This window comes from Hyperolius riggenbachi, chromosome 5 (assembly GCF_040937935.1).
Source record: "Hyperolius riggenbachi isolate aHypRig1 chromosome 5, aHypRig1.pri, whole genome shotgun sequence".
NCBI classification, from domain to species: domain Eukaryota; kingdom Metazoa; phylum Chordata; class Amphibia; order Anura; family Hyperoliidae; genus Hyperolius; species Hyperolius riggenbachi.
In genome coordinates, this window is record NC_090650.1 from 360,826,780 (window position 1) to 361,115,137 (window position 288,358).

At 43.8% G+C, this 288,358-nt stretch overlaps 1 protein-coding gene across 1 annotated transcript; it reads right to left on the minus strand.

The window, feature by feature from the left end:
• Window positions 1-23,294: 23,294 nt before the first annotated feature.
• On the minus strand, window positions 23,295-233,174 carry TRPA1 (transient receptor potential cation channel subfamily A member 1). Its single transcript, XM_068234825.1, has 29 exons — window positions 233,094-233,174; window positions 229,027-229,216; window positions 184,908-185,083; window positions 155,417-155,579; window positions 147,425-147,600; window positions 144,216-144,323; window positions 142,281-142,389; window positions 142,036-142,181; window positions 141,257-141,393; window positions 135,374-135,422; window positions 121,080-121,179; window positions 100,099-100,199; window positions 99,839-100,008; window positions 98,394-98,558; window positions 96,252-96,366; window positions 81,307-81,473; window positions 75,244-75,334; window positions 75,077-75,136; window positions 70,940-71,041; window positions 65,049-65,119; window positions 61,681-61,834; window positions 55,144-55,233; window positions 52,019-52,194; window positions 48,055-48,184; window positions 38,855-39,037; window positions 37,867-37,935; window positions 29,569-29,688; window positions 25,568-25,665; window positions 23,295-23,899 (listed from the first exon to the last, which is right to left on the minus strand). Exons 3-29 carry the CDS (start codon window positions 185,031-185,033, stop codon window positions 23,680-23,682), a joined length of 3,396 nt encoding a protein of 1,131 aa, XP_068090926.1. The 5' UTR covers window positions 185,034-185,083; window positions 229,027-229,216; window positions 233,094-233,174; the 3' UTR covers window positions 23,295-23,679.
• Window positions 233,175-288,358: the final 55,184 nt, after the last annotated feature.

Consider the following 288,358-nt stretch of genomic DNA (forward strand, 5'->3'; position numbering starts at 1 on the left):
CTATCTCTTCTGTTCTGTCTCCTGGGATCGCGCTAGCTACTTTTCGCTAGCGCTGGGGATCCTTCTGTTCTGTCTTCTGGGATCGCGCTAGCCACTTTTCGCTAGCGCTGGGGATCCTTCTGTTCTGCTACTCTGTACTTGGATCGCGCTAGCCACTTTTTGCTAGTGCTGTGGATCCTATCTCTCGCTTGTCCCTGTTTTCGTGTGTCTGTCTTGTCTGCTACGCTTGCTGGAGGCTCGGTGAGGTAACCGTTAAGCAAGCGCTCGCGTCCTCTGTTTCATGTTTGTCTGTTGATGGTTAGTTAGGCGTGCTTGTCTCTATTGTGCTTATCACGTGGAGACCGCGCATAACCGCGTGCACTGTTGCGAATGAGTGCGGTGTTCGCAGTTAGCTAGCGTTTGTTATTTTCCATATCTCCTCATTGTTTTATTTGCTGTGCCTTTGCTACCCTCGTATTCTATTCTGATCTGCCTTGTGTCAGGTCTGGCGATCGCACCTCTCGCGATCGCGTTCCTATTTCATATCTGCTGTTGTGTGTGCGCGGTCGCGGGGTGGCGACTCGATTGGCGCACACACATACAACCTGTCCCTTTGCTTGTTCTTATTTGCAATCGCCTCTCTTGCGATTGCGTTCTGCGCTTCGTACAATTCCTGTCTTGCACTTGTGGAGGTACAGCGGATTGGTTCCTCTGCATTCCCCAGCGCCATCTGCCGACAGGAATTTCCCTCTACAGGTGCGTAGCACCTTTTGCTGGGTGCCTGCAATTACACGCTTGTGGAGGATTTCCGCCGTGTCAGCGCACGCGTTGTGCGCTGATCATGGAGAAAGTTCCACAACCGTTACATCGACTAATGAATTAAAGGGGCGGTAAATCCGTCCATCTCACACCTATCAGAGGTCGGTGGGCAAGGTAACCCTCCACCAGAAGCTAATAGGAAGCCCAGCTTACTGTGAGTACCTCAGTGGTTATGCAACTTACCACCTCGAAACACACTATGGGTGGACTAGCAAATGAGACAGAACATGATAGGCAGTGCCAGCATCACATGGCTGCCCAGATGGTAAGCTCCCTACAGTACAAGCGTGCACGCTCATCGGGTGCACCACTATGTACTAAATTAAGGGATAGGCAAACCCACCAACTAAAAAAACATCCAACTACGGACCTACTATGGAATCTGGGCTGCAATGTGAAGTCACCTGCACTTAACAACAAAGGGTCGGAAACCTCAAAAAGTAAACTTTCCCTGGCATACTGTAAGAGATGACATGGCATGTCCATTCTCCATCTTTCCTGCGTCAAGAAAACCAATACACTAAACAGGGTTACAGAAAAAGAGGAATAGAAATATAGGTACATTTTAAAATCTTGGGGAGTGCATTCAGCATTCCTATTAGTGCAGTTAGTCTTATGTAATAATTGTACTGCTTAATCTGGTCTTGTCCTGAACTTGCAATTGCGCTGCCTCCAGCGGTGGTTGGTAGTGAATTGTTTAGTCCTGTTCCTTGGTCTCACTTACCCTGGCGTTAGAGGTGGTGGACCTCCCTTGTTTGTGTCGTGGAGTATACCTTGGCAGCGGTTGCTACTAGTTACTCCATCTGTCTGTCTTGCAGGGAAGGAACGCTTGCTGTTGTCTGGTGTTAAGACAACTGATTAGTAAGCATTCTCACTGTCTGTTTGTCTTTACTTTCTGTCTTCATTTGTTAGTCAGGGTTGGTACGTTTTGTCACTGTTGCGTTTATCGTGCCGTGACCGTGCCATTAACGTGTTTTGTCACTGTTGCGCATAACGTGCGCTGACCGCATTTAGGTAGTGCTTTGTAATTTACCTTGGCCTTCACATTGTACCTTTTGCTGTATCTTCCTTTATGCTCTGTCTTTATTCAGTCTTGTATCTCTGATAGCAATCGCCACTTGTGCGATTGGTTTTCACACTCTGGTCTGTTTCATATGTCTATCGTCGCCGGGGGGGGCGACTAGATTGGTAGACATTCATAGTCTATTTCTGTTCCTGTTCTCTACTACCTTGTTATCTTGTTTCTGTTTGTTCTGTTCTGTTTCAAGCGTGCAATTCCAATCTGACATCTGTGGTTGTACAGAGAACCTGCTTCTCTGCACACCACAGCTCCACCTGCTGGTTGGAATTTCCCTCTGCATATGTGTTTGCACATACTGGGTACACTTCTTCCGTGATTGTGGGGATTCCCATCTGCTTCAGTGCACCCGGAGTGCGCTGTCGGTGGAAATCGACCGCAGATCATTACACATATTTGCTTTTGTGCACAAGTAATATTGTCTGTTTACAAATTACAAGTTTCCAAAGTGTAGTTTATCTTGCCCTGAAAGCTTACATTGCATTTTATTCAAACTGGTTTTTATTATATATTAATATCTTCTTATTAGCTGTTCTGAGCTGTTTGAGTGCTTGAAGCACAGAGAGCTTCACAGGGGGCTCCTTTTCACTTGTTACACTGTGTTTACACACATGTATCAACATTGGAATGCATACAAAGATACTGTTATCTCCAGTTTGGATGTGGATTTGAAGCTGAATAGCAGAACAAAGTGCTTTGTTTAACCATTTCAGTGATGTTCTGCTAAAAAAAGATTATGGGATAGTAGCTTTCAAGCTGTGAGGAATCTTTTAGAGCAAAGTAGAAATGCTGACTTTCATACCACTTTAATATTTAATGTGAACTTCCAGTCACAGAAATCAGACTGTACAGGAGGGGCGTAACTATAAATCATGGCCTCCCTCCTAGAAAAACTTTGATCTCCCCCCAATGTTTACACCCTTTCACTTGCAAACCCCTTGTGACCCTCACAGCCTGGGGGTCCATCTTGAAAGGGCCATAAAACAAGTGTGGCCATCAGGATCCTCCCACCCTTAACAGGTGTAGCCAAAAAACACCTTATCTGAAGGACAGATTAATGATGCCCGCAAAAAATGTTATTTAATGTGTGTGCGAATGATAGGGGTGCAGATGTGCTCAAAAGCTAAGAAACTGCCCATACACTTTATGTTTATGAAACTGTAAAGTTAAAGTCAGCACACACAGTGCACAAAGTGCTGTTTTTCCTGCAAAACTCTCTATGCATATGTAATATCTCTGTAACATTTCATCTTCTATAAATAGCAGAATAATCAGCAATTCAGAAAAGTACACACCACAGAACTGGAAAGTGTCCACCGTCTGACAGCTCAATTAATAAACAGAAGATTCTGTCCACATACAAAATCCATTTAAATTGTTTGCACTATAAATGATGCACCTGCAAGGAGGATACAGTTACTCAATTGTATAGACTTGAGGTCTATAAAGAGATTGTTGGAGGCCAGTTTCTCTACAGCTGATTATTCTGCATGACTGATCGCATTTGTTGACTTGGACTGATCAGTTTCAAATTCTGAACATTTTCTTAACATTAATTGCACTGGAGTTCAACCTGGTCTATACCTTTACAACTCCAGCAATACATGTACTGACTCCCCTACACATGACACACACACACTCAATTTGTCTTTTTTTTCCACAATCATAAGTGAATTATTAATAAATGCCAACAATTTCTAATAATAATTTTCAAACTACGGTGTCTGTATCTTCTTTGACTTTGCGTGACTTTGCACTTTGCACTTTACACGTGGCACTTTGCACTTTGCACTTTACACGTGGCACTTTGCACTTTGCACGTGACGTGGCACTTTGCACTTTGCACTTTACACGTAGCACTTTGCACTTTACACGTAGCACTTTGCACTTTGCACGAGACTTAGCGCTTTGCACTTTGCATGTGGCACTTTGCACTTTGCACGTGGCACTTTGCACGAGTTTGCACGAGTTTGCTTGTGGCACTTTGCACGTGTTTGCACATGGCACTTTGCACTTTGCACATGGCACTTTGCACTTGGCAGTTTGCACGTGGCACTTTGCATGTGGCACGTAGCACTTTGCACCCGGCAATTGCCATGTGCCGAGTGAGTCAGACAGCAGAGGAGAGAACACTAACTGTCACACTGGCACTGCTCAGCAGAACAGCAGTTCTATAGTAAGCTAACACAGTAGTACTACTACTCTAACAACTACTAGCACTGACTGCAGTACTACAGTACTAACAAGTAATAACTACACAATTACACAGTAATGCTATTCCCTAATCCCTAACCTAACCTAAACTGTAGCTAGCTAAGGCTAATAGCTGGCCAGCAGGCAGCAGCTGGCATGGTCTGTGCACAGGACACACACAGACACATAGCAGCTGCAGCAGCACTGGAGCTCACACTCTGACCGTCTGTCGCACAATGAAATCAAGCTAATTAATGATTTAACTGTAGTGTAGTGATATGTATATATAGGAAGAGGAAAGAAAGCCCTCATGATAAGCACCACTTGAAAAAATACAAAAAATACTTTATTTCACAATTTAGATGAAAATGGTAGATAACATTTATGAGATTCAACATGATTAAAATCAATTAAAAGACACGGCAAAAAACTATTCCCTGAACAGACCAATCATCAATGCATATAATGATAATGTATACGTCCAACATCTGAGCAATAATTCAAATGACACCTAATAACAATTGATTATCAACTTGCCAGTATGATGGGCATCTGTCACAGAGCCCACCAATACTTGAACCCGGGTTCAGTATAGTAGTGAAATAAGGGGGATATACCCCAAAGTGCAAATAACTAGTGCAAACAATATATAAATATATGTAGTGAAAAAACATTCCAAACAATACCTGTGGATACTGGAGCAGCCTAATTGCTAAGTGCAAACAAAGAGGAATGAAAAGTAGCAGTGCAAAAGGAGAGTATACTTATCCCCAGGTGAGTAGTAGTAATAAGGTCAGATGCTGGAGGCAGGGAAGAGTCGGTACCCCTCAAGACTGTCCCACATGTTCCGCGGGCGTCACCCCGCTTTGAAGGAGAGAGGACACCGCAGATTGTGCACGCCAGAACGGCGTTTAAATGCTGAAAGGAGGGTGTGCGTGCGCATAGACGCCCACTACGCGTCACCCGGAAGTGACGTCATTGTGGGCAGCGTGTATTAGAGGCAAACCAGGAGGAAGAGGAAGAGACCACGCTGGAGCGCAGCGGCGAATGAGAAAGCCGCAGATGTTATCTACCATTTTCATCTAAATTGTGAAATAAAGTATTTTTTTTATTTTTTCAAGTGGTGCTTATCATGAGGGCTTTCTTTCCTCTTCCTATATATACATTTATATTTTGAGCCCTAGCACGCTTATTTCCATCATTTGCTGGTGTTGCGGATATTTCTCTTTCTCTCTGTAGTGTAGTGATAGTGAAGGGGTTAATCACTGAACAGCTTTAGGTTTATAACTGTGTACAGGCAGCCCTGCCATCAGCACTGGAGCATGTCTCTCAGTGAGCATTCAGCAAGCTAGGACGATCTGTCTCATCTAGGCAGCCCTCATTATTATACAGGGGGGCTGGGCAGTGTTCCTTTCTGTGATTGGATGCCAGGGTTTAGGCTGGTAGCCCGCTGATTGGCTCAATGAGGTCAGGTGGGGCTGGCCAAGGTTCCATTCTGTGATTGGTTTCTAGGGCTTCTGCTGGGAGCCCTTTGATTGACTCCAGGACGTCATCTCCTTACTTACAGTATTTCAGATCTGGATCACTGGCGAACTGAGGTGGCTATTCCGGGTGTCTGGAACCTCCCCCCTGCACTGAGCTGTGTATTCAGCCAGGGAAGCCCGCATAATATAAACAGCCTCATTCTCCCTCCCTTCTTACTTCTGGTGCCTCCCTCCAGCTAATAGAATGAGAGAGGCAGCCCAGCTTCCCTCACAAGAAGATGCAGCCTGCAGTGAGAGAATGTTGATTATGGAGTCCTGGACTCTCCACAGCACAGAAGTGTCCAACATGATGAAATTAGAGTGAGGCAAGCTGGTAAATATGCACAGCATGATGCAGAGCTTGCCTGGAGGGTCTGTGGGCAAACATCTGTCTGGTCTCTCCCCATTGTTATAATGACTGCATGTGTGGGTAAGGTGTTTAACAACCTGAAAAGTTTTTGACAGTCCCTAGACTCCAGGAGGGCTTCTTTCTGACTTGTGTGAGAGACTGACAGGGACAGGAGTCCGATTACAGGCAAGTAGCCTGTCTGATGTGGGACTGCAATACAGATAAGTTCTCTGCTCCATCTCAGGCTATTCTCAATTTCTCCACTCCTCTCTCTGGGCTAGTGCAACGCCAAAATGACAATAGCAATCGCTAGCAATTTGTGAGTGTGATTTTGTGAAGTGATTTTCAGAGCGATTTTTGAATGAATTGATCAAAAACATGCTACATGCAGTATACCTGCGATTTTGAAAAAATCACAACGCTGCTGTGGGAACACCCACATAGGGTAACATTAGTCAAGCGCTTTTCAAATCACTGTTGATTTGAAAAACGCTCAGAAGCCCTCTTGGTGTGCACCAGCCTCCTTCATTCACCTTTGTTTCCCTCTTCCCCTAGAGCTGGCTGTGTGTTCTTGTCATACAGGAAAGCTAAATAAAAGTGCAATTCTGGTGAGGCAAAATATTATTATTTAGTATTTATATAGCGCCACCATCTTCCGCAGATGCATATATCCCTGCATCATATGGGTATCGCTTGCGCTATGTGACACTATGTAGCATATTCCACTGAATTGTCCAAACTAAGTCTATCTCCTGTTCCTCTCTTGGGGAGTTGTTCCAGCGCTGTACCCCGTTCACATTTGCGGCTACCAGAAGCCCTCAGAAACACTTGTGTCCTTGAGTACTTCCAAAGATAGGCAGCTCCGTAATATGCCAGCGCACTTTTGTGCATGGGCAGTATGGAGCCACCTGTATTCGGAAGCACTCGGGGACATACGTGCTTCTGGACCTTTCAGGAACCCCCCCTTAAAAATCCTGCGTTTGCCCCTGTGGATGTCTGCCTAATATTCGCGGATATCCGGGTTATGCACCCAACTATCTGCAGATAGCTATCCGGATTTGGGCCCAACTATCTGGAATCCGAATCCGGTCGGATAGCTGAAAAAAGGTCGGGTATCCGGGTTACCCAGATATCCGGAATCCGGATAAGCACCCCTGATAACCCAGGACCCATCTAGCTTAAGTTTTTTGTGTAATGTGCAGCGTGTAAATTTTGTAATTGATGACTGCTATTACATCTCTGAAACAACCTTTTTGTATTTCTATGATTCTGCTGTTACCGTACCATCACCGACCCTGTATGTGCCAAAAATAATTCCGGGTACAACCCCCGTTGTACTTGGCGAAATAAATGATTCTGATTCTGATAAACAGGTATATTGCATTTTTAATTACACTTTTATCACCATTTTTTTGTTCTTCTCAAAGGTCCTCCTTTAAAGAGGAACTGTAACCAAGGATTTAACTTCATCCAAATCTTTAGCTGATATCCCCTTTCCCATGACTGATCTTTACCTTTTCTAGAATAGATCATCAGGGACATCTATATGGCTGATATTGTGGTGAAACCCCTCCCACAGTGTGATGTCAGCACCTAGGTTCTGGGAGTTTCCTGTCTGTGAACCTTGTTGCATTGTGGGAAATAATGGATGTTTTCAACTGCCAGGTAACCAGTATATCCCTCTGTGCATATGTATATGTATAAAAAAAACACCTTTTAGCCTATCGCATTGTTAGGGGGTGTGGTTATAGATTATGGCAGTTGGTACTGTCTGTTTTTTTTCATGTATGCCAGTAGTAAAGATGATTACGTGCAGGCTGATTGTGGATCAAACAATATGAACATGGCAAATATCAATTATTTCTTGATCTCTCTTCTATTTTTGAACTTCTCACTTTGCACTGTATTGATTAATTTTTTCCCCTTTTTGCTAAAGTTCCTCTTTAAAAAAATCTACTGGATGTTGAATAACCCCACAGGATGGTGTTATATTACTCTTCTTAGTTTTCTATTTCGCATGGTTGCTATAAAGTCGATTCCATGTTATTTTATTAATAAAAGATTCATTTGAGAATTTCCCACAATTTTGGAATAACAGATAATGAAAGTATTATGTGGTTATTGCAGAAGAGTCTGTGGGGAAAGAGTGGGAAGCCTGGAGAGCTTAGTCAGGAGGTTATAAAAGCAAAGCCTATGTAGAGGCAAGAGTTCAAGAAAGCAAAAGGTCTATCAGTTGTAATGAAGGCCGGCTGACTATGATGTGCATTATATTCCCTGAAATTCTTACCAGTTGTTGGACTTTTAACAATAATACCACTGCATGCAATGACTGTCACCCATTCAAACTGTCCACAGCCCAAATAAGCACTGATCACCTGTACGAGCATTGTCTGGTGTAGACCCTTCCAAGGGGAATAATGTTCCCAGTCAATCAGTGTCGTTTTCCCCTGCAATAGCACATATCATGTTTCCGTTCCATTCAGGCTAAGTTTAACCTCTTTCCGACCGCGTCAAGCCCCAGGACTGCCTAACGCCTAAAGTCCTGGGGCCAGCTAATGCAGGAGATCGCGCGCACGCTGCGCCGCATCTCCTGCTTGGGGGGCGGGGCTACGCCCTGCCTTCAGTCTCCGAGCGGCTATTGCCGCTCAGGAGACTGTTAGACGGCGTGATCGCCGTCTATTTACACTGTGCAGCACTGCGATCACCCTTATGTTGAAGCTGGATTACGCTATGTTGTCCCTTTGTTTCTGAGCATTACCTAGGAAGAAGGGGAGTCCAGTTCAAGGAACTACAAATACATGCATTCCCTGTCTGCTGGTCTGTAATACAATCAGCCATACCTGCTGGTATGAGTACTTCAGCCTATTTATAGTGAGCGGTTTAACAAGTGGAATTAAGAGTCAAGTAGAAATACTGTGGACTTTATTTGAGCTGTGGAACTTTCGTGTGGACTTAGTATAGGGAATATCAACATAACTGGATTGTGCATCTTGATGGAAGCTAATGGTTGATATATCTAATTGCTGAATTCCTTTTACAGGTGGACTTTTCTACTGTTTGCGTTTATATTAATGCTGTGTAATCATGGTATTTTAATACTGTGGTATGTATGGACTATGAAATTAGTGCTGCGATACGTTACCTGCCATTTTGCTAGAATTCAATATCTGCCTTTTGAGGAGAACTTTCCTGTCAAATTACAACGTGGAAGTGCTGTTGAGCGCTTCACCTTTTTGTATACTATTCGACTATTAGGTTGTATGTAATTACGATTGTAAAATATCAGTAATTTTTTAAAGATTTTTTTTACTATCGCCTGACCTAACCTTATTCTGGACCCCGCCCCTTATATTTCATCGGGCACCAGGGAAGTTTGAGCGATCTACAAATGATTTTGTCTTGTCACCAGTGATGCTCATCCAGATTCCAGATACCCGAACTATCCAGATATCCAAACTTTTTCTGGTATCTGAACTCAGTTACGGATTCCAGATAGCTGGACAAATCCGGAATGCACTATCCGAGTGAATCCAGATACGTATTAGATATCCGGAAATCAGTCCAGATACCTAGTTCGGGTTCCTGGATCCAGATAGCGTAACCACAGAGATGACGTCATTGAGCCAATCAGAAGACTCCCAGCCGAAGCCCTAGCAACCAATCACAGAGGGGAACCCTGGCCAGCCCTTCCTGTATATAAGGCGGGCGCCATGATGAGAATCTCGTGCTTGCTTGTGACTGCTCACTGACATCTCCAGTGCTGTTGGCTAAGCAAGTGCTGTATTCTGTGCTAAACTTAGCGTTATTGCTCCTAAACACCTGTACTACACCAGTATTTTATTGTGTAGTTAGTTGTTAGAGAGAGTACTACTACTGTGTTATCTTTATTTACTACAGATAGTTACTGCAGTGCTGCTGTTAGAGTCAGTCAGTGTGTGACAGATAGACAGTTAGTGCGTGCTCCTGTTACTCCGTCAGTTGAAGTTCTACTATTACTACTACAACTAGTCTACTACTACCAGTTATATATAGTTAATTTGTATTGAGTTAGCTTACTTTAATTGCAGTGCTGTTACAGTGTGACAGATAGACAGACAGTTAGTGTGTCAGTGTGTGCTACTCTGCTGTCACTCCGTTAGTACTAGTACTAGTACTAGTTACTAGTACTACTGATTTGAATAAAGTACAAGTACCCCACTTCATTTGGACACATATAAAGTGGTACTATGTCTGCTGGCACTGGCAGCAGGGGGAGGGGCAGCATGAAAAGCAAGGGCAAGAGATGAGGGCGCAGCATTGCCGTCACCTTCGGCAGTTCTGCCGCGTCAGTATTCATTCCGCCGCTAGCCACTGGCCGTGGACGCACTGCGCGCCCAGCTGTTAGGGGGAGTCATGCTGCAGAGGTGCAGCAGCGTGTAGTGGCCATTTTCCAGCAGGGTCGTCGGCGCACATTGGAGGATAAAGACGCTGAGCCTGTGATGGAGCTGATGGTGGATGAGCAGACCACCACCAGCTCTACAACAGAGATCTACCCACCGCCAGGGTCCACACAGAACAAATCTTCTGCTGCCACTCTGCCACCAGCTATTACGCCACTACAATAGCTGTATTTTGTTGAAAAAAAAACTGTTTAATTTTTTTTAGATGTCTAGGCTGAAATTTCGATGTCCCAGTTGTGTATTGGACACAATGGGCCTGATTCACAAAGCGGTGCAAAGTGTTTGCACGCCAGTGAAAAGCCCTTTATCACGCCTAAACTCAGTTTAGGCATGATAAGAAGAAACTCGCGCGAATTTTTGCGGGTGCGCGCGCAGTGCCCATGAAGGCCTATGGGACTTTGCGCGCGCGCGTTTGCGCGCGTGACTTTGCGCGCGATAATCAGCACAAAGCGGTGCTAACTCAACGGTGCAAAGGTTATCATGCCTAAAGTCTTTTTGGCGTGATAACTGAGTTATCACCGCTTTGTGAATCAGGCTGAATGTGGAACAATACAGATATCAAAAAGAGGTAGCCGAGCACCACAACTTGTCACTTAATTGTCCCTCAGAGGGGCTCACAATCTAATCCCTAACATAGTCATGTATGTATCATGTAATATATGTATGTATCATAGCCAAGGGACAATTAAGGGGGAAGCTAATTGAATTATCAATGGCCTCGATTCATAAAACTGCCTGCGAGCGGGGAAAGTCGAGCGGGGAAACACCGCTGTCGGTATTTCCGCCTTCAGGGTGGTAATTCATAAAAATTTAGCTACTTGTGATATACGTGCGGAGATACTCCGCTGTAGGCAGGCGTTAGGCTGTCGGGAGACGTGCGGAAACAGGGGAAGCAGGCGGAATCCCTCCGTGCGGTGTTCTCTCTGCAGCTGCTTGGGAGGTCTGTCCCATTCACTGCAACGGATTCTGCACGCTTCTCGCCACATCAGAGGTAGCGGTAATACCCGTCCGCATACCGCTACCTCTAATCTTTATGAATTGACATTTGTTACTGTTGCTGTGATAATCACCGCGCAAGGCGGTGATTGATCACTCTGCTCGCAAATGTCGGCTTTTCATGCGGAAAAAGCCTTTATGAATGCATATTTTGGTGTGTGGTCGGTAAAGTGAGCGTTTTTTTGCATTTCCGAATGCGGGAATGCTTTATGAATCGAGGCCTATATGTTTTTGGGGCCTGGCAGGAAAATGAAGTGCTCGGAGGAAACCCAAGCAGAAACAGAGAGAACATACAAACTCTGTGTAGATAGTGCCCTGGCTGGGCTGCTACGCCCTTATCCAGAGACCAGCAGCTATAAACTCTAAGTCCTATCACACAGACTGTCTGAAAAGTTTACAGCTTTCAATTCAGGCTCATTGAACATGTGTGTTCCTAGAATGCATACTGACAGTGCCTAGGCAAATGTCATACACATCATAATACATTTTTCTTCTTCCAGGTAACAGCACTTTTGATCCTAGACTACTTCTATTGTTTATACTGTACACTTTTTTATTCACTTTGGGTACCAGTTGTAATATTGGTTTCATTACTATTTCAGAGCGAGCAGTTAAAAAAGTTATTGAGTACAATGTGCCAACCACAAGCATAGCAGCAGAAACACGTGTGCAATGCTGCCACCTAGTGCTAGCTAGTAATATTTTCAAGAAACATTGCAATATGTAAAGGATTCACCTGTGATTTTACTTGAATTATCGCAAATTCTTTCTGTTTTAAGAAAGCAAACTTTTGTTTTTCTTAACATCTTAGTAAGGGGGCTTTTAGGACCATTGTAGTCCCTTACACACTCTGAGTTCTGGGTCACCATGAGCTTGCTGGTTAGTCTGTACCTCTCGGTGTTACAAGCCCTACTGCATAGAGCCAAATTAATCCATGCCATGCACTGATGAGGATCAAACAATCCGAAACAGTCTGTATGCATGTTGGATTATTATGGCTCTGTACAAATTAACAAGATGACACATCATTGCATTCCAGCGGTTCTGGAGGTGTGTTTAGCTGCTAAGGGTACAATGGTTAATTTGCATATATTCAGCAGTATTGCACTGGTAGACAGCTCAAACTCACTCCAACCTGAATTATCGCAAATTCTTTCTGTTTTAAGAAAGCAAACTTTTGTTTTTCTTAACATCTTAGTAAGGGGGCTTTTAGGACCATTGTAGTCCCTTACACACCCCAATGAGTTCTGGGTCACCATGAGCTTGCTGGTTAGTCTGTACTTCTTAGCAGGAGCTTTAAATCATTATATACAATCACTGTAGTGTATGACAACACTTAACAGGAACAAGATAACAACATCATGTTAAGATTACTGATGAGTAAGTAGAAAGAGTTCAACTCTTTCCTGGAGAAATGTTCAATCCCTATAGTTGAACTCAAAGAACACTTTTGTAAGCAAAAACGATGGGTAAGTTCTCCTTACAAAGACTATTCCACCTATTCTTGTTTGCCATCTCAAGCTGTTTTCAGAAGATAATGAGCATGTCAAAGATGAGATCAAGAAACATTTATTTCAGGTTCGCTTTAAGCAGGTAATATAGTCTGTGTAACTGGATCAGCAATTATCACAATTCTTCTCACGGCAAGAAATCCATGACCTACTGAAGTTACACGATGACTGGAGTTGGGGAACACTAATGTAGCTGTAAATGCCATCTGTCTCAGGCTTGTGAAACACTTGTGCAAATCTTTAGTTCTGATGCCAGTTATCTAACAGCCCTTTTGGCAGGAAGTTGTAGATCACCGTGAATGCCAACAAAGATTAGTTTCTTAAAGTCCGTGCCAGTTCCCTGGGTCTTGGGATACTGGCACAGCTAAAGTCAGAAGTGAATAGCTGAAGTTTCAATATCTTCCCATTACGGTGTGATTTCTTATCACTTCCTGGTTGTCTGGACAGTACTGTATGTTAAAAAGCATACACATTTTATAAGATAGTTTTAGAATGAGCTGGGAAAGGTTAATTCCTTTATTATTAGTACATATAGTGCTGACACCCTTTACCATAACAGTTAAAATGGGTGCAAGGTGCGCCTGGTGATTTGGGTGCCACCATAGGTTGCTATGCAATTAGCGACTATGGCGGTGCCCAGTATAGCCGAGCGCCGGAAGTTGTTCTTTATGCACTAGGTTATCGGAAATGGCCATTGTAGATAGAGCAGAGGTTAGGTTAGTGTTAGGTATAGGTAGCAGAGAGGTTAGTGTTAGGTGTAGATTGGGGTTGGGTGGGCTAGTATTAGGTGTAGATAGGGTGGAAGTTAGCGTTAGGTATAGATAGGGGAGGGGTTAATGTTAGGTGTAAGTAGAGGGGAAGGTTAGGGTTAGGTATAGATAGGAGGGGGGTTAGTGTTAGGCATAGGTAGGGGAGGGTTAGTGTGAGCAGGGTCAGCGTTAGGGTTCACAGCCCACCGAGCGAAAGTATACTTCTGTGACCCCCAGATTATGACTCATGGAGGGTCATTCAAAACACCGACAAAACATGGAACAATTTTTCCCATCTTTATCACACTTTTAACACAGTTCACAGGTATTTTAAGGAAAGTCTTTTCCTTCATCTTAGAGAAATGTTTAGAACAAAAGTAACAATAATTGACAGACTAAGAAAGAAAACTGCCAAGATACACTTTTTTCTTAAATTTGTATTTTTATTTGCAATTTTTGCCCATGTATTTCCTACTAACAATAAGTTATGTCAGCTGTCTAACTCTAATGTCTTAGATTTGGATATAAATATAAAAACAATAATTGCAGTTTATAACAGTCAATGACTGAAAAATTAGCTTTGTACATCACAAATGATATGCCACTCATCAAAATACACATATACAACACAAAATAAATACACAACATACAAGAAATGTAATGCACGGAAAATGGACAAACCCACCATGAGAAGAAAGTACTCACTGCAACCAGTAAACTACTGAACACCGTCATACTTGATCCTTAGGTTTTTTGGGCACTGTGTTACCAATACATTTTAATAAGCATGGCACCTTACTTTTAAGTAGGGTACAATAAGAAAGTCATAGCTAAGAACAAATCAGTTATCATCAAGGATGGATAAGGCCATTGAAATGTCACATTAATGGATTATGTAATAGTTGCTAAAATTAGATCTAGTTTTGGGCGAACACCTGGATGTTCGGGTTCGGGAACGTTCGCCGAACATGGCCGCGATGTTCGGCATGTTCGAGCCGAACCCCGAACTCCCCGAACATCCCGCTTTTGGGGGCCCTATGGGGTTGCAGGCATAAGGGGGGAGCATGCCCCGATCGCGGGGGTGGGGGTCGGAAATTCCCCCCACCCCCTCTGCTAGCGCTCCCCCCTCTGCCCGCTTCCCCATACAAAAGTTTAAGGAAAGTAAAATAGTACCGGTGGTAGTGGCTGGCAGTGGCACTGTGAAGTGAGTGAGGAGGAGGAGTCCGGAGAGTGACGCATTGAGGGAGGCTGGGCAGCGGGCGGTTCAGCGGTAGTACCCTTGTGGTACTTCTGCCCTTTCTCTGACCTCACGTCCTCTGCATACGAGGGTACGCGTCAGGCGTACCCTCGTATGCGTCATCACGCAGAGGACGTGAGGTCAGAGAAAGGGCGGAAGTACCACAAGGGTACTACCGCTGAACCGCCCGCTGCCTGGCCTCCCTCAATGCGTCACTCTCCGGACTCCTCCTCCTCACTCACTTCACAGTGCCACTGCCAGCCACTACCACCGGTACTATTTTACTTTCCTTAAACTTTTGTATGGGGAAGCGGGCAGAGGGGGGAGCGCTAGCAGAGGGGGTGGGTGGAATTTCCGACCCCCCCCCGCGATCGGTGCATGCTCCCCCCGTATGCCTGCGACCCCATAGGGGGGCCGTATTCGCCTGAACAGGGCCCTGTTCGGCCGAACAGGGGCCCTGTTCGGCCAGGCATTAAGCCGTTCGGGCGAACCCGAACAGTTTGGCCGAACACCACCAGGTGTTCGGCCGAACATCACCCGAACAGGGTGATGTTCTGCAGAACCCGAACAGTGGCGAACACTGTTCGCCCAACACCAATTAGATCTAAACACAATTAACAGTTGGAAGAAAAGTCAATAGCTTATATGATTGTCTAATAGTATGAAAAAAAAATTATAGTCTGTGAATTGGTATGGATAGCTGTGACCATGTGCTATTTACAATGTAGGCTAAAGAAGATAACACCAACAAGTCTCTAATGCTGCATAATTCCAGTCAAAGCCCTTATGTGCAAAGTGTTGGAGGGGATATCAATGTGTTCATTATATTGTGGGTCATATGCCCAGTCTTCAGGAAGCAATTTTGCTTTTCCCCTTGTGTTCAGCACTTCTAAGCATACATGTAAAATGCTGGCACAAGTAATTTTGCTGTGCCAACACATAATATAGGCTAAGTGTTGCTTTTTATCAACAGTACTTCCTCTCTCCCATCATTCAGCAAACACTAACAATATCCATAATGACAGCCCCCTTTCGGGACCTTGACCTCAACCTTATCTTGATGGCTAACCCTTAGCACCCCCTTAAAGGACAACTGTAACCACAAGAAATAAAAGTTACTCACCTAAGAGGAAGGAACCCTTAGAGCCTTCTCATTCCTCTCTGCATCCCCTTGTTCTGCCACCGGGCTCTCCGTTCCAACCTTTGACTTTAATGTTGAAGAGTCCTTTTGGTCTCCTTGCATGGACACAGAAGTATTTGGGTCTCAGAGTATTTCTGAAGACAAGCAGCTCCATACGGGTGAGTGCAGACTTGTGAGCGCAAAGTACAGAGCCGTTCGTCTTTTGAGGTGGTCGGTGACACAAGTCCTTCCGAGGAGACCCAAAGAATGGGAGCCTGGAGGTGGAACGAATAAATACAGAGAGGAACGGGAAGACTCTAAGGAGTCCAGAGCCTTCCCTCATCTTAAGTGAGTATCTAACTTTTTGTTTTAGGAGGTGACAGTTGCCCTTTAAGCTTAAAGCGCTCCTGAACTCCTAACATCATCTCTGCTCTAAGATACGCAACAGCATAATAACCTAATAAAGAAAAAAAATTCTTTGTTACAGCTGATACAAATCCTAAAAAATATATGCACTGTTTCTACTTCCTGATTCATGGAAGCAGACATATTGTTAACAGCCTGTACAGGGTGGGCCATTTATATTTATACACCTTAATAAAATGGGAATGGTTGGTGATATTAAAGATAATCTGTACTATAAAATTCTTACAATAAAAAGCATACCATTCTATTCATAATGTTCTCCTGGGCCCCTCTTTGCTGTTTCTGCCACTCTCTGCTGCAATTCTGGCTTGTAATTGCCAGTTTTAGGCAGTGTTTACAAACAAAAAACATGGCTGATAACCAGCATGTGATAGGCTGAGAGAAGCTTAGTCTGCGACTCATACGGAGCCTGGAGGGGGCGTGGAGAGGGTGTGTATAACTTCTACCTATCACAGCAGAGCAGCACATTCCTGCCTGAGCCGACAAAGCTGACAAAGGAAAGAAGATTAGATTATATAACAGAGATAATACAGCCACTGTGCAACTAGGAAAGGCTGCAGTAAGACAGACCACATTAGAACAGGTATAGGAACTTATAGAATAGAAGAAATAAGGCTGGAAATTTTGTTACAGAGTCTCTTTAACTTCCTGTTTGTGGCACATTAGTATATGTAAGGGGGGATACTTTTCAAGATGGGCGGTGACCATGGTGGCCATTTTGAAGTCGACCATTTTGAATGCAACTTTTGTTTTTTCAGTAGGAAGAGGGTCATGTGACACATCAAACTTATTGGGAATTTCACAAGAAAAACAATGGTGTGCATGGTTTTAACGTAACTTTATTCTTTCATGAGTTATTTACAAGTTTCTCTTTGTTTACAGCCATTGACATGTCGTCGAGGTTAAGGCCCCGTTCACACTTTAGTTTTTTGGAAAAACGGACCGGATGTTCGGACCGGATCCGGACCGTACCGGACCCGTATGGTTCCTATCCGGATCCGGTCCGTTTGCATACGTTTTCAATCAGGTATGAATACGGCTGCGATCCGGATCCGTTTTTTTAAAGCGATAACACACTATTTAAATTCCTGGGGTCTGGGAGGTCAGCAGAAGCTGCACCTGTAGAATCAGGTCCTCCGCTGTGTAGGGCCTCACCTCCACGTCCGACATACTGCCAAACAGCTCCAGCACAAATTCACTGCTGCTCCACTCCAGAAATGCTGTGTCCATGTGTGTCCAAAATGGCCGCTAGAAAACGCATAGGAAGTGGGGTAAAACGTCCGTTTTTTATAGCCAGTGTGTTCTGTGTTTTCGTTTCCCATTGGTTTCTATTGCCGGACTGTGCAGTCAGGCTCCGGTCCGAGTGCGTCGGCCGGATGATCCGAACCTTAAAAATAGCGCATGTTGGAAAAGTGTCCGGAGTCCGGATCCGGTCCGGCTCCGGTCCGTACGGAACGGACGCGTGTGTACGGTCGCATAGACTTTGCATTGCTATGCCGAACGTCCGTTCCGTTTGTACAGTATATGGTCCAGATCCGGCCCGGCGAATCCGGAAAGCGAACACTAATGTGAACCGGGCCTAACACGCGAGGAGCGGATAGAAATTGTGTTGATGTCTGGTGAACGCAGTAACTGGGTCATTCCAGCAGATTTCAATGCAAGACACCCTACGAGACCTCCCATCTCCCATGCTACAATTAGAAAACTGCTTGCTAAGTTTCGTGAAATTGGTTCAGTGTTGCATTTGCCAAAATGTGGACGCATGAAATCTGTCACTAATTAAGAAACATCAGTGGCTGTCCTAGATTCATTCAGCAAGAGCTCACAGCATAGCACTCGCCGCATATCACTGGAGAGTGGCATTAGTCGAACAGCCCTTCGGCAGATATTAGCTACTCTCAAATGGCACCCTTACAAACTCCAGCTACTGCAGCATCTCAACAAGGATGACCCAGATTGGCGCACTGAATTTGCAGAATATACAAGCTCCAGCAGCGATCAGAGCCCACCATCCTAAACCTCTGTTGGTGGGCAGAAAAGGAGGGGGGATTAATTTGTGTGCTCAGATGTATGGCTCTGCAGCAAGCTATTAAAGCTGCACAGCATTGAATTGTAAAAAATAGCCTGGTCACTAAGGAAGGGGGGGGGGGATAGACTCTGGCCCTTAAGTGGTTAATATCACCAACCATTCCCATTTTATTAAGGTGTATCCATATAAATGGCCCACCCTGTACTTTCAAATGAGCTTAGCTGCCATGGCAGTCATGTGACACAGGGGAGAGCTCAAATTACAAAACAAATGAGGTGGAATTAAACAGGCTAAACTCTCTGAATACACACAGGGTGCATTTCTCTATGTTTTCCTTCTGTGCTTTGCAAGACTTCAGGTCCACTTCAAACACCTTTGTGACACCTAATCGTAAACTCTTTCCTCATTTTTAATTACATCATGTTATGTAACTTAACTACCTAAGGCCTCTTTCATACGGGAAGCTGAAGGTAGCGAACCCACCACCTGTCAGCTGCTCCTGTGCTCCAGTCAGGCATTTGCTAGTGATCAGCACGGGCAGTGGCAAGGCGTGAGTCACATGTGAGTAGAGCTGTGTATGTACACAAACATCACATGGTGTCGTTTTCTGACAGGTGACCACACCACGTGTCAAACACTGACCCACATGGGGTTACAAATGCTGCCATACGGCTGCATTGAACGGCAGCCAAAAGATGCAGTGGCCAGTAGATGGCAGACTGAACTGCCTGTAAAGCTATCCATGTGAAAGAGGCATAACTACAACCCCTGTTACATAAATGGTGTAGTGTAGTTTCCAGTAAAGTTGGGCTAAACACCAGTAACCCATTATCATTACATAGTCTTCAATACAGTCTGAGGCCCATATCCAAAGTATATTTTCACCTGTGTATTTAACCACCATACGACCGCCTAACACCGAAAGGCGGCCGCAAGGTGGCTCCCCTAGGACCGCGTAACGCCGATCGGCATCAAGTTCTGGGGGGAGTGGTTTTCCTGGGGATCACACACGCCAATGCATGCACATCCCCGCTTGAGTGACGGAGCTTCGATCCGTTATCAGTCTACCAACAGCGATCGCCGCTAGCAGACTGTTAGACGGCGAAACCACCGTCTATTTACATTGTACAACACTGCGATCTACTGCAGCACTGTACTGGGGACAGCCATGTCACTCGACTGTCCAATGGAAAGGCTCCGATCGCAATCCCCTCTCATAGGCTAAGCCCTGATTGGCTGTTGGGGGGTGGGAGGGACGGGAGGAAAAAAAATAGTTATTTTTATTAAAAATAAAATAACAAATTAATAAAAAAAAGAAAAGAAAAATAAGCTGCAGCAGCGATCAGAGCCCACCATCCGAAAGCTCTGTTGGTGGGCATAAAAAATTCATTTGTGTGCTCAGAGATGTATGGCTCTGCAGCAAGCTATTAAAGCTGCACAGCACTGAATTGTAAAAAATAGCCTTGTCAATAAGGAAGGGGGGGGGGGGATAGCCTGTGGTCCTTAAGTGGTTAAAGCCCCTAGCAAGCAGGAAGATACTCAAAATAGCTTATTGTTATTTTCTTACTGTTTAGTACTTTTTCAATTGCTAAGTGCTGAAAATTTGTTCTTGGAGAAAATGATTATGTCCTAGGAGAAAACTCAGGAGAAAAGTAAATTGAATAAAGGATTGTCCCAACTGTGTAGAAATTGCAGTATGCCACAAGTCCTATGTTATGTTGCTTCTATACCTCTATACCTCTTTCATTCATAGATTTTGAGTTTGTGGGTCAGATGAATGCTCTTTTAGCTTCACCTCATCTCGTTTTGGCAAATGTCCTTTAGTCACCTAGTTAATGGGGATCTGAGATTTGAATAATTTGGTAATTGTACATGCAATATAGAATTAGTACTACAATGAATAAACCTACCATTTACACTATAACATTGAGGATGTGCAAAGTAAAATAAAGATTATTACTAAGTAGAAACATACACAAACTATGCAAGCAAACAAACGCATGGTCAACAGGCAAATGTCTCATAGTGCAGTTTCCCCAGACACTTGACAACACTGAGAAGCATACATTTGAACCACGTCGTCTGAGTCATTTGTGGTGGTTACAAAATCTCGGACATTGGTAATTCTTAATTTGTAATAATAAGAATATCACAGTAGCAAGAATTTATAACTGTGCAAACATGTAGCTGCTGGGAAGTCACTGTTGTGACACATCCCTTAGGAACTGTTTAGGTTGTATACATGTAGTCTTAGGTTAACAAACGGGATAGAGACTGTAGGCTTATTCTTAACCTGCATCTGTCCACAATCAACCCCCCATGCCTCTAGTGTCCCCCTCTTTGCCCTCTTGTTCTCCTGTGCCCCCTTATGCCTTTAGTGTCCTCCTCTAGGCCACCTCTGCATCCCCACTGTCACATCTGCCCCCTGTGCCTCTTTCCATCCCTGTGTGCCCTTAGTGTTCCTCTCTGTGCCATCTCTGCCTCCACTGTGTCTCTTTGTGCCACTTCTGCCCCCCTGTGTCTGTCTGTGACTTCTTCTGATCCCCTTACTGTCTCCTTTTGCCTCTTTCCTTATCTTGTGACCCCTTATGCCTCCCTTTGTGCTTCATTCTATCCCTTTGAGCCGCCTTCTTTCTCCCCGTGCCTCCTTCTGTCCTTTTGTGCCATTTTCTGTCCCCTTTTTTACCTCCGTCTAACCCCTTGTGCCTCCTTCTAATCCTCCTTCATGCCTCCTATCTCCCTCAGGTCCGCATCCTGTCCTCTTGTTCTGTCCCCCCCCCACCACCACCACCACCATGCTCCCCTCCAGCTCAGTGCAGTAAAGAGTATGCACAGCAGAAGCAGCAGTGCTTTTCTCACCTGCTCTGGGATGATCAATCTCCCCTCATCTTCACTGCTCCCTCTAGTGGCAGCTTCTCCTGATTACATAATTAGACGTGTGTGTATATGGGGGGGGGGGGGGCAATGAGGTTGAGAGGAGGCTGCTCATGCATAGAGGCACTTGGAGCAGGTGAATTGCTGCTGCTTCCAATGCACATACTCTACAAGATGAATGGGGTTGGGGAAGCATAGGACAGAGAGCGCCCAACTGCCTGTGGTGGGATGATATTCGTTCATATGTCAAGTGTTTGTAAGTCGGGGACTCCCTGTACATAACAAGCAATCGTACATGTCCTTCAGATTGGTTTTCTCCACCTGTACAATCAAATAGACTGATGACACTAAAACATACAAAACATCATGGGCATGAATGATTTTACTAGACATACACCCGTGGAACTCTATGGGCTTGATTCACAAAGCGGTGCTAACTGTTAGCACGCCTGTGAAAACCCCCTTAGCACGTCTAAACAAGCTTTTCGCGCATAAAACTTTACGCGTGCAAAACTTTATGCGCGTAAAACTTTACGCGCGTACTGCACAGAGCGCAGGGCGCTCCGCGCGAAGTTCCCATTAAAGCCTATGGGACATAGCGCGCGTAAAACTTTGCGCGCGTAAAACTTTATGCGCGCAAAGTTAGCGCGCGATCTGATTGAGAAATCCGGTGCTAACCTACTTAGCACCCTGGTTAGCGCGTCTAAAGACTTTAGACGTGCTAAGTAGGTTAGCACCGCTTTGTGAATCAAGCCCTATGAGTTAGAGCCAAAATAACACAAAGCAAAACAGAAGGTGTTGCCCACATCAACCGATCAAATTCTTATTGTTATTGTTTTAGTGTAAATAAAGAAAATAAGGTTGAGATCTAATTGGCAGCTATACATCTGGTACTCATTTACACAAGATTTTTTTTATCTAAATAAAGGTTCATAATGTGTAAAGTGCATGCAGTCTGATTATTATAGTTATATACCTTTTGATTTAAATGTCACCAATGGTCACAGAAATATAAAAGGATGTGAACAATTATGCAATTATTCCAGATTTTTATGTTGGAAAAAATACTTATTTTGCAAAATACATAATTTCACATTCAAATGCTCTACACACATCTTACTTCACAGCTGTGCAGGATTTTTATATCAGATACCCTTGGAATTACAATTTATAATGCTTTAGGTGAACCCGAGCCAAAGGTAGGGTCAAAAAGGAAATACTTACCTAAGAAAAAGGAAGCCTGTGCACCCTATAAAGGCTTCCCGGATTCTGTCTCAGTTCACCGGGACACTCCTTAACACCGGGGTCCCGCTGCTTTTGTGGCACGAGCACGGCCCTGCTACACCCATATGTTCCCATCTGCTCAGCAGCATGAACTAGTGGCTTTGGCTAAGGGCCGGTTTCCACTAGCCGGATGCTTCTGCATTCAGTTTTCTGTATCAAAGACAGCCGTGGTTGTCTTCAGAAAGTCACTCACTGCTGGGGGGGAATCAAATGCGTGCTGCAGAAATCTGCACAGCAATGGCACAACCGCATTCAATGCAAATTACTCTATTTAGATGCATTGGGTACAGAGCTATTGTGTAAAATCACGAGACAAATTCGTGATGAGTGGAAACAGGCCCTTGCTGCGCAAGTGTAGCCATACTTGGGCAGGCACTCTGCACTTGTGCTTGAATACGAGCACTGCCCCAATCGGATTTCTGACAAGCCCTTTTTGAAAATCTTTAAGGGGTCTGTGAGCAGCAATGGAAGACCCGAGGACACAGTGGGACGCCTCTACATGATCCAGATGCCTCCTTCATCTTAAGTATTTCCTTTTTGACTTGAGCTTCAGCCCAGGTACACTTTAAGTATCATGACTGTAGCAATGGCAGTTCCCCTAAAGTGGTGCTGAGTAGTGTTTGCAATGCCCTAACTATTTTCACTAATTTCTTGATGGATTAGCATCTTTTTGTCGGGATTTTCAAGAGTCTAATGAAGGGAAGTCGTTCTCCCAAAAGTTAATCCTCCAAAATGTACTGTTAGTACAAATGTAAAGAATATCCTATACAGTACTCATCCTTTCTTTTCATGCTTGTTCTTTTGCATCTAAAGCAATGAAATTAAGATCGGATGCCCTCTGAGCACTCGGCATAGTTGCTACTTACTACAACAACCATCAATCAGTCCTTTTAAGTGTTCAAATTTTAAACAAAAATAAGCATTTGACTTCTTGCTATGAACAGCACAGCTTAACTAGACTAGTTCTCATAGATAAGATCCATTCTCTTTTTCAGACCCTTACAATATCAACATGGCGGAGAGACGGGAAACAAACAAATATGTTTTGCAGACTATGATAATCAGACATCCTTTCAACGTGGTACAGTTTTGCACTTGACAGCTTTAAACACACAATCCCACTTGGTGTCTTTGCGCTCAATGGTCTTCTGATGAACCACCTTTTTTGGCTTGTTGTGCTGAAATAGATCCTGCTGATCTTCATCTTCTGCCTCTGACACAATCTCCATCTTCTGAATTATGAGTTTGATCAGTTCGTGTTGCTTCTGCATAACTGTAGTCAGGTCTTTCAGCCTTTAAAGAGATGGATTGAAATACATTTAGATACCAAAACCCGACATCAGGCTGTTGCAGGGCCGGGCCTACACTATGCCTAATTGGCAACATTCATGGTCACAGCGGATCCAATGCAGGTCTTTAACAGATCTGCTGTATCCGTCAATATACATTTTTGTATGTGCGGGTGTCCATTGTAGCAGGCATTGGAAGTTTCTACACTGCCACTATCAAATCTACCCTCTGTTCCTTCATTATTGTTTGGAATACAGTCACAACCGCAAGTGACGGGCACAAACTTCAAAGAGTAATCCAGTATGTTGGTGCTTTATAAATACAATACATAAACCAACGCCACAGAGAGGATCATTTGGTCACCTCTGCCATCACTGAACCTTCTCACTAAGCAACTGTCAAAATAATGAAAATCCTGAGAATCCCTTATGAGGAAATGGCCAAAACTATCATATTTTTACTACCTACAACAAATAACAGCGACATAGGAAAAAGTAATTTATAGTACATTTTACTGTGGAACAAAAATCCATCCTATATGCATGTATTCTAAATGTTTACATTTTTTGTGATAGTGGTTCTTTAGCATCAAGGATTTTCCACCCCCTAGCAGGATACCCCTCACTAGTGATGCTCGGATGCGGATTCAAATAAATCCAGCCACGACGGGGATCCAAATCCAGCTATGCCGTGATCGTGGCCGGATTTGATGTGGGCTTCCGAATTTGAGTTGGATTTTCGCCATTATTGACTCTAAAATCCATGTTCATGGTCGTGATCACGAATTAGACTTTAACGTTAATAGCAAAGCTTGCATACATGCCCCAATCCCCAGAATTGCATGGATTATAAAGGTGATCAGTGGCTACAACTTAAACGATTTTTTTTTCAAAAAGACTTTACAGTTTTTGAGAACATCTAATTTAAAATTTCCAATGAAAAAGTATTTGTGATTAAATCCCGCCAAAACCCGACGACTTTAGCAGTTGTTAGGTTAACCTTTAAAATCGATTATCTCAAAAACGATAAAGTCTTTTTGGAAAAAAATGTTCCCCTTGTTCCCACTGTTCTACTAAATATATCCTGCACATTTGGTATTTATATCATGTAAGGGGGCTTTGCTATTAACCGCTAAAGTCGGCGGCTTTTCAGCTTATAAACATGGCTATTTTTTCCGTGATCACATGCCGAATGTGTAAAATAACGGCCGCCTCCGTGATTGAATTCTGTGATCGATTCCCGATCACTGATTCGGTTCACAATGTCAGATAGTGAAAAAATGCTTGTGAATCAGGGCTATGCCGTGATCACAGATTGTATCCGAGCAACACCACCCCCCACCGCTATGATAAAATCCATGTGGGGTAATATCGGTGAAGGGGAGAGTAACAGGTGAAAAGTAATAAAGTCTGGGGTCTGTCATGGGCAGGAAGGGTGAGGGGAGTAATGGAATGATTGCTGCACCTCCTTTGGGAGGCCAGAAGGTTAACATAGCTGCTCTTGTTATTGAGGGGAATGGTGGCCATACTTGCTATGGGTGGAAGGTGTGTGTGTGTGTGTGTATCCGTGTGTGTGTGTGTGGGGGGGTATCATAGTTGCACTTGTTATTTGGCCCTGGGGGTCAACACAAGGGGGGGGGGGGTATTTTTAGTTGTGTCCCTCAACACTGACCTGTTCTTTTGCTTCCACAATTCCACCTCCATTACTGGATCATTGTTAGGGACATCGACTCTACATCCTTCACACGCAAAAAAAAACTGAAGAAATGACTGAAAGAAATAGTGAAATAAACATTGTTATTTTTGCATTTGTACAGCATAGTTTATAACTAAACATCTGAAGTAATCTTTGCATTAGTGTAGCATTGTATTAAAGAGAGCCCGAGGTGGGCTCGAAAAATTAAAAAAAAGTAGGCTACCTGATCCGTAGGGTTGAGCGGATCAGGTAGCCGCAAAAAAATGCAGCTCCCCGCCGCTCCCGTGGGCCGCAATGGCCCACTTTCACTTGAGTGACCCCTGGGTCACAATGCTGCACTGAGAGACTGTGTTGTCTCTCACAGCGTGCAGGGAGGCAGGGGAGCTGCAGAAGGCGCGGCCAGGGGGAGAGAGCTGCCCGATGGCAGCTCAGGAAACCTGTAGGAACAACCCTGGTGGGTGTTTTAAACAGGGAATTCCTCTCCTCTGTGTTTTCCTCCGAGTTAGCGACAAATCTTGTCACTAAACTCGGGGTGCTATAGCGCGGTGGTGGGGGGGGGGGGGCAGAGAGCGGCGGTTGGGGGACACAGAGCCATGTCATTAGGCAGAGAACATGGCTCTGTGTCCCTTCTGCCAACTGAAGATCCACCTCGGGTTCTCTTTAAGTCTGTTGCTGACAGAGACAAGAGATGCTATGGTGAGATCCTTTTTTCGCATTGCCTTTTTTCTCTTTAAATAACCAAACAACCTTAAAAAATAAGAAATAATAATAAAAAGCCATAATTGTGCTGAACCTATTGATCTAATGGAGGCTGCCATTGTCTGACTCACATGCTTCCTGTTAATTATACGGCACTGAAAATGAAATGATGCCTTGAAACTAATATAAAGCAAGTGCACATGGTTATTTCATCATGGTCACCCCCACCCCTTAACCTCTTGAGGACCGTGGGCTTTACCCCCCTAAAGACCAGGCTATTTTTGTCAAAAAAGGCCACTGCAGCTTTAAGGCCAAGCTGCAGGACTGCACAACACAGCACACCAGTGATTCCTCCCCCATTTTCTCCCCACCAACAGAGCTCTCTGTTGGTGAGGTCTGAATTGTTACCCCCCCCCCCCCCCCCAGTGTTTGTTTGTTTTGTATAAATATTGTCTTTTTTTTAATAAATCTGCCTATTTTTTTTCCTCTCTCTTTTCCCTCCCTCCCTCCCTCCCACCCCACAGCCAGGCAATAACGGCGATCGGCTGTCATAGGCTTCCGCCTATGAGAGCCGATCGCACTCTGTAGTGTCCCATGGGGACAGTCGTGTCACATGGCTGTCCCCAGTACAGCGCTGCTGCCGATCGCAGCGCTGTACAATGTAATTAGACGGCAATTCCACCGTCTAACAGTCTCCCGAGCGGCAACCGCCCGCCCACTAACTGGAGATGTGCGCGCAGCGTGCGTGCGATCTCCTGCACTGCGAGCCCCAAGGACTTTACGCCAATCGGCGTTAGCTGGTTCTGGGGCTGACGCCGCTGCCACGCCCATTGGCGTGGCGCGGTCGGCAAGCGGTTAAGGTGCCCATACATGGTACAATTATTTTGTTTTTTTTTCAATAAGATAATTTTGTTTGATTATTCCGTTAGAGCAAATATAAAGAGTTGTCCAATCAGGATAATCGTTCCATTAGAATCCTCAAACTCAATGCCAAAAAGCCACTTTACATACTTTATATACTTTAAGATGCCCATACACAATACAATAAAAACTTTCAATTTTCCTGTTTATTCGACCAAAACGATTGAATCGAATGAAAGTTTAAAAGAATATTTTTTTCTATCAGGAAATAAGAATCAATTATCCCGTTTTCTTTTCAATAAAAATCCGATCGGACATGTTGGAAAAATCTTTATATTCAATCTAATGGAATAATCAAACAAAAATATGTAATCGAAAAAATGAAAAAAGTGTAGCATGTATGGGCACCATCAAGTGTACCTGAGGCGAAGTGTGACATGATGAGATAAACATGTGTATGTACAGTGCCAAACATATAAATAACCAGGCTCTTTCACTTGTATTTTACTGGCTAAAAGGGTTAATATTTAGGTATGGAAGTGACAGCTTCTGTCTTGTTGCGACCTTATTGGGAATATAGTAAACATCACTGATAACCCGATCACAGCCGTAAAAGTTTTCCTAGCAGAATAAAACTTCTGAGAGCAGAAGGAGATAAGAAAAAGATCAGTAGTTCATGTATTTTAACTCCGGGACACTTAATAGGTTGCCACTGAGCAGAGACAACAAAACATTAATTCTACTTTGTAAATGTTTAAATATAAAATAAAACCATAGGATATTTAAAAAAAGGTAATTTTTATGAGTAGGAGGATAAATACAATTGTTTATCTCATCCGTTTATTTTCCCCTTGGCTTTACTTTAAACCAATTGTGAAACTCCAGCAATGACATGACACAGACACTATCTGTTAGATTTGAAATGCCTTACCAGGCAGGACCACCACATAATCACAGCAGCCAAGCCTTGCAGGAGGAGGGCCTGGTATACGTGCCACTCACCCTCTTCAAGTCACTTAGTTAGAGAAGGTACATGGCTACTACAGCCACTAACCCAATCCTTCCATTCTCTACAATGGGAGAGGACATATATTTGGTGTGGGGATGACAAGAGAGATTGGCATGGCATTGTAATATGAGAAACAGGAGGGAGGTTGTGGGAAGTTGATAGGGATGGCCAACCATTTACGGTAGTTTCCTCCTTTTGTTTGTTAAAGAAGAGAGACATAGTCGTAGGGACATGGGGAAAAATCCAAACAATACAAAGCTAGGGCAGTGAAGGTAAAGGGGTTACCATGCAGCCAAAATGATATGTAAGAAGGGTGGGGGAGTTGGAGTGGTGAAGTGGTGAACATCATGTATGCTAGGTGAGGGATAGGAATACAGTGGCGTTAAGCTTTAGGCCGGTTTCACATTAGCAGCATGCATTTTAGCTGCACCACAATGCTAAAACACATGCTTGGGAAATACCTACAGTAATGCACGGTAATGTAATTTTTGGCAGCAAACCAAACTATAACTAAGCCTCTAGCGCTCACTTCCTGTGACGGAAATACGAATTGCAAGAAAGTGTTTTGAAACATTTGCTTCTGCGCATGTGCACCGCAACACCAACATGAAACAGTTTAAAACATCTGCGGAGCCATTGTCTTACACGACTCCCGGTCATGCACGGAGGTAGACCCATAACGCGCTGATGCGTTCATGTCAGATGTGATACTTCCCCCGCATCATACCACATCAGGGGCTTGATTCACAAAGCCGTGTTAACTGTTAGCACGCTGGTGAAAAGCCCATTACCACGCCAAAACTCAGTTTAGGCGTGATAAAAATAAACTTGTGCGCAAAGTTTTGCGCGTAAACTTTTAGGCGCGTAAACTTTTACGCACGCAAAGTTTACGTGTGCAACGGCATTAAACCCTATGCCACATTTCGCGCGCACCGGACTTTGCGCGTTTTTCCCTCAAAGCGGTGCTAACCTACTTAGTGCAATGCTTATCACGCCCAAAAGTCTTTAGGTGTGCTATCTAGGTTAGCACCGCTTTGTGAATCAAGCCCCTAAATGTCACACAGACTTTCATTGCTTTAGCATTACCCTGCGGTAAAAAAGGGTAAAGCAATGCAATGAAAAAGACTTAGTGTGAAAGGGGCCTTAAAGGCAGAGGGCTACCACCACAGCCAGCTATGAGCACTTTTTAGAGTAAAGTTAGAAATAGTAACCTTCATACTCACTCAGTAAAAGTGTGCTAAGAAGGTAATGACTGCTGCATTACATTAGAGAGGGGATCACTACAGTATAGGAATTTGGCCACCCTTCATGAACCCCCAACTTTTGCAACATGCATCCATTTTACAAAGTATTTCTTAAATTATAATTCACACAATAAGAAAACTAAACTGAACAGTGATTGACTTACATAATTAACTGCAACACCCCAGATTCTCGGACGATTGGGGTACACGATGCAAGAGACTTGATCCACCCTCTTTAACAACCAATATGGCAATTTTTTTTCTAAGTTTGTGTGTAGATTCACCTATGAAAATACAGAACACCGACATTTAGCGCAACGTTTTGGCAACCTGCTTTCTGACGTGCAACTGTGTAAAATTATATTATAAGGATATTAGGTCTGATGCGCAGCAATTTTACCAGTTTTACCCGCAGCGCACAGCAATTTTACCAGTTTTAACAGCAGGAACGCTATTAGTGTTTATCCTATTAGCCGTACCATAGCAATGCCTGCATTACCCCAGTAACACGTGTTGTGCCATTAGGGTAACGTGTGCTCTCTTTCTCCCGTTAACACTGGTAAAACTGCTATGCACTGCCTGGGCATGGCAATTTTATAGCTGCTTCATGTATCAGGTTCATTGTTGGGTGCATTTATCTTGTTATTATTACACAATTCTACCATCCTTACCTCATGATAACTATACAATATGATCTAAAAAAAAAATCTAAAAAAAAGCATATAGAATTTTTCCTTGATAGAAAACTCATCAAGGAAAAATTCTCCAGAAGTCATGGAGAAGTAGGAGATACATTTTTTATGGCTCTGATTGGTTGGGCATAATCATGTACTAAAGCAGGGAGTGATCTGTTAGCTCAGCTGATCTGACTGACCCCATGCTTCTCCCTGAGCTCTGGTCCACATGAATAATATTTCCCCTTGTCATAATCTCAAATGCTAATTTATTCATCATATAAAAACCTCAAAATAGGTCACACCATTTGGTAGATTACGTCAAACATTTTTCCTACATCCCTTTAATAGTTGTATAGAGAGAATTAGATAGGTCTACAGGAGTTAAAGTGCCCCTGAACTGGTACCCCTGAACTGGTTCCTTTTCTTGAATTCTCTTGATTCCTCCGGAGCGATGCTGAACTGCAAATCTCAGTGAGATATAATACTTTTGCAGCAGCCTGATATGTTGTTCAAAGTATGTTGATCAAAAACCAGTTCCGAAGTACTTTAATGGCATGGGCCAGCATTGTATGAATATGAGGAGATATATGCCATTCGTCAGTATAAAACCACAAAATATATTGATAAACCATACAAAATTAGACAGTGAGGACATATAACATGCTGTTAACCTCTTGAGGATCAGAGGTTTATACCCCCCCCCCCCCCCCCCAGTGACCAGGCCATTTTTTTACAATTCAGCACTTTAAAGCTTTAACGGTTTATTGGTCGGTCATACAACTTAGCACCTAAATTAATTTTACCTCCTTTTCTTACCACTAATAGAGCTTTCTTTTGGTGGCCTTTGATTTCTGCTACAATTTTTTTTCTTAAATTAATAAAAAAATAATCATTAAAAAAACCAATTTATTTTATCCCCCCCCCCCCCCCCCCTAATTATCCCTAGACTGTGATAGATACACTACACTACACATACTAAGGCAGCATCAGTCTATAATAGGGATTCGATTGTGAGCCCATCAGAGGGACAGTTAAGTGACAATAACATCCTCTGTACATTGCTGTGCTAGATCGCAGTGCTGTATACATGTATGTTTGCTTTTCTTTGTTCAAATCAGCCTGCCAGCTCCGATCACTGGCTGTAACGATCGGTGAAGCACAGAGAGGATCTGATTACCAGTGATCTGCAGAATCAATAGGAATACAGATGTATACCAGATTATACGTGATCTGCAGTATCACTGATAATCCGATATACTAGCTAACCTCTGTTCACCTGAGTAGAGTGTAGTGTTTTGGTGTAACAGTAACACTTAGAGGACAGGGCCTCAGTACAGTAAGGCGTACTGTACAGATTCCTTCCGCAAACCTGAGCTCTCCAAGGCGTGAGGAGTCAGGCTGCCAGCGGGAAGGATATACTGAAAGTAACCCTCTGGCGGAAGGGTCACTTAACAGAACGAGGAACCGCCTCTAACAGTAAGGTCGGTTCTCGAGGTCGGACAAGCCAGGTCATACACACACGGACAGATAAAGTACAAGATCAGGAGGCAAAGGCGGAGTCAAAGTACAGGCAAGGTAGAGCAACGGGGTATCAGATATATCGGGGTACAAAATCAGGAGGCAGAAACAGAGTCAAGGAATGAGCCGGGGTTCGGCAACAGAGTATCAGAAATATCGAGGTACAAGATCAGCGTTCAGGAGGATAGTCAAAGCAGGCAAAAGTCATAACATATAATCACAATCAAACTAGTACTTTAGCTATCAACAGAATCTAGCTTAGTGTAGGATTACAGCTCCAGCTGGTCCCGGCACACTTGCGGATCTGACTACGGATCTGGGTGCTCCCACATATGTGATCGCACGCCAGACCAAGAGCAAGTGAACAACCAGCAGTATATATACTCTAGGACCTTTCCAGGACCTCCCTAATTGCTGGTCCAATGAGAGCAGTGGAATTTGTCAGCTGACCCAGCTGGTCAGCCGACACCCTTCTAACTGCTATTTAAACTCTGCCTCTGTGCTCGCGCGCGTGTAAGTCTGAATCCTGGTGGACTATCAGTCCCAGCCACACCAGTACTGTCATGCAATGTATCTAGTGCGGGGGCCACCTCTGATGCGGATTCCGCCGCACTGCCTATGCGGCATGCGGTGTCTTTTCCGTGTTGTGACGCCATGCTGGACGCGGAAACAGCCGCCTCACCTCGAGAGACGGCGGCCTTTCCGTGTTTCCTTACACTGGCAGGCTGATTGCGGCCTTACTCTGTTTACTGCAGGGAATGCATGCTTGCGCAAGCGCTCATTCCCCGCAAATCTCGACTCCCATGAAGTCACGCCACATGACGTGACTGAGGAACGTAAGAGCTGCTCTGGAGCTGCCACTCTGCATTAGGCGGTCTCAGAGTGGTTAAAAAGAACCATACCATAAACATGTCATAGTTCATATATAACAATAGAATAATTTACATATCGTTACAGACCATATCAGGTAAGGTAATGCACAGCTTCTTACTAGTACTGGAGGCACATTTTCTACATGTACTAGGTCGGGCACAATTCTTGAAATTTCTGCCTCTACTTCTTAAGTGGAAGTTGGATTGTTAAAGTGGATCCGAGTTGAACTTTTACTCATTGCATAATTGTGTTCCTTTCCTATTGTTTATTGGGCATTCCTCAAGCCAAATACTTTTTTGTTTTGGTTTTAATACTCTAATTCCCTATAAACTAAATAAACCACGCCCACAGGTTTTCAGAGAGCCTTGGCAGTAGGAGTTGGCTCATGGGAGCTCAGTCTGGGCAGGAGGAGGAGGAGGTGTTACTAGCCATTGATTTCAGAGGCAGAGGGGAGGAGGGAGGAGGGGGGATTAGGTTTTTTTCACAGGCTTAGTGATCAAGATACAGATATGCCTGCCTCTGTGTAATGTTTACAAACAACATGGCTGCTGTCATTGTATCACAGGAAGAAATAATCATTTTCTATTAAAGCTGTTTGCAACTATATTTGCTGTGTAAACAATCTAAACTTTAGATAAGATATATAGACAAGTTACTTGTTATAGTTAGTTTTTCATCTTGGATCCGCTTTAATCAGAACAGAGTGGATGTTTGCAGCAAGTGTCTGGTTATCTATCTCCCCGCAAACCCATTTGCTCTGAATCGGCATACAAATAAATATTTTTTTTAATGATCTTGTAAAAGAAACAATCACCTTCAGAAAGCCAAAGATTTTTCATGTAAATGACTAGATAGATCTAAAAATATAACTAGAGTGCTGAAAAGTTTAACAGATTGGATCAGTTCCTAAGCAAAAATTCTGTGCAGTTTGACCAATTCTTTTATACTTAGCTACAATTACTTTAGAAATCTAGTTCCCTAGTGAAACAACAAAGGAGACCTTTTTTTTACATATACCCCCTTCTGGCTCCTTAGTGAACTTTTATGTACAGTCTGATGGTCTGCCTTGATGTACTCACAGAATACTAAGGTCCTAAATTCATAAATAAATGGAACATCAATTAAAATACACATAAATCAGTTGCTTTAATGGGGTCATAGTAACCTGCTCTAAAGTCACTAAGTACTAATCTGGGCTTAAGACCATACAACGTAGGCAGATGAGAGTTGCGAAAAATAAATATATTTTAACCATTTTACATCCTACCTACAGTACATTCGCGTCGTTGTAAGTGGCTCCTGAAAGCCACACGACGTGAATACAAGTCAGTTCACTTTAATGAGCACAGTGCGTGTGCTAGCATGCGTCTGGGCTCATTAACCCCATCCCCCTAACTACACTAATTAAGGATGCCCTCCTGAGGGTCCGATCCTCCCAACCCCCGCTCGATCCCCTGTAATTTAGCATCCCTCCCCTTCTTCCCCCATGCTGCAATGATTAGAATGTAAACAACATACATCACCTCGTTCTAGTGCGATCAGCCTCCCCTCCGTGCATTACCGCTGCCTGTGTCACTGTGCAAAACAGATTGGGTGCCGGCTTGATGGGGGAGGCTGATCGCGCGCTGGAACGAGGCAAGGTGAGCTGTTTACATGCTAATCCTCCATGCTGCCCGATCGCAGCATGGAGGGGAGAGGAGGGTAGTATAATGGCTATCTGGTGGGGGTCTATGTGACTAAGGGGGCAGGATCATTACGCACCTGGCCATCTATGAGGGGCACACTCAGCTATCTATGGGGGCAAAGGGGCACACCTGGCTATCTATGAGGGGGGGACCGACAAAGGGGCACATTTGGTTATCTATGGGCAGGGGGTAGAGAATACAGCGGCACACCTCGCTCTCTATTTCGGGGGTCAAAGGGGAACATATATATTTTTTATACTGGGGGCAGGGCTAATAGGGGGCACACCTGGCTATACTGGGAGTAAAGGGGCACACCTGGCTATCCATGAAGGGGGTGGTGGATGGAATAGAGGGTACATCTGGTTACCTATTGGAGGGGGAGAACAAAGGGGCACACCTGGCTATCTATGGGGGTTGGGGGAGAATAAAAGGGCACACCTGGCTATATACAGTGGAGGAAATAATTATTTGACCCCTCACTGATTTTGTAAGTTTGTCCAATGACAAAGAAATGAAAAGTCTCAGAACAGTATCATTTCAATGGTAGGTTTATTTTAACAGTGACAGATAGCACATCAAAAGGAAAATCGAAAAAATAACCTTAAATAAAAGATAGCAACTGATTTGCATTTCATTGAGTGAAATAAGTTTTTGAACCCCTACCAACCATTAAGAGTTCTGGCTCCCACAGAGTGGTTAGACACTTCTACTCAATTAGTCACCCTCATTAAGGACACCTGTCTTAACTAGTCACCTGTATAAAAGACACCTGTCCACAGAATCAATCAATCAAGCAGACTCCAAACTCTCCAACATGGGAAAGACCAAAGAGCTGTCCAAGGATGTCAGAGACAAAATTGTAGACCTGCACAAGGATGGAATGGGCTACAAAACCATTAGCAAGAAGCTGGGAGAGAAGGTGACAACTGTTGGTGCGATTGTTCGAAAATGGAAGGAGCACAAAATGACCATCAATCGACCTCGCTCTGGGGCTCCACGCAAGATCTCACCTCGTGGGGTGTCAATGGTTCTGAAAAAGGTGAAAAACCATCCTAGAACTACACGGGAGGAGTTAGTGAATGACCTCAAATTATCAGGGACCACAGTCACCAAGAAAACCATTGGAAACACATTACACCGCAATGGATTACAATCCTGCAGGACTTGCAAGGTCCCCCTGCTCAAGAAGGCACATGTGCAGGCCCGTCTGAAGTTTGCCAATGAACACCTGAATGATTCTGTGAGTGACTGGGAGAAGGTGCTGTGGTCTGATGAGACCAAAATAGAGCTCTTTGGCATTAACTCAACTCGCTGTGTTTGGAGGAAGAAAAATGCTGCCTATGACCCCCAAAACACCATCCCCACCGTCAAGCATGGGGGTGGAAACATTTTGCTTTGGGGGTGTTTTTCTGCTAAGGGCACAGGACAACTTAATCGCATTAACGGGAAAATGGACGGAGCCATGTATCGTGAAATCCTGAACGACAACCTCCTTCCCTCTGCCAGGAAACTGAAAAAGGGTCGTGGATGGGTGTTCCAGCACGACAATGACCCAAAACATACAGCAAAGGCAACAAAGGAGTGGCTCAAGAAGAAGCACATTAAGGTCATGGAGTGGCCTAGTCAGTCTCCGGACCTTAATCCAATAGAAAACCTATGGAGGGAGCTCAAGCTCAGAGTTGCACAGAGACAGCCTCGAAACCTTAGGGATTTAGAGATGATCTGCAAAGAGGAGTGGACCAACATTCCTCCTAAAATGTGTGCAAACTTGGTCATCAATTACAAGAAACGTTTGACCTCTGTGCTTGCAAACAAGGGTTTTTCCACTAAGTATTAAGTCTTTTATTGTTAGAGGGTTCAAAAACTTATTTCACCCAATGAAATGCAAATCAGTTGCTATCTTTTATTTAAGGTTATTTTTTAGATTTTCCTTTTGATGTGCTATCTGCCACTGTTAAAATAAACCTACCATTGAAATGATACTGTTCTGAGACTTTTTCATTTCTTTGTCATTGGACAAACTTACAAAATCAGTGAGGGGTCAAATAATTATTTCCTCCACTGTATGGGGGGGCAGAGGGGAATAAAGTGGCACATCTTGCTAACTACGAGAGTAGGAGCTAATAAATGGGTTTAGCTGTTTAGATATGTGTGCCATGCGGGTTTATTATGGTTATATTTGTGAATACGGCTTGTAATTGCTGATAAAGTACAATGAAATTTTTTTTGAAAAAATACACCTTTATTTACAAATATTATATTGTCACTATACATTGTACTAGTAAGATAATTTAAATGTTGAAATAAACAGGACACATGGGTAAATAAAATATGTGGGCTTGATCTACAGTAATACTTTCTATTTTTATACTGTAAGGCCTGAAACCTGAGAAATAATGACTTTTTTTCATTTTTCTCCTTATTCCCTTTTAAATGCATTCAAAATAAAATAACACTTAGCAAAAAGTACCACCCAAAGAAAGCCTAATTGGTGGCAAAAAAACAAGGTATAGATCATTTATGTGTGATAAGTAATGATAAAGTTATTGGCTAATGAATGGGAGACCTGTGAAATGTAGAAAATTGCTTGGGTTTTTTGGGTGGAAAACCCCAGGGTAGGGAACTGGTTAAACTAGTATCAGGGAAATCATCAAAAGTACCAGCAAGCAAGAAAATACTTAAAATAATTTTGACTGTACATTTTAACCTACTTTCGTCTACAGATTTCTGAAAAGTTATTTTACACAGAAGATGAAAAATGATCTCCTAATCCCTCATTGGTTGTTAAGGTGTGGATGGGTGGTTTGGTGTGAGGTGAAAGGCTAGGGTGTATGTTGGTTGATTGAGGTGAGTACTCCTCTCTCTGTATCTTTTAAAAAAGGAAAGGGGTGCTAAGATCAATGCTAGTCAGAATACTGGGGTGGGAAGGGAAAACTGATGGTTCGTTCTTTTTTTTTCCCCTCTAATACAGGAGATTGGTAGTTGATTAGGGTATGCATATTGTGAAGTAAGAGAAGGGACACTGACTGGGGGTTTAACCTTCCTGGCTCGGGCTATGCCGCACAGGAGGATTTCTCAGGCCCTGCTGGGCCTATTTGCATAATTTTTTTTTTTTGCAACACGCAGCTAGCACTTTGCTAGCTGCGTGTGCACTCCGATCGCTGCCCCTCCGTGCAAATTAGCTGCCGCTCGCCGCGCCGCGCCCTGGGCTCGCTACATGATTTTAAAGAAAAAATATTAAAAAAAACTGCTGCACTGCCCCCTGGCAGTTTTTAATAGACTGCCAGGCGGGTTAATATTGTCTAATGCTCTTTCTATTGTATGTTATTATTTAAAGCATTGATCTTTTAATGGATGAACAATTTTTTTCAAACGTCAAAAAATAAAGATTATATTTAAAAGAAAGCTTAGGAGAAAAAGCCAATTGAATTCACCAGAAGAATCTCCAAATTAATTCCCCTGAAAACCCAAATTCTAAAGATTCTATTTGTTTGACAATAATTTAATGACAGCTATACAGTGGAAATCATAAGTGCATAGTGTAGTTCTGTTTCCTAAGCTTTCTGTAATTCTATCATTCTATCTGTCTTTACAATCTGTCTCCACATTGAAGTCAGTAAATTCTGTTGTACTGAATGCAAGCCTGTGAAAGGGAAGCCCATGTTCACTAGTTTCCTTTTCCATATTCCTCAGTAAGACACCAGTTTACCTGCATTGCAATTCTTTTCAGTGCAGCATTCCTCTGTACCTCTGCAATGTCACCAACAGCCAAACCAATCTATTAAGAACATAAATACACAGAAAAGTGAGGAGGGAAAAAAAGGTTTTTTAGAAAGTAATTACATTTTTTTTAACATAAGAAGTTATATTTTATCTATACTTCTAACAAAAAGATGTCATACACACACAATCCAAACAGTTGTAATGATTGACTTACTGTAATTAATTTTGTTGGGCTTATTGGCCAACTGTGAAACACTGCTAGAAGAGTCTTTAAGGGACATCCGAGGTGAAAATAAAGTGATGAGATAAACAATGGTATCTATCCTCCTTCTCCTAAAACTGACTTTTTTAGATATCTCACAGTTTTATTTTATATTTAAGTCTAGATTTTACATTTTTATGGTTTTATTGTCTCTGCTCAATGACACCTTCATTGCAGTATGCCAGAGCTTAAATCTATGAACTATTAACCCTTTTTATCTTGTTCCTGCTCTCAGATGCCATTTACTGACAGGAAAGAGTTTTATTGCTGTAATTACTTATCAGTGAGGGTTATGCTATAGTCTAAACCAGTCCTCACCTGGACAGAAATTGTTACTTGCATACCTGATGTTTAACTCTTTCAGGCAGAGAAAGAAAAAAAAGCAACACAGCATAGTCATTTGTGTGCTTGGCACTGTACATACACATGTCTATCTCATCATGTCACATGTCACCTTGGTTGTCTTTAAAGGACACCTGAAGTAAGAGGGATATGGAGACTGCCATATTTATTTCATTTCTAAGCAACCACACTCTCGCTATGTCTCGTCCTACTAATCTCCAGGCTCTGGTTGGGTTTAGAAGGGGAAGACCATGATTGCATTAGATTATGTATGGTGAAGGTCTGTTAATTTAGACATTGATATGAAAATAGATATATAGATAGATAGATAGATAGATAGATAGATAGATAGATAGATAAAATAACTTACAAGCAAATTCATCAGCAGAATTGGAATCAATAATGTGAACACCATCAGATGCATAAAGGTGGCAACTGGATATGCCATTTGATTTTCAAGCATGGGGTGAAGGAACCCATCCTGATAATTTGTGTCTCCAAGCATCATAGTAAAGGTCTGCATCAGAGCTAGGAAAGGATTGCTGAAGGTTGTCTTAAAATAGAGAAAAACAGAATCAAATACAATATCCTGAGCTAAAACTGTACAGAACAACAGCTACATGGCAAACCAATGTTATTCATGAGCAACAGCAGGTGACAGCTGAAATCACGTACTGAACTGTTTATTCTTTCCAGAAAACGTTAGTTATACAGTTATGCTAAGGACAGGAATGCCATAGCATAAACTCTAATGTGACATTTCACAATTCACTTATTCTCATTTGACAAGTTCCTCCAGGGCTTCTTAAGATATAAGCATCCACAGGGTAACAGCCACAGGGTAAAAACTCCTCCAGTATGCACTCGGAGGCAAATCCCTGACAAAAAATTCTCCTCTCAGGTCAAAAGTCAAATACTTACCTCTGCAATATTATTATTAATTTACAGTATATAGCACCAGCATCTTCCGTGGTGCTGTAGAACAGCATACAGGGTGTAACAATACAAAATAAACAATACAACAGTTAGTACAAGACAATGGTGGGTTACCGTTGATGCAGTGAAAAAATCAACTACATATTTTTACACAGGTGTAGGAAGTATGCAAACACATTACACAGTATTGTGAGACAAAAGGGGAAGAGAGCCTTGGCCAAAAGGCCTTGCAGTCTAAAAGGTTAAGGGATAGGGCAGTAGGTAAAGGGGATGCTGTGCATGAGGTGGTAGATATGGTGGTCAGTGGCTAAAAAGTCCTAAGTAGGAGAGTATGCTTGCCTGCAGAGGTGAGTTTTCAGATTGCACCCAAAAAGAGTAAGTGTGGGTGAGTGGCGGATGTGTTGAGGAAGAGTGTTCCAGAGGAAGGGAAAGGATCGAGAGAAGCTTTGAAAGAGGGAGTGAGAAGAGGTGACCAGAGAAGAAGATAGGAAAATATTGTTAGTAGAGATTGATCTGCATCATGTAGAGGCTTCCCACACCATCCTCTGGTGCACCGTTGGACCCCCCAGTGGAATACAACAAAATCTTGTTGGATTCCACGCTCCGCTTTAAGCATGTACACGGTTTTACTGCACCTGGCAGCAGCTGCGCAGTTAGCCTGAGTCATTAGTGCATAAAAACTGGCTGCACTTGTGCATGAAAAGGGGCATGGTCTCAATGTGCAGGAAAGTTCTGAGCTGTGGCGAAGGTCCAGAGGATGGCGTGGAGGATCCAGAGAATTCCCTTTCCTTAGGTAAGTATTGGATTTTTGACTTGAGGGTCAAAAAGAACACATGGAGGAAGCTAAAGTTATCCATATACCAATATTTATTTACTAATACATGCACATATAAACTTGATTAGTATTATCTATATATATATATAATAGACTAAGTGCCTCAACCTTCAAACAAGAAGAAGAAGTACTTTGCATTAGAAAATGTATGCGTGCTCAAACACCAAGTTTAAGGCCTCTTTTCCACGGACTGTTGAGCTGTGTGCTCAGCAAGCAGTTACCAGGCAGCAGTGAGCAGATACCAGGCAGCAACAAGCAGTTACCAGGCAGCAGCAAGCAGTTACCAAGCAGCAGTGAGCAGATACCAGGCAGCAACAAGCAGTTACCAGGCAGCAACAAGCAGTTACCAGGCAGCAGCAAGCAGTTACCAGGCAGCAGCAAGCAGTTACCAGGCAGCAGCAAGCAGTTACCAGGCAGCAGCAAGCAGTTACCAGGCAGCAGCAAGCAGTTACCAGGCAGCAGTGAGCAGTTACCAGGCAGCAGTGAGCAGTTGTGAGAGTTTGAGAGCCATTTCACTGCCTATTCACAGTCCATGGAAAAGAGGCCTTACCCTAGCAAGTCTGACATTGCAAATCTGGCCTAATTGGCTATTCATGAGGCAATGCTCATGCAAATGCATGCACAAACCAATACCACAAAGCAGTCACCCTGCTACATGCTACATTAGCACTATCCGGCTTAGTGCACACCAGAGCGGTTCGGCAGCGTTTTGCGATCCACTTGCGGCCGCGGATACGCTTGGGTAATGTATTTCAATGGGCTGGTGCACACCAGAGCGGGAGGCGCTTTGCTGAAACGCATACTCCCGAGGTGAGGCATTTTTTGGATTGCGGAGGCGTTTCTGCCTCCAATGTAAAGTATGGGAAAAACGCAAACCGCTCTGAAAAACGGCAGTTCAGAGCGGTTTTGCAGGCGTTTTTGTTACAGAAGCTGTTCAGTAACAGCTTTACTGTAACAATATATGAAATCTACTACACCAAAAACGCTTTACAAAACCGCAAAATGCTAGGTGAAATGCTACAGAAAAATAAGAAAAAGCGTTTCAAAATCTGCTAGCATTTTGCGGATCTGCTAGCAGTTTTTGGTGTGCTCCAGGCCTCCAGGAGCGCCACGGGGAGGATTCCCAATGCCCCCTTTTTATACAACTGGGGGGACCGCAGGGTCCCAGGCTCTCTCACTGCCTGGAAACCACAGCGGCACCCCGGAGGGGGAGGCTGGGTGGCGTGGACGACCCCCCCCCAAGTGTGGCCAGCGCCGGGGAGAGCCGTCTGCACCCACCTCCCAATATTAAAAACAGGCACTTCCCTTAATGTCCATTGCGTTCTGCTACATGCGCATTCATTTGGGGGCACCACATGAGAAAGGAGAGAAGCATGGGTCACCCCGAGCTTTAGAGCTCAGGGCTGGCTCACATACAGCACTCCAGAGGGGGGGGGGGGAGGACAGGCGCACTCACTCCAGGGTTCACACCACCGGAGCAAGCCATCCACCACCTGCCTCCAAAGGATACAAACTGCACAAAATGCTTTCCATGAGAAAATTAATGCGCATGTAGCAGAACCCAATGGACGTTAAGGTAAGTGGCTGTTTTTAATATTAGGAGGTGGGTGCGGACGGCTCTCCCCAGCGCTGGCCACGCATTGGCTGCGCCACCCAGCCTCCCACTCCGGGGTGCCGCTGTGGTTCCCAGGCAGCGAGAGAGCACTTTGCAGTATTGGTTTGTTGACCCTGCATAGTTTGGCATGCGAAAGCAAATGCATATTTGCATGAGCATTGCCTCATGAATAGCCAATTAGGCCGGATTTGCAAAGCCAGACTTGCTAGGGTTAAACTTGGTGTTTGAGCACGCATACATTTTCTCATGGAAAGCCTACTTCTTCTTGCTTCAAGGTTGAGGCACGTACTCTATTAGATAGATAGATGCGGCGTATGCTACGACGCGGGTTGGCTAGTTAATCTTAATTGTCTTAGAAACACAAAGATAGCAAACTTGAACTGAAAGTACATTTTTTTGGATACAGTAATTAACTGTATGTATATACATACATACAGTGGCTTGCAAAAGTATTCGGCCCCCTTGAAATTTTCCACATTTTGTCACATTACTGCCGCAAACCTGAATAAATTTTATTGGAATTCCACGTGAAAGACCAATACAAAGTGGTGTACACGTGAGAAGTGGAACGAAAATCATACATGATTCCAAACATTTTTTACGAATCAATAACTACAAAGTGGGGTGTGCGTAATTATTCAGCCCCCTTTGGTCTGAGTGCAGTCAGTTGCCCATAGACATTGCTTGATGAGTGCTAATGACTAAATATAGTGCACCTGTGTGTAATCTAATGTCAATACAAATACAGCTACTCTGTGACACCCTCAGAGGTTGTCTAAGAGAATCTTGGGAACAACACCACCATGAAGTCCAAAGACCACAGCAGACAGGTCAGGGATAAAGTTATTGAGAAATTTAAAGCAGGTTTAGGCTACAAAAATATTTCCAAAGCCTTGAACATCCCACGAAGCATTGTTCAAGCGATCATTCAGAAATGGAAGGAGTATGGCACAACTGTAAACCTACCAAGACAAGGCCGTCCACCTAGACTCACAGGCTGGACAAGGAGAGCGCTGATCAGAAATGCAGTCAAGAGGCCCATGGTGACTCTGGATGAGCTGCAGAGATCTACAGCTCAGGTGGGGGAATCTGTCAATAGGACAACTATTAGTCATGCACTGTACAAAGTTGGCCTTTATGGAAGAGTGGTAAGAAGAAAGCCATTGTTAACAGAAAAGCATAAGAAGTCCCATTTGCAGTTTGCCACAAGCCATGTGGGGGACACAGCAAACATGTGGAAGAAGGTGCTCTGGTCAGATGAGACCAAAATGGAACTTTTTGGTCAAAATGCAAAGCGCTATGTGTGGCGGAAAACTAACACTGCACATCACTCTGAACACACCATCCCCAGTGTCAAATATGGTGGTGGCAGCATCATGCTCTTGGGGTGCTTCTCTTCTGCAGGGACAGGGAAGCTGGTCAGAGTTGATGGCAAGATGGATGGAGCCAAATACAGGGCAGTCTTGGAAGAAAACCTCTTGGAGTCTGCAAAAGACTTGAGACTGAGGCTGAGGTTCACCTTCCAGTTGGACAACGACCCTAAACACAAAGCCAGGTCAACAATGGAATGGTTTAAAACAAAACATATCCATGTGTTATAATGGCCCAGTCAAAGTTCAGATCTAATTCCAATCGAGAATCTGTGGCAAGATCTGAAAACTGCTGTTCACAAATGCTGTCCATCTAATCTGACTGAGCTGGAGCTATTTTGTACAGAAGAATGGGCAAGGATTTCAGTCTCTAGATGTACAAAGCTGGTAGAGACATATTCTCAAAGACTGGCAGCTGTAATTGCAGCAAAAAGTGGTTCTACAAAGTATTGACTCAGGGGGCTGAATAATTATGCACACCCCATTTTGCAGTTATTGATTTGTAAGGCTCGTTACACACCAAAAGCGTGCAGGAGAACGGCTCCTGCACGCGTTGCGGCGTGTCGTCGGGAAACTCTGGTGCGACGCTGAGTAGCGGCGGTAGTAGTTAATTACCCCGAAGGGGAAACGGCGATTCCCGACGATAAAATGCGCCGGGATGCATCGTACCGCAACGTATCGAAACGCAGCGTCGGGTGTGAAAGGTAAAAGGAAAGTCTATGGACTTTCCTTTTACCTTGGTTAACGCAAAGTATAGACTTTGCGTTAAAACGCCAGAAGTGGGCTCTGGTGTGAAAGAGCCCGAAAAAAATTTTGGAATCATGTATGATTTTCGTTCCACTTCCCACATGTACACCACTTTGTATTGGTCTTTCACGTGGAATTCCAATAAAATTGATTCAGGTTTGTGGCAGTAATGTGACAAAATGTGGAAAACTTCAAGGGGGCCGAATACTTTTGCAAGCCACTGTACATATTCAGAACTTCCCTGCAGTCTCATGTTTTTATTTTAAATTTAAAGTGAATGTTAAGTGGGAAAAAAAATGATACCTATGGAAAGGAAAGATTCAGGGTCCTATAGTTCCTTCCCACTCCTCTCACAGTCCCTCTTGTTCCAGTGCTGTCACCCCCAATAGCGGCATCCAACCAATTGGTAGAATAAGGCCCTATGCTGCCGCAAGAGACTTCAGAAGTCTTTGGGAGCTGAGTGTTGGGAGGCTCCATATTGTGCCTGCGCTGGCACTCTTTCTCACATGCTCACGTATGCGTGGTATGAAGCCATCTGTAGAGCATAGCGGAGATGCCGCCGCAACAGGGAGCGGCATGGAGGTTATCTCCGCGTCTCAGCCGGCGGTTTCCGCCGCGCGGGTACATGATGGAGTTGTGGCTGGGACTATGGTAAATGCGGGGGAGGCCACCGCAGCGCTGAGCGGCATGGCGGCTGTCCCTGCATCTCAGCCAGCGGCCTCCGCCGCGCTGTTACATGATTGAACTTTGCCTGGTCCCTCAGTCGCACATAGACAGGACCTTTAAGCAAGCAGAAGGGGAATCAGCTGATCAGCAGGTCAGCTGACTCCAACACTGATCCTGATTGGCTGAGTGACTGGGGCGGCGTTAAGGAGCGCTCCTAGTATATATAGGAGATGCCTGTCAGTTGTTCCTCGTCTGCTGTTGCATATGCTACGTGTTAGCACTCAGACCCTTAGTCAGATCCGACAGTGTGCTAGAACCAGCAGGAGCTGGGGATCCACACTTAGCCAGATTCTGTTGATAGCTTAAAGTACTAATTGCATTGTATTATTTGTTGTGACCCTCTGCTAGCCTTCACTACTCTTCTGTCTTTTGATTCTGTGCCTTTGCCTATCTGATCTAGTTGCCGACTTAGCTTATACCTCACTCTGATTCCGTCTTCTGCCTTTGTACTGTATCTGTCCGTGTGTTGCCTAACCTGCTTGTCTGACTCTTCTGCCCTCACCAGGGAGCTTAGTCCTGGTGAGGGATTCTCAGTTTAGTAATCACCTGCTCCTCAGGTTGATTGCTGCAGTATAGTCTGAATCACCTGCTCCTCAGGTTGATAGCTGCAGTATAGTCTGAATCACCTGCTCCTCAGGTAGATAGCTGCAGTACAGTCTTAATCACCTGCTCCTCAGGTTGATAGCTTCAGTACAGTCTGAATTACCTGCTCCTCGGGTAGATAGCTGCAGTACAGTCTTAATCACCTGCTCCTCAGGTAGATAGCTGCAATACGGTCTTAATCACCTGCTCCTCAATTGACTAGCTACTACGGTACTGTCTGGATCTCCTGCCCCTCAGGTGATCACCTGCTGCAGTACAGTCTGAATCACTCGCTCCACGAGTGATCAGTATACATTGTCTTACTGTGCATCACCCGCTCCTCGGGTGAACCTATCACTAACTCATCTGTGTCTCCAGCCTGCTGGAGTACTGATTGCAGCATTCTTTAGAGATACCTCCTTCTACCAGCTCCTCTGGGATAGTGGGTATCTCTATCTATATTTACTGTTGTACCAAACACTTATCTTACACCTGGGTGTCCTGTGTCTTGCTATACTTGCATTATTGGTGATTCTGCAAATCACCACATAATCAGGTATAACATCTGTATTATTGGTGATACTGCAGATCACCAATAATCAGAAAATCTGTTATTGCTGACACCGATCGTTACACCATCCTTCTTTGGGAGCACTCGGCCTCCCGCAGACTTCAGAAGCCTTTCGCAGTTGCAGATTAAAACAGTGATGACAGTGCTGGAATGAGGGGATTGTGAGAGCAACAGGAAGGCTCCTTAAAGAGGAACTGTTGCGAAAATCCTAAAATTTAAAACACACACAAATAAGAATGACATTTCTTCCTGACTAAAATGAGCCATAAATTACTTTTCTCCTATGTTGCTATCACTTAGAGTAAGTAGTAGAAATCTGACATTACCGACAGATTTTGGACTAGCCCATCTTCTCATAGGGGGGTTCTAAGGGTTTTCTTTATTTTTAAAAGCACTTAGTGAATGGCAGTTGCTCTGTCCAACTGCCAAAACAGTGTTCAGCAAGCAGAGAGGCTGGCCAGCATTTTGTATAAATCCTTTTCAGGGAATGTGTTTATAAAGACTAAAGGCCATGCTGAGAATCCCCCATGAAGAGACAGACTAGCCCAAAACCTGTCGGTAATGTCAGATATCTACTACTTACTGTAAGCGACAGCGACATAGGAGAAAAGTAATTTATGGCACATTTTACTCAGGGAGAAATGTATTTGTTATTTGTATGTGTTTTAACCACTGCGCATCCAGACCTTTTTTCCCACTTAGGGACCAGAGCAGTTTTGACAGTATATTATGTCCTTATTTAATCAGAAATAACTTTATTCCTACTTATGACACATAAATGAAATATATATTGTTTTTTTTTTCCAAGTCAAACTAGGCTTTCATTGTATGCCATTTTTTCCCTCGGACGATTTTGTTTTCTATGAATTTTAATGGGAAAAGAAGGGGAAAAATTGAAAAAACATATTATTTCCGGTTTAAAAATAGAAAGTGCTTCTGTAGATAAAAAACACAAATTTTGTTTGGCTATTCTTACCGCTTATCACAAAACTTAGATTATGTTTCTTCCTGTCACAATTTATGATGAAGTTATTTGATTCTGAAATAGTGCTACAGAGTGTATTTTTCACTATGAACTGAGAAATTAAAAGTATTTTTAATGTTAAAAATCAATCTCATTAGCTCAGAAAACATATATTTCCATTCACCAATTAGTGATGCATCAGATAGTGCCAGAAATGTGCACAGAAGCAAACCCAATCCTGCACAGCAGTGCTTCTGCTACAAGAAGTTTATCTACTGACTTGTGGCTTAGATGAAGTCACAGAGAACGTAGATATACTGCAGTGGTGGATAAAGTGGTTAAATTTTAAGATTTTGGTGACAGTTCCTCTTTAGGATCCAAAGCCTTCCCTCTCCTTAGGTATGTTTGTTTGTTTTTCTCAATTTACATTGGCTTTAATGGGTTGCATCTGAACTCTGCAAATGCAAAATTTCAGTGTGAAGCTAAATCTGGATCATTCAGTTGCTAACAAAAATACCAGTAAATAATAAACATTTAAACTTTTCAGTTCTATTTTGCTATCAGTAGTGTTTGCATACCCAGATAAAACTAATTTACTTCCATTTACTCTTCAGGACAGACACTCTGCATTGGACTTGTTATTTGATTGATGTGCATACAAAAAACACTGCACTTTGGCATCGGTGCAGGGAGGTCTAAGGGCCTGTTTCCACTACACGCAGATTGGATGCAGAATGGATGCAGAAAAACTGACTCCAATGAATGCCTATGGGAAAATCTGCATCAGAAAAATCGCGTTTTGTGGAATCAGGCCAATAGACATTAATTGGAGTCAGTTTTTCTGCATTCATTCTGCATCCAATCTGCGTGTATTGGAAACAGGCCCTTAAGGTTAAGCATCAGTAGAGGGAGGTCTTAGGGTTAGGCATCGGTAGAGGGAGGTCTTAGGGTTAGGCACCACCAGGGGGGGTCTTAGGGTTATGCATCTGTAGAGGGAGGGTTCTGCATGAGAATAGGGTTAGATTAAGACATAGCAAAATATTGATAAAGATTATTAATATTTTACTATTTGAATTAAGTAGTAGAATATCAGTAATTTTATTCCAGGCCACATTTTTATGTGAACATATATCTTTGCTGAAATGATAAGACTGCATATGTTAAGAGTACATGAATTACTTATACAAAATACATAAAACAAAGCACTGTACAACATCTACAAACCTGGGGATATAAGAGTACAAAGAAGCTCAGTCCAAATGCCAGGATTAGGAAAAAGAAGAGTATGACAATTCGTACTAACGTTTTCATAATTTCCCAAAACATCACAATATAGATTCCATATGTTTCAAACCTGAAAAGATTAAACAAAAATGTATACATTTATGTACATCTGTATTGGTATTGTTTTTACACATTTAGTGCTTTTGACCTTTTTTGTTTGTTTGTTTGTTTTTATAAAGGAATAGCTATTGCTCATAGCTATGGACCTAGTACTTCACCCTAAGGACTACATAAAACCCCCCAAAAAACCCCAAATAAACAAAAACCCTTAAAGGAGGCCAGAAGCGAGAGGGATACAAAAGCTGCCATATTTATTTCATTTTAAACAATATAATTTACCTGGCTGTCCTGCCTCAGTTAAGCCATAGACCATGAAAGATCATGCATATTAGATTTTTCTGACAAGTCTGACAAGATCAGGTGTGTGATTCTGATTTTACTGCAGCCAAAGAAATCAGCAGAACTGCCAAGCAACTGAAATTGTTTAAAAGGGAGATACATATATCAGCTTTCCCTTTAACCACGTTACCACCCGCGGTACGGATTTCTCTGTCCCTTTTTGCACCCTTAAAAAACCAAGGGCCTCCCGCGCTAGCGCCGCTGTCCGCGCTCCCGCCACTTGTGCACACCGCCGCCCGCTAGCCCGGAGATCAATGAACAGGAAAATCCATCCCGTTCGTTGATGTAAGCCCCCGCAATGATCTGCTGCTTCTATGTGAAACAGCGCGATCATTGTGATTTTCCCAGCCTCATACTGCTTCCTGTAAGCATCCTTCCGGACGCTTACAGGTCGCATGAATACAAACTCACTGTGGCCATCTTGTGGCCAAATAGTAAAACTACACCCTAAAGCATTTTCCATATACAAATACATTAGTTTCACACAATAAATTAACTCATTACCTCACAATTCCCCAATTTTATTTTTTTTTTGTAATTAAAAAAAAAATACAATAAAAAAACATAAATAGTTACCTTAGGGACTGAACTTTTTAAATATTTATGTCAAGAGGGTATAACACTGTTACTTTATAAACTACGGGCTTGTAATTAGGGATGGATGCAAAACTGAAAAAAATGCACCTTTATTTCCAAATAAAATATTGGCGCCAAACATTGTGATAGGGACATAATTTAAATGGTTTTATAACTGGGACAAATAAGCAAATACATTTCATGGGTTTTAATTACAGTAGTATGCATTATTAAAAAACTATAATGGCCGAAAACTGAAAAATAATAATTTTTTCCCACATTTTTTCCTATTTTCCCATTAAAACACATTTAGAATATAATAATTCTTGGCATAATGTCCCACCTAAAGAAAGCCTAATTGGTGGCGAAAAAAACAAGATATAGTTCATTTCATTGCAATAAGTAATAATAAAGTTATAGACGAATGAATGGAAGGAGCGCTGAAAGGTGAACATTGCTCTGGTGTTCAAGGGGTAAAACCCCTCAGTGGTGAAGTGGTTAAGTCTTTTAAACATCTAGTTTAGATCCAATTTTAATACATATACTAATACATTACATGCCTGTTTGTACTTTTTCAATAAACATATTTAAAGTACCTGTTTGCCCTCTGGGAGCCGCTGTATCCAGAAGCTCCTTTTTAGTCAGGAAAGTGAGAGTTCCTTTCCCAGCACAAAGCAGATCACCTGACCTAGTACACAACCTCCCTCTGCTGAAGGAGATTAACTATTTGTGCCCTGCTCTTCAACTTTATAATTGTCTCAGCACCACATAGGAGTTGGGTAGGGACAGGTTCCAAAAGTAGAAGTGACCAGCACAGGATGGTTCAAAATGTCGATGCTTTCACTTGAATAAGAGTGGTTATAACGCTCAAAACGGCGACAGTGCATTGTGAGCAGACCAGGCTGCAGTGTGGACATAGCTTTATCCTGGAAGTGTGTCCTTCATTCACTGCATGCACCTGAGAGCTATGAGAGCTGTTTTTACATTCCGACCTGAAGTTGGATGTTTGGGCTGATGTTATTCACGCTGTGAAAGTGAATAAATTGACATTTTGATCCATCCTGTGCTGGTCACTTCTACTTTTGGAATCTACAAGTCTGTCAGAAGCCACGCAGACTAGACTGTGCACTACCAAGCCAAGTGAGGTGTGCTGTCTGAGGAGAACACTGTGGGTAGGAAGTTAGAACAGGTCTATGCTCACAGTGAAAGAATGGCTAGTACCGCCTCCTCCTTGATTACGGTATTTCCTGTAGCTGATAATGGGCTACTGAAAGGAATGGGACAATTCACAGACTGGTATTCTCAGTCTAACCAAGCTGCATCTGACATTCACTCAGGACACTAATTGTGCAATTCCAGCAAGCCAGAAAGCTTTTCTTGTATGTTGTGCCAGCCTTATTTTCCCTATGCAACAATGTAAACGACCTTGTAAATCTATACATACATTTACACTTTCACCAAGCTTTGCAGAGGCTTCATCAAACACTCAGTGTATGCTTATGAAACAGCCAATGCCTGGGAACTAGTGACATTGGCCTGAGGAGTCTTCTTCACAGTGGCCAATCAAAAATCCCTTTCCCAACCAATGAAAAGAAGAGCTACAGTATGTAAGGCAAATAAGTATTTCTGAAACTGTATTTTGCTAGTCAAACTTCTTTAACTTAGAGGGGAGAAATCCCCTTGTTTGTAGCTGTGTAGTTAAGGTAAGAGCAGTCAGAACATCAATAAAGTCCTTTGGGTGCCTGATAGCAGCTGCAATTATTTGTTATAGAAAAACTCTCTCTCGCACGCGCGCGCACACACACACACACACACTAATTTGTTTAACTACCTGCCGACCACCCCACATCAATGGGCATCAAGTCCTAGGGCTCTGTTTTGCAGGAGATCGCGCGCAGGCTGTGTGCGCATCTCCTGCTTGGTGGGCGGAGCGATCTGCAGCAGCGCTATACTGGGGACAGCCGCGTGACACGGCTGTCCCCCTGGGGCACCAGAGAGCGATGAAGCTGAAGCCTATGACAGCCAATCGCTGTGATTGGCTGGCGGGGGGTGGGAGGGATGGTAAAAAAAAAAACATTTATTTAATAAAAAAAATAACAATAAATATTTATATAAAAAACCAACAACTGGGGGGAATCACTTTTGTGCTATGTTGTGAAGCCCTGCAGCTTGGCCTTAAAGCTGTAGTGGCCAATTTACTGAAAATTGCCCTGGTCTTTAGGGGGGTTTAACACTGCAGTCTTCAAGAGGTTAAGAAAAACAGTCGCACTTATTTACAAAAACTTTCTATCCTTTCTTGCAACCATAAAACCTTACACTGTTTATTTATAGGACTAAAGAGTGTTTATCTACCTGCTCCTTTACTTAGCTGCCTTCCACTAAGTCTGCATACAGTATTAGGTACATTTCTGGCACCATGGCATTGTTCTTATTGTAATGAATCATTTTATGATTATGAATTGTATGTGTAGTACAGCTAAGACTTTAGTAGCAAAGAAAAGGACCTAATATTGTTTATCTATGAAAAAGAGCTTCTCTGAGCTCTTTGACCCAACTTGGGTCAAAGACAGTCCTATTTTCTGAAGCCCTTAAACAACAAAGAAACAGTGATAGACAGGTTGAGACAAGGTTTTACTGCAGGAAAGTTCAAAGGGTCATTAGCTCTGCTCTGGTTTATAGTTTAAAATACAGAGTGTGGTTTGTAAACTGCAAATATGACAGTGTGATAAGAGTGAGGTACACCTACAGAAATGCTGAAAAGGTATTTTTTTCTTTTACAACAGTGGGACTGATTATAGCATGGTTACCCACTTAGCACTTACTGTTACAGACATACAGGAAAGGGCAGTCTCAGTGAACATATGACTTATAGAGATAAGAATTCACAATAAAATGCTTTCAATGTATGGCTGTATGACAAAAAGTTTACCTTTGAAGATATATCAGAAAGTTAACCCAGTACGTAAACACCGCAACAGCTCCAGCTTGCCATTGCCAGTAGGATAAGGAAAGAGTTGGCTTACACACGCTTGACACAAATATAATGCTTGATATCTGGATTGCCCAGTCTATAAGATTGCTGCTGTCCAACAGATACTGAAGTTTCTAAAGCGCAATGACATATAGAACATGCATAAGTGATATAGTTTATTACCTTAATTTAAAAAATGCAAAAACTGTTAGGCCCAGCGCTCAAAATGGAGAACAGCGTGTTATATATAGCTGATTAGAGCTCGTTGCCCCCCGAGTTCAAAAACAGCAAGAAACAGGTATTAGCAGCACCTCTTTAGTGAAAAGTAGCTCTTTTATTAAACATGCAATTAAAATCACATGTGAGGAATGCAACTTGAAGAAGAAGCATGTTGCTTCGAAACAGCGGGCTGTGGTTGCCTTCGGCCTATTCCTGACATGTGATTGTAATTGCATGTTTAATAAAAGAGCTACTTTTCACTAAAGCTTTGCTGCTGATACCTGTTTATTACCTTAATTTATTCATTTGTATTGATATACTGTAGGTCCACTAGTTACGGCATATCGCACTTTCAAATGTAATTACAAATGCAGATGTCATTGTAAAGAAAACCTGGAGTGAGAGTAATATGACAGGTGCTTTAAAGTAGGGCAAAATTCTATATTTTCTAAAAAATAAAATAAGAAATGAAAAATTACCTAATTTCTACTATCCTGTAGTTCAGGGGTGCCCACACTTTTTTGGCTCGCGAGCATCTTTAAAATTCGCAGAGGCCAGGAGATCTACCGACATTTCAAATGCACTCCCCCCCCCCCCCCCCCGGAAAAGTAGTTAGGTATAGGTCCCTTTAGTATAGGTTAGTAAATGTGCCGCAGTACAGGTTAGCTGGGCATATGTCCCTGTAGTATAGGTTAGCTGGGCATATGTGCCTGTAGTATAGGTTAGTTGGGGATATGTGCCTGTAGTATAGGTTAGTTGGGGGTATGTCCCTGCAGTATAGATTAGCTGGGCATATGTCCCTGTAGTATAGGTTAGCTGGGCATATGTGCCTTTAGTATAGGTTAGCTGGGAATATGTGCCTGTAGTATAGGTTAGGTGGGCATATGTGCCCGTAGTATAGGTTAGCTGGGCATATGTGCCTGTAGTATAGGTTAGGTGGGCATATGTGCCCGTAGTATAGGTTAGCTGGGCATATGTGCTTGTAGTATAGGTTAGGTGGGCATATGTGCCCGTAGTATAGGTTAGCTGGGCATATGTGCCTGTAGTATAGGTTAGCTGGGCACACGTTATCACTTACCTCCAGCTCCAGCGGTGGCGTCCTGGTCTCCACTCCCAATTCGGCGGCTGAGGGATGCTGCTGGAGTAGGTTACGGCGGGCGGCACGAGTGGAGGCGGAAGTATTGTTTCCAACGTCGCCCCCAGCCATGACACTGCATCATGACAGAGCCGCCCCTGGCCTCTCAGCCACGCCTCCCTCCTCCCCGCGAGATCAGCGGCCAGCAGTAGAATCTGATAGCTGCTGGCCGCAAAAGTCAATGGGACGCGGCCATGAGGCCACGATCTACCAATCAGGCGGTCGCGATCTACCGGTAGATCGAGATCGACCTATTGGGCAGCCCTGCTGTAGTTTATAGTGTTCACTTTCAGACTTTGGAGAAATGTGTTATGAAAAACATATATATATATATATATTTATGCTTGTCTCCATCCTTACTGTTTCTCTGTGATGATGACATCACTTCTGCCCTTTTCTCCTTTTTTTTCAGCTCAACTCAGTGTTAATTCTCCCTCCCTACTGCCACAACGTAACAAATTCCTTTCACTCTAAACTGAGAGCAGTCTACTCTAATCTGACGGCAGAGTGAGCCATTGGAGGGGGGGGGGGGGGGGAATTTCCTCACAGTGCATCTGTTAATCCTGTGTGTGAGAAAGTCCTGTGTCTCGGACTAAAGTGTCTAAAGAAAGCAGATGAAATGTAACTTGATATAATCATTTGCAATTGTCTGTGACACCACAGCTTTTCATACTTTTTTTTGTTTTCAGAGAAAAATACTCTTTAGTTTGATATGCAAAGAAACAACACTGTCTGTGCATTGAAGCAGACACCCCTTTTGAGAATGATTTGCCCAGTAGAGCTAAATCCTACACGCAATGAATTAAAGCTTTTGCCTCTGATATTTAACATAAAAAGTAGGAAAATGTTTACACAGCTACTTAGACATTATTTGTACATTGTAATTTTAGAACATTTGGTCCTTTAATACTGTAGCTAAGAAAAAACACAACTTCCCACAATCTCCCTGGCACTGCACAGTTCCTAAAAGTTAGGTTAGGCACCCAGACCAGGGAAAAAGAAAAAAAATGGGGACATATAGGGACCTATTATAGGGGGAAAAAAGTGGTTTACGTATGTATTTGGAGCACAGACAAGTTTTTGGCAATTTTTATTTTTGGATGTTACATACCCCTTTAAAGGCAACCCAGCACGACAGATTTTTTTTTTTTTATGAACCTTACCATAAGGGAGGTTTTTAAATGTGCGCCATGGGGGGGGGGGGGGGGGAGGGAATGGGGGAGGTTGGCGTAAGCATCATCGCCTACAGGATGCTGCACCTCTGGTACCCCCCCCCCCCCCCCCCCCCATTCATATGGGATGAACCATGGACTTAACCAGGGACATAACCAGTCTTTGCAGTGCAATTACAACTGAATGATGACATGGCAGTAGCAGGCTGCTCTCTGGCCCCAGTGATGCTTAATGGAGTCTAGGGAAACCTGTACATTCATATGCACTATTTTCTTATTCACTTTAATGGAGCCATGACTTGTACAGCTATTGTAGCCATGGCTCAAAAAGCATGATACTCCCCCCACCTCCACCTTCAGCATCCACTGCCACTTGCCTAGTGCAACGTACAATCCCTCCCCTTAGTAAAGCACCTCATGGTGCCCTTGATGACAGCTGCATCAAGGATCCCAGTATGGCAAAGTAAAATGCAGTTTGTATATTTTTTAGTGCTAAATAAAATAACCTAGGAGAGTAACTGCATGTTTTTCACTTCTTGCACATATACTGTACTTACATTCTGATACATCTGCACAAGTTCCTTCATGATTCCAAAAATGCTCATAAACATAACCATGCCCATACAAGAGCGTATGAAGTACGTATCCTGAAAAGAGGGACATATACAGAGCAATTACAATACACACAATCATTACTGCAGGCACTGAATCTCAATGCTTAAAAAAGGGCTGCAAAATGCATCAAAGGAACAATAAGGCATAGGGGGAAAGCTCCCTTGGTGTCCTTCCAGTTCCCTCCATTGGTCCACTACCAGCACCAGTAAAGTCTGCGACCCAAGCTGGATTGTGCACTGCAGGGCATGTGTAAACTCAATGATTCTTTGATGAGCTCTCAGGGCTCAGATCTTGTGCAATTCATCAAGCCTCGGAATTGCGCATGCCGCTCGATCAGCGCATGCACCTTGGTGTGCTACCGACTTGTGAACTTCACTGGTGTTGGCAACATATCAACGTGAAGAACCAGGAGGATGCTGAGGGACCTTAAAGACTACGGGGAACTGGAAGAAGCCCCAGGTAACTAAAGGCCAACTCCCCCTAATTGCCTTGGATATCCTGTGTGAAGATGTGCCCTATCAGTTACTGCAAGAATAACTTGCTCTCAATTAAAGCACAGCTAAAGTGAGAGGGATATGGAAGCTGGCATATATATATTTCCTTTAAACAATGGAGATGCCTGACTGTGCTGCTAATCCTCTGCCTCTAATGCTTATAGCCATAGACCCCGATCAAGTATGCAGATCAGACATTTCTGACTGCAGTTTGACTAGATTAGCCACATGCTTGTTTCAGTAGCATGATTCAAACTCTATTGATGCCAGAAATATCAGCAGGATAGCTAGGCAATTGGTATCGTTTGACAGGAAATATTTATATATGGTAGCCTCCACATCCCTCTCACTCTGGGCTGTTATTTTTGATAACCTTTAAAGATCCTACTTGTAAGAATTCTATGGTGATTATTCAGCTTGTAACACACCTGGAATAACCATGTATCCAGGGATGGTCACAGGGGAAAACAGTATACCTGATTTGTATGACCATGTTTGTCCAATGACTCAGAAAGCAATAGAAATAGAGGATCGGTAGTATCGTTAGGCAAGAAGCATTTTATAAAAAGTGCCATGGAAGAGTGGTAAGTAGACTACATAGAGGGTTGCCTTATCTTTACTATAGATTTTCCATTGGGAGCTTATATGTGCTTTAGATACATGTATTCTTAACATAGATTCTTTGTCCATGTTTGGCTGTTGTAATGTCCATGTGTGAGTAATGTTAAAGGGGAACTTCAGCCTAAACAAACATATTGTCATTAAGTTACATTAGTTATGTTAATTAAAATAGAAAGGTAATATAATCTCTTACCCACCCTGTTTTAAAAGAACAGGCAAATGTTTGATTTCATGAGAGCAGCCATCTTTTTGGTTAAAAGGAGGTGTCAGGGAGCATGAGACACAGTTCCAACTCTCCTGTGTGCTGATCACCACTCCCAGTTGCTAGGTAACGTGAACAACAACATAGGAAATCCCATCATGCTTTGCACAGCATCAGGGAAAAAAAAGCCCGGGCAGTTTTCTTTGATGTGTGGAGCTTAGCTAAAAATGCAGCTAAAAATGATGCTTTGGTAAGAAAAACAAAGTTCTGATGCTGTGAAACTGTTAAAGAAACACCAAGCCTTTTCAGTTCTGCTGAATAGATTTTTAGTCGGGAGGTTCACTTTAATGTGTTGCCCAATGATGTGTATAGGTGGAATATTAGCAATGATCTGTTAACAATGTTCAACGATTGGCTTTGCAACAGTAGTCTCATTAGGTTTTTTCTGGCCCAGTTTGCCATCATTTCCTATTCATAAGCAAAGCTCTTGTGCTACCTAATACCTAACCCTATCACCTCCCTTCTTCTCCATTGTAACCTAATGTGCTAAAATGAATTTCTTCCTGATGCTTAACCACCTCCTCACACAAACCAATTGATCCTAGCCCCCTCACCCTGACTATTAATTATTCCTACAACTTTGTGCCGTCACACTAAAACTCCTAATACTACTCCTAACTTCAACCTCTAATTGTCCTGTAAATCCGAAATCTGGTGTTTGGCTGTATAATAGCTGAGCCCTTGGCAGGGCCGTATCTATTAAGATGCACCCATGGGCCGGTGCCATGGGCGGGTCCTCGGGGGGGGGGGGGGCGGCCACCTATAGTTCATTTTTATTTATTTATTTATTTTTTTTTATTTTTTTTTATTCATAAAAAAAAATATTTTTTTTTTGTTGGGCGGGGGGGCATGGGGGGGAGCGGCGGAGAGCGCACTTACAGATAAGGGGAGCTCGCTCACCCCCGCCCTCCAGCAGAGTGGCAGCGGCCGGCCAGGGCATGATCCTTAACTCTGCATGCCGCCGCCTGGTCTAGTGACGTCACTAGACCAGGCGGCGGCATGCAGAGTTAAGGATCACGTCCTGGGTCTAGCCAACAGCTGCCGCTCTGCTGGAGGGCGGGAGCGAGTCGGGAAAAGCCGGGAGACACGCGAAGGAGCCGCTGGCAACTGCAGCCCAGCTACCCAGCCAGGAGCCAGCTCGCCCAGCCAGGTAGGTACCCAGCCAGCCCGCATGCCCAGCCAGGTACCCAGCCAGCCTGCATGCCCAGCCAGGTACCCAGCCAGCCCGCATGCCCAGCCAGGTACCCAGCCAGCCCGCATGCCCAGCCAGGTACCCAGCCAGCATGCCCAGCCAGGTACCCAGCCAGCCAGCATGCCCAGCCAGGTACCCAGCATGCCCGGCCAGGTACCCAGCCAGCCAGCATGCCCAGCCAGGTACCCAGCCAGCCAGCATGCCCAGCCAGGGACCCAGCCAGCCCGCATGCCCAGCCAGGTACCCAGCCAGCCCGCATGCCCAGCCAGGTACCCAGCCAGCCTGCATGCCCAGCCAGGTACCCAGCCAGCCCGCATGCCCAGCCAGGTACCCAGTCAGCATGCCTAGCCAGGTACCCAGCCAGCCCGCATGCCCAGCCAGGTACCCATCCAGCCCGCTGCCCAGCCAGGTACCCAGCCAGCCCGCTGCCCAGCCAGGTACCCAGCCAGCCCGCTGCCCAGCCAGGTACCCAGCCAACACGCTGCCCAGCCAGCCCGCATGCCCAGCCAGGTACCCAGCCAGCCCGCATGCCCAGCCAGGTACCCAGCCAGCCCGCATGCCCAGCCAGGTACCCAGCCAGCCCGCATGCCCAGCCAGGTACCCAGCCAGCCCGCATGCCCAGCCAGGTACCCAGCCAGCCCGCATGCTCAGCCAGGTACCCAGCCAGCCAGCATGCCAAGCCAGGGACCCAGCCGGCCAGCATGCCCAGCCAGGTACCTAGCCGGCCAGCATGCCCAGCCAGGGACCCAGCCGGCCCGCATGCCCAGCCAGGTACCCAGCCGGCCCGCATGCCCAGCCAGCCCGCATGCCCAGCCAGCCCGCATGCTCAGCCAGGTACCCAGCCAGCTCGCATGCTCAGCCAGGTACCCAGCCAGCCCGCATGCCCAGCCAGGTACCCAGTCAGCCTGCATGCCCAGCCAGGTACCCAGCCAGCCAGCATGCCCAGCCAGGTACCCAGCCAGCCCGCATGCCCAGCTAGGTACCCAGCCAGCCCGCATGCCCAGCCAGGTACCCAGCCAGCCCACTGCCCAGCCAGGTACCCAGCCCACTGACCGCTCGCTTAGCCAGGCAGTGGCTGGAAAGTGTAATGGTTAAGGGCTCTGCCTCTGACACAGCAGACCTGGGTTCAAATCTCGGCTCTGCCTGTTCAGTAAGCCAGCACCTATTCAGTAAGAAGTTTCTTGGGCAAGTCTCCTTAACACTGCTACTGCCTACTGAGTGTGCTCTAGTGGCTGCCTCGCAAGTGCTTTGAGTCCAACAGGAGAAAGGCGCTATACAAATACTTCGACGTACTTCCATCCCAGGCTCCCGTGCGCCGCCTACGTGTGACGCTTCCTGACCTATCAGAACAGGAGTTTACCGGCGGCGAATTACGTTTACCGGCGAGTGCGCACGTAACGGCTCTAGACAGCACCTAACAAGGTAATCCTCTATTTATTTGCCCAGTAGCTCAGTCTCCAGTGTTCCCTGACGACGGCAGAAAGCCGAAACCGGTCGGAACTGGAGACTGGGCAAATCTATTGATTCCGTGAGATCTTTAATTGTGTATTGGTATACACTATACGCTTGTTTTTACCAAGGGTCCCTGTCAAAAGGACCCTTAAAGTAAGCTATTGTATATGTGCTACTTTGTTGAATTTTATTAAATTGTGATGTTTTAATGACAGTGAGTGACCTTTTAATGAATTCGTCTTTGGTGATGGTCACTGTCTGAATATTCACACTGTGGTGGAACTGCAGATACCTTGGTGTGTCCCTAGCGCTGTGGAGTTCTTTGCTTCGATTTCTGTGATACCTACTGTGGATGTGGTTTCCTCCTGAGCGGCTGGTGAAAGATATTTTTTTGGAGCAGCGCCTGTATTACATTCTAAAAACGTGGCTATACAAATACTGCAATTAATTACTCAGCCAGCCCACTGCTTGCTCACCCAGCTACCCAGCCAGCCCACTACCCGCTCACCCAGCCAGGTACTCAGCCAGCCCACTGGTGTTATGCTGCTCACTGTGTGATTTGCTGCTGAAATGCTGCCCACATTGTGATTATTTTCTGGTGAAATGTTGCCCACATTGCAATTATTCTCTGCTGAAATGTTGCACTCATTGCGATTATTTTCTGGTGAAATGTTGCCCACATTGCGATTATTTTCTGGTGAAATGTTGCCCACATTGCGATTATTCTCTGCTGAAATGTTGCACTCATTGCGTTTATTTTCTGGTGAAATGTTGCCCACATTGCGATTATTTTATGGTGAAATGTTGCCCACATTGCGATTATTCTTTGCTGAAATGTTGCACTCATTGCGATTATTTTCTGGTGAAATGTTGCCCACATTGCGATTATTCTTTGCTGAAATGTTGCACTCATTGTGATTATTCTTTGCTGAAATGTTGCCCACATTGCGATTATTTTCTGGTGAAATGTTGCCCACATTGCGATTATTTTCTGGTGAAATGTTGCCCACATTGCGATTATTCTTTGCTGAAATGTTGCACTCGTGATTATTCTCTGCTGAAATGCTGCACACATTGCGATTATTTTATGGTGAAACGCTGCCCCATTATGATTATTTGGCACCTATGGGGGGGGCATCCAAATTCTCGCAAGGGGGCCCAGTGATTTCTAGTTACGCCCCTGACTACTACCTAAACTGGGGATAGCTATAGACCTGGATATCTATACTGGGGACACCTATAGTATGTCTACATTTGGACACCTATAGACCTGGTTACTGTACTTATACTAATTATTTATATAGCGCCAACATATTACGCAGCGCTGTACAGAGTATGTATTGGTTTGTCACATAACTGTCCCACAGAGGGGCTCACAATCTAATCCCTACCATAGTCATATGTCTATGTATGTATCGTAGTCTAGGGCCAATTTTTAGGGGAAGCCAATTAACATTATACTTATCTGTATCGTATGTTGTTGAGATGTGGGAGGAAACCAGAGTGTCTTAAGGAAACCCACACAGACAAAGGGAGAACATACAAACTCCTTGCAGATGTTGACCTGGCTAGGATTCGAACCAGGAACCCAGCGCTGCAAGGCGAGAGTGCTAACCACTACGCCATCATGCTGCCATACCACTGTACTATATTGTACTTACATCTTCAGCAGTACTTCACGGAGTACGTAGTCATGTCACTGACTATCCTCTGAGGAGCTTACAATCTAATTCTCCCGTAGTCTAATGTCCTACCATATTATTATGTATTTATATAGCACTGGCATCTTCTGCAGCACTTTGCAGAGAACATAGTCATGTTACTGACTTTTCTCAGGGGAGCTCACACTCTAATACCTACCACTTTTTTGTACGAGAGAACACTGGCTAATGTGTGTGGGTTTTTTTTTTTTGGGGGGTGGGGGGGAAACATTTCCTACTTGCTTTTTTAAGGTCACGTTACTTATACCCAGGGAGAAACCATGGTCCCACTGACTTTGGGCTGCACTCTTACTAGGATATTTTAATTGGCTACACCCACTGTGTTATGGACACGCCCACTGCATTCTGTGGCCACGCTCATTTTTCGTCGTTGGGGTGCCTAGGGGAGCCCAAACCCTAAATACAGCCCTGGCCCTTGGGCCTGTTAAGCCTGAAAAGCAATACCTGGAGCCGCTGCAATTTCATCTATGTAATAGCCAATCAGTTAATAGCATAACTAAATAAAGGGCGTCCGGGGCCTAATTTATATATGGCCACTAAAAAGAACTGATTGTGCCCATGTACGTTTTCCTGTTCTATTTGAAACACTCAACTCATATTGAAAGCACTCAACAGTGTTTCTACAGTAGCTAACCTGGTAAAGCAGCCCGGGGTAGACGAGGGGATATTTTTCACCCTAGATAATCCTTTGAACAGAATATTTAAAACATAAACATATGGATCAATTTCCAAAATACCTGTAATTGTAATGGATCTGGCAACGTTGAACTGGTTGCGTTAGATGAATTATGTTCCGGCACCACGGCATTCATTATCAGCAGAGTGAGCGGAATAAGCCCCAGTGAGTATATTGCAAGATTAATGAGATGTGCCTTAAATCCGTATGCTCTCCTAAAATACAAACAAAACAAAACAGCTGATCTATGGCACAAAGGAAAGAAACACATGTTTTCCCTGTACCACTTCATCTTATATTAATTACAACATGGATTTTTAACCACTTGAGGACTACAGTGTTAAACCCCCCTAGTGACCAGGACATTTTTTGCATACTAGGTCACTGCAGCTTTAAGGCCAAGCTGCAGGGCCGCAGAACTCAGCACACAAGTGACCCCCCCCCCCCCCCCCCCCCCCCACACACACACACACACCTTTTCTTCCCACCAACAGAGCTTTCTGTTGGTGCGGTCTGATCGACCCCAGATGTTTGTTTTTTAATAAATATTTTTGTTATTTTTTTTCTAATAAATATAACTATTTTTTTTATTTTTACTGTCCCCCCTCCCTCTATCCCCCCGCCAGCCAATCAGCGTGATCAGCTGTCATAGGCTTCAGCCTATGACAGCCGATCACTCCCCAGCCTATGGAACGGTGGTTTCGCCATCTAACAGTCTCCCGAGCAGCGATCGCCACTGGGAGACTGAAGGCGGGGCGGAGCTCCGCCTCCCAAGCAGAGATGCGTGTGCATCCACGCACGTGATCTCCTGCAGTAGCCGGACCTGGACTTGACGCCGGATAAGAGGGGGCTGCCGCCACGGTCACGCCCATTGGCGTGAGGCAGTTGTTAGGTAGTGAAACAGAAATGGGCTTAGTGAAGTAGTTTGGAGATGCCACCTAAAATATTAATGTCACCAAAGTTATGTCATGAATTATCTCCCCCTACATATTGGACACACACACACACACACACACACACACACGCACACACACACACACACACACACGCACGCACGCGCACACACACACACACACACACACACACAACATAAGTTGACCTCCTCTATAAGTCTACTCAGCAAAGTTAATGTCAGCACTTGGGGACCAGGAGGGTTTAATGGCTGCACTGCATACAGTATTGCAGCCAATAACTCCCCCCAGGTCCCCAAGTGTAGCCATCATCCATTCATCAAGCAATGCAGCACAGTATCTTTCCCCCTGCCATTGCCCTGTTAATTGCTGTGGCCAGAACATTCAGACCTGTGTTTTCTTGGCATTGCCTTTATCAAGAAAGTGTCACCTACCACTGTGTAAATTGATGCAAATGGCAATGTCACTAATAGTTAACACATAACTCAGTGTGCTCAGGGTTGCAGCCATTAGTGGGTATTGGCGGAGCTGTGTTAGAAACTTCAATCAAGATCTTATGGGATACTGGCTTGGGACGAAGATATTAGTGTGGTATCAATCATTAAAAATTGCCACTGATCCCTGTACACTGTTTTCTCAAAATGAGAACGACAGAGGGCTCTATTCATAAAACATTTGTGGCGAAAAAACTGCTGGAGGGAAAATACCGCAGCGGTATTTTAGACTTCTGGGTGGTAATTCATAAAAATCTTGCCAGCTGCGATGCAAGTGCGGAGATCTCCCGCTGAAGGCTGGCGGTAAGCTGTCGGAAGGCATGCGGAAACACTTCAGCCGACAGAGTCCCTCCGTGCACTGCTCTCTCTGGGAGGTCTGTCTGTCCTATTCACTTGTATGTAATCCGCAAAATCAGAGGAAGCGGTATTTCCCGTCCACATACCGCTTCCTCTAATCTTTATGAATGGCCATTTTGTTACTTTTTTCTAGATAAATCTAGAAAAACACTGGAGAAGGTGGAAATTTCTCGCTCTGCTGGGGGATTGTAGATTTTCATGCGGGAACAGCTTTTATGAATGCCCATTTTGCTAAATGGACGGGAAAATCCGCTGTTTTGAGCGGAAAACTTGCGGTAACCTTTTATGAATAGAGCCAAGAGTGGGTAGCGAGGCTGTCTTGCTACATTGATTTCAATGGGAATTAATTGTTTATGCTAAATTTGAATTTAAATCTCTTTATATAGTTTCACTAGCCGACCCGCGGCATAGCTTACGCCGCATAAGAGGGCAGAGGGCAGGAAGGGGGTATTGGGCACAGCGGCGGGGAGGGGGGGTTGGACCCCCCTCCCTTGGTCCCCCATGTGCGCTCCCCCTCCTGCTTAAGCACAGTAGCAGCCGCCACTATTAGTAAGAGGCAGCGGACGGGGATGACACACCTCTTCCGTGTTCCATCGTGCGTTCCACTGTCGTCACTTCCCGCACTGTATTGGTGTAATTTGCCTTTTTTAAAACAGAAGGAAATCTGCAATAATTCACCTATAAGTGAACATTTGTGGTTACCCACAATGCACTGCTACTAAATATGCAAATTACCCAGTTTCCCCCTTGGTAAGCCAAGCAAGCATCCAGAGCCGCTGGTGTATAGCAAGCATATAGCTTTACATTTTACACAGTCATATCAAACCCACATGTAGACAGCCTGCTTCAGACTTTTGGTCCTTATCAGTACATGGCAGGGATTGATACGGCTGTATGAGATAGGGCTTGGACCAGTACAACAGAGTAACCAAGCAGCTCAGGGTGATCCAAACCACTCGGAATGTGTAGGTGGATAAAAGGGACTAAAAAGACCTTCTACCTAAAAAAAAAAATCAAAGCTTGGTGTAATTTGCCTTCTTAAAACAGAAGAAAATCTGCAATAATTCAGCTATAAGTGAACATTTGTGATTACCCACAATGCACTGCTACTAAATATGCAAATTATTCCTTTTCACCCTTGGTAAGTCAAGCAAGCCTATAGCTTTAAGTTTTATACAGTCATATCAATCCCACATGTGACAGCCTATTTCAGACATTTGGTCCTCATCAGTACATAGCAGCCATTGATAAGGCTGTGTGAGATAGGGCTTGGACCAGTACAACAGAGTATCCAAGCAGCTCAGGGTGACCCAAACTACTAAGAATGTATAGGAGGATAAAAGAGACCAAAAAGCCCTGCTACTAAAAAAAAAGCAAAGCTTGGTGTAATTTTCCTTCTTAAAACAGAAGCAAATCTGCAATAATTCAGCTATAAGTGAACATTTGTGGTTGCCCACAATGCACTGCTACTGAATATGCAAATTATCCCTCTTTGTCCTTGGTTTGATATGACACTACTTCTTCTTCTTGCTTGGACCAGCCCCTTCTTCTTGCTTGGACCGGCCCTGGGGGCAGGGCGCTACTTCTTCTTCTTGCTTGAAGGTTGAGGCACTTACTCTATTATATATATAGATGTTAAAACAATTGTCCCACCTGCTCATACATACCATTTCATCAATAAGTATTCCTTACAAACTGGATGGGAAAGAAGCTCAACCCGGTTGTGCTGCACCATAGCCTGCACCAGGGAAGAGAAGAAAGTCTAGTGTGAGAAGTCACAGCAACATATTTTATGAAATCATAACTGCTTAAACTCCACAGAAGTTGGCTTTTTTAATCTTATTTATATTTTCCAATATTTGCATAAGGTTGTTGGTGAGCTGTATTGATAGTCCTAGCAGCTACTATGGGGCTCAGAAGTATGTTGGAGATTTTGTAGGCTGAGGAGAGGGGTAGGTACCCCTATTCACTGCCCTATCCATTGTTTGTGTCCCTCAACTCCACCAGACATTTGTGAGAAGAGGAGTACAAAGGGAATCGTGAAATATGCATAGTGGGGAATCAGTGAGTAAACACTGAAGCAGAGCCTGCTGGCGAGTTCTGCTGGATATCACTGCATTTCTCCTGGTTCATTGATTGATTAGATCATAGAGTTCCTTCACTACAGGAAGGGACATCACTGGTCCTGAAACCCAGCAAGAGATGTACCAATATTTCCAGCAATGGGCTCTATTCTCAAAGAGCCAAAAGTACCGCAAAATTTTACCGGTAAATTCCCGCCAGCGGTAAACTCCGCATTTTTTTAGCATTCACTAACATTTTCCGCATGTTTGCCGCATGCGGGAAAAAAGATGCGGAAACAGGCATTATTCATGCGGGAATCATGCGGTAAAAAGGTCGCATGAAAAAGTGTTTAAAAAAAAAAAGTTAAAGTCCACCAAGCACAGCCCTTAAGCCTCCACACTTCATTAAAGTCAATGGGATGCGGAATATATCACCTACTTCTTGTAGGTGATAAAAATTCGGTAATTAACGAAGAAAAGATGCGCCTGAACATCTTTGAGAATTGATCTTTTATTGCGGAAAATACCGACTTTTGCGGAAATTTTACCGCATGAATCCCGCACTTTTATCACACTTTTTCCGCATGCGGAAAAAACATGCGGAACATTTTGAGAATCCCAACTTGCCGGTATTTTGGGTGCAAACTTCCCGCATGTACTTTACCGCATGCGGAAACTCATTGAGAATAGAGCCCATTGGGCTCTATTCTCAAAGAGCCAAAAGTACCGCAAAATTTTACCGGTAAATTCCCGCCAGCGGTAAACTCCGCATTTTTTTAGCATTCACTAACATTTTCCGCATGTTTGCCGCATGCGGGAAAAAAGATGCGGAAACAGGCATTATTCATGCGGGAATCATGCGGTAAAAAGGTCGCATGAAAAAGTGTTTAAAAAAAAAAAGTTAAAGTCCACCAAGCACAGCCCTTAAGCCTCCACACTTCATTAAAGTCAATGGGATGCGGAATATATCACCTACTTCTTGTAGGTGATAAAAATTCGGTAATTAACGAAGAAAAGATGCGCCTGAACATCTTTGAGAATTGATCTTTTATTGCGGAAAATACCGACTTTTGCGGAAATTTTACCGCATGAATCCCGCACTTTTATCACACTTTTTCCGCATGCGGAAAAAACATGCGGAACATTTTGAGAATCCCAACTTGCCGGTATTTTGGGTGCAAACTTCCCGCATGTACTTTACCGCATGCGGAAACTCATTGAGAATAGAGCCCATTGTATGCAAAGCACTCTTGCCGTGCAGTGCTAGTGTCATTTGGAACCTTACCCAATACACTATCTGCATGGAGTTTGTATATTCTCCACATGTTTGGATGGCTTCAGCAGACTTAAAGAGAAACTGTAACCAAGAATTGAACTTCACCCCAATCAGTAGCTGATATCCCCGTTTACAGGAGAAATCCATTCCTTTTCACAAACGGATTATCAGGGGGCTCTGTGTGGCTGATGTTGTAGAGAAAACCCCTCCCATAGGAAACTTTGAGGACCATGGTCATTGCAGTTTCCTGTCTGTGAACCTCATTGCATTGTGGTAAAGAGCTGTTTACAGCTGTTTCCAACTGTAAAAAAGCAAGTAGCAGCTACTTCCATTGACATCACCTGTCAGCAGTAAAAATGTCACCACGTGATAAATGTCAGAATGTAAATCAGGGAGAGGAAACCTTTTACAATGAGCAAACACTGACTAAATCATTTATACATAATTATTGTAAAAATTAAGCACTTTTTTATTACATTATTTTCACTGGAGTTCCTCTTTAAGTTACTTCCAACATTTCAAGAATGTACTGGTAAGCTAACTTACTGTAAACTTTCATAGGTATGTATGTGCAATATTGTAGGTTTTTTGTTTGTTTACTGTCAGCAGCAAGTAATGTCTATCTTTTTGCCAGGGAGGGGAGCAGCCTGCATACCACTACAGCACATGCAAAAGAAATGCATTGGCTGTCTGATTTAGATTTTTGCCCAAAAGTGGGCTTTACAATATACCTATGATATCATAACTTCATATTTATGATCTCATTATTTTAGCCCCACTGCATTTTAGTAGCAGTTAGACTTAGGGCCCATTCCCACTTGTGCTGGTGTGGGTCTCCTATTTCCATAAAATTGTATACAATTTGCATGAAATCTACATACGAGTTAAAATTACTTGTATCTCATTTATCATCTACACTAAAGAAGGATTAAATTCACATCAACAAATGGCTCTTGTCATCGTAAAACAGCACATGTGACTATATTATATGACTATATTATATTTTCAATAACCTCTGCAGATAAATACAAGATATGACAGATGAGAACAAAAATGCAAGAATATTTTCTTCTCATGTAAGGCCCCGTTCACACTGCACGCGTTTCCAGCCGCGTTTTGGAAACGCGTGCAGGTGGCCGACACGCACGACATCAGACATTGCATAGAGTGCAATGTCTGATGTTCACACTGCATGCGTTCCGGACCTGTGCGGTCCGGAAACGCATGCTGCACGCATTTTTTGTAAAAACGCATGGCTGTCCCATTCACTTTTCAGTGATGGGATCAGCCACGCAACGCATACGAACGCGGATGGCGTGCGTTCGTACGCGTTGCGGTCCGCATGCGTTGCGGTCTGCGTTCTGCAGTCTGAACGGGGCCTTACAGATATTTGAGTTACAAACAATGTTAAGCATATTTGAACAGGGAGGGATAAGGTGGCTATACACCTCGCGATGATGGGCAGATTCGACCAGGCGACAAATCTCTCTCTTAATCAAATCTGAATAGAGAGAGATCTGTTAGCTGTCCGTACACCACAGGCAGATTTCCGATTAATTTTATGCTGAAATCGATCAGAAATCGGCGTTGTGATGCTGCATCTGACCGGCTAGCCGCTCCAATGCTATCCCCCTAATATTAGGTGTCCCCCCCAGTACCCAGTGCATGTTATACATTACTTGTCAGTGACCTCTGCTTGTCCCCCGCTGCTTCTTGGATTCTCCATACATGGACGCCACATGGTTGCCTAGTAGCGTGGCCGTGTGTGTGACATCTGATGTCAAACACCCGCCCTTACTAGGCTACCACTGGGGCGTGCGTGTATGGACAGTGGAGTGCACCCGGAGCAGTGGAGGACAAGCGGAGGCCATGACCAGGTAATGTATAACATGCACTGGGCACCAGGAACAACAACGACACTTAACATTAGGGAGGGACAGCAGCGAGGGTTTTGTCGCATTTGTTGATCATCCCAAAATCGCACGCCGTTATCGCTGCACATCTGATTGAGCAAGTGGGCCCAACATCTTGCAGCATGCGTGATTGACTAAGGGTCCAATTTTAGGACTGAAATTAGTCGCATTGATGGTCGGGAATGCACTTGGCGGCACCGATTTTCAGCCGATTCTATTTTAATAATCTAATGAGATGGTCGATCGGCCACCAAGTTGCTTGATGTATGGCTACCTATAGTGTTAGGGTTGACAACATGCGTATAATGTGTGTGTGTGTGTGTGTGTGTGTGTGTGTGTGTGTGTGTGTGTGTGTGTGTGTGTGTGTGTGTGTGTGTGTGTGTGTGTGTGTGTGTGTGTGTGTACGTACGTGTGTGTGTGTGTGTGTATATAGTGTGTGTGTGTACGTGCGTGCGTGCATGCATGTGTGTGTGTGTGTATGTGTACGTACGTGTGTGTGTGTGTGTGTGTATATATAGTGTGTGTGTGTGTATATATAGTGTGTGTGTGTGTGTATATATAGTGTGTGTGTGTGTATGTGCGTATGGTGTGTGTTGTGTATGGTGTGTGTGTGTGTGTGTGTGTGTGTGTGTGTGTGTGTGTGTGTGTGTGTGTGTGTGTGTGTGTGTGTGTGTGTGTGTGTGTGTGTGTGTGTGTGTGTGTGTGTGTGTGTGTGTGTGTGTGTGTGTGTGTGTGTGTGTGTGTGTGTGTGTGTGTGTGTGTGTGTGTGTGTGTGTGTGCGTGCATGTGTGTGTGTTTGTATATGTATATACCAGAATAGGCTTCTAAGCAGTTGATTCATTAAGGTAGCAGTGTTTAAAAAGCTTCTATGAATTATTATTTCTAGGATTTATATAGTGCCAACATATTAGGCAGCCCTGCACAATAAGGTTACAGACTATGATAATAGGAATGACAGACAGTACGTTCAGGGGCGTAGCAATAGCCATAGCAGCCATATGGGGCCCCGGAGCTCAGGGGGCCCAGGTGGTGTTTAACGTATTCACCATTAACTCTCTTGTAATTCTCCACCCTCTTTGTCTCAGTGCCCAAGAACTATATGCAGTGTTGATTGCATGGAAATGTAAATTTCCCCATTAACTCATTTACATAGGGTAGGGGCAGGTGGCAATGCTTGAGTGCCTACATCTGAGGGCGCCATGAAAGTTTTTCTATGGGGTCCCATAATCTCTAGCTACGCCACTGAATTATTATTATTACAGGTTAAACTCCAAAAATTAGAATAGTGTGCAAAACTCTATTTATATCAGTGATTCACCTTAAAGGTGAAACTAATATGTGAAACAGGAACCTTTTGCAGGTGTTTTGGATTACAGGTAGTCCTCGGTTAACAAACGAGATAGGGACTGTCGGTTCGTTCTTAACCTGAATCCGTCCTTAAGTCATGACGCTGTGCCAGCCACCTTTGCCCCCATTCTTTAAGCAAAGTAAGCGCAGCGGAAGGCAGATAGGGGACATCTCACCTGTTCCATGGTGGTGTAAGGTCCCAGCGTGCTGCACGGAAGCTCCTCTCTCTTTGTTCACTGTCCCCCCCAATGGCTTCTCATGCGTCGCATAATAACACATCAGGAAGTGCCCGCCACTAGGGGGCTTTTCCTGATTGCGTCATTATGCAACGCATGTGAAGCCGCCGGAGGGACAGTGAACGAAGAGAGAGAATGGGCTGCGCAGCTTCCGGGCAGCACGCTGTTACCTTACACCACCGTGAAACAGGTGAGATGTTCCCTATCTGCCTTCTGCTGCGCCTACTCTGCTTTAAAAAACGGCAGTAGAAGAGGTAGTCCCCGGTTGCGTGACGTCATGGTGGCGGATCGGCGGCCATTCGTATCGGTGGGTCATTCGTAAGTCTGGCGTTCGTAAATCGGAGACTACCTGTAATTAGCTGAATGGAGTCTGACACCTTGAGCCGAGAATATTGAAATTTTCACAATATTCTAATGGTTCGAGATTTTGATTTGGGGGTTTTCATAAGCTGTTAGCCATAATCTTCAACATTATAACAAATAAAGGCCTGAAATATCTCTTTTTGCATGTAATGAGTCCATTTCATATATTAGTTTCGCCTTTTAAGTTGATAGACTTTTGCAGGATATTCAAATTTTTTGAGCGCCATCTGTAAGTATTATATTTAGCTTTGGGGCTTTCTATGAAGTTCCTTAAAATCTATGAATATGGGCATCACAATCAGTCCTTACTATTTTACTTTGTATTATAATAAGATATAATGCATTATATTATTGTCTTACATTTAATGTGGTCAGTGGCTCATAAACATGATTGCTCTTTTCTTTTTCTTTTGCCTTCTTGAAGCTTAGGGGACATTGTAAATACCGGAAGTTGTATTCAATCTGGTAAAAAAAAATATTAAATCAGATTTAAACATTGCAAGCCATGAGTGCATGGACAGTGATGACTAAAACACAGGGCTGATTTACTTAACCAAGGGATTGCAATTTGCAGTCTCTCGGTTTAGTGCCGCTGCATCACCACAACAGGAAGCACATCCTGACCACCAAGTAAGCAGCTACGATGGGCAGGAACTGCAGTTTCCTGCAACGTCTGCATATTTGTAAAGAATGGTGTAGCAACACAGATGTCTGATTATGTGTGATCTGCAGAATCACCAATAATACAGACGTTATAGCTGATTATGTGGTGATCTGCAGTATCACCAATAATACGTATAGCTGGTAAGCAACGAGGTATGTAGTGCTTGGTGCAACAGTAACAGAATAGTTTAGCTAAACCTCACCAGAGGAGCTAGTAGGTACTATAGAACAGTGTAACTGATTAGTTAGGCTTAACCTCACCAGAGGAGCTGGTGGGTACAATTAGAACACAGTAACTGATAGTTTGGCTTAACCTCACCAGAGGAGCTGGTGGGTACAATTAGAACACAGTAACTGATAGTTTGGCTTAACCTCACCAGAGGAGCTGGTGGGTACTATCAGGACACAATAACTGATAGTTTGGCTTCACCTCACCAGAGGAGCTGGTGGGTACTATCAGTAGAGCACCTCACCAGTGACAAGGGCTCACTGGTGAGTAGAGAGGTCAGACAGGCTAAGATCAGTAGCGAGCGAGCAGGCACAGTACAGATTCGATAGGCAAGAGAATAGTAAGATATCAGGCAGGGTTCAGCAACAGAGTCAGATGGGCAGATGTACAGGAATGATAAGCAAGAGCAGAGTTAGAGGGTAACAAGAGTCATACACAGAATATCAATAACAGTTTACAATATCTTGTGTGAAATCCCTGGTTTCCTCCCAGATCAAAGCACACCGGATACTATCTAAGGTCTGAGCGCTAGCACATAAGTATTCGCAACAGCAGACAAGTTGCGAGTGAACAGAGAAGGCTTATGAAGCAGAGGAGACCCCACCGCCACGCCCACAACAATCAACCAATCCGGAGCGCCGTGAGTCTCCTGTGATGTCAGCAGACCGGCCGGTCAGCTGACGCGCCTCCTCCCTGCATAAAGGTCCTGTCTCTGCACGCGCCCGCGTGATACGGCAACTCTATGTGCAAACGACAGACCCGTCCTCGGCGTACTAGACACCAGAGGCACGGGAAGGTCCCTGAACATGAAGGCAAGGCGGCTGCGGAAACACCCTGAGTGTCCGCAGCCGCCATTACTGCAGGTGTTACAATATTAAAATCACTGCATATGCAGCCTTGGTCAGTTCTGTTGAAATGAATGGTAAAAGTGCATGTTTTCTTACTGTAATCTTGATCTATTTTCTATGAAATCTTTTCTACAGCTGTATTAATTTGTAATCCCCTAGACCTGCATATGCCTGCCTTGTGATCTGTAATTCCCCTGTCTTCATCTGTATTTTTCTGTTTTCATCAATGCTATACTGTTTTATCTATATTTTTGATTATTCATGATTTTGTCTGTCTTCATCTGTATTCTTCTGTCTATCTTTTATCATGCTTGCAGACCACCACAACACCATCTATGTTCTACTGAATCTTTCTGTAACAATGACTGGGAGATTCAGTGTCAGGATATTTCAATTTCCTACCAGGGTTCTCCATAGGCTGACTTGTCTGGTTCAGAGAGGCTTACTTGAATTTTCAGATAAACATCAATACTGTATATCAATGGAAAAATAGTGTTGCTTAGTGGGAAAATCCAACAAGCTTCAATGGACCTGGATTAAATTTAGCCTTGGGACTTTCTGAATTTCTCATTGATGATTTGCATCAGTTCAGATGAATAGGCCAAAGTGAAACCGAGGCTGAAGATTAAAATATCCAGATGTTAAAGGGGCTGGTCATTGTGTTGGTGCATCACGTGCGTATATTGAGAGGTGGTCTTCAGGCAAGAGAGAGGAGGGACAGAGGCAGAATAGAAGATAACAGATGAAGACAAAAGAAATAGAGATGAAGAACGAAAAACGCAAATAAAGACAAAAAAGTACAGATCAAGATAGAATAATTGTAGATGACAACATAGAATTATACAGATAAATACTAAAGGAAAGAAATGCTGATAGTGAAAATATTTTTGGAAAATAGAGATGGATTCTGAGTTCTAAAATGAGATTTGCTTATTTTATCAAAGCCTTACTAAACTGTGGCAGCAACATCATTCTCATTCTCCCAACTGAAATATGTACAATAAAGCAGGTCTCCCCTTCTAAAATGTTCTCTTTATATACACTTTAACACAGAGGAAGCTTCTTTAGAGCTGAATGTTTTTGCATATTGACAGTGGCTTTCACTTGGCTCTATTGCATTCCTGTCTTCCAGTCACTTGTGTTAGGATGTTCGGACACTCTAATACTAATGAATGGAAAACAGAACAGGATCTGGGCTGACGCTGTCTTCCACTGCCACTTCTCTGTACTGGAAAAGTTGTTATAAAATAAAGAAAAAGTTTTGATAGGTTAAGCCTGCTTTATGGTTCATATTGCGTGGGGATAAACACTGGCAGGGATGTTGCGGCCAGGATTAACTTTGGCTTTACATTTTATTTTTTACTGTATGGGTGCTTTTTAATTTGTAACACTTTATGGTAAATTGATAGGGTGTCATAAATTGTATCTTTTAATTACTTTAACTGGGTGGGGGTGGATAATCTACCTATACACCCTCCCTCACTTCTTCTTCTGAAGGGGTACATGGAAGTGACAATGAGCCCCTTATCGGTGTTGCTTGCAAATTTTCACCAAAGTCATTTTTGCATTGAAAATGGCATTTTTGGTTTCAAGAACATTTTCGTACATTTGGCGAAATATGGTAAAAAAAATGGGAAAATGCAAAGTAAAAATATTTTTACCACAAAAACACAGAAAATCATTATTTTTACCGCAAAAAAGAAGCAAAAAAAATGTTTTTTTTTACTGTGGAAAATGCAAAAAACACCACAAACTTAATACAAAATTATTTTCGATGGAATTTTCACTCAAAAGTCGAATTTAACATTATTTTTGTGAAAATGAATGCACAAAGAATATTGGCGTTTTCGCTCATCACTGCTCCTTATCACTGGGACATGGTGCCTTATAAACGGGGAGGCTTTGCCACCTACAACATTTGAAAGATATCGCCAGTGTAAAGAACCACGATGGCTGGTATTTAGATAGCAGAGCCTTATGCTCACTGCTTCCACCTTACTGGCCAGCCTACATGGCGGAGGCGGTGGGGATAAATTGATAAGGCTTGGCAAAGACACACTTTTAAAAAAAATAAAGTTTCAGGGATGTTACACAACTTTTTCCCTGAAAAATGGCAGAAAAAATATTTACAAAATTACCCTGCATGGCAGACTGGCAAGCGCTGTAATCACTGCGGGTAGTGATGCTAATCCGGATTCCACGGAATTGCAATTTATGGATTCCTGAATGGAAATCAGCATTTCTGATCGGAATTTGGAAAACGGAAATGGGAATTTTACCCCAATCACAGAACTTGGAAGCAATGGACCAATCAGAAAATGCAGACTTTCTTTGCAAAAATCAGATCACCGCGGTAATTTTAGAACAATCAAAAGACTTTAAGATTTTCTGTTTTTCCGTTTTCCTAATTTGCGTTTTTCCGATTTTTTTTCTATTTTTCGCATTCTCTGATGCAAAAAAAATATGACTCATAAAATACTCCTCGAAAGTCGGAAAAATGGATAATCGCAAATCACAAAATGGAACACAAAAATTGGCATTTGCGGAAATTGGAAATAAGCATTTTCAACCTTCCCTAATTGCGGGCAGCATAGCTGGGAGTCATTGTAGGAGCTATGGGTCTGCCATTGCGGGCTATGGATACACACATTTCCTACATGTGCATGTCTATTTTTAATTAGTGGAACTGTGATTGTTGTTTTGCATAGGTTTTGGATTTGCTCCTGTATAGTAAATCTGGCCCATTAAGTCACTCACATAGAAATCTGAACTCTTCCGATCTCCAGGCGATTCAGTCTTGCATCTATCCAACAAATTCTGAAAGGCAAGTGAAATAACAATTACTATCATAGTAAACTATAAATGACAGATATTATTCCTATTGTAGTTTATGGAGTGCTCTGTTATTTTTTATGAAATCTTGCCTTAAACCCTTCTGGAAGATGAGATACCATCTCAAGTATAGGACATTGGTATTCAGACGTGTGTGAAAATGTTACAAGTGCCTCCTCCCACCTGCAGAGGGAAGAAGAAAAATGGTGGTCAGAAGTTGATGTCTTACCTTATTAGCAAACACTTATTTATAATTAGAGTTTAAGAAAATTAACAATTTTTGTCTAGCATTCATTTTTTCTTTTGTGTCTTTTCAGGGCGTGCATAAAATCGAGTTTTACCCATATTCTACTGTTTTACAGTGGTATTTTCCATTACTAAAATATATGTAAAATGTACCGATATTTTACTACAGCAAAACCTAATCCTATTCTCAAGCAAACCCTCCCTCTATCATACCTAATCATAACCACCTCCCTCCAGACACCTAGCCTTAACCCCCTCACATGCCCAACTTTAACCACACCCTACACATGTCTAACCTTTATCACTCATCCCCCCACATGGGTAACTTTTACCTTATCCCATGGATAACCTTAACCTTTCAAGTGCCGGCCATAGGCACCTTAATAAATAACAACAATACTGTGAAACTGGGCACCGTGGAGCCCGATAAATAACTTGTGACGGGGTTGTTCGCAATGCAAAATATGAAAAATTATGACTACAAATAGGGGACACAAGCGGGCTCCCAAATTTCCCAGTGCTGCCATTATTTTTATTGGGCGGCACCCACGTTTCTGCCCCTTACGGAAGCCCCAATTTGCTGTTTCCCTTTTAGTGCTTTAGAATTATACCCCATTTCCACAGAAACTGACTTGGGGTTTGCAGTACATTTGTTGACTTATTTTCTTTATTCTGCACTAAATTACATTTTTTTAATTATTGGCCATTTTTATTAGGGTCATCTGAAGAAGTTTCACATTACAAATCTCTTTGCTGACTAATAATCAGTTTACACTACTGTAAAATAAAAAATAAAAAATGTCCTTATGAAAAAAATAAATATTTTTTAAATACTAAATCTAATAAATAGAAATAAGGCTACTATCTTCAGAGAGAGCACATGCTCCTCTTTACTGTCTATTGATATGGGGATGTATAGCATCACACGTACCGGTAAATAGAATACCAGAGTGGTACAGCTGCTGGATAATGGCAGCAAGACATTGACCACAATCCCTGAGCTGCCGGTGTGTTTGGTCAGACAGATGCTTTTTCTATTTCTAGTGTAATGTCTGACAGTAACTGGAGGTCCATGAAATGCTGAGGCACTAAATGCCATTTTCCAGACCCAGTGTTTAGCAATTTAGTTATTGTATTCATTAAAATAATGAACCTTCTTTAGGGCTCGTTTCCACTAGTGCGGTGCGATTCACCAGGATTCCACCGCTGACGAAATCGCATGCGGATGCGATTCCGCGTGCGTTTTTTGCCGCGATTTCGCATAGGCAGGGTATATGCGAATTTAACCATGTCACTGCCTGGTTCAATTTACATTAGTTTTCATGCGAATTTGCATGCGAAATCGCGGCAGAAAACGCACGTGCGTTTTCCCTATCAAATACATAGCCTACGAATCGCTTGCATTCCACACGCAGGCGAATTCTGCAGGCTCTACCGTGCAGAAAAATCCTGCACAGAAAAACGCAGGAAAAAACTGACAAGTGGAAATAGGGCTACCCACTTGTATTGGTTATGCGAATCCGCATGCAGACAACGCATGCGGATTCGCTCTAGTGGAAACGGGCCCTTACCTAGGGTTGGCCATACATTACTATTTTGTTCAATAAATGTCAGTCTGTAATATGTACACTAATTGTGAATCTTTTTATATAATCTATATTTTATAGCAGCACTGTAGACATAATGGTGGTTAAAGTGGTATAAAACTCAAAAACAGTTATATTTTAGCTCTTAAGTGAACCTTAAGTCAGAAAAAAAATGAGTTTTACTCACCTGGGGCTTCTACCAGCCCCCTGCAGCAGTCCTGTGCCCTCGCAGCTACTCACTAACCCTCTGGACCCCCGCTGCCAGCTAGTTTCGTTTTTGCCGACAGGCCCGTCAGGACTGGCCACGGGTAGCTTTTTCCGCATTCCCGACTGCAATTAGCGCTATTGTGGGCCGCAACGCGTACAAAAAATACGCGTTGACACATATCTATGCGTGCGTAATGCGGCAACGCGTATTTTTGCACGCGTTGCGGCCCGCGATAGCGCTAATTACAGTCGGGAATGCGGGAAAACAGGACCACAGAAAACAGTAAAATACTGATATTAGGCCTGATCCAATTCATTTTTTTCATACATTTTCTCCTAGGAGATACATTTTCATCTTCTGTTTAAAATAAGTTTTGCATTCTGAAATTAAAAAAGTACAAAAAAAAGTAGGTGAAAAAGTGTCGTTAAAATAATTTGGAGTATTTTTTTGCTTGCTGGAGGATTTTTTTTTTTTGGTTGATTAAAAGGAATTTAATTTATAATGTAAAAATATCACCTAGGAGAAAACTTAGGAGAAATAGTGAATTGGATGGAACACATTATGTCGCTGGAAAACATATTTACACTTTACTAAAGCTAATGTGGATAACATTGCTGGTTGAAGGGCAAATTATCAGATTGTCTTGTAATTAAGTAATTTCTAAGCAAGTAGAGATACAGCAGAAGCCAATCTGCTTTTTTTTACATAGCTAAGTATAACTTAAAAAGAAACAGAGGCGGGGTTCTGACAATGCAATCCACGTACAGAGGCTGGGTCTGCCTATACTGCTCAGCCTCTGTTGCTATTTCAATCCCCCCTAAGTTCCCCCTGCGCTCTGCAATTCCCCATAAATCACAACTGTGCTGTGCGGGCTGTGTTTACATCTGTACTGTCACTCTGCGTGCTCTCCCCGCCTCCTGCATAGCTCCGGTCCCGCCCGCGTCCCTTCCCTCCAATCAGCAGGGAGGGAAGGGATGCGGGCGGGGGCCTGGAGCAAAGCAGGAGGCGGGGGGAGTGGCAGACTGACAGTACAGAGGTAAACACAGCCCGCTGTGACACACTGCGTGTTGGCAGCACGGCTGTGATTTATGGGGGATAGCAGAGCGCAGGGGGGGCTTAGGGGGGATTGAAATAGCAACAGAGGCTGGGCAGTATAGATAGACCCAGCCTCTGTATGTGGATTGCATTGTCAGAACCCCACCTCGGGTTCTCTTTAAGTCAATCTGAAAATGTTGGTACTGTAAAGGCAATCTGATAAGCTTCTGAGTGAAGTGAAAGTTTCAGTTTTAACTAGGGATGGGACGAATCCACAATTTCTTCGAATCCGATTCCGGATCCGAATCTAGAAAGGTTCTCGAATATCTCGAACCTTTCGAATCCCGAATCTAACGAATCCTGCACATAAGAATTGTGCGATCCATGGTATAGTTGCCCGCAGTACAGGTACCCAGGCATAGGTGCCCGCAGTATAGGTAGCAAGGTAAAGGTGTCTTCAGTATAGCTATCAAGGTATAGGGGCCTTCACTATAGGTTGCAGGGTATAGTGGCCTTCATTATAGGCAGCAGGGTATAGTGGCCTTCAGTATAGGCAGCAGGGTATAGTGGCCTTCAGTGTAGGCAGCAGGGTATAGGGGCCTTCAGTATAGGCCGCAGGGTATAGGGGCCTTCAGTATAGGCAGCAGGGTATAGGGGCCTTCAGTATAGGCAGCAGGGTATAGGGGCCTTCAGTATAGGCAGCAGGATATAGGGGGCTTCAGTATAAGCAGCAGGGTATAGGGGCCTTCAGTATAGGCCGCAGGGTATAGGGGCCTTCAGTATAGGCAGCAGGGTATAGGGGCCTTCAGTATAGGCAGCAGGGTATAGGGGCCTTCAGTATAGGCAGCAGGATATAGGGGGCTTCAGTATAAGCAGCAGGGTATAGGGGCCTTCAGTATAGGCAGCAGGGTATAGGGGCCTTCAGTATAGGCAGCAGGGTATGGGGGGCTTCAGTATAGGTAGCAGGCTATGGGGGGCTTCAGTATAGGTAGCAGGCTATGGGGGGCTTCAGTATAGGTAGCACGCTATGGGGTGCTTCAGTATAGGTAGCAGGCTATGGGGGGGATCCAGTATAGGTAGCAGGCTATGGGGGGATCAGTATAGGTAGCAGGCTATGGGGAGCTCAGTATAGGTAGCAGGCTATGGGGGCTCAGAATAGGTAGCAGGCTGGGGGGCTCAGTATAGGTAGCAGGCTGGGGGGATCAGTATAGGTAGCAGGCTGGGGGGATCAGTATAGGTAGCAGGCTGGGGGGCTCAGTATAGGTAGCAGGCTGGGGGGCTCAGTATAGGTAGCAGGCTGGGGGGCTCAGTGTAGGTAACAGGCTGGGGGGCTCAGTATAGGTAGCAGGCTGGGGGGATCAGTATAGGTAGCAGGCTGGGGGGCACAGTATAGGTAGCAGGCTGGGGGGCTCAGTATAGGTAGCAGGCTATGGGGGGATCAGTATAGGTAGCAGGCTGGGGGGATCAGTATAGGTAGCAGGCTGGGGGGCTCAGTATAGGTAGCAGGCTGGGGGGCTCAGTGTAGGTAACAGGCTGGGGGGATCAGTATAGGTAGCAGGCTGGGGGGCTCAGTATAGGTAGCAGGCTGGGGGGCTCAGTGTAGTTAACAGGCTGGGGGGATCAGTATAGGTAGCAAGCTGGGGGGCTCAGTATAGGTAGCAGGCTGGGGGGATCAGTGTAGGTAACAGGCTGGGGGGCTCAGTATAGGTAGCAGGCTGGGGGGATCAGTATAGGTAGCAGGCTGGGGGGCTCAGTATAGGTAGCAGGCTGGGGGGCTCAGTATAGGTAGCAGGCTGGGGGGCTCAGTATAGGTAGCAGGCTGGGGGGCTCAGTGTAGGTAACAGGCTGTGGGGCTCAGTATAGGTAGCAGGCTGGAGGAATCAGTATAGGTAGCAGGCTGGGGGGATCAGTATAGGTAGCAGGCTGGGGGGATCAGTATAGGTAGCAGGCTGGGGGGATCAGTATAGGTAGCAGGCTGGGGGGCTCAGTGTAGGTAGCAGGCTGGGGGGATCAGTGTAGTTAGCAGGCTGGGGGGCTCAGTGTAGGTAACAGGCTGTGGGGCTCAGTATAGGTAGCAGGCTGGAGGAATCAGTATAGGTAGCAGGCTGGGGGGCTCAGTATAGGTAGCAGGCTGGGGGGCTCAGTGTAGGTAGCAGGCTGGGGGGATCAGTGTAGTTAGCAGGCTGGGTGGGCTACCTTACCTACACTGCAGTAGGTAGCTGGGTCATATCCTCCTCCTCCCGCTCCCCGTAGCCTCCTCCGCTCGCCCCCCTGCATAAATAAGCAGAAGCAGCCTCTCACCTCCAGCGTGGAGTGCAGTGCAGCAGACTTCACTTCCTAGTTCCCCCTAGTGGCCGCCTGACCGGCTCTTACTGATGACGTAGTAAGAGCCAGTCACTAGGGGGAATAAGGAAGTGTGCAGGAGGTCTGCCGCTCCGGGCTCCACGCTGGAGGTGAGAGGCTGCTGCTTCTGATTTATGCGGCGGGCGAGCGGAGGAGGCTGCGGGGAGCGGGAGGAGGACACTTGCGAGTGGGGGAAGCGGCGGATGCGCGGCGATGCAGCGTCGGGATTCGGAGGATTCGGCGAGCGGAAAATGGCGTCGGGATTCGAATCCACGAATCTCGAATATTTCCTAATATTCGAGAAATTCGTGGATTCGCCGAATTCGTCGTCCCATCCCTAGTTTTAACCCTTCCAGTAACGTGGAAACCATTTTTTTTTTCTGTTCATTTTTTGTTGTTGTATTTAATGCTTTAGGCCATAGATGAAATTTCAGTTTCATACCACTTTGGTAAGCATACCGGCCTTGCAGCAGTAGAGTATGAGATGTAAGTTCAAACCAAGAAACCGATCTATATGGTGATTGTTACATTCTGCCAATGTTGATGCAGACCTCTTCCGCATGCTGCAGTTTCCTCCCACAGCACTAAGTAGAAAAATAATTTTTTCCTCATGATTGATAAGTGATGCGACTTGTTCGATAGTCTTCGTAGAGAACTGTAGAGAGTGTTTAAGTGCTGTACAAGTGCACAATAATTACAGTATTGATGATAACTAGATAGTCTTCTGGTCTGCTTACCTGTCACTCTGAATTGCAGCAAACACAACTTCCTTTCTCCCAGCACGTATGGCCTCATGAATGAAAGATGCCTCATTTGTATTTAAAGTGACGGCCGCCCCTATTTCCAGCAACAGACTGACTGCTTTGGCATGTCCTTCCCTGGATGCCACGTGAAGAGCTGTGTTCTTAAATGGAGAATTAGTACAGTTAGCATACTGTTTCACTATGTCAAGCTTCTTCAGTAAGGCTGTACAATGATGATATACAAAGTGCAGTTACCTATAACAACCTGTTGAAAATCATGTCATATTATTTACAGCAAACTGTCAGTGATTAGTATCTTATCATGTTTCATATTATGGGGCAGTTTTATTGAGTGCAGTGCAAAGAAAGTTAGAGAAAAAGTGGCTCCGTTGCCCAGAACAAGACATGGCATAACAGGGTGTTGGGGTTCCATGATATGCACTATTGTGCAGCCATATCATGTGTCGGTGTTTCAAGATGATAACCCCTCCAGAGAAAATAGCATCACAAAGTGGGTATTGATTGAAGTCTGGAAAACTTTCTAGGACTGTGCTGAGTTGAGTGGGAAAAAGTGTGAGTGTGTGTGTGTGTGGTCAATCAATTATTTCCGACATGTTCGATCGGGTCTTGATCTATACAGCCATCGATTTTCTCATGTTAAGTATGCAAAATCTACGGCTGTATCGATCGAAACCTGATTGAACATGGCGGAAATAATCTATCTCGCCGATCAAGCGTGAAATCGAATTGTGTGTACCCAGCATGTGGGCCAGTTTACATCTTAGCCCCTCCCGTGGACTCGCGAACCCATACTACGCCCTCAGTATAGGTAGTCAGGTATGGGTGCCCCCAGTATAAGTAGCCGGGCATAGGTGTCCCCAGTATAGGTAGCAAGCTTTAGGCGTCCCCCAGTATAGGTAGCTAGCTATTTGTTCCCCCAGTATAGTTTAGCCAGGCATAAGTCCCCCAGTATAGGTAGCCAGCTGCCTGTAGGTGCCCCCAGTATAGATAGATAGCTATAGGTGCTCCCAGTATAGGTAGCTAGGTATAGGTGCCTTAAGTATAGGTAGCTAGGTATAGGTGCCTTCAGTAAAGGTAGCTAGGTATAGGTGCCTTCAGTATAAGTAGCTAGGTAAGGTTGCCTTCAGTATAGGTAGCTAGGTATAGGTGCACCCAGAATAGGTAGCTAGGCTTAGGTGCAGCCAGTATTGGGTAGCTAGGTATAGGTTCCCCTCGTATAGGTGATGAAGGGGGAGCTGTGGCCACACTGGGACTCAGCCATGGGAAGGAGGAGGGCCCGACTTATCCTTTCTTCCCTATTCCCAGTGAAAGGATATGTAGGTATATATATATATATATAGTAGTATATAGTATAGTATATAGATCAATTTCATATACAAGCATACATGTATCTAAGTCTGTGCCTCATGTATCTATTCAGTGTGATATTAATGTGTCTATAGAACAATCAGCCACCCACACACATCTGTGCAGGAAGAGCTGGCTGCATGAGGTAGAGAATAGCCAAATTCTTCTCTCTGGGCAAAACCCATAAATACCCCAAATGGGGACACCTGGAATGTCATAAATAACATGTTTTCCCCGTGATCATTGAACTGTGTTAATTCTTCTAAATCACATGACTTTCTGTAATTATGATGACATATGATGACAGGGGCGTAGCAATAGGCCCTGCAGCGCCTGCGCCCGCGGGGGGGGCCCGGCCCCCCCCCCTGGGGCCCAGTCGGGGCCATTTTTTGGGGGCTGGAGGGGTGGCAGCATGAGGGGAAAGCCTTGCCCACAGTCGGCGGGGAGAGGGGAAGTTCCCCCCTCTCCCTCACCTCGGGGCTCTCCCCTCTGCGCTCCCCTCCAGCTAGTCAATGTGTGTGGGCAGTGGGCAGCGGGCAGCGGCGGCGGGATACATACCTTCTTCCTTGCGTTCCGGAAGCGGAAGTGACGTCAGCCGCTAGAGCGAGAAGGCGGCGATGGAACGCAAGGAAGAAGGTATGTATCCCGCTGCTGCCCGCTGCCCGCTGCCCACACACATTGACTAGCTGGAGGGGGATTTTCAGGTGCCTGCTGCCCACATTACGATTTTCAGGTGTCTGCTGCCCACATTACGATTTTCTGGTGACTGCTGCCCACATTACGATTTTCAGGTGTCTGCTGCCCACATTACGATTTTCAGGTGTCTGCTGCCCACATTATGATTTTCTGGTCACTGCTGCCCACATTGCGATTTTCAGGTGTCTGCTGCCCACATTACGATTTTCAGGTGTCTGCTGCCCACATTACGATTTTCAGGTGTCTGCTGCCCACATTACGATTTTCAGGTGTCTGCTGCCCACATTACGATTTTCAGGTGTCTGCTGCCCACATTGCGATTTTCAGGTGTCTGCTGCCCACATTACGATTTTCAGGTGCCTGCTGCCCACATTACGATTTTCAGGTGTCTGCTGCCCACATTACGATTTTCAGGTGCCTGCTGCCCACATTACGATTTTCAGGTGTCTGCTGCCCACATTACGATTTTCTGGTGACTGCTGCCCACATTACGATTTTCTGGTGACTGCTGCCCACATTACGATTTTCAGGTGCCTGCTGCCCACATTACGATTTTCAGGTGTCTGCTGCCCACATTACGATTTTCAGGTGTCTGCTGCCCACATTACGATTTTCAGGTTTCTGCTGCCCACATTACGATTTTCAGGTGTCTGCTGCCCACATTACGATTTTCTGGTGCCTGCTGCCCACATTACGATTTTCAGGTGACTGCTGCCCACATTACGATTTTCAGGTGTCTGCTGCCCACATTACGATTTTCAGGTGTCTGCTGCCCACATTACGATTTTCAGGTGTCTGCTGCCCACATTACGATTTTCAGGTGTCTGCTGCCCACATTGTGATTTTCAGGTGCCTGCTGCCCACATTACGATTTTCAGGTGTCTGCTGCCCACATTACGATTTTCTGGTGACTGCTGCCCACATTACGATTTTCAGGTGCCTGCTGCCCACATTACGATTTTCAGGTGTCTGCTGCCCACATTACGATTTTCTGGTCACTGCTGCCCACATTGCGATTTTCTGGTCACTGCTGCCCACATTGCGATTTTCAGGTGTCTGCTGCCCACATTACGATTTTCAGGTGTCTGCTGCCCACATTACGATTTTCAGGTGTCTGCTGCCCACATTGCGATTTTCAGGTGTCTGCTGCCCACATTACGATTTTCAGGTGCCTGCTGCCCACATTACGATTTTCAGGTGTCTGCTGCCCACATTACGATTTTCAGGTGTCTGCTGCCCACATTACGATTTTCAGGTGTCTGCTGCCCACATTACGATTTTCTGGTGTCTGCTGCCCACATTACGATTTTCAGGTGTCTGCTGCCCACATTGCGATTTTCTGGTGTCTGCTGCCCACATTACGATTTTCTGGTGTATGCTGCCCACATTAGGATTTTCTGGTGACTGCTGCCCACATTGCGATTTTCTGGTGACTGCTGCCCACATTGCGATTTTCTGGTGACTGCTGCCCACATTAGGATTTTCTGGTGACTGATGCCCACATTGCGATTTTCTGGTGACTGGTGCCCACATGGCGATTTTCTGGTGACTGCTGCCCACATTGCGATTTTCTGGTGAACTCTGCCCACATTACGATTTTCTGTCCCACATTACGATATTCTGGTGAACGCTGCCCACATTACGATTGTCTGGTGAATGCTGTCCACGTTACAATTTTCTGGTGACTGCTGCTCACGTTACGATTTTCTGGTGAACTCTGCCCACATTATGATTTTCTGGTGAACTCTGCCCACATTATGATTTTCTGGTGAACGCTGCCCACATTACGATTGTCTGGTGAATGCTGTCCACGTTACAATTTTCTGGTGACTGGTGCCCACATTACGATTTTCTGGTGAACTCTGCCCACATTATGATTTTCTAAAGGCCCACATTACGACTTTCTGGTGAACTCTGCCCACATTACGATTTTCTGGCCCACATTACGATTGTCTGGTAAAATGCTGCCCACTTTACAATTAATTTACAGTGAAACGCTGCCCCATTACGATTATTTGGCACCTATGGGGGGGGGGGGGGCCCATCCAAATATTCGCAGGGGGGCCCAGTGATTTCTAGTTACGCCCCTGTATGATGATATACTGCGCATGAACAAAATACTGTATTGAGTAGGATATAAGGAAAGCAACGGTAGTAAAGAATCAGCATAATTTGTGCTCACAGCTCCTGTGTGTGTGTGTGTTCTGTTAACCTCTTTATGTCCTGACGCCAGGAAATGAAGTAATCTAAAGCATCTGATATCTGACATGAACTTAAATAGATACGACTCCTTTCAGCTGGGGGCTCGTCCGGGATGGTCTTCTTCAAGAAATCACGTAAGTAATATGACTATATTTCTCTTTTTATTTTTTTAAAGAGAGAGGTGTCTATATTATTTATGTGAAATTTCTGTTGATACCAAAACGAATCCGGTGTTGGAGTTTGTGTTTTTTGATAGTATAATTTAATTATATAGATTATAAGGTTTTTAGAAGGCCTTAGTTTAAAAAAAAAATTAGGGAAAAGGTAGACTTTTGGTAAGTCTATTACACTTCTCTTAGTAGGTCTAAGGGAAATATAGATTTTTTGGGAAAAATCTAGCAAATTTGAAGTCTGATCAACTTCAATACATTTTCTTTTGGCAAGAAAATAGAGTTCATTTGGGAAATGAACAGGACACCATATGGTATGGATTTCTGGGTATTTGTAGTTCTTCTTAGGTTTTGAATGGGTTTATTACAGTTTATTTTTGTAAGGTTTTTATAATGTCAGATAAGATTCAGATGTTTTAGATTATTTGTCTGCGTTTGTTTTGTAACTAATAATCTGTTTTATTAGTAAGGTTAAGAAAAAAGTTATTAAATTCTGAGAAACAGTTTGGGTTTAGTGAGGTTGTAGAAAGATAAAATCCCTAGACAAAGTTTGTTTTGTTCTCATGAGATGGGAATTATAGATAGAATCATTGATAAATAGTAGTTATTGATAAAAAATAGTGTTGATAAATTTTAAAAATATATAAATTATTATTTATCTAGCTAAGAATTGTCTATTGGTACGGCAATATCTTATATTTGTAGTTGATACATAGATTTAATAGAGGGCCAATAAATTGCAGTATAAAACTGGAATTAGATCAATGGGTCAAAATATTGTCAAAATGTTTCCTATCCCAATCCCTAATATAGATGAAATTTATGAACCTTTGTGTTGCCAGAATATCTGGAAGAAAAATATTTTGTTCATTTTTGGGTAGAATATAATATATTATATTAGTCTTGGGCTGTCATTCCCTTGGGGGGGAGAAAGGAATAATAGTTCAATCCATATACAATTGGTTAAAGAACTATGTCTAACGGTGATTAGAATTATATATGTCCAAGTCTGTCTTGTTTGTGTGTTAATCTTGACTAGTAATGTGTGTTTTATGTCTGTTCTCCGTCTGGTTGCGCCAGCGATGATAGAGTATTATATAAAGTGTTATAAGATCATTACTGTATTTTCTGAAGATTTCTGAAAGATGATTAGTAAAATTAATATTGAAGACACTCATGAAATTCGGATGAGAGCGGTCACTTATCAAAATCTACAGTATAAATTCTATGTACGTACAAACCTGGTTTCAGATGCCATATTTAACAAATATCTGGTTATACTGAGATTTGTACATTGACCGTCAGAAATTATCTGAATTATCCATGGGTCATTTAATATAAGCTTTTTTGTAAGAGAACATTTCCGAAATACAGTAATGTAATTAATTCCTGTAAATTAGGGTATAGTTATAGAATAACATGTATCATAATGTATTCATATGTATTGTGTGCAAACTGACACATATGTGTGTAAATTGAGAGATTGTATTGAGTACATGCTTGTGATATGTACTATAGAAAGGTGATACCCGCAGGGACGTAACAGTAGGGGTACAGAGGTAGTGGCCACACCGAGGCCTTTGGTTCACAAGGGCCCTGAAGGGTCCACCCTCTATCACAGTATTAGCTCTCTATTGGTCCTGTAGTGGTAATAATCACTTCTATAGATGCTTTGAATAGTAACAATCCTTAACACATTGTTTCCAATCCCCTTCTTGTATCTCTGACACTGTACTTTGACAAATTTTGGCGCCCTGTATCAATTGCTATGTATAGAGTTCTTGGGGGGGCCCTAATGTAAAACCTACACCAGGGCCCGCAGCTCCTTAGTTACGTCACTGGGCACCTGTGAAAGTATGTGTTGAAACTATGGGTATAGGTGCCTCATAAAATAGATTTTCTTCTTTCTCATTAGGAGATTACTTCTTTAAATTAGGTATTTTAATTAGACAGATACTGAAGAGTTATGGGTAATGATTTTTTAGCTAAATGCAGATGTAATTTTGAAATAGTCAGAAATACTTAAGTTGGTTTAATAAAAAGTGTTAAAATTCCCCGTTAAGCTTGAAAGGATTAAAATGAGGACATGTCATTTTTAAGTGATCTAATCTAAACCCGCCAACATCTGTGTGGGTTCCTCTTCTGAAATAGTAGTATTTTTAACTCCTTTTCTCTGTTAATAATGATTTCTGCATATATACGGATGTATTCTTAATAGTTAGAAATAAAAGAGTTAAATTGTATCGAGATAGGTTTGGGTCTGTGACAAAGGATTCATTTTTTTTCTTTAATTGGTGTTTCCGGGTGGCTGCACAAAACATCTGCTTGTGGGTTTTTTTTCTTCTGCCAGGAAAAAAGAGGAACTAACGTACTACTTTGTAATTCCTCACTACTAAAGCAGAGAGAGAAAAAAAATGCATGTAAAAGGCTTTCTGAATAATACAATATATCTGTATACACGTATACATGTAATATACATATATATATATATTTTTTTTTGTGGGAGGAAACCGGAGTGCCCGGAGGAGACCCATGCAGGCACGGAGAGAGCATACAGGCTCTTTGCAGATAGTGCCCTGGCTGGGATTCGAGCCAGGGACCCAGCGCTGCAAGGCGAGAGAGCTAGCCACTACATCACCGTGCTTCCCTTATATACGTATATAGGAGTAGAAAGGAATCCTATGTGTTGGATTATTGGAGTATTTGGAACAGTGAATAATTTATATATATATATTCCTTTTGGGAAATGTTTTAAGATGTAATTTAATTGTCATATTTATCTAAACAACATCTTAGGTTTCTCTTAGTTAGATGTTAGAGTTTAATAAAGTTTTGTCCCTATCATTCCTTAATATACCTGCTTCTGTGTTCACTACACACGTGGCAGTCTTTAAATAAGTCCAAAAGTCTAGTATAGGAAGTTTTTTTGAGAATGATTTTTCTCCTGAAACTTAGTGTCCTTAGATTAAAATTAGATTTCACTGATACCAACTGTCACCCAGGTCTATATGTATGTGAATGAAGTTTCTCATATTACAGAATAGATTTGTCTGTGTTTTTTTGGGTGAGGAAGCTGAGTGCCTGGGGGAAACCCATGCAGATACGGGGAGGACATGCGGACTCCTGGCAGATGTTGACCAGGCAGAGATTTGAATAACATTGCAAGGCGAGAGCACTGGCTGCTACGTCACCGTGTTACCTTAGTTTAATAGTGTAAAGTGAATTGAGTTTTTAGTACAACCATAATTCCCTTGATTTAAAGTGGATTAATTAACTAATGGCATTTGTCACCCAGACTTATACAAGTGAGTAGAGTTAAATCATTTCCCCATGGCATGGTAGTTGGCCATAAGTTTGTTAGAATAATGTTCATATTTGAACAGAATTTATATAGCTTGTAACTTTGAAGCATATAGATTCAAATGATTTACTCAATAGGTTTCCATGGATAAATCCTTCTTGAATATTGTATCATAGTTGGTAGGCTGTATTTTTTATAAATCGCAGCAGAAAAGGCATTTAATGTTGTTTGCAACTCATTTGAAATGTTACTAGCTCTTGTAACTAAGTGGTGTCTGATTTAATTCTTCACTGGCCTGGTCAACCAGTTGAAGAAATTTTCTCAGCCTCTTCGCCATCTAGAGGTTGATAAGAAAACTGCTCCTCCTCCAAGCCACACTGATAAAGCACAGTTATTGTAACTTCAATATTTCTAAATGCCATGCAACTATTGAAAAAAAATAATGCATTGTATACTGTTTGTACTTATATTTTAGTGGATATTGTGAAACTGTGAAAGCCATATTCATTTGGGAAAATGTATGGAAAACATTGAGGACATATTAAATAGTCAGGACAGGTATACAGTTTTAGGTCAATTAAGATCGCATGTGTAGTTCTGGGTCACGATTGCTGTTTATTTCATATCACCCTTTAGATTATGGGAATTCCTTTCCAATAGTGGGGTTTTGACCTTAATAACCCCTCTTCCTGTTAATAAATCCATCTCCTTTAAATTAATATCTCCTCTCCGGGTGACACAACATCTTTGCATGTATGTAATTAATGACATATATTAGCAGAGAGTTGTTTAAGGCTCTGACTCTAAGTCACTCGTGGTTTTAGTGAGAATATATGTTTTTTTGTAAGCCCAAAATCCTTGCACGCAGCATAGGAAAATAAGTACTTTTTTTATCCTTAGGAAAATAGTTTATTTTAGTTTGCTTGAACTTTTTGACAAACTGTAGAGTTATTTGATGTTGTCATACTATAGATTTTTCACTGTTCTGAAGACTCTAGAGAGAAAAAAATGCACTGTTTTATAGTGTGCTGGTTAGAAGCTTTACCTCTGACAGGATTTTAATTTCAGTTCTGCTTGATCTGTAGTTCAGTGTCTGTTTAGTAAGGAGGCCTTAGCCTAGTCTCTGTAGTGCTGTTCTTTGTATATGTGCCTATAGAAGTGTGTCTCGGGGACAACCATAGCTGTAGTACCTTAAGCGCACTATGGGGAAAATGACACTATAGATGTTCTTTGTATGTCTGTAACTTAAAATCTGAAAGGGGACCCAACCCTATTACAGGGAGACAGTGCTGGCCACTGTTCCGCTGTACTGGGACCCTGCTCATAGTATGCCTTATAGCTTACTAACTCTGACCAGACATTAAAATAACTTTAATGTATGGTCAAATGGGGGAAAGGAGGTATATGGAATGGTCATGTTAGTTTGTTGTCTATACACATGTCCAGCCCTGTCCAGGCCTAGTGATCTGTGTCATGTCATTTCATGTAGTGGTGTAGTAAGAAGGGGTAGTGAGGTAGATATCGCACTAGGGCCACCTAAGTTCTTTAAATACATCACTATTTAAGGTTTGGTATGATTGTGGAAGGTATGATGGAATGAGAGTGTGACTTGTAATGGAAAAATGGGAATTCATTATGGTGTAAAAATTCATTGGGAATTTATCCTCTCTGCCATGTATGGAGTCACATACTCACACGGGTACAGCGACACGACGTCATGCGAACGGGGTATTGCGAGAGATCCGTTAGGATCATAGAAAGATCCGCTAAGTGTGTTTTGAAGTTCATGGTGGAGAGTATGAATCATATTAGTATTACAAGTACTAGGAAAAATAAATGACTTATTGGATTTTTAAGAAAAACATGATACTCGCACATTTTTCTCTATTCTTTCAGAAACAACTTGCCAGACATCTATCCTGAGGAGGATAAGAGCTGACTGCCTGACCAGGGTCCATCCGGAGGTAATCCATCCAGTGGGAGTCTGACCAGAGGCTATCCTGAGGCTATCTTTACAGAAGGATTTCCTACTGGATCCACTGTATCGGGTGAAATAGTTCGACTAAGTCCTGAATCCCAAGAAAAAAAGAGACTATTCATCTGGTGGACAGTAACGCGTGCTCTGATAAAAGTTTCAAGGTTGCTTGTGTCATCTGTTGAAGAATGGAACAAGATCTGGATCTCAGACCCAGGAAGATTGTATGGATTGTGGGACATTCTTATGTGTATTGGGCTTGTAGGAAAGCTATTAATAGTGACTATGGGGAAAACCTTGGTTTATCTAAAAATAACTTTTATTGGTTCAGTACTAGAGGGGTGGGCTACGATATTAAGGATATTCTAGATGGAGAGTTAGTTGGAAGTCACATTATGGGTTAATGCTTTCTGAATAGTAAAAAGCCTTTATTTTGCTATATCATTCTTTAAGTAAAGATTAGGATTAGGGTTTTTGTAAGTTAGATAATGGGTTGATATGTAATGAGCTGATATTTTTTTTATCTCAATTACTAAATAAGGCCAAGTGCTGATTATCCAGGGATTTTTTCTGATTGCCATTTTGGAGTCGGGAAGGAATTTTTCCCTTTCTGGGGCTAATTACACTATGCCCTATAAGGGTTTTTGCCTTCCTCTGGATCAGCAGTGAAATGGGCCGGTGTGGTGCTTTGTTTTTGGTTAAACTTTATGTACACATATCTTTCTTCAACCCAGATAACTATAAAATTGTATATTTATCAGACAGTAAAATATATATATATATATATATATACATACATACTCATATGTGTTACTACACATATAATTCAGCAGGCCTGATCTCAGTGGGCGATTTTCAGGGAACAAGTCTCCTACTTTTTGATACCTTGGTCATTAGTAGATTTAATCTGGCCATAATCATTTTGCGAAGGGTTCATGTTGCTATTGTGTTGTGTCCTATCCTGATTGTGAATATAGTTGGTGAGTGTCCATATGTGTGATTAGCAGAGTCCTTCTAGTATGGTTAAATCTGAAGGTAGCCATCATTACAGTTGTCCTGTTAGTCCTGACCTTGAAAGAGTATCTTTGGCAGCGGTTGCTATTAGTTACATCTTTTTCTGCTTTGATTTGTAGTGTGTCTGTATAGATATTTACCATTACGGTGGTAAAAAGTCAATTAGTTAACATTCCCTTCCCTTGTTGAATCAGAGTTGTATCTGTTTGTCTGAAGCAAGCATAACAGGCTTTGGTCAGTATGATTGGTGTGATGGACTACAATTTCACAGCAACACAGTTGCCTTGAGCAACCAGATTGGTATATTTAATATGGGATAATTGGAAGGCCAGAGATGTTGATGGTCTCATGCAGCCTTGTTCCCTAGACTTCTGCTGTGATCTGTATTCCCTCTCACAGATATGTCCTGGACTGAGGCCTGTAGCTACGGTTTTGATTTGTTTGGTGAGTTCTGGCAGTACTCCTGTATTTCTGATCTCAGCCTCTGTACTCTGGGCATTGAGACCTGAGTATGAGTGTAGTTGGGTTGGTGTCCACCCCCTGGGTTAACAGGAGTGTGTGACTTTGAGTAAAGGATGCAGAGATAGCTTGGAGTACAGTGGCTGATGGAGGATGAGTGGTCTGCCATGCCTCACAAACGGTTTGTGAACTAAATTGTAGAGTCAAGACCACCCTCTCCCAAATATAGCCACCTTATGTATGAGTTAGTTGCTACCATATGGGTTTCTGACCTTGGCCTACCTAAGGCCTAGTATTTAGAAAAGCCTTTTCTAAAATAGAGCAGATGGAAGTTTCTCTTGGAGTAAGTGCTGAGATAAGAAAGCTTCTTATATTGATCTAAGAGAAATATCCCTGGAGCAGGCTAAGTTATACACATGAGTGTACCCTCACATGTAGTCCGCATAAGATCTTTACTAGATCACATCAGGAAAGAGAAATGTTCTTTGGAAGGAGTACTTTACCAAATAGCTATTCGTGTTTTGACCATTAGGAGACTTCGACCAAAATTTTGCCCACTATGATGCTAGCTCTGCCTGTTCTAGGTATTGGCTTTAGTATGGTCATCTTCTTCCTTTGGAAGAAATGACCAAAGGGGGGACTGAAAGGATATGTAGGTATATATGTATATATATATATATATATATATATATATATATATATATATATATATATATATATATATATATATATTAGTATATAGTATAGTATATAGATCAATTTCATATACAAGCATACATGTATCTAAGTCTGTGCCTCATGTATCTATTCAGTGTGATATTAATGTGTCTATAGAACAATCAGCCACCCACACACATCTGTGCAGGAAGAGCTGGCTGCATGAGGTAGAGAATAGCCAAATTCTTCTCTCTGGGCAAAACCCATAAATACCCCAAATGGGGACACCTGGAATGTCATAAATAACATGTTTTCCCCGTGATCATTGAACTGTGTTAATTCTTGTAAATCACATGACTTTCTGTAATTATGATGACATATGATGATATACTGCGCATGAGCAAAATACTGTATTGAGTAGGATATAAGGAAAGCAACGGTAGTAAAGAATCAGCATAATTTGTGCTCACAGCTCCTGTGTGTGCGTGTGTTCTGTTAACCTCTTTATGTCCTGGCGCCAGGAAATGAAGTAATCTAAAGCATCTGATATCTGACATGAACTTAAATAGATACGACTCCTTTCACCCGGGGGCCCCCTTCTTGGCAGAGTAACCACAGTGGAAGACCGTAGGAGCAACTCACCTCCCTTCCCGCTCTAAGCGCCAATCACTTGCCACTCATCTCCTCTGTCTGAATAGCTGCTTGTTCTCTCTACTTCCTGCTAATCAGGAAGTAGAGAGAGTAAGTGGCTAAGCAGACAGAGGAGACCAGCTGCAAGTAATCGGCGCTTAGAGAAGGGAGAAAAGTGGGTATTGTCCCATGCTCACTCCTCTATGGACCAAGGTCCAAGGTCTTATTGCTTCCACTAGTGGCACACAAGTCCCGCTCAACCCCCTTCACATGTTACTAGGCAAGCCATTCACGAAAGGGAGAAAACCATAAACCGGCTAGTCAATCATATACTTACGGCTACTAGAATAACCATAGCTTCAGCATGGAAAAACATAGCTCCACCAGATATCTCTGAAGTTATCCTGGAAGTCAACTGGACCAGATCTATGGATCAACTGACCGCTTCACTAAGAGACGCAGAAAATAGCTTCCACAGAATCTGGGACTCATGGCCCTATTCCTCGCCTGTTTACCAACCCCCTTGACTACCAGAACCTATTTTTAACGAACCCTTATATTGACTATAAACTACGTAGAGAGACATCCCTCCCATCTTATTTATTGATGTTTAGACCCCGGCATAACATAACTCCGACACCTAATACAGCTTTCCAAAATAACTACAGGTAACCTAGGACGACCTATACCTACATAAGACAGTAGGAACTGCTCTCTTCTCTTTCTTTCCTCCCTTTCTCTCTCACTATAGTTAGGCCTACATCCCATAGTAGGTCAAGTTGCTAAGAATAAGTTTGATGCTCCTGATTACAGGATCCGACATAGATGATAAAACTTGTAAGAGTGAAAATTACGGGATCTATTATACCCAGCAAAATAGTACCCCAGGTTTAATAGCCTATCTTAAAGACCATAGAACTTTCCTGGACCCTCTATAAAGAACATTTTCTTCAGATCCTTTCGAGAATAGCTTTCCTCTGCTCCTGATGGATCCTCCTTCACTTCTTTAAGCAATGTTCAATTGTTACATATATTTTCTCAACAAATGTACAACCTGTTCAATTATTTATACCGTGAAAAGTATATGATGTACACTGGAAGTTTTTTACTTGTTGAAAATAAAAAAATAGTATGACAAAAAAAGAGAAGGGAGAAAAGTGAGTTGCTCCTACGGTCTTCCGCTGCATTTACTCTGCCAAGAGGGGGGGGGGGGGTAAGGGAGAAGTCGCCCCCCTCCCCGCATCTGATTACCGTGGCTCCCCCTCCATTTCTGCACCCCCTCCCACACAGCTCCCCAGTCGGAGCCCTGCCTGGCCCACCCCTAGAAACGGGGCTGCCTGGAAGCCTAACCATCACGCTTTTGTGTCCCCCTGCTGGGGTCAAAAACATCAAATGATGGGAAGTGCTGCTGAAGGTTGCCAAATTATTTTCTGCTCACATGTAGAAAATCATTTGATAGAGATGACATGGGACACCTACGTATACTGACCCTAAACGTTATTAAAAAGAACAGTACTATATAAAGTTGGCTTAGGTATGGCCTCTTCCTTGCTCTAGGCATCTTTTGTTTCTCCTTCCTGCTAGGGTGAATCAGGTCTAGTCCCTCTATTTCTGTTTCTGGAGGAAGGTAGTAAGAGTTGTGAAGCAGCTCTGAAATAGTCAGCACTAGTCCTGCTATTTGTTATGATTTTGCTGTTTGATTATCATATGGCTATGCTTTAAAGCACAACTGTAGCAAGAGGGATATGGAGGCTGCCATATTTTTTTCCTTTTAAGCAATACCAGTTGCCTGGCTGTCCTGCTAACATTCTGCCTCTAATTTTTTTTGCCATAGACCCTGAACAAGCATGCAGTAGATCAGGTGTTTCTGACATTATTGTCAGATCTGACTAGATTAGCTGCATGCTTGTTTCTGGTGTTATTCAGACACTGCTGTTAAGCTAAGAAGATTATCAGGGCTGCCAGGCAACTGGTATTGTTTAGAAGGAAATAAATATGGCAACCTCCATATTCACCTCACTTCAGTTGCCATTTTAAATAAAAGATAATAATAATACTAGTAATACAAATAACATACATAATAATAAGGTATTAAGGGTGCTTTGAAAGCACAATCCTTAAAGTGTACCAAAGCTGTCATAAAAAGAAGATTTGATACTCACCCACGGCTTCCTCCAGCAGCATAAACACGTCTGATTCCCATGCTGTCCTCTGGCAGTCTGCCGTTCAGCCGCGATTAGCTCAGGCTCAGTCTGGTCCAGTCTGGGTCTTCTGCCCATGCGCGGACCTCCCTGACATGACCAGTTACCGGGGCTGACCCCGGGAGGACAGCGTGGGACTCAGACATGTTTATGTTGCTGGAGGAAGCCACGGGTGAGTATCAAATCTTTTTATGACAGCTCTGGTTTACTTTAAATATGCCCTGCCTTAGTACAAGTTAAAGGTTTTGATCATTACTGCATTTTACCTTTTCTTTGTCCGCTTTGTCAATGAGAGCAATAGATGTATCTAAGAGAGTCTTGATGGTTCGAGAATATCCTCCTTGGGCTGCGTAATGCAAACCAGTCCATCCACGGTAGTCACTAAACCACAAAGAAGCCATTAGAGTCAATACTATAGAGCTAGCATATTTAAAAATGGATAATAGTAAATATTATAGTCTTACTTGGGTGGGAAAAACAAAAAGATTAATCTGTAAGAGAAGACTGAATTGCCCATGTGATACTAATTCTCATTCTGTTTTGTGTTAAAATATTTTTCAGTTAGAAAGTAAATTTCCTTATTGTCTGTATAAAACTGGAGAATCTAAGCAAAATCGCATGGTCATTACTTCTGCTTCTTTTTCAGCTACACAAGGCAGAGTGTGGATTCTAAACAGCAGCAGTGACACTCTAATGGAATCATAAAAATTAAGCCACTAGGGTGAAAGTAAAATATGAGACTCTGTTCTATGTTACTAATGTTCCTGTAACCATTGCTACTACACATACAATTAATTATCTCAAAAGTTTATTTTCACTTCAGGTGCTCTTTAAGTTACAGCTTAGCTCAGCACGAGAAACATTCAGCCAGCAGAAGAAAAGTTGTTCCAAAATAATATGCTAACACCAAATTAGATCATTTCAGCACAATTTGGCTTATATGTGTTAATATATGAACAGAAATGAATTATGCACAAACTTAATGCAGAGCTACTCATATATTTAACTCATAAGATAGGTATGTGCCTAAAGATTTAATTTAATATATGCCTAACTTTGAGTTAACATTTGCCTTTAAACACTAACAACGTCAGACAAAATACCAAATTGGCCTCCAAACTGGCTTTTTTTAAATAGTTACTATATGACAGCAATTAGATTTCCTTTAATTGCAGGCTGCTGTATTGCGATTTGTGATTGAGATCTCTGATATCGTTGACGTATATAATTATGTTACTCCACAATATCTTAAAAACAGTCACTGACCACAGAAAAATAAATTAAAGCTTTTAATTAGTAACACAACTAATGCTAAACATACACGGTTCGTTTTTTACTTATCAATTAAGCCGCTGATGGCTCGATTGATAATATCCGACAGGTCCGATGACCCGCCGGATAGATTCCCCGCTCGATGTGGGTGATGTTGTGTAAATCTGCTATGCCTGCACTTTCCCGAACAACAAGATCATTTAGCGTTCTCCACGCAAATAATTTTCATATTTAAGCAGATGATGAGATTTTTTTCTAAGCAACTTCCTTCAAAGAAAGTTTAAAGCAAACTTGAACTGCAAGTAAACATATCAGATAATTAATTGTATGTGTTGTGTAGTAGTAATAGTAAACAGACATTTCCTAAAGTCTCATGCACTTAATAAGTAGTTAAATTAGTCTCAAGCGCAAACAGCTCCCACACAGAGAAATAATGAGCTTTTTAAATTTCAATCATGGTCCTGTTATAAGGATTATGTGAACAAGTGTTTTGGCTTCTAATTAATTTTCAAGAGAGCTGCTAGATTATAATTCTATCTGAAAAACGAAAGCACTGGTTCAATAAGCCTGGTAATGCAAAAAAGGGAACACAGTCAAGTAAGTTCTAAGTAGGATTGGTACTATGGGTCTGATGCACTTGCAGTAGCTGCTGTAAAATTGCAACACATAGCAACCTTTCCAGTGCTAAAGGCAGTGTGACAGTGTGCTTTACCTTATGTTTAACATAATGTGCAATAATAGTAACACACGTATCATTGGTAACGCATGTTGCACTAATATCGTGCATTAAAAATAAAATGACATTTTTTTACATAAATGAGTCTGCAGCATTTGAAACCCACTAGTTAAATTGATAGTTAAGGTGCTGGCTGTGGTAACTAACTGTCTAAAGCCATGTGACACACAGAAATGGCTGGACAACTATCAATCTCATAGCAGGTAAACATTTCACATTTATTGTTATCCAATGTATATTTATCTGTATGCCTAGATTTTAGCTTTATGCCCAGAAAGGTTGATTGCCTGAGCAGATACAGTAGGGTACTGTACAACAATAACATATAAGCCCATTATAACAAAAAAAAATGTATGTAAATGTATGTATGTAATGTAAAAATGTATTTAAATTGCTTTACCTTAGCAGGAGAGCTCCCCTTTTCAGCAGCAGGAAGACAATTCTGTCATGACCGTTCTGTGCAGCCAAGTGCAGAGGGGTCATCCCCTTTGCATCTGCATCATTGAGGAGGCGAGCATCGGGCCCAAATCTCAGAAGTCGCTCACAGGTGTTGTAGCGTCCGTAGCTGAAACAATGAATAACATAGGAGTGTGCTATAGCTTGTGGTGTTAACATGAATGGTGTGATCGTGGATCTTAGGCCAAGTTCACAGTGATGTGCTGCACTCATGCTAAATACGTGTGCTAACAGTAAAAGTGCACTATGCTTTTCATTGCCTGTATGCTTGACTTTACCCTACGCAACGCAGGGATATGTACAGTGCTGCTGTCCTGATCTGCAGTGTCCTCCAGTCACAGGGAACACAACAGACACTGTGAACGTGGACTTAGTGGTCTTATTGGAAAAGGATGACAGTTTAGCAAGACTATGATGACTCTAGCATATCTGAATTGTCCTCTGATACTTTGTGTGAGCACCAATTTCACTATCTTTTCTCTTATAAAGGTAGTGTACAGTAGAGTTCCCCAACTCTGTCCTCAAGGCCAACCATGAGTAGATGTTTCACAGGAAATTACACATAATCACAGGAGGAGTAATTGGTCTCTCATCAGAGTTGATTTTCTACAAAACATGCATTGTTGGTGGAGTTTGAGGACAGGATTGGGGAAGACTGGTGCACAGAACTCCTGATGAGGGATGTGTCTTAAACAGGAACACCAGTGAAAATAATGTAGTAAAAAAAGTGCTTCATTTTTTACCATAATTATGTATAAATGATTTAGTCAGTGTTTGCTCATTGTAAAATATTTCCTCTCCCCGATTTACATTCTGACATTTATTACATGGTGACATTTTTACTGTGGGCAGGTTATGTAGCTACTCCTAGCTGTTTGGGCTGTTAGAGGCAGCTGTAAACAGCTAATTCCTGTCTGTGAACCTTGTTACATTGTAACAAACTGCCAAAAGTACCGCGGTACTCAGAGCTTCTTGTGGGAGGGGTTTCAGCACAAAATCAGTCATACAGAGCCCCCTGATGGTCTGTTTGTGAAAAGCATTATATTTCTCATGTAAAAGGGGGTATCAGCTACTGATTGGGATAAAGTTCAATTCTAGGTTGGAGTTTCTCTTTAAGTCCATGTGAGAAGATGAAGAATAAACACAAAAGGCTGAGAACATGAACCTTGCATTTCTGATGGAAGGCAAATCATCTGTATACTGAATGGTGGCAGGGTGTCCGGAGGTGGGGTCAGATTGTGTTCACGTGTGTGTTGAGGCATCAAGATTTCCAATTCAAGACAAGTTAATTTAGTGCTCCAACTCAGTGCTCCAATTTCAACACAATATTAGCATTACAGAAAAATTCTAACATTACTATCGTATTGTATTCCAATAGCGTAAACTTACCAAGCAGCGAAGTGCAGGGCAGATCTCTTGTCTTTACTCTTGCTGTAAAGAGACACATTAAGTCCCAGTAGGTTGTTGACAGAATTGGGAACGCCTTGGCGACAGGCATAATGCAGAGGAGTTAGGCCATCAGCATCCTCGTCGCTCACAAGTTGTTTGATATTCTCTCTCTAATAGGTAACCATGAATATCAAGTGTCAACATTTCCACTTTACATCCATAACAATATACCAGGGTGCATACTGGATGATCAGACATACCTGTAGAATTTCTACACTAATGTGTTTTAACCCTCCAGGCTGAAGAACCATTAGATGAAGAAAATTTCGCCCTAAACAATCTGTTAGCTTTACATTTGCCCCTAAAATGTAACAAAAAAAAAGTATTTAATAAAACTGCATTAAATAAGTAATTGTTTCAAACTGGTTTAAAGAGGCAACCCTACAACATATTGAAGATGAAAAATATTGTAAGTTATTCAGGGTACCCAATTTTACATTAATCATCCTGGTTTAAGCAGCAAAAACACTTCCTATAGCTACAGTATTTATTGTTGTATATTTGTATGTAACCCTGCCCTCCCAGTGATGCTTTGCCTAGGCCATACATACAGTGGGTTACAAAAGTATTCGGCCCCCTTGAAGTTTTCCGCATTTTGTCATATTACTGCCACAAACCTGAATCAATTTTATTGGAATTCCACGTGAAAGACCAATATAAAGTGGTGTACATGTGAGAAGTGGAACGAAAATCATACATGATTCCAAACATTTTTTACAAATCAATAACTGCAAAGTGGTGTGTGCATAAATATGCGGCCCCCTTTGGTCTGAGTGCAGTCAGTTGCCTATAGACATTGCCTGAAGAGTGCTAATGACTAAATAGTGTGCACCTGTGTGTAATCTAATGTCAGTACAAATACAGCTGCTCTGTGGGGGCCTCAGAGGTTGTCTAAGAGAATATTGGGAGCAACAACACAGTGAAGTCCAAAGAACACACCAGACAGGTTAGGGATCAAGTTATTGAGAAATTTAAAGCAGGCTTAGGCTACAAAAAGATTTCCAAAGCCTTGAATATCCCACGGAGCACTGTTCAAGCGATCATTCAGAAATGGAAGGCCGATGGCACAACTGTAAACCTAATAAGACAAGGCCATCCACTTAAACTCACAGGCCGAACAAGGAGAGCGCTGATCAGAAATGCAGTCAAGAGGCCCATGGTGACTCTGGACGAGCTGCAGAGATCTACAGCTCAGGTGGGAGACTCTGTCCATAGGACAACTATTAGTCATGCACTGTACAAAGTTGGCCTTTATGGAAGAGTGGCAAGAAGAAAGGCATTGTTAACAGAAAGCATAAGAAGTCCCGTTTGCAGTTTGCCACAAGCCACGTGGAGGACACAGCAACCATGTGGAAGAAGGTGCTCTGGTCAGATGAGACCAAAATTGAACTTTTTGGCCAAAATGCAAAACGCTATGTGTGGCGGAAAACTAACCCTGCACATCACTCTGAACACACCATCCCCACTGTCAAATATGGTGGTGGCAGCATCATGCTCTGGGGGTGCATCTCTTCAGCAGGGACAGGGGAGCTGGTCAGAGTTGACGGGAAGATAAATGGAGCCAAATACAGGGCAAACTTGGAAGAAATCCTCTTGAAGACTGCAAAAGACTTGAGACTGGGGCGAAGGTTCACCTTCCAGCAGGACAATGACCCTAAACATAAAGCCAGGGCAACAATGGAATGGTTTAAAACAAAACATATCTATGTGTTAGAATGGCCCAGTCAAAGTCCAGATCTAAATCCAATCGAGAATCTGTGGCAAGATCTGAAAACTGTTGTTCACAAACTCTGTCCATCTAATCTGACTGAGCTGGAGCTGTTTTGCAAAGAAGAATGGGCAAGGATTTCAGTCTCTAGATGTGCAACGCTGGTAGAGACATACCCTAAAAGACTGGCAGCTGTAATTGCAGCAAAAGGTGGTTCTACACAGTATTGACTCAGGGGGCTGAATAATTACGCACACCCCACTTTGCAGTTATTTATTTGTAAAAAATGTTTGGAATGATGTATGATTTTCGATCCACTTCCCACATGTACACCACTTTGTATTGGTCTTTCACGTGGAAATATGTTTGGCCCATTCTAGACCACCAGGGAAGCTATATTGTAGGTGAAGTCACCAGGGAAGCCATATGGGAAGGTAGGGGGAAAGCCCTAAACACTAGGGAACTGTATAGGGCTGGTGGGGGCCTCTAGACACCAGGGAACTGTATTGGGGAGGGTAGGGGCCTCTAGACACCAGGGAACTGTATTGGGGAGGGTGGGGCCTCTAGACACCAGGGAACTGTATAGGGGAAAGTGGACCACTAGACACCAGGGAACTGTATAGGGCTTGGAGGGGGGAGCATTAGAAACCTGGGAACTTTCTAAGGGAGGAAGGTGGCCAGTAGACATTTACGTTGGCCCGCGACTAGGTCCTAGTGTACAATTTCGGCCCACTTTGTATTTCAGTTTGACACCCCTGACCTCGCCTATGATGTCACACAGCCTTCTCTTTCTAGGGCATTCTGGGAGACCATGTGTTGTTTCTGCTCACACAACAGATAAATATTGTAAAGTGATGCGCCTTCCAGCAGTACACATGTTACCACCTGTGATACATTTCACAATGTAAATTTGGGAGAGGAAGTATTTTACAATGAATAAACTAATTTCTAAAGCTAAATGTTACTCATTAGACTATATTCCATAAAGTTCCTCTTCAAGCACTTGAGCCCCAGAGGTTTATACCCCCAGTTACCAGGCCATTTTTTACAATTCGGCACTTCACAACCTTATGGTTTATTGCTCTGTCATACAACTTAGCACCCAAATTAATTTTACCTCCTTTTCTTCTGCTTCTTTATTTCCCCTCAGACTTAACTAATGAACAGAAGCAAAAAAAGACAACCCAGCATGCCCTGCAACTTCCTTTGTGCGGCAACGTACCAAATACGAGTCCGGTAAACTGGGGAATGATAATTTATAAACAAGAAAAGTAATAGAGATTTTAACTATTAGATTGCCTGGTTAGCATCCTTATTACTTGTTTACCAGATAAAAATAAAGAATTGATTTTTGATTTTATGCCTGACAGTTACACTTTAAGGCTAGTTTTATACCATATTTTCTGGCTGAACTCAATGGACAGATGTCCTTTTTCGACTAAACGAACTTGTAACTATGTAATGTTAGAAGTACATAGCTAGTGAGCTTAGGCAAATGCCCCACACTGAGTTAAAAGAAAATGAGTTTAAACATTTGTGGTAATTATAAGAATATGGACTTCAACCAATTTGTTCTGGGTGACAGTGAAGAAGTAATCAACTCTGCAGTGTCAAAATCAGGGATGAGCAGAAACTACGCCAGTGCAAATGTACGCATCGTAGTTTGCATCTACGCATCGTAGTTCGTAGGTGAAGTTTCAAAACTACGCTTATGGATTTACGCGTAGTGAAGTACCGCTACGCGTAGCTTACGCCCACTATGTGTAGTTAACATGTGTATTGCGTAGTGAACTACGAATGCGTTACTCGCGTCTAATTTTCCGCGTGCGATTATATGCTTACAAGTTTACGCATTGGAAAGGGGAATGTATGCATAGAAGAGTTCCCTGCATAAGCATTTAAACGGGAATTAAGGCATACATTTTTCTGCATGCGAGCATAAGCATCCGCATACACTACGCTTCGCACTACACGTAATTGCGTATTTTAACGCGCAGTCTACAAAATGCATACAAAGCGAATATTTTATTTTGAAGCCGTAGTTTGGCGAGGCTTAATTGCGTAAAACTACGCATATTTCCAGCGTAGCGAAGTTGGCTGACTACGACCATCCCTGGTCAAAATCCAATTCAAGGAAAATAATTGAATTTTGTATTTCAAACTGCTTTGTGACTTCTTGGAACTCATCCTTATGAGTAGTTAAACTCTTTTTTTCCACTGAGAAATTTGCTTATAGAAATCAATGGGAACATTTGGGGTTTGTACTAGTGTTGGGCGAACAGTGTTCGCCACTGTTCGGGTTCTGCAGAACATCACCCTGTTCGGGTGATGTTCGCGTTCGGCCGAACACCTGATGGTGTTCGGCCTTTTAAGTTCGGGTTCGCCCCGAACTTCTAATGGCCGCCGAACAGGGCCGAACAGGGCCCCTGTTCGGCCGAACAGGGCCCTGTTCGGCCGAATACTGCCCCCCTATGGGGTCGCAGGCATAAGGGGGGAGCATGCCCCGATCGCGGGGGGGGTCGGAAATTCCCCCCACCCCCTCCGCTAGCGCTCCCCCCTCTGCCCGCTTCCCCATTCAAAAGTTTAAGCAAAGTACCTGTAGTGGATGGCCTGGCAGTGGGCGGCACTGTGGAGTGAGGAGGAGGAGTCCGGAGAGTGACGAGTTGAGGGAGGCCAGACAGCAGGCGTGAGGTCAGAGAAAGGGCGGAAGTACCACAAGGGTACTTCCGCTGAACCGCCCGCTGCCCGGCCTCCCTCAACTCGTCACTCTCCGGACTCCTCCTCCTCACTCCACAGTGCCGCCCACTGCCAGGCCATCCACTACAGGTACTTTGCTTAAACTTTTGAATGGGGAAGCGGGCAGAGGGGGGAGCGCTAGCGGAGGGGGTGGGGGTAATTTCCGACCCCCCCCCCCGCGATCGGGGCATGCTCCCCCCTTATGCCTGCGACCCCATATGGCCCCCAAAAGCTGGATGTTCGGAAAGTTCGGGGTTCGGCCCGAACATGCCGAACATCTCGGCCATGTTCGGCGAACTTTCCCGAACCCGAACATCCAGGTGTTCGCCCATCACCAGGGCCGGGCCGAGGCATAGGCTGGAGAGGCTCCAGCCTCAGGGCGCAGTGTAGGAGGGGGCGCACAATTCATTCAGTTGTCATTCCTAATTGTGTATGAAGCAGAGAGAAATAAGAAAAGGGGATACATAGCAGTGACTGCAAGCCAGATAACTAGATAGTAAGGTGTTGGGGAGGTTGTGAGCCCTGTGGACCTCTTAGTCTAATAGCAATCAGTGTGTGACGGCTGGGGTGGGAGGTATGGAGGGGCGCACTATGGTGTCTCAGCCTTGGGTGCTGGAGGACCTTGTCCCTGCTCTGCCCATCACTAGTTTGTACACATGAGCAGTCATTACCATTTGTTTACCATTGCGGTCATTGAGTGGTAGGAATTCAGTGCCCAGAGTATCTAAGGAGAGATAAATATCTCCTAAATGGGCACTTGTTTATTGTAGCATCTATTAACCATTATTTATTTTTCCATTGGCTTTCCAAAATTCCTCATAAGTGCTCCACATACGAGACCGTAACACATTTCCAATCACTGTCTAAACAACTATAAAAAGCCAGAATCAAATATACACAATAACGTTAGTGAATATTGGTGGTGGTTTTAATATGGTAGGAGTTAATATTTCCTGTTGATATTCATTCATGTGCAGGGGCGTAACCATCACCCCCCCCCCAGCCCCCCGGGCCCGCTCAGGGCCGTTTTGGGGGGCTGGAGGGATCACAGCATGAGGAGAAAGCTATGGCCACACATCGGCAGGGAGGAGGGACAGTCCCCCCCCTCCCTCACCTCTGGGCTCTCCCCTCTGTGCTCCCCGCCAGCATCAATCAGTATCTGTGCAGGTGGCGGGCAGCAGCAAATACACATATCTTCCTGAATTCCACTGCGGATGTTCCTCTCTCTAGTGTCTGATGCTACTTCCTGTTCATACAGGAAGTAGCGTCAGACACTAGAGCGAGGAACATCCTTGGTGGAATGCAGAAAGGTATGTGTTCCTGCCCGCTGCCCACCTCCTGCACAGACAGAGGGGAGAGCCTGAGGTTTCCCCGCTGATGTGTGGCCAGGGCTCTCCCCTCATGCTGCGATCCCTCCAGCCCCCCAAAACGGCCCTAAGTGGGCCCCCCCACGGGTGCAGGGGCTGCAGCTAGTGTTGGGCGAACATCTAGATGTTCGGGTTCGGGCCGAACAGGCCGAGCATGGCCGCGATGTTCGGGTGTTCGACCCGAACTCCGAACATAATGGAAGTCAATGGGGACCCGAACTTTTGTGGTTTATAAAGCCTCCTTACATGCTACACACCCCAAATTTACAGGGTATGTGCACCTTGGGAGTGGGTACAAGAGGAAAAAAAAATTAGCAAAAAGAGCTTATAGTTTTTGAGAAAATCGATTTTAAAGTTTCAAAGGGAAAACTGTCTTTTAAATGCGGGAAATGTCTGTTTTCTTTGCACAGGTAACATGTTTTTTGTCGGCATGCAGTCATAAATGTAATACATATAAGAGGTTCCAGGAAAAGGGACCGGTAACGCTAACCCAGCAGCAGCACACGTGATGGAACAGGAGGAGGCGCAGGAGGAGAAGGCCACGCTTTGTGAGACACAACAACCCAGGCCTTGCATGAGGGCAAGAAGCGTGCGGATAGCATGCTTTGTACCGCCATGCAGTCATAAATGTAATAAAGATAAGTGGTTCAATAAACAGGGACCACGCGGCAACGCTAACCCAGCAGCAGCAGACGTGATGGAACAGGAGCAGGCGCAGGAGGAGAAGGCCACGCTTTGTGAGACACAACAACCCAGGCCTTGCATGAGGGCAAGAAGCGTGCGGATAGCATGCTTTGTACCGCCATGCAGTCATAAATGTAATAAAGATAAGTGGTTCAATAAACAGGGACCACGCGGCAACGCTAACCCAGCAGCAGCAGACGTGATGGAACAGGAGCAGGCGCAGGAGGAGAAGGCCACGGTTTTTGAGACACAACAACCTAGGCCTTGCATGAGGACAAAAAGCGTGCGGATATAGCAGCAATGCTTTTTGCCGCCATGCAGTCATAAATGTAATACAGATGAGAGGTTCAATAAACAGGGACCGGAAATGCTACACCATCCCAGATGTTCATTGGTCATGTTACTTGGTTGGGGTCCTGGAGTGTTGCGTAGTCATTTCCAATCCAGGATTGATTCATTTTAATTTGAGTCAGACGGTCTGCATTTTCTGTGGAGAGGCGGATACGCCGATCTGTGATGATGCCTCCGGCAGCACTGAAACAACGTTCCGACATAACGCTGGCTGCCGGGCAAGCCAGCACCTCTATTGCGTACATTGCCAGTTCGTGCCAGGTGTCTAGCTTCGATACCCAATAGTTGAAGGGTGCAGATGGATTGTTCGACACAGCTACGTCATCTGACATGTAGTCCTTGACCATCTTCTCCAGGCGATCGGTGTTGGAGGTGGATCTGCACGCTTGCTGTTCAGTGGGCTGCTGCTGCATGGGTGTCAGAAAATTTTCCCACTCCAAGGACACTGCCGATACCGTTGCCTTTTGGGCACTAGCTGCGGCTTGCGTTGTTTGCTGCCCTCCTGGTCGTCCTGGGTTTGCGGAAGTCAGTCTGTCTGCGTACAACTGGCTAGAGGAGGGGGAGGATGTCAATCTCCTCTCTAAAGTCTCCACAAGGGCCTGCTGGTATTCTTCCATTTTGACCTGTCTGACTCTTTCTTCAAGCAGTTTTGGAACATTGTGTTTGTACCGTGGATCCAGAAGGGTATAAACCCAGTAATTGGTGTTGTCCAGAATGCGCACAATGCGTGGGTCACGTTCAATGCAGTCTAGCATGAATTGAGCCATGTGTGCCAGAGTCCTACCAGAATCCTCATCATCCTCTTGTGAGCGTTGTGATAGTTGTTGTGATGCATCATAGTCGTCACCTTCCTCCTGGTCTGCTTCTGCTGACCATTCGCGTTGAATTGTGGAAGTCCAACGTGCACCGCTCTGGCCCTCGTCAGTGGTGGCATGAAATTCCTGCTCCAACTCCAGCTGTTCCTCCTCCTCTTCTTCGTCATAGCTGCTGGGGCCAGCGTTCCCTGAGGCGGATGGCCTGATGTTGGTACCATCACGCTGATCGTTTTCTCCTTCAGATTCCCCCAGTTGCATCATGACAGCTGTTTCCTTGATTTTCAACATTGACCTCTTCAGTAAACACAGCAGTGGTATGGTAATGCTGACTGAAGAGTTGTCACTGCTCACAAGCAACGTGGATTGCTCAAAATTTTGGAGGACTTGGCAGAGGTCCAACATGTTGGCCCAATCGGATCCACAGAAGCTTGGCAGCTGTCCGGATGCGCCTCGGTACTGCGCCGTCATGTACTGGACCACTGCACTCTTCTGCTCACAAAAGCGTGCTAGCATGTGCAGCGTAGAATTCCAGCGCGTAGGGACATCACACAGCAAGCGATGGTGGGGGAGATTGAAGCGCTCCTGCATCTTGGCGAGTGCCCCCGAAGCAGTACTGGAATTTCTACAATGTTTGGCCACTCGACGCACCTTCAACAGAAGATCGGCCACGCCTGGGTATGTCCTCAGGAACCGCTGAACTACTAGGTTCATCACGTGCGCCAGGCAAGGGATGTGTGTCAGCTTAGCCAACCTTAAAGCGCGAATGAGATTACTCCCATTATCACACACAACCATGCCCGGTTTCAAGTCCAGCGGTGCCAGCCACAAATCCGTCTGTTCCTTTATTCCCTTCCAAATTTCCTCCCCTGTGTGCTGCTTATCCCCAAGGCAGATCAGCTTCAGCAACGCTTGCTGACGCATGCCAACAGCTGTGCTGCACTGCTTCCACGATCCTACTGCTGCTGGGTTAGCGTTTCCGGATGAGGTACAGCTTTGAGATGCGTTGGAGGAGAAGGAGTCAGAGAGGTAGGTGCTGCTGTTGTTATCCAGTGGGAGGGACGGCGGTGCAGCTGTTTGCGGCGTGGGCAACACCCGCGCCGTAGCAGGTGAGGAATCGCTGCCAGGCTCCACAAGGTTCACCCAGTGCGCGGTAAGGGAGATGTATCGACCCTGGCCGAACGCACTCGTCCAAGTGTCAGTGGTGAGGTGAACCTTGCAGGCAACGGCATTCTTCAAGCTTCGGGTTATTTTGCTGACCACGTGCTCTTGCAACTCAGGCACTGCAGAGCACTCAAAGTGGTAGCGGCTGGGAACCACGTAACGTGGGATGGCCACTGACATCATGCCCTTGAAGCTGTTTGTCTCCACCACTCGATATGGCAGCATTTCGCAGGCCAGAAGCTTGGCTATGCTGGCTGTTACTGCCACGGCCCGGGGGTCATTTGCTGGCAATTTCCTCTTGCGCTCAAACATCTCCGACACAGACAACTGAACCGTAGCGCTGCACACGGAAGGGCTGTTGGTTGTTGTGTTTGATGAACACTGGGAGACCTCAAGAGCACTACTCCGGAAAGTGACAGTGTCAGCGTCGTCTGATGTTTGTGAATGTTGTGAACCACGCAATGGCTGGGCTACTGCTGCTGCTGAGGCGGGTCTGGTGGTGAGTCTGGTGAACCCAAGGGAGGCAGTGTTGCTGGTACCCTGTCCTGCCGCGTTTGCCCACAGAGTGGGATGTTTGGATAGCATGTGGCGGCTCATGCTGGTGGTGGAGAGGTTGTTAATACTTTTCCCCCTGCTCAGGCGAGTCTTGCACACCTTGCAAATCGCCATGGTAACATCCTCAGTGCAGTCTTCAAAGAAAGCCCAGACTTTGGAGCACCTGCCTCCTTGCTGGCGATTTCTGTTTCCTCCTCTTTTGCCTCTCACTCTAACTTCCACGCTTGTGGTGCCTGAAATTGCGCGCCGCCTACCTTGTGGCACAAGGCGAACTCGTGCAGCAGTGGGTTCTTCAACAGACTCATCTGTGCTGCTGCTACGACGGCGATGTTCTCGTTCACAAATAAAATCTGGGTCTCTGTCCACATTGTCCATACCCTCCTCTTCCATCTCCTCAAACTCGTCATATGTCATTGTGGGGGGCCGCCACCGTGGAGTAGAGCTCCCCAGAACAACCTCTGCGCAGCTCACTCCAACGTCGTCTTCCAGATCTTGTCGGCCGACCTCCTGCAATTGCAACCCCTCCTGCCCAACTTGCTCTGGGATTTGGGTTTCCGAGTCCTCCTCGGACTCGCCTTGTATTTCAGTGCGCGGTGCATTTCCCACAGTTAATGGTTGTGAATCCGGGCACAACATTTCTGGCTGTTCCTCCATTGACCTTTCATAGGTGGAAGTTTGTTGGGCTGGGAATAGCTCCTGCGAATACCCCATTGTGTCCTGAGGTAATTCATAGGACTGGTTATCTGGCAGTTGTGTGCGTGGTGTCGCTGCCGGTTGTGTCAGCTTTGTGCCCACTGGCTCCTTGTAACTGGCTGAGGACTCGGACCTCATGCGTGATGTGCTGGTGCTGCTTAACCCACTGCTGGACGCTTGAGAGGTCATCCAAGTAATTATCTGGTCCTGTTCTTTTGGATTTGTGAGGGTTGTTGTCCTGGACAACATGGGCGGTATTGAGTGGGTTTTCTTGGGTGCTCCCCTGTGGCCTGTACGTGAACCGTCAGGGGAAACACCTCTTCCCTTGCCCCTTCCTCTTTCACCGGATTTCTTCCTCATTTCACTTATCCTTACAGTACACGCTGACTGGCAGCAGTACAGTGGCAGTACAGAAATGCTATACAGTACCACTATTCCCAGCAGCGACACAGAGCACAATGCTATACAGTGGCGGGTGAGCGGTGTACTACTGTTCCCAGGCCCAGCAGACACAGAGTGGCAGTACACACAATGCTATATAGTCTGGCTAAGCCGTGTACTCAGAGTGTCAGAAAACACAATGCTATATATAGCGTGGCTGAGCGAGGTGCACAGTGGCAGTACACACAATGCTATATTAGTCAGGCTAAGCCGTGTACACAGAGTGTCAGTAAACAATGGTATATAGTCTGGCTGAGCGGTGTACACAGAGTGTCAGTAAACAACGGTATATAGTCTGGCTGAGCGGTGTACACAGAGTGGCAGTAAACACAATGCTATATATAGCGTGGCTGAGCGAGGTGCACAGTGGCAGTACACACAATGCTATATAGTCAGGCTAAGCCGTGTACACAGAGTGTCAGAAAACACAATGCTATATATAGCGTGGCTGAGCGAGGTGCACAGTGGCAGTACACACAATGCTTTATAGTCAGGCTGAGCCGTGTACACAGAGTGTCAGTAAACAATGGTATATAGTCTGGCTGAGCGGTGTACACAGAGTGTCAGTAAACAACGGTATATAGTCTGGCTGAGCGGTGTACACAGAGTGGCAGTAAACACAATGCTATATATAGCGTGGCTGAGCGAGGTGCACAGTGGCAGTACACACAATGCTATAGAGCCAGGCTAAGCCGTGTACACAGAGTGTCAGAAAACACAATGCTATATATATAGCGTGGCTGAGCGAGGTGCACAGTGGCAGTACACACAATGCTATATATAGCGTGGCTGAGCGAGGTGCACAGTGGCAGTACACACAATGCTATATATAGCGTGGCTGAGCGAGGTGCACAGTGGCAGTACACACAATGCTATATATAGCGTGGCTGAGCGAGGTGCACAGTGGCAGTACACACAATGCTATATTAGTCAGGCTAAGCCGTGTACACAGAGTGTCAGAAAACACAATGCTATATATATAGCGTGGCTGAGCGAGGTGCACAGTGGCAGTACACACAATGCTATATATAGCGTGGCTGAGCGAGGTGCACAGTGGCAGTACACACAATGCTATATATAGCGTGGCTGAGCGAGGTGCACAGTGGCAGTACACACAATGCTATATATAGCTTGGCTGAGCGAGGTGCACAGTGGCAGTACACACAATGCTATATTAGTCAGGCTAAGCCGTGTACACAGAGTGTCAGAAAACACAATGCTATATATATAGCGTGGCTGAGCGAGGTGCACAGTGGCAGTACACACAATGCTATATATAGCGTGGCTGAGCGAGGTGCACAGTGGCAGTACACACAATGCTATATATAGCGTGGCTGAGCGAGGTGCACAGTGGCAGTACACACAATGCTATATTAGTCAGGCTAAGCCGTGTACACAGAGTGTCAGAAAACACAATGCTATATATATAGCGTGGCTGAGCGAGGTACACAGTGGCAGTAAACAATGCTATATATAGTGTGGCTGAGCGAGCGGTGTACTACTGTTCCCAGCAGCGACACACAATGACTGGGGGGGACCCTGGCTAGCGTGGCTGGAGAGCGAACTACCCTGCCTGCCTACCCAAAGCTAAACCCACAGACAAATGGCGGAGATATGACGTGGTTCGGGTATTTATTTACCCGAACCACGTGACCGTTCGGCCAATCAGAGCGCGTTCGGGCCCGAACCACGTGACCCGTTCGGCCAATCACAGCGCTAGCCGAACGTTCGGGGAACGTTCGGCCATGCGCTCTTAGTTCGGCCATGTGGCCGAACGGTTTGGCCGAGCACCGTCAGGTGTTCGGCCGAACTCGAACATCACCCGAACAGGGTGATGTTCTGCAGAACCCGAACAGTGGCGAACACTGTTCGCCCAACACTAGCTGCAGCCCCTATTGTTCATGTGAATAGGCCCTTTGTTGACCGTGTTCTCATGAGGGAGATTTTCCTGTTCTAATTGTCTCTGAGACCTTGGCTTTCACATGAATTCTGGTGCTCTCAGGCACTAAAAGAGAGGGACAGCAATAAAGTTTGATGGAGATGCCAAACTCTCCTTCCCACTGCAAAAAATAGTTTAGGTGCGGCTGGCTTATACTTGTTTGAGAGATTTAGCCATTTCTGCCAGTATAAAATGTTTAAGATGACATGGACATGTAAAAATGTCTTACCACTTTCCACACTATAGAAAATAAGATAAAATATTTTAGGATCAAAATGAAAGATAAAATATTTTATTCCTTGTTAGAGTGTTGGCAACTGAACCTCCTTCTTGGAGTGCAATCAACTGACTCCTGAGTAACCTTATACAACCAGGAACTGAAGCTGGCCAAACACTGTTCTATCATGACTCAATTTTGGTGATGATGGATATCACAATCAATATAATGAACAATTATTTTACAACCGACTAAAGATCAACATTGCAGGCTAGTCTTTTGAACAATTTTAGCCCTTGATATTGATCGTAATATTGATTTCAAATGTTTAAACCCTCTTACATTTACAATTGGTTAGATGTTTTTTTCTAATTGGGCAGAACAAATGTACAGTTCATGGTTAAAGGGACTCCAAGCACCTTTCATGGGCATGCCCTTAAGACTCCGACCAGTACTGAAAAGTACTTAAAGATGCATACTTTCTGTAGCTTGTGCTCTCCTCTTTCATTTGATGCCTTAATCGCCATTCTACACAAAATAGTTTTCGTTTGATTTCAATTTAAAAATCGCGGCTGCCATCTTGGCTATGTTATATAATGGGTCACTGCTGTCTTCTCTGTTAGAGAAGTGCATCACTGATTGAAGCAGGAAGAGGAAGTGACCTGCATGGCCATTGCAAGAGGCCCCTCCAGAGGGGTCATAGCACGACTTTGTTGGAAGTCATCTGGCTTAAAGGCATGCCCATGAGAGGTGCTCAAAGTCCCTTTAACAGATCTAACTTCTTTTGCTGCACTTTGAGTGATTGGTTGCCCAAACTCTGCAACCACATCCTAGTGAATAGTTTAAGAATAGTGAAATAAGGACTTTAACACTAAATACTACATAAAATATGGTGAAAGTGGCTGCTAGTTCTTCTCTGCTTTCCTTCAACTCCTATTTTCACCTAAAAACTGAATGTTCACAACACGATAAGGAGACTCGTACAAGAATGTACTTGGCCCACTTAGTTGATAAAAGGAGCATAATACAAAGTAAAGGTAGTCAAACACCCAGGGCCGGATTTGTGCTTTTTGCCGCCCTAGGCCTACTATCACCAGCCCCCCCCCCCCTACCCCCACGACCAACAGCACCCCTCACACGCGCACGATTTATATGCATTTTTTCATCAGATTAAATAATTTAATAGCCACTATGCCCCTAGATAAAAAATAAGTTATTAAAGTGTACCAGACCTCAGTAAAAGGCAAAAATGTATACATACATGGGGCTTCCCCCAGCCCTATCCGCTCTGATTGCTGCCATCCTCAGTCTTCTGCAGCGCCGGTAACGGGTCCCTGCACTTCCATCAGTCGGAGCCAGTCTGACGTAAGAGAAGTATGCCCCCTATGTATCTCTCTGGCAGCTGCTGGAGCGATACACAAAGAGCACACTTCTCCTGCGTAGACTGGAACCGACAGACGGCAGAGCGGGGTCCCGGTGCCGACACTGCAGAAGACTGAGGACGGCGGTGTGGGAGTGATCCACGTGGATGGGGCTGGAGGAAGCCCCAGGTATGTATACACTTTTACCTTTTACTGAGCTCTGAGTCCCTTTAAGTAGCCATGGCTACAGGATGATTAAGATGCCCTGACCTGTGTGATAGTGTAGAAAGCTAAAGGCCCGTATCCAATACACAATTTTTCCGACATCTGGTGATTTTTTTTTTAGTGATAAGTGATCGTTTCGGTATCACGACATGGGTACAGGACCACGATTACATAAACAACGTTTGAGATGCGCAGTGACAATGTCTTAAACGGAGGATCAGATCTTTAAACTTCAACAACTTCTGCGCAAAGTAGAAAGATCTATTGAACTCTTGTTTGCGTTCGTGTGCCATCGTCGCATGTACCAGCCGGCAGGAAGATGAATCGGAGAACGCTTGTTGACGTCTTTGTGATCCATCTTTCTACGTAGTTAGGTGAGTAATCAGTTTAAGACCAGCAGTGGAAGGGTTACAAGACAAGAAGGAGGGATGCTGCTGGTATGAGCAGAGATAACAGCAGCAGAGATCAAAGCTGGTCAGCGAGAAAATGACAAGTGGAAGCGAGAGGGGAGGAAGAGGGGGCCGTTTACCTGGCATACCGCTGGTGTCTGCAGGATGTCACTTGTCCCTGTATTAGCGTGTGCTTCCGAGAGGGAAAGGCAAACTGCAGCTGTTGCTGAGTGAGAACCAGAGATGCTAGCCTGGGAGTGAGAGGGTGGTTGAAGCTTCTGCACAGCCCACTACATAGCAGGCTGTCATGCAGCTAGCTACAGTCTGAATCTGGCGCTGGGGAAAAGGGGGCGGGCACTCACAGAGACAGCACCAGTATTCCCTAATTGTGTGTACATGTTCACTGAAAATGCTGAATAAATACAGGCACATGTCATCTGGAGGGCTGAGCCGTGACTCACCTGATCCCCTTACTCTGTTTGATAGCAGCTTCCCTCGGTCTGCTGCCCCACTCGCTCACTTCCTTCTCTCCCGCATCTTGGTGTATAGGCTGGTGCTGTTACTGCCCGCTTACTCCCTGCTTTCACCTCCACTTGTCCGCCTTTTATTGAGATCCCAACTTCCCCTTGCTCGCTGCCCGGGCTTTCCTCTATCAGACCTGCAGCAATCAGCGTGGCCCCCAGTGATGAGTCAGGCGAGTGGTGACCAATGAGGGCGCTGCATACTTCACATAAAGTTAGTGTGAAGTATACAGTGCTGTGATTGGTCACCACTCGCCTGACTCATCACTGGGGGCCACGCTGATTGCTGCAGGTCTAATAGCGGCAGCGGAGAAAGGGGAAGTTTGGATCTCACACATAGGCAGACAAGCGGGGTGAAAGAAGGGAGTAAGCAGGCAGTAACAGTACTAGCTAGGTTACATAGCAGGCGCCCCAGCTGCCATTTCCGCCCTAGGCCTTGGCCTAGGCTGACTTCCCACAAATCCGGCCCTGCAAACACCTAGCGATGATGGGCTGATTCGACCAAGAGACACATCTCTCTAATCGAATCTTCTGATAGGAGAGAGATCTGTCAGCTGCCCATACACCGCAGGCTGATTCCCGATCAATTTCATGCGCTGATCTGATGTAGTCCCCTAATGCTCATTCAATGTGCAGCCCCTCCCCCCGCACTATACATTACCTCTGGCCAGATCGACCCATACATGTGCCCCACATGCCCCACATGGCCCGATAGACATGCTCGGCTCAACATCGGCTGCATTGTCGGCACCAATTTTCGTCCAATTCAATCATAATTATCGATTCGGATGGTCAATAGGCCGCCAAGTTGATAGGTATATGGGCACCTTAAAGCGGTATAAAACCCTGACATAATATTCAATAAAAAAATGTTTTCCTACTTTTTGTATGCGGTTATCCTATTTGCATTTGTGCATAAGTATTATTATTCATTTAGAAATTATACGTTCCCAAAAGTACAGTTTTTTACTTTGTGAGCTGACTTTGCATTTTATTCATAACTGGTTTTATTCATTATGTATTGAATTCAGAAATGCTTTGAGTCTCTGTCTGTGTCCAGTAGCTTCTGCACAGTCAGAGAATGTGTCACATTCCTCACTCAATACAATTAAGTAAACACATGATAACATAATCTACACTTCGGATGCGTCAACATTTCTCTGCACTGAACCTTCCAGCCCTGTGTGTAACCCTTTGAATGCTGGTCTAGTAAAAAAAAAATTGCTGGTTGTTTATAATATGCTGTAAATATGTTTTTAGAGCAAAGAAGAAATGCTGGGTTTTATTCCGCTTTAAGCCTATACTTTCCTCATCAACTTGTTTCCCAGGTAGACACTGAAATTAAAATTAGATCACAAATTGGCAGAAACCATGAAAAAAAAACGTTGTTACAACCTAAACAGCTGAAAATAGTCTTTGTACTACAAAATATGTAGATTGCAAAGTATAAACAACAGTACAGCTACTGTGTTGTGTGAAAGTAGCTAAAAGGCTTAAAGCTTTGTAAAGACCCATCAGGGATCAGGGCTCTATGCCTCAGGTGACAGTTTGAGGCTGAATACAAACCCATTACAAGTTTACAGGCTAACAACACATTTTTTCTATGGAAATAGGCTATGCAGAGGGAAAATAAGCTGTGCACGATGGAGCTGCTTCTGTGGGGGTGGGGAAGAACAATGCACACGGGAGTCTCTTAAGAATCACTAAAGATTTGGCACACCAGATCCTTAACAGAAACCTGAGATGAAGAAGAAACAAAGCTCCATTCAGGCTGATTGGTCCCTCAACTTCCTCCTCTGTTACCTGGATCCTCCGGTAGGCAGCCTGCTAAACTCACAAGTCGGGGCACACTGTGCATGCGTGGACAGGAAACACGTGTGTGTCCCATCGCGCTCCCGCCACTGGGAGAGTTCTGCTCCTGCGCAGACAGAGAGCATGTGCAGCCAGACTGCGTCTGCGCTGACTGGCGCTAACTTACAAGATTACCGGCCCACCGGATTACCGGAGGATGACGGCGAGGGACCGATCAGCCTGAAGGGGCCTGGAGGATGCCCAAGGTATGAATAAAACTTTTTTCATTCCCCATCTCAGGTACCCTTTAAGTGACGCTGTATGCACAGTAGATGTGCGCTCGATTCTCATCCGAGCTAGATAAATCTAGTGTACGTATGTAGCTTTACTCTCAGTGTTTACATTTAATGAATAAACCATAGATAACAGTTCTCATATACTGGTACTATTATGGTATAAAAAAACGGAGATGTCATGAGATACTATGTACACTGACTGTTTTAAGAACAACAGGAAACACATTGCACTTTTTCCAATACAGAAGTCCTGAAAATCATATGAATCAAACAGTGAAGATAGCCTCAAGTTATCAGTTCAGAGCCTCTGTGCCTACACATCTGTGTGCAAGTCAGTGAATGGATGAACTATTCAATACAACCAATTCTTGTTGACAAAGTGTCACTACTCACAAAGAATAATGATAACGCGAGTACAGAAGTGAGTCATATGCGGTTAAAAGGAATCACCTTGTGACTGAAAGCGGATATAGTCTGAGCACCAGACTGAATGGCTTTATATGTAAATAAGCAGAAAAAAACTAAAACTGTGTATTTCTCTTCTTTGCTGACTGTCAGTTCTATGTTTAATTTATTTAAGATGAGATAAGAAGATTATATTTGTACTACAGCTGTGATAAACTAACTACAGTCTTATCAGTTTATGAACAGATTATTAGGATACCGCATAAACCAGATGCTTCTTATGTTTTAAACTCCTTTAAATACACTGTCTCCACCTGATAGTTGCTAAAACATTATGTAAAAACAATCCTGACCAGATCAGTTATACACACTGGCAATACTGTTACAAGGATGTGTCCTTCAGAGCTTGCCATGGTATTCAGAGAAATTAATTTTTGGCAGGAAATGAATGTGGCAGCAGAGGCGTAGCTAGCGTTTTTTCTGGGGGACTAAGACATTTTTTGCACTTTCCACAAAATGGGTGCAGACTCACATCAGAATGTTGTCATGGGTGGAGTCATATGTTGTTTAGGATAGCCATATGTGTCCCCTACCACATTCAGATAGCCAGATGTGCCCCCCTTTAAATAGCCAAATGTGCACCCCTTTGGGTAGCCAGATATTCCCTCCCCCCCCTGTTTAGATGGCCAGATGTTCCCGGCTTTCTCTGCTGCTGTTAATGCCTCTGCACCCCTCTGCAGAGGGCGGAGAGAAGCAGGGGCACTTTGATCAGCCTCTCATGCAGGTGGGGGTGCTGTGCCCTCAAAGTGCTGCACCCGGGGACATATGTACCCCCTTGCTCTCTAATAGCTACGCCTCTGTGTGGCAGTGTAGACTACACTGAAAAATATGGCTTTATCAGCATCACCTATAACAGTGATGGCTAACCTTGGCACTCCAGCTCTGACAAAACTACAAATCCCATCATGCCTCTGCCTCCCCGAGTTATGCTTAAAGCTGTCAGACTATTGCAATGCCTCATGGGACTTGTAGTTCCACCACAGCTGGAGCGCCAAGGTTAGCCATCACTGACCTATAAAGTATACATTTCTTTTTTCACTTCAAATGTTTGGGAAGAAGAAGGAGGAGAAGAAGTTATTTTGACTTGGTATTTGAAGTGAATACAAGCAACACAATACAATGCTGGAGGAGCCACAAGTGAACTTGCTAGTAAGCAGCGTGTGCTTTTCTCAATATCCAGCAGCAAATTTCCTGTTCATTTCCCCATAGCGGCTGTTTGAATTCCTGTAACCCAGGGGATGAAAGCCTTCCTGTTATTTACAGGTATTGATTATCCTGTTTCTATCCAGGTAAAATAATGTCAACTTTTGTTCCAGATTACAGTAACATCTGTGTTACCACTTACAATACCTTACTGACTAATTGTGGCACTAAACACATGCAGTGATAAGGAGGGTGATTATAAAGCCAATTTCCACCGCACAGTACCTTGAAAGAAAAATGCAGTTAGAATAGTGGATTACAATCAAATAGAGATCATTTAAGATGCAATTTCATGTATGTGCATTTGTCTGTGTGTTTGTGTGTGTTGGTATCAGCATGTGCGTGTGAGTGGATATGAGTGTGTGTGTGTCTAAATAGAGAAACGGAGTCCAGCACCATACGCATAATAGAAGAATCTTGGACAAGTGGGCCAATAACGACCGACATCTGCTAAGAATCCAGCATGTGTATGTCAACCACTGACCCCTCTCGACCACTCAGCCATATGTGCAGGGGACGTTTTTAATTGTTGTTAATCAGGAACAGTTTATATCTTATCTACAGCAAGTCAGTAAAGTACAATCAGACACAACCGTAGTGATTTAGGCTCAGCACATTCTTTTTGCGGTTTTCTCAGGTTTTCTCCAGTGATTGGCTCATTTATATAGGTTGTGATAATGAATGCCAAATTCTCTTTCACAAACCTGAATTGATTCAGTGCAGAAACACCCAGTTACACACTTTACTTCCTCTGAGCAGCTGACTGAGGTTTCCTGTTACAAGCTCAGATAAAGACAGCCACACAGAAGCAACACATCTTTAAGTTCTTGCAACATATATTTTCTGTTTCAATATGCTTATCAAGAAAAAGTTGAAGAACTATAACTTTCAAAGCATACACAAAGCAATATACCTATCATTATTGACAACGATAAGGTATGCATATAAGAATAGCATATTTAATAAGTAATATATGTTTTTTTTTTCCTTCAAGAAAGTGAAGTTGCACTTTTGGTACAACTCAAGTTCAACTTAACCTTAACTGCAGGTAAAACATTTTTTGGGATATTGGCAACTAACCTTAACAATCACTCCCACCCCCATGGGAACCTAACATTAAGCTGGGTCCTATAGAGCGTACGAGATGAATGGCCGCCGGGAGACTTGGGCGCAGGATACAGCCGGTATATGGTTGATCCTGCTGCCGCACAAGTCCCGGCCGTGTTAAATACTATTCCCCCTCCAGGCCGCCATGGATAGTGGAGAATTATGTAATTCAGCTTCCAGCTATTGCTGGAAGGAGAATTACAGTGTTTTAAATGTAACTTCAACTCTGTCTTCCGACGGCACCAAAGTTACACTCTGTGCACCCAAATCTCCTGCGCTGGAATCTTAGTGTTTGCCTATAGAGCCTTCCCGTTACTCTACTCGTCCCATCGTTCCTGCACTGGCTCCCCCGTTAGCAGTCTCTTCCACTGCAGGTGGGCTTCTGAAGTCTTTGGGAGCACTCGGGGTCAATACTGTGCACTCACGGGCGCAGTCTCATGTGCAGTACGGAGGCTCCCATCTTCGGGAGCACTTGGGCTCCTGAAGACTACCGAAGCCTCCCACAGCAGGAGATTTGAACGGAGGAGCCCACATTGTAAGAGAGGATGAGTAGAGGAATGAAAAGGCTCTATAGGACCCAGAGTCTTTCCTCTCCTTAGGTAAGTATCTGTTTTTTGTCTGTTTGTTTTTTGGCTTCACATTCACTTTAACACTGTTCCACAATATTCAGAACAAAAATATATATTTTCCTCAGAGCTTAGACTTGGTTTTCTGAAATATATGGTTTGAAGGCAGCAGTTTGAAAAGCTTTAAATAACAGATAACACCATGTTAAATAACAGCTAAATCCACATGATATTTCCAATTACACAACATAAGATGAACAGTAATATAACAACCATAAGCTGGAGAAAAACACAGTAAATCTGTCTAGATTAACCAGTGTAAATCTAGATTTATGACTGCGTGACTCTTATGTAAAACTACAAAAGTGAACAGGGAAATGAAAAGAAAATCCTCAGTTAACAAGGTGACTTTTATGAAAGGCTGTTGATTCAAGATAAACAGAATGATGGGAGGGATTTATGGAGATCACTATCTGCCAAACCATCAATACATGGAAAAGATATCAACTGTCAGGTTGTATCTGGCAAGTGCCGACAAGGCTCAACAGAAATAACATGAGTGGATAAAGTATTCAAGGATTACATTGTACCTTTTTCGATAAGTAAATTCACAATTTTCCAAGCACAGCAAGAAGTGGCCAGCAACAGAGGTGTACGTAATTCATTATCCACACTGTCAATATTTGCTCCCTGTAAATAAGAGAAGGAGGTGAGTACACAGCGGAGCAAGGCAGAGGAAATGTATGTGGAGGCAATAAGCAGTCTGCAATCTGTCTATGGAAAGGTTATTACCGGATAGTTTTACATTGCACTATACTTCTTCTGTATGCTTATATAAACTAATGAGCAGGAAGGAGAGCAAAATATTTTCCGATAGATTTAGAAAATTTAAGCTAGTGGTATTAACTGTTCGCAGGGGCAGGTTGATCTGGGCTCCTTGTATGCAGAGCTTACAAGCAAAACTTTAGCTAGCCCTCCTATCATTCCACAGGCTTCTTGTTAGGAATACTGGAATGTTGGAGTTGACATTCTTAGGGCCAGGTTTATACTTTCTTCCTTCCTTCACCCCTAAGCAAACCTTCTTCTGACTCCTCTTCCATGCACAGCCATCTCTTCCTGGTGTAACATAGGTGTGCAATAGCCACTTTCTTTCAATTCCCTTGGGCTTCTATTTCCAACTTGCAGCCATCTGTTTTCATATGCAGTAACCCTGATCCCGCATCCAGTGGCCCATTGGACAGCAGGTTCCCAAGGCCCAGGCCTATGTGGCCTTTCAGAAATTGAGCACTTTTGTTCAAAATCCAAAAGCTGCTGACTGCTAGAGGGACAGGAGTTGGTCAGTGATTTATTTGGGGTTATAATGTTTTGACCCAGAAGCCCAAGTTTAGTCTGCCATTTGTTTAACCACTTGAGGACCGCCCCCAGCCGATGGGCGGCGGCAAGGGCTGGGCCCAAACGACCGCAATATGCCCATCGGCGGCGGCAGGCGTGGTTATGCGGTGATCGCATCATTCGTGACGCGATCAGCCGCCGGCGACAGGCTCCGCCCCCCTCTCGCTGTAACCCGCCGGCCGTTCGGAAGCGCCGGCGGGTTACTAGCTCACAGATCGCCGCACACCAAGCGTATAATACGCTTTGTAATGTAAACAAAGCATATTATACAGGCTGCCTCCTGCCCTGGTGGTCCCAGTGTCCGAGGGACCACCAGGGCAGGCTGCAGCCACCTTAGTCTGCACCCAAACACACTGATCTGCCCCCCCCCCCCTGCCCCCTGATCGCCCACAGCACCCCTCAGACACCCCTGCCCACCCCCCAGACCACTGTTTGCACCCAATCACCCTCCTAATCACCCATCAATCACTCCCTGTCACTATCTGTCAACGCTATTTTTTTTTATTCCCTAAACTGCCCCCTGGGGACTCCTGATCACCCCCACCCCTCAGATTCTCCCCAGACCCCCCCCCCCCCGTGTTCTGTATGCATCTATCCCCCCTGTATTAACCCACTGATCACCTGTCAATCACCTGTCTATCACCCATCAATCATCCCCTAACCTGCCCCTTGCGGACAATCTGATCACCCACCCACATCATCAGATCGCCCGCAGACCCGACGTCAGATCACCTCCCAAGTGCATTGTTTACATCTGTTCTCTCCTCTAAACACCCACTAATTACCCATCAATCACACATTAATCACACCCTATCACCACCTGTCACTGTTACCCATCAGATTAGACCCTAATCTGCCCCTTGCAGGCACCCAATCACCCGCCCACACGCTCAAATTGCCCTCTGACCCCCCTTATCAATTCGCCAGTGCATTATTTACATCTGTTCTTCCCTGTAATAACCCACTGATCACCTGTCAATCACCTGTCAATCACCCATCAATCACCCCCTGTCACTGCCACCCATCAATCAGCCCCTAACCTGCCCCTTGCGGGCAATCTGATCACCCACCCACACCATCAGATCGCCCGCAGACCCGACGTCAGATCACCTCCCAAGTGCATTGTTTACATCTGTTCTCTCCTCTAAACATCCACTAATTACCCATCAATCACCCCCTGTCACCACCTGTCACTGCTACCCATCAGATTAGACCCCTATCTGCCCCTAGGGCACCCAATCACCCGCCCACACCCTCAGAACGCCCTCAGACCCCAGCCCTGATCACCTCGCCAGTGCATTGCTTGCATCTATTCCCCCCTCTAATCACACCTTGAGACACCCATCAATCACCTCCTGTCACCACCTGTCACCCCCTAGCACACCTACCCATCAGATCAGGCCCTAATTTGCCCGTGTGGGCTCCTGATCACTCGGCCAAACCCTCAGATCCCCCTCAGACCCCCTTCCGATCACCTCCCCAGTGCATTGATTGCATCTATTGTCCCCTCTAACCACCCCCTGAGACACCCATCAATCGCCTCCTGTCACCCCCCTAGCACTCCTATCCATCAGATCAGGCCCAATACAACCTGTCATCTAAGAGGCCACCCTGCTTATGACCGTTTCCACAAAATTCGCCCCCTCATAGACCACCTGTCATCAAAATTTGCAGATGCTTATACCCCTAAACAGTCATTTTGAGGCATTTGGTTTCAGGTCCCTAAAATGCCAGGGCAGTATAGGAACCCCACAAGTGACCCCATTTTAGAAAAAAGACACCCCAAGGTATTCTGTAAGGTGTATGACGAGTTCATAGAAGATTTTATTTTTTGTCAAAAGTTAGCGGAAATTGATTTTTATAGTTTTTTTTCCACAAAGTTTGGCTCTAGTAGTAAACAAAAAAGGCACAGGGAGACCGGGAGCCCGATCTGGTGTATTATCGACGAGGCACCAGTATATGTGTATAATAAGAAATATACTCACAAAATTAGGTTGCTATCGATAAGCAACCACTTTACTCGCATGTGAGGAAGTACCGTCCTCACTCGGCCTTGCTTCCGATAATGGGATTGGTCGCAGCTCCAAGAGAACAATATGCCACTGGAAGGACTTCCGAGTGTGCACCCCTGTGCAGGGGTAAAAGGGACTGGGAAGAGCTAGGAGGTGCCCGTGGACGTGTATCTGTGATTCTTGAACTGGGTGTAATAGTTCACACAAGGTACTTATAGTCCTACAAATTTTATTGGGGCACAAATGACAACGCGTTTCGCGGCCAAGCCGCTTCCTCAGGTCTATGGGTGTGCCTGGGGTATACACGTCTCTATCCTGAGCGCCATATGGCGCTCAGGATAGAGACGTGTATACCCCAGACCTGAGGAAGCGGCTTGGCCGCGAAACGCGTTGTCATTTGTGCCCCAATAAAATTTGAGAAACTTCAACCACCACTGTACGTGTGAGTCACACTACTATAAGGTAGGACTATACGTACCTTGTGTGAACTATTACACTCAGTTCAAGAATCACAGATACACGTCCACGGGCGCCTCCTAGCTCTTCCCAGTTTTTCACAAAGTGTCATTTTTCACTTACTTGTGACAAAAAATAAAATCTTCTATGAACTCACTATACAACTAACAGAATACCTTGGGGTGTCTTCTTTCTAAAATGGGGTCACTTGTGGGGTTCCTATACTGCCCTAGCATTTTAGGGGCCCTAAACCGTGAGGAGTAGTCTAGAAAACAAATGCCTCAAAATGACCTGTGAATAGGACGTTGGGCCCCTTAGTGCACCTAGGCTGCAAAAAAGTGTCACACATGTGACATTTTGCAGCCTAAGTGCGCTAAGGGGCCCAAAGTCCAATGAGTACCTTTAGGATTTCACACCTCTGTCCTGGGGAGAGCCCTGGGCTCGCTACATGATTTAAAAAAAAAAAAAAAAAAAGTTCTGCGCTGCCTCCTTGCCGGCGAGAATTAGACCGGCAAGGAGGTTAAATAATGACATTGTAAATGTGCATTAATTAGCAATGCAGAAAGGTTTTTTTTTTTTTTTTTTTTTTTTTTACACATTTGTACTTTTTGCTAATATCGATCTATCTATCTATCTGTTTGCTAATGACTTCTCCCAGGAAAAATGCATTTATAGTAAAGCTAATTAAAGGAATACTATCGATACCCAAGTGTTCTAAAATGACAGTGTGCAAATAATGTCTAAGTAGCCGTGTAAACATTTTCCTACTTTTCATGTTAAATATCAGAGGCAAAAACTGTAATTTATTGAGGGTAGGATTTACCTATATTGGGACAAATCAATTGCAGAAGGGGTGTCTGCTTCAATACACAGCCAGAGTTGCATATCAGACTACAGAAAGCAAATATCAAACATATCAAACTCTGAAAGCAAAAACAGTATGAAAAGCTGTGGCAATTAGTTACATTTCCTCTGCTCTCTTCACACACTCCAGTCAGACACACAGGACACAGGAGCTGCAGCTGTTGGGAGCTCTCTTCTCTGTCACACACAGAGCTACACATAGGGCTCTATTCATAAAACCTTACCGCAAGTTTTCCGCTCAAAACAGCGGGTTTTCTCGTCCATTTAGCAAAGTGGGCATTCAAAAAAGCTGTTCCTGCATGAAAATCTACAATCCCCCAGCAGAGCGAGAAATTTCCGCCTTCTCCAGTGTTTTTCTAGATTTATCTAGAAAAAAGTAACAAAATGGCCATTCATAAAGATTAGAGGAAGCGGTATGTGGACGGGAAATACCGCTTCCTCTGATTTTGCGGATTACATACAAGTGAATGGGACAGACCTCCCAGAGAGAGCAGTGCACGGAGGGACTCTGCCGGCTGAAGTGTTTCCGCATGCCTTCCGACAGCTTACCGCCAGCTTTCAGCGGGAGATCTCCGCTCTTGCATCGCAGCTTTCAAGATTTCTTTGAATGACCACCCAGAAGTGTAAAATACCGCTGCGGTATTTTCCCTCCAGGAGTTTTTTCGCCACAAGTTTTTTATGAATAGAGCCCATAGAGTTAACTAAGCAAGTGTGAGGGGAATTTCCCCTCTCCTCATGGCTCAGTCAGCCATCAGTTTTGGAGTCAGTAAAGATTGAAAGTATTTTGCTAACAGTAAACAAAGAATTTGCTACTAAAATGTATACACCAGTACTTAGCAGCACTTCCCAAACAATTCCTGTGTCAATTGAAAAAAATATGTGAATCGATAGTATTCCTTTAAGCTGTCCTTGTTTTTTCAGTCTTTTGTGCAATTTAATATAATTTAGTCAGACTTAGAAAACAAATATAGAAGTTGATTTTAGTTAAGAGAATCTGAACATATAGCCTTTCTTTTTTATTATTACTATTCGTTGTTTTAAATAAGCAAAGGTAAGAAAAGAAATGACAAAGATAATCCCTTTTTAAAATAAATGTGTGATCTGTGGCAGCACACCAGGCCGTGCGGAATGCATCTGTGTATTCTGGAGGGAAAGAAAAACTTTGCATTGCAAATACAAACAATGGACAGATTAAAGTATTTTGCATGGGAATTACTTCATAGCCGACAACCGGCAACTACATAATTGATTAGTTTGTTTATGTTCCTATGGAAATAGGCTAGATAGAGTGTGAAAGTGTGAAATCATCAGTCACAAGTAACTGACTGTAAAAATGTAATTAGAGAAATATCCTCAAAATGGAAAGATTTTAATATCTTCAGATTCAACACTTAATAAGCAGGTGTGTGTGTGTGTGTGTGTGTGTGGTGGGGGGGGGGGGGATCAGACATCCTAAAAGGAAAAACACAGAGACAATGGGAGCCCAGATAGTGCAGTATGTCACAAAAAAGGGGAGGAGGAGTGAATTAGGGAGGAGTACTCGGAAAGGTGGGTTGCAAGGGGGCAACCATCCACTGACGAGCAGGTGGAGATGCATAAACCCAACTCCACTCAGGTGCCCAGATAGAACTGGTTGCGGTTGCGTTCTTAGTCTAAAACAGGGGTCTCAAACTCAATTTACCCGGGGGCCGCAGGAGGCAAAGTCAGGATGAGGCTGGGCTGCATAAGGGAGTTCACGTGTCCCCGCCGCAAAACGAGGGCTGCAGAGCCCCCAAATCACCCCGGGGGGCAATCCGCCGGCATTTCCTGGAAGGGGCAGAGCTTTCAGCTTCAGCTCTGCCCCTCCTGACGTCAATCGCGGCGGATCGCCGCCTCTGCCCGCCCCTCTCACTCTTCCTTCACAGAGAGGGGCGGGGGAGAGGCGGCGATCCATTTGGCGATTGATGTCAGGAGGGGCAGAGCTACAGCTGGAAGCTCTGCCCCTCAGCGCAGTCGTGGATGTTTGCGCGGGGGATTTGGGGGTCTGCAGCCCTTGTTTAGCGGCGGGGATGCGGCGGATTACTTGGGAGCACTGAAGCGAACTATAAGGTAAAATGGGCAAATATAGTTCGCTTCCGTGTCTCTTTTGCTTTTTCCGGCAGGCAGGGCCGTTTTAAGCAACAATGGGGCCCCAGAGCAAAATAAACCTGCCCCCCCCCCCCCTAACAGATACCCTGGAACACAAATCGGCATTAAGGGACCTTTTTTGCAGCTGGTATAGTCAGGGTGTGAAGCCCCAATCGGTCGGAGCTCCACATTCTGGCTACCCCAGCCTGCATGGGGGACAAGGGGTTAAAACGTTTCAGGAGGGGGGACCCCACATAATTTAAAAAAAAAAAATTCCCACACTCTAAACATAAAAAAAACAAATTGGGAAAATAGGAAAAAATGCCAGGAATCTTCATACAGCCATATTGCGGCTGTATAGCGATCCCTGGCCAAAGCGCTGTGGCTGCGTATGGACCCCCTGGAAACCCTGTCAGGAAATGTATTGCTCTTTCTTTTGATACATGTAAAATTACACTACCGTTAGGCTTGCTACTAAAAGTGACATTTACCGCATTTAAAAGTATACTATTTTCCTTCGAAACTTTAAAATCGATTTTCTCAAAAACTATAAGGTCTTTTTGAAAAATTGTTTTTTCCTCTTATTCCTAATGATTTCCTTAACATATCCTGCAAATTTAGGGTTTCTAGCATTTAAGGTGGATTTGCTATTAACCATTAAAGTCGGCGGGTTTTTAAATGTGTATTTTTTTTCCTTTGCAACTTTAAAATCGATTTTCTCAAAAACTATAAGGCCGATTTGAAAAAATTTTTTTCCTCTTGTAGCCACTGGGGGCCCCTACAAGCTCTGGGGCCCTGGGGCCACAGAATATTGTATCGAGGGCCGCAAATGGCCCGCGGGCCGCGAGTTTGAGACCCCTGGTCTAAAACAACCAAGGTTATATCTACCTTTCCTACAGGAAAAGTAGGGTAGTAGGCACAAACAGGGGAAAGAGGCACCCTAGTGGGCAAAAAAACTGTGTTAAAAATAATGAGGAGGCTTACCTCAATGACGACAATTCATATTAACCTCCTTAGCGGTAACCCCGAGCTGAATTCGGGGTAAGCCGGCGCGGAGGATATCTCAGCCCCTGGTGGGGCGATTACTATTCTGTAAAGTGCTGTACGCGCAGCTAGCACTTTTCTGGCCGCGTGTAAAGTTTGATCAGTGCCACTGTGTGGCGAACGGCCGCACGCAGTGGCAGAAAAGGGGCCCCCCGCCAGAGCCCCGTGCAGCCTGGACCAATCACTCCCGGGCAGCGCAAAGGGCTGGATCGGATGCGTCTGACATCAGGATGTCAGCTGACGTCCATGACGTCATTCCAATCGCAGCCATGGCAACAGGAGAAGCCAAACAGGAGATCGCGTTCTATGCGCAATCTCCTGTTTGCTGTTGTTGCCGGCGGTGATCGGACTAGAGGGACACATGCGCCCTCTAGTGGTGTTTCATGTAGCTACCACTCAGGTAGCTACATGAAACAAAAACAAAATTACAAAAAAAGTGCAATGCAGCCTCCTTGGCGGAAAAAATGAACCGCCAAGGAGGTTAAGGTAAGTACAAAAAGGGTGCTGTGAGCTTTTCTTGGCTGGCAGCACCCTTTGGCCCTTTAATCATTTATGCCACCTGGATGTGATTGTCACGTCCAGGCGGCTGCTATAGCGCACTCCCGTGTTAGATCGCGCGTGCATGAGTACGCACATGTTGCCCCCTGTTAACCCAGAGATCAATGAATGAGAACATAGTTCCCATTCATCGAACTAAGTCCCCGCTAGAAAGACCGACAACTTCTTTTCAGAAACCGCCATCTTTCTAATGAAAAAAAGTTTCCCATCCTCTATACCTTTCCTGGAAGCGAGAGCATTTGCTTCCAGGATTTAAAAAAATTTGGGGGACTGTGGCCATCTTGTGGCCAAATAGAAAAACTACATCTACATACTTTTTTTTAATTAAATATACAGACATTATTACATTTAAAATTAACTTTAATGAAAAAAATTACAATAAAAAAAACCCAAACATAAATAGATACCTAAGGGTCTGAACTTTTTTTTAATATGCATGTGAAGTGGGTATATTACAAATATTTTTTAAATTATAAGCTTGTAAATAGTGATGGATACAAAAATGAAAAAATGCACCTTTATTTCCAAATAAAATATTGGCGCCATACTTTGTGAAAGGGACATAATTTAAATGGTGTAATAACCGGGACAAATGGGCAAATAAAATACACAGGTTTTAATTATGATAGCATGTATTATTTTAAAGCTATAATGGCCGAAAATTGAGAAATACTGATTTTTTTTTTATTTTTTCTTAATATTCCTGTGAAAATGCATTCAGAAAAAAATTATTCTTAGCAAAACGTACCACCCAAAGAAAGCCTAACTGGTGGTGGAAAAAAACAAGATATAGATCAATACATTGTAATAATTAGTGATACAGTTATTGGCGAATGAATGGGAGGTGAAAATTGCTCGGATGCATAAGATGAAAAATCCCAGGGGGCTGAAATGGTTAATCTGCCTGCGGAAGTGAGCTTACTCCCACGAAACGCATTGCCAGCACATAAGAAATTTCATTTGTTATATGAATTGTCATCATTGACGCAAGCCACCTCATATTTTCCTTGTAATCGTTTTTAACACAGTTTTATTACACACTTGGGCACCTCTTTTCCCACGTTTGTTTATAAGCAGATTGGTAAGCAAGATATTTCCCTTGAAACATTATGTTTTATGACTCTGAGCGCAAAGGGTGCAATCTCAATTTTAAAGTAAAATACTATCTAACTACTTATGCATCCTCTTTTAAAAACAAGTTGTATGGTGCCATGGGAATTAGATTTGGGTGTAACATTATCTGAAAAACAATGGAACAATATTTTTTAGCAAATTAAAAAAAAAACCCAGATCAAGTTGCGTTAGGGTAACTCCAGTTAAGTTATTTTTGAGCTGGTATAATACTCCTTGCAGGCTCCATAAAATGTAACCCGCTCAATCGCCAGACTGTTTCACAATTGTGGGTCCAATGGTGATCTAGTGCATACGCTCTGGCATTGTATTATAGTGCAGGGATTCTGGAAAGCAGTTTGGGATATTTTTACACAAGAGCCTAAACAAATTATTACCCCTTCAGCAATACAGTCTTTCCCAGAACAGTGAAGTGCTTCAGGCCTTTAAGAGGCTTTACGTCAACATTTTACTAGCCACCATGTGGTCCATTGCTATAAATTGGTAAACCCCCTTCTTTCCTATTCTGCAATTTGAGAGTTGAATAGATGGATCTCATCTTGGAAACCAATAAGCTGGCAAATAGCATCTTGGGTACGTTTCATAAAAATATTTCAATTCGCCTGGCAAGAATGATTGGAATATTAACATCTCGTTTTAGGAGTATAATGTCAGGTTTGCTCTTTCATGCATAAGTACTTCATGTCATGCAGCTTACAGATACAATTGAAGAGACTCTGAAGTCTCTAAAAAAAGTCTTTTTATTTCAAAAATATGTTTAATATATTATCCCTAACAAAATCCCCGCATTCTCGCAGCTGTAGACTATGTAAATCCCCCCAAACTCCTCGTGGGGCAATCCAGGCAGTGCACCTGTGAGAGGCAGAGCTATGAGCTGCAGCTCTGCCTCACACACGTCTGTCAGCCCGGATCACCGCCTCTCCCCCGACCCTCTCAGTCTTCCTTCGCTGAGAGGGGCGGGAGAGAGGTGGAGATCCGCAGCTGACAGACGCATGTGAGGCAGGGCTGCAGCTCATAGCCCTGCCTCACATGGAGGTGCTTAGGGCAGCAGAATCCACGACCAAGAAAGTCGTGGATTTTGCGGGGGAGAGGTAGGGGGGAGTTAGGGGGAGATTTAGATAGTTTAGAGCGGCGGGAATGCAGCGGTTTAGTTAGGGATAACATATTAAACATATTTATGAAATAAAAATACTTTTTTTTAGAGATTCAGAGTCTCCTTAATGTTTTGTGGTCGACTCTTGTTTATGTTCTACTATTTGTAATTGCATGATAGGTTGGTTATTATTCATTCCTCCCTTTAAGGTCCAGAGCCTTTTTCTTGTGTTCACACTGCTAGCAATGCATTTTGGCAGAATTGGTTGGAATAATGCAAGGCATGCTGTGTGTTAGGCCTAGTTCACACTGCAAGAGCGTTTTTAGCACTAGTGATTTGATCCCTCAGGTGAGAAAAAACTCATAGCATCACAAGAGCTAGAGCTTCTAAGATCACAAGCGCTTACTAAAAAGCTCTTCATTGTGAACCAGCTCTTACCAGATGACACAAGCATTTACGATTGCAGTGAGAAGCCTCTCTAGCATTGATTTGTCTCTTGACATCTCAATGACGAAGGAACACACCTATCATTCGATTATTTGATTTTTTTTTTTAGTTCTTTTGACCTTATTACGTTTTAATTGAAGAGAGCACCACTTGCTATTACGATCTAATCTACACCGACATTTTCATAGGAAGACTAATTACTAATTATTTACTAGCGGTTTTACACGTCACTTTTTACGTGTGACGCATTGTGCGCTACATGTCATATGCCACACAATTTACGTGTGATGCTTTATGTGTAACGTGTCATGTGGTCAGCGTCCCCCTCCACCCCTGGGATGCTAATTTACACTAGTGTTTTTCCAGCACAGCGTGCACATTGAAGCCTCAGAAGAAGCTGAATAAATGAAATGGTTGTAAGGCTGTGCACCCAGCGGCACCCACCGCCATCCCCTGCACCCCTCCACGATAAGTGTCATCTTTATCTGCCTGATGTAATTTACACTGTGAACTTTTGATTCTAAACCATAGTGATGCAGCAATAAATCTTTGACGAGTAGTGCCGAGCTTTCTCCACTATCTTCGTTTATTTACGATTGCAGTTAAGCATGCTTTTCATGTACTGTATACTTTAATGTACGTGTTGCATCTTGTACTCAAAGCACAATGCAAACTTTCCCTTTCATTGCATTTGCACTCTTCCTTTACAGTATGTGCAATACAATCCCCAGAGTTAAACTAGCCATAAATTTGTAGTCAATAAGAAACAAAAAGCAATACTGTCTGTCAGGAGGCAGGCCTTGTGACCCAACTCTGTTGGAGAAAATGAGTGTGAGTACTTGCAGTTGGAATATATACAGTGGCTTGCAAAAGTATTCGGCCCCCTTGAAGTTTTCCACATTTTGTCATATTACTGCCACAAACATAAATACATTTTATTGGAATTCCACGTGGAAGACCAATACAAAGTGGTGTACACTTGAGAAGTGGAACGAAAATCATACATGATTCCAAACATTTTTTACAAATAAATAACTGCAAAGTGGGGTGTGCATAATTATTCAGCCCCCTGAGTCAATACTTTGTAGAACCACCTTTTGCTGCAATTACAGCTGCCAGTCTTTTAGGGTATGTATCTACCAGCTTTGCACATCTAGAGACTGAAATCCTTGCCTATTCTTCTTTGCAAAAAAACTCCAGCTCAGTCAGATAAGATGGACAGCGTTTGTGAACAGCAGTTTTCAGATCTTGCCACAAATTCTCGATTGGATTTAGATCTGGACTTTGACTGGGCCATTTGAACACATGGATATGTTTTGTTTTAAACCATTCCATTGTTGCCCTGGCTTTATGTTTAGGGTCGTTGTCCTGCTAGAAGGTAAGCCTCCGCCCCAGTCTCAAGTCTTTTGCAGACTCCAAGAGGTTTTCTTCCAAGATTGCCCTGTATTTGGCTCCATCCATCTTCCTATCAACTCTGACCAGCTTCCCTGTCCCTGCAGAAGAGAAGCACCCCCTGAGCATGATGCTGCCACCACCATATTTGACAGTGGGGATGGTGTGTTCAGAGTGCTGTGCAGTGTTCGTTTACCACCACACATAGCGTTTTGCATTTTGGCCAGAAAGTTCCATGTTGGTCTCATCTGACCAGAGCACCTTCTTCCACATGGTTGCTGTGTCCCCCACATGGCAAACTGCAAACGGGATTTCCTATGCTTTTCCGTTCACAATTGCTTTCTTCTTGCCACTCTTCCATAAAGGCCAACTTTGTGCAGTGCACGACTAATAGTTGTCCTATGGACAGATTCCCCCACCTGAGCTGTAGATCTCTGCAGCTCATCCAGAGTCACCATGGGCCTCTTGGCTGCATTTCTGGTCAGCGCTCTCCTTGTTCGGCCTGTGAGTTTAGGTGGACGGCCTTGTCTTGATAGGTTTACAGTTGAGATATACGCCTTCCATTTCTGAATGATCGCTTGAACAGTGCTCCGTGGCATGTTCATCGCTTTGGAAATCTTGTTGTAGCCTAAGCCTGCTTTAAATTTCTCAATAACTTTATCCCTGACCTGTCTGGTGTGTTCTTTGGACTTCATGGTGTTGTTGCTCCCAAGATTCTCTTAGACAACCTCTGAGGCCATCACAGAGCAGCTGTATTTGTACTGACATTAGATTACACACTCTATTTAGTCATTATCACTCACTAGGCAATATCTATGGGCAACTGACTGCACGAAGACCAAAGGGGGCTGAATAATTACGCACACCCCACTTTGCAGTTATTGATTTGTAAAAAAAAAATTGGAATCATGTATGATTTTCGTTCCACTTCTCACATGTACACTACTTTGTATTGGTCTTCCACGTGGAATTCCAATAAAATTGATTCACATTTGAGGCAGTAATGTGACAAAATGTGGAAAACTTCAAGGGGGCCGAATACTTTTGCAAGTCACTGTAAATATATAAAGCATGAGCCATAGATTTGTAGAGAGGAAAGATGGAGGAGATGGTAGAGTGAGAGGTAAGAAGTAGGAAATGATGGGACCTTATACAATTTCCATGACCACTTGCGATAAGTAAGAGATATTTTTTGTTTTGTTTTTCATATGGTGCAATAAAAACGTCTAGTCCTTGGAAAACTTATTTTAAATGCAATTGTGTTTTTCATTTGTGATGCCTAAAATTCCTGTGTGTTTTTTTTTCTCTTGATACAAGTGTTTCTTTTATATCCAAGAGGTGCAATTTAACATGAAAAATGGGGAAAATAAGGCAAAGACCTTCCTAGGTAACAGGACATCTTGGTCATCTCAAAATGGATCATTTTGCCACCATCACATGCAAATATTTAGGCTACATAAGCTTGGATGATGGTAAGAGAACTTGGACTTGGCACTCAACACAATTAATAGCTGAACAAACTCTAATTTCTATTAGTTATTTTATTAGTTAAAAAATATAAAGTAGACAAAAGTATCATAATAGACATAATATCATAATAACTGTTATATCCACCGTGGGACCTCAGACTTCAGTGAAACTTGAATGCCTGCATGTGACCTTATTTGACTTAACAGAACTGAGCCAGATATTTAGTGATAACTGATTAAAGCAGTGAGATTAGCCATACTATGCTAGGGAAAAAACACATATATAAGTACATAAACACTTGATCTACTTACATAACACATGTATTGTACTGTCCACATTTTGATTTCAGTGAATGTTATATAGTAAATGAAGAGAATTCTGTTCTTGGTGGGAACCATGTCTTTTGCCCACAGTTTAGGCTAAATCCTGATGTCATTTCTGCCCTTTACTTTTTTTCCTTTTCTCCTCCAATCGCTGAGTCACCTCAGCCTTTCTTGTAAACACAAGTGAGCAGGGGACCGTGTTTCAGATAAGCAGCTAGGCATGGAAATAAATGGAAGAGGAGGAATATATTATAGATAAAAAGAGCCCCCAGCATGCAACTGTTTGGCACTGACTACTATAAGGCCAGTGCTCCTTAAGTATGTGATAACTCAAAATCATAACAGCAGAAAAAGTTTTGAAAGTTTTGAATGCAGGATTAGCATCTTTATCACTTAATACACTCAGACCAGTTGCTGTTGAAATTTGATTTTTATGGTGACAATCCCGCTTTAAACAAGGGTTTGCTGAATCACAATTGAAAGAGATCAACAGCTGTAGCTGCACATTCCTATAAAAAAAATATTATTAACCATTATGAATTGCTGCCTCTAAAACATGTTTATCTGTTCATATGGTGAAATTCATTTGTATTTACCATTGATATTAAATATTCTGCCAGGTCAACATGATCAAATAAACACGATCTGTTGAAAAAAAAAAGAGTAGAGTAAATATGAGGAGAAAAGTATTGACTATAGATTAAGTGTTTAAATGGAGATTATTTTCATTTTTAGGTGCTTATAGTTTTGCAAAGCAAAGTGATGTTTTACATTTCCACTAAAGAGACACTGAAGTGAAAAAAAAATTACAATATAATGAATTGGTTATGTAGTACGGATAATTACTAGGACATTAGTAGCAAAGAAATATTCTCATATTTTTATTTTCAGCTATACAGTTTTTTTTATGACATTGCATCATTCTCTAATTTTTACAGTTTACACACTACTCAGCATTCTAAATGATTTTACAGAGCAGGCAAGTGAACTTTTTAACCTTTCTCTGCAGAGAAAAAGAAAATACAGTGCCAGACAGTTGAGATAATATGCTTCAGAAGACAGAGCTCTCTGCGACTTTAAAAGTCGTGTAGCTTAATGGCTCTTTTGCATAGATAACAACTGGAGTTTCTTAACTCTTCTTGTACTGGAAACAATATTAGACTTATGTCTCTGCTCCTAATGTTTTATTTCTTAGCTGTACTACACATACAAATCATTATATCATAGAAAAAAATTCGCTTCAGTGTCTTTTTAAATATAAACAGTGGAAAAGAGGTGCCCAGGTTGTGTTAACACTGCATGAAAAGCAATAAAAGGAGAAAGAAGAGGGCATACCTCAGGGATGTCATGAAATTAATTTTAAATTAACTTTTTATTTTATTTTTTTGCACTCTGGCAAGGGATATCCCATGAAACGGGTTGCCAGAGTGCAATCAAATAATTGTTAATTTGTGTCTCCTTTTATTGTTTTTAACAACCTGGGCGGTGGCACCTTCTTCCTGCTGTTTATAATGTCTACCCTCTTCTCGAGGGAGGCCTCCAACTTAAGAGTAAGACCACAAGTCAAAAGAGTCCATCTAAGAGGAGATAGGAGTTTTCCACATGCCTTATTGGTTGGTTGCTTACCTAAGCAATCTCATTTTGTGAGGACCATTTACCTACTCTTGCTCCATTTTCAGTACATTCTACACTAACCAGGCTCCACTTGTTTCTGTGTTTATTTTTCAAGGTACATCCTATCTCTGAAATCATTTTATTTAAATGCTTGCTTTAAAACTATTTTGCAAATGTTTGATGAGTAATTAGGAAAGTATCCTGGGCTTTCCAGTACAAAAGCTCAACTGACTTCACGCCTGTTTCCTGCCATGGAATTCCATTTTCTGTTTACTGTTATTGTTAGGTAAGAAATAAATCAATAAAGCACTCTATGAATCAGTGAAGGGTGTTGGAGTTTGATCTCTGAAGTCTGAACTACTGTTGTTAGTTGTGTATGAAAATATTCTGCAGTGCCATATGAACTCAGTATCTTCTGACTGCAAGTAGTTACTAAGAAAGATTCATATGCACTCTTTTATATTTACTGATTAAAGATAAATAAATGTTTTTGGATTTATTGAAAATAAACTTGTAAAACAGGAACTGTCAGAAAATATGGTAGTTGAAATTAAGGAGGCTAAACAACTGATATCTCCTTGACCCGTGTATTCATCCCAAAAAAGGTAATGTTTTGGTTAATGGGGAATATTTTGATAATAAGTCCAACTTTTGTTCCATCACTTGTTTTCCTTCACATTTCAAAATGTTCTCCAGTTTTCTTTTTTACCAAAAGGGAGAACAGACTGTTTTTGATTTGTGAAGAAGGCTGAAAATATGGAGAGAAAACAGTATCATTAATATCATAAATTGGGAAATAGATGCTCCATTGAAATGACTTAAAGAACAGAGAAAGTGATACATAACTAATACAAAAGTAGCAAAGAAAGGCACCACTGACCTCAATTCTACGTGATCAAAAACTAGAGATAAAGCCCAAAATAGAGAAAAGCTCAGAAATTATTTTCATTGTTTTTGTTGATTACTATTCAATTCTCTGCTATCAAAATGGTAGGAAAAAATATTCTGTTTTTTTTTAAGAACTAGTTTGAGTTATTTTTCAAATTGGTGAACAATAAATGAAAAATCAAAAGTGAAAAAAAAAACAAGGAAAATGTGTTATTCACACCTTTTTACCACTTTTATATATGTATTGAACAGAAAATAATTACCAAATCATATAAATATCAATAAAAAATAATAAAGAATCAGCTGTTCTAAGGCTCCTTTCACACTACGCCTGTTGCATTCAGTTATAACTAAAAGAACATGCTAAGTATACACTAGTCAAAAGATATCCATGTTTCCCTATGGCCTCTTTCACACAGTACTCTGAAAAATGAAAGCCTTTTCACAATTCATGGCTATGGAACAACTGATTGGTTAAAATGCATCAGTTTTTCAGCATATAGTGTAAAAGAGGCCCTAGGTTTATAAATTGAATGGGTATTAAAATCACTGATAACAAGCTTCCAGTTAGTGTCTAAAAATGTCCTTTCCTATTTTCATTGGATGAAGATAGAAACAAATGTAATCACAATAACATTGATATTCTGTTATTACAACATAATATGAAGTCAAACCAATACAATTTGCTCGATATTTCAACCTGTAACTTCCAGCAACAATCACCATAAATGGTTGGAAAAAAGATTAGGAAACATATGGCCAACAGGGAGATACAATTTATTGGTTTTCATCCATAAACTTAATTATTTAATATTATTTGCACTAAGCTCTTTATTGACATACTTCTTCATCGACAAATTAAGTCAACAAATGTGTTAGCGACATTAAATATTTACAAAGTTTAAATTGCATATAGCATTGTCTAAAGTTTGCTGTCAGCACAGTGGCTAAGCAAGGAGCACTCTTGTCTTGCAGGCCTCCTGGCCATGATTTATAGTAAAGATACTAGATAGGGTAATTAACTAAATGGAAAAGTGCATAGAAGAGAAGAGTAATGAGCTGAAACTGTGTACAATGTAAACATGCAGTTATGGTTTAAAAGGAATGTATACCGTTTCTATATTAATTTGTATGTTATCTTTTTGATGTAGCACTAAAATTAATTTTAAAATACATTTTCATTTTTTTTAAAGAAAAAAGTATCAGAAATTGTTGTAACTATTCTAGACTCTTTTGACTAGTGTATACTCAGCAATGACGGTTAATTACAGTGGGTTGCAAAAGTATTCGGCCCCCTTGAAGTTTTCCACATTTTGTCACATTACTGCTACAAACATGAATCAATGTTATTGAAATTCCACGTGACAGACCAATACAAAGTGGTGTACACATGATAAGTGGAACGAAAATCATTCATGATTCCAAACATTTTTTACAAATAAATAACTGCAAAGTGGTGTGTGCATAATTATTCGGACCCCTTTGATCTGAGTGCAGTCAGTTGCCTATAGACATTGCCTGATGAGTGCTAATGACTAAATAGAGTGCACCTGTGTGTAATCTAATGTCAGTACAAATACAGCTGCTCTGTGACGGCCTCAGAGGTTGTCTAAGAGAATCTTGGGAGCAACAACACCATGAAGTCCAAAGAACACACCAGACAGGTCAGGGATCAAGTTATTGAGAAATTTAAAGCAGGTTTAGGCTACAAAAAGATTTCCAAAGCCTTGAGCATCCTACGGAGCACTGTTCAAGCGATCATTCAGAAATGGAAGGAGTATGGCACAACTGTAAACCTAACAAGACAAGGCCATCCACCTAAACTCAAAGGCCGAACAAGGAGAGCGCTGATCAGAAATGCAGTCAAGAGGCCCATGGTGACTATGGACGAGCTGCAGAGATCTACAGCTCAGGTGGGAGACTCTGTCCATAGGACAACTATTAGTCATGCACTGTACAAAGTTGGCCTTTATGGAAGAGTGGCAAGAAGAAAGGCATTGTTAACAGAAAGCATAAGAAGTCCCATTTGCAGTTTGCCACAAGCCATGTGGGGGACACAGCAACCATGTGGAAGAAGGTGCTCTGGTCAGATGAGACCAAAATGGAACTCTTTGGCCAAAATGCAAAACGCTATGTGTGGCGGAAAATTAACACTGCACATCACTCTGAACACACCATCCCCACTGTCAAATATGGTGGTGGCAGCATCATGCTCAGGGGGGTGCATCTCTTCAGCAGGGACAGGGAAGCTGGTCAGAGTTGATGGGACGATGGATGGAGGCAAATACAGGGCAAACTTGGAAGAAAACCTCTTGGAGTCTGCAAAAGACTTGAGACTGGGGCGGAGGTTCACCTTCCTCCAGGACAATGACCCTAAACATAAAGCCAGGGCAACAATGGAATGGTTTAAAACAAAACATATCTATGTGTTAGAATGGCCCAGTCAAAGTCCAGATCTAAATCCAATCGAGAATCTGTGGCAAGATCTGAAAACTGCTGTTCACAAATGCTGTCCATCTTATCTGACTGAGCTGGAGCTGTTTTGCAAAGAAGAATGGGCAAGGATTTCAGTCTCTAGATGTGCAAAGCTGGTAGAGACATACCCTAAAAGACTGGCAGCTGTAATTGCAGCAAAAGGTGGTTCTACAAAGTATTGACTCAGGGGGCTGAATAATTACGCACACACCACTTTGCAGTTATTGATTTGTAAAAAATGTTTGTAATAATGTATGATTTTCAATCCACTTCTCACATGTACACTACTTTGTATTGGTCTTTCACGTGGAATTCCAATAAAATTGATGCATGTTTGTGGCAGTAATGTGACAAAATGTGGAAAACTTCAAGAGGGCCGAATACTTTTGCAACCCACTGTATCAACCAATCACCAAGCTATGAGATGTGATGCACAAAAAATTATTTAAATATGATAATTAGACTTCAGGGCCTAGAAGTTGGGATTAGCAAATCACAGATTCTAGCAACAGGGCTTGTTAGCAAACAGCTGCAAAGCAGGTAAAAAGGGCACCCTGGTAAAAAAAAATGGCATTATTATAAACATTTAAGTTAATTGCCGCAATTAGTAGTTATGAGATGTAAAAAGTGCACCGGGAGCACCTGATAAAATAGCGGGTGCTGACACTGCCTGCTATGTAAAGCACAAAGCACCCTCTTGTAGTTGCAGTTTGCAAAGCAGATGACCCTGGCACCTGCTATATTAACAGGTACCTCCGGTGCCCTTTCTAATGATAATAATTGTTGTGGGCAGATAGGTTTAGGCAGAGGAGAGGTTTAGGGTTAGGGGTGTGTGTGTGTGTGGGGGGGGAAGGGGTATTTAAGGTTAGGCACCACTAGGGGGGTAGGGTTAGGCATCGAAGAGGGAGGGTTCTGTGTGAGAGTAGTGTTAGGTTAGGTCATAGTAAAATAGCGGTATTTATGTACAATTTAAAATACACATTCATTTTTAACAATATATGTTTTAGTACTAAACCATATATATCATATTTATTATGTGGTAACACAATGACATAGCATTCTTGCCTTGCAGTGGTGCTAGCTGCTAGTGTGTGCTAGGGTCCCCAGTAGGGACATTTATTTACGACTGTCTATAATTAGATTGTGAGCTCCTCTAAGGAACAGTTAATAAAATGACTATATACTTTATCAAGTGCTGTGGATGATATTAGTGCTATATAAAGACACAATAATACTGTTTTACTGATCTACCGTAATTTATAAACGCTGGCTTAAATACTAAATATAATTATCCAAGCTTTATTAATATTAATGAAAAATATGCCACACAATTACTGAAAATATGAAATAATTACCAACAGTACCAGTAACTGCAATAGCGTTTGGCAAGACAAAAATTCAGAATAACATTTGTTTTATCTCCAACTCCCGAAAATGAAACCACAATCTGTCTGCAACAATCAGACTGCAGTTTGAAAAGATAAAAACAAAGTGTTGCTTACTTGTGAAGTGGTGTCTCCTTATTTCCATCTGGCAAATCAACAACTTTCTTATCACCAGTATACGACGAAAGCATAAATTTTACAATTTCAGTCGCCCCTTGTGAGGCAGCAAAATGAAGAGCAGTAGCACTGTCATTCTATAAAAGATGCAGAAACAGAAAGTACAGAGAGAAAGATGGTTATAGTTTGACTTTTGCAAAGCTTCTTTGTAAAAAAAAGTTCCTTAAAAATGTGTTTTTGCTGGGAGGATGAATGTAAAACCTTGCGTGTTAATGCAAACCTCACAGCAGACTTTGCTGATTGCTGTAGACATGAGAAAAGTCATTCGATGAGCTGAGTGATCATCGGTAGGAATGGTCGGAAATGCCGATTCCAACGGCATTCTGACTTCCAACAAGAGTCTTAACAATCCACAGAAATCTAACTTCCCACTACTGATCATCTGATTTCCGCAGAAATGTTTGTTATTGTTGTCAATAAAGTTGGTTTGATACTCACACAGACTATAACTGTACATATTGTCTATATAGAGCTTGTTCCCCACAATGTCACCCCGATGATCAAGCAATGACTGTCACTGATTGTGTGTATGTAGGCAGCCTTTATGCTGTGCTGTAGATATCATTTAAAACTGGGCAGACGATGAATGAGAAGAAGGTAATCTTGTGAATTTTTGCACATTTTTGCTGCAAATGACATACAGCCTACAGCTGAACCAATCAGATGCAGTAGATGTTGATTCTGTTATGTGAATGATAAGATGGCAAAATAACAACTACTTGTTTGAGGTCGATCTTTGCTCCGTATCCAATGCAAGCTTTCACCACTTCCAGGCCTCCATTCTGAACGGCCACATGGAGGGGGCTGCTTTTCTCATTGTCTGTGAAGTTAATGTGCTCTTCAATGCTAAATCCTATCTCTTCCCCTGGAAAGCAAGGGGTAAAAAGAAGATATTACACCCCTAATCTTCTTCACCAACTCCATAAACCTTTTTATGTCTTCCCACCTTTTGAACCATAAATACCTTTCTTCAGAATTAGATCCATGCACTTTAAGGAGCCAGCGAATGCAGTCATGTGTATAGGGTAACATCCAATTTTATTTCTTTTACACATCTTTGCCCCGCGTTGCAGCTGTGAAACAACATAAACAATTCATTAAATTAAAAAATAAATAAAAATGTAATAAAAAAAAAATAATGTTTAAATGATAATGATAAAAGTCTTAAGAAACTGCTGGGCGGAATGATGGGCGACCTCCTCAGCACCTCCATGTGCCTGTATTGAGATTGTTTGTACAAGATTGACTGTTTACACTGCATGTTTGAAAGAAAAATGCCTTTTAATATAGAGATATAAAAGAAAAAATGTTTCATGTAAGATCTAGATCTTCCTGGGTCATATCCTACTGTTAAGTAATTAATATCTGTACTCTATGGTGGTTGCACCATCGTGGTAAAGTACTAAATTTGTCATTCATGATGGTATGGGCATTTGTGGTGTGCACTTAATTATTATTTATTATTATTATTATTTAGTATTTATATAGCGCCGACATATTACGCAGCGCTGTACAGTGTATATATATATATACATTGTCTTGTCGCTAACTGTCCCTCAAAGGAGCTCACAATCTAATCCCTACCATTGCCATATGTCTATATTATGTAGTGTAAGTACTGTAGTCTAGGGCCAATTTTTAGGGGGAGCCAATTAACTTATCCGTATGTTTTTGGAATTCACGCTATTCCCAGCCAAAATGTTAAACATCCTTAAAGGATACCTCAGCCCATGCAAAAAATAAAAAATGGGCGGAACAAGTATGTGTGGTGGGCTCTCCTCATGCCCACCACTCCCCCTGTTCTCTTCTTTCGCCCTCCGTTTTCGAGCACCGACCATCCAAAGGTAGTTCTTGGTCAGGAGGGTGGGTGAAGACTGCCAGACGTTGCCCGGCAATAGGTGTCCTTGATCCCCTGTCTGAAGCTGGGAGCGCTCTGTGCATGCCCACTATTTTGAAACTACATAGTGCGTATACGCAGAGCCCTCCCAACCGCGGGTGTGTGATCAATGAAGCGTGGCACCAGGAAGTGCCTGCACAGTGTTCACCGACCCTCGTGACTGGTAAGTAGATTCAGAGGGTCGGTGCATGAAAACGGAAAGCGACAGAGAACAGGGGGAACGGTAGGCATAAAGAGAGCTCACCACACATGCCTGCTCCACCGTTTTACTTTTCTTTCATGGGCCAAGGTATCCTTTAAATAATTATTTTATTTTAAATTTTCTTTTTACCAAAAAGTACAGAAGTCCCAGATCAGTTGTAAACAATGGGCATTTATGTTGCTTTACTACGGCGGCACAGACAATTAGCCTAAAGTTAAAGTGTACTTGAAGTGACCTGTGACATAGTGAGATACATATGTGTACAGTCCCCAATCATAGAACAAGGATGTAACCCTCTTTTTTCCTCACTGTACAAGTTAAAAATTCAGGGTTCTAAATGGAACTTTCTCTGCAGTAATACTATGAATGTAGTGTATTTCTAACTAATACTAGAGATGGGAAGAAAAATCTGTCAAACCCCCGGATCTTTATGAAGGTTCGGGATTTGAAGATTTGAATCCAACCCCTCTATTTCTGCAATTCGAATCCAACAAATCCTGCGCCATAGAGGGGTGAAGTTACCTCTCCACTCCGGAATTCACATTCCGCCTATCTGCTTCCTCCTAGACTTCCTGTCTCATTGGTAGCAGTGCCGCCTACGACTCTCATATGATCATGGACGCCGCTTGCACCATAGAGATGAGGGACCTTAAAGGAAGAATCTCTGAATACTTAATACTGGGGACACATCTGACTATGTACTAGGGCTTCATCTGTCTGGCTACCAACATGCTTCTATGTAAGTTCTCATAGGCAATATTCATTGATTCAGGTGTCATCTATCTGCTATGTACACTCACCAGCATTGACAGGGCCTCTGAATTGTCCTTGTAACAAGCCATCATAATCGGTGTATTCCCAAGGTCTCCTTCCAGATTAATATTAGTGGTGCTATGATTCAGCATTTCCTAGAAAATAAAGATATGTACAGATGCTGTTATTGAGGGCAGCTTTGCTGACACTACACAATGCAGGAAGCTGTTCATTTTATATCACAATGCCTGACGCCTGTATTGCTCTCAGTTGCTGTACCCAAACACTGGGAATTACAGTATAATCTTGTTATCTTAAACATCGGGTATGGTAAACTTTTGGGTATAGTAGACTACCCCTCCCGGTCCTGGCCAATCTCCAATGAAAGTCTATGTGAGCAACGCCTGGTATAGTAAACCTGGATATAATAAAACTTCTGTTATAGTGAACATATCTTTAGGCCCCTATGTGATGATGACTGTGGATATACAGTGGCTTGCAATAGTATTCGGCCCCCTTGAAGTTTTCCACATTTTGTCACATTGCAAAAAATGTTTGGAATCATGTATGATATTTGTTCCACTTCTCACATGTACACCACTTTGTATTGGTCTTTCACGTGGAATTCCAATAAAATTGATTCATGTTTGTAGCAGTAATGTGACAAAATGTGGAAAACTTCAAGGGGGCCGAATACTTTTGCAAGCCACTGTAGTATAAAGTGGGTAGTGCATGCATCATATGTCAGTGTGAAACCCTTGTTAGAGATGATGTTACTCATAGCACGTAGCGCATGCATTAGAGATGGGAGTGGCTTATCATGATTGGCTGCATTTTGAAGATAGCTTCATGATTGACTCAAGTGTGAGCAGAAAGTTTTGCAGGACATGTGCTGCAAGTCCCGCCCACGAAGGTATCGGGGCCACTCATAGGAAGTGAAAGACTGCCTCTATTCAGTGACAGCTGCAATTTTTAAGAAGCCCTGGATATTGTACCAGCAATGTGTCCAGCCTGGCTATGCAGCCCTAAGGTATTCTTAACCTTGTAGTCCACCAAATGTGCAAGTGCTTGTACTGTACCTCTAGTGGGAGGACAGAGTTGCTCCTTTACAGCAGAGAATGTACCAGGGCATGCTAGGCCATATCTAGGACTATTTATGATACAATAAACTTCTGATATACTAAACCACTTTTCCCAGTACCTTGGAGTTTACTATCCCAAGATTATACTTTATCAAGCATCCAATCAGGTTCCATTTATTAAAACAAAGATTCTGATATACATTGATATGGAAAACTGTTCCTCTAAAAAGTTATTTGCACCTTGCTTTATAAATCAAACTCATAGTCCTGCAAAGAATAGCATAAAGCAGTGTTTCTCAAACCTGTCCCCGTGACTCCCCAACGGTGCCTGTTTTGCAGGTAACTATACATATGCACAAGTGGGATAATTAGTGTTTCAGCTACATGGAATCCACCTACCTGAGACACTAATTACCCCACCTGTGCATAGGTGAGGCTGCCTGCAAAACATGCACAGTTGGGGAGTCACAAGGACAAGTTTGAGAAACACTGGCATAAAGTGTAGTGCAGGGAAGGAATGGTCAATAAGATGCAAATAATTCTGATTTGATGCTGATTTTATAGTAGTTGAATGCAAATGTGTGCAGCTTGAAAATGGACCAATCAGATGCAGCCGCTGCAGCATTAGAATGGTTCATTTTTAATCTGCATAAATTTGAGTAAAAATAACATAAAATCTGCATCAATTGGGAATTATTTCTCAATTTCATTCACTATCCTTATTGTTTGGTTTAAATGGATACATCAATCTTTGCTACATTGACATTACAATGATAGCATCTTGATATTGGAATAATTTAGTTTTTTGTTGTTGTTTGAATTAATTAGTAATTAAATCCGAGGGTCCCGGGGAAAGGAAATCTGGAACAAAGTCTAACCAAATTACCCATATATATGCAGTATCTGTCCATCACCAAAATGTGAATGGAAAACCTTACTTAGTGAAATAACGGAAGACTATATTTCTGTGGGCTCACATCTGGCATCTTATTTTGCAGGCGTTATGTCATTGGTTTGACTCGCATGCTTACAGCAGCAAGAACTGTACTTCCTTATCTTAGGACTTCTATTACATACACTACGCTGCAGTTTTATGGTAAAGGAAATCTTACAGTCCCATTAGTGAGCTTTATGTCTCCGCTGATGCTTAACATAAGAATATACATAATGCTGAGAGAGGTATATGTAATTGATACACTCAGCAGGAGGAGATAACCTGTCTATGCAGTGGGCAAGCATCAACAAAACATGTGTTTAAAGTGTACCCAAGGTGACATGTGACATGATGAGATAAACATGAGTATGTAGAGTGCAAAACATATTAATAATCAGGCTGTTTTACTTGTTTATTTTGCTGCCAGAAAGAGTTAATTTTTAGGCATGGAAGTGACAGCTTCTGTCTTTTCGGTAGCTTGTCAGAAATATAGTAAACCTCATTGATAAGCAAGTTACTGTACATCCAAAAAAAAAAAAAAAGTTTTCCTGACAGAATACAACTTCTAAAAGCCGAAAAATACTTCATGCATTTTCATTTAGGGACATATAATTGGCTGCCACTGAGCAGAGACAACAAAACATTTAATCTACTTTGTAAATGTTTAAATACAAAAAAAGTCATGTTTAGGAGTAGGAGGATAAATACAATTGTTTATCTCATCAGTTTATTTTCACCTTGGGTTCCCTGATGCCCAACTGCCCAATGCACAGAAGTAGGGTCATTGTTAAGTTTGACCTACATATGGTTGCTTGAATTTGAGCCGTCCCAAATAGAAAAAATGTCAACATTCACGTGTGGATCCTCTAATGCATCCTGCTAGTCGCAGGAATTTTCTCAAACAAGACCTTATAGTTTTTTGCGAAAAAAAATGATTTTAAAAGGTTTAAAGAAAACGTGTTTTTTTTTCAAACTCTGAAAAATGGCATATGGCTGTGGTACACACTATCTACTGAGTATGACGTTTTCTATACATTTTATACAGTTGAAGAAAACAGACAACGTAGGGCCCTCCTCTCCCAAGTTTGTTAAGCCCCTGCCCCCCTTACCAGCTGTAGATCAGAGGATAACATTATAGACTGTTGAGAAGGAGTGAAGGGAGTTGCACAGGAAGGCACTAGTTATGCTTCTTTAAGTTACTGTCACCAAAATAAACATGTTTGTTTGTCAGAGGCCTTACCTCCACCATGCAGTTATGATGTAGCTGGATAGCCAGGTGAAGTGGAGACAGTCTGTAGTAGTTCAGGAGGTTTGGGTCCGCTGCTCTGCTTAAAAGCACCTTCACGCTGTCTGTCTGATTCTTCTGCACTGCCCAGTGGAGTGGTGTGGAACATTTACTATCCACAGCATTGAGGGCTGTGAATATGAACAAGACAAACATTTATTGCACCATTAAACAAAAAAAAATATTTGCTAGCATGGCTGACTGAACTGTAGAAACAATATTTAGACATCAATATGGCTGACATCACAATTTGATATGAATTAGCCACTTAACCAACACGCTAATTGAAATCAATGCCCTGTTTGGGAGCTGTTATCCCTGCCAGGACGTAGATTTCAATTAGCCTGCCGCACACTCCTACTGCTACCGCCGATCGTGCCGCTGCAGCTCACTCGCCCTGCTGTCGGTATGACAGCAGAACTCTGTGAGCCGGTTCAAAGCCGATTTTGTTGGCTCCTGTCCCCATGATCACTGTGAGTCAATGTCATTGGCTCACATTGATCACAGGGTCGGGAGCCATTGAAATTGGTTCTTGACTGTCTCACAGAGCTCTGCTGTCATAGAGACGATAGGGCGAGTCACCACAATATCAGCCATACAGAACGCCCTGATGATCTGTTTGAGAAAAGGTAAAGATTTCTCATGGGAAAGGGGGTATCAGCCACTGATTGTTCACTCCTGGGTTACAGGACGTCTTTAGGTTAAATGTATACAGTTTTAAAATAATCAGAGACTAAAACAGTGGTTCTGATATTCTATAGGATGGCTGTGTCTGTCTATGCTCATAAATACAGGATACGAAATATGAGATAATATTAGCCAGATTTTTGTAATGTATAGATCTGAACTGAGTACACAGAGAAAGGGACTGGCACTCAGATATGGCTTCTCCCTCCCAAAATGGGGGGGGGGGGGGGCACTCAATGGTGGTGTGCCCAGATGTAGAAGTCCCACTGTAACTACTGGAACACAGTGGGAGATTGGATGGATAGGTTGGGCCACCAATATGTAATTAAAATATATTAAATTATGGCTCTTAAAAAGCTGTCATGAAAGGCAGCAGCAGGACACACGCACAATGGCACAGCAACAGTCTCACTGTTTCAGCTGTTACCCCTTTTTAAAGCCGCAATAAAGTGCATTTAGATTTGAACGGAGGGAATTACGTTTTTCTCAAGCAACGTGGTTAGGCATAGTGATTAGAGCTATAGATTTTGCCTAACACCATTCTCATGCCTATGTCTGCTCAGTGGTGCTCAGATAATTTGTGATCCACTTGCATTTTTCCACTATTCGACTGCCGAATCCGAATTCGTGATTGATTCTGGATCACAGAAACCATCCATGGAAATTCCGTGATTGCAAGTATTGGGAATTCGGTTACGGCCGTGATCGCGGTGTAAATCTGTGATTAGGTTGTGATTGGCGGAAATGGGCAGAATTGACATCCCTGGACCAATCAGAGGCCCCCAGCCAGGCCCTAGCAACCAATCATAGAAGGGGTGGCTCTGCCTCCCCTCCTTTATATAAAGTGGGGGCCACTTCCAGAGCTCCGTCCTTGCTAGACTCTGTGGCACTGAGAGGATCATCTCCAGGCCATATTGTACATCAGCAAGAGAGTTTTCAGTCCTTACATTGCCCTTATACTGTATCTGATACTTGTATTCACCTAGCTAGCCAGTGGGTGATTACTTAAGTCAGCCGCACGCTTGCTGTGACATCCACTCATGGACATCCACCCGCCAGGTGCCATTGGGACTCACCTTCACCTCTGTAATTGCTTAAAGTGTATTTCCCTGTTTAAAACCACTTATTACCAATTAATAGCCGCATTTAAAGTGTAGATTTAACTTTAAAATCCCTTTTCTCAAAAACTAAAAGTTCTTTTTGGAAGTTTGTTTAACCTATTTTGGTTCCTGGACGTAGAAACTACGTCCAGGAACCATGCGCGCTACCGCGCGCTCCCACGGCCGATCGTGCGCGTGCACGCGCACTCCCAGCCCTGGATTCGGTAGCCAAGGAATCAATGTATCGGGCTATGGTGCCCGATCACTGATTCCTCTCCCCCGCTGAAAAAGCGACAGCTTCTCTCGGAAGCTGCGCCTTTTCTGGCCGTTCCCTCCCCGATGAGTCACTCTAAGCATGTGTTAGGCTTAGAGTGACGTCATGTAAACAAACTCATGGCCGCCATCTTGTGGCCAAAAAGTAAAACTACAACTAAAATGAAAAAAAAAATTAAACATAACACACAATTACATTATAAAACTATACTTTACATCCCACCCTCCCAAAAATACCCAAATAAAATGTTTAATATAAAAAAAAAAAAAACATTACAATAAAAAAAAAAAAAAACATGTAAATATTTACCTAATGGTCTAAACTTTTTAAATATCAATGTAAAGATGAAATATTTCTATATTTCTTTTTTATTTTAAACTTGTAAATAGTGATAGATGCAAAACGGAAAAAATGCACCTTTATTTCCAAATAAAATATTGTCGCCATACATTGTGATAGGGACATAATTTTAACGGTGTAATAACCGGGACATATGGGCAAATACAATACGTGAGTTTTAATTATGGAGGCATGTATTATTTTAAAACTATAATGGCTGAAAACTGAGAAATAATGATTTTTTCCGTTTTTTTCTTATTCTTCCTGTTAAAATGCATTTACAGTAAAGTGGCTCTTAGCAAAATGTACCCCCCAAAGAAAGCCTAACTGGTGGCAGGAAAAACAAGATATAGATCAGTTCATTGTGATAAGTAGTGATAAAGTTATAGGCTAATGAATGGGAGGTGAACATTTCTCAAGTGAAAACGACGGAACCTGAATGGGTTAAGTTGTAGCCCCTTATCACCTTTATAATCCATGCAATTTGGGGATTGCAGCATGTATGGGGGCTTTAATAATAGCGTAAACGTTTTTCCGTGATCACGGCCGTGAATTTCCGTGATTGCCTCATTCACGGGAAAAAATCTGAGTCGAATTCGAAGTCCATTTCAAACACGGCAATTAATCACGTAATTTTCGGATTTTTTTTCAGTCACGGCCGAATAGTCGAATCCGTGATTGGGGGGTATCCGAGCAGCACTATGTCTGCTCTGAAAGTGACACTGAAGCAGAAAAAATAATAATGATATAATGCTTTGTATATGTAGTACAAATAATTAATGGAACATTAGTAGCAAAGGAAAGAGTCTCATATTTTTATTTTCAGTTATATAGCTTTTTTTTATAACATTGCATCATTCTGTCATATTTGGAATTACAAACCACACTCTGTATTTTAAACAATTAAACAGAGTAGAGCTAATGACCATTTGAACCCCCTGCAATAAAACGTTTCTTTGATGTATAAGTGCTTCAGAAAATAGGACTGTCTCCGACTAAAATGGGTCAGATAGCTCAGAGAATCTCTTTTGCAAAGATAACAACTGAAGTTTCTTAAAGGAACACTATCGATTAACATGTTTTTTTTTAACCTAGGATTGAGAGAGTTCCTGAAGTGATGGTAAGTGATGATGTATTATTTAATTTGCTTATCTCTTTTGTTTACAGTATCAAATTCCTTTCACTCTTAACTGACGACAAGTCTGCTCTAAACTGATGGCAAAGTGAACCATAAGGGGAGGGGGAATTCCCTCACAGTGCATCTATTAACCCTGTGTGTTAGAAAGCTCTCAGCAGCTGCAGCTGCCAGTGTCCTGTGTATCTGAATAAAGTGTCTGAGGAGAGCAGAGGAAATGTAACTTGTTATAAACATTTGTAATTGTCTGTGACACCACAGCTTTTCATACTTTTTTTTGCTTTCAGATAAAAAATATTCTGTAGTCTGATATGCAAAAAGACAACACTGGTTGTGCATTGAAGCAGGCACTCCTTTTGATTTGTTCCAATAGAGCTAAATCCTACACACAATGAATTAAAGCTTTTGCCTCTGATATTTAACATGAAAAGTAGGAAAATGTTTACACAGCTACTTAGACATTATTTATACATTGTCATTTTAGAACACTTGGTTTGATAGTGTTCCTTTAACTCTTCCTGTACTGGAAACAACATGAGACTCTTCTTTGTTGCTAATGTTCTATTTCTTAGCCGTACTACACATACAATTAATTATCTAATAAGTTTAATTTCACAGATTCCCTTTAACATTTGTTCACTATGGGTGGGTATGAATCAAAGGGCCACATTGGGTTAACTGGCTGCTAGACAATTGGTTAGTCATGTGCCTCTAAGCCTGACAGTCACAGTATATGCATTTATTATCTTATAGGCCGTCCATAAAAATACCGCTGCGAACAACAGCTGTTGGTCTCCTTCCCTCAAGAAAAAAAATGTTATCACAGTTCAAACATGAGAAATGCACTGTTTTCCTCTGATGAAGCAGTACAGGGAGTCTATAATTGGAAGAAAATGATTACTGACATATTTTAAGATTAAGATAAAATGAGGCCCTGGGTAAGATAGCAGTTTATTCTACCCACTGATGGTCACCTGTCTTTTTTTAAAGTAATATATTAGGGGGGCTAGCATCCACCAGGCCCCTAGACTCTCTCCGGGCTCTAGGTAACTGCCTAGAATTGCCTTGTGGATGATCTGGCTCTGCTCAATGCACAGGGTATTTGGGTTATTTCCCATTTAAATGTTTATTTGACAAAACGTCATAGACATTGTGTACCTAACGGCAGTCAGCAAAAATCCTGCTCAATTTCGCTAGTTCGGCCCCCAGCACTCTTAAGAACGCCAATATGGTTCTTGGCCTAAAATTTTGTGCACCCCCTGCACTATGAGCTCTTCTGTTGTTCTCCGTATATTGCTAAAGGGTAATGAAAGTCACAGATTCTCCCCATGCAAAGTTCTGTACCCAATCCCAATGAGCAGTGTGAATACTGGAGCTCTTTACTCAAACTAAATTAGATCTTCTAACAAACCTCCAAAGCCATAAGTAACACACAAACTGAACATGTTAGGTTTTCAGGAAACACCCTACTAAATTCAATGCCCCTAAACGTTTTATGGAACCCTTGCAGTCTGGAATTCACCTTCTCATTGCTAGTGTTATATTTGTAAGGACCCAATTCCAATACTTTGCTTCTCAAATCCCAGAACTTCATCATCATTTTAGAGAAGTAAGGTATGCAACCAACACACACTTGGGCAAGCGGAATTCTTTCAGGTTATTTTATCCTTCGCGATATGGGAAGACTGCAGTTGGAATTATCCATAACTTATGGCAGCTTACTTAGGTTTTGAAGTAGAATCACGTCATACATCATACAATTAGTCCAAACATAAGATAATTGACGTAACAGGATTCATAAATTCTTGAGGTCATTTTCAGGTATTTACTAACAATCTGATGACGAAGGTGTAATCTCAATCTATGACCACGTGGCAGAAAGGGCAAGGTACAAGATTTATGATATGCTTTTTTTATTGTATTTTATTCTTGTCCTTATCAAGTCATAAAAGACTGATTAGTAAAAGAACATGCTGAATCTCATGCTATTAAGGATGCCAACATGACTTACAATGTCAGAGCAGACCTACATTAAATTGTTTTTTTTTTCCCCTCTCATGCTCATCATGTAATCACATCCCTCATTACAGGATCAAATTCATATAAATAGATTTTAATGCTAATATACATTCACTGGCCACTTTTTTATGTTCACTGTACTAGTACTGGCATGGACCCCCTTTCCTTACAGAACAGCCTTAAAGGATACCAGAGCCCAAATGAATATGAGAAACGGGGATCAGGCATGTATGGTGGGCTGTCCTGATTCTCACCACTCCCCCTGTTCTCCATTCTGCCGTCTCCACTGCTTGTAATTGCCCTCCGGCACCCTCTTCCAGTTGGCCGGGTCAGCCTCACTGCGCCAGTGCTGGCCCAGCTGCACATATCCTAAAGTATGCTCCGGCGGCAGGGAGCATTCTGCGCATGCGCATGAAGTCACAATGATGCCATGCACATGTGCAGAGTGCTCCCGCTTGCAATTGTATACTTTAGGATGCATGCAGCTGTTCCAGCGCAGGCGAAGAGGGTGCTGAAAGGCAATTAGAGGCAGCAGAGGGGGCAGAATGGAGAACAGGGGGAGAGGTGAGTGAACATTAGGACAGCTCACCATACATGCCTGCTCCCCCAATTTCATATATTTATTTGGGCTCTGGTATCCTTTAATTCTACATGGCTTAGATTAATCGGGGTGTTGGAAATATTCCAATTAATATTGGGGTGTTGGAAATATTCCTCAGAGCATTTGGTGCATTTTAACAACATGATAGCATCATGTAGTTGCTAATGATTTGTCAGTTGCCCATTCATGATGCAAATCTCCCATTTGAAATCATGCCTTTCCAGGCTGGTGGTAGTATTGATTCTAGGGGCTTGATTCACAAAGCCGTGCTAACTGTTTAGCACGGGTGTGCTAAACAGTTAGCACGTGAAGTGCCATTCGCGGACTTTTGCGCGTGCAAAGTGCAGCGATTCGCGCGATCACGGACTTTTGCACGGGCAATTTATAAAAAGTCCACAATCGCGCGAATCGCGGCACTTTGCGCACGCAAAAGTCCGCGAACGGCAATTCATGTGCTAACTGTTTAGCACACCCGTGATCAGGGCCGGCCTGCTCATGAGGCGGGGTGAAACATTTGCCTCAGGTGGCAGATCTGGGGTGGGCAGCACCCACCTGTCCATGGATGCTGGGTGCTACCCGCCGATCTGGCAGAAAGGGGGTATTGGGCCTAGCGGTGGGGAGGGGGGTTGGACCCCCCCTTCCCACCTGGGTCCCCCGATCTGCGCTCCTCCTCCAGCATTAAGTAACCAGCGTGCATAAAGATGAAGAGGCAACGGGCGGGGGAATCACTCACCTCTTCCGCGTTCCATCGTGTGCTCCACTGACGTCACTTCCGGCAATGCCGCCCACTGTATTGTAAGTGGACGGCCTTGTAGGAAGTGACGTCATTCATCATATGCACGCTGGTTACTTAACGATGGAGGAGGAGCGCAGATCGGGGGACCCAGGCGAGGGAGGGGGGATCCGACCCTCCTCCCCACTGCTAGGCCCAATACCCCCTTTCTGTCAGCTACCCCACCAGCTCGGCGCCCCCCCCCACCCACGGCTGGGGGTGGGGGGGGGGGTGCGCCGATTTTTTCTAATTTTGCCTCAGGCGGCAAAAGGTCTAGGGCCGGCCCTGCCCGTGATAAACAGTTAGCACCACTTTGTGAATCAACCCCATAGTAGATGAATCAGGCAATGCTCAGCGACGCGACCCAATGACCGAGCGTTACCTGATTCATCTTCCTACCCATGGGAGCATGCAGCATCATGCCATGGCACACAATGGGCGCGATTGAAAGTTCAAATGATTGTGGCACTAAATCGCGGGAGCACGAGACATCATGCGACAGTACATGACAAGTGCGGACGAGAGTTCAAATGATCGTGTCTCTTTGCACATGCTCATGTTGCAAAATCACAGAAATAATCCCTCGTGGTGCAAAAAATTGCCAGTCGTGGAAAAATCACCGAAAAAATTGCAATGTAAGGTACAATGCAAGGTACGTAGCTTTAGACTTCCGCTGCTCACCAGCAGGTGGCTCCATCCTATCTGGACTATCCAGAGGCTTTTCTTTAACGGAGTAAGGATCTACTTTTTCAATTTTTCAGTTCACTTCAGGTTTGGTTTAAATGCGCACATTATAGGCCACACTTCACAGTGTAATATGTACACTGCACCCAAAAAGCACAAAGCTGCACATTATAATTGGTTATAGTGAGTACAGAGTGTATGGCTAAATTCCTAATACTATGTAGTGCATCACCACGTCTTATGATTTATGTAAAGTATACTGCAGCATGCATAGTGTGAACAAGTCTTCCACATTCAGGATGTAATCTGTGGAGAGAACCATGAGAAATAGTTTACCTTCATCAGTTGTTTCATTTATGATCATGATCATGATTTCCAAGTATCCATACTTTGCAGCCCAATGTAGCGGCGTGGCCTCATATTCATCTCTAGCCATCAGACATCCTGGATTCTTCAGGACAAAACTCCGGACCCGACACACTTGGCCCTCCTTTATCAGCTGAATTAGAACAATAAAACCAGTTAATTCCATATAGATTATTACGGACCGTATATATTTTATTATACATAGCTGCAATATGCAACAAAATCCATTGTAAAAAGTATGCCAAACTACTACAGCAAAGTTTATAAAATGCACCGATTTAAAAGATTGTTTTCTAAGAAAACATACTTAATGTTGGACCCCGTACTTACTGTGGTCCAACAATCTGATTTATGAATGTCTTGTCACCCTTAAAGTGTACCTGAGATGAGACAAGTTTCAAGATTTATACTTACCTGAGGCTTCCTCCAGCCCCCAAAGAAGTCTTAGGCTTTATACTTACCTGGGGCTACCTCCAGCCCCCTTGTTGCCACGGGAGCACAAAGGTCAAACGTGCAGCCAGGCAGCACAAGCACGACAAAGTGCATCTCAGTCAGTGTACTGGACCATCCAGCGGGGAGCGGAGTGGCCCGGTGAGACGGCAAGGGACTAAGCGGCCTCAAGGGAGCTGAAAAAAGCTCCAGGTAAGTATTAATTCTGAGACAGGCTTCATCTCAGATTTCCTTTAAATGACACATTCACACCCAAAGTGAGAGGAACATGGAGGTTGACATACCTGTATTTACTTCCTTTTAAACAGCTAGTAATGGATACATTGCTTTGCGCTCCCTGAGGGGAAGTTGTGGCAATGTGCCTGATGCAGTAAACTGCGGTAAAGTTGGTGTGTTCAGGGAACACATGGCAATTTTCCAATTACTACCACTGGAAGCGCACTGCTCATCAACCCATCAGCGCCAAGCATGTTACCATAGTAACATGTATACGTGTGGCGCTAGTGTCTTAATGGGCGGTGCTCCCTGGTCTCATAGTATTGCCTTCTGTTGCACCCTGTAGTGCCCTCTATACACCCATGTTATTTTAACGCCCATTATGTCCATGCACTGCCCTTCTCTGTTGACCCTTCTAATTGTCTTCTCTGTTCCCACCTGTATTTCCTTCCCCCATTGCCTCTACACTGCCCAACTCTGTTGCCTCCAATAAAGTCCTCCTGTGTTGCCTCTTGCCCCGTATAGTGCCTTCCTCTATTGCTTGCTGTCGTTTTTATTTCAGTTGACCCCATAATGTGCATCCTTTTTTCCATCCCGCTATGCCCTCTGTTGCTGAAAACAGATGGAGAAAATCCTTGATGCTAAGAATCATCCTGCAAATGTTGCAACCCAATGTGGGTAAATATATACAGAAATCCTGCATAACTCTTCATTAGCTGACCTTCAAATATGTCATCATTTGCAAAAGCACAAAGCGTAAATAGCAATAGATAAACATCAGAGCAGAGACATGCAGGCTGCCCAGCTACACATCCGTCCTTAGTGTACAATACAGATGGACAGCAAAAATACACCTGCAGAATCCATCTAACATTGCACCAGACAGGAAAGCAAAACGTGTTTTACAAACTCAGTCTGCTGGTTAGAGCGACTGGGGACAAACTGGTTTAAACAGAATACCATTTAACTTGTCAAGAAAGTGTATCTGGAATGCGAGCTTAATAGTGATGCTCACTGCAAACTGTTGATACAAGAAACCTTTTGTATGTTAGATGCATGATACAGATATGCTAAAAGGCTAAATCAGAGGTAGTACATGACCTTATTCATTTAAATATTGCTCCTTTATATTAGTCTACCGGTATATGTCTAGGTCAGTGTTTCTCAAACCTGTCCTTGTGGAGGTCTAGATTGTCTCTTGTTATTTACTACTGTGTCTGCTCTTATTATTTTTGCAAGATATTATCATTGGTTTTGTTATTACAGACAGACTTACAGTGGGTGGCAAAAGTATTCGGCCCCCTTAAAGTTTTCCACATTTTGTCACATTACTGCCACAAACATGAATCAATTTTATTGGAATTCCACATGAAAGACCAACACAAAGTGGTGTACACATGAGTGGAGTGGAAGTGGAACGAAAATCATACATGATTCCAATTTTTTTTTACAAATAAATAACTGCAAAGTGGGTTGTGCATAATTATTCGGCCCCCTTTAGTTCTGAGTGCAGTCCGTTGCCTATAGACATTGCCTGATGAGTGCTAATGAGTAAATAGAGTGCACCTGTGTGTAATCTAATGTCAGTACAAATACAGCTGCTCTGTGACGGCCTCAGAGGTTGTCTAAGAGAATATTGGGAGCAACAACACCATGAAGTCAGAAGAACACACCAGACAGGTCAGGGATCAAGTTATTGAGAAATTTAAAGCAGGCTTAGGCTACAAAAAAATTTCCAAAGCCTTGAACATCCCACGGAGCATTGTTCAAGCGATCATTCAGAAATGGAAGGAGTATGGCACAACTGTAAAACTACCAAGACAAGGCCGTCCACCTAAACTCACAGGCCGAACAAGGAGAGTGCTGATCAGAAATGCAGTCAAGAGGCCCATGGTGACTCTGGACGAGCTGCAGAGATCTACAGCTCAGGTGGGCGACTCTGTCCATAGGACAACTATTAGTCATGCACTGTACAAAGTTGGCCTTTATGGAAGAGTGGCAAGAAGAAAGGCATTGTTAACAGAAAGCATACGAAGTTTTGTTTGCAGTTTGCCACAAGCCATGTAGGGGACACAGCAACCATGTGCAAGAAGGTGCTCTGGTCAGATGAGACCAAAATGGAACTTTTTGGCCAAAATGCAAAACGCTATGTGTGGTGGAAAACTAACACTGCACATCACTCTGAACACACCATCCCCACTGTCAAATATGGTGGTGGCAGCGTCATGCTCAGGGGGTGCATCTCTTCAGCAGGGACAGGGAAGCTGGTCAGAGTTGATGGGAAGATGGATGGAGCCAAATACAGGGCAAACTTGGAAGAAAACCTCTTGGAGACTGCAAAAGGCTTGAGACTGGGGCGGAGGTTCACCTTCCAGCAGGACAATGACCCTAAACATAAAGCCAGGGCAACAATGTATTGGTTTAAAACAAAACATATCTATGTGTTAGAATGGCCCAGTCAAAGTCCAGATCTAAATCCAATCGAGAATCTGTGGCAAGATCTGAAAACTGCTGTTCACAAACTCTGTCCATCTAATCTGACTGAGCTGGAGCTGTTTTGAGAAAAAGAATGGGCAAGAATTTCAGTCTCTAGATGTGCAAAGCCTGTAGAGACATACCCTAAAAGACTGGCAGCTGTAATTGCAGCAAAAGGTGGTTCTACAAAGTATTGACTCAGGGGGGCGAATAATTACGCACACCCCACTTTGCAGTTATTTATATGTAAAAAGTGTTGGGAATCATGTATGATTTTCGTTCCACTTTTCACGTGTACACCACTTTGTATTGGTCTTTCACGTGGAACTCCAATAAAATTGATGCATGTTTGTGGCAGTAATGTGACAAAATGTGGAAAACTTCAAGGGGGCAGAATACTTTTGCAACCCACTGTATATAGTTCCAGCATATTCTGTGGCACTTTACAACTGCAATAAAACAGACATAAAGGTACATGATGCAAACAGAGTAATACAGGTAATGTCTAGTCAAATCAAATCAAATCAAAGATAGCTTTATTGGCATGACCAAGATTCATACAGGTATTGCCAAAGCAAGGGGAAAAAGGGGACATGGGAGGGGGTGGGGTAGGGGGACAATGGCTAAGCAGTCTGTGGACATTTTTAGGTGTACAGTTCCGTTATGCTCCTCTCAGTCTGTGGCATGCTGTGACATAGCGTGCAGCGATTGTCACTGTGGATTCCTCTTCTCCCAGTAGGATATATGTTTTTCTCTCATCTTCTAGTGTGAGAAAGTCTGGGAATAGTTCCGACAATTTCTTAAAGTAAGTGTCCCTGGTTGCAGTATATTTGGGGCAGTGCAGCAGGAAGTGGCTTTCATCCTCACGGGTCTTCTGCTCACAGTGTTGGCATTGTCTCTCCTCCCTGGGTTTGTACATCTGTCTGTGTCTCCCAGACTCTATTTCGAGGTTGTGAGCACTTAATCTGTAGACACTCAGGATTTTTCTCTCTTGAGAGTTTTGCAGCTTTTCCAGGTATGGGGCCATTTTATATTCTCTTTGTAGAGACTGGTATATGGCTAGCTTTTGTGACTGTTTTATTTCACTCCTCCATTTTTCCACATAGTCTTCTTTGCTCTTAGCTGTGGTGTGTTTTATCTGGACTTTTGTTATGACCTGTGGGCCGGGGGTTGGAGGGAGTATAGAGCTGACCACGACTTTCAGTGCACACGGCTTTTCTTGGTCTTCATTGTGCAGCATGGCTTTGTAGTGGGGTGAGTCAGGGCTGCTGCTCTGTAGGTGGGCCCAGAAGGACAACACTCTCTTCTGTATCTCAAGCAGTAATGGGAATCTCCCCAGCTCAGCTTGGCAGGCATTGTTTGAGGTACTCCGATGGACATGGAGAAGGTGTTTGCAGAACTCAAGGTGGAATATTTCTGTTGGGCTGGATTCCCATTTTGATTGGTCTGGGTAGGTGGTGGGGCCCCATACTTCACTTCCACACAGTAGGATTGGGGTGATGACACTGTCAAAAACCTTCAGCCAGACCTTTACTGGTGGTTTGAGGTGGTACAGTTCTTTCCTGATGGCATAGAACGTTCGGCATGCTTTGGCTTTTAGGGCCTCCATGGCTGACTTAAGGCTTCCTGATTGGTTGATTTCCAGACCAAGGTAGGTATATTTATCGGTTCTGCTGATTTCACTGAGTATGAGCTGATTGAGTATAAAGGATGAGCTCTGGGCTGACCTGTTTTTCCTCTGGAACACCATGGTTTTGGTTTTCTTTAGATTAATGGGGAGTGCCCATGTTGTGCTAAATTTCTCCAGGATTTCTAGGCTGTCTTGTAGACCTTCTTTAGTTGGTGATAGCAGTAAGAGTCATAGGACATAGGACAGTCATAGGACCCTAACAGGGAGACCTCATCGCTGGTTTATGGGTCAAGTCAAGTACACAATGCTATCACTTGTAATCCATTTTGGAAGCTAATGTTCCCTTTTTTCAATTGCATAATTTTGCAACCTATTTGTTTTTAATGCTGCTGGTGTTCCAGCTTGATTTGAGTGTCAGCAGTGCAGATGGTTAATGACTGTGTGTAAATGTGCGTAAATGTTACCACTCCCCTCAGCACCTGCTATTCCATTTAAAATCATGGTCCCTAAGCAGGATGAGCATAGCCCTTTCTTTCTTATTTTCAGTCATACAGCATACATGGTAGGGGTTACATAGCAGAAATGGCAAGGTAATAGCAATACTATGAGCCACAAGGCAGTGTGGAGGAGCACCATAAAGAGAAAAAGTTGGTGTGCCATGATCCCTACCCCCGTGTCTCAGGGGGTATGCTTTGCTTCAAACATACTGATGGGTCGACACCACAGTAGTAGAGATTCAAGCTCTTTTATTGCATGTGAGAAAAGGCAACAATGACAGTTTATGGGTGCCATGATGACTGATTCCTCCCTCTGGGGGCGTGATTTCCAATGCCATTAGGTCCCTTCCTGACTGTGTATTAGTAGACACAGCGGCTAGGAGTGCCAGGTTGTTACCAAGGCTATGGAGAGATGGCCTCCTGGCATTTCTCTACCCAGCTGCTCTGTAAGCATGTTTTGTTGTATTTACATACTAACCAGACTGTCTCCCATCAGGTCCACCACTTGTCCTGCCCAGATGGATGCTGATTGATGTCACATCTGGGGGTGGGGTTATTTAAAGGTGTTTAGTCTGCACCATTTTATGGCTTATGCAATTTGAAAAAGGTGTACACAGCCCAATTCAGCGTCTGGCATTGCTGCCTTTTATAACATGCAATAAATTAACTTGATTCTCTACTAGTGTAGTGCTGACCCATCTCTACGTTTGAAAATAGCAATACTATAAGACATCTGGAGGGATGGTCCTGCCCAAGTGAATTTTCAGCCCAAGAGAATAGGGGGCTGAAACAGGAGGTGAAGGGAGCTGGAAAGCTGTGATACACTAAGCAGAGGAGAATGAGACTGTGATGAGCCAGTAGGTAGGTAACATGTCCTAGGTCAGATTATTGTTTACCTAAAGAGGTGAGTTTTGAGGGTTATCGTTAGAGATCTTTAGGGATTGAGAGTTCTCTATGGATTGCATAGCAGTGTTTCAAAGTATAGGAGAAGCTCCTGAGAAATCCTGAATACAGTTTGAGGAGGAGGTAAACAGGAAGGGGGGATGCAGGGTGGGGAATATAGCTGCATTATAGAGTTTTTTCTTTATTATCATAAGTATGTATGAGGTAGGAAATTGCTGTGATGTTTATATTTTTTTTCTCGTCTTTTATGAAGTTCACCATTGACCTCAGTTCATTGTCAATTAACTCGGCTTCTGCTGGTACTCACAGCATCACTGTGAACTAGTTATTTTGTCTGTTTAAACTGGTTCTATCTAAAAAGGAGCCCTCGAGGGTCAGAAATGGAAACATGTAAGACCAGTTTACCTGTGATTGTTTAGAAAAGAAGTTGAATTTATCCTTCATGGAGGTATGATATGTTTGCAGAGGACTTAGAGAAAAATTCCAGTTGTGTTGAGAATACCACAACCCCATCAGTTTTTTTTTCACTGAACATTCCAAAAATGATGATAGTAGTAGCAGTAGTGATAATAATAATAATTGTAACAATAATACATTATTATTATGTCTGTTTTTCATTATTGTACTTGCTTAAAATAACATACGAGACCCAAGTGTAATGTCCCCCTCCTCCCTTCCCTAGTGTATTCTACATGATCGTGTGCCCCATCATGTTCCTTTCCGATGCCTGCCTCGTACTTGAATTACTGGACCTACCTCAAATCGCATGATTGTGTATCTTGTACCTTGTTTGCCTTGTATTGCTTTTTCCTATGTTATATAATCTTGTTACGTTACATCTGCCACCCTTTGTACCATTGTATGTACTGTATTCATTGACAGCACTTTATAAATACAATAAATAATAATAATAGTTTCCACTTGGTTAGCCAGGTGTGCAAACCCCCCCCCCCCCAAAAAAAAACAAAAAAAAAAAACAAAAAAAAAACAAAGGATCCTGCTCTGTGCAGCCAACTACTGATTTATAAAGACTGAAATGTTTACTTGTTGAGCTGTAGCTCCTGGAACCTGGAGTGCTTAGAGGAAATTTGTGCAAATATAGCAACCACAAAAAACCTTCACACAGATCAGAGGCATAACTATAAATTGCTGGGCCCCCCTGCAAAACTTCGGATGACCCCCCCCCCCCATTCCCACTCGCTTACTGCACATGTAAACTGTTATTTAATTGGCTAGTGAACACTTGAATGTGTTTTCCCATGAGATAAAAACAGCAGTGAAGCACTTTCTCTATCGATTGCATTAGCTTCTGTGATAAATGTGCGTGTTTTCACACATACAGACACACATGGTATGCAGGAAGCGCATGCAGAAAACGGACAGACGAGTGTGCTCCTAGCCTCAGCTTATTGCACTCACTCTGTTCAACTCTGATGGAGCCCAATTGGCTCTGCAGACTTCTCCAGCATCACTACAGTACAGAGCACTTAAGGAGGGGGAGAAGAGGTTGAGGCCTTGGCGCTGTATACAAGAGCCTGCTGCACACTGAATAGGTACTGTCTACTAATCTTTGTCTACAAAACTTTTTGTGATTCCTTATCAGTGACTGACCAGAGGCAGTCATGAGAAAAATTGTGCAGAGAGCAGAAAGCTTTTTCTCTCTATGCCCTTAGTTATCAGTCTCTCAGGACAGGGAAAATAAACTTCTCCCCCCATGGGGCCCCCTGCAACTTCTGGGCCCCCCTGTGGCTGCATCCCTTGCAGGGTATATTGTTATGACCCTGACACAGATAGTAATTCAGTTTCACAAATCAAACCTTAGATTCTAATGCTGCAAGGCCAAAGTACTTGTTCGCATAAATTTATGGAGGCTCTAAGATAACAGGATTTTATGTAGTGAACTATACAAAAAAACACTACACGGCAGAGTCCCGGTTATCCTGAACTCAACCAACCTTCTAACGTTAACAATGAACCAGCACAAATTGCTGGCAGTACTCACAGTGGTGAAGGCCAACTTTTTAGGCTGTTTGTGTGCTCTGCTGTGCTTAAAGACTACGTTCCATGACTCCCCCGAGGTAATATACTTTTAATTACTGTATTTTAACATTTAATACAGAGTTCATGGTATATATATATATATATATATATATATATATATATATATATATATATAAGACCGACATCAGCCAACTCCCGTCGGTGCCGGATAACCGAGACTACTGTATTTCCGTCTTAAAGCGGATCCAAGATGAAAAACTAACTATAACAAGTAACTTGTCTATATAGCTTATCTAAAGTTTAGAAGGTTTACACAGCAAATCTAGCTGCATACAGCTTCGAAAGTTTATGATGATTTAATCCTGTGATACAATGAGAGCGGCCATGTTCTGTTTGTCATCATTACACAGGTAATCTGCAACTGCATTTCCACCCCACAGCCTGTGAAAAATTCACTCCCCCCTCCCCTCTGCCTCTGAAATCCCTCGCTAGTAACCTCCTTCTCCTTCTGCCCAGACTGAGCTCCCATAAGCCCTTGCTACATGGGTCTGAGTGCCTTGGCGTTTTGGAGAAGCTGTGGGCAAGGCTTGTTTAGTTTATAGGGAATCAGAGTATTAAAACAAAAAAAAGTATTTGGCTTGAGGAATGCAATATAAATTATATGGAATGAACACAATTATGTAATGAATAAAAGTTCATTTCGGATCCACTTTAAGTAGAGAAGATAATTGCATATGATCATTTACCCTTGCCCAAAACTTCACATCCATAATGCATCACTTCATGACTCTGATCCGCACAATTCTCTTCTTTTTGCCTTCATAAACCAGGCATACAATTAGAACTAGTGTGTTATACGGTAGCAACCCTTAATTAATTACTTAAAATAATCTATCAAAGGCAAAACTTTACTTTGCACTTTAGTCATGTGATAGCATTACTCACATTTTCAAAGTCGCTGGAAACTGGCAGCCATATGAAAACAAAGCAAAGGCCAAAAGCAGAGCATGATATCAAGTATATAGTTCTGCAGTGCGATAAAAGAGGTCATTATTTGCATACGAATGCACTAACAGTTAATGATAAGGCAGAGCAACTACTTGTTCAATACTTCTTTAGCTTTACAGCCAGAAGAGGTGGGACTTTCCAAAACGTGCATTGTTACAGGAGAAGTCGGTATTGGTTGGTAAATAGCAGTATCCTCTGATGACTTTGTTTCTTGCAGGACAACTCAACATTTGCAAAGCACTTTCCTCCCACATGACTCAAATCACACAGCATGTCCTAGGTCATTAATTAATGTAGGGTGGATTTTGTCACACAGAGGAACACGTTGATAGGTTCACTGCTTTTGACCTCAGTCTGCAGAACTCATTGTGCTGTAAATTCTTGGAATGCTTTGCTCTCTCTCTACTAGCAGAAAACACAGAGATTGAAAGCAGAAGTCCTTTGTTATTGTCTCACAATGCCCCCTAGTGACAAGTGGCCATAAATACACATTACAGCAGTACTAATTAGGATCTAAGGAAATGTAAAAAATAAGAAATAAAAAAGTGCTAAGATAAATTGGCCTGAGCACTTGCAAGCCTCTAAAAGATTAAAGTGTACCTGGACTGAGGAAAATTGTTTATAAAACTGTCTATTTTCCTCTCACAAAAGCAGATTCCATACATACCTTTGTTTGTATAAGAGATAAGTCTCCAGAAGAAATTCCTTTATATTACTGACAACTTAAGCTAAGTGCCTACTGCAAGACAGAAACTGCAGATGAATGAAGTTCCTTTGGGGGTTGTAGACAAGTGATGGGCTTGTGGACAAGCAATAGACTGTAAGAAGATTACTAACAATAGGATCATTAAATGAGGAAGGATGCAGGAGGAAGTTCCATAGACTATGGCGGAAAGATCATTTAAAGATCTGTACATTAACCACTTAACATCTCAGTCGTTTTCAGCTTATGCATCCGAGCAATGTTCACCTCCCATTCATTAGCCTATAACTTTATCACTACTTATCACAATGAACTGATCTATATCTTGTTTTTTCCACCACCAATTAGGCTTTCTTTGGGGGGTACATTTTGCTAAGAGCCACTTTACTGTAAATGCATTTTAACAGGAAGAATAAGAAAAAAAATGAAAACAATTCATTATTTGTCAGTTTTCGGCAATTATAGTTTTAAAATAATACATGCCTCCATAATTAAAACCCACGTATTGTTATTGCCCATTTGTCACGGTTATTTCACCATTTAAATTATGTCCCTATCACAATGTATCACGACAATATTTTATTTGGAAATAAAAGAGCATTTTTTCCGTTTTGCATACATCACTATTTACAAGCTTATAAAAAAAAAAATAGAGAGAAATATTTCATCTTTACATAGATATTTAAAAAGTTTAGACCCTTAGGTAAATATTTATGTGTTTTTTTTTTTATAGTAATGTTTTTTTGTTTTTTTTTATTAAACATTTTATGTGGGCATTTTTGGGAGGGTGGGATATAAAAGTGTTTTATTTGGGGAAATTTTGGTGAATTGTAATGTTTTGGGGCATTTCCTTGTAGATTTACTTTTTGGCCACAAGATGGCAATCTCGATTTTTTTTACATGACGTCACTCTAAGCGTACAATGTACGCTTAGAGGGACACCGCTTCAGAAAGAGCGAAGCTTCTGAGAGAAGCTGTCGCTTTTTCAGCGGGGGAGAGGAATCAATGATCGGGCTCCATAGTCCGATACATTGATTCCGTGGCTACCGACTCCGCGGCCGGGAGTGCGCGTGCACGCGCGCGATCGGCCGCGGGAGCGCGCGGGAGCGCGCCTGTCCTCCTTGATGTTTTTATACGTCAAGGAGGACAAAGTGGTTAATTGATTCGAATAAATATTTCAAAATGCACGAGAATAATTGTACACTGGCCTTCTGTAACAAATGTTTACCACTTTTTCTTTAAAGCGGTACCGTCACCATAAAAATCAAATTTCAACAGCAACTGGTCTGAGTTAAGTGATAAAAATGCTAATCCTGCATACAAAACTTTCAAAACGTTTTCTACTGTTATGATTTGGAGCTATCATATACCTTAGGAGCACTGGCTCTTTGGTAGTCGGTGCCAAAGAATTGCATGCACGGGGTTCTTTTTATCTATAATATATTCCTCCTCTTCCCTTTATTTCCCTGCCAGCTGCTTATCTGAAACCTAATCCCCTACTCACTTGTGTTTACAAGCAAGGCTGAGGCGACTCAGCGATTGGAGGAGACAAGAAAAAAGTAAAGGGCAGAAATTACATCACGAGTTAGCCTTAACTGTGGGCAAAAGACATGGCCCCCACCAGGAACAGAATTCTCGTCATTTACTATATAACATTCACTGAAATCAAAATGTGGACAGTATAATACATGTGTTATGCAAGTAGATCAAGTATTTATCTACTTATATATGTGTTTTTTTTCCTTGGAATAGTATGGCTGATCCTACTGCTTTAAAAGATTGTTACACGATGTCGGTTGGAATGATTGTTTATCTGTCATTTTAACAGATTAAATCATGTTGTGGGTATATAGGGCTCTGGAATGTACATAGCGCTGACTGAATGTTTGACCCTCCTGTGATCTTTAGTATAATAAAAGTTTCTGTCCAGAGTGCTGAAGAGGCAGAAAATAAATTCCACATCAGTTGTCATGTTACCTTCAACAATTTCTCTCTGTACTGAAAAAAAAACAAGCAGCAATAATTTTAACCAAACGTTTCCTGTAGTTGCAGATCAAACGTGCACAACGGTCAAAAGTAATTCTTGACCATTCCTCTTTACAGAACTGATTCAGTTCAGCGATATTCTTGGGATATCTGGTGTAAATCGCATTCTTGAGGTCTCTCCACAGCATCTCAATCGGGATGAGGTCAGGACTCTGGCTGGGACACTCCAGAAGGCGTATTTTCTTCTGTTTAAGTCATTCTGTTGTTGATATACTTCTATGCTTTGGGTTGTTGTCCTGTTGCAACATCCATCTTCTGCTGAGCTTCAGCTAGTGGACAGATGGCCTTAAGTTCTCCTGCAAAATGTCTTGATAAACTTGGGAATTTGTTTTTTCTTCAATGATAGAAATCCGTCCAGGCCCTGACACAGCAAAGCAGCCCCAAACCATGATGCCCCCACCACCATACTTTACAGTTGGGATAAGGTCTTGATGTTGGTGTGCTGTGCCTCATTCTCTCTACACATGATGTTGTGTGTATCTTCCAAATAACTCAACTTTGGTTTCATCTGTCCACAGAATATATTGCCAGTCCTGCTGTGGAACATCCGGGTGCTCTTTTGCAAACTTTAATGTTATGTTTTTTTTTGTTGTTGTTTTTTTTTTTGGACAGCAGTGGCTTCCTCTGTGGTATCCTCCCATGAACTCCATTTTTGTTTAGTGTTTTATGTATCATAGATTCACTAACAGGGATGTTAGCATATGCCAGAGACTTCTGTAAGTATTTAGCTAACACTCTAGCATTCTTCTTCACCTCATTAAACATTTTGTGTTGTGCTCTTGCAGTCATCTTTACAGGATAGCCACTCCTAGGCAGAGTAGCAGCAGTGCTGAACTTTCTCCATTTATAGAAAATTTGTCTTACCATGGTCTGATGAACAGCAAGGCTTTTGGAAATACTTTTATAACCCTTTCCAGCTTTATGCAAGTCAACAATTCTTAATCACAAGTCTTCTAAGAGCTCTTTTGTGTGAGGCATCATTCACATCAGGCAATGTTTCTTGGGAAATGCAAATCCAAAACTGGTGTGTGTTTTTTATAGGGCAGGGCAGCTGTAACCAACACCTGCAATCTCATCTCATTGATTGTACTACAGCTGGCTAACACCTCACTCCATTAAGCTCTTGGAGGTGTTATTAGTCTAGGGGTTCACATACTTTTTGCACCTGCACTGTGAATGTTTACATGGTGTGTTCTATGAAAAAATGGAAACATTTAATTATTTGTGTGGTGTTAGCTTAAGCAGACTGTGATTGTCTATGGTTGGGACTTAGATGAAGATCAGAACACATTTTATGACCAATTTGTGCAGAAATCCATATTCCGAAGGGTTCACATACTTTTTACTGCTACTGTATTTAGATATGTAACACATGGCATAGATGGACAAAAGAAGAGTAATGTTTAATTTAGTTTTGCTATAGACACCTTCAGGGAAGGATCCGACCTAAGTGAATGTCGTTAGGTGTTCCATTGGTGAGGAATTGGGTGAAAACTGCAAGACAGATAGCTCTGAGTCTGATATGGCAATGTTTATTCAAAAAGGTGCCACATGGGATTGCTGGGAGAGAAAAAAATGTTTGTGGTTAAGCTTTGTAAGGGTTAAGGTTGTGAGGTACTTCGCTGGCTGTGGTGTGTTCTATTTCTAGACCTTCAATGTAGGTTGTTGGCAAGGGAAGAACAATGGACTATTCAGTCACTGGTATACTGATATTATTGGAGGGACTCTGATGGGAGCTAATGATCATGTGGGAGAGTTATATATACCGAACTGGAAACTCCAGCAAGGACTGAAGGGGCTGTGCAATTGTTTTTTTTACTCTACAATGGCGTTCTTGTTACAAGATGTGCTATTGAGAGCCCAACAGGAGGGAGGAAAGGAATGATTATTCCTGGGGCAAGTGTTATTTTCAGACCTCCAGTATCAGAATACAGAACAGCACAGTATGCTGGAAGGAGCTTGACAAGTGAAGAATAAAGTGTCTTTTTCCATCATTTCCCACTACACTGCTGAAGGAGGGGTGAGAACTGAAAGGACAGCTCAGAGTTATTAACAGAGTTCAGAAGAAGAAGTGGTGGAGAGTGACATGGAAGTAAAAAAGGAGTCAGAAAAGCAGGATGTTGGGGAGGAAGAGTTACGGAACAACAGTCCGAAGAAAGGAGCAAGGCCACAGAAGCAAAAGAAAAAGCCTGAAAGTTGCTGCTCATGATACAGAGACAAAGATCAACAGCAAGAGAGAAGGAGTTCAAAAGAGGTATTAGGAGACGTGAAGCAGGAGGAAGAGACAACCCAGAATACAAAGGAAGCAGTACCTGGGTTGCAGTTAATGTCAAGTGGCACAGCCTTCATTTAGTAATTTACATATGGCTCTCCCTGATATGCTGGCCATGGCTTGGCATATCCATCCACCTAACTGCTGCACATAAAGTGCTCTCTGTAGTTAGAGCCTCCCATTCCACCTTGCAAGCAGTGCAAACTACGGATGCTTTCGGATTCTGCAGACTTCAAAATTCAGATTGGAATTTGGAAAACAGAAATCTATGGAAATCGAATTTACAGCAACTCGGTAATTTTAGCCCAGTCACAGAACTCGGAAGCATTGGACCAATCAGAGAATTCAGAATTTTTCTGCAAAAAAAAAAAATCAGATTTCCACTGTAGTTTTAGACAAATCGCAAGACTGATTTTTCCTTTTTCCAATTTCCATTTTTCCCAGGGCCGGATTTCCCATAAGGCACAGTAGGCACATGCCCACAGGCGACTTAACGTTGAGAGACGCCCCCCCATGAATGTCTCCCTGGCGACTTTGATTACAGCTGTCGCCAGTGGAAGCGTCACTCCTTCCATCGAATCTGTCCCTGAGCAGGAGCGCTCTGGTCCGACCGCTCCTCTCACTCTCTCTCTCTCCCCTCCCTCCCTCAGATGTAGTATGCAGCAGCTGAACTTACTTACTCCCCATCCCGCTGGCTCCTGCTGTGATCTGTACTTTACTGGCAGCGTCCTTCTGTGCTGTGTCTTCAAGGGCCCTCGCTTGATGAGGTCATCAAGCAAGGACACCCTTACAATGCAGCAGGATGCTGCCAGGTGGAGTGCAGATCACAGTCGCCGCCAGCGGGATGGGAGTGGAAATAAGCGCTGCTGCTGCCTGCATGCTACATCTGAGGAGCCAGCCAGGGAGGAAGAGGATTGGACTGGAGCGCTCCTGCATCAAAGAACGGGGTCCCTGCAATGGAGTTCTATAGCAAAGCAGTAATGTGAGCCTCACATTACTGCTTTGCTATAGAGTGAGCGGAGAGAGGGAAATTCATGGACACCTGCTAGTAGCTGCTACAGAAGGGGAACATGTGCATCGGTGGATGATAGCCACTGCCTGAAAGGCTGGTGCCGAAGAGGAAGTGTGATGCTATCACTCACAGCTGTGGAGCATGAACATGTCAAGTTTGTGGTGAAGTTATTTTTATTTTTTCTTTTAACTTGCTGCCTGAATGTCCGGTGGAGGAGGGAGAGGGGGAGTGAGATGTGTGTGTTCTGTGTGTGTACTTTGTGAGAAAAGAAAGGGTGTCCGCACGGTATCCCTTGCATCAGGTTCCTTTATTATGGATGTATCCACACCAAATAACACATCATGTAGCTGACATGTTTCGAACCAAACGGTTCTTACTCATAGCTAAAAGTTTGTGACACCAGACACTATATATACCATCCTCCTGTGTAGGGGGAGGTCCCACAATTAGAGACACTACCCTAAGCACCACATCCGGGAAGGGATATTCACATTCCAAAGAGAAACAACGCTTAATGATATATATAGTTCTCTCCATCTTTGGCCAACCACTACATGGGGTGGTGGGAGGAGAGCCACATCTTTGGGGGTGGGGGTCGCCGTCTGGGGAGTGTTGCGTGGTACGGGAGGTACATCGACAACCTATTATTGGTTTGGCAGGGAATCCCTGAGGATATCCCCACCTTTGTGAGTGACCTTAATAGTAATTCTTTGAATTTACAGTTCACCCATAGCTGGGGGGTGGGCTCAATAGACTACTTAGATGTCACCTTAGTGGGAGACCCTGTCCAGGGGAGAGTACACACTAGGACATTCCGGAAGCCCTGAAGTGGCAACACAACTCTCCGGGCCATGAGCTGCCATCCAAAGCATACTATTTGTGCGGTCCCTGTGGGTGAATTTATCAGGGCGCGACGTAATTGTTCGGAGGAGTCGTGGCTCGGAGAAGAATTTAAGAGGGTGGAGAATAGACTCTTGGATAGAGGTTATCCTGGGAGGATGATCAACAAAGGAAAAACTAGAGCCAATCAAAAAAGTAGGGATCATCTACTGACAACAATCGGAAGAAAAAAACACTACAGATTCAAAGCCCATTTTTGTTACCACCTACAGTGTGGAATTTAACAGGATAGTTTCCATTTTGAGAAAGTATCTTCCTGTGTTAAAAGGGGATGAGGATTTGCGGGGTATTCTACAACAGGGAGTACGCTTTGCTAGTAAGCGAGCGCCCACTCTGGCCCAATCCCTCTCGCCTAGCCTGTTTGATTCTAGTCCTAGATCCTCAACCTAGCTCAGTCTGACCGGCTCGTATAAATGTGGGGTGAGAACATGCCACTATTGTAGTGTACATAAGCGAACACGGGAGGCAATATCAACCTCAAATGGACGTAGGTTCCCTATTAAAGAATTCATCAATTGTGGCACGCCTTATGTGATATATCTCATCAAGTGCACGGAGTGTTCCCTACAATATGTGGGGTGCACTACTAGATCCTTACGTGCCAGAATTGGTGAACATTATTGTGGCCCAGGGTGGCTCAGTATCAACATTTCTAATGTAGCGAAGCACTTTCGCCAGGTCCATGGTGGAAATATGGCTTCGTTCTCTTTTCATGGTCTGGAAAGGATCCTCCCAGCCCAGAGAGGGGGTGACTTGGTTAAACGACTTACCAGCCGAGAGGCTTTATGGATCTTCAGACTGGGAACGAGACTTCCAAAGGGTTTAAATTCCCGTTGGGACTTAGCATTAATAACTTAGTGAGGAGTTGCTCTGGTGTACTTGTTTTTCTTGCTCTCTTACTATCTGATTTTATTTATTTTACTTTAGGAACTTTTTCTACATATTTTTAAATAAAATTTGACAGAGTACAGACATTTCGCATGAGATATATCATTAAGGGTTGTTTCTCTTTGGAATGTGAATATCCCTTCCCGGATGTGGTGCTTAGGGGAGTGTCTCTAATTGTGGGACCTCCCCCTCCACAGGAGGTTGGTATATATAGTGTCTGGTGTCACAAACTTTTAGCTATGAGTAAGAACCGTCTGGTTCGAAACATGTCAGCTACATGATGTGTGATTTGGTGTGGATACGTCCATAATAAAGGAACCTGATGCAAGGGATACCGTGCGGACACCCTTTCTTTTCTCTTATCTCATTGGATTGGCCTGTCCTGGTTCCGGCACTGTCCCAGGGAGGTGTGAGCGGTTTTCTGGTGACTTCTATGTGTACTTTGTGCATATGTGTACTTTGTGCATGTGTGTACTGTGTGTGTGTGTGTGTGTACTGTGCGTGTGTGTGTACTGTGTGTGTGTACTGTGTTTGTGTGTGTACTGTGTGCATGCGTGTGTACTGTGTGTGTGTACTGTGTGTGTGTGTACTGTGTGTGTGTGTGTACTGTGTTTGTACTGTGTTTGTGTGTGTATTTTGTGCATGTGTTTGTACTGTGTGCGTGCGTGTGTACTGTGTGTGTGTGTGTGTGTGTACTGTGCGTGTGTGAGTACTGTGTGTGTCTGTACTTTATGGATGTGTGTGTACTTTGTGCATGTCCATGTGTGTACTTTGTGCATGTGTGTGTGTGTGTGTGTGTGTGTGTGTGTGTACTTTGTGCATGTGTGTGTACTGTGTGTGTGTGTACTTTGTGCATGAGTGTGTACTGTGTGTGTGTGTGTGTGTGTACTTTGTGTATGAGTGTGTGTGTGTACTTTTTGCATATGTTTGTACTGTGAGTCTGTACTGTGGGTGCGTATGTACTGTGTGTTTTAGGGCCTGTTTCTACTCGAGCGCAGTATCTGTCATACACAGCACTCGTGCTGCTGCAAAGCCACTACTGAATCGCTTAGCCCTGCAATGGCTATAGGGATTCAGATGCATGCTGCAGGAAACTTTAGCATGCTGTCCAGAATCGCATTGGCATGCGATTTGGAGGGCAAGTCCATTGATCGAATAGGCAGCTTTCCCTCTGAAACGCTGCAGATTCGGAACAGATTTAGCCCTAATGGAAATGGGCCCTTAGTGTTAAAAAGGCATGCTTTATGTGGTGAAGGGGTGGGTATGGAATGGTTGTTGAGCAGGCCGCAGTATACCTGGAGTTAAGGTGCGTACACACCTTTCATGGATGTCACTCGTCAGGGATCAGGACCTGATCCTCTTGGGCGACATCGCTGGGCTGGGCTCTGTGTTTCTATGCAGGAGGGGGGGCGACGGAGGGACATCGAGTGGCACATGCGTAATGTCACGTGGCGGCCAGGGGAGCGGCATTACTGGGGGTGAGTAGATCGGCGGATTGCTCGCAGATTGGGGGCCGGGTGCTGCCGCACACACGCCTGATTATCGGCTGAGGTGGTCATTATCGGCCACCTGAGTCGACTTAAGTCAGGCGAGTATAGGTTTTAGGCATAGGGCCCAAGTGTCCCGTTTTCGTCGGGATTGTCCCTTTTTTGACCCCTCCCTCCCGACCGCCGCAGGCAAAATCCCGGGTTGCGGCATTGTTAGCAGACATATTAGACGCTGTTTGGATAATTACATTTGCACTGAAGCCCAGATCTTATCCAGCGGCCATTTTCCTGGAGACACACTAGGTGGCAGCAGAGACAGACACTGTACGGCTGTGGTTACTGGTGGGAGGAACGTTAGGAGCACTCTGCCTCTAGTGACAAGCTGTGTCTGATGCTGACTGTGACTGCAAGATGCCAGCGCCCAGGGACAGGAGGTGACTCTCAAAGTGTGGCAGACTTATCCTAAATGTAGCTAGTCGGCGTCTATTATCGGAGTGTACTGTGTATATTGTACTGTGCATTGTGTATACTGTATGGTGCCTTGTGTATACTGGAGTGTATTGTGCCACCATCAGTGCAAGGGGTGACAAGGAAGGAGGGAGAAGAGCTTATATCGGAACTCAGTTTGGAGTTATATATATATATGTATACAGTGTGTTCATGTTTACAATTCCACTGATATCTTTGCTGCTTGAGAATGACATATGACTGATAGGGATTAGATATTTCAGCATTGCTCCCAACTGTCCCTCTTTGGGAGCCCTGTTCCTCTGTCCTTCTTTCCTGGTTATTTTTCCCTCTTTCTATGTAATCTATATATATAATTCAGTAAGTGCCTCAACTGTCCAGCAAGAAGAAGAAGTACTTTGCATGAGAAAATTTATGCGTGCTCAAAGACCAAGTTTGAGGCCTCCTTTCCACGGACTGTTGAGCTGTGTGCTCAGCAAGCAGTTACCAGGCACAGGTAAGAAGTTATCAGGCAGCAACAAGCAGTTATCAGGCAGCAACAAGCAGTTATCAGGCAGCAACAAGCAGTTACTAGGCAGCAGTGAGCAGTTACTAGGCAGCAGTGAGCAGTTGAGAGAGTTTGAGAGGCATTTCACTGCCTATCAACAGTCGGTGGAAAGGAGGCCTAACCCTAGCAAGTCTGGGTTTGCAAATCTGGCCTAATTGGCTATTCATAATTAAATAAGGGCCTCAACCTTCCAGCAAGAAGAAGTACTTTGCATGAGAAAATTTATGCGTGCTCAAAGACCAAGTTTGATGCCTCCTTTCCACGGACTGTTGAGCTGTGTGCTCAGCAAGCAGTTACCAGGCACAGGTAAGAAGTTATCAGGCAGCAACAAGCAGTTATCAGGCAGCAACAAGCAGTTATCAGGCAGCAACAAGCAGTTATCAGGCAACAACAAGCAGTTACTAGGCAGCAGTGAGCAGTTGAGAGAGTTTGAGAGGCATTTCACTGCCTATCAACAGTCTGTGGAAAGGAGGCTTAACCCTAGCAAGTCTGGCTTTGCAAATCTGGCCTAATTGACTATTCATGAGGCAATGCTCATGCAAATATGCATTTGCTTTCGCATGTCAAACTATGCAGGGTCAAAAAACCAATACTGCAAAGCGGTCGTGGAGCAGTGCTTTTCAGCACTGCTAGATTTGGGCGCAGCGAGTGCCGCCATAGACTGTAATGGGAATCAGTCTATAGCGGCGCTCAGTGAGTAACGTCAGCGCCGTCAGAAGACGGAGCAGAAGTTGCTTAAAAAACACAATAATTCGACCTCCAGCAATCGCTGGAAGCTGAATTATATCATTCCCCCACTATCCATGGCGGCTTGGAGGGGGAATCTATATATATAATTGAGTAAGTGCCTCAACCTTCAAGCAAGAAGAAGAAGTAGCGCCCTGCCCCCAGGGCCGGTCCAAGCAAGAAGAAGGGGCTGGTCCAAGCAAGAAGAAGTAGTGTCATATCAAACCAAGGGCAAAGAGGGATAATTTGCATATTCAGTAGCAGTGCATTGTGGGTAACCACAAATGTTCACTTATAGCTGAATTATTGCAGATTTGCTTCTATTTTAAGAAGGAAAATTACACCAAGCTTTGCTTTTTTTTAGTAGGAGGGCTTTTTGGTCACTTTTATCCCCCTATACATTCTTAGTAATTTGAGTCACCCTGAGCTGCTTGGTTACTCTGTTGTACTGGTCCAAGCCCTATCTCAGACAGCCATATCAATCTCTGCTGTGAACTGATGAGGACTAAAAGTCTGAAATAGGCTGTCACATGTGGGTTTGATATGACTGTGTAAAATTTAAAGCTATAGGGTCTGATTCACAAAATGGTGCAAACTGTTAAGCATGGGTGTGCTAAACAGTTAGCACGTGAAGTGCCATTTGTGGACTTTTGTGCATGGAAAGTGCTGTAAATCGCGCAAAAGACCGCAATCGCGGACTTTTGTGTGTGTAAAGTACCGCGATTTGTGGCAAATTGTGCGCGCAAAAGACCGCAATCATGCAAATCGCGGCACGTTGTGCGCGCAAAAGTCCGCGAACGGCACTTCACGTGCTAACTGTTTAGCACAACCGTGCTAAACAGTTTGCACCGCTTTGTGAATCAGGCCCATAGGCTTGCTTGACTTACCAAGAGTGAAAAGGAATAGTTTGCATATTTAGTAGCGGTGCATTGTGAGTAACCACAAATGTTCACTTAGGCCTGGTGCACACCAAAACCTGCTAGCAGATCCGCAAAACGCTAGCAGATTTTAAAACGCTTTTTCTTATTTTTCTGCAGCGTTTCAGCTAGCGTTTTGCGGTTTTGTGTAGCGGTTTTGGTATAGTAGATTTCATGTATTGTTACAGTAAAGCTGTTACTGAACAGCTACTGTAACAAAAAACGCCTGGCAAACCGCTCTGAAGTGCCGTTTTTCAGAGCGGTTTGCGGTTTTCCTATACTTAACATTGAGGCAGAAACGCATCCGCAATCCAAAATCTGCAGCAGCCCGGGAGTATGCGTTTCTGCAAAACGCCTCCCGCTCTGGTGTGCACCAGCCCATTGAAATACATTACCCTAGCGGATCCGCACCCGCAAGCAGATCGCAAACCGCAGCGGAAACGCTCCGGTGTGCACTAGGCCTAATAGCTGAATTATTGCAGATTTTCTTCTGTTTTAAGAAGCCAAATTACACCAAGCTTTGATTTTTTTTTAGTAGAAGGTCTTTTTGGTTCCTTTTATCCCCCTATACATTCCGAGTGGTTTGGGTCACCCTGAGCTGCTTGGTTACTCTGTTGTACTGGTCCAAGCCCCATCTCATACTGCCATATCAATCTCTGCTATGTACTGATGAGGACCAAAAGTCTGAAACAGGCTGTCACATGTGGGTTTGATATAGCTGTGTAAAATTTAAAGCTATAAGCTTGCTATACACCAGTGGTTCTGGATGCTTGCTTGGATTGCTAAGGTTGAAAAGGGATAATTTGCATATTTAAAAATGTTCCCATATAGCTGAATTATTGCAGATTTCCTTCTGTTTTAAAAAGGCAAATTACACCAATACAGTGGGGAGCATTGCAGGAAGTGACAACAGTGGATCGCACGCTGGAACACGGAAGAGGTGAGGCATCCCCGCCCGATGCCTCTTACTAATAGTGGCGGCTGCTACTGTGCTTAAGCAGGAGGGGAGCGCACATGGGGGACACAGGTGAGGCAGGGGGGGTTCCTGCTGAGCTTAAGCTGCAGGGAGAATGCACATGGGGGACCCAGGTGAGGGGGGGTTCCTGCTGAGCTTAAGCTGCAGGGAGAATGCACATGGGGGACCCAGGTGAGGGGGGGTTCCTGCTGAGCTTAAGCTGGAGGGGGAGTGCACATGGGGGACCCAGGTGAGGGAGGGGGGTCCTGCTGAGCTTAAGCAGGAGGGGGAGCGCACATGGGGGACCCAGGTGAGGGAGGGTGGTCCTGCTGAGCTTAAGCAGGAGGGGGAGCGCACATGGGGGACCCAGGTGAGGGAGGGGGGGTTCCTGCTGAGCTTAAGCTGGAGGGGGAGTGCACATGGGGGACCCAGGTGAGGGAGGGGGGGTTCCTGCTGAGCTTAAGCTGGAGGGGGAGCACACATGGGGGACCCAGTTGAGGGGGGGGTCCAACCCCCCTCCCCGCCACTGTGCCCAATACCCCCTTCCTGCCCTCTACCCCCTTATGCGGCGTATGCTACGCTGCGGGTCGGCTAGTATATATATATTTCTCTACTAAAAAATATTTGGCTCTAAGCTTTATTCTCATCCTTTAAATTGATAGATTACTAATTTTAAAATGTTAATATGAAGGAAAATGAACCAGGATAGAAAGGACCAGTGTAGTTTGAATTATAAAACCACATATTTTCTTATGAAAACTTTATGGTATGCTTGACTATGGGTGTGATGGGGGCGTGGTCAGGGTTGTGGCAGGGGCGTGGCTTAAGTGTCTCTCTTTCTCATCTCAAGAAGTTGAGAGGTATGGTTTTAGGCTTTATGGGGGGGGGGGTCATGTCTAGCTGCAAGTGGTCTTTATATAGGGTGGCACACAAAAGAACGGCCCTGCTACCTTTTTCCAGCACACATTTACAGGCAGGCGCTTGTCCTCCATGCACCTCTTGCTCAATCCCTGCTGTGTGCCCTCTCCGGCTTTATTAAAGGCTGTGTTGCTTGTATTTCTTGCTGTATGGGTAACACTCATGTAAGTGAAGGCAATACAGGCTTCAATAAAGCTGTAGAGGACACACAGCAGGGACAGAGCAAGAGGCGCATGAGGACAGTCCAGCCAACGTTTGCTTGTATACTTGCATTCCTGACAGGCAGCTGGGCCAGTCTTTCATGCACCACCATATATTTTCCACAGTCAGGCATTATAAGGGAACGGTATCATCTGGGCCACAGGCAGGCAATGGCGTAACCATTGCTGCATGCTGAATGGCTGCAGTGAAGAGGAGACCAGAGCACCTGGGCTTCCAATAGGCCCCGCTGCTCTGCTATTTAGATGGAGGAAAAAGGCTAAACTCCCATGAAAAAGGGGTGTGATTTGGGGTTTGGCCTAAATGTAGGGGGTGGGGTTTAGGGCACCAGAACTTCTGTGCCTATAGGCTCCTGAGCTGTAAATCCGGACCTGATTTTTCCGATTTCCGTTTTTTTCCAATTGTGTTGTTGTTTTAATTTTTTGTATTATCTGGTGCAAAAAATGGCTAATAAAATACTCTTCGAAAATTGGAAATAGGAAATACGGAAAATTGAACAAAACTAAATCCGGAAATCAGAATTTCCGCATCCCTACCAAACTTATCTTCAGCATTTGGCCACTGCTCTCCACACTGCACTCCCTCCTCTCGATACTTCCTCCTTCACAGCTGTAAGGAGGAAGCATCAGGAGGATGTAGAGGGGCAGGGAGCACTGTGGCCAGTAGCAGCAACATCCTTTGCCATGGCCCACTTGCACAAATTTCACATGCAAATGAATTTCATGTTCTGTCACTCATCCTAATCCTATCCTAATTATATATAACAGTGCCTGTTAGTTTAGCAGGAAGAGATTACATTGTCAGATGCATTAACCTTCCTGGCGGGCTGAGCTCAGGCTATGCCGCGCAGGAAGATATCTCAGCCCCTGGTGGGGCGATTTCTTCCATTCAAAATGCTGTACACGCAGCTAGCACTTTGCTAGCCGCGCGTACAGCTTGATCGCCGCCGCTCTGTGGCAATCGCCCGTACACAGCGGCACAAGAGGGCCCCCCCGCCAGAGCCCTGCGCTGCCCGGACCAATGATTTCCGGGCAGCGCTATGGGCTGGATCGGAGGTGTCTGACGTCAGGACGTTGGCTGACGTCCATGACGTCATTTCGATCGTCGTCATGGCGACAGGAGAAGCCAAACAGGGGAGCGCGTTATATACGCGTTCCCCTGTTTGCTATTGATGCCGGCGACAATCGCACTAGAGGGACACATGCACCCTCTAGTGGTGTTTCATGTAGCTACCACTTTGGTAGCTTTACATGAAACACAAAAAAAAATAAAAAAAAAAAAGGATTTTTGCCAATTTGGCAAAAAAAATTAACCGCCAGGGAGGTTAAAGGTTTACACTGATTTAGATCAGTGGGCTTTGGTTCATTCTTGCAGGGAAAATGGTTTAGCGGAACGTTGGAACGTGACCTGATATCGCTGAGAGAGGGGCATCAAGAAATATAGCTTTGCTGGAACTATTTCTGGTTGTATGGTCTCAAGTAATATGGAAACAACATTTTACAAGCAAGTATATTTTATTGCAGTTGGACAAAGGCAATTTATGCAGTAAACTACCTGTTGCCAAATCCCCATTAGTGGTTAGGTTACTAGGGCATTCAGTAATGTATTGTCTTTAACCCCCCTGGCGGTCTATTAAAACCGCCAGGGGGCAGCAGAGCAGTTTTTTTTAGTTTAATTTTTTTTTAAATCACGTAGCGAGCCCAGGGCTCGCTACATGATAGCCACCGTGCAGCGGCATCCCCCCACCCTCTTCGATCCTGTTCAAAGAACGGAATTTCCTGGAGGGCTTCCCCCATGGCGACGGGCGGCATGACGTCATCGATGTCGTGACGTCATTGGGAGTCCCGATCTACCCCTCAGCGCTGCCTGGCACTGATTGGCCAGGCAGCGCATGGGGTCTGGGGGGGGGCGGTCGAGCGGCGGACAATCGGCGCAGAGCGGCGGCGATCAGGGTGCACACGCAGTGCAAATCGGCCCAGCAGGGCCTGAGAAATCCTCCTGCACGGCATAGCCCGTGCTCAGCACGGGCTTACCGCCAGGGAGGTTAATATTTGAATAAAAGCAAAGCATACAGAATGAAATAGCTAACACACTTTTCCTTCTTCTCTTTTGTACATAAGCAAAGTAATATTTGCTATAATCCTTGCAATACATACCATATACAGTGGTGTCACTAGATATTATGTGGCCCCATAGCAAAACTTTCATGGGGCCATCAGATGTAGACAGTCATGAGCTATGCAATTTGCCCCAGCCCTATTGAGCAATTTACATTCTCATACTATATACATTGCTAATACAGTAGTCCATGGGCAATGAGACAAAGTAAGAGGGTAGAGGAACACAAGAAATTGAATAGTGAATACATCAAGCACCACCTGAGTCCCCTCTGCTCCATGGTGCCAAGGCGGCTGCTGTGGCTATTGCTGTGCCCCTGCATTTAGATGTTTTCAACAAAACTGAAATTTCCCTTTAAAGGACACCTGAGGCGAAAATAAACTAATTAAACAAATGATTGTAGCTATATTCCATCTCCTAAAAAATGACTTTTTAAGATATTCCACCATTTATTTTATGTTTAAATCTACTTTTTAAGTTTTAACTGTTTTATTGTTTTTGCTCAATGACACATTCATTGAAGTATGCCAGACTATTGACCCTTTTTATCTCTTTCCTGCTTTCAGAAGCCATTTTCTGCTAGGAAAGTGTTTTATAGTTGTAATTTCTTATAAGTGAGGGTCACACTGTAGTCACTTCCTGTCAGGACTGAGTCAGACACTTACATAACTGATATTTAATGCTTTCAGGCAGAGAAAGAAAAAAAAGGAACACAGCATAGTAATTGGTGTGCTAGGCACTGTACATACCCATGTCTATCTCATCATGTCACGTAACCTCCGATATCCTTTAATATTCAAGTCAATAAACCTTTATTAGTACTGTAGTTTTATAAGTGAACTCATTCCCTCATACTTGCTGACAGCCTGTGACACTTGCTTCCATTCACACTGCAGGGGACTGGTTTCAAGCGGAATGAAATTGGCTCCTATCAAATACATGAAAGCTCTGCTGTCAGTGTGACAGCAGAGTGAACACGTGCAACGATGCGGACAGCGGCAGGAACGGCGAGGGTGCGCGTTGGGGATGATTGAAATCTATGCAGGAACAACAGCTCCCAAACAGATAGATATCTTTCTGCCACTGAGATCGCCTTCCACGTGCGCTTGTGTGTGCTCCCACGTACGTTCTCGACACCACCGTTAAAATGCATTTAGAATAAAATAATTCTTAGCAAAACGTACCACCCAAAGAAAGCCTAATTGGTGGCGACAAAAAACAAGATATAGATCATTCCAATGATAAAATTATTGGCGAATGAAAGGGAGGAGCGCTGACAAGTGAAAACTGCTCTGGTCCATTAGGGGAAAAACACCTTAGTGATTAAATAAAGGAAATCTTAAAGAGAGGTAAAGAATTTATATTTACTTCCCAGGGGCTTCTTCCAGCCCCCTGTGGTCTATCGGTCCCTCGTTCTCCCGGTCCAAACCGTTGTGTCGCTACGCCCCCAGCTACAGTCTATGACTGGCTACAGCGCATAAGCAACCCCGGCCGTGCACCTCTTCAATCAAGCCTCCACAGCCAGGAGCATTATGCGCATGTGCAGTTGCAACTTTTATGAATTGCACATGCGCACAACACTGCCAGCTACGGGAGTGCAATCAAGGTGACGCGCACGACCAGGACAGCACTTGAGGTGACTGCGGCATGATGCTGTGGAATGGAAGGACAGCGAGGAACTTGAAGGACTACAAGTGACTCGGAGAAGCCCCAGGTAAGTTAGTCTCAACCTTGTTTAAATCCAGAGTTATTCAAAAATAAATAATACAAATAATCCACCGGAATGGAACCTGTATGTAAGTAGGGGCCACCTGTAAAAAAATATTTTAAAGGACTTGTGAGGTGATTTAATAAAACGATCTTTATTTACTCAGGGGGCTTCATGCAGCCCCAAGTCACATGTGTCCCTCGCCGCAGCTCCAGTCCTCTCCCGTCTCCCGCTCTGTGCATGGGCGGGCACGTGCCCGCGTCACCATCTGGAGATTGGCGATCTGCAAAGAGGTTGCAGTGGGGGAGGGGAGAGGACTGCTGCTGTGGCGAGGGACACACGTGACTTGTAGGAACTGGAAGGAGCCCCAGGTAATTAAAGATTGTTTTATTAAATCACCTCGTGAGCCCTTTAACGGTAATGTAAAATGAGTAGTACAGTGGGATGCGAAAGTTTGGGCAACCTCATTAATCGTCATGATTTTTCCTGTATAAACCGTTGGTTGTTACAATAAAAAATGTCAGTTAAATATACCATATAGGAGACACACACAGTGATATTTGAGAAGTTTATTGGATTTACAGAAAGTGTGCAATAATTGTTTAAATAAAATTAGACAGGAGCATAAATTTGAGCACTGTTGTCATTTTACTAATACCAAAACCAGTAGACCTAATTATTGGAACTCAAATTGGCTTGGTAAGCTCAGTGATCCTTGACCTACATATACAGGTGAATCCAATTATGAGAGAGTATTTAAGGGGGTCAATTGTAAGTTTCCCTCCTCTTTTAATTTTCTCTGAGGAGTAGCAACATGGGGGTCTCAAAACAACTCTCAAATGACCTGAAGACAAAGATTGTTCACCATCATGGTTTAGGGGAAGGATACAGAAAGCTGGTTTAGAGATTTCAGCTGTCTGTTTCCACATTTAGGAACATATTGAGGAAATGGAAGGCCACAGGCTCAGTGCAAGTTAAGGCTCAAAGTGGCAGACCAAGAAAAATCTCGGATAAACAGCAGCAAGGAATGGTGAGAACAGTTAGATTCAACCCACAGACCAGCACCAAACACCTACAACATCATCTTGCTGCAGATGGAGTCACTGTGCATCGTTCAACCACTTTACACAAGCGTGCCCCTGAATGAGTCATTGCGACGAAACACGTAGGGCGGAGCTAAGCAGCACGCTGACAGACTAGGAGGTAGAGGCGGACCCAGTGAGGACGGATCGCCCTGTGTCCGCGGCCAGGGCTGAGGCTCTGTTCCTACATTGGATGTCATTGCCTGTTTTAATAAAGAAATCTTGGATTACCTTACCGGAGGATGGTGACTCTGCAATCTATATCTGATATGCAATAAACCAAGACGCCAGTCGGTGAGTGGATTCACATAGGGGGAAGTCTGTTGTCATCCTAGTGGTGAAGGCACGTCCCTCTGGAGTGCAGCACGCGGTGTTTTCATACAGTGTTTAGACAGTGCTGAGCACTATGTGCGCCCTCTTTTTGTTTTTATTATAGGGTGTCATATCTCTGTGGGAGAGCGGACTGTGTATGCGCAACAAGTAATTTCTTCTATATGTGGTGTGAGTTAAAGAGAGCTGTCCATGCTCGGAAGCCATCAAACCTGAATGAACTAGAGATGTTTTGTGAAGAGGAATGGTCCAAAATACCTTCAACCAGAATCCAGACTCTCATTGGAACCTACAGGAAGCATTTAGAGGCTGCAATTTCTGTAAAAGAAGGATCTACTAAATACTGATTTAATTTACTTTTGTGTTGCCCAAATTTATGCACCTGCTTAATTTTGTTTAAACAATTATTGCACACTTTCTGTAAATCCAATAAACTTCATTTCACTTCTCAAATATCACTGTGTGTGTCTCCTATATCATATATTTAACTGACATTTTTTATCCTAACAACTATCGACTTATACACGAAAATCGTGACAATTAACAAGGTTGCCCAAACGTTCGCATCCCGCTGTATATGTCACTGCCATATTTATTTTCTTATTAAGCAATACCAGTTCCCTGGCAGTCCTGCTGATCTTTTTCGCTGCAATAATGTCTCAATCACCCACCTGAAACACGCATGCAGCTAATCTTGTCAGATCTTGTCAGAATCATGTAATCCACATGCTTGTCCAGAGTCTATGGCTAAAAAATGTAAGAGGCAGAGAATCAGCAGGACAGCCAGGCAACCGGTATTGATTGAAATTAAATAAATATGTCAACCTCCATATCCCTCTCACTTTAGGTGTCCTTTCAGTTTGCTACTTCAAGCTGTATTCTGAAACAGTATTCCTCTTCTGCAAATCTGTACTACAGCCTGGCAGTTACTTCCCAATGTCAGCGCAGTGTAAACACACACACGTGTCACCTTCCATTCACGTACCTTGAATATCATCTCTTGATCTTCCAGTAGAGAGGAGACGCTCTCAGAGCGCAGGATGACCCCATCATAGAAGCTCTGCTCCCTCTCCCCTACAGTCTGGAATAATTGTCTGAAAGACTTCCTCATGTTAACCCCGTGCACAGAAGTTCAGGCTGGAGACTTGTGATTTCTTCTTTCTGCAGGAGAACAAGCAAGATCACAGAGAGTCAGTGTTCTGACATGTGCCAGCAGTCCTAGCATGCATTCTCAATGGGACTAACACCAAACAGTTTATTTATATGACCTTCTACTTCTGAGACTTGAGCAGGCAGCCAGCAGGAAAGAGGGAATGTTGCAATCTTTTCAATCAAACCATGTGGTTTCTGTTTGGTGGAAAACGTACAGTATTGGCTACTGTATAGATGCTAATATAGTCATTATGGGCTGTGGCTTTAGAGGAACACCCTCTGCATTATCTCCACCTAGAAGGCAGGGAGAGAGAAAGGAAGGCAGGACTGAGGAACAGAAGCATCAGCCAGCTCAGGAGCGAGTACAGACAAGCTGTGTGCTGCTGACAGGAGAGCAGGAGTGCTGCAGCTAATCACTTCACAGTGCTATAGAGCAGCCAGCGGGAACATACATAATGCTTCTGGATTCCATTCTACTAATAATTAAATCAATTTAATTTCAGAGCTGTATTTCAAAATCAGTTTTCAAAGATTTTTTTATTGTAATGTTCCAAATGTGGCTTCATTGAGTTCCCATGCTTGAATATGTTCTGAAACTTTATCGAGAAGGTTCTCCTTCCTTCCTATAGGCTATGTTCACAGTGGTGCATTGTGGTGCGGCGTAACGGCCGCCTAGTAATGTGGTTTTCCGCACTGCAATGCTCCACTAATGCAATGACCACAGACTGGCAGGTGCATTGTGGTATAACGGTGTGCTGTATTGTAATGTGCTGTATGTAGTAATGTGCTGTATGTAGTAATGTGCTGTATGTAGTGCATTACCGCAAAATGCACACGTTAAAATTATCACATTGGCCTCAATTCACAGAGCTTTATCAAACACTTTATCAAACGTTTGATAATTTACCTCATGGGTAAAATCTAATTTTGAATTCCCTAAGGTGTTATAGATTTTTTGATCATTTCATCGATAAAACATTTGATAAATCTATAACACCTTAGTGAATTCAAACTTAGATTTTACCCATGAGGTAAATTATCAAACGTTTGATAAAGTGTTTGATAAAGCTCCATGAATTGAGGCCTGTATGTTAAACTGTATGCAACACAGCGCGTGGATAACATGTGACACAGCTCTCCCGATCTGTTACATTTCTGCTTTTACAGGGAACGCAATGCCCACTGGGAACCTAGCTTCAGGGATTTATTTTATTTAATATTGCCTAGAGTGCAACAGCAGAAAAAAAGGACATTTAAAAGCAAAATTGTGCATGAACATTGCTTCACTACATGGCTCACATTGCACGTGCAACGCACAATACGGCTTTTCCCCTCTTTCACATTGCAATCTTTTATTTACAGGATGTGCAATGCAATGCTCCAGTGTGAATCTAATCTAAAGAAATGTCTGAAAAGCAATTAAAAATATTCACACATATTAAGTACTCCTAACAATGATATATGTATTAACCACTTCACCACTGAGGGTTTTTTGCCCCTGTGGACCAGAGCATTTTTCACCTTTCAGCGCTCCTCCTTCTATTCATTCGCCTATAACTCTATCGCTACTTATCACAAAAAGAATGCACTTTATCTTGTTTATTTTTTATTTATTTTTTTTTTGCCACCAATGAGACTTTTTTGGGGGGTATGTTTTGCTAAGAATTATTTTATGCTAAATGAATTTTAATGGGAATAATAGGAAAAAAATGGGGAAAAAAATCATTAGTTCTCAGTTTTCATCCATCATAGTTTTAAAATAATGCAAACTACTGTAATTAAAACCTACGTATTTTATTTGCCCATTTGTCCCGGTTATATGTTTAAATTATTTCTCTAGTACAATGTAAAGCAACAATATTTTGTTAGGCAATAAAGGTGTATTTTTTCAGTTTTGCGCCTGTCACTAATTACAAGCCCCTATTTGCAACACTAACAGTAATATACTCTCATGACATACTTATTAAAAAAGTTTATTTCCTAAGGTAACTATTTATGTATTTAGAAAAAAAATGTTATTTTTTTTTTATAAATGCAAATGTTTTATTTTGGTAACTATGGGAGAGGGTTTAATTTTAATGGTACGTGTAAATCATTTATTTAAAAAAATGTATGTAGATGTAATTTTTCTATTTGGCCACAAGATGTCCTCACATCACGCATTATCTTCCTAAGTGTATTGTTAGTACACTAACAGGAAGTAATGTGTGGCTGTGTTACTTTCATTATTACAATGACCGTAGGCATCTCATTGAGGCCGGCAATCATTGATACCAGTACGGATCAATGAATGGGAACTGTGATCCCATTCACTGATCGGTGTACGAGTACACCGCCACGGAGGGGGGTAGCAGGCACGCACGTTCGTGTGTGCCGCCCATAGACAACAGAAGATGAATATCTATGCCCCTATAGTGTTAAGAGAGCAACCACAGGGAGTAGGTATAGTGGCACTGATGCAGCTAACGGTTAAGGGGTACTTGAGATAATGTTATTTACAGTAAGGGCTACTCAACAAATCTTTCATAAAGGGGTGGTATGTCCTGGCAAGTGTGTGTGTGTGTGTGTGTGTGTGTGTGTGTGTGTGTGTGTGTGTGTGTGTGTGTGTGTGTGTGTGTGGTGTGTGTGTGTGGTGTGTGTGTGTGGTGTGTGTGTGTGTGTGTGTGTGTGTGTGTGTGTGTGTGTGTGTGTGTGTGTGTGTGTGTATGTGTGTGTGTGTGTGTGTGTGTGTGTATGTATGTGTTCTGGCAAGCTCTCAGTTCCACAGGAATGGTAAAAGTATTATTTCTTCTTCTCATTATTGGACTGCTGACTGGATTACCTTCATAAATATGCTATCAATAGGTGGCGCCATTCACCCAACAGTTTATAGCACCAACATCACAGGTCTCACACACACCTTGCAGTGTCTTTGCCACTACCCCACTATTATTATCATTAATTAAAGATGTTTTCTTCTTTGTTTATATATGTGCGGAGTAGTCACATTTTATAAACTGCTATTCCCTCTTTAGTTATATTCTCAATTCAAAAACTTGAGATGACTACAGAACTAAGTAACACTGGATTCATGAAAAGACTAGAAGGATTTAGGGCCTGTTTCCACTACACGCAGATTGGATGCAGAATGGATGCAGAAAAACTGACTCCAATGAACTCCTATGGGCCTGTTTCTACTAAACGCGATTTTTCTGATGCAGATTTTCCCATCGGCTTTCATTGGAGTCAGTTTTTCTGCATCCATTCTGCATCCAATCTGCGTGTAGTGGAAACAGGCCCTTAGGCTTTCTGTCCACTGAATATCTGCCCACACACACTCCCCCATCACATACTGTATGCTTTATGCCAGATGTACCAAATACATAATTAATAAGATAAAGATATCATCAATAGTGTAATACTTGTTTACCTTCGGGCAATGTAGTATGAAATTTTAAGCATTTTTAAGTACCCGCCCAGCTGCTAAAATGAATGCTACACCCTGTTAATAATGCTAAATAAAATGTAGGATCAAATACATATACACTCTCTCACTCTAACATGCAGACATATACACACACTTTCTCTCGCTTAAGCCTCATACACATGTATAAGGACTGTCGCCCAGCAGAGATTGGGACTTGATTCCTCCGGTGACAGTTCAGGGCTGAGGCTACACAGATGTGTTGTTAACCTGCAGGCTAGCAATGTGTTCTTTAGCCATGCAGGGAAAGGAGGGCCAATGACAGGGCCTATGATGGAGTTGGTGGGATGAGTAGTAGAACAATGCCTTTTGCCTGGATTTGGCCAAAGCAATCCTTTAAGCGGATCTACTGCCAATACATCAAGTGGGGTTCAGAGCCTGTAGTGCACACACTAGATTCTTGGCAGAGGTAGCTCCGACTGTCCACCTTGCCCAAGAACCGTCTAGCGTGTTTACAAGCCAGCTTTACACACACAATCTTTCCTCTCCCTGATTTACATTCTAAAATGTATAACTGGTGACATCTTTATTTCTGCCAGGGGGTCAGTACAGAATGTACGGTACTGTGCACAGGGAGATTTTGCTTGCTTGGTAGTTGGAAAAAGCTGTTATTTTCCACAATGTAACAAAGGTTCACAGGCAGCAAACTGTCAGAACCATGGTCATGACATCACAGTGTGGGAGGGGTTTCACCACAATATCAGCCATACAGACCACCTTGATGATCTATTTGAGAAAAGGTAAAGATTTATCACGGGAAAGCGGATATCAGCTACTGACCGGAGTAATGTTCAATCCTTGGTCAAAGGGAACCTGAACTGAGTAAAATTATTTAAAATAAACACATGATGTACCTGCAAATGAATATTACATACTAACCTCACTATCAGTTCCTCTCAGAAGCTCACCATTTTCTTCTTACAGTGATCCCGTCCGACAAAATCTTGTCAGAACTGAAATATACCAGTTGCTGTCAGTTATATATCAGCAGCTTTCAGTTACAACTGAATGTGCAAGGTAATGTCCATGTTTCCCTATAGCTCAAGTGGGGCAATATTACAGTTTAACAGTGTGCTGACCAGGAAGCTGTTATGGGGTAATGGCCATTTCATTTTCAAAATGGAGGACAGAGAATTCCATTGATCACAGTGGACAAACAGGAAGCAGGAGAGGAGAAGGAGATTGAGTAGTAGAATACTTACTAGGTAAGTAGGACATGTTTATGTTTATTTTGACTTTTAATTTTCAGTTCAGGTTCTCTTTAACGTTCCTCTTTAAAGGAATCAAGATTGAGAGCCAATTGAGTATAGTAATTGTTAAACAATAAGTGAGAGTGTTGAGATGAATATTCATAAAACAGGTGAACCCATCCACAAATAGGTCTGCAATTAGTGTCCTAAGAGGCAGTCACACTTCAAATAAAAAGGTAAACCCAATGTACCACCACAGGTCAGTATATATAAGAGCTAATAGTGATTCAGTATGGAAGGAAGAAAATTTATATTTTGACCTTAAAAGGTGAGCTTTTCCCAAGAAACATATCATTGTGTGCCTAATAATGTTGATTGGCTTATCACGGTCTTCCTTTGGAGGAGGTAAGTCTACCACCCTTCCTCTTTATTTACTTGTTTTTCAGATTTTAGGTGTTGTTGAGTCCTCCTTTGATTAGCATCCATTTAAAACACATCTAAGCAATGCAGTATGATCGAGTCTCCACATGCTGAGCAAAAGAAAAATGAAAGCAAAAGTACACAACACCCAAAAGTTAATTTCTGATGGGAATTAAACTTGCTTCTGCTTTCTTAAAGTGTACCAGAGACGAGTTTAACTAAAAGTTTTATACATACCTGGGGCTTCCTCCAGCCACATGCCCACGGATCGCTCCCACGCCGCCGTCCTCAGTCTTCTCTCTCTTCGTACCGGATCCCGTAACTTCAGCCAGTTGCAGCCAATCTGCGCAAGAGAAGTGCGCCCTCTACGTATTTCTCCGGCAGCCACCGGAGAGATACATAGAGGGCACACTTCTCTTGTGCAGACTGTCCACAACTGGAGGATGTTACAGGACCCAGCACTAGCGATAGAGAAGGCTGAGGACAACAGCGTGGGAGAGATCCATGCGGATGGGGCTGGAGGAAGCCCCAGGTATGTATAAAACGTTTAGTTAGACTCATCCCTGGTTTCCTTTAAGGTGGCCACTAATGATACAATTTGCTGAACAATCGATTCCGAACCATTCTTTGTATGACCGATCGTAAATAATCGTTTGGGACCACTAATGGACAAAAATATCCTAACCAGATTGATGGGATCTAACTGAAATTCTGATTGATTTTATTAATCTGGTCGGGTTTGTTGGTTAGGAGTTTTTTGTCCATTAATGGTCCCAAACCATAATTTACGATCATTAATACGAAGAATTGTTCATAATCTATTGTTCAGCAAATTGGATCACTAGTGGCCACTATGATGGGGAACTGTCATGTGTTAATGCCAACTAAAAAAATGCTTGCTCCACTGACTGATGGGAAATTATGTGAAGCCTAGCTTTCTCTGCCCACTCTAGCCTGATGCTTCTTCTCAAAGTACAAATGATCAAAATAGCTTCTATTTGCCAAGTATGCCAGATGACCTACCCTGAATTGTTGTGGTACGCAGTAGAACATTAGACAGATGGCAGTAGAAGAAATGTAATTGATACAGGCATTACATACAGAGCAGGGGCACAAGTAAAAACTCTAACAATTAAGGTGAGGACAATTTCTACGCAGGAGTGCTTAGAAGTTCATCGAAGGGTATCTGGAGGAAATAATGCTGGCCAGGGGCTAGGGTACCGCAGTCAGGCTTACCTGACCCGAGGGTGATGGAGTTCAGTAGGAGGACTGCCTGGGGGAAGAAGGTGCTCCTACGCCTGGAGGATCTGGAGGGGATGGGAAGCAGCGGCCCCATGGGAGGTGCTGGCTAAGTGAGAGGGGTCATGTGAAATGCTTGGGGCCCTTGTTCACATTCAGGCATTGTGGAACAGGTCTAGAGGTGCGTGCAACCAGAACATCCGCAAATAAATTGGCAATAAATGCGATACTTCAAAAAATATTCAGACAGGAAATGAAGTAGCAGTTTTGTGAGTAATATATTTCTGTTTAGCACACCCCTCACCTCCTTTCCTGTTCTTGGAGAAGTGCAGTATATGCATGACAACGCATAGTATTCAGTTTCCTATGGTTGAGTGATTTGATAATAAGGTACATCTTTCTGCTTTTACCTAGACTTAAATGATCTTGTTTCAGTTTGTCAGTATTAAGTGAAAGGTCTCATATGTTGATCTCTGTGTGCAGGTGACATCCAAGAATTAGTCACCTGTTACTGTGGTTACCTGCAAAGTCTCAGTTTTACACTACTGTTAATTAATTATAATTACAGTAGATAACCGGAAGCCAACTGAGAAGGCTGTTGTCCCAGATGCAGAGCGGGAATCCCACCCACACTAATATTCTGTTTAGTGGTGCTCAGCAGAGCTCGAATATTCGAGTAGCTCGAATATTCGAGCTCTTTTTCAGCTATTCGAGCTCGGTATTCGAGCTCCGAATAGCTGTAGCTATTCGAATGGGCTATTCGAGAACACTCGAATAGCCCATTCACTATTCGAGCTATTCGAGCAAACCGGCGCTATTCGAGCTCGGTACCGAGCTCGAATAGCGTCATAGCCCAGATTGATGTGCTTAGAGCCAATCAGAGGGCTCCCAGGCCCTCTGACGGCAGCCAATCACAGAGGGGGACCCTGGCCAGCCCCTACCCTATAAATAGCGGCCGCCATGTTCGGGTTTTCCATGCTTGCCTGAGACTTGTACAGAGAGAGATCTGCTCCTTTGTGCTTTGGCTTAGCAAGTGCTCTATTGTGTTCATTTACCTAGCGTTTTTGCTCACCTACACCTGCCATATACACCTGTATTGTTGTTATTTAGATAGACATTGTATTTTAGTTAGTAGCTTGTGTGTTACATTAGAGACAGGCAGCTGCTGCAAGCTTACAGGTTTAGGCCTCAGGGGGGCCTTGCCTCTGTGGGCAGCTGTCCTCTGTTTATTTCTCTCATCATCTATACCAGTATTTCTGCTGTCCTTTACTAATAGTATTGTAGTTATACTGTACTAGGAGTAGGACACTCACTGACTGTCACTGTTTATAGGCTACTAGCTAGCTCCTGCGTGTGTGCACTCACTCACTGTCTGTGTGTACACACACTCTATTTCCTTCTGATTACTGATTGATTATTGTTAGTTGTACTTACTTACTACTTACTCTTACTGTACCCGTAGGGACACTCACTGTCACTGTTCATATAGGCTACTAGCTCCTGCGTGTGCGCACTCACTGTCTGAGTGTACACACACAACACACACTCTATTTCCTTCTGATCGCTGATTGATTATTGTAATTAGTTAGTTCTACTTACTGTTACTACTTACTCTTACTGTACTAGGAGTCTAGGACACTCAGTCACTGTGTTCATAGGCTACTAGCTCCTGCGTGCGTGCACTCACTGTCTGAGTGTACACACACCCACACTCCATTTCCTTCTGATCGCTGATTGATTATTGTTATTAGTTAGTTCTACTTACTGTTACTACTTACTTACTCTTACTGTACTAGGAGTCTAGGACACTCAGTCACTGTGTCCATAGGCTACTAGCTCCTGCGTGCGTGCACTCACTGTCTGAGTGTACACACACCACCCACACTCCATTTCCTTCTGATCGCTGATTGATTATTGTTATTAGTTAGTTCTACTACTTACTGTTACTACTTACTGTACTAGGAGTCTAGGACACTCAGTCACTGTGTCCATAGGCTACTAGCTCCTGCGTGCGTGCACTCACTGTCTGAGTGTACACACACCACCCACACTCCATTTCCTTCTGATCGCTGATTGATTATTGTTATTAGTTAGTTCTACTACTTACTGTTACTACTTACTTACTCTTACTGTACTAGGAGTCTAGGACACCCAGTCACTGTGTCCATAGGCTACTAGCTCCTGCGTGCGTGCACTCACTGTCTGAGTGTACACACACCACCCACACTCCATTTCCTTCTGATCGCTGATTGATTATTGTTATTAGTTAGTTCTACTTACTGTTACTACTTACTTACTCTTACTGTACTAGGAGTCTAGGACACTCAGTCACTGTGTCCATAGGCTACTAGCTCCTGCGTGCGTGCACTCACTGTCTGAGTGTACACACACACCACCCACACTCCATTTCCTTCTGATCGCTGATTGATTATTGTTATTAGTTAGTTCTACTTACTGTTACTACTTACTTACTCTTACCGTACTAGGAGTCTAGGACACTCAGTCACTGTGTCCATAGGCTACTAGCTCCTGCGTGCGTGCACTCACTGTCTGAGTGTACACACACTAAATTTACTTGTGATTACTACTACTGATTATTGTAACTGCTAGTTGTACTTCCTGACTGTTAATACTTACTTACTGTACTAGGGGACACTCACTCAGTCACCTCACCAACCAACCCACTCCATTAAAGTACCCCACTTTTCACCCGCCCTTTTACAAAACTTTTGTCTATACGCCCAAAACATTGAAGATGTCTGGAAGTGGCAGCCAGCGCGGTTTGGGCAAGGGGAAGGGCAGCAAGGGAATCAGGAAGAGAGGGAGCAGCATTGTGGCAAGCCGCGGCCGCGGGCGCGCCACCATGCACAGTTCCGCAGCAGCAGCAGCAGCGTCAGTGGCTAACATTCCTCCCATAGCCACTGGCCGTGGACGCCTTGGGCGCCGCCCAGGAGGAGCATCTGCAACTCACGCTGCAGAGACACAGCAGCAGCAGCGTGTAGCACCTGCTCCCATTTTCCTCCAGCCGGGTCGGAAACGTCCCATTGAGGAAAAGGATGCAGACACTGTGGTGCAACTCATGACGGAGGATGAGCAGCCCGCCATCAGCTCTGCATCCGAGGCCTCCACCCTCACCACCACCACCCCTGTTCGCAGCAGCCGCCCAGCAGGGCCTGGGGAGGAGGCCAGTTCACCGTCAGTCGCCGACCTGTCACTCAGCACTCTTTTGACCCCAGGCATGATGAGTCAATTGAATGCTGTTGTTGGCGATTTGGAGGAGGAGATGCTGATGGGCACTTTGGGGGAGGAGGGATTGGACAGCAAGACTGTGGCGACAGTCAAGCGTCCCATCCATGCATCAGCAGAGGAGTTTGGGGGGTCATCATCAGAGCAGGACATGTTTCAGGAGGGGCATGATGATGATGACCCGGTGACAGACAGAGACTGGGTGCCAACACATCCAGAGGATGTCGTCCTCAGCAGCTCTGAGGAGGAGGAGGAGGATGCGGTTGTGGGCCTTGCAAGGAGGCGCATCATTGCAAGCATTGGCAGCGTCCCACAGCCTGCTGGTGTCTCAGGCTCAGCAGCAGCAGCAGCAGCATCAGCCAGTACCACCACCAGCCGCACCCAAGACCCCCCCCCCCCCCCAACCACCACAGGGAAACAGGCAGCAGCGCTTCCATGCCGTAGGGGGATGTTTTTGTCACCAATCTGGCGGTTTTTCACCATGCCCACAGTGTACAGCAAGTACGCCACTTGCAACCACTGTCAGCGGAAGTTGAGCAGAGGTGCAGACCCCTTGAAGTTCAGCACCAGCTCGCTGATCAACCACCTTTCTGCGAAACACTTCCACCAGCATGAGGAGTTCCAGAGGCTGAAGGCATCTGGTGCTGGCAGTGGCACCAATCCCATCACTGCACAGCCTTCAGCAGCAGCAGCAGCAACAGCAGCCACCCGCCCTCCTGCTCCTCCAGCAGCACCAGCAGGAGTGCGGAAACGCCCTGCTCCTCCCCCCTCTGCAACTCCTGCCGCCGACACTGAGGCCTGTTCTGGCAGCCAGTCCTCAGTGGCCTCCTCTGCTCCGTCTGCTGATTCCCGTGCCAGCAAAAAGGCACGCCAGAGCCTTTTGAGCGAGTCCTTCCAGGGGGTGGTTAGGGCTCTGCCTCCCAGCAGCCGTCGCGTGCGGCAGCTGAACGGCTTGCTGGCACGGGCCATGTGCTCCCAACTCCTGCCGTACACGCTCGTGCAGGAGGGGAGCGACATGCGGGCGCTGCTTGCTTGTGCAGCCCCAGACTGGCAGCTCCCCAGCAGACACTTCTTCGCCCGCAAGGCCATTCCTGCACTGCACCGCTTTGTGATGGCCAATGTGGAGCGAGGGCTGGAGCACGCGGTTGGTGAAAGGGTCCACGTCACCATGGACTCCTGGAGCAGCCGCTTCGGGACAGGCCGCTACCTGTCCTTCACTGTCCACTGGGTCAGCTTGGTGGAAGGGGGTGAGGATGGGAGAGCAGCAGCGGGCACAGCAGCAGCAGCAACACAGTGGGTGGTGCCACCCCGCAGGGTCAGGGGAACTGCAGCGGGTTCCTCCGATCCTCTGCCATCCTCCGCCACACCTGGCCAAACCCCCCGCCTCAGCAGCAGTGTGAAGGCCCGCCACTGCCAAGCGCTGCTGCACTTGGTCAGCCTTGGCAAGACCAAGCTGACGGCAGCCCACGTGTTGGCCAAACTCCAGGAGCAGGAGCGGATTTGGCTGACCCCCAGAGGCCTCAGAGTCGGAGAGGTGGTGTCCGACAATGGGGCCAATCTGGTTGCTGCCATAGACAGGGGAAACCTGACCCACATCCCCTGTCTTGCCCACGTGCTGAACCTGGTGGTGCAGAAGTTCCTGCGCACCTACCAGGGGATGGACGAGCTGCTGGAAACGGCAAGGAACGTTGTGCGTCACTTCCGGCGCTCGGCTGCAGCCTGTGCGAGCCTGGAAGACGTGCAAAAGGAGCTGGATCTGCCACGCCATCGGCTGATCATTGACGTTCCGACTCGCTGGAACTCCACCCTGGCGATGTTGGAGCGTCTGGTTGAACAGAAGCACGCTGTCAACCACTACCTTGCCCTGGCCACTGTTTCCGCAGCTCAGAGAAGGGACAAGACCAGCAACATCCCGTCCATCGTCCCCGATGATGACTGGAGGCACATGCAGCAGGTGTGCTTAGTGCTGGCTCCCTTCCTGCAGGCCACAAACATGGTGAGCAGGGACCATGCTATGGTCTGCGAGTGGGTGCCCCTGGTTTCTCTGCTGAACAGGGCACTCGATGCTTTGCTGGCACAGGGAGCGGCAGCCTTGGACCAGCAGGAGCGGCAAGCAGCTGCACAGTCCACCTCTGAGGGGGAGGAGGAGGAGGACTTGGTGGAGGTCCCTGACCTGGCTGCTGATGAGGGGGATCAGCGCAGTGCAGCTGAGTTGGTGCGGGGGTGGAGAGAGGATGAGGCAGCAGAGGAGGAGGATGAGGAGGACAGCACTGACGTCGATGTGCCAGCAGACGTGGCCCGCCTCTTCCCAATGGCAGCGCACATGCTGACGTGCCTGCGCAGGGACCCCAGGGTGATCCAGATGAAGCAGAGGGAGGACATCTGGATCAGCATGATGTTGGACCCACGCCTCAAGGGGAAGTTGAGCCAGTTCCTGCCGCCTGCAGGAGGAGACCCAGCGCAACAAATAAGGAGCTTGCAGCAGGCCCTTGTTGAGCGCTTGGAGGAAGCCTTCCCCCAGCCTTCCACCCCCACTGTCCAGCAGCCAGCACAGAGGCAGCAGCAGGTGCCTGCATCCAGCAGCAGCAAGCGCCCCACAGACCTGCTGTCTCTCAGCCACGAGCTCTACAGGACTGTAGAGGCTCCGGCAGCAGTGACTAGAGAGGAGATGCATGCAGCAGCATCCTCCTCCGGTCACAGCCAGCGCCTGACCCGCATGGTGGCTGACTACATGGGGTCCTACAGCGGGCTTGACAGCGATGCCCCTGTTGATCCCATGGAGTATTGGGTCAAGCGCATGGAGATCTGGAGCGAGCTGGCGCAGTACGCCCTGGAAGTGCTGTCCTGCCCCCCTTCCAGCGTGCTGTCCGAGCGCTGCTTCAGTGCAGCTGGTGGCGTGGTCACCGAGAAACGCTCACGTCTGTCTCACAAGTCTGTGGACAGACTGACGTTTCTCAAGATGAACCAGGCGTGGGTGGAAGGCGAGTTCCTGGCCCCTGTTGTCGGCGAGAGGGGGACATGAACTGGCTGCCGGAACTTAGTACCATCGTTAATGTGCCTTACCACCCTTTACCACCTCCTGGCTCCTGCTCACTAAGCCAGCCTGGTTCACTTTGACTATTACGTCGCCTGCAGCCACACATTTCACACCTACAGTGGGCTGCTGCTGTGTACTGCCCTTCTGCTGTCTGTCTGTGTTTCCCACTGCCAGGGTACACAGAATTACCTTCTGCTGCCACTCTGCCACCAGCTATTACGTCAAAACAATAGCTATATTGGTTGTAAAACCAAAACCAAAAAAAACCAATAAAAAAAAAAAAAGGTTTAATTTTTCTGAGGTGCCCGGGTTGAAAACTGTGTTGTCCCAGTTGTGTATTGGACACAATGTGGGCTGCACGACCGCTGTCTGGGACCTCCTGTTGTGTTTATTTACAGCCCTGGTATCACCGCTAGGTACCAGGGCTATTATGTCACGCTGCCTACCTGCTGCCACACTCACACTGCTCCTCCATTCCTCCTGCTGCTGCTGTCTGTCTGTGTTTCCCACTGCCAGGGTACACAGAATTACCGTCTGCTGCCACTCTGCCACCAGCTATTACGTCACAACAATAGCTGCTCACACTGCTCCTCCATTCCTCCTGCTGCTGCTGTCTGTCTGTGTTTCCCACTGCCAGGGTACACAGAATTACCTTCTGCTGCCACTCTGCCACCAGCTATTACGTCAAAACAATAGCTATATTGGTTGTAAAACCAAAACCAAAAAAAACCAATAAAAAAAAAAAAAGGTTTAATTTTTCTGAGGTGCCCGGGTTGAAAACTGTGTTGTCCCAGTTGTGTATTGGACACAATGTGGGCTGCACGACCGCTGTCTGGGACCTCCTGTTGTGTTTATTTACAGCCCTGGTATCACCGCTAGGTACCAGGGCTATTATGTCACGCTGCCTACCTGCTGCCACACTCACACTGCTCCTCCATTCCTCCTGCTGCTGCTGTCTGTCTGTGTTTCCCACTGCCAGGGTACACAGAATTACCGTCTGCTGCCACTCTGCCACCAGCTATTACGTCACAACAATAGCTGCTCACACTGCTCCTCCATTCCTCCTGCTGCTGCTGTCTGTCTGTGTTTCCCACTGCCAGGGTACACAGAATTACCTTCTGCTGCCACTCTGCCACCAGCTATTACGTCAAAACAATAGCTATATTGGTTGTAAAACCAAAACCAAAAAAAACCAATAAAAAAAAAAAAAGGTTTAATTTTTCTGAGGTGCCCGGGTTGAAAACTGTGTTGTCCCAGTTGTGTATTGGACACAATGTGGGCTGCACGACCGCTGTCTGGGACCTCCTGTTGTGTTTATTTACAGCCCTGGTATCACCGCTAGGTACCAGGGCTATTATGTCACGCTGCCTACCTGCTGCCACACTCACACTGCTCCTCCATTCCTCCTGCTGCTGCTGTCTGTCTGTGTTTCCCACTGCCAGGGTACACAGAATTACCGTCTGCTGCCACTCTGCCACCAGCTATTACGTCACAACAATAGCTGCTCACACTGCTCCTCCATTCCTCCTGCTGCTGCTGTCTGTCTGTGTTTCCCACTGCCAGGGTACACAGAATTACCTTCTGCTGCCACTCTGCCACCAGCTATTACGTCAAAACAATAGCTATATTGGTTGTAAAACCAAAACCAAAAAAAACCAATAAAAAAAAAAAAAGGTTTAATTTTTCTGAGGTGCCCGGGTTGAAAACTGTGTTGTCCCAGTTGTGTATTGGACACAATGTGGGCTGCACGACCGCTGTCTGGGACCTCCTGTTGTGTTTATTTACAGCCCTGGTATCACCGCTAGGTACCAGGGCTATTATGTCACGGCGAGCTGCCTGCCTCATTGACTGCCTGCTGCCACACACTCATCCTCCTCCTCCTGCTGCTGAATTTACCTCCTGCTGTCTTTGTGTTTCCACTGCCAGGGAGCACATACAATGGCGCTTCCAACATGCGTGCGCCCACCAGCTATTTGTTACGCTCAAAAATAGCTGCATTTCTTTAAAAAAAAATTTGAAAAGAGAAATACGTGAAGAAGAAGAAGAAGACGATATTGAAAAAGAAGGAGAAGGAGAAGATGAAGAAGAAGATGAAGAAGAAGATGAAGAAGAAGAAGATGAAGATGAAGAAGATGAAGATGAAGAAGAAGAAGAAGATGAAGAAGAAGAAGATGAAGAAGAAGATGAAGAAGATGAAGATGAAGAAGAAGAAGAAGATGATGAAGAAGATGAAGAAGAAGAAGAAGAAGATGAAGAAGAAGAAGATGAAGAAGAAGAAGATGAAGAAGAAGATGAAGAAGATGAAGAAGAAGATGAAGAAGATGAAGATGAAGAAGAAGAAGAAGATGATGAAGAAGATGAAGAAGAAGAAGAAGAAGATGAAGAAGATGAAGAAGAAGAAGAAGAAGATGAAGAAGAAGAAGAAGAAGATGAAGAAGATGAAGAAGATGAAGAAGATGAAGAAGAAGATGAAGATGAAGAAGATGAAGATGAAGAAGATGAAGATGAAGAAGATGAAGAAGATAAAGAAGAAGAAGAAGATGAAGAAGAAGAAGAAGAAGATGAAGAAGAAGATGAAGAAGATGAAGATGAAGAAGAAGAAGAAGATGATGAAGAAGAAGAAGAAGAAGAAGAAGAAGATCTAGAAGAAGATTAAGAAAGATAAAGAAGAAGAAGAACAAGTATATACAGTAACACTACACTACTGAACCAAATTAAGGACACAACTTCTCTTTCCACATTTTTTTTTAAAGGAACATCCCCACATAATCACTTGCTGTTGTTACTTGGAAAAAAAGATGTTTCTTGCATCATTCACCCTCAAAACAAGTGTTGGAAGCTATTTTGGGCCAATTCGAATAGTCAGCTCGAATAGTGAGCTCGAATACCGACTCGAATAGTGAGCTCGAAGTCCGAGGTCGAATCGAATAGTAAAAAATATTCGACTCGAATATTCGACTGACCTCGAATAATTTACTATTCGAATTCGACCAAATTCGAATTTTTAAAAGGGGTATTTGAGCACCACTGATTCTGTTTGCATTCCTGTTGTATTCTGAATCATGGAAATGTATCCGCATCGCAGATGTTATGTAACAAAGCATTAATCATTTGCTAACTTGAAAATAATTGGCAAAGGAAACTTACTAATTCCCTTTTGTGTTTATGTAAACGCTGTAAATGCTTTACCGATGGTTTTATGTTTTTTGGACCTTAACCGAAACCTTTACAAGTATGAGACTGGATTAACGGCTACACACTGGTTTAGTAGTTGTCACTCTTGCTGTGCAGTGCTTGAGTTCAGGATTAAAATGCCAGACTGCATGCATACTTAATACTGAATACATGGAGATTACTTGAACTCACCCTAAGTGTATGAGCTACCTCAGTGCAGCTTAAGGTGCTGCTTACGCATACACAGGTTTATGTGTAGACTGCCAGGATTGAGCTTTATCCTGCTAGAGACACTGACTGGGTAGTGTAATGGTTAAAGGCTCTGCCTCTTACACAGGAGATCTGGGTTTGAATCTTGGCTCATCTTTTGCAGTAAACCAGCACCTATTCAGTAAAGAGGCCTTGGGCAAGACTCCTTTAAATTGCAATTGCCTATTGAGTGTGCCCTAGTGGCTGCAGCTTTGGTACTTTGAGTCTGCAAGGAGAAAAGGGCAATATACAGTAAATGTTCTGTGTCTTGACACCGTGGGGTCCCAGTGTTGTCTCTATGAGGGGAGGAGGGACAGCAGTGCCAAGAATAAGAGAGCGGATTTAGGGGGCAGGAGTAGAAGGGGAACAATGGACTCAACTGCCAATTTTCACTTAAAGGTCCACCAAACCAGATCATTCACCAACCTCAGCAGATACCTGTACTGACATTCACGGCTGCCTAGGCTGACAACACTCTATTGCCTGTACTAGCCACTAGGTGTGGGTCATCTACAAGGGACATCCAAAAACTAACAGCTGTTTAGTGTCTCATAGTAGTGCTGCTCATCATCACAGTTCTGATATGTCCCCACAGCACCACCATTCTGTCCCTCAGTGCCACCATAACTTATTAGTGTCACCATGTTTCCCTTGTGCCATCTTGTCGCAAGAGTCACCATTATAAATCAAGTATCACCAATATGTCCACCAAACACCACCATTTCCTGCCCATAAAGTGCCTGCTTTACTACCTTATTCCAAACCGCCACATGCCACTAGTATATCCCACCATTCCCATCACTAGTTCTCCCCCACATGTACTGCTAATATATCTTCCCATCATATACCCCACCCCCCCTTACCCCTTCCCATTGACAAAAGTAGGACAGGGAAGAAGCAAAGAAATTTAGCTACCTATTCTGATGTGTTTTTCCCCATCGATCTACCTCTCACATACATTAGAGATTATTATGTTGGATGTCACAAGCACCAGAGATGGACACAACAAAAATATAACAGACTGTCAGATGCATGTGATGCTATTTTCAGAATTTTCAGAAAGCAAGATGGCAGCCTCCATTCGACAGATATATGAGATTCTACAGATCTTACCAGCAAGGTTAGATTACTAGTAACACAATATTGTTTAGGTATAAACAAGGCAGAGTCAAAAAGTAACTTTAATTTAGCAATAAAAAAAATCAGAATAATATAGGTCACAGTTGTACATACATCACATATGTATAAGAAATAAATCAACTCTTCTGTTTTAGGTACCACCCACCCATTCTGATGGGAAATGAGATATGAGTGATCTCAGCAAGATGACCGTCCCCTTGGGGAGATGCAAGAGAGAAGAACATTGGACCATTTACTAGTTTTTGGGTAGTAATGGTGGACAAAGTACAGACATTCATTGTAAGATGAAGTGGCAAATTGTTGTGGATTCCTGTGTTTTGCTTTAACAAATTTAGAAGTGGCACAGAAAGTTTAAAAATGTAATGTCAACTTTGACTGATAAAGCTCACTCCAACTGGCTCCACATGAATTGGTCACCACACCAGACACTATTCCTTCAGTGGATCATGTGATCCAAGTAAATGGCATGCCAACAGTTGACAATGTGGCTTTAATCTGCTGAAGTAACTCAAAGGCAGGACTGATTCTAGTAACAATGGTGCACTCAGGCAAAATGAACTGCCCTCCAACAGACCTGCTTGTAGTGTTGGGCGAACATCTAGATGTTCGGGTTCGGGCCGAACAGGCCGAACATGGCCGCGATGTTCGGTTGTTCGAGCCGAACTCCGAACATAATGGAAGTCAATGGGGACCCGAACTTTCGTGTTTTTTAAAGCCTCCTTACATGCTACATACCCCAAATTTACAGGGTATGTGCACCTTGGGAGTGGGTACAAGAGGAAAAAAAATTAGCAAAAAGAGCTTATAGTTTTTGAGAAAATCGATTTTAAAGTTTCAAAAGGAAAACTGTCTTTTAAATGCGGGAAATGTCTGTTTTCTTTGCACAGGTAACATGCTTTTTGTCGGCATGCAGTCATAAATGTAATACAGATGAGAGGTTCCAGGAAAAGGGACCGGTAACGTTAACCCAGCAGCAGCACACGTGATGGAACAGGAGGAGGGTGGCGCAGGAGGAGAAGGCCACGCTTTGAGACACAACAACCCAGGCATGAGGACAAGAAGCGTGCGGATAGCAATTTGCTTTTTGTCGGCATGCAGTCATAAATGTAATACAGATGAGAGGTTCCAGGAAAAGGGACCGGTAACGCTAACCCAGCAGCAGCACACGTGATGGAACAGGAGGAGGGCGGCGCAGGAGGAAAAGGCCACGCTTTGAGACACAACAACCCAGGCCTTGCATGCGGACAAGAAGCGTGCGGATAGCAATTTGCTTTTTGTCGGCATGCAGTCATAAATGTAATACAGATGAGAGGTTCCAGGAAAAGGAACCGGTAACGCTAACCCATCACAGATGTTCATTGTTCATGTTACTTGGTTGGGGTCCGGGAGCGTTGCGTAGTCGTTTCCAATCCAGGATTGATTCATTTTAATTTGAGTCAGACGGTCTGCATTTTCTGTGGAGAGGCGGATACGCCGATCTGTGACGATGCCTCCGGCAGCACTGAAACAGCGTTCCGACATAACGCTGGCTGCCGGGCAAGCCAGCACCTCTATTGCGTACATTGCCAGTTCGTGCCAGGTGTCTAGCTTCGATACCCAATAGTTGAAGGGGACACAGAGCACAATGCTATACAGTGGCGGGTGAGCGGTGTACTACTGTTCCCAGCAGAGACACAGAGTGGCAGTAAACACAATGCTATACAGTGGTGGGTGAGCGGTGTACTACTATTCCCAGCAGCGACACAGAGCACAATGCTATACAGGGTGAGCGGTGTACTACTGTTCCCAGCAGAGACACAGAGTGGCAGTAAACACAATGCTATATAGTGTGGGTGAGCGGTGTACTACTGTTCCCAGCAGCGACACAGAGCACAATGCTATACAGTGGTGGGTGAGCGGTGTACTACTGTTCCCAGCAGCGACACAGAGTACAATGCTATACAGTGGTGGGTGGGTGAGCGGTGCACTACTGTTCCCAGCAGCGACACAGAGCACAATGCTATACAGTGGTGGGTGAGAGGTGTACTACTGTTCCCAGCAGCGACACAGAGCACAATGCTATACAGTGGTGGGTGAGCGGTGTACTACTGTTCCCAGCAGCGACACAGAGCACAATGCTATAAAGTGGTGGGTGAGCGGTGTACTACTATTCCCAGCAGCGACACAGAGCACAATGCTATACAGTGGTGGGTGGGTGAGCGGTGTACTACTGTTCCCAGCAGCGACACAGAGCACAATGCTATACAGTGGTGGGTGAGCGGTGTACTACTGTTCCCAGCAGAGACACAGAGTGGCAGTAAACACAATGCTATACAGTGGTGGGTGAGCGGTGTACTACTATTCCCAGCAGCTACACAGAGCACAATGCTATACAGGGTGAGCGGTATACTACTGTTCCCAGCAGAGACACAGAGTGGCAGTAAACACAATGCTATATAGTGTGGGTGAGCGGTGTACTACTGTTCCCAGCAGCGACACAATGACTGGGGGGACCCTGGCTAGCCTGGCTGGAGAGAGAACTACCCTGCCTGCCTACCCAAAGCTAAACCCACAGACAAATGGCGGAGAAATGACGTGGATCGGGTATTTATTTACCCGAACCACGTGACCCGTTCGGCCAATCAGAGCGCGTTCGGGTTCGAACCACGTGACCCGTTCGGCCAATCACAGCGCTAGCCGAACGTTCGGGGAACGTTCGGCCATGCGCTCTTAGTTCGGCCATATGGCCATCAGGTGTTCGGTCGAACTTGAACATCACCCGAACAGGGTGATGTTCTGCAGAACCCGAACAGTGGCGAACACTGTTCGCCCAACACTACCTGCTTGCTGCAGCCTGCAGGTTTCATTTCAGTCTAAATGAAGATTGGTTAGTTATGGGAATCCTTCACTTCACATTGTATATCACTGAGCAGATAACAGGACCTTTCTATATATGTATACTCAAACTGTCATATTAATTTCCCTACAATTAATTGTTGTTTCCCCAGTGATGACAGCTTTGTGTGTAACACCACTTTAACACCCTCCAGGCTAAAGTGTTGAGACATTTTACTCAAAGGAGACAATTGTGAATACACATTACTATATGTGTCTAGAGAGACCCATTAGTAATGCCTAATAGTCCCCTAAATGAGATTGCTGCATTCAGGAACATTGCAACAGTCACCTTCCAGGTGCCAGCCTCTAGATGATCATTATAATGTGTCATAGTGTTCTTCTATAGAAAGGGACATATGGTCCAGAGTAAGTTGAGGCACAGATATCCTGACTTCAAATCAACAAATGTTGATTCGGGTAATACCTTTAATGGCATGGTTTATGGTACATGGTTTATTGCAAGCTTTTGAAACAGTAAGTTTCTTCTTCAGGCATTTCGGTTGTGGTCCAGTTCTGTATAATTCCTGAAGAAGAAACTTAACATTTCAAAAGCCATTAAAGGTATTACCAGAATCAAGGTTTCTTAGTTTAATGTCAGCATATGTGCATTTATTTATGAAAGTGTTGCATACGGGACAATAAAAATGTGATTGCCCACCAAATTGGCAGCTAATTGGCCAGGATTTCCTTAACCCATCCATAGGCTATACTAACCTATGGGACAGCCAGTTAAAATACCTCTGTCGGTCCTCCTTTTCTTGTATCAAATAGCATAAATCAGTGCTATCTCCACCACTTGGGGTGGAGTCTAATAAGGTGATTTATGTAACTGTTGTTAAAGAACAACTGAAGTGAGAGGGATATGGAGGCTGCCATATGTATTTCCTTTCAGTTGCCTGGCGTGGCGTCCTGCTGATATTTCATGCATCACTAGTGTCTGAATTACGCACTTGCAACAAGCATGAGGCAAATGCAGTCAAATTTCAGTCAAACATGTAAACTGCATGCTTGTTCAGGGTCTATGAATATTAGAGGCAGAGGATCAGCAGAACAGTCAGGCAATTTGCATTGTTTAAAAATAAATAAATATAGCAGTCCCCTTATCCTTCTCACTTCAGTTGTCCTTTAACTGGAGCAATCCCACAATGGAACACACTGAGTATTTTTATAGTGGACAACTGCAGCTATTGTCTAAGGCTAAGTTTGAAGTTATAAACCCGGAAAAATTTACAGAGGTGCTACGATATGGTCACGGGTCAGAGAAGAAATTTCAGAAAGCACCACAGATGACTTGGCATGACACACTTTCCAATCAAAATGCTAAACTTTTTAATTGTTTTCTTTTCTCTTTCTTTTTTTCTTTCTTTCTTTCTTTCTTTCTTTCTTTCTTTCTTTCTTTCTTTCTTTCTTTCTTTCTTTCTTTCTTTTTTTTTTTTTTTTTGATCCAACATACATAAACGTTAACACAGCAGTAGTGATAAATGAAACTGAGACATTTATCTCTTCAAGAAAATTGTGGAAAAAATGTCAAAGTGCATGGTGGCTAACTTCATTTAATTTTTAACCTCCCTGGCGGTCTATTAAAACCGCCAGGGGGAAGCGCAGCACTTAATTTTTTTTTTCAATCATGTAGCTAGCCTAGCTACATGATAGCCGCTGTGCAGCGGCATTCCCCCACCCCCTTCGATTGCCTCCGGCGGTCAGCGCAAACAGGAAATCCCATTCAGAACGGCATTTCCTGTTTGGCTTCCCTATCGCCATGGCGACGATCGTCATCAACGTCATCGATGTCATGACATCATCGGGAGTCCCGATCCACCCCTCAGTGCTGCCTGGCGCTGATAGGCCAGGCTGCGCAAGGGGTCTGGGGGGGGGGGCGGCGCGGCGGGTAGCGGCGGCGATCGGGAATTACACAAAGCTAGCAAAGTGCTAGCTGCGTGTACCAAAAAAAATTCATGCAAATCGGCCCAGCAGGGCCTGAGAAAACCTCCTGCGTGGCATAGCCCGACCTGAGGTCGGGCTTACCGCCAGGTAGGTTAAAGTTTACATTAAGATTTTAACCCTTTAGCAGCCAGTTTATTTAGAAGCTTGCAAATGCTCAAGGCCAATTTATTTTAGCACTTTTTTTTCTTATTTGTTACATTCTCCTGCTTCTAATTAGTACTGCTGTAATGTGTATTTATGGCCACTTGCCACTAAGGGGCAGTGTGAGACAATAACAGAGGATTTCTGCTTTCAGTTTCTATATGTTCTGCTCAGTAGAGAGAGAGAGAGAGATCTAATGCTAGGTATACACCATACAATTTTCTGTTAGATTTACCTGCCAGATAGATTTTTTTTCCTACATGTTGGTGTGTACATAGCATGGCATCAATTCATCAAAGGCTGCTAGGTACATACCATACAATTAGATTTACCTGCCAGATAGATTTTTTTCCAAAAGGTGGAACCAATCATCTCTTATTTGGGTGTTTTGTGTATCTACTCATTTTTATGTGTTGTTGAGCCGAGGTCCCTTCAATTTTGCTCGGACAGGTATGAAAACATCATCATTCAGTAAGCCTTAAGCAACATAATTCAGTAAGCCTTAAGCAACAAGGGGACGGCCTTATTTGTCACCTTTTACTTTGTCTCTTTCTGCCCAGTCTCTTGAGCTCCTAATGTTAGTCATCAGCCTGAATTTTGCTGTGTTTGATTTGGTAAGTGCACAGGTGGTTTCTGCTGGTGTTTCCTTCTCCCTGATGTCTTACTGCAACCCATGAAGTTTGGGCCCTGGGCCCTATGGACTACCTCAGGTAAGTCAGGCTTTTTATCCAATCAGACAGGTGTCCAATTGTGGATACACTTATTGTATGTGTAGAATGTGATTGCATCCCCCATTGGTGTAAGGGGCCCTCAATGAGATTGGAATTGCCACTGGCTGAGGGGCTTATACACATGTCTGTAGCTATCTGAATCCAACAGTCGTGTTTCTTTTGAGGTGTTATGCACATTTTCTGGCTTCTATGAGTGTTGAGCTTGTCACTTTAATAATTCTTAGAGTATTATGGAAAATTATTTTATCAATAGTTACGCTGGCAAATCATAAACAATAAAGGGTCAACTTTATTAGTCGCCTTTTCAAAATTTATGCAAAGCACTAAACATGCTATTGTTACCAAAATTGCTGTAGTGGTCATAATCAACTGTGGGCCTATATTCCAAGTGAGAACATAGAGAAAACTAAAAATATAAAGCTAGACAATTAGCACCACCCCCTGTCTATGTCAGAAACAACTCTGATATGCTCTGTATGAGCAAAGAATCTTTGACTTTGTTCTTCATGGAAACATTCTTGGCAAATAATTTACCTTTAGTGTGTCTCGCACCGTTGCAAGAACTTTTTTTTAAATAGATGAACAATGTAAAAGGTCAACCCACCTCTCTGAATCCTGTTAAAAAAATAAAGCTGCCTGAGATGGCATGACATGACACACTTTCCAATGGAAATGCTGAACTTTTTAATTTTGTTCTTGATGAATATATTCTTGGTAAATAATTTAGCTTTGGTATGGCAGACGCTGGTGGAAGAATTTGAGCTCTAGATTAACAAAACAAGTGTCGGGCCCACCATTAATCATACCCACAGTTCAAAAATGATCCAAAGCACATAATATTTGCCAAGTAGCCAGGCCCAGATTTACATTAGAGGAACTTATTGGCACAGATGTCCTGGCATCCTAGAATTTGCCCTCCATAAACCTACAAACCCCCATCGAACTGCACCCAAGTATGCCGGCTGGCCAGCTGTCACTTCTCCCTTACTTCCTTTGCCTGTCATAGGTAGCTACAGGTGCTCCTTAGTATTGTGTAGCCAGAAGTACCCCCAAGTATTAGGTAGTCAGAGGAACTTCAGCATTAAGTAGCTAGAGGTGCCCCTGACTGAAGGGAGTTCTCATCAGTGGAATGCAGAGAGCTGGGTGAGTAAGCTCTCATTTACATTCACATCAGGACTATGCATAGGGTAGGAGGGAGGGAGGCACTCATGGAGTGAGCCACCTTTTCATCATCAGGCGCCTGTAGGCACGTGCCTACAGTGCCTTATGGTAAATCTGGCCCTGCAAGTAGCCTATAAAGTATGACATGACACATATTAGTTAAAAAAGTGTAATGTTCCATGTACTAAAAAATAAAAACATAATCAAACTAACAGGCAGCACAGTGGCATAGGGGTTAGCACTCTCACCTAGCAGCACTGTGTCCCTGGTTTGAATTCCGGCTGGGACACTATCTACACATAGTTTGTTTGTCTCCCTGTGTCTGTGGGGGTTTCCCCCCGGTGCTCTGGTTTCCTCCCACATTTCCCAAAAACATACAGATACATTAATTGCCTTCCCCCTACAGTGGCCCTAGTCTATGATACATGATACATATATAGACATAAGACTATGGTAGGGATTAGATTGTGAGCCCCTCTGAGGGACAGTTAGGTGACAAAACAATATTCTCTGCACAGTGCTGTGGAAAATGTGAGCGCTATATAATTAAATAATAATTTTGTGAAGGCATTTTTAGAGCTTTGACGCCCTTCTAGCTGTGTAAAAACATATTCATTCTGCCCTCTGACACTGACTACAAAGTATTCCATGAACATTTCAAAGTTTTTGCAGACAATTAAGACCTTCCTTAAATTTTAGCAAAGCAGAACTTTCCATTTTTATTCTTATCCCAACTTTAAGAACGTTTACAGAATGTGGTAGATGTCATTAACCGTAAAACAAGCTGATGGCCAAAACTGATGATCAGTAAAGTACCGTGTGAAACCACATTGTCTTGCAAGGACCTCAGCCTGTCACGGCATTAGTTTTTTTTTCTCTCAAAAATTTTTAATTAGTTTTTCAATATAATAAGCAGTAAAACAGTGCAATATCAAGGTGTGTTTTACAGATATCAGCTTAGTGCAAATTTAAATACACAGCATTTGTTTTTAATATCCTTCCATAAAGAGAAAGACATCAGTCTGCATAATTCTCTGGTTTATTTGTGCTACCATAGAAGGAGCAGGTGCCACTGCCTTGGCATGACTTCACTATTCTGTTTCAATAGCATTTGTTTCTAATGCTGTAAATTGTAGGATCCCAAGCCAAAATCTAAATCCAGGTAACACACACAACATATCTGTGCCCCTAACCAATATGCCCCTGACTGTGCTTCAGAGGAGCTCACCAATCTAATCTCTACAACAGTCATAATCTAATGGGCCTTCCATAATGTATGGACAAATTAAGGGAACCAATTAACAGAAAAGGTAAATACCTGCTCCTGGCTACTACTAATGACCCAGGAGGGTCAGAAACACATCAGCTCTTTGCTATGCTGCCATACCATAATCACGGTGCTGTTTATATGGATTTGTAACAAAGGAACTTATGTTTTATCCACAATTGGAGGAGTGAGGATTCCTTAGGGAAACAATTAACTCACTTGTTTGTTTTTGAGACATGTAAGGAAACTGTTCTAGTGCAAGGAGAGCATCAGTGATGAGTGGAAATGTGGATGGTCTTTTGGCATTAATTTGTGTGAAAATTATGTAAAATTCAACTTTCGAGCAAAAATGCCAAAGAAAACAATTTTGTAATACATTTGTGATTTTTTTTTGCATTTTCCACTAATTTTTAGCTAAAAATTAAATTTTCATGCTTTTCACAAATTTTCATGATAAAATGACTGATTTTTATGGTTTTCACAAACTTTCAAATTGGAAAGAAAATGTGTTTCCTCTGACCATATTGTGAAAGTACAATGTATTTTTGTGAATATATTCTCAAAATAAAAATAGCGGGGCGGAGCCAACCATGGAGGAGTAAAGACGTGAGTGCGCCAAGCTCCCGGTCCCACATGCTTTAAACAGCCTATACAGAAAAGAGAACCGAACCTGGTGACCTCTAGCGGGGCATGAAGGGTGACAAGAAGGCTTCAGCCCCTGATAGGTGTCCTCCGACCCCGAATCAACGACCAGTAACACGCTACTTCCAAGCATTAGGCCCGGCCACGGATCCCTCTAATATGGCGGACGCCGCGCCCTCCGCATCGCAGACCTCGACCTCTTTCAAAGCAGGCCCGACTGCCTTATGCAACCTAGAAGACATCTGGAAATACCTCCGCGGTTTACCTACCAAACAAGACCTAGATGAACAAACAGAACGGATTGTTACCTCCACGAAAGCGGAGATAGCCTCCATCCATGCAGACATCTCGGGCCTTTCTAATAGAGTGTCCTCGGTGGAAAGCGGCTTGGCGGAATTGCGGTCAGAAGTGGCACAGCTTAAAGTTGCTAAAGAAAAGCAGCTCATCCATAACCGGGCGCTGAGAACGCAAATGGAGGACATGCAAAACAGGAACCGCCGCAATAATATAAGAGTGCGCGGGATCCCCGAATCGGTACCACCGGAGGATATTGTCCCCACACTGCGCGCCATTTTCAACGGCCTGCTGAACCGGCCTACTGAACAACGCCTCAAATTTGACAGAGCACATAGGGCACTGAGGGCCGCTCCCACGGACCAAGACCCGCCAAGAGACATCATTTGCAGGCTCCACAACTTTACCGAAAAAGAAGCGATCATGAAGGCCGCACGTGACGAAGATAACATCACCTGGCAGGGAGCCACAATCACTCTGTTTTAAGATCTAGCACCATCTACATTAATCCAGCGTAGAGCTCTGAAGCCCTTGATACAGGCCCTGCAAGATATTGGTGCGACCTACTACTGGGGTTTCCCTTTCCAGATGATCATGAGATATAACTCCAAATCATTTATCCTGCGCCATCCCTCGGAGCTGCCGGATCTATTCAAAGCCTTCTCTATGGATGCAGTGGAACTACCGGAATGGGACCCCGACTCCATGGAAGTTACCCGCCCGACAAAAAAACGTGGCCCTCGCCGCTAAAGACACGTGAGTAACTTTGAACTATGCTCTCCCCTGGATGCCGCTGACCTATATGCCTTGGCCCGCTCTCCCCCTTCCCTATGCCCGCCCGGGTCTCTGACTCTCCCCTCTGCACACCTATATCATGGAGCTTGCGGCCAGAGCCACATGTGACTCACCCGTTAACCTGCATAACGCTCTTGTTGGGACCGGACATTATGTGTCCCGCTGCTTGGCGCGATGGTTGGGCCTCTACCCCATGAAGGTTCCGCTTTTTTGCGGCCTCCTACCCAACGAGAAGTGCACAGCACGACAAAACTTTTGAGACACCGTAAGCTCGGACCGGCTGCTATTCTGGTTCCCCCTACCCTTTCCCCTCCATTGAGCCCCTAAGCCACTTACAGCCATGCTACTCCTATATTTTGTGCCCTTCATATGAGGAGACTTTGACTCTACTCCTATCGGGCATCTAGATCGATTCACCACTATATACAATTTAATGTTATGTGCGGCCCACGGTTGCTGTGGATTGCCTACTTTGCGGGGGGAGGGGAGCTGGGGCCGCCCGCCATCTTCTCGCTGGACATGTTATGTTCACACTCGTGTGCAGCGGGATGGCGGGGGTCCGGCTTTCCAATCAATTGGATTGTGTTTGACTCCTAAACGGAGCCCAGAACTGTGCAGGTGGGGAGGAATGGAGTGGGGTGGGGGGCCCGGCGGGTGTGCGGAGACGTGGGGCTGTTCATGAACGCCCTTCAAAAAACCCTATACAACGCCTCTCCTTTGGGATGCGGCGGGGTGGTCCTGTGTCTCTGCTCCCCTGCCGGGTGTCCCTCGTCCTCTGTAGCTGCATAACTAAGACTCACTACTTTGGCTCGAACCCACTACTCAGTAGGCTACGGTCTGTTTCCTAACTTGATTATTGCATACCTGCCTACGGGAGGGATTAGTGGAGGCCCCGGTGTGCCCCTCCGGTCGCGATGATGGGCTTTCCTGCTCCCCTCCCGGTTGGTTCTCTCCCTCCCGGGGTCTGCAAACGTGGACCCCCCGGGGGGCCACCGGCCTGGGGGGCGGGATACACGGCACCTAGCCTCCGGGGGGGTTCGCAGGGGAGAGAGGGGAACTTAGGTGATCTTTTCAACTAATACGGTAGCATATGGACAGGGAATGTTCCCGGTCAAGGTGACTCCCCCTATATAGCTCAGTCAGAGGCCTATACATAAGTCCCCCGTAACAAGGCTTTTTACGGGACCCCCTCGGGAATATAGAACTTAAAGATGGTGCATTCATGCCACATGGGGGGTGGGGGGGGAATGGGGGGGGGGACCTCGGGTGGGGCGGGTTGGCGGACATAGGGGGGATATCATACCATATTGCATATTTTATTGATGAGTTGCTCATGGATGACACATTGCCTGGTATTAACGGTGACCCGGGCCTACTACCCCCGGCCTGTATTCACCACTTCGGTTTTCTGCTCAATTATGCCAAGCATGTTGAGGTTCCGGGATCCCCGGGACGCACACTCCTCTTAGGTGTGGTTTTCTTTACCCCACGGCTACACGCCATACATTTGGGAGACTTAGAATCTCCTAACATAAGTGTTAACACACCCTTACATTAGGACCACTTTGTGGCCCACAGGTAAATTTTGTACTGACTGTACTTTACCTATGCTCTTTGTGTGGTTTCTGACACACATTGCTCTGCTCTTTCTTTTCTGTTTCTTCTTTTCACCTATAACCTCATCTTCTTTCTCCCTATATGTTCTATACCCTGTGAAGTGTCGGGAGGTCTGTCCTACGCTGGCCCACATTCCAGCAGGCTCTTAGACTGCTAACCCTAAATGCCAAGGGACTGAATGTTCCAGAGAAGAGATCTTCCATTCTGAATATGTGCCATAAGGACAGGGCTAATTTTATTTGCTTACAAGAAACACATTTTAAAGGCCCCAAACCCCCTAGGCTATTTAACAAATACTACAAGCTAGCATTCTATAGCGCCCCTCAAGATACAAAAACCAAAGGCACAGCTATCCTGATATCTAGGGATACCCCTTTCTCTCTGCAGGCGGAATATTGCGACCCAGCGGGCAGATTTAACCTGATCAAAGGCACAATATACAACCAGAAAATCACAATAGGATCCTTCTACGCCCCCAATACCCAACAGGTCACATTCCTTCAAAGCTTCCTATCTAAACTTAACACCTTCGCAGAAGGCAGTATAATCATAGGGGGAGATCTCAACTTAGCATTAGACCCTACCCTGGATTCCTCCTCCCAAAAGTATCCGGTTTCCAGACGGCTCCTTCGTAAGTGCAGGTCTCTCCTCCATGGAATGCAATTAATTGATATTTGGAGGATACACAACCCCTCACAAAAAGATTATACATTCTTCTCTTTTCCGCATTCCTCATATTCCAGAATCGATTATATTTTCACTACCCACAATCTGTTATCTGTCTCATCTACCGCTAAAATAGGCAACATATCAATCTCCGACCATGCCCCGGTATCAGTGGACCTTGCTCTTGGAGAATATAGAAGAGGTAACACCTCTTGGCGCTTAAATAACTCCCTACTCCAAGACAAAGCCTTCTACCAAAAATTCAAGGGGGAAATGGAAGAATTCTTTCAACTTAATAATACAGAGGGCATGTCCCCAACTATTCTATGGGAAACTCACAAATGCTTTGCACGAGGCCTGCTGATTAGGGAGGGAGCCAGAAGGAAGCGGGTAAGGGAGAAGGAGATACAGGATACCCTGTCCTCCATTAACTCACTAGAAGCTCAACACAAACAGTCCTATGCGCCCGAGGTACTAAATGATCTGACCAAACACAGAGAAACCCTTAAAAAGCTCCTATTCCATAAGGCCAAGTATGCAGCCGAATGATGCCGCCGTACTTTTTATGAATACGGCAATAAATGTAGCTCCATTTTGGCTAGGGCCCTAAAAACCCAGCAAACCTCCAATTATATTGCAGGGATCAAGAATAAAAACTCGAAGATACTTCATAAGTATGAGGATATCTCAAATACTTTCCGGGAGTACTACTCTAGCCTATATAACCTGCCCCCACACCCTGGTAAACCCTCTCCCATAGCTAACAGACTCAAGATGTCAGACTACATACAACAATCAGGCATGCCGTCCCTTTCTGAAGCCCAATCAAAAGAGCTTGAGGATCCTTTTACAGAAGATGAACTACGTACTGCTCTTTCTCAATTACCCTCGGGGAAAGCACCGGGCCCAGATGGGTATACGCCCGAATATTATAAGAAATCAAGCTCTCTCTTAACTCCATTCATGCTAAAGGCTTTTAACGCCATTATCGATCTCCCTCAGGACCAAGGCCGATTCCCTGCCCAAATGCTGGAATCTCATATATCTGTCATCCCAAAAGCAGGAAAAGACCCTTCCCAATGCCAAAGCTACAGGCCAATATCTCTCCTGAACATCGACATTAAAATATACGCCAAAATGCTAGCTAATCGTCTGGCCCCATTTCTAACGGAGATAATACACCCTGACCAAGTAGGATTTATACCTGGAAGAGAAGCGAAAGACAATACGATCCGCACTTTGAATGTCCTCCATTGGGTGAGGTCCCAGTCCACCCCGACTATGCTGTTATCCACGGATGCGGAGAAGGCTTTTGATAGGGTGGACTGGGACTTCATTGAGGAGACCCTTCGCCACATTGGCCTGGGAGACAGAATGCGTAAATTAATTCTAGCGCTATATGCCGGCCCATACGCTAGGGTAAAAGCTAATGGGGTGCTATCTGAGACGTTCACTATTCACAACGGAACTAGACAGGGTTGCCCTCTGTCCCCTTTGATCTTCGCACTATCTCTGGAACCGTTCTTATGCACTATACGCAACAATCCTGATATTAACGGTGTCTCTTTCCCGTCATCTTCCCATAAAGTAGCCGCCTACGCAGATGACTTGCTATTTTTTCTCACCAACCCACACATCTCCCTACCCAACTTGTTAGCTGAATTTAAAACATACGGTCATCTATCCAACATGTCAATTAATTACGACAAAAGTGAAGCTCTTGGGATACTCCTACCAGCAGATTTGAAGGCCTCACTACAGCATAACTTTCCTTTTAAATGGCCTAATAAAGCCCTGAAGTATCTAGGCATATTAATAACACCAAACCCTAGAGACCTATTTCCAACTAACTTTATCCCTACCCTGGAACGCATTAAACAGGATCTCCTCTCATGGGACAAACCACACTTCTCCTGGTTTGGCAGGACTAGTATTATTAAAATGACCATTATGCCCCGTTTATTATATTTATTTCAGACACTTCCAATATTTATACCTTCTCACTACTTTAAATCAGTCACACAAACCTTCTCAAAATTCATTTGGCACGGCCGTAAACCGAGGCTCAAATACTCCCTTCAAACTGCTCCCAAAGAAAAAGGAGGAATGGCGGTCCCTGACCCACGCCTTTACCATGCTGCAGCCACTATGATTAGAATCATAGACTGGCATAGACACTCGCGTCTTAAGAGGTGGGTGTCTATGGAAAATGAAATATTGGAGGGACGACTTATGCTTACTCCCTGGTCCGCCTCTCTATTTAAAATAACGAATCCAGCAGCCTCCCTGATTTATCAGACACTTAAAACTTTTGCAAAATTCAGACGGGACCCTAACAACTCACCCTGGCCCACACCTTTACTCCCCCTCTTAAATAACCCGGGATTTCTCCTTGGTCTCCCCCCCAATAGCTACCCTTCATGGCGAACTAACACTGTTGTACGGGCACAGCAATTACTCACTGAAGGGGAGTGGACCACTCTACCGAATCTCAGACAAATCCTTAACTCTCCTAATCTAGATCACTGGTCCTGGATTCAATTTCGACATTTTATCTTATCCCAGGGCTCCAAGCATGACTTCTCCAGGCCCCTAACGATCTTTGAACAAGCTTGCCTCACAGAGGGCCCAATGCGAGGCATGGTGTCCTTTATGTACTCCCTACTAAACAATTTAGAGACGCCAGCGAGCACTTACAGAGAGAAATGGGAGCGGGATTTAGGCTTAACATTCTCAGATAAACAATGGGGAAAGATACTCACCTTCTCACACAAATCCTCTATCTCCTCTAAAACTCAGGAAGCAGGGTACAAAATCTTTACAAGATGGTACCTCACCCCCTCCAAATTACACCGAATGTTCCCAGGATCTTCTCACCTCTGCTGGAGATGCGGGCAAGACCCTGGAACTATGCTCCATATCTTTTGGTCCTGTAAAAGGATCACGCAGTTCTGGGCTGATATAAGGGACCTGATTTATACAATGACCGATTTCCTACCCCCAGACTCCCCAGCCTTTTTCTTGCTACATCACAACACCTGGTCTATCCGCAAATATAAAAAAAACCCTCACGAGACATTTAGTAAATGCTGCCAGGGCTCTGATTGCTAGAAAATGGAAATCCACTGACCCTCCCACTGTACTAGAGTGGATACGGGAAGTAGATCAGATCAGCTACATGGAAGATCTTACGTCCACTCTACATGAAAAGCATGAACAATACTGGAAGACCTGGTATGGCTGGTATGAATTTAAGGAGACGGAGCGTTATCGGTCTCTCCGAGGTGACCAGAACCCTCTGTTAAATTAACTGGGAGACAGACACATAAATATTATGGAAAGACGTTAGAATCCGACCCTTACCTCTAATCCCTCCGGACCAATCTCGCTTTGATGCCTACCTTACCCTTGGCATTTGGGGAATGGGGGCCTGTTAGTGGGATGGACTCTCGACATGACACTCATCTTCTCTTTCCTGTTCTATCGCTTTTCTCCTTTCTTCTCTCTACTTCTCATATGCTTTCCCATTAAGGTCACAAATCTACCCTACAGTCTACTGGCACACATAGTCTACCAACCGTCTTCAACTTAGACATGGTACCTTTACAGTGGAATGCAGAGTTCGAGTACGGGAGATCAGTCTGAGGACTGCTGTATTAAAAGACAAGCCCTGTGGATGTTCCCATTGGGCATAGGGCTGTCAGCACAATGTTGAGATACCTCAGACAGAGATCTTCCCCTTGATATGAACTGCGATTTATCCAAAGTTCCACAAATGTACTATGGGTCCCCGATTTATCTCCACAAACCGCACAGGCTTGCGGTTTATTAATAAGAATTCAGTAATAATACTCAAGAGGTCCCTCATTCGTCCAAATTCATGCAAGTAACGGAAAATTCCTCTTGCTCACCCAAGGTTGTCTGACGTGTTATCATTGCTCATTTGCATTTTCTGCCAGCAAAATATTTGATTTTCTTTTTTTTTTTTGGATATAATGTGACACAGGTTTATGTACCAATGTTAATGTTTTACTTGTCTGTCATTCTTGTTTTCATGAAAAGACAAAATAAAAGAATCTTTAAAAAAAAAAAAAAAAATAGCATCTGTTATGTTCTGGTCTAAAGACTCATCTTAGATGATACAGAAAATGGAGTGATGTTCGGTGCTATAGCATTGAGTTAAGTTTTTGAGCTTAGAGTTTGCTTTTTTTATTCGTAAAGCCTAACTTAACCCAAACATTGTTGAGGAGATTCAGATAATAGATGCCTCCACAGTTTGAAGAATTTACTGTCTGTATTATTTCGGTAATGTACATAAAATTTTAAAGGCGTACTGCAAGGAAAAAGAAAAAGAGTTTAACTTCCCTGGGGCTTCTAATGGCCCCCCGCAGACATCCCAAAATGATCATACACGTTTTTTGTGACTTTAATGTTGTGGGCCACTGCGCCTGTGGGTGCGAGAATGCACACGCCCAGGGCCGTGCAGGTACAGTGGCCTGCAACATTAAAGTCACAAAAACCGTAAGTGAGCCACAGCGGGGGACCGTAGGATTGTTTTGTCCCACGAAGACACAGGACGTCTGCGGAGGGAGGGGGGAAGGGGTCTTAGAAACACTTTTGTTTTCCCTTACAGTACTCCTTTAACTACTTTGGGATCATGTTCTCCCATGTTGTACCTGTGGCTGCTTAAAGGATACATGAGTCGAATAAAAGAAAATGAGATTTACTTACCTAGGGCTTCCTACAGCCACTAGAAGACTATGTTACCCTTGCCACAGCTATTTCTCAGCCAGTGTTCTGAGGTCCCCTCCACAGCCACTTCTGTGCATGCGCTGAACACTCTAGTGACGGAGCGGCGCATCAACGTGCTCAGGTATGCACAGAAGCCGCCGATCCGGCGGCTACAGAGGGGACCTCAGAACGCTGGCTGAGAGTGGAGTTGCGGCGAGGGACACATAGGCTTCTAATGGCTGGAGGAAGCTCCAGGTAAGTAAATCTCATTTTCTTTTCTTTGACTCATGTATCCTTTAACCATTTCATCCCGCGGGTATTTTTCATCTTATGGACGAGATGAATTTTCCCCTTTCAGCGCTCCTCCCTTTCATTCCCCAATAACTTTATCACTACTTATCACAACAAATAAATGATCTATACCTTGTTTTTTCCACCATCAATTAGGCTTTCTTTGGGTGGTACATTATGTTAAAAATTATTTTATTCTAAATGCATTTTGACAGGAATAATACAAAAAAAAATGAAAGAAAATCATTATTTCTCAGTTTTCCGCCATTATAGTTTTAAAATAATACATGCTACCGTAATTAAAATCCACATATTTTATTTACCCATTTGTCCCGGTTATTGCAACATTAATATTATATCTCTAGTATAATGTATGGTGACAATATTTTATTTAGAAATAAAGGTGTATTTTTTTCAGTTTTACATCCATCACTAATTTTGAGCCCATTAATTAATAATAAGATGCCCTCTTGACATAGATATTATTTTTTTTCCCTATAGTCAGTAGGTGTATTTTACTATTTGGCCACAAGATGTCCCCGCTGAGCAAAATTCTATGTAGCGTACAATTATGCTACATAGGATACAATGTATTGTTACATTGTAACAAGGGGAAGTGAGGTAGGCTTCCATCAGAAGCCTCCGATCTCAGCAGCGGCGGGGAGATTATGAATGGAAACATTGTTTCCATTCATAAATGTAACGATCAGGTGGCAGAAACCGGCAGAAATGACGGCGGGAGATAGAGCGGCGACTCCATTTTTGAACAAAAACAGTGTTTATTCTCAGCGGACATGCTCGGATTGGCACAGGGGACTTTTGTCCCCTGCAGCCAATCCCCCCTGCTAGCAGCAGCAGAGCGATCGCGGGCATCTGCCCTCAGGATCGCCTGCAGACCCCCCCCCCCCCCCCCCCCCCGCCCAAACTGCAAGGACGTGACTAGCGCGTCCCTGCAGCTCTAGCTGCTGCCGCTGCGGACATGAAGCTCACGTCCGCGCGTCTAAAATGGTTAAGGTGGATGTATGCAGCATAGTTTTTAACTACATTGGTTCCTGTGCAGGGGACATGCTCATGCATCCTGACCCTGTGATCACTGTAAGCCAATCACAACGATCACAAAGCAGGAAACAAAAAGAAAATGTTTTTCTTGTTCTCTATATTCCTGTTGTAAACTATATTATCAAATATGCCACTATTGTTCAATTTGAGATGCCATAATAGCACCATGTTATTTGTCTTGTATTGTATTACTTGATGCAGTCCATTACAACATTCTGATGTCAGTACTGTTTGCTAAAAGATACAGTGAGAAAGAAGGAAACACAATTTACAGACCATATAATGTTACATGTTTGTGTTCCTGTTAGCCTCTCACAATGCATAACAGCATCAGCAATGACATTTTATGAACTGGTTAGCTTTTGTCTTTACCACTATGGTTCTGTTTGTGCATATTTTCCATCACCAGTAACTATAATAGATCTGAGCCCTCAATTCCCTTTTAGGACCATTGTAGCCTCTCACACACTCCAATGAGTTCTGGTTCACCATGAGCTTGCTGGTTAGTCTTTACTTCTCGGTGTTACAAGCCCTACTCCATAGAGCCAAATTAATCTATGCCATGCACTGATGAGGATCAAACAGTCCGAAACAGTCTGTATGCATGCTGGATTATTATGGCTCTGTACAAATTAACAAGCTGACACATCATTGCATTCCAGCGGTTCTGGAGGTGTGTTTAGCTTCTAAGGGTAACAATGGTTAATTTGCATATATTAAGCAGTATTGCACTGGGAGACATCTCAAGCTCACTCCAACCTGAATTATCGCAAATTCTTTCTGTTTTAGGAAAGCAAACTTTTGTTTTTCTTAGCATTTTAGTAAGGGGGCTTTTAGGATCATTGTAGCCCCTCACACACTCCAATGAGTTCTAGATCACCATGAGCTTGCTAGTTAGTCTGTACAATTCCATTTTAGAATATATAAAGTAAACTTGTGGGGAAATATGAAAATAGCCATTATAGATGGTGAAAATGCCCCAAATAACCCCTGTACTTTGGGGTCCACAGACCAAAAACAGAGTAGAGGCAGGTACCACCAACTGAAACAAACTTTTTGATTGAAGTGGCATAGATGGAATAATATTCTGATGGCTTGATGGCGAGAGTCCTCTGTTTCTGGCCTCCTGCCTGTTATCAAGCTGTGCAGCCATGGCTTGATAACAGGCAGAAGACCAGAAACAGCGGGCTGCCACCGTCAAGCCGTCAGAGCATTATTCCATCTGTGCCACTTCAATTCATCGGTTTTAGCTGGTGGTGCCTGCCTCTACTCTGTCTTCTCCACCTTATTTTGTTGGCATCCAGTGAAAGTAGGGCATTTTTAATTTTCAATGTAATTTTGACTATTTTGAAAAGTAATTTAATTAAAGGATACCCAAAGTGGCATGTGGCATGATGAGATAGACATGTGTATGTACAGTGCCAAGCACACAAGTAACTATGCCGTGTTTCTTTTTTTTTTTTCTTTCTCTGGCTGAAAGAGTTAAATATCAGGAATGTAAGTGGCTGACTCAGTCCTGACTCAGACAGGAAGTGGCTACAGTGTGACCCTCACTGATAAGAAATTCCCCTTTTTATCTCTTTCTTGCTCTCAGAAGCTATTTTCTGCTAGGAAAGTGTTTTATAGTTAATACATCAAGTACCACCTGGGCCCCCTCTGCTCCATGGCGCCAAGGCAGCTACTATGGCTGCTATGGCTATTGCGATGCCCTTGCATTTAGATGTTTTTAACAAAACTGGAATTTCCCTGTAAAGGACACCCGAGGCGAAAATAAACGAATGAAATAAATGATTGTATCTATCTTCCTTCTCCTAAAAAAGATATTCCACAGCTTTATTTTATGTTTAAATCTACTTTTTAAGTTTTAACTGTTTTATTGTTGTTGCTCAATGACACATTCATTGAAGTATGTCAGAGCTAAAATCTATGAACTATTGACCCTTTTTATCACTTTCCTGCTCTCGGAAACCATTTTCTGCTAGGAGAGTGTTTTATAGTTGGAATTTCTTATCAGTGAGGGTCGCACTGCAGTCACTTATATACCTGATATTTAACTCTTTCAGACAGAGAAAAAATAAACACAGCATAGTTATTTGTGTGCTTGGCACTGTACATACACATGTCTATCTCATCATGTCACACGTCACTCTGGGTATCCTTTAAAGTCTGCAAAAAAGTTGATTATTAAAGTAAATCTGAAGTTAAAAGTTACATGCTAACTTCATTAGGGGGAAGTCTCTGGATAGTCCTCTCCGCTGGTCTTCCTTCGCCTCTTTCTGCCCTTCTAAAAAATATTAGATAACAAAATCGAATATTACTCCCCTCTGTGTATGAGTGCAGCCCCACTGCACTAACATGGAGCAGCTCATGCACTGCTTTTTTTCTCTGTGCACAAGTCGCTCCGTACTCCTACGGAGGCGTGAATCACTGGCGCCAGCGCAGTGTGGCCGTGCTTGTATACATAGAGGAGCACAGCTGCAAAGGTAAAGATGGTCCAGGTTGACAGCAAAGGGGATGAGGTGGATTGGGGAAGTCTCTGGAGCATCTGGAGCCTGGGTGCCCAATAGGTCAATTGCGATCTATTGGTAGGGGGGTGTTATGCTGGGGATACACGGTACGCTTCTGTACCATGTATCGAGCCGCTGATGCTCCCAGCTGATCATTTCCGACAGGTCCGATGACCTGCCGGATCGATTCCCCGCTCGATCCCCGCGGCGGACAATAGCGGGGAGTCGAGCGGAAGATAAGGAAGAGCCCACGGGGATGAGCGGGAATCGATCCGGACGTGGCGGGAGTCGATCCGGCGGCTAATCGAGCCGCCGGGTCGACCCGTGTATGCCCAGCATTAGGTATATCTCTTGGACTCAGCAGTTTTTAAAGTAGCTTGCAAGCCGAAAAAGTGTGGGCAACCCTGATATAGAGACTTTCCCCTGCTGACATAAGTATAAAATGTTTTTTTCAGGTTTACTTTAAAGGACCACTATAGCGAAAATCCTAAAATTCTAAGTACATGTAAATCATACAAATAAGAAATAAGTTTCTTCAAGATTAAAATTAGCCATAAATTTTCTTTCTCCTATGTTACTGTCACTTACAGTAGGTAGTGGAAATCTCACAGAACGAACAGGTTTTGGACTAGTCCACCTCTTCATAGGGGATTCTCAGCAAGGTTTTTATTTTTTATATAGACATTCCCTAAAAAAGATTTATACATTGCTGCTGGCCAGCCTCCCTGCTCACTGCACACTTTTTTGTCAGTTAGACACAGCAACTGACATTCACTAAGTGCTTTTGAAAATAAACAAAACCCTGAGAATCCCCTATGAGGAGATGGGCTAGTCAAAAACCTGTCGGTTTTGCTATATTTCAACTACCTACAGTGACAGCAGCATAAGAGAAAAGCAATTTATGGCTCAATTTACTCTGGAGAACACATGCTTTTTATTTGCATGTATTTACATTTCATTTAAATGTTACGATTTTCGTGATAGTGATCCTTTAAAGGACTTACGAGGCCAAGTCCATCAAAAAAAATAAAATAGTTAGCTACCTTGCTCAGCTTGTAAGGCACGGAGGACGCCGTCCGCGCCCTCCGCGCCGTTCCGCCTGGTCCCTGCCGCTGCACAGCCCCCCGAACGGTCCCCGACCGCGCGGCCCGGGTCGGGCTCCCCAGCCCTTACCAAGATGGCCGGCGGAGCTGGCCGCGGCTGCGCAGTCCGCATAGCCGCGGCCAGCTCCGCCGGCCATCTTGGTAAGGGCTGGGGAGCCCGACCCGGGCCGCGCGGTCGGGGACCGTTCGGGGGGCTGTGCAGCGGCGGGGACCAGGCGGAACGGCACGGAGGGCGCGGACGGCGTCCTCCGTGCCTTACAAGCTGAGCAAGGTAGCTAACTTTTTTTTATTTTTTTTGATGGACTTGGCCTCGTAAGTCCTTTAAGTGAAAAAAAGTATGGTGAATATGGCCCAGATAATTGCAGAAATTGGTTGACAGTATGATGGACTTGTTTTGATGGCTCAAATGGATATTATTATGAAACAGTGGGCCAGAAGGTATCACAACAAGATGGACCAAGGAAAAAGCATTACCCACAGGAAATTATTTCCAGAAGCAGTTTTGTCACATGCGTGGCCCTACAAACAACCAAATTATTGATGTAAATTCCTGGATTTGATTAGCCCTGATGGAAGACTCAAAAATTGGTTGTCACAGGACGGACCTGCTTCAAAGATCATATTAAGAGGAAAAAATGTAGCTGAGCAGGTCAAAAGTTTTATATGCTTTTCAACATGTGGCAGTCATTTTGCTAAGCACTGACATGTAATGGACCTTTTACGTGCAGACAATACATTTTGAAATATGTATGAGCAAAAATTCATGTTTTTCAACATTTGTTAATAGATTTTCAAAGACAAAAGAAAATGTATCTCACTTTATGACTTCTTGATCCTGCAAAATGCTACTTTGCAGTCTGCAACTGGCTGGTATGTTAAGAACCACTGATATGAGTAATAAGACTTTGATATTTTGTGGTGAAGGGAACAGACATGTATATATTATAAATCCTTGCTCAGAACAACTTCCCAGCTTTGATGGACTTTGCTTAATATTGATAATGCTCAGATGTCTGAAAGGACACCTAGGGCCTGATCCAATTCACTTGTTCCCCTAAGTTTTCTCCTAGGTCAGTGATGGCTAACCTTGGCACTCCAGCTGTGACAAAACTACAAATCCCATTATGCCTCTGCCTCCCCGAGTTATGCTTAGAGCTGTCAGAGTATTGCAATGTCTCATGGGACTTGTAGTTCCACCACAGCTGGAGTGCCAAGGTTAGCCATCATTGTCCTAGGTGATATTTTCAAGTACTATCAATAAAATCCCTTTTCAGCCAACTGCAAGCAAAAAAATACTGATATTAATTTTGACAGCACTTTTTCACATACTTTTTGGTACTTTTTCAATTACAGAGTGTTGAAAAGTTATTTTAAACAGAAGATGAAAACTTAGCTGAAAGGGGGACTTGGATCCTGCCCCTGCTGTGTTACAGGCACAGCTAAAGCTGAATGATCACCACAGCAGCCCTACAAGTATAATTTTTAAAGGTAATAAGCCACATATTCTGCTCACATTAGTATCCCTTTACTGCTGAATGCCATCCTTAAAGAGACTGTGTAACACATTTTTCAGCCTTAGTTTTTCTATCCTATAAGTTCCTATGCCTGTTCTAATGTGCTCTGGCTTACTGCAGCCTTTCCTAATCGCACTGTCTCTGTAATAAATCTTATCTCCTTTCCTCTGTCGTGTCTGTCGGGCTAAGGCTTGAATGTGTGGAATATGCAGTGCTGCTTGTGATTGGATAGAAGTGATACACACCCTCTGCAGGCCCCCTGCACACTCTGTATGACTCACACACTCTGTTTATGTAAGCCTATCACAAGCTGGTTAGTTTGTTTGTAAACACTGCCTAAAACTGGCAATTACAAGCCAGGATTGCAGCAGAGAGTGGCAGAAACAGCACAGAGGGGCCCAGGAGAACATAAGGAATAGAATGGTATGCTTTTTAGTGTAAGAATATTAGAGTACAGATTCTCTTTAAGGGGAACTCGGAGTAAGAGCTATGTAGACACTGCCATGTTTATTTTCTTTTAAACAATACCAGTTGCCTGGCTGTCCTGCTGATCAACTGCCTCTAATACTTTTAAAGATATACCCTAAACAAGCATGCAGATCAGGTGTTTCTGACTGAAGTCTGACTGGATTAGTCACATGCTTGTCTCAGGTTATCTAGATACTACTGCAGCCAAAGAGATCAACAGAACTTCCGGAAAACTGGTATTGTTTAAAAGGAAATAAATATGGCAGCCTACATATCCAGCTGTAAATTAAAAGAAAATCATGCTATTCTGAACTGTTTGAAATTTTTAGCAAACGATCATATTTATAATAAGTTCATTCAGATTGAAATAAAAGTTTGTATTTCATTGAACCACAACCCTAAAGAATTCAACTTGCAATCATATCTCCATCAACATATCTTTGAAATCCTTTAGTATGAGTTGGGTCCATCAACTTCTGTTTTCATGCAATGCGCTCGGAATAACCTGATCAAAAATAAGACCGTTCACTAAAAATTGTAACGATAATAGGTACCTAAAGTCTCAGAAAAGATCTGCTGACGTTTCAAGAGTCAATCATTTTATTGTCATTGTGCAACACAACAAAATTACTTTTCATGATAACTCTATGGTGCATATAGGGAACATAATGATAGTAACAAAGGTAGACAAATAGGATTTATACAGGAATGCCAGGAATTTCTGGCAATATTTAAACAATGTGTACACAGTGTATTTCTCAGAAGATTCAGCGTTTAACAAGTTTATGGCAGCTGGGAAAAAGCTGGTTTTCAGTTGGTTTGTGTGTATAGAGCTTGATCTAAAATGTCTACTTGATAGAAGGAGCTTAAACAAGGCATTTCCAGGATGTGTGATGTCCTTGATAATGTTTTTGGCCCTTCTCATACAGCGAGTCTTATACAAGAGTTCAAGTGATGGTAGCTCAGTGCCTATAATTACTTCTGCTGTTTTAACAACTCGCTGCAGGGCTTCTCTAGTATCCTTGATGCAACTGTTGTACCAGGCTGTCATGCAATAGGTTAAGACAATTTCTATGGTGCATCTGTAGAAATTAACCAGCAGCTTTGGTGGAAGGTTAGCGCGCCTTAGTTTTCTCAAAGAGTAGAGGCGTTGTTGTGCTTTGCCAGTTACAACAGCTATAGCATTGTCAGCCCAGGTCACAAAAGCTGATTTGGGTAAACCCTCAAACACTTAGGATCCATACACACTTCCAATTTTTATTGGAAAACCACTGACCAATTTCACCACCTCCATGTAATATGGCCAACAGATTGTTTAATACTATGGATAGATTAATGGATTGTGTTGGTAATTTCTCATGCTACATGGAGGTGGTAAAATTGGTTAATTGTTGGCCAATCATGATTTGATATGTTTATGCACCTGAACTAGTGGGTAGTTTTCTTGCACGCTTTTGAAATGTTAAGTTCCTTCTTCAGGCATGGTACAGAACTGCATTATAAATATAATGTACTGATCTGTTTGTTAGTAAGATTCCAGTTCTGTTTCATGCCTGAAGAAGAAGCTAAAAACGTTATACTAGATTCTAATAATATACAGAAAACCTCCAAGGTGCATGGACAAAGTTATTTAAATATTGATGAGAAATCTAATGTAAAGGGACAGAGAAAAGGAGGACTAGACCATCTTCTCATAGGGGGTTCTCAGGGTTTTCTTTATTTTTAAAATAACTTAGTGAATGGCAGTTGCTCTGTCCAACTGCCAAAATAGAGTGCAGCGAGCAGGGAGGCTGGCCAGCATCATTGTATAAATATTTTTCAGGGAATGTCTTAATAAAGAATAAAGGCCATGCTGAGAATCCCCTATGGAGAGATGGACTAGCCCAAAACCTGTCGGTAATGTCAGATTTCTACTACCTACTGTGAGTGACAGCAACATAGGAGAAAAGTAATTTATGGCTCATTTTATTCTGGGAGAAATGTACTTCTTATTTGTATGTGTTTTAAATTTTAAGATTTTTGCGACAGTTCCTCTTACTCTATAGCCTTACATATTTGTGTCTCACATTGGTTCTCCTGATTACTGAGCTGCAGCAAGCCCTAGCAGATCCAAACTCTGTCTACATTTTTGCATCATCACCCGCGTTATACTTCATTTGTTTCAGCAATGCTGTGTCTGGTTACAGCAAATTGCTTTTCAGGAACCTGCAATGACTCACTGAAAAGCAGCTGTAAAAAAAAAAAAAAACTGCTAAAGGCAAGTATACATTGCTGCAGTATACATTGCTGGCATGTATTTCATCAACTAAAATATGTATATATCTAGCTACATTTGAATGAAAACTCAGCATCATTAATACAGCATCACCTTTAAAGCCTGCAATCTTAAGAGTATGTATATATATATATATTGTGCGTGTTTTTGTTTGTTTGTTTTTATTTCTGAACTACGCTACTCATGCTTTAAAATATTTGCATTTTATTACCAATATTTTAATTTAGGAACTATATTCTGTTGTATTGTTAATATACTTTAAAAGATTTACTGTTTGTTGTAGTATCTGTACTTTTTTTAAGCTAGATTTGTAGATTTGTGAAATGACTTATTTTTAGGTATTACTTATCATCAGCCTTGCAATAAACAAATAGCAATAATGACGACAGCATGAGTGAGGAATAATCTCTTTGTTATATTTATCGTTGTATTTTGTTATCCGCATATATTATTTTGCTCTATGTTACTTGTCAACCCAGCATTATACAATGACTAATGCTCTCCATAACTGGTAACCAAATAGTTATAACTAAATCAAGAACTCGCTATTTGGTTTCCAGGCTCATGCAACACTTCTTGTTACCTTTTCAAAAAAGCTTTCACAATGTTTAATTAATGATAACCGATCAAGTGATATTGTACTTACATGGCATAAATGCAAACATTAAGGATAATACTTTTATCTATATATTGTTGCTTTGTAAAACTTACTATTGGCAGCAGTGATTGGAGTGTATCTCGATCTCCAGCTTCCCATATAAGCAGAATTCCAGAAATGAAATCTATGATCTTGCGCAGGTCCTCATCTTTTATAGGTCTACGTAGCCAGTCCAGCCGAGTCATTGATTGTGTCACGGTGTGAATCATGTGTGTCAATATTTCTCTTGTGTGTTTGAGATGCCTGTTTTACAAACAAGATGGGAGGAGGAGGAGGAGGTGTATAAAAAGACAGGCGCAAGTAATGTCTTGGGAGAAAATTATCCATTTCCATAATGACCCTTCAGCATTCTTTTTAAAGTACTGGCCAGAGTGAAGATGCCTTCTTAATGGTCTGAAGTGCGGAGGCTTGGTGTCAGATAGCCACTTAAAAGAAATACTTTATTTATTGTAATTTAGTTTATGAGAGATAATTGCCTATAAATGCAGCAATCAGAAGTATTTTTGGAACTCATTTCTTTTTGTCTTATGTGGTTTGTCAAGGAAAAAAAAATTATAATATTCTTTGGAAAAACACGATAAAGATTAGTCCACAATGAGGCCAATTTCCATTTTAAAACCAGAATGTTCATTTACTGCATAGAAAAAGCCTGGCTGTGTTGATTATTAGCTCTGTGGGCTTGAGGCTACAACCTAAAGTCTCTTCTCTGTGTCTCTCTCTGTACAGAACATCCCCCGACTCTCCCCCAAGTAATATTCAGCATGGAACAGAAATTTTGCGTACATTTAATGAAGGTGTCCATTGAAAAAGGGTGCAGGAAATGTCCGATAGTAGAATATTGCTAAAATTACAGACATTCTACTATTGCAATAGAAAATATCAGTTATCTTTACCTATATTTTACTATGACCTAACACTACCCTCACACCGAACCCTGCCTATACTGATCCTTGACCCTAAGACCCCCCTGGTGGAGCTTAACCCTAACACCTCTTGTGGTGCTTAACCCTAAGACCTCACCCGATGGTGCCTAACTATAAGACCCTCTCGTGGTGCTTAACCCTAAGACCCTCCCTGATGGTGCCTAACCATAATACCTCCCCTGGTGGTGCCTAACCCTAAGACCCTCCCTGGTGGTGCCTAACTGTAATATCTCTACTGGTGGTGCTTAACCCTAAGTCCCTCCCTGGTGGTGCATAACCATAATACCTCCCCTGGTGGTGCCTAACCCTAAGACCCTCCCTGATGGTGCCTAACCCTAAGACCCTCCCTGGTGGTGCCTAACCGTAATACCTCCCCTGGTGGTGCCTAACCCTAAGACCCTCCCTGGTGGTGCCTAACCATAATACCTCCCCTGGTGGTGCTTAACCCTAAGACCCTCCCTGGTGGTGCCTAACCCTAACCCTACAAATTGCTAACACTTAAGACCTTTTCCCTGTCAAGGCCTAACACTAAAGGATCCCCCACCACCACCACCAATGTCTTACCCTATTCGCCTTTGTCCTGGTGAAAAAAGCACACATTAAAATAGCGTGTGCTGGGGCTGCTCATGCTCGCTATTTTATCAGCCACCTTTTTTGACATGATACTTGGGATTTGTGAGATCAGCATGTATAAATCCAATCATCTATCCGCAGTGTACCAGAAATGTGCATTTTGGTTTATCCCACAACTGCAACTATTAGAGTTGATTCATAAAGCAGCATTATGCATTTATAAATTATGTTACATAAGTAAAACTGTATGCATAAATAAACATTTACATTGGAGGAGACGGGACGCGGCTTCAGCTGTGCGAGAATCTGCAGCATGCTCTGCTGCAGATTCTCAGATCATTTCGTACCCATCCGCAAAACCAGCACACAATGGAAACTGTTCCATTGCCGTGCATTGGTTACAGTGCAACCGCCATGTAGTCGCATGTAATGGAAACAGGCCCTTACATGTTTCTTTCCATTTTTTTTTAAATCAGTATTAAAGACTAAAAAAAGCAGATAGAGGTGGACAGAAGTGCGTTAGGGTGCTCAGAGTCAGGCCCTAACACTCCAGGGTGGCTTATTTAAGCCTGCCCTAAGTGGTTGCATCTCTCAAGTGCTTAGACTCTGCCAGTAGAAAAGCTTGCTCTATACAAGTATTATCATGTATGTGTTAGCATCCATTATCATGTTAGACGCATTGTATGGTTTGTTTACATAATATTAGTTGTGTGTGCAATGCATGTTACATTGCTTGCATAGACAATAGTGAAAGTGCCATGCACTATCTGCCCACAGAAATTTTGACTTTATTTAGTGAATCAATCACCATTTGCACTATAGCAGTGCTGGCCAACTGGTGGCCCGCGGGCCGCATCCGGCCCACCAGGTTTCCAGCTGTGGCCCTCCTGCCACCTGCTCCATGCAGTGGCAGCGCTACAAAGCCCCCTGAGTCCCCAGAGTGGAGAGGACTTTTTTTAAACCCCCTTTCCCTCATGCTGCAGCTGCTGAAATGTTAACAGCCCCCCCCTCGTTCTCCCCCGTGCTGCTGCCGCCGCCCTTAACACATCTCAGATCGGTGGTGAACAGGAGATAGGAACCAGCCAGACCGGCGCATAGCAGCCACGCGGTGGACTTTAAATGCTGGACATGACCGATGATGTCACTTCCTGCATTTGAATTCACAATGCGGCTGTTATGCGCTGGTCTGGCTGGTTCCTATCTCCTGTTCGCTGCGGATCTGAGGTGTGGTAGAGGTGGCGGCGGCAACAGCCTGGGGGATAATGCAGCAGCACAGGGAGAACACAGCAGCACGGGGGAGAACGAGGAGGGGAAGGCCAGTGAAAATGCATTTTGTCGGGAAATATGCTGCCAATCTGATTGCATTTTGTGGGGACATATGCTGCCAATCTGATTGCATTTTGTGGGGACATATGCTGTCACTCTGATTGCATTTTGTGGGGAAATATGCTGCCAATGTGATTGCATTTTGTGGGGTCATATGCTGCCAATCTGATTGCAGTTTGTGGGGAAATATGCTGCCAATCTGATTGCATTTTGTGGGGACATATGCTGCCAATCTGATTGCATTTTGTAGGGACATATGCTGCCAATCTGATTGCATTTTGTGGGGGCATATGCCGCCAATCTGATTGCATTTTGTGGAGAATCTGCTGCCAATCTGAATGCATTTTGTGGAGAAGCTGCTATCACTCTAATAGCAGTTTATGGGGAAACTGTTGCTATTTTTTTCTTGGGATGGGGGGCGGCCCTCCATCATGTGGTCTGGAAAAAAATGGCCCTCCGTGCCCGCGAAGTTGGACAGCCCCTTTCTTCATCCTTCTGAGCCACGCCTCCGATGTTGTGCATCTCCCAGTTCATTATCCCTAGAGCTAGCTGAGAGATGCTGATGCAGCGTCAGCATTAAAGAGTGACCTGCATGTGCACGTTGTCTAGGCGTACACAGATGACCCAGAAGCCAAGTGAAGGTCATGGCAAATTTGACATTGCAGACCCGATCTTTGAACATGAAGATAATGGTAATCAGTGGAGGTGAAGCGGATACTGTAAGTGAAAAACTCAAGTAGCCAAATTGTACTGGACAAATATTTGATACATTGTAAGCGATGTTGTTCATTTTACTTTTTTCTTTTCTTATTATAAGTGTACTGCTACTGGTGTAGCACTCCTTCTGTATTAGTGGTGCTACACATATTTGTAAGTCCAAGTTTTATTTCAGCTAGATTTCTTTCAACATATAAAGACCTCTCAACACAATCCGATCAACCCAAGTCTGCTTCACAGAACTGAAGGTGTCCCCTTTATATTACAGTGCTTTACAGAGGAGAACATTCAAAAGGAGCTCGCAACCTGCTATGTTCCAAGGTCAGTTTAAGGGAAGTCAGTCATTGTGCCTATTAGTTTTTTGGGGGGAAAGAAAATCAAAGTTCTCAGTCCTAGAAACTGATACAACACAAGGAGGAAACCAAATTCCATGCAAATAGAAAACTGAGTAGGATTTCAACATGGAAATCCAGAGCAACAAGAGAACAGCATTAACCATGTAGCCATCGTGCTGCCCTACCATGTCTGCATTGTCATACTGAACTCATCCAAATGCCACATAGTACATGACTCATGCTTACCTTGCTGAAAATCTTGGTATCCCCATTATGAATTGCCAAGTAGCATCTCTTGCCATAAAGTGGTTGCAACAAGTAAAAAGGAGCACCTTCACAGCCCCTAGCCCCCACAATGCACGCACATACGCATCCCGCTTGCTCGTTCCCCACCACTGTCTGAAGTATATGCACACAGGGAGCTGCTTGCTTGGCAGTTGGAAGAAGCTGTTATTTCCCACAATGCAATGAGAAGCTCTGTGAACCACACACAGCAAACTGTCAGATCCGTCCCTGTGTCCTAACTGCCCTGGCTGCGCACATGCTCAGTACAAAAAAGCCAGGGACACACAACCATTCAGGTTGCTCCCAAAAATTCTGACAGAGCTATAAAGATTAAAAATAAACCTATAGAACAATAATAAAATAAAAAATATTAAGGGATTTATAATATATATATATATATATATATATATATATATATATATATATATATATATATATATATACATATATACATATATGTATATACATATATATATATACATATACATATATATATATATATATATATATATATATATATATATATATATACATACATACATACATACATACATATATATATATATATATATATATATATATATATATACATATATATATACACATATATATATATATATATATATATATATATATATATATATATATATATATATATATATATATATATATATATATATATATATATATGGAGGCTTTCGCCTATTAAAGATCTAATGCCGAGAGGATAGTTGTGAATTTTCCAGAAAGTAAAGGACTGTTTAAGTGAATCAGAGTAGTGCTATTATTGATCAATCATATTGGATTTTCACATTGTATAGCAGGAGGCGCACCCCTTTGCAGTGTTTTGGAGTTGCCTTGTTAGGAGCGAAACAGAGAACCAGTGCACACTGCATTTGATAAGAATTCATTAGTTGCAGATTACATTATTTTTTCTCTCTCTAATCCCATGGAAAAAAAAAGCAACCAAGTTCATAAAAAAAGATTATGAATTATGGGGGTTTGGTTTTCTCTACGCAAGAAATAATAATAAAAAAAAAACTATCAAGAGTACTATTATAATTTATATAATCGAAGAAACACAGAAGAAGTGAATAATAAAAATGGTAAAAAATGCAGATTTCCAATTCTGCAGAAATTCCAATTTTCCTTTTTTCTGATTACCGATTTTCCAATCTCCGGTTTTTTTTTTCCGTTTCCTGATTTTCGATTTTCCGCTTTCCAGATTTCCGATTTTTTAGGAGTGTTTTATTAATAATTTTTTTGCATCAGAGAATGCAAAAAAATTGGAGACACAGAAATCAGAAAAATGGAAATTGGAAAAATGGAAAATCAGTCTTGTGATTGGTCTAACACAGTGGCGGCTCCAGCTTCAGATTTTTGGGGGGGCTCAAAGGGGGCACGAGGGCTGGCAGGCCGGGCTTGGGGGGGAACGGCGAAAAATTGGGCGTGGTCATGATGTCATGTGGGCGGGGCTAACTGTAATGTAGTTGTACCAGCTAACGTAGTTACATGGAAAAAAAAATGAAGTAAACGCACATAATGACAGGTAGCCTTTCACCAGTAAATGCACATAATAATCAGCTTTTCAGCAGTTAATGCACGTAATGACAGACTGCGTTTCTGCAGTAAATGCACATAAGAGCCTGCTTTTCACCAGTTAATGCATGTAATGACAGACAGTTTCCCCATTAAATGCACATAAGAGACAGCTTTTCACCAGTTAATTCACATAATGATAGACTGCGTTTCCGCAGTAAATGCACATAAGGGACAGCTTTTCACCAGTTAATGCACATAATGACAGACTGCGTTTCCGCAGTAAATGCACATAAGGGACAACTTTTCACCAGTTCATGCACATAATGACAGACAGCATTTCCCCAGTAAATGCACATAAGAGACAGCTTTTCACCAGTTAATGCATATGACAGACAGCCTTTCACCAGTTAATGCCCATAAGAGACAGCCTTTCACCAGTTAATGCCCATAAGAGACAGCTTTTCACCAGTAAATGCACATAAGAGACAGCTTTTCATCAGCTAACGCACGTAATGACAGACAGCCTTTCACCAGTAAATGCACATAAGTGACAGCGTTACCCCAGTATAAGTGACAGCGTTATCCCAGTATAAGTGACAGCGTTACCCCAGTAAATGCACATAAGTGACAGCGTTACCCCAGTATAAGTGACAGCGTTACCCCAGTAAATGCACATAAGTGACAGCTTTACCCCAGTATAAGTGACAGCGTTACCCCAGTAAATGTACATAAGTGACAGCAATACCCCAGTATAAGTGACAGCGTTACACCAGTAAATGCACATAAGTGACAGCGTTACCCCAGTATAAGTGACAGCGTTACCCCAGTAAATGCACATAAGTGACAGCTTTACCCCAGTATAAGTGACAGCGTTACCCCAGTAAATGTACATAAATGACAGCGTTACCCCAGTATAAGTGACAGCGTTACACCAGTAAATGCACATAAGTGACAGCGTTACCCCAGTATAAGTGACAGCGTTACCAGTATAAGTGACAGCGTTACCCCAGTAAATGCACATAAGTGACAGCGTTACCCCAATATAAGTGACAGCGTTACCCCAGTAAATGCACATAAGTGACAGCTTTACCCCAGTATAAGTGACAGCGTTACCCCAGTAAATGTACATAAGTGACAGCGTTACACCAGTATAAGTGACAGCGTTACACCAGTAAATGCACATAAGTGACAGCGTTACCCCAGTATAAGTGACAGCGTTACCCCAGTATAAGTGACAGCGTTACCCCAGTATAAGTGACAGCGTTACCCCAGTATAAGTGACAGCGTTACCCCAGTATAAGTGACAGCGTTACCCTAGTAAATGCACATAAGTGACAGCGTTACCCCAGTATAAGTGACAGCGTTACCCCAGTAAATGTACATAAGTGACAGCGTTACCCCAGTATAAGTGACAGCATTACACCAGTAAATGCACTTAAGTGACAGCGTTACCCCAGTATAAGTGACAGCGTTACCCCAGTATAAGTGACAGCGTTACCCCAGTAAATGCACATAAGTGACAGCGTTACCCCAGTATAAGTGACAGCGTTACCCCAGTAAATGCACATAAGTGACAGCGTTACCCCAGTAAATGCACATAATGTTATACCTGGTCAGGAGGGTGGGGGACTATTTGCAGAGGCTGGGGAGGGGGGCCCCATCATGCCCTCACCTCAGTGGACTCCCCTCCTTTTATGCGCGGCGCCGAGCGGGAGATACAGCTAGCTATAGTCTCCGGGAGTCCGGGCTGCAGCAGACACTAGAGCTTCAGCCGACTGGTCCACTTCTGTCTCCTCCTCAGCAATACCGCTCTGCACGCACTGAATCAGGAAGTAGTGCGAGCGGTATTGCTGAGAAGGAGACAGGAGTGGACCAGGCGGCTGAAGCTCTAGTGTCTGCTGCAGCCCGGACTCCCGGAGACTATAGCTAGCTGTATCTCCCGCTCGGCGCCGCGCATAAAAGGACCCCTCTTTTTATCATTCCCTGAGGTGAGGGAATGATAAGTCTCTCGCCCCACGCTAGAGCCGGTGTTGGAACACCGGCCCTTGATTCAGGGGGGCTTTCTGAGGGGCTTACAGTTTCTCAGCTGGGGCTTCAGCCCCGGCAAGCCCCAGTGTAGCGCCGCCACTGGTCTAACATTCAAATTTTGCAGTACGTTCTGCATTCTCTAATTGGTCCAACGCTTTTGAGTTTTGTGAATCAGCTAAAATTACAGAGTTGCGGTAAATCGATTCCTGTCTTCTGATTTTGAATTCCGATTGGCAATGCAGATTTCCGATCAGAAATGCTTGAAATTTCAATTTCTAAGAATCCGAATGAGCATCCCTAGTGAATAACTTAGCATCCCAATTTTTAGAGAATATATCATTACCAACAATCGAAAGAGAGATTAAAGATCTATTGGCGTGCTCAATGTCCAAACAAGAATTTATAAAAGTAGTAGGTGGACTGGTGGGGGCAAAAGTCCTGGCTCCCGACGTGTTCACAGCAGAATTTTATAAAACTTTTCTATTGATTAAGAAATAGCTTTTTGTAGGATGCTTAATCACACTTCCGGGTCCGAGCCCTTCTCTCAAATTACCAACACAACTGCTATCACTATAATTCCTAAAGAAAGAAAGCCTAAAATGGACTGTAACAACTACCGCCCAATATCAATTATTAATATTGATGTTAAAATATATGCTAAAATGTTGGCCACCAGGCTAGAAGAAGTTATAGAAATCTACTGTACAAATATCAAACAGGGTTTACAAAAGGTAGACAAACCAAGGAAAATATCCAGACAGTGTTGAAATTTATATATAAGTATCAAGAACAAAAGAAAGAGGCAATAATACTTAGAATAGATGCAGGAAAAGCATTTTGTCTAAAGATGACCTCTTCCTGGTGCTGGAAAATATATATACTACTTTTATAACAAGAGTTAAAAACGTATACTCTAACCAGCATGGATTTGTAAAGATCAATGATCTGAACTCTGAAAAATTCAACATCGATAGTGGGGTAAGACAGGGTTCTCCATCTCACCATTTTTTTTTTAAATTTAGTAATGGAATCATTACTTTTGGATATCCAGTAAGATCAAGATATCAAAGGTTTTATAATAGTGATGGGCCGAATATCAAATTTTGGGTGCACGAATTTCGAATCTGAATCTCTGCAAAAATTTGCAAATCTAACGAATCTGCGAATCTTCATTGACTTCAATGGGCTGTTGAGTTAAAAAACCTAAAAATACTGTTTTTAGTCACAAAAGTGATGGAAAAGTTTTTTCAAGGGGCCTAACACCTGGACAGGGGCATGCCAGAGGGGGGATCCATGGCGAAAGTCCCAACAAAAATTACGTAGTTGATGCAGAGAGGTGTTTTAAGCGCTAAAGGGAAGAAATCACATTACATTCCTAAATTGGTAGAATAAAGTGCTTTAAACATCCGGCATGTGTACATGTCGATCATGTAGTGTAAGGATTACACCCGCTTCACACTGACAGACGAAATTGCGTTTCGCACCGCAGCCCGCAAACAACCGCAAAGACCTTAAGTGATTACGTCAGGTGAGCATATCTTTGTTTTTACTAGTTGACGCCTCCAGGACATAAATGTTAGTCCTCTCGGTGGCAGGCTTTGTGTAGCAGTGCTGGTGTGTAGTAGCTGCCGTGCTTGTGCGCACAATCGTGGGCGTGAAGGTGATCGCAGTTAGTCAATGACAGTTAAGTGACCAAAAAAAAGCTGATTCTGCACTGAGGCCTTATACAAGGGGAAGTAGTGGATACTAGATGCCAGTAGTGGTGTTAAGGTGGGTTATGGTTGGTGCACTGCTAGAACCAGCAGACCTGTCTTCAACAGCTAACTTGTACACTGGCCACAGAAGAGCAATACAATAGCAAGAAAAACAATGTATCAGCCCTAAGAAGGGCTTAGGTGTTCAGGACAATGTGGTAACAGCAAGAATCTGCACTGAGAGGACACAGAACACAAGCCTTCCTAACTCTCTCCCTGTCACAACACACTCTCCCTGATCTGCCTAGCACAGAAGCCAAACACAGACTGCAAAATTGCTTCTGTGCTGGCTTTCTGATAGGTTGGAGGGAGGGGTGGTCCAGGTGGGAGGGATAGCTGATTGGCTGCCATTTTGTCTGCTGACTGTGAGGGGTAAAAGTTTAGCTCAATGATGATGTATAGGGGGCAAATTGGATCCACCAAGTATTCGCCTGAGGAGGCGAATGTGAATACGCAATCTTCACAGCGAATTATTTGCCTGGCGACTACTTTGGCCCATGTCTATTTTATAACAGATAAGAACAAAATTACCATAAATAATAGGCCAATGTGATTTATTACTAACACTAACTAACCCAATAAAATCTGTCCCTAAGGCATGGAATTTAATGCAAAGATCTAGTAAAGTATAACTGTTCAAAATTAGCCAAGACAAAACCGTCTTGCTGGATTTAGGATGTTCTTATAATATCCAAGTGGAAGTGAGTGAAATATAACACAAACCAAGTTTAATACCGTGTGGTAAAGATTTGTAAAAACTTTAAAAAATCTATTTAGTATCAACTTTGGGAATGGCCTAATAGGTTGCATGGAAATGCTTGCCAAATGGGACCACTCATGTTGTAACACACTAGGAAGGCTAGCAATAGTCGAGTTGATGATTGTACCCAAGTTATTAGTTTATGTAATACAAAATATAATAATAATGGCAATATTTGTATAGCGCCTTTCTCCTGTCGGACTCAAAGCGCTTGCGAGGCAGCCACTAGAGCGCACTCAGTAGGCAGTAGCAGTGTTAGGGAGTCTTGCCCAATGAACTCCTTACTGAATTACTGGCTTACTGAACAGGCAGAGCCGAGATTCGAACCCTGGTCTCCCATGTCAGAGGCAGAGCCCTTAACCAGTACACCATCCAGCCACCGCTGGATGGTGATTTCAATACCTAATAGTTGTTTCTTGAGTTATAACAGCCTATTTCAAAACTTCATGTGGCATGGGAAGAAACCCAGAATTAGCTTTCATAAATTAGCTGAAGACAAAAAAGAGAGGGGGGGGGGGGAGATTGGCAGCACCTGACAAAAAAGGGATGAATTTTGAGATCAATACTGAGATTGGAAGCAGATCGTACATGCTGGAAATAATCGATTGATACGTCGATCTGATGGAGACATTGCATGGTGGCATCTGTATAAGCTTTTAGAATGTCATACTTTGTACTCTGCTCTGTTCTGTATGGGCCTTTCACTCAGCTATAGGCACCTTTGCTGTATACATACAGTAGAACACCACAAAAAATACAGATCAGAACTTAAACAGATGAAGAAGAGCATGCTAAGGTAGGTTACTTAAAGAGACTCTGTAACAAAATGTTCAGCCTTACATCTTCTATCCTATAAGTTCTTATACCTGTTCTAATGTGGTCTGTCTTACTGCAGCCTTTCCTAGTTGCACAGTGGCTGTATTATCTCTGTTATATAATCTAATCTTCTTTCCTTTGTCGGCTTTGTCGACTCAGGCTGGAATGTGCTGCTCTGCTGTGATAGGTAGAAGTTATACACACCCTCTCCACGCCCCCTCCAAGCTCTGTATGAGTCACAGACTGAGCTTCTCTCAGCCTATCACATGCTGGGTAGCAGCCATGTTTTTTGTTTGTAAACACTGCCTAAAACTGGCAATTACAAGCCAGGATTGCAGCAGGGAGTGGTAGAAACAGTACAGGGGGGGGGGAGGGGCAGGAGAACATAATGAATAGAATGGTATGCTTTTTATTGTAAGATTTTAGAGTACAGATTCTCTTTAAAAATGTAAAGGCAAGTTTGTATTTCAAGTCTAAAGGCATAGCAAAGTGCAGCACTGGTTCACACAGCTGAGGAGACAGTAATGTTTAGTCCATTTTGAGTAACTTGTGTGTTATCCTAGCTTTCACGGTGGCGGCTCACATGTGATGCCCTTAAAGCTAATGTAACCCCGTTTAACCCCCAGAGACCCAGTGTTGTAATATTACAACATCACATTGAAGGCTACAAAAATAAACCCTCCCCCATTTTTTTTCTTTTTAAAACTTCATGTACATTACTAATAGAACCTATTGTTCAGTTCTGCAACACCATTGGATGGTTGAATGTGTAAATAGGTCTGTTTATCTGGCCATGAAGTCATACAACCCTGTTGCCTGCTTTGGAGTACATCATCTTGTTGTTTTGGACGGGATACATCAGGACTAAAGTAAGTAAAAAGTTTGAAATATTTTTTTATGTGATCATTAATATGTGTAGATCATGCAGATTTTATGACATCATTGAATATACTGATTTTAAGAGATTTAGAGCTGGTTATTTCTGTGTTGTAATTTTACAACAGTGGGTCAAAGTGATAGCAAGGTTTTGTCTGCACTTTAAACTTGAGAAGGTGATAAATCTCTAGGAGGTGAGGATTAAAGTGTTTGCATGTCTAATTGAACAATAGGTCTACTTGATAGAAGTTGTGGAATGGAAAGTGTGACGTTTTAGGAACATGTGAATCTTTGCATTAGAATAATTAGTTAATTTGCTTTGTAGTTACTTAGGTTTTCTTTCAACTTTCAGAATGTCTGAAACCAAGAAAAAACAAATCATGTATAGTGTGCAGGATGTAATTGAGGCCATCCAGAATGGGGACAGTGACTTGGAAATGCCCTTTGACACAGATTCAAGTGACGAAGAGGAATATGGAGTTATCGGTGAAGTGGACAAGGAAAATAAATTACCCGATGACCACCTAAATTCTGATGTTCAAATCATCCCAACAGAGGCAGAACATCCTGATGCCAAGACTGGGCCCCGTGACAGATATCGATGGCTGAAAAGAATTTCATCTCTCCCAGTACTGATTTTTCTGGTCAGGATGTCAGTAATGATGTCCATTCCCTCTGCACACCACTGGAGTACTTTCAGAAGTTTGTGACAGAAGATATGAAATACAAGTTTCCACTGAAGTCCTGCCGCTGGTACCTTTACATCTTCTGGCACACCATTATCCTAGCTGTGATCAATGCTTGGCTCCTGTACAAAAGGGACTGCAAAGCTTTGGATATCCCAAAGAAACAGATGCTTAACAGGAGAATGTTACAGGCCCAGTTGGCATCTTCTCTTATCCTGATCGGAACGGCTGGGTCAGTGTCAAAGCGAGGGCGACCATCTGCAAGCCCAGTTTCCTCAAGAGGGGGCACCTTGACTTCCCAAAAGAGGCAGTTTACAGATGATGGAGGTTCTTCAGCTGCCATGACAGCCAAAAAGTCAAATGCACACCCTCCAAAGGAAGTTTGCAAGGACATGATTGGACATTTTCCCATCAAAGCCGATAGAGGACGGTGCCGACCCTGTGCAAAAGGCTATACCAACATACTTTGCAGGAAGTGCAATGTTCGCCTCTGCTTTTCAGAGCAAAATAACTGTTTTTGGAACTACCATAACTGAATAAATGAACAAATAAAACATGCACATATAGGGCTCGATTCACAAAACTGTGCTATGAAGATAGCACAAGTGCTATTTTTGCACTAGTGCTATTTCATAGCGTGGCCGTTTTTGCCCGTATTTGCGCTAACATGAAATTTTTTGTGCAAAAACACGAAATATCTTGATTACCGCTGATAGAAGTCAGTGGGCGCTTCACAGGGAAAAATTTGCGGTTTAGCGCTAAGCGCAAAAAAATAACGTTTACACACAAACAAATTCACGTTAGTGCGAAAACGCAAAAAAAGGTGTGAAAAAGGCTGTGCTATATGTTTTCATGGTTTAGTGAATCAAGCCCATAGTCTGGGTCCAATTTTTTTTATATGATACCCATTTTTTGTATTAAATTGATAATAAAAATTACTTTTTTCTTTATTATACTATTGTTGTTGTGTATATACATAAACTTAGGTGGGTCTTTATAAGCTGTAAAGTACAAATAAACTTTTAATTATTCCTTACATGTGTTCAGAGAGAGAGTGACACTATTGAAATTCTGCTACCTTACAGGCCCAGCGTTGCAATTTTACAACATCCTCCCCAAAAGTTACTAAAATGTCAAAATAAAAAAAAACCACTGATTTAGGGATCACAAGCCTCCTATAACAACATGTGAACGTTCAAAAAAAATTTTTACGTTTTTTTTCTATATTTGGGTCTCTGGGGGTTAAAAAAAAAGGCAGATACTCACCTAAGGAGAGGGAAGGCTCGGTCCTAATGAGCCATCCCTCTCCTCTCCCGGTGCCCCCGGTGCTGCGCTGGCTCCTCCGTTCGTATCCCCCGCCGAGCGGACTTCGGAAGTCTTCGGGAGCCGAGTCCTCCTAAAGACAGGTGGCGCACGCGCGAGTGTGTCATAGAGGGCGCGCACACGTGCGCAGTGTAGAGCGGCCCGTCTTCGGGAATACTCGGGCTCCCGAAGCATTTCCGAAGCCTCCCTTCGGCTGGGAGACAGCGGTATTTGACCGAAACGGTCGAATACCACTACGGGGGAGCCAGGACAGCAGTGGGCACCGGGAGAGGAGAGGGAATGCCCTATGGGACCCAGAGCCTCCCTCTCCTTAGGTGAGTATTTTTTTAAACAGTTCCCATTAGCTTTAAAGGACGAAGGAAGCAACAAAATAAAACTATCTTTACTTACCTTGGGCTTCTTCCAGCCCCTACAAGTCATGTATGTCCCTTGCCTGAGCTCCGGTCTTCTCCTGTCTCTCTCGCCGCAGCATCTGAAGATTGCTAACACTGATGGGGCGGTGTCTTCTGCAGCATGCTCAGAAGACACTGACCCATTGGGAGCCAGCTATACTTCAGATGCTGCCAGTGGGACCTGGGAGAAGACCAGAATTGCAGCTTCTAGGGCAGGGGTAGGGAACCTTGGCTCTCCAGCTGTTAAGGAACTACAAGTCCCACAATGCATTGCAGGAGTCTGGCAGCCACAGTCATGACTCATAAAGGCGAATGCATGCTGGGTTTGTAGTTTTATAACAGCTGGAGAGCCAAGGTTCCCTACCCCTGTTCTAGGGGCTAGAAAAAGCCCCAGGTATGTAAAGATAGATTTATTTAGTCTCCTTGTTTGTCCTTTAAGACTGGACCCGACAGCAACTTTTCTTTTTTTTGTTTGTTTGTTTTTTATTAAGGAAAGCTTCATTGAAGCATAAAAAAAGAAAGTGGATATACAAACAGACAAACAATGAACAGTACAATATTCATAAAGAAAAACAACAGGGGGAGGATACACATACAACTTAACATACACATACAACATACACATACAACTTAAGTAAAGTACAAATCTGATCCACCTGGAAAATGGGGGACTAAAGCCACCCTACTGAGATTCCAGGGATAAACTCAAACATAAAGTCCGTAAGCTCGCCGAACCTGTATAAAAAGAAAAGCAAAAAGAAAAAAATAAACACAACAAAATAAGACAAACTATGCTATGTCAAGTAGCATCAAATATGGGTCCTGATAACCAAGGAAGGGTTTAAAATAAAAAAAGAGAAAATCCAGGGTATGTGAGATATCTATAAAAAGATATTCATGTAAGCCCATCATAAATGTCGATAGAGTTTCCAGTTTTCCAAGATAAGGTCAAATTTAGTTAGATCCTCTATGCTATAATAATAAATTCTATCCATTAACATAATCATGTCCAATCTCAGAGCAAACAAAGAGATGTCAAGGGTAGAGGATTTCCATTGGAAGGCAATACTCCACTGAGCAGCGAGAAGCATATATCTATACAGGATCTTGAGAAGCTGTCAAAGAAAACGAAAATCCAAAAACCTGGCGGGCCATAGTTTTATGGCTGCAACATTTCATGAGAATCATGCTTTACTTTGAAGTTAATAGTTTGTCTTATTGCTCCGTTGCCAATTCACCCCAATAGACATTCCTGAAACCAGAGCTGGGCTGTCTTACAATCGTGATGGTAATCTCTCCGTTTCTACTACAATGAAACCTGCTTGCCTTGGACGATGTTCAACAGTGTCTGTTTCCCTGGTTCATTAATTGTTTCCTTCTGTAGCTTTTTATAGTGTTCAGTTAATATATGTCAATCATCAGATGCAGAGGATGAAACTTGGTAAACAGTTTTGAACACAGGGATCGATTTACCAAGACAAGTGCACACAAAAATAATGCCAGAATAGAGAATTACATGAAGCCTATTTACAAATTATTTTTATAGTACCCCCACCCTCCTAACCGAGAAATACTAAGAAGGACCCTTCTTGTGCCAAAATATCAAATAAACTCACATAGACGCCTGTAAATACAGCAAATAAATCATACTGGGGCTTCTACCCAGGTCCACAAACTGCTGAATTTATTGCAGTGGCTCTGCTTCTCTCTGTGGGCCAGATCTATCAAAACATTCAGACAAGAAGTAGACACAATAGAACCGGCACTGCAACTGCTGCAAAGCATACACAGAAACAATGATGCACTGCCAGAGGATTAGTAACAGGTTATGCTGTCATTTGCGTGCTCAGACTTGAAGGAAAGCAGGATATAATAGGCAACAAGCAAGAGGATAGCCGGCACATGCAAGCAGGATAGCATAAAATAGCTTTATTCTTGAGGCTTCATGCAAAGTAGCATAACATCAATGTTCATGTAAAAAATAGTAGTCCTACCCGTTACTTAAAGTGGCTGTGGGGTGAGGTGGGAGCGGTGGGAGCCGCCTGACGACCGTTTGCCTCAGAAGACGCTCCAGAGAGCGAAACGGTCGTCAGGCGGCCCCCACCGCTCCCACCTCACCCCACAGCCACTCTAAGTAACGGGTAGGACTACTATTTTTTACATGAACATTGATGTTATGCTACTTTGCATGAAGCCTCAAGAATAAAGCTATTTTATGCTATCCTGCTTGCATGTGCCGGCTATCCTCTTGCTTGTTGCCTATTTTATCAAAACATTACTGACAGTTGTTTTTCTTAAACAGGTCTAACAAGCAGTGGGACTGTTCTGAATAATAATAAGAAACATCTTAAAGAGAACCTGTACTCTAAAATGCTTACAATAAAAAGCATACCATTCTATTCATTATGTTCTCCTGGGCCCCTCTTTGCTGTTTCTGCCACTCCCTGCTGCAATCCTGGCTTGTAATTGCCAGTTTTAGGCAGTGTTCACAAACAAAAAACATGGCTGCTACCCAGCATGTGATAGGCTGAGAGAAGCTCAGTCTGTGACTCACACAGCGCCTGGAGGGGGCATGGAGAGGGTGTGTATAACTTCTACCTATCACAGCAGAGCAGCACATTCCTGCCTTATCCTACAAAGCTGGCAAAGGAAAGAAGATTAGATTATATAACAGAGATAATACAGCCACTGTGCAACTAGGAAAAGCTGCAGTAAAACAGACCACATTAGAACAGGAATTGGAACTTATAGGATAGAAGAAATCAGGCTGAAAATTTTGTTACTGAGTCTCCTTAAATCCTACTTAATAGTGACAGTTTAGCATGAATTTCTAGAGCTGCACTACTTTTAAGAAAAGTGTAAATCCATCCCTAAACTGCCACAGATTAAGAAGTGCTTAAAAGAATACTATCGATTGAAACGACTTTTTTTTTAATACTCTATATTAGTGTACACATTACCACTAGTGCTAGGGGCACTTTATTTATTCACCCAGGTCTCTCTCTCACTATCCCTGCTTAAAAATTCATTTCTCACACAGCTCATAGTAGTTTGGGTCACCCTGAGCTGCTTGGTTACTCTGTCACACAGCTCACAAATAGATTTCACTGTGTCGCTCACAGCATGCAGGAGACCTGAGGAGAAACAGGCTGATCTGAGGTGGTAACAGGTAACTAAATTAGCTGTAATATTGCTGGAATATAACTAGCTATAACACTAGTCTTTGTTTACAATCAGACTGGCTGCCTGCTTGAGGTGATTCACTCCAGGCTGCATCCACTTTACAAGCTGCTGAGAGGGGCAGACCACTGTCTATAATTAGCATTATTAGTATCTTTATCAGTCAAGAGAAGCAAAGATAATAAACACACATTGCTAGAATCTTTAACCCCTTACCACCATATCAACAAGATTCTTTCAGCAAGGTGATAATTAAAGTATAAACTGAGGAGTTGATAGCAACTCCCCTGTGCAGAGACATGGTCTAGCCCTCTGGGAGCTCAGTATTTAGATACATTTTGTATCCAACACTGACGCCAAATCTGACGGAGGATTTTACAGCTGAGAGGAACAGCTGTGTGAGGAATCAAATTACTCCTAGTACTTGTCCTATTGTGTGCTACAACATACAGCATTTCAAAATAAATGCATACTTCGATAGTATTCCTTTATTCGCAGTTTTACAGATAGTGCAGCAGTGCAGGATAGACATGATTTGTTAAGTGCTCCTTCCCCATGCTGAATTCCTCACTCAGAGCCTGCTGGTATCAATACAGGAGATGTATTGGTTATATCAGCAACTAGAGATGTCGCAAACCTCCGATTTTCGGTTTGCGAACCCTGTTTGCGAACTTCCGCGGAAGGTTTGGTTTGCGGAAAAGTTCGTGAACCGCAATAGACTTCAATGGGGAGGCTAACTTAAAAATTTAGAAAAATTTCTACCGGCTGGAAAAATGATAGAAAACATGTTTCAAGCGATCTAATACCTGGAGGAAGACATTATTGAGTGAAATACACATCAAATGTCCCAGGCAAAAATCTAGATTTCACATAAACCCCTATTTTAAGGTCACAAATCTCATTCAATGTTCAATTACAGGCCTACACTGCTTCACAACATCAGGCAGTGTATCCCCCTCTCCCTCACTCCCTCTCTCCCTCACTCCCGGAGGGTCTCATCTTCCAGGGAATTGTAGAATTTCAAAAACCAGCTTAACCCAGGTCTTGGCCGGGAATTGAACCCAGGTCTGAGTGCATGGTAGATATCTCTCTTAACCGCTACACCACCACCAACACTACATGCTGAAGCCAGCCTAGCATGTACCATTGTGATATACCCAAGAGAAAAATTAGCTTGCTCTCTCTCTCTAGGACTTAATGGTTTTAAGCTGAAAACTCACTTTTGAATTTCACAATGGCATCAACGGTTACTAGCAGAATTTCACAGGCAATTTTGGAATTCTGCCGGATTGAAAAAGCAATTCCGTTCTGACCAAACGGAATGGAATGACCAATTTCCGCCCAAAATTGCGGAAAATACAATTCCGCGGAAAGCGGTGATCATCCCTACTAGAGAGAGAGAGAGAGAGAGAGAGGGATGAATCTACACGGCTATCTGGGGTTCTCTTCGGACAACTGTTGAACACAAAAGGCAAGGCCATGCCTGGGTGGGGTTGAACCACCAAACTTTTAGTTAACAGCCAAACATGCTAACCAATTGTGCCACAGAGACTGTGTTCTATTCCTGGCCAATGTAAGTTGGCTTTTGACATACTACACATCCTTAAGCAAGCTCATTTTTCTCTAGGATACATCATAATGGTACATGCTAGGCTGGTTTCAGAATGTAGTGTTGGTGGTGGTATAGCGGTTAAAAGAGCTATCTACCACGCACTCAGACCTGGGTTCAATTCCCGGCCAAGGTATGTAAGCTGGCTTTTGAAAGCCTACAAATCTTTAAGCAAGCTCATTTTTCTCTTGGATATATCATAATGGTACATGCTAGGCTGGTTTCAGAATGTAGTGTTGGTGGTGGTATAGCAGTTAAAAGAGCTATCTACCATGCACTCAGACCTGGGTTCAATTCCTGGCCAAGACCTGGGTTCAATTCCCGGCCAAGGTATATAAGCTGGCTTTTGAAATTCTACAATTCCCTGGAAGATGGGTGAGGGAGTGAGGAGTGAGGAAAGTAATAACAATTAGCTAGGAACAAGCCTATAAGAACCTAACTAAACTCTCCCTAGCAGAGTCTGTCAGCAGCTGTCCCTTAACCACCCTGGCGTTCTGATTAAATCGCCAGGGTGGCTGCGGGAGGGTTTTTTTTAAATAAAAAAAAAACTATTTCATGCAGCCAACTGAAAGTTGGCTGCATGAAAGCCCACTAGAGGGCGCTCCAGAGGCGATCTTCCGATCGCCTCCGGCGCCCAGAATAAACAAGGAAGGCCGCAATGAGCGGCCTTCCTTGTTTTGCTTATATCGTCGCCATAGCGACGAGCGGAGTGACGTCATCGACGTCAGCCGACGTCCTGACGTCAGCCGCCTCCGATCCAGCCCTTAGCGCTGGCCGGAACTTTTTGTTCCGGCTGCGCAGGGCTCAGGCGGCTAGGGGGGCCCTCTTTCGCCGCTGCTCGCGGCGAATCGCCGCAGAGCGGCGGCGATCAGGCAGCACACGCGGCTGGCAAAGTGCCGGCTGCGTGTGCTGCACTTTATTTGGTGGAAATCGGCCCAGCAGGGCCTGAGCGGCAGCCTCCGGCGGTGATGGACGAGCTGAGCTCGTCCAGACCGCTCAGGAGGTTAACTAATTAGTGCAGGCAGACTAGTGAGTAAAACAGCACAAGGACCTTGCCTTTTATAAGGGGGGGCTCCAGGAGTGAGTGCAGTCTGATTGGCAACAATGTGCCTGCTGACTGTGATGTAGAGGGTCAAAGTTCTGCTCAATAAAGCATTATGGGGCAAATTGAACTTCCTGGAAAGTTCGAAGCACCCGAAGTTCGCCTGGAACCGTTCACGACATCTCTATCAGCAACAACAATTTCCCTCACGCACTGCACTGTCTGAGAAACTCCTCCTATCTTACCACAGTTTTGGAAGGAATCTAGTGATTTCCTAAGATGTCTGAGACAGTTCTGCATGGGAAAACCTACCAATATTTTGTCTCAGACACTATTGATAAATGTCCTTTGAATTGTGAAAGAGGCATGCTGCTTGTGACCACTGGCATCTCCCTTTGCTGTTTAATATAATGGGTATGGCTGTTACAGCCACTGGTTTTTCCTTTGTCAGTCTATCAGTCAGGGGGTGTGGTTATGGTGTATCCATAAAACTAAAAGGGTAATCCACACACAGACTTCAGTCAGGACCAGTTAAAACTCGTCCCATCACACATGTACAGACATCTGACCGTAGTCCCTGACTCATTTGTTTTAGTGGATTTCCATGGCCTCAGGGATCCCGATGATGGGCCGCTCCACACAGCACATGCCTGAGCGCCCTCTCTCTTGTGCGTGCGCAGTACAGAGCCGCCTGTCTTTGGGAGCACTCGGGCTCCAAAAGACTTCTGAAACCTCCCGCGGCAGAAGATTTAAACAGAGGAGCCTGCGGGAGAACGAGGAAATGGGGAGAAGAACGGGAAGGCTCTATAGGACCCAGAGCCTTCTCTATCCTTAGATAAGTATTTTTTTTAATTTATATTAGGCTTCAGATTCACTTTAAGCCTCACACACTCAATGTGGCCCACTAGACATTGGGACCCAATTCTTGGGCAACATTGCAGGGCCGAGTCCATGCAGACACGTTGATCACTTGGAAGCAGGCAACATGTTCTGCTCTATGCAGGGGGAGGTGGGCAGCGAAACCAGAGTGGCATCATATGGTGGGCGGAGTAAGTGGTGGGAACAATTCCTTCGTCAGGAAGGATCACAGCCCGAGGGGTCAGGGGCTGCCATACACATGCAGGATTCTCGGCAGAGGCGGTCATTATCTGACCCCTTATCCGAGTTTCATCTAGCATGTAGAAGCTGTGGTTTCACATGCTCGATAGATGTAGGGGTTTCTGAGATCCGCCACAGAGGTTGTGGGAGGGGGCAGAGTTAGGTCACTAGAATCAAACCCAAAATGGCTGGTAGGATTGTGGCTATCCACTCTAAAGCTCCGTCCACACGGAGCGATGTTCCTTATCCGATTTTGCCGCCGCCGATTCCCTGCTCGTTCCCCATGAGGGGATAATGGCAGGGAATCGAGCGGAAGATAAGCGGCGCGGCGCGGGGACGAGAGCGGATCGAATCTGACGCACGCGCGGGTGAGCGGGGACATGGCGGGTACGAGCGGGGATGTGGAAGAAGCGATCCGGCGGCTAATTGAGCCGGATCGCCTTGTGTAGACGGGGCTTAAAGATTCGTTTATTTGACCTTTGAATTGTACAGTTCATATGCGGGTCTTAGCAGTCTGGTAACAAAAGAATTGTAATCAGCTCATCTGCTTGGTCCCTGCTTATCTGATATGCAAATGCCTCATAGATCTCAGCTTGCATTCCACAGACTTCTGGTTGGTAATCAGGCTAGAAGATGTAAGGAATGTAGCAATGCAAATAAGAAAGGGGCATCTCGCCAAACTGATTTATACTTAAAGAGGAGCTGTGAGCCATACTATCTCAGAAGAAAAAATATACGTACTGTATATATATATATATATATATATTATATATATATATATATATATATATATATATATATATATATATATATATATATATATATATATACTTGCTCTGCTTACACAACATATGTATTGCACTGTCCACGTTTTTTTAGTGTAGCTATTTTGAAGCCAATCCTGATGTAATTTCCTCCCTTGTTTTCCTCTGCCTGATTTGCCCACCCTCCACTATAGAAAGTGCATTGTCTCAGCATGAGAAATACTGGCCAATCAGAGAGGAATATAGGTGTGGGAGGGGAAAACAGGAAGGAAAGAGTCGATCATGTTGCATTAGTTAAGTCTGAGGACAAAGTAGAGAACTTCCTTTGTGCATACCAAATTTTGTGTCTACCAAATAAGTGTCAGGTACACTGGGGAATGATCATTTATCAGCAAGAAAAGTAATAGTGATTTTAACTTTGGATTACCTGGTTAGCATCTTTATTACTTATTTACCAGAAAAAAATAAAGAATTGAATTTTGATTTTATGCCCAACAGTTACACTTTAAAGACTGCCAGAAAACAGAGATGCACAGCTTTCAGAGACAGATAAGCTGCTCTGATTTCTTTATATGAACTATGATATCTTCTATTCAGTTGATATTGTTCACAAAGCTATCAGCAGGAGTGGTATAATGTTTCTCCACCCACAACTGTGCAGAACAGGAAGTGTTAATTCAATTTGGGATTCAGAATTTTTTTTTTGATGATGTATACTACTAACAATTGTTACATAATTTTTGTTAAAATAAAAACAATATTTTACTTTAAAACTACCTCTGAAACCATTGTCGTTTGCTTGTCAACTGAACTGAAGCCAAGAGCTGACAGATGAAGTGGTTTATGTCAATATTTTAAAATCAACTGCATTTTACTAGACTCTTTATGTAAAGGCTTTTCAATGGCAAGTGGTTATTGTGAATAACTTATTCTTGTTTGACTTTGTTTTTTTTGTTTTTCTTGCACAATCTTGGTTCTGTTTCCTCCGCCATATCCTCCACACACACTTATGTTTATGCACATGCTCACCAAAGCACACATTTCAAAACTGTTTCTAAACTATCCTCCTGATAGTCGGATGTTAAGAAATAAACATAAATATTTACTTGAAATCAGTTAACAGGCCAGACCACAGGATTAATTAATCTTCTGAATGATTTAAAAAATGTAGCGTTAGGGCATAATGCTATTGAACCTTAATGGAGGAGTCAGTTAATTTATCAAATAAGGCAACTTTCTAAAAATACGGTGTCTGCTGTATATCTTAGTGGAGGCTAATAAAGATCAGCAAAACATGGATGATTTAATCTTAATTTAATAAGTAGCATGCAAACAAACTTAAAGAGGAACTTCAACCAAGGACTCAAGTTCATTCCAATCAGAAGCTGATACCACCTTTCCCATGAGAAATCTTTACCCTTTCTCAAATATATCATCGGAGGTAGGGGGGGGGGGCAAATTGGCAAATTTCTTCTAAATTCTGTACCCAGAGTTTGAACCAGGCAATCTTTATCACAAGATCTACTTTTGACAGGTGATCTAGAAATGGTATAGATTCTTCAGAGAAATGTAAGAGTGGAACTCAATTCAGATCCAGCACTATCTTGTCTCCTTGCCAACAGCTAGTAACCACATTACACCCTTGCTGGTTGAATCCATGGCCCTTTTTAAATTCAGTTTTTCTCCAAAGTTTTCTCCTAGTAGTTAATTGTTTATCTTTTGTTTAAAATAACCTTTCAAACACTCTGCAGCTGAAAGAGTACCAAACAGTAGGCGAAAAGGTACTTTTTAAAAATCACTTTGAGTATTTGCTGAACCATATTTTCTGGTTGAACTCGATGGACAGAATTCTTTTTTTCAACGCAACTACCTATGTAACTTTCCATGTAATACACCACTCTTACCACAGTACTGAAGTATAGATTTTCACCACAAGAATATGAGAATATATAAGTTTTTTCATAATAACATAGTAAGCTTGGTTGAAAAAAAAACGGGTGTCCATTAAGGTCAAACAAAGAAAAAAAATCACTGACCTGCACCCGCACATATTCCAGTTGATGCAGAGGAAGGCAAAAAAAAACCTTTCAAGACTTGGGCCAATTAGTCATAATGGTGAAAACAATTCCAACCTAACTCTGTTAGTATCAAGTTACTATAGCTCGATACAGAGCTGAAATGCCCACATATGTACATAAGACATAAGATAGAAATCAAAGGAACTAAAACATAATTTTCCAATACATGTGAATGATGTTAAAATCACTTGCTGATTATCTGATCTGACATACTTCTAACCTAAGTGCCAACTGGTGCCATCAAATAAATATTTGTATGATTTTGATCAAAATATTCAAGGAAACAAGCCTCTATATAGAACAGATATAAGTTTTGGGCAGAGAAGCAACCTTTCTTGATGAAGTTTGGTTACTGTACTGATACAGTACACAATCCAAAACATTTATAGAAAAATATTGAATACAAAATACTGTACTGTATAAAGTAAAAATGTAAAAAAGCGAAAAACCATTCACTATAACTAACATAATCATTGCTCTCTGTTGTCTCTGTTCTACAAGCACCACATCCATTGCATTTGACACTTCGCAGGAGTTAATTGGTGGGGAATGAACTGATTCACATCCATTATTGTTACAACCAGATGAAGGCGCTAAGCAAGTTACACCACCTCATATGTCTGAGTTAGGCGGTGACACTATGGATGTAACATGTGAAGATGATAAAGTACCTGCTGTTGGTGCAGTTTTTGAGGTGTCTGAGGCATGCATAGCTGGGCAGGATGATTATGATGATGACGATGATACGGATCCCACGTTTGTTTCCAATAGAGGAGATGAACAGGGGGACAGTTCAGAGGGGGAGTCAGAGAGGAGTAGGAGAAGATGAGTCGCTAAAAGTAGCAGGGAGAGCTCATCGTCAGAAACAGCTGGTGGCAGTGTCCGGCGCCATGTATCGCCACCTATGTACAGCCAGCCAACATGCCCTTCAACGTCAGCTGCTGATGCCACCATAGTGCCATCACCCCAGGGGGGCTCAGCGGTTTGGAAATTTTTTAATGTGTCTCCCTCAGATTGGAGCAATGTCATCTGTTCTCTCTGCCTCTAAAAATTGAGCAGTGGAAAGGCCAACACTCACGTAGGGACAGGTGCCTTACGAAGGCACCTGGAGAAAAAGCACAAACTGCAATGGGAAGAGCACCTGAGCAAAAGCAGCACACAAAAGAAAAGCTACCCTCCTTCTGCTCTTCCTCCTTCAGGTGCAGCATCTTCAGCCGCTTTCTCCCTTGCACCTTCACAGCCATCCTCCTCCACTCCGCCTCTGCCCTTGAGCGGTTCCTGCTCCTCTGCCCACAGCAGCCAGGTGTCCGTGAGGGAAATCTTTGAGTAAAAGAAGCCAATTTTTGTCAGACACCCCCTTGCTTTTCGTCTGACAGCTGGCGTGGCGGAACTGTTAGCTCGCCAGCTGTTACCATACAAGCTCGTGGACTCTGAGGCCTTCCGTAAATTTGTGGCCATTGGGACATCACAGTGGAAGATACCAGGCCGCAATCATTTCTCTAAAAAGGCGATACCCAAAATGTACCATGAAGTTGAGGGGGAAGTGGTGTCATCTCTGGCACACAGCATTGGGTCAAGGGTCCACCTGACCAAAGATGCCTGGTCTGCCAAGCACGGTCAGGGCAGGTACATAACTTACACAGCCCATTGGGTCAACTTGGTGACCGCTGGCAAGCAGGGAGTACTGTGCAGCGGACCAACTTGTGACACCTTCACGTCTTGCAGGCAGGCCTCCTGCCACCTCCTCTCCTCCTGCTACATCCTCTTCACTGTCGTCCTCCTCCTTGGCTGGATGGCAGTTCAACTCTACTGGTCCTGCCATCTCCTCCTCTCCAGCTACATAGCCCCATCTCCCCAGGGCCTATGCTGCATTCCAGGTACGATGGTGTCACACCATCTTAGACATGTCTTGCCTCAAAGCGGAGAGTCACACAGGACCAGCTCTCCTGGCTGCTTTTAACAAACAGGTGGATCAGTGGCTGACCCTGAACCAGCTGGAGATCGGCAACGTGGTGTGTGACAACGGCAGCAATCTCCTTTCCGCTTTGAATTTGGGAAAGCTGACACATGTACCCTGCATGGCACATGTGCTGAATTTAGTCATTCAAACATTTGTGTCAAAGTACCCAGGCTTAGAGGACGTCCTGAAGCAGGCCAGGAAGTTGTGTGGGCATTTCAGGTGGTCTTACACGGCCATGGCACGCATTGCGGACATTCAGCAGAGAAACAACTTGCCAGTAAGATGCTTGATATGTGATAGCCCGACTCACTGGAATTCGACCCTGCTCATATTCTCTCGTCTGCTAGATCAGGAGAAAGCTGTCATCCAGTACCTGTACAATTACAGTAAAAGGACACAATCTGGGGAGATGAGGATGTTGTGGCCCAACAACTGGACACTCATGCGAAATGCCTGCAGGCTCATGCGGCCGTTTGAGAAGGTGACCAACCTGGTGAGTCGCAGTGAAGGCACCATCAGCGACTTGATCCCGTACGCTTACTTCCTGGAGCGTGCCGTGCATAGAGTTGTGGATCAAGCTGTGGAGGAGCGTGAAGAGGAACAGTTACTGCAGGAACAGTCATGGGAGCAATTTTCATCAGATTCAGATGTTTCCTCAACACCTACGGCAGCATAGAGGGGGAGGAGGAGGAAGAGTTGTGTGGGGAAGAGGAGTCAGACTCGGATGATGAGGAAGGTGTTTCTTTGGAGGAGGAGGAGGCGGCGGCAGAAGAACAACCGCAGCAGGCGTCAGAGGGGACTTGTGCTGCTCGACGTTCCTGTGGTATTGCTCGTAGCTGGGGAGAGGAGGAGGACTTACCTGACGTCACTGAGGAAGAGCAAAAGGAGATGGATAGTACGTCTGGATCCAACTTTGTGCAGATGGCATCTTTCATGCTGTCCAGCCTGTTGAGGGACCCTTGTATAAAAAAACTCAAGAGGAATGAGCTGAACTGGGTGGCCACGCTACTAGACCCTCGTTATAGGCACAAAGTGGCGGACATGTTACCAACTCACCTGAAGGCAGAAAGGATGCAGCACATGCAGAACAAGCTGGCAACTATGCTTTACAATGCGTTTAAGGGTGATGTCACAGCACAATGCAATAAAGGTACCACTGCCAGTAATCCTTCTTCCATGTCTACGCAGGCAAGGACAGGACGCTCCAGTGATCTCATGGTGATGACGGACATGTGGACATTCATCCATTCGTCCAAGGCCTCGCCTTAGCACTTCCGGATCCACCCTCCACCAACACCTGGATCGGCAGATTCCGGATATCCGACCTTTTTTCAGCTATCCCACCGGATTCAGATTTCAGATACCTTGGCCCAAATCCGGATAGCTATCTGCGGATAGTTGGCTGGCAATCCGGATATCCGTGGATATCCGGTGGATATCCAAATCTTGAGATACTGTAACTAAGTAGATGAGGTCCAGGACGTCATTGAGCCAATCAGAGGGCTCCCAGCAAAATCCCTAGCAACCAATTACAGAGGGGAACCCTGGCCAGCCCCACCTGACCTCACTGAGCCAATCAGAGGGCTCCCAGCCTAAGCCCTGGCACCCAATCACGGAAAGGAAGCCTGGCCAGGCCCCCCTGTATAATAAGCCATGATGAGAAATCTCGTCCTTGCTTGTGAATGCTCACTGAGAGACATGCTCCAGTGCTGCCAGCCTAGCAAGTGCTGTATACAGTGATAAACCTAAAGCTGTTCAGTGATTAACCCCTTCACTATCACTACACTATTGTTGTATTGTTAATTAGCTTGATTTCATTGTGTGACAGTCAGAGTGTGTGCTGCAGGCAGCTGCTATGTGTCTGTGTGTGTGCTGAGCCTGTGCACAGACCACCAGGCCAGCTGCTGCCTGCTGGCCAGCTATTAGCCTTAGCTAGCTACATTATAGGTTAGGTTAGGGAATAGGGAATAGGATTAATGTGTTATTGTGTAGTTAGTACTGTAGTACTGCAGTCAGTGCTAGTAGTTGTTAGAGTAGTAGTACTACTGTGTTAGCTTACTACAGAACTGCTGTGCTGCTGAGCAGTGCCAGTGTGACAGTTAGTGTCTTCTCCTCTGCTGTCTGACTGTCACTCGGCACGTGGCACGTGTAACGTGGCACTTGGCACGTGGCACTTGGCACTTTGCACGTGTCACGTGCAAAGTGCCGCGTGCAACGTGCCGCGTGCAAAGTGCAAGGTGCCATGTGCAAAGTGCCACGTGCAAAGTGCAAAGAAACACGTGCAAAATGCCAAGTGCAAAGTGCCACGTGCCAAGTACAAAGTGCCACGTGCAAAGTGCCAAGTGCAAAGTGCCAAGTGCAAAGTGCCACATGCCAACTGCTAAGTGCCACGTGCCATGTGCCACTGCCAAGTGCCACGTCCGGCATGCTCCTGGCAGACGTTACACCTGCTGCTGCTGCTGCATTGCCCTGCTCCTGCTGCCTTTGCTGCTCCGACCGCCAGGGTGCCACAGGCCACTGCTGCTGTGCTGATACCACCTATATTAAACCCAAAACACAATTGCTGCGTAATTTTTTAAAGGTGTCTGGGCTGAAAACTGCCATGTCCCAGTTGTGCGGTTGGATTTTGGACACAATGTGAGCTGCACGACCGCTGTCTGGAACCTAGTCCTGATGTTAATTGACAGCCATTTTTGGGGGGGGGGGGGATTTTAAGTCCCCACATCATTAATTAGTGTTTCCCTTTGAAAAAAAATTATGCTACATGTCTCATTTACCCTAAAAAACGATTTTTCTATCCAGATATCTGAATCCGCCCGGATACCCCGGATACTGAGGTCGGATATCTGATTCGGATTCGGATCAGAAAAGTTTGAACTCGGATATCCAACCTGGATCGGATATCTGGGTTTTGAAAAAGGATATCCGAGCAGCACTGGTAGCCGACTACCTGGCCTTAAGTGTGAATGTAGGCTAGGGGTCTTAAACTCGCGGCCCACGGGCCATTTGCGGCCCTCGATACAATATTTTGTGGCCCTTGCCGGCAAAAGCTTCCTTACAGTTCGCTTCAGTGCTCCCAAGTAATCGCCGCATCCCTGCCGCTAAACAAGGGCTGCAGAGCCCCCAAATCGCACGGGGGGCAATCCGCCGGCATTTCCTGGAAGGGACAGAGCTTTCAGCTTTAGCTCTGCCCCTCCTGACGTCAATCGCCGCACGGATCGCCGCCTCTCCCTGCCCCTCTCTGTGAAGGAAGAGTGAGAGGGGCGGGCAGAGGCGGCGATGCGCCGCGATTGTGAAATTCCTTATGCGGCCCAGCCTCATCCTGACTTTGCCTCCTGCGGCCCCCAGGTAAATTGAGTTTGAGACCCCTGATGTAGACACTGTGAGCAGCGATTAACCCTTGGACAACTGGGTGTGCAGGCTTGACCTGTGGCCAGAGCTGTCCCAATTTGCCATACAACTTCTGTCTTGCCCTGCCTCAAGCGTCCTGTCAGAAAGGACCTTCAGTGCAGCTGGAGGCATTGTCACTGAGAAGAGAAGTCGCCTAAGTCACAAAAGTGTTCAGAACCTCACCTTTATCAAAATGAATGAGGCATGGATCCCGGAGGGCTACTGCCTGCCCGAAGACTAAGTCAGTCCCCACACACAGCATCTCTGCCTGCACGCCGTGTGACTGGCTGCCTGCCTCAAGACTAAGTCGCTCCCCACACAGCACCTCTGCCCACAGGCCACTTGACTGCCTTCTCCGCCACCACCAAGAGGGCCCAGGACTCCAGGCGGATTCCTGATTTTTTTAGGCCGCTGCTAGCAGCTCCCGCTAAAATAGTTTTTCTGGTGTGTGTACATGCCTGCCTAATTTTTCTGGCTGCACTGCGGCTGCAACAACAAAACAAAAGGCATGTACATGTGCTCATTCCCCTTCATGATCATTACCTTGCTGCGGTGAAGGGGCTTGCGTTTCACAATGAAGCAATGACTGCCGGCTATAAGGTCGTTGATTCATTGTGTACAGACCAAATTTGATCAGCTGGACAGTCACTGTTTTGTCATTCAGCTACCTCAGCCCGGCGACCATATGGGCTGGAAAGCCGCCATCACCTGCACTCTCGTCATGGTGTGCACCAGTCCAGCACAGCCGTCACTACACAAACAGCTGTTTGCAGTCACTGCATACCCTTCACTGCAACTTTGACTGCACATTGTATTATACCTGGCAGTCAGTGCATACCTTTCACTTGAATGGATGGCAGACTTGCCCTCCATAATAGATTCCCGTTAAAGGTAATAAAGTCGATCAGTGTCATATTCTGCAGGGCCTCGAAAGTCCTCCTTTTGGTCACTACCTCGGGACGTGCATGCCATGCCGTTTCTTAGGCTCCCACTCCGGACCGGAATTGAACCAGAATTCCCAGGCCATTACCCGTGGTCACTCGCAATGGCAGACTTGCCCTCCATAACAGATTCTCATTACAGGTAGTACAGTCTATCAGTGTCATCTACAGCAGGGCCTTGAAAGTCCTCCTGTATTGTTATTTTTGGTCACTACCTCGGGATGTGCATGCCATGCCTGCTGCCTTCCTTGGATGTGTGTGGTAGCCGTTCCTACTCCTTTGCCCACAGTGTACCTGCTGCCTTCCTTGGATGTGTGGTGGTGGTAGCAATTTCTTAGGCTCCCACTCCGGACCGGAATCGAACCAAGATTGCCCGGCCATTACCCGTGGTCACTCGCAATGGCAGACTTGCCCTCCATAACAGATTCTTGTTACAGGTACTGAACAGCAAGCAGAACAAGTATTGAAAAAAATTGATGTAAGCTTCAACAATGGTAAAGAAAGAATCATCGAAAGTAGATAAGGCAGTCAGACATTACCTTACATCACTGAGTGAGGAAGAGCAGATTAGCCATGGTGCGCTCCGGTCCAGCACGGCCGTCACTACACAAACAGCTGTTTGCGGTGCGTTACACAGTGAGTTTGGTCTGCCAGTGTGAAGCAGAACTCTAATTACACTCCCTGATTGATGTATACACATGCAAGATGTTTTAAAGCACTTTAGGCCTGCAATTTAGCATTCAATGTGATTTCTGCCCTTAAAACGCTGCTTTGCGTCAAATCCAAATTTTACCCCGGGACTTTTGGCTTGTATCCCACTCCGCCATGCCCCCTCCAGGTGTTAGACCCCTTGAAACATCTTTTGCATTACTTTTGTGGCCGGCATAAATTTTTCTAGTTTTCAAAGTTTGCCTCCCCATTGAGGTCTATTGCAGTTCGAGAAAGTTTGCACGAACTGAACTTTCGCGGGAGGTTCGCGAACCTAAAATCGGAGGTTCGGGCCATCCCTAGAAGAGCATTCATGGTACCTTGCACACGCTGAAGCTTCCCTGTACATGCAGAAGCAAAACAGCCCCAAAGCATGATTGACCCCCTGCCATGCTTCACAGTAGGCAAGGTGTTCTTTTCTTCATAGGCCTTATTCTTCCTCCTCCAAACATAGCGTTGATCCATGTGCCCAAACAGTTCTAATTTTGTTTCATCAGTCCACAGGAAACTATCCCCAAACTTTTGTGTTTTGTCCACATGACTTTTGGCATACTGCAGTCGACTCTTCTTATTCTTTGGAGACAGCAAGGGGGTGCACCTGGGAGTTCTGGCATGGAGGCCTTCATTATGCAGTAAGTTTTGAATCAGGATGATACCATTAATTGGCTAACTTAGAGATGGATAAACAGTGAGCTTACGACTTATAAAAAGCCTTCGTCGGACTGGTTCCTGACCAAAACTGAAAAACACAGCTTATATACACTTACATACAGAGGAGAAACATTCTTTAGCAAACATAAATGTAATTAGATGCCTTAACTGTTACTGAGGAGGCTTTGCCAGGCATCCTGTCTAAATTGATAAGATCAATAGAATCCTCAACATGACACGAAGCAGACTCTTGTGATGGGGAGACATCGTAAATTCCGAGATCAAATTGTAACTGGGCTGGTTAAATGCACCATTAATTCTAAGCTTAAGAGAATTGTGGCATTTAAAGACAGCACATGAAAGCAAATAAAATGAATAGTGACAGTGAATTCAATCTTACACAGCATATGGCACAAACATGAATGAAAAGATAGAAAAATTAAAATTAAAAGAATTGTGGCATTTAAAACCCATCGTACCAGCACCAATACCAGCACAAGAAGTTAGAGTCCTTGTTTAAACCATCTTCTCTAGTTTTGAACCAATGTATAAACTTTGTTTCTTGTGTTAGTCTCATGTTTCCCGATTTGAAGCCACCCATTAATACAGTGACGCGAAAATCGCTTAAACTGTGTCCAGGTAAACAAAAGTGTGTTGGTATTGGGAGATCAGTATATTTTGTAATATCCTTTTTCCTGCTGTTAATAGTGGATCTGTGGTGTGTCATGCGATCACGCAGTGGTTGACTTGTTTCTCCCACATAAATTCCTTTGGGGCATTTTGCACACATGATCAGGTATACCACATTAGATGAGTCGCAGGAAAAGGTGCCTTGTACTTTGTATTCCTGTTGTGTTCCTGGTATTAGTATCCTGTCAGTGGAATGGATGTGTTTACAATAATGCAGTGTGCGCCTTATTGTCTGAGCTGAAATTTCAGTACCCGCATCTGACAAATCTTTTTTTCAGCTCCTCAGCAGTCACACGGTGACTTTTCTCCACTTTGCGATTCAGGTAGCACACAGCAGTCGAAGTCAGCATCTTCTTTCTGCCACGACCAGGTAGCATTTCAACAGTGCCCTTTGCCTTGAATTTGCGAATGATGCTTCCTATGGTGTCTCTTGGTATGTTTAACATCCTTGCAATCTTCTTATAGCCATTGCCCTTCCTGTGAAGAGAAATCACCTCTTCTCTTGTCATCCTGGACCATTCTCTTGACTTCACCATGTTTGTAAACACACCAGTAAATGTCTAGAAGGAAATGAGTATAAAAGTCATTTTAAATCTGCCTAATTGGTGCTTATTGTGCTTGATTGCTGCTTGTTTACAATCACAGGTGTTTTCAATACCTGATCTAAAACACTTGAATGAACCTCTGTTCTTAAGAGTGGTAGTCTTTAAGGGGTTGAATAATTGTGTTAATGAAGAAATCACACAAAAAAACATTCAATACTGTATTACAAAAACAATTGATGTTATATTAGTGGCATTTGGTTCTTTACAAAGTCCTTGTAAGATTTCATTCTGAACACAATTACAAATGTACACTAAATTCCCTAAAACCCTTTACAGCATTGAGGGTTGAATAATTTTGAACACAACTGTATATCATGAGGCTGCTTGCTTATCAAGTCAAAATTTCATAAAAATGTTTGCTTGTCTTGCAAAATGCTCTTAAACCAAGTGAATTACAATCTAAGGTTTTATTGTATTTTGCTGTGGGAACAGACTAAAGAAAAGGATCTTATTTTACAAATAAAGTTCCCTTAATTGAGAAGCTCAGTTTAAAGTGATTGGTAAATGCAATCAATAATCCTCAGATAGCCCTCCTGATTTTTTAAACATATTTTCTTAATGTTTTAACATATCTCATCCTGTTTTCCACGCAGCCATAGAGTTCTGTAATATAATATTATTTATTTTCTACTACAGTAAAAAATTAGATGAATTATAGGCCTCTATTGCATTAATCAGGAAATCCCTCTAAATGATCTTCGGACAATCTAGCCTATTTTAACTGCATCAGGGCATAATCATTAGGTCTGTGATTACCAACAGACACCAAGGGCCATTGTAAGAGAGAAAATTTCATCAGCTAAATTTATTATTTATTTAAAAGCCCAGACAAGAAGCTAATGCAGTCTAGTCAGGCTTGAGAGGAGCCACTGCAAACGGGCACCTGCTCTGATGATGTATTTCCTGTTTGGCGGCCATCTTCATTGTTTACAAACACAATGAATAAAACAGTGATTTTATCGCCAAGAAAGCAGCGGGGAGTGGCAAAAATGTCACAGAAGGGGCTAGAAGAAGACAACAAACAGGCTGGTACGTTTATTTATGTAAGATTTTCACAGTATAGATTCTCTTTAAATGTACATACACACGTCAGGTTTTCGCAAATGACCCGTCGTTTGGACTTTTGAATGTCCAGTCGTTTGGACGTCAAATTAGGCGTGTGTACGATCTGTTGTTCAGCTGATAGGACTGGATTTGAGCGATACGCCAAGCGGATCACTCAAGTCCAGTTGTATTAGCTGAATGACAGATCGTACACACGCCCGATTTGACGTCCAAAAGACCGGACGTTCAAACTTCCAAACGACGGGTCGTTTGCAAAAATCCGACGTGTGTACGAGCCTTAAAATTATAAAACAGATCCTTGACTCTATGTACAGAGCGGCTCACCTTATTAGATGGTTTAAAGTGCGATATTGACATTATTAGATTCAGCATACAAGCGTATTAGTGGATACACCACTGTTGATCTGTCCTCAATCATCCCATTTGTGTGGAAGCACCATTCAGGGATCCAATATGCCATTGAAGCTCTCCAGAGAGATAAGTCCTCGGCCAGATCAGGATATTAGTAAATCAAAAGCTATTTACACCAATAGGTAAGTAACAAACATTTATTGGACACAAAAAAATGAAATGCATGCAGTGGCCTGGCTTGTTTCCCAAGGATCACCCTCGCTTCATCAGAGGCAGTTTGGCAATGATTACAGAGCTCAAGATGTCTCCAGTATAAGACTACTGCAGAATGCAGATTACAGGTCAGTTAGGACCAATGATGTGTTGCGATCTAATCCACAACCCTGATCTAATGAACAAGTGACATGTGGGCCAATAGAAATATTAACATGGAGACGGGGCAATAAATACTGGCATTGTTAGTAATGGAAGCTTAGTAAAGTGGTAGCAGCAGGTACTCTATGGATGAACAGCTGCATACTTGTGTTTTTAACTAGGGGGTCAGAAATATTGATTGCCAATAGCAAAGAAATTACAATTACCACAAATGTCAATTACTGATTGTAATGATCTCCTTTGTGAGGTCTGTTTTGTCTTCAGACACTACTGCAGCCAGACTTTGCTGGCTGCTGTTTGCAGAGATTTTCTGACATTCACAATGAATGAATTGGCCATTTGCATTTCATTCGCATTCCATTGTGGTGTGGTCTGCTATTCTGAATTCAAGTGCTATGCTGTTTGCATGGGGATGCATGAACTTATGAGATGCAGGCTAAGTGAATGCAGATGGCTGCTTTGTCCTTTTGCATGCTTCTCCCTGATTGGTGTGTTAATCCATAAAAGTCACTTCCTGAGTCTGCCTCCCCACCCGACATTTTTTTAGTCTTTGGACTGCAAGTCCTGGGTCAGAGTTTAGTTAGATCCTAGTGCGTTGAACCCAGCAGGACCCCGGCCTATTTGCTCATAGCTAGAGTTATATTTGTATATTATCGTGTATATTGTAATTGACCTTTGATAGTTGCAATCAGTAGTAAATAACATATCAATTGTATTTATCTGTGTATGACTTTTTGCCTGTTCTGACTTCTCCTTCTGCCTCGCGATTCTGTACCTCTGCTTATCTGACCTTGTTGCCGACTTCTTGCCTGAAACTTTACTCTGAGCCTGTCTTACGATTCTGTACCTCAATCTGCTTGGTTGTTGCCTACCTGATCTGTCTGACTATCCTCACTCATCAGTGGGCCCTCGCCACTGGAGAGGTTACCGCTGAGCCTCTATCAGCAAGTTACTGTTTGCACCAATCACTACACATACTGGTGCCTCTTTGTTATTTTCATTATTGTATTAATGTGTTAAACTCCTGTTTGTTTGAATACTCTGCCACCAGTGGGCTCCTCCCACTGGGGCTACCGCCTTGGTGGCGTTCGCCACTGTACTGTGCACTAAACACGTGTATTTCTCACAAGAAATAAAGTATACTGACTTGTTATATCCTGTACTTTTTGTATTGCTCATTGCTGCTTCTGCATTGGGCAATTTTTGTCTGGTATCTGCGGATGCTCTGTGAATGAATGTCTGTTTCCTCAAAGTCTGTTATCAGTTTGACAGACATTCATCTGATCTATTGCAGATCTGTTCCTGTTTCTGTCCTGTTAATATATTGCTCATCGCTGCATTCGCTTTGTGCAATTTCTGTCTGTCGTCTGTGGACTGTTCAGAGGATTTGTCTCTCTGTGCTCCACAGCTCCACCTGCTGGCTGGTTTTGTTCCTCCACTGGTGTGTTATTGGGCTCCTCTGTCTGAGTTTTTGTAGGAGATCTCCTCTGTGTCAGCGTACACGTTGTGCGATGACCGTGGAGATCGTTCCCGCAATCGTTACATTGATTCTGTGGATTTCTGCAGAAATCAGAATTTCCGATCCCGATTACCATGGAAAGTTTTGTTTTTGCCGTTGTTATTAAGTTATGTCAATTTAAAAATATGTGGTTTTAGTGGAATACGGTAAATGTTGTGGATGTCCGCTATTATGTGGCCATCCTTGAAACAAAACTGAATTTTCTGGTTGGCCAAATACTTCCAAGTTGGAAGCATTGGACCAATAACAGAATGCAGAATTTTTTCAGCAGAAATCAGAATACTACGGAAATGTTAAACCAACCACAAGACTTGGATACTATCAAGTTTTACCGAGGCCTAAAATTTCTATGGTATTCAGATTGCCCATAGTCAGAATTTCATTAGTTATTTGTTTTAAAGCAGACATAAACCCAGGACTTCCTCTATGTCCTAAAAATAAGAACCTTCATAATAATACCCTTTACAGAAAAAGAAATGTAAGCAGTTATGCTGGGTACACACGATACGTTTTTCCGCTGGATTTTCCACCCGATCGTTTTTTCCGCTCGATTCTGCACTCAATTCTGCGCTCGATTCTCTTATCTTCCGCTCGCTTTTTATTTTATCTTTTTCCATTAACTCCTGTGAGGAATCGAGCACAGAATTGATCGGAAGAAATATCGGACATGTCGGGAATTATCTATCAAATCCATCTATTGAGAGGAAAACTTATGGTGTCGTGTACCCAGCATAACAGTTACTTCCTGGTTTCATGGAAACACATACAGGGTTAACCTCCAGTGTTTACATATAGCCTGTCACTTTGGCACAGATCTGACAGAGGTGTCAGCTAAATTACAGTGATTTATTACTAGCAGATAAGGAGAATTAGACAGGCTTTTATCTCTAAGCACAGTGCATTTTTATGTGTTTTACTTCTCTCCTGTGCAAAAGTCTAGGTCCTCTTTAAAGACTTTAAAGAGGACCTTAGTTTTTCATCAGAGATGAAAAACTAAGAAGAATCAATACTTACCCGGGGTTTCCTCCAGCCCCATAAACACGTGTGAGTCTCACGCCGTCCTCCTGCGGTCTGCCCTTCAGCCGCGATCAGCCCTGGTAATTGGCTCAGTTGCATCAGTCTGGATTTACTGCTCATGCGTGAGAGGTCTGTGCATGCACAGAAGACCCAGACCAGACTGGGCGTGACTGAGCATATTACCGGGGCTGATCGTGGCTCAACGGCAGACTGCGGGAGGACAGCGTGAGACTCGCACATGTTTATGGGGCTGGAGGAAGCCCCATGTAAGTATTCAAACTTCTTAGTTTTTCATCTCTGAAACTCTTTAAGCAAACAGAAATCATTAGCAAGTATCGTTGTTTTTAATGGTAATAATAATAATAATTTGTAATTTCGTGAGTTACACCTTTTTTTAGTTTTGCTAATTGCATTTATTTTTGTAATTTAAAAAAATAAGATAATCTACATTTTTAAATGTAAATACTTATCTTGAATATTTGGTCAATGCTTTCTGAACGTTCCAAAATGGCATTTCTGGCACAACCTCAATTACTTTGTGTTTTTATCTATTTAACCTGCTAACTTATCTACAGTATGTGTTCTTTTCTAAGAAAAGGAACTGTCTCTTGAGATTAGGAACCTGAAAGCATCATTAACATCACAAATAAAAGTTGCTCATTAGTAGAAAAAAAAAAACATCCAGCAGGTTTCGGCTTAAAAAATAAATAATGATGATCTCTTTTACAGGAAAATACATTAACGCCATCAATATACTCATATTCAAAATAAATGTGTAGTGATACAGCCAATGTGAACTAAATGTCTAAAACTTTTAAAAACGCACAGTAAGCTCTTCTGTTATGTTAGAACACATTGCGGTTAAAGACAAAGTCAGAGTGATGTCAGTTATAAATATTAGCACTTACTTTTTGAGTAGTAGAATAGTCATAATATTAGGAACCTTGCTCTTAGCATTATTTTACTGACACTGAACTGACAGAGTTCTAAAATGTATGAGGCTTTCATAAACTCCTTGTAAATAATTAATATTTTGATAAGTAAGTCACAGTAGCCATAAAATGTACTTACAGTGCTAATATTGTTTTATTAGCTTTATAGCTGAGCTTCTAAACCTTTTGAAATAGTAGCAAATGCTCTTTTAAACATTTCTCTGGTCTTTCTTTGCTTCATAATAGGCTGGGAGTGCAAGTCATAAAAAGCTGATAAAAATATGATAATATGAGAGTGCAAGGTTGACACTGGCAAAAGTGGTGATAATGTGGTTGTATCCATCAAAGGTCAGCGCAGGTTTAGAAAGCCATTGTATGTAGGGAATGATAAATTCTTCACCACAATATATCAAATGCTCAGAGGTAGGTATCTGCCAAACATCAAAACTAGAAAAAGCTTACCAGCACCCAACAACCCACATTATAAGGTTGTAAAATGGCTCAGGTCACAGATAACGTCCAGGGAACATCAGACATCGTGAAGATCCAGTGGACATCCGTATGAAGGTAAAGTTTCAGGAATTTATATAGGAAAACAAAAACGGCAATATTTATTTAGATAAAATTTCTTTAAAAGGCAGTAGATATAAAAACAATAACTCACATACGGGGCCCTATAAACAGGGAACCCCGGAAGATTAGCGCGCATGTAATGGTCAATCGTAGATCAATAGACAATGGTGCCGCCTGTTACCTTCCTGACTGGTTTCGCAGTCTTGCGTCATCAGGGGAGAAAAGGCGAACAGGCGGCAGGCACCAAATTTATAGCTTTTAGTCTGGGAAAAGAGGGTGGGGTGAAAGAAAACTCCCTCAGAAGGGCATCACTAATCAAAGTAGGAAAAAGTCACCCAAATGTGTAAATAAAGTGAAAAACAGAACAATATGCAAATAGCATATAAATAGCAAAGAATGGTGTAAAAAATATATAATGATATCAGCAGTAAAAACAAGATTACAAACAAAAAACACCTAGACTTTTGAAGATCAATAGGCAGCTTGATTACTCTAGTCTGCACAGGGAGCAGAGCAAGGGGGAAAAAAAAGAGGGAATATTGGAACATACACTTCCTCTCTACACACAATAAGGAAGTGTCTATTGGGACATACAGGCACCCCTGCATATCAGCAGAAGAGGCATATAGAACACCCAAAAAGAGATTCATTTCCACTCTGCAGTGGTAAGACTAGGGCTCAGACTACGACACAGAAGACCCAGATTCAACTCCCGACTCCTCCAGCCCAACAAACCACACCCATCAAGCAAGGGACTCTCAAAGACAAGAGGAGAGTCACATGGGGCACAAAAAGAGCCTCCAATTTTAAGGGGAAAAAATAAAAAAAATATGGGAGTAAAAGCGCAAAAAGCGCTAAGTGCTAACTAATATTCATTTTTATAAAAATATTGACATTCTAAACCTCATAAACAAAAGTGTGTATGATGTATAGATGTGACTAGAACTAAGCACGTCACAAAAGGTGAAAAGTGCAAATACAATAAAATGCGATTTAAACATTGCAAAGGAAAAACAAGTGTTTCTATCTGGATAGCTCTAGGGAGCAATCTAGTGACAATATGGCAAGTAGGATGAAGTAAAAAGTACATGTGATAATGAGAATGGTGTAAAGTGACCCACATATTATATAGCCAGGGTGACCCGGGAGATTAAAATTATGTATATAATAAATTTACCATAAAAATCTGTACGTAGCGATGATTCGACCAGTACATGAGCACCATTACAGATAATAACAATAGATACATAAATAAAGAATAAAAAGTAAAAAGTTGCTAAGAATCATTAATAAAACAATTAACGTCTAATTCAATATACAACCCTGCAGGGCATGATGTGCGAAGTTTAAAAATCCATTCCGTTTCAAGTCTGGAGACCTCCCTCTCTAGGTTTTGACCTCTCCAATTAATCCGAATACCGTCAATGACGCAGTATTTCAAAAGTGCAGGATTTATATTGTGTTGTGCTGCAAAGTGTTTGGAGACGGAATGTCCCCCAAAACCTTTACCAATCAGATATATATGTTCCCCTAGTCTTTCTTTAAAAGGTCTGGTAGTTCTACCAACATATTTTAACCCACAGGGGCATTCCAGTAAATAAACTATAAAAGTGCTATCGCAAGTAAAAAGACGCTTGATCTGAAATGTAGGGGAATAGGGATCCCCACCTGAAAAGGAGGACATTTTTCTTGGCATATTTTTGCATGCTTTGCATCCCTTACATTTCCCACACCTGTAAAACCCTTTTAGTGGTACTACACCAGAGGCTGTCCTAGAAGGTGGGTCAATATAGCTATGTACACGTCGGTCCTGCAGGTTTGGAGCTCTCCGAAAGATGACCCCAGGATTGTCTGCAAGCATAGGACCAATCACTGGGTCACCCCTCAGGAGATGCCAATGCCTGGAGAGAAGCTTTTTAATTTCTTTATGCTGTATATTATACTGAGTGAGAAAGTGAAACCCTCCACTCCTGGTAGGATCTGATGGTCGAACTTTACGCAAGAAAGACCGGTCAGTTTGACCAATCTGGTCTCAGACGGTCTCCAATGCATTCTTCTTATACCCTTTGGCCTCAAATCTAGAAATCAACAAATCACTCTGAATAACATAATCAGATGGTGAAGAACAGTTTCTATGTATTCTAGTAAACTGGCCTCTAGGTAACCCCTTCAACCATGGAGCATAGGGACAGCTGGTGGTGGAAATAAAGCTGTTCCTATCCGTATCTTTAAAAAAAAAGTTTTTGTAATAAACTTATTGGAATCAAATTGAATATGTAAGTCAAGAAAATGTATCTCATGTGAACTACAGACACAGTTAAAAACCAGGTGATCAGTATTATTATTAATATGGTTGATTAACAACTGTAATGAATCTTGATCTCCGTTCCAAATGACCACCACATCATCAATATATCTCTTATATAATAAAAGTTGTGGGAATAGTGTTTTATCAGTAAAAGATTCCTCCCAGATGGCCAAAAATAGGTTCGCAAGGCTGGGTGCAAATTTAACCCCCATAGCCACACCCACCTCTTGTAAAAAGTATCGGCCATCAAACCAAAAATAGTTGCGGGACATAGCGAAATTTAATCATTCGATGATAAAATCAATTTGTGCAGGGTTAAGTTGCTGGTACTTAAATAGACACAATCAAACTGCCTGGGCTCCAGCCTCCTGTTCAATAACAGTGTATATGTAATAGATAGCGGAGATGCCGCCGCAGCGGTGAGCGGCATGGCGGCTGTCTCCGCATCTCAGCTAGCGGCCTTCGCCGCGCAGTTACATGGTGGAGTTTTGCCTGGTCCGTCAGTTGCACATAGACTGAGGGCTACGCGCGCGCGCGCCAGGCGACAACATCTTTATGCAAATAGAAGGGGAGTCAGCTGATCGGCCGGTCAGCTGACTCCAGCAGTGCTCCTGATTGGTTGAGTGACTGGGGCAGCGCTGTGGGGCGCTCTCAGTATATATAGGACCTGCCTGTCAGTAGCTCCTCGTCTGCTGTTGCAAATGCTACGTGTTAGCACTCAGACCTTAGTCAGATCCCAAAGTGTGCTAGAACCAGCAGGAGCTGGGGATCCACACTTAGTCAGATTCTGTTGATAGCTAAAGTACTAATTGAATTGTATTATTTGTTATGACCTTCTGCTAGCCTTGACTACTCTTCTGCTTACTGATTCTGTGTTTCTGCCTATCTGATCCTGTTGCCGACTCAGCCTGAACACTACTCTGATTTAAGCCTTCTGTCTTTGTACCGTATCTGTCCGTTTGTTGCCGAATCTGCTTGTCTGACTCTCCTGCCCTCACCAGTGAGCCTAGTCCCTGGTGAGGGAGTCTCTGTACAGCTTAATCACCTGCTCCTCAGGTGACCAGTAGCTGCAGTACAGTCTTAATCACCTGCTCCTCAGGTGACCAGTAGCTGCAGTACAGTCTTAATCACCTGCTTCTCAGGTGATCAGTAGCTGCAGTACAGTCTTAATCACCTGCTCCTCAGGTGACTAGTAACTACTGTACTGTCCTCATCACCTGCTCCTCAGGTGATTAGGAGTTGCAGTACAGTCTTGATCTCCTGCCCCTCAGGTGATCACCTGCTGCAGTACAGTCTGAATCACCCGCTCCACAGGTGATCAGTATACGTTGTCTTACTGTGCACCACCCGCTCCTCGGGTGAACTGATTACTAGTTCATCTGCATCTCCAGCTTGCTGGAGTGCTGATCCCTGTGTTCTATAGAGATATCTCCCTCTACCAGCTTCTCTGGGGGAGTTGGTATCTCTATCTGTATTACTGTTGCACCAAACACCTATCTTTACATTTGGTTGTCCTGTGTCTCGCTATACTCGCATTATTGGTGATTCTGCAGATCACCACATAATCAGGTATAGTATCTGTATTATTGGTGATACTGCAGATCACCAATAATCAGATAATCTGTTCTTGCTGACCCCAATCGTTACAGTATAAAGAGGAGATATCAGCAGCCATAAGAATGCAGGGACCCTCACAGGATATGGACCCAAGCAGCTCTATTAAATGTCCAGAGTCTCTCAAATAGGATGGAATATTAGGAACCAACGGTTGTAAAAAGTGTTCTACAAATTCCCCCATTCATGAGGTAATGGAATTTATCCTGCTTACAATGGGTCTACCCAGGGGGTGTAGTGGGTCCTTATGCAGTGTAGGAAGATAATAAATCACTGGAGTTCTGACATAAGAGGGAACGAGATGCTCTGCCTCTAATTTGTTCAGAAATCCATCTGACTCCCCTCTCAGGACCAACTCACCAAGTTCGTCGTGAAAACGACTTCCGGAATCCCCACGAAGGGGGAGGTAGATGGTTTGATCACTTAGTAGTCTTTTGTGGTTGTATCAACAGAAGTGACAGCATTATGTTACTACCTACAGGCAGGGCTGGCCGAGGCAGAGGTGAGAGAGGCTCCAGCCTCAGGGCGCAGCGTAGGAGGGGGGCACAACTCACTCGGCTACCATTTCCCTGTTGTGTTTGAAGCAGAGAGTAATAAGATAAGGGGATATGGCAGTGACTGCAAACCAGATAACTATAGATTAAGGTGATGGGGTCCCTGGGGCACCTCTAAAGGTAGCCATACACTGGTCGATTTGCCATCAGACCGACCAACAGATAGATTCCTCTCTAATCAAATCTGATCAGAGGGGGATCGTATGGCTGCCTTTACTGCGAACAGATTGTGAATCGATTTCAGCATAAAACCGATCACAATCTGTGAAGCTGCTGCTTCCAACCCCCCCCCCCCCCCCCCCGGATACATGACCTGATTCGGCCGGCGCGAGTCCCCCCGGTTTCAGCTGTCTTCTTCTCTGCACTCGGCTCCAGCTTCACTGTACTTCCTTTTCGAGGAAGTTTAAACAGTAGAGGGCACTCTACTGTTTAAACTTCCTGTCCGGACACAAAGAAGTGAAGCCTGCTGGAGCCCAGCGGAGGAGGAGCAGCGGTGACAGTGAGGATTTGCGCCGGCCGGAGCTGGTAAAGTATTGGCGCTAGCGTCGGTCGTCGGAAATTCGAACGCCGCTATCGACGCACTCCCCGACCCGCCGGCGATCGAGCCAAATCTTCCGCACGGACGGATCGACGGGAACGACCGATTTCGGACGGAAATCGATTGTTCTGTCAGCATTTGCGCAACGATTTCACAGCAGATTCAATCACAGTGATCGAATCTGCTGTATATCGGCCTTTAGTCTAATAGCAATCAGTGTGTAAAAGCTGGGATGGGAGGGGCGCACTTTGGTGTCTCATCCTTCGGTGCCAGAGGACCTTGTCCTGGCTCTGCCTACAGGCAAGTGTGCCACTAGTTTTAAAGTAGTTCCAATTGTGTTGCTGGGAGCATATCAGTAACCCCAAAAATTAAGAAAATGACCAAAGCATGAGTAATGGGTATTTGTAGTGGATGGTAACAGAGAATCTTTTGAATTTGATAAAAAAATGTGATTCACAAGTTTACTGGGGTACACAATTTCTGGATATTGGGACAGTAGAGTGGTAATATAATTATAATATTATAATATTATAGCCGAGCACTGGTGGGGGGAAGTTGTTAGGTCCCGGGTTATCAGATGAGCAACGGGGAGATTGGTAATATGTGCCAAGGGGTTATTTTTGCACTGGAATATGTAGGGAAGTGGGTTTAAGTAGGAAAGGGCTTAGTGTTAGGCATAGTTAGGGGGTAAGTTAGTGTTAAGTGTAGGTGGGGGGAGGTATTAGGTATTAGGCATTGATTCGGGGTAAAAGTTAGCATTAGGAGGGAAATGAGCTGACACTATAAGCCTCAAAAATACTGCTTCAGTTTTATATAAAACTATTCATTTAGTTCTATTGAAAATAATGCATTAAGAATTTTTAATTTTTTTGAATATGCTTTTTATAGAGCAGTGATTCAGGGGTGTAGCAATATGGGGTGCAGAGGTAGCGACCGCATCAGGGCCCTCCCTCAACTGCAGTATTAGCTCCCTATTGGTCCTGTGCTCAAATCGCTTCTATAGATGCTTTGAATAGTAGTAATCATTAACAAGCTGTTTCCCATCCCCTTCTTGCACCTCTGACACTGTACTTGCCATTGGCAGGTTTTAGTGCGCTGTATCAATTGTTATGTATAGAGTGCTTAGGGGGTCCCAATGTAAAACTTGCATGGGGGCCCATAGCTCCTTAGCTACGCCACTGCAGTGATTGTTAAAAGACATCTGAAGTGAGAGGGATATGGAGGATGCCATATTTATTTCCTACTACGCCATGCAAATTGCCTGGCTGCCTTGCTGATCTTCTGCCTCCAATCCTCCGAACAAGCATGCAGATCAGATGTTTCTGACTGAAGTCTGACTGGGTTAGCCACATGCTTGTCTCAGGTGTGTGATGTGATTCAGACACTACTGCAGCCAAAGAGATCATGAGGAATGGCAGGCAACTGGTGTTGTTTAAAAGGAAATAAATATGGCAGCCTCCATATCCCTCTCACTTCAGATGTCCTTTAACAACCACTGCTATACAAAAAGTGTATTAAAAACAGTTAAAAACGCTTAAGGCGTTATTTTTAATAGATCTAAATGAATAGTTTTATATAAAACTGCAGACATACTGTATATTTGAGGCTCATAGTGTCAGCTCATTTCCCTTCTCTGATGGAGTGTATAATATCAGTTTAGCACTCTGCATCTCCAAGGCAATAAATGCTATTACACCACTACAAGACATATTTACACTTGTAATAAACCTGGTTAAAAAGAACTTTACTCTGAATAATTCCGCAAGATGAATGCAGAGAGACGGATAATCACATTGAGGATGTTTCTCTATTGCTTATAATATAATTTGTTGCAAAATTCAGCGATTGTACAGATCCATTTTCCCTCAACGACATTTAGAGAAGTATTTGATTTTAAGGGAAGCAAATGTCTCATTACATAATATTGTTTCCTTACCAGAAATGTGGTCCATGACAAAGAAGTCCCGTTTATCTATATGCATCAGATATGAGCTGAATTATAAAAGTGGAGTAAAAAAATATGAGAAAAGGCTTGTTTTCACAGATGCAAACGCACTGCGATCACTCGCTTACAATTCGGACAGGAAAATGCAGCCTATTGAAATCGATAGGCTTCCATCTGATTCACATGCAGAGGAAAAAACGTCCTGCATGCTGCCAGGGCTGGATTTAGGCCAAGTAGGCCATGGCCTAGGGCACCTTATGAGCAAGGGCACTAAAAGCAGCAGGCTGAACTGGTGCAACATTTGCAAGCTTGCAAATGCTGCAATGCAAGGAGATCAGGCGAGTGCCTGACCGCGGCACTCTGCTGCCAGCCACCTGTGCAGCAGCCACCTTGCTCTCTGTGCACGTTTGCATTGTGGCCAGTGGCGATGGACTTGGGCAGCTTTGGAGGCAGAAAGGAAGAGGAAGCTTCTGCACTGGAGATGAGTGGAGAGTTGAGTGACACTGATAGCTGCTGTGGTGTAAAGGTGAGCTTGGCTACCTATACTTAAAGGGGGGGGGGGGAATGGAGGGATTAAGGGAGTCATCTGGCTACCTATACTGGAGGGAAAGGGGGAGGAGTCATCTGGCTACCTATACTGGAGGGAAGGGGGAAGGGTCAACTCGCTACCTATACTGAAGGGGGGCGACTGGTGACAGTGGCCTTGGGCGGTAAAGAGTACAAATCCGGCCCTGCATGCTGCATAATTTCCCATCATACATACGTTTCCCATGAGCCTTGATTTTACCACCGTCATGAAGTATGAGGATTTACATATACAATCTGTTCATAGTATTCAATATCGGTTGTCCCTCATACTACGTGAAGGTGGTGAAATTGGTCAGATATTGTCCATTCATAACTAGAAGTGTGTACCAGGCTAAAGCAATTAATAGAAAGAAAACCAGCCATGCAGGGTCCCCAGTTCCCCTCCCACCTCCCAACACACACACACAAACCACTCTCCATTCCCCACAGTGAGACAGCAAAAAGAAGGAGGACTGGGGTTCAACCAATCCTAGAAACTGTCTTGTATTGAATTTTCAGTGGCAGTAACACATATAGGGCTCGATTCACAAACCGGCGCTACGCCGGTTAGCACGTCTAAAGCCCTTGTGCGCACAAAGTAGGGCGCTAGGTACTTTGCGCCAGCCTGGGTGCTCTTAAAAGGTCGTACCCAGTGCGACGTTATCGGCGCACCCGGGGCGACCTTTTAGGGACACCCAATGTAACTTTATATGCTAATTAGTGTGCAAACGGTGCGACAATATCGGCACACTGCACTGCGTGGGCAAAGCTGTTTGCGCGCACATTAGTTTGCGCTCGCAAAGCCTCTTTTCACTCCAGCGCTAACACTTAATGCCAGTTAGTGAATCGAGGCCATAGTCTTGGCCAGCATGATGCTTTCCCAAGCGCCTTGTTTTTTGTTTAGGTGTGAATAACCCCATTGATCAAAGTGGGCTGTCAGTGCTAATACATATCCGCACTGTGGTAAGACAAGGAAAAATGCATGTAGTGTTAAAATGTCTAACTCCCGCTTTCACAAGTGAGCTGTGTATTGCTTAAAGGATTCCCCAGCTGAAGAAGTCTGTTAAAATGGAGGCCACTGCAATATGTGGGCACAGGGCAGTTTCTAGGCTAAATTGCACACTGGGCGAGGTTGTAAAAATTGCGCCTCCTTCTCCCCCACCCGGTGGACTCGTGAATTATTACTCTTTAGGGACAGTGTCATAGCCACAGGTCACAAGTAGATCTGCCTACTTACTAGTGACTAGAAATGGACCGAACAGTTCGCCGGCGAGAAGTATTCTGCGAACATCCGCTGTTCGCATTCTCGGCGAACAGTGAACATTTGGCGTGTTTGATCCCCTATACATCATTGAGCTAAACTTTGACCCCTTACCTCACAGTCAGCAGACACACGGCAACCAATCAGCTAGCACCCCTTCCTGGACCCCCCACCCCTCTATCAAAAAGCAGTTGCGGTGGCCATATTGGATTGATTCTCTGCTGGCTCCTTACTGTTAGTGTGAGCAGGGTCATACTTGCTGCAGATAGGTAGGGAAAGTTTTAGCTAGGCCTGTGTTCGTGTTCCCTACTTGCTGTGAAAGCACTCCAAACAGTCCTTTTGAGGGCTAGCACATCAGTCTCTTGTGTTTGTTTTTTTTTTTGTGTGTGACACTTCTGCTGTTGCCTCATTAAGTTGCAGGCACAGAACCACTCCAATGAATTATTATTTCACTGTATTCTGATAGTACTATTGCATTTCTCTGTGTGAGACACTTCACAGCCCACTGACACCCAGAGCTGTGCATAATGTGCTTTCTGAACCAAGCTTGAAAAGACAAAAAAAAAAACAGGGAGATCGGGAGCCCAATCTGGTGCATTAACGTTGGACTACCGTCAGATGAGTAGTAGAGTAAGAGTAATACTCACAAGTGTAGGTTGCTGAAGGCAACCACTCGTCTAGGCATGTGGGGGAGTACCGCCCTCACTCGGCCTTTTGCCGTCCGGTTCGGTCGTCGCTCCAGAAAAAATTCAGATATGACAGGGGGTACCTGGTATCTGTGGATCCTCTGGGAGGATGTAGCATCAGCTTAGGGGTAGTTGGAGGCGCCCTTTTTAGACCGGGTGGACTTTTTGTAGGGTTGTGTGCGTGAATGTGGGTACTAATATCACAACTCTGTAATTGTAGAAATAGCCTACCTTATTAGTAGTAATCAAAGCGTGTAAAAAGAAGTTCAGAATTTATTTGTGCACATCGACAACGCGTTTCACGGTCGCAGCCGCTTCATCAGGTCAAATATACGTGCTTCAAGTAAAAACATAAAAACAATTTAAAAAAGGCGCTCAGGACCAAAATTGAGAAATAATAAATATAGCTTCACAAACCAAGAGCATAAAATACATAGCATGGATAAATACATATAGCTTCAATAGCCAAGAGCATGACATACATAGCATGGGTAGTAGTTTTAAACAGCATAGGTAATCCAATGATATAGCATATGTAGCAAAAAAAAGGGCTCCAATACTATGATGGCGTTAGGATGTTCCAATTGACAGTTAAAATCACGTGTGCTGCCCCTAATAGTCGTGGCACCAATTAGCATTAAAAAGAAAAATAGTAGATAGATCTACTACCCTTTGTGAGAGTGTTAGTATGTAAACTTGTATACGCACTTTTTGCAGTGCTGCGCAATAAACATTCCCTGATGATAAGCATCTAATCAGAGAATAATAAAAGATTACAGTTATATGCTAGAATGAGGTGCCTCATATCTGTGAGGTAGACCTAGGGGTATAGATAGTTATCCATATGCTGAGAGAAGGGTGGAAAGGGGGAATTGTGTTTGGGACAACGGATAGGTATAATTTTAAGGAAGGGGAGGGGAAAGGAGGGGGGATATTTTAGCTTGAAATAAATAATTAAGGTGAGGTGAAGGGAGTATATGAGGATTAAACTGCAGCTCCCGCTGGGGAGAAGTATATAAGGTACAGCCTGGTGGCATAGTGGTGTCTCTCCATAAAAACATAAAGTTGTTTTAGCCATAGAAGCAATGGGGGACTAAAAAAGACCGGAATTACCTTATATTTGCTGCAGTCAGCCTGGGCGCCATGGGAACGCCGCTGCCCAGACTGAATCTACTTAAAAAGCTATCTCTTTCTATGAGGGCGGTGAGGGTGGGCGTAGCCTTCGTGGCGTGGCGGGATATGATAGGTTGGAGGAGCCCAGGAGTACGTAGCCATCTTCAGGCGTCTGGCGTCCTCGTCTAAGGTATGCGCCTGCGTACCCGCCCCTATGACTGTACGCGTCACGTACACGCGTACGTCAATGCATAGCCATGCGCGCCGAGCCGCTGGGCAGGGGGCCGGCGCGCATGACGCAAGCGTGCCAGTGGGTGTATGCCCGTAGCCATAGAGACTGTGACCGTGAAACGCGTTGTCGATGTGCACAAATAAATTCTGAACTTCTTTTTACACGGTTTGATTACTACTAATAAGGTAGGCTATTTCTACAATTACAGAGTTGTGATATTAGTACCCACATACACGCACACAACCCTACAAAAAGTCCACCCGGTCTAAAAGGGGCGCCTCCAACTACCCCTAAGATAATGTGCTTTCTGCCCATTAGGGTTTAAAACCCGACTTTGCGTCAACTCTTGGCATGGATCCCTCTCCGGCATGCTCCTATCCAGGTGTTAGACCCCTTGAAACAATGTTTTCATCACTTTTGTGTCCAGAAACAGTCTTTGTAAGTTTTAAAATTTGCCTTTCCATTGAAGTCTATGGCGGTTCACCAGATTTGCCTGTTTGCGAACATTTAGCGGAAGTTCACACTCGCCGTTCGCGAACAGAAAATTCTATATGGTTGTGACATCTCTATTACTGACCAGCCGCTCATCTAGGAGGAAGCAGAGCCGGGAAAACGCACAGGCGTAGAGAGCCTGGAAAGCTGACTCCTCCATGGGCACCGCACACTGACAGCCTGCAGTACCGCTACAGGACATCAGGTTTCATTATGCGGTGATGTGATGATGACTTAATGTCTGACGCGGGCAGCCTAGCAGCAGTCAAGGAAGGTGATTGAGCTGGTAATCTTCTTCTTCCATTTGGCTACACCGCTCGTCACCAGCTCCCTAGCGGTTATGTCCTTCTGCCTGCGCCCCCCTTCTTCTATTTGCCGGTCTTCACCCAGGGCAGTCACCCTGCCCACACTGTCCAAGAAACAGATCTGTGTGGGCATGAGTTCTAAGGCTTACCGCTTCTCCAAATCATTCCTGTGCTCCGTTCTGCTGCAAAAGGCCACGTTCGCAGCTGTGACTTGACAAAGATGCTGTCCTTTAGCCTGGATATACTAGATTGGGCATGCACAGTATCAGTGGCGTAGCTACAAACCTCAGGGCCCCGGTGCGGAATTTGGACCTGGGCCCCCCCACCCTACATTAAATAGCCAGGTATATGTGCCTAGAGTATAGGTACCCTGGAATCGGTGCCCCAGTATAGGCAGCCAGGAATAGGGGCTCCCAGTATAGGTAGCCAGGTATAGGTGTTCCAGTATAGGTAACCCAGGAATAGGTGTTCCCAGTATAGGTAGCCAGGTAGGGATCAGATTGTGAGCTCCTCTGAGGGACAGTTAGTGACAATACAATATACTCTGTACAGTGCTGTGGAAGATGTTGGCGTAATATAAATACTAAATAATAATAATAATAGGTGCTCCCAGTACAGATAGCAAGGAATAGGTGCCCCAGTATAGGTAGTCAGGAATAGGTGCCTCAGTATAGGTAGCCAAGAATAGGTGCCTCAATATAGGTAGCCAAGAATAGGTGCCTCAGTATAGGTAGCCAAGAATAGGTGCCTCAGTATAGGTAGCCAAGAATAGGTGCCTCAGTATAGGTAGCCAAGAATAGGTGCCTCAGTATAGGTAGCCAAGAATAGGTGCCTCAGTATAGGTAGCCAAGAATAGGTGCCTCAGTATAGGTAGCCAAGAATAGGTGCCTCAGTATAGGTAGCCAAGAATAGGTGCCTCAGTATAGGTAGCCAAGAATAGGTGCCTCAGTATAGGTAGCCAAGAATAGGTGCCTCAGTATAGGTAGCCAAGAATAGGTGCCTCAGTATAGGTAGCCAAGAATAGGTGCCTCAGTATAGGTAGCCAGGAATAGGTGCCTCAGTATAGGTAGCCAAGAATAGGTGCCTCAGTATAGGTAGCCAAGAATAGGTGCCTCCAGTATAGATAGCCAGGGATAGGTGCCACTGTATAGATAGCCAGAAATAGGTGCCTCAGTATAGATAGCCAGGGATAGGTGCCACAGTATAGATAGCCAGAGATAGGTGCCTTAGTAAAGATAGCCAGGGAGAGAGAGAGGGACAAAGGGAGAGAGAGAGGGACACAGGGAGAGAGACAGCCACAGGGAGAGAGACAGCCACAGGGAGAGAGACAGGGACACAGGGAGAGTGACAGGGACACAGAGAGAGAGAGAGCCACAGAGAGAGACACAGGTAGAGTGACAGCCACAGGGAGAGAGACAGCGACACAGGGAGAGAGATAGGGACAAATGGAGAGGCACAGGGAGAAAGACAGCCACAGGGAGAGACACAGGGACACAGGGAGAGAGACAGCCACAGGGAGAGACACAGGGAGAGACACAGGGAGAGAGACAGGGACACAGGGAGAGAGACCGAGACATAGGGAGAGACACAGGAACACAGGGAAAGAGACAAGGACACAAGGAGAGATACAGCCACAGGGAAAGACAAGCCAAGAATAGGTGCCTCCAGTATAGATAGCCAGGGATAGGTGCCACAGTATAGATAGCCAGAAATAGGTGCCTCAGTATAGATAGCCAGGGAGAGAGAGAGGGACAAAGGGAGAGAGACAGGGACCGAGGGAGAGAGACAGCCACATGGAGAAACACAAGGAGAGAGACAGGGACACGGAGAGAGACAGCCAGGGAGAGATACAGGGACACAGGGAGAGAGACAGCCACAGGGAGAGAGACAGGGACACAGGGAGAGAGACAGCCACAGGGAGAGAGACAGGGACACAGGGAGAGAGACAGGGACACGGAGAGAGAGAGCCACAGAGGGAGACACAGGTAGAGTGACAGCAACAGGGAGAGAGACAGCGACACAGGGAGAGAGATAGGGACAAATGGAGAGACACAGGGAGAAAGACAGCCACAGGGAGAGACACAGGGACACAGGGAGAGTGACAGCCACAGGGAGAGACACAAGGAGAGAGACAGGGATACAGGGAGAGAGACAGGGACACAGGGAGAGAGACAGAGACATAGGGAGGGACACAGGGAGAGACACAGGAACACAGGGAAAGACACAGGGAGAGAGACAAGGACACAAGGAGAGATACAGCCACAGGGAAAGACATAGGGACACAGGGAGAGAGACAGCCAGGGATAGAGACAGGGACACGGGGGGGGGGGAAGACAGCCAGGGAAAGAGACAGCCATAGGGAGAGAGACAGAGAGACAGCCATAGGCAGACAGACAGGGAGAGAGACAGCCATAGGGAGAGAGCCAGGGAAAGAGACATGGAGACCGCCATAGGGAGAGAGACCGCCATGGGGAGAGAAACCGGGAGACAGCCAGGGAGAGAGACAGCCATAGGGAGAGAGCCAGGGAGACAGCCATAGGGAGAGAGACAGCGAAACAGCCAGGGAGAGAGACAGCCATAGGGAGTGAGACAGCCAGGGAGAGAGACAGCCATAGGGAGAGAGACAGTCATAGGGAGAGAGACAGGGAGAGAGACAGCCATAGAGAGACAGCCAGGGAAAGAGACAGGGAGACAGCCATAGGGAGAGAGACAGCCATGGGGAGAGAGACCGGGAGACAGCCAGGGAGAGAGACAGCCATAGGGAGAGAGACAGGGAGACAGCCATAGGGAGAGAGACAGGGAAACAGTCAGGGAGAGAGACAGCCAGGTAGAGAGACAGCCATAGGGAGAGAGCCAGGGAGACAGCCATAAGGAGAGAGACAGGGAGACAGCCAGGGAGAGAGACAGCCATAGGGAGAGAGACAGGGAGACAGCCAGGGAGAGAGACAGCCATAGGGAGAGAGACAGGGAGAGAGACAGCGATAGGGAGAGAGCCAGGAAAAGAGACAGGGAGACAGCCATAGGGAGAGAGACAGCCATGGGGAGAGAGACCGGGAGACAGCCAGGGAGAGAGACAGCCATAGGGAGAGAGACAGGGAGACAGCCATAGGGAGAGAGACAGGGAGACAGCCAGGGATAGAGACAGCCATATGGAGTGAGACAGGGAGACAGCCAGGGAGAGAGACAGGGAGACAGCCAGGGAGAGAGACAAGGAGACAGCCAGGGAGAGAGACAGGGAGACAGCCATAGGGAAAGAGACAGGGAGACAGCCATAGGAAGAGAGACAATGGGGGAGGGGTGTATGTGCAGCCCAGACTTACTAAGCTCCAGGCACCAGAATCTCAGGCCATTCACCACTCCACAGCACTCTGCACTATCCCGGGCACATTCAAAGTTACACGGAGAGGCTAGGAGGACCCGACTGTCCTCTGTTCTGTAGGCTGACTCCCATGTGCCCGTTTCCCAGTGATTACAAAAAACTTAGTATATTTCAATCAGGCACTTGAGAGCCAGCCTGAAGAAGTGCAGGGTCCTCTGCTGTGTAGCTGTTCATGTGTCCGGGGACAGTGCAGAGCACGGCTGATGCAGGGGATAAATGGCAATGATTCTTCTGCTCAGCGGGACACTAGGAGCGTGCCTTCCGAACAGTGGCTTCCACCGAACACAGTGAAGGTCCCGCTGTGACTGTTGGGACCTTTGCATGCGGGGAGGACAAGCGGGCCCCCCTAGGGGGGCCCGTGGCCCCTACGCCACTGCACAGTATGTCCGATCCGCCGTCCTTGTGACCATGCACCCCTAGATCAGGTCTGGGCAAACTTGGCCCTCCAGCTGTTAAGGAACTACAAGTCCCAGAATGCATTGCAGGAGCCTGACAGCCACAGTCATGACTCAAAAAGGCAAATGCATTGTGGGACTTGTAGTTCCTTAACAGCTGGAGGGCCAAGTTTGCCCAAGCCTGCCCTAGATCCTGTGTTCCCAGGTGATGCGCTCCTGTACCAACTACAGTACAAGGGGGGCAGATTGGACATACTGCACATGCACAGCCTAGTATGTCTGGGTTAAAGGTTCGCACCAGCTAACGGGAACTTTTGCACCAGAACGAAGCAGCACAGGAGTGATTAGGAGGAGTGGTTACCCTCAGCAGGGATGCTCATTCCAACCTCGTAACTACGGCTATATCATAATTATGGGCCAATTTTAGCAATTACCACATCGGAATCGTCATTTGTGGTCTGCAGCAATTACAGATGGCGATTTCGAATATATCCGTAATTGCGTCAGCATTCGGCTTCATAATTCTGGATTACGAGCTGTGATTTCAAAAAGTAATCGTAACCAAGGAAATGTGGGTTTGTAAAATAAATATATTTGTTTTTGTTTTTTTATTTCATTCAAAGTGTGGGAAATTTAAAAAAAATTACCTGGGGTACCCCCTCCCAAGCCTCTTTAACCCCTTGTCCCCATGCAGGCTGGGATAGCCAGAATGTGGAGTACCGGGCTCTTGGGACTTCACACCGTGAGCTATACCAGTCCGCATGGTCCATGGTATGGGGGGATTCTGGGAGAGAGGGGTGGCCAAGCCTCTCCCTCTCCCCAGAGCCCTTGTCCAATCCATGGACAAGGGACTTTTCCCCACCTCCAGTGCTCCAGGAGGAGGTGGGAGTGACGACGCTTAGGGGGGTTCATGGTGGCATCTGAAAGTCCCCTTTAAGAAGGGGACCCCCAGGTGCCAGCCTTTTACCCAGGAGACATTGTAAAAAAACAAATACATTTATATACATGTTCATACATTATCTGTCATTTTACCGCATTTAAATAGCAACTTTTTCCCTCTAACTTTAACATCACTTATCTTAAAAACTACACAAATGTTTTTCCTCTCCCCCCCCCCCCCCCCCCCCCCGTCCTCCTTAACATACCCAAATTTGGTGTTTCTAGCATGTACGGGGACTTTGCTATTTGCTATAAACTGTTAATTATATATAAAGTTGTAATTACGACTCATAAGTATGGATGAACGTGAAATTCCGACACCTAATCGTATTTAAATTGAAACAGAAATTTGATTTGTAATTTAGATTGCGGTTCAATCGAAAGCACATGAAGTTGTACTCAAAACCACACAAAGTCGATACCGGCCCCTTATGAGCATCACTAAGCTGTAGAACTTATATCCACATATTGCAGTCTCCATTTTGACAGATTTCTTCGGCTCGGGTATGTATGCAGCTCTAGTCATAGATCTGTGTACGGGTACATCTGAAAATGGAGCACCGTTCTGCCGATAAATGTATCATAAAACGCTATTTACCGCTTTAATGTAAATACAATAAAACGGTAAATTTCATTTTATGGTATATTGATTGCAGAGGCAGAGCGGTGCGCCATGAAAAACATGCAGGGGGCTGCTAGTATAGGCAGTGGGGGCTGGTGGAGAGAGGCAGCAGGACACTAGAGGGCATAGGCAGCAGATGTATGCAGAGGCATACGTTACCTTGTCCTGGGCCGGCGATCGCTCCTTCCCTCCGCTCCTTCCATTCGTTTGCTGTAGTCCTGCAGCCGGCCAATCACCATGCGGAGACTGAAGCCTTATGGTGATTGGCCGGCTGCAGGACTACAGTAAACGAATGGAAGAAGTGAAGGAGCGGAGGAAAGGAGCGATCGGCGGCCCGGGCAAGGTAATGTATGCTTCTGCACACATCCTCCCCCATGCCTATGCCCTCCAGTGTCCCGCTGCATCTCTCCTCCCCCGACCCCCGCTGCATTTTTGAACACTTATAACGCTATTTAGCGTTATAAGTGTAAGGCACACTAAATAGCGTTATATAATGTAAGTCTATGGGGTGCCCTTTTTATTTCCCTGGCGCTGTGCACCATTTTTAACTGTCACGCTGTGTACTGCTTTCTGTTCAGCCAGGATAAAATTCAGTAGCCTACTATTAAATCCTAATGGCAGCACAATGGCATAGTGAGTAGCACTCTCGCCTTGCAGGCCCCAGACTCAAGTCCCAGTCAGGCCACTATCTGCAAGGAGTATGTATGTTCTCCGTGTCTGTGTGGGTTGCCTCCAACTTCTCAAAAACTTACAAATAAGTTAATTGACTTCTCCCTAAATTGTCTCTAGACTACAATGGGCATATGAGAATGCTAGGGGTTAGATTGTGAGCCCATTTCAAGGACAGTTTGGGATATGACTGTCAAGTGCTGCAGGAGACAGCACAATATATAAAAACTAAATACATTTAAAATATAATTGTTATTAGTGATGGGGTGAACAGTTCGCCTGGCCCTATGACAAACTGTTTGCCAACAAACAATACCTGCAGCTACGTTCAGGTCGTTGAGGTCTTTAATTAATGCGCAGGCATAGGCCGGAACGACGGGATGAGTAGAGTAACGGGAAGGCTCTATAGGCGAACACTAAGACTCCAGCGCAGGGGATTTGTACTACAAGGAGGTGTTAAAATTGGCCAGTGATTGGCCAATCAAAATTGGATGTGTGTGTGCACTCTAATGGTACCCATACATGGTATATATATATATATATAAAAACATTAGATTTTCCTGCCTATTAAACCAAAATGATCTTATTGAATGAAAATAGAAAATAATCTTTTTTTCAATCAACAAAAACAAACGATTATCCTGTTTTTTCTATAAAAATCCAATCAGACATATTAGAAAAATCTTTATATTCGATCTAATGGAATAATCAACTAAAATTATCTAGTCGAAAAAAAATTGCATCATGTATGGGAAACTTAAAGAGACTCTGAATCCCTGAAAATTACCTGTTTTTATGAAACGCTGCATTCCCGCAGCTAAACAAGGCCTTTATCGCCCCAAAATCCTGGGGTAAAATTCCACGACTTTCAAAGTCGTGGATTTTGCTGCCCGGGGGAGGCAGAGCTTTGGGCTGTAGCTCTGCCTCCAGTTGCGTCAATTCCCGCAAATCTCTGCCTTCTCTCGCCCCTCTCAGTAAAAGAAGACTGAGAGGGGCGGGAGGAGGCAGCGCCGACGATCCGCGGGAATTGACGTGAATAGAGGCAGAGCTACTGCACAAAACTCTGCCTCTAACAGAAAGGAGCCCCACAATTTTCTCCGGTGATTTCGTGGTGATTAAGGCCTTGTTTAGCCACGTGAATGTGGCGTTTCATCTATGCCATTAATGCTGAAAAGGACTGGCTAATAAAAACAGGTAATTTTCGAGGCTTCAGTCTCTCTTTAAAGAGAACCCGAGGTGGGAATCTTAGAGTTAAATCTATACACAGAGGCTGGGTCTGGCTATAGTGCCCAGCCTCTGTTGCTAGTTGAATATTCCCTAAATCCCCCCTGCTCTCTGCACTAGCCCATAAATTACAGCCGCGCTGGCGACACTGAGCGTGTCGCAGCAGGCTCTGTTTACCATTCTAGTGTCACTCACGCTGCTCCCCCGCCTCCTGCAGAGCGCCGATCCCCGCCCACGTCTCTTCCCTCGCCGCTGATTAGAGAGAAGGGACTCGGGCAGGGAACTGCGCTCTGCAGGAGGCGGGGGAGCAGCGTGAGTGACACTAGAAAAGTAAACAGAGCCAGACAGCGCAGCTGTAATTTATGGGCTAGTGCAGAGAGCAGGGGGGATTTAGGGAATATTCAACTAGCAACAGAGGCTGGGCACTATAGCCAGACCCAGCCTCTGTGTATAGATTTAACTCTAAGATTCCCACCTCGGGTTCTCTTTAAGCGAGGCTGTTGCAATTGCTCAGCTGTGCTTAAGGTTGGGTGCCCATCAAAATTTTGGGTACAGTTGCTGTGCTCAGATGGGGCATTTTTCATCCCCGGGTCAAACGTGACACATATCACCAAACACTGCCATTCAGCTGCATGTAATTGCTGCCGCATTGCGCTTGGTGGCTGAACTGCTCAACAAACAAGCAGTTTAGTCATCCTTGGAATAAAGGCCTAACACTTGTGTATCTGACTGGATATTAACTTTAACAATATAAGTATGTACTTTAACTGCATATTTTATGAACAGTTTTACAGTAAAAGAAAATGACAAAATGACAAAAAAATAACATTTTTCCTCTTGGATTCTCCCTGTAATGTTCGGATGATAACAGTAATGCAATTCACTGTGATCTTTCCTATCAAAGCAGGCTGAGAACCAATAAACAAAGAGGTTGCTGCCAAGGCTTGGAACCTGAAGTGATGATCACATTTCATCTTTCACAGTAGAAGTTGTTTCTGCAGACAGGCCAGTTATATTAACACTTGTAAGAACTGTCAAATGTATTTATAGAAATTGCTGTGTCATAACTCACTATGTGTATGAAAACCCGTCATGTCTTCATGTATCCAGTGAGCTGCCAGATTACACAAATGGTTTTGGCCCTTTTTTGGAAAAACAGGAGACTTGATTCACACACCTCTCTGAAATAACACAAGGCCCACTTTTCCCTCTTCTGCATAGGCCTTGTAGGTGTCTATACGTTACTTGATTTTCCACTAAGCAATTAAGCGGCAGTGTGGCCAATCAAAAGTAGATTGACTAGTGGCCCACACGCTGCAAGCGAGATCCTAAGCAATTCTCCTTCACTAATTGAGCTAAACGATGTTGTGCCTTCAGGTTCTGAAACTAAAAAATCAATTCTGTGTTGATATAAATCATGTGAACAGTAGCCGATTCCTTTATGATCTACCAACATTTTCCATCCTGCCTGATAGACCAGATAATGGGTAATTTCAATCAAGCAGAATGGAACTTAATCACCTTGCCCCCAATAAAAAGATCAAATCAAATAGTCCATCCAGAATCGAGTAATATATAGGTTTCTTATTTCTCCAGTGTTTACAAACTTAGGCTGTGTTCCCACTTGTGCCTGACCACGGGTTGCCAGTGGGAGCCGA

Coding starts and splice junctions, on each gene's coding strand:
- TRPA1 (XM_068234825.1), bottom strand. CDS start 185,033: ATGAGGAAGTCTTTCAGACAATTATTCCAGACTGTAGGGGAGAGGGAG. Junction 155,580..184,907: donor ATCAAGAGATGATATTCAAG/GTACGTGAATGG, acceptor GTTCTAATTCAG/CTGATAAAGGAGGGCCAAGT. Junction 37,936..38,854: donor TTCTGCTGATGAATTTGCTT/GTAAGTTATTTT, acceptor TGTTCTTAATAG/ATTGGTTTGGCTGTTGGTGA.